This window comes from Meles meles, chromosome 11 (assembly GCF_922984935.1).
Source record: "Meles meles chromosome 11, mMelMel3.1 paternal haplotype, whole genome shotgun sequence".
Classification (NCBI taxonomy): domain Eukaryota; kingdom Metazoa; phylum Chordata; class Mammalia; order Carnivora; family Mustelidae; genus Meles; species Meles meles.
Genome location: NC_060076.1, coordinates 43,610,965 through 43,855,316, shown reverse-complemented (window position 1 = coordinate 43,855,316; position 244,352 = coordinate 43,610,965). Strand labels below are relative to the sequence as shown.

General features: G+C 43.4%; 3 protein-coding genes across 4 annotated transcripts; 1 reads left to right on the top strand and 2 right to left on the bottom strand.

Moving 5' to 3' along the window:
• Positions 1–13,708: 13,708 nt before the first annotated feature.
• On the bottom strand, positions 13,709–40,092 carry EQTN (equatorin). Of its 2 annotated transcripts, XM_046022891.1 has the most exons (8): positions 39,868–40,092; positions 27,097–27,207; positions 23,634–23,720; positions 21,058–21,147; positions 19,283–19,333; positions 17,967–18,032; positions 15,041–15,194; positions 13,709–14,577 (listed from the first exon to the last, which is right to left on the bottom strand). In XM_046022891.1, the coding sequence occupies exons 2-8, from the start codon at positions 27,200–27,202 to the stop codon at positions 14,295–14,297; spliced, it is 837 nt and encodes a 278-aa protein (XP_045878847.1). In that variant the 5' UTR covers positions 27,203–27,207; positions 39,868–40,092; the 3' UTR covers positions 13,709–14,294. The 2 variants fall into 2 exon arrangements, with proteins under 2 accessions (XP_045878847.1, XP_045878846.1); XM_046022890.1 differs by lacking the exon at positions 39,868–40,092 and having other exon boundaries at positions 27,097–27,338.
• A 116-nt stretch (positions 40,093–40,208) lies between these two features.
• Positions 40,209–240,376, bottom strand: MOB3B (MOB kinase activator 3B). Its single transcript, XM_046022892.1, has 4 exons — positions 240,067–240,376; positions 166,344–166,966; positions 74,921–75,123; positions 40,209–45,367 (listed from the first exon to the last, which is right to left on the bottom strand). Exons 2-4 carry the CDS (start codon positions 166,759–166,761, stop codon positions 45,338–45,340), a joined length of 651 nt encoding a protein of 216 aa, XP_045878848.1. The 5' UTR covers positions 166,762–166,966; positions 240,067–240,376; the 3' UTR covers positions 40,209–45,337.
• IFNK (interferon kappa) lies at positions 234,443–235,069 on the top strand. Its single transcript, XM_046022893.1, has one exon. It carries the CDS (start codon positions 234,443–234,445, stop codon positions 235,067–235,069), a length of 627 nt encoding a protein of 208 aa, XP_045878849.1.
• Positions 240,377–244,352: the final 3,976 nt, after the last annotated feature.

Below are 244,352 nucleotides of genomic sequence, written 5' to 3'. Positions count from 1 at the left end.
CCTTCGTGAACTCCTTGTCCCACGAAAATAATAAAAATATTGGCAAAACAACCAAAAGTAACCATTTCACAACTCTGAAAATTAACCAAAGCTACAGAACAAACTGAACATTATAAAAGAGAACTACTGAACCTCGGTAAGACAGTGGGGTCTGTGCCATTTTAGTTTAACTTTTCCCACCCTCCACTTCCTACCTCCCAGCTTAGTGGCATAGCAGTAAAAAGCTGGCAGCCTGGTTAGAAGCCAACAGAGGGGACAGACTTCTCTTATAGGTACACAATAAGCATCATCCCCAGAGCACAGTCAATGTTTTGTCTGAACAAGCAGTTCCCAGGAAAGTCTCTATTCCCAAGCTCTTGTGGGTATTTGATTTGAACTCAGCTCATGGGGGGAAAAAACCCTATTCCCAGGGTGCTAATAAAAAAGTAGCAACTGGGTGGCAATATGGCAGCTACCTAATGTTATGATTTCCCATTGGATAACAGGAACCTGTCAGGAATTTTTTTTAAAATCTTGGTGGCCTAGATGACCATAAGGAACTTTGAAGCTCTGACACATTCCTGGGGCTTAAGAGGTGGCTCAAGAAAGACCTGAGAAAAGAGAAGTCTTTACAAGGCTCTTCTCTGAGGACCAGACCCAAGCAGGAAGTAAAAGCTAAAGCTATCTACAAACTTTTCTAAGTTGTAGGGCATGTCTTCTCACATAGGGCCCCTTGGCAAAGGGAGGAAGACATAGAGACAGGCACTGAAGAAAATTTTCTAACCAGTCACTGATTGACCTAAGTTACGCTGGCAGAGGGTGACCCCACTGAAGCCAGCCTTAAAATAAAAAATAAAAGAACTTAAAAAACAATGCTACTAGAGAATTTAGTGGCCATATACGGAAAGTAATACAAAATCTACAGAATTAGTCCAGTAAAGTCTCTAAGTAAGTAGGTAGCAACAAGCAAAACAACAAAAACCTAGCAACAACAAAAAAAGGTATCTGACACCAGACTTATCGCAATCTACTGTGTAACCATACAGTTTTCAACAAAACAGTTGAGTCACGTAAAGAAAGAAAAAAGCATACCCCAAACAGGAAAACAAACAAACATACAAACAAAACACGGGAGAAAACGTCACTGAGGAAGCCCAGATTTTGGACTTAGTAGGTCATAGGCAGACTTTGTAAAGATGTTTAAAAAATTAAGGAAACCACATTTAAAGAATGCAAGAAAATGATACATGGAGAACATGAATAAAGAGAAATTTTTAAAATAAAAAAATTTCTCTTTATTCTAGGGCTAAAAAGTATAAAAACTGATATCAACAATTCACTGTCCGGACTTAACAACAGGTACCCGAGATGGTTATTTGAATCCACATGAGAAGTAAAGAATATTGGCAAATATAACTTCATAGGAAAATATAAAAGAGAATAAATGTCGTTTGTAATCCTTTTTTACTTTAACAACAGCATAGAGCAATAATCATAAAACTGTTGATAGCCTTGTAATATCACTGTCGTAAACTGCATGGTAATAATGGTATAAAGGAGGGGGTAGGAAACACTGGGAATTTCTGTGTATTATTGAAATGAAGGTAGTTTTAATATGAAGTAGATTATTATAAATTAAGATGGTAACTATAATCCTCAGGGCAAAAACTAAAACTATAACTTAAAAAACTAGCCCAAGAAATGACATGGACATTTGTTTTTTCATTTATTTATTTATTTATTTATTTATTTATTTATTTATTTGACAGAGAGAGACACAGTGAGAAAGGAGATACAAGCAGGGGGAGTGGGAGAGGGAGAAGTAGGCTTCCCTTGAAGCAAGGAGCCTAGTGCGGGGCTTGATCCCAGGACCCTGGGATCCTGAGCTGAAGCCAGATACTTAATGACTGAGCCACCCAGGTCCCCCTGGCATGGACATTTAAATGGTACATTAGAAAATATCTACTTAACACAGAAGAGGTGATAAAAATCCTCTTGCTGATCACTAGCTATTAAATATAAATTGGTTAAATAATCAAAAGGGAGAGATTGGAAAAACTGGGGGAAATGTCCTTAACTGAATGCTGTCTATAAGATAGACACTCTAGTTTGTTTTTTTTTATTTTTTTATTTATTTTTCCATTTTATTTATTTTTTCAGCGTAACAGTATTCATTCTTTTTGCACAACACCCAGTGCTCCATGCAAGTTTTTTTTTTTTTTAAAGTACTCTCTACACCCAACATGAGGCTTGAACTCATGACCTGAGATCAAGTGTTGTATGCTTTACCAACTGAGCCATCCAGGCACCCCAAGATAGTTTCTTTAGATTCATAGAACTGGTTGAAAATAAAAGAAAAAATAAGTACATTGGAAATAGTAAAAGATATTGGATGGCTATATTAATGCCAAAGTAGATTAAATATTTTTTATTTTAAATTTTCGTTAGTGAACATACAGTGCAATATTGGTTTCTGTAGAATTCAGTGATTCATCATCTACATACAACACCCAGTGCTCATCACTAGAAGTGCCCTCTTTAATACCCATCTAGCCCATCCCCCACCTACCACCCTCCATCAACCCTCAGTTTGTTCTCCACCATTAAGACTCTTTTATGGTTTGCTTCCCTCTCTCCTTTTGTTCTTCTCCCCCTTCCCATGCGTTCATTCTGCTTTCGTTCTTAAATTCCACATGAGTGAGAGCATATGGTGTTTGTCTTTCTCTGACGGACTTATTTCACTCAGCATAATACACTCTAGCTCTACCCGCATCAGGCCTAACACAAGATCTGGTCCTACAACCTGCTTTCGAAAAAGAAGTGAAGAGAAAATTAAGTTGTTTGCTGATTGTGCCCCATGAGTTTCTTACCCAATGTAGTCGTCGCAAAGTACGTGTGTATCTTCAGATAGACTTTATTATTCAGTACTGACCTTGTTCAGAGCCTCATCCTCTGTTTTATAAACCCGCAAGTTCTTCTCAACAAAGAGGCTGACAGTGTTGTCTCCCTTCCTCAGGGACTTTGGAAGACGACGCTGGCGTGACCAAAGCCCACCTCGCCTGGGCCACCTTGCATGTCAGCATCTTGTTCGATACAGAATTGCTGATTACAGAAAAGAAGAACATGCGTTTCTGTTCGACATTCCTACTATGTGTACGAAAGAAGTAAAACTCTCAGGTAACTTCTATAGCCATTAAATTCAAAAATAACTTCAAGTTTTAAATTCACTAAAAAATAGAATGATCGGGAGGCCTGCATGGCTCAGTCGGGATGCCTAAGCGGCTGCCTTCAGCTCAGGTCAGATCCCAGGGGTTCTGGGATCAAGTCCCACATTGGGCTGCTTGCTCAGCAGGGAGCCTGCTTCTCCCTCTGCCTCTGCCTGCCTCTCTGCCTGCTCGTGTTTGCGCTCCCTCTGGCAAACACATAAATAAAATCCTTTTAAAAAAATATGATACAAGGCCTAAAATGGCCTGCACTCATCAAAGTTTGCCATCAGACTGTGGAGTCAGGGCTGTGCCCCGTGTGTGCCCCACTGTAGCTGACCTGGGCACCCAACTCCCCCTTTCCACACCTAGAATCTTCAAGCTGCAATGTGGTCTCCGCTCAGCAAATAGGAAAGTTTGTCACTTACCCATTCTTAAATATATGTCCCAAATGTCTGTTACCATGTCACAAAGAAAAATGCTCAGACTTAAATAAGATTTATGAAGGATTTGTGCCTACTCAGTATTAAAATGATCCCAGCTATAAACAATTTTAGCATGGCTTTTTGAAGAGCTTATAAAGACAATGAGAACTCTAAAATCAGGTAATCTACTTCACTTTGCGGGGGAGGAGAGCCAAAGTTACACTTCTCTGTAGTTGTTCCCATACGGCACACAGATGTTTTAGGGAGGGAGGAAGCCTCAAAATTGATGGGTAGTTTTCTGCTGAAGAATATTTAGTATACAGAAAAAAAAAAAAAAGCCACTGCCACAAATAGGAGAAAAATAACGAAAGAAGGAAGGTTATGCCACCATATCATTGATAGCATTATTTCCTGAAGGTCTGCCTCCTGCCCCTTCCCTCACACACATACACATGGACACCCTGCACTGGATGGTTCTTGAAAGGTATATTCCAGTGTGAAACTTTCCTCTGAAAAAAATTTAGGAGTCTTAAATGAATCATAGCCACAGAGGTTTTTGGTCTAAAAATATGCCGAATATTTCCAAGAACAGGATAAACAAAATAACTGAATGTGACATGCAGACACGAATCCCATCATAAAATGAAAATAGCTACATTAAATAGTAACCAGGAAAAACTGAAACTTCTCTCTGGGGTCTGGCATTTCTCTGAAGGAGGGATCTCCAGGAAAAAAAAAAATAATAGAAGCACTCTCCTAGGGGCTCTATATGTGGACAGGAAAGCTGGTTGTTGGAAATAAACTTCTGGTCTTCAGACTTAGTTTATAATACCTTTCTGGGAAAAGAAGCAAGACTTTTCATAGGAATGTGTGATCTGCTTGGCTTTGCAGTTGGCTTTTCACTTGACAGAACCACATCCAGATGGAGGCTGTTTGACGTAAGCAAATTTTCTAAGAAGTTTTAACGAACAAGAAAAAAAAAAAAGGTAAGTTTTAATCACCTTAGCCTCAGATGATTAGAGTTTATTTTAATGATCAATTCAAGGTTTCATAATACTTCCTTTACAGACTCTATTCTTTTCTTGAAACAAAATGTAAACACAAAAAATCCCAATAGCTAATCCCAACATAAGCTATAAGAACAAATTTAGACAATTGGTAAAGCTATTCACTCCACGTAGATGTGCTTGCAAAATATTACCTCTATGGCTTAGAATTTAGGGATAAACAGCGTAAATGATTTAAGTATCATGCCAATCATTTAATCTCACATAAAGCTTCATGTCAGCCACTCAGCTATAATTGGTAATATGTGGATTTCACAGGAAATGTTTTCTAAAATAAGGTAAAATTCCAAAACAAAAACGGAAAAAAAATAAGGTAAAATTCCATTTCTTTTTTTTTAAAGATTTTTATTTATTTATTTGACAGAGAGAGAGATCACAAGTAGGCAGAGAGGAAGGCAGAGAGAGAGAGAGGAGGAAGCAGGCTCCCTGCGGAGCAGAGAGCCCAATGCGGGGCTCGATCCCAGGACCCTGAGATCATGACCTGAGCCGAAGGCAGCGGCTTAATCCACTGAGCCACCCAGGCGCCCCAGGCAAAATTCCATTTCTTAACTGATTTTCTCATAACCTTCTGAGGCTTTCCTTCGGGTCTGAGGGATGGGACAGGCAAATACCATTTTTCTTTGACCAGAAGGGGCAGTGAGAAAAGCCTGCCCACTCCTTAGGTCAGGCATGATCTGCACCACCTGTTGCAGGGCCCGAAGGATTCCAGGGTGACTAATTACTGGGGCAACAGTCTCCCTCAATGGGCTAAGGAGCTCTTTACTGGTTGGAACCTAGAGAGCACGAAAATGATTTTAAAATTTGAGAAGACTGAGCATTTCACTTTCCCTTTCTCCACAAAAGCGTTTGGAAGGGACTACATTTATAATACCCCATGTAATACAATATGCATAAATGAGGGGTATTCCCAGAAATAAGCCAAGAAGAAAATAGAACCTTTAAAGCATAAAATACAAGAGAATTTTCTTGAAATAAGAGAACACATCAATTCTCCCATGAAAATGACACTTAACTTTGTATGCAGTAAAAATGTGAATAAAAAAAATAACAGAAAAGCTTTTAAAAATAAAAGCTAACAGGAAGACCTTATCCTACTACCAAAGTCACTGAAATTTAAGGAAGAACTTCCTTAGGTCACCACGCACAAGTATCAGGTGATGCATGAAGGTAGAAACAGCAGGCTAACCTCAGACTTCGCTACAGCATCATTCAGTACAAGAGAATGCAACACCAGAAAAGATGTTCAGCTTGATCAGTAACAAAAGAAATGTCATACAAAACAAGGAAATAAAATTTCACCCAGACGGACAGGTTTTTTTAAAAAGAATTTAATACTCATGTTTGATGAAGGCTTGTGAGAAAAAAACCTTAACATACCTGTAGGGCAATATGCTGTTACAACCCTTCTGGAAGGCAATATAGCAACATACTTTAAAAATGTTAAAACTCTATCTTCCTTTGACTTGTTATTTCCATTTCTGAGAATTTTAAGTGGAGGAAAAAAATTTTAAGGGGGAAAAGTGAAAGGGAAATAATGTTAGCTTCCAAAAATTTTTTCCTAAGAGAAGGGGAAAAAACTACTTAAGTAGGTAGCTATATATCTGACCCTTGGAGAGAGATACTCCATATCTCCATTTCACAGATAAAGAAAATGAAGCTCAGAGATATTAAATAACTTGCCCGGGGACATCTAACTATTCTGCGAAGAACCAGAATCCAGGTTCTCATTTGGGACTTGGAAGCATAAACTCTGTTTACGTCGTGCATAACATTCTGCCGTCAACGTGTCCCAAGCACAGGCAACACAGCGAACAGAGCGGAGAGATGGAGTTTGTTAAATGTCACTTTTTAACCCCAAAGCGGTAAAGAAATACTACTCACAGCAGTGCCTCCTTAACTTCTGAAAATGCCATCAAAGGACTTCAGCACATACAGTATTAGAAGAGGTTTAAAGGACTTTGGAAATCTACAATCCATGCCCCTTATTCACAGCACTCACGGTCCTATCGCGTCCCACAAACAGCTAGCCAGTGAATCCTGAACCAGGGCTCCTAGGGAAAACAGAGTTGCGTTCAGGAGCATCTCCGGTCACATTTCTGTCACCCAGTCAATAACCTCACCTTGTTTGATGTGTTTCTGTTTAGAGATTCTTTACTTAGCATATATTGCTGATTCAGGAATCTTGAACTTGTGGTCCACAGCCCTGTAACTCACGCCTATGCAGAGCTCAGCTAACACACTGCCTTTGTGAGGCACATCACAGGCTTCTTGATCTCAGCAACACCAGACAACCCTATACTTGGGGGACATTTTAATCAGCAAAATCACCAAAAAACACCACAAAAATGCAAAGAACGTGGCACTAAATGGATTGAGAAAAGGACATAAGCTAACGGTAGGAGACCTGAAACAAGAAGGCAATACTGCCTTGTTCATTCTTAACTGGGAGTGTGCATGTGAGGCAGTTTTTGGTTTGGGTTTTTTTTTTGTTTGTTTCTTTGGTTGGTTTTTGTTTGTTTTTGTTATTTGCCATTATGAAGGCTGACAAAGGACCACATAAACACAAGTCTTGATTTTAAGTTTACAAATTAACTTCAATGAGTAGGGAATTCACAAATCCAGAATCTAGAAATAATGAGGATTGATCATGGCAATTTATAGTTCAAAAGCTATGCATTAACAACCTACCTGCTTTTAATGAAAATGTTAGATAATGGGAAGAAAATGAAGGATGGAGACAATGCTTACATGTAGGAATCAACTTACTGAGTGCCTACTTGTGCCCCCAGGTGGATAACAGGACAGTAGTAATGGAACATGCTTAAAGCTCAAAATGACAAGACATGCACTTTGCATGTGTCCCACAAGAGAGGAACTAAATAACTCACATCAAACTTGGCAATGTGCACAATTTTTTTTTTTTGTCCAGAAATGTTTTGGTAATATAACATCTCTAATTCCATTTGCTTTCCTGAAGCCTAGTGGGAAAAAGATATGAATTATCCAATTTCAGCAGAGTAAAAGCAAATCTAGCATTTTTTTCCTGAAGAGCCACAGGAATCTAAGCTACAAAATATGGGGCAATTTATTAAGAAATAATTCACAAAAAAATTATCTGAATCATTTGATATGCATAGAGTACTACAGAATATTTCTCTAAGTTGGGAAAGCAACTATAAGTTGCTGTATGTACTGCGATGACCTCTGGAATCTGTCATGTCTGCAAGACACTATATCCGGCTAATTATCAAGGTTTTTGCCTTGCCATTCCCATGTATTACTCATCACAAGCATTAGAATATGTATTATATGCACATTATATAATGCATATTTCTACAGAGTTCAGCAGAGAGTATGTATTTAAGGGAAACCCTTTAAAATTTAGGAAAAGGATTAAAAAAAAAACTGACTGACATGTTTAATAATCTCTCTACAAGCATCACTTCCCATGACCTCAGTGAAAATTCGAAGACATTCCTTCATAGTGTCATCCAAATCAGAGGGAATGTCCTCTCAAGCTTGCTCCTTATCAAATACCAAATTCAACTAATTTGCTGTCTTCAAAAGTAGTGCAGTCTGGACTGCAGTCTTGTCTTCTCAGCCCTTCGTCTTTGGCATGCTCACCTGAGGAAGAGATTGGGGGCTGGCTTGAATACTGACATTGACTTCCCTCATTTTGAGTATCATAAATTGTTTTCATGTATTTTTTGCTCTGTGGATAACTCTCATTACAAATTCCACTCTGTAGTTCTTTGTCACTGAGAGGTGCACAATGTATGCTTTCTTCTGAAACACAGACATAGTTTTTCTCACCACCAAAGCTTCCCATCTTAGAAATGGGGTTTTAAACACCATACAAGTTACTTCTAACATCTAGTGAGCCTTGGATGAGCCGTTTTGGTGGTTCTAAATCGTTACAGTCATCTCTTTGTGTGGTTAGTTGGGTTTTCTCTAGTTTTACCACTTCTTTGTCACTAATTTGGTGATTTCTCTCCTCTGAGGACATTATAGGTAACCTTTCATCCATATTCGGATACTTGAAGCCACTCCAAGGTTTAGCCTTTTTAGAAATAGGCATGACTGGAGGTACATCCATTACAAGGTCGTCTTCATCAGATTCTTGAAGATTTATTGTAATTCTTATTGGTGGAACATAAGGTCTTTGGCTTTCCTGGGACTTGTGGCCATTTTCCCCCGCATATTTTTTTAAGTGGCAGAGGTGGTGTAGCAGTCCCGTCCTGCCTTGCTTTGGACGTGCCAAGCAGCCCTGCAGAATAATTGAGCAAGGGATCATATTCAAGATCTGTTGCTGTACATTTGTGGTCCGGCACATGCTTTCTAGGCTGACTCTCTCTGTTCTTTGATAGTTCATCCCCCTTTTCCTTTGGAAGTAGGCTATGATATTCAAGGATATGATATTCAAGAATATCATATATTCTCATATATTTGAGGCAAGAAAATCTTGCCTCAAATTTGTGTCACTCAAGAAGGCAATGTGGCTTCGCATTAGTTCAAGTGTTAAACTTGGAGAGCCTCTTCTGCTTTTCTTTAACCTCAGTCTTGACAGATTCGAGTTCTTTGTTGAGCCTTTCCAGTTCTTCCATACTTGTGCCTAGTTTTGTCAATGGAAGAGGAGTTTTATCTTTAAAAATCACCTCAGAAGAAATGCAGACTCCAGAATATCCTGGACAAGTAGTTTACTATCAGAAGGACATTAATTCCTCCAAACCCAGCCATTAACACAGGGGGTTGTTTACTAACTGATGGGTTCTTAGAAGCAGAATGAGAAGTCAAGGACTAGTCCTCTAAGTCTTTCAAACATCAAGCCCCTCTCCATGACTGATTAAATAACATTCATGCCTCATTGCTAGAGTGACTATAGATCAGTGGGTCAGGCCAGGTTTACACATAATCATTAAACTGTGTCAAATGTGATACAGTTTGGATATACCCCATTCACCTCATTAGTTACCAACCAGTGACAATTTGAAAAGAGTTCCAATAGCTGAATGTGACATACTCAGAATCGCACATAGTTTCATACACCAAATACATCTTGGTTATAAGTTATTTAATGAACCAGCCTTTCCGGGGTGCCTGGGTGGCTCAGTGGGTTAAAGCACCAGTCTTCCCTAAATTCAGTGGGCCTCAAAATTCTCATTGAGCTCCTTGGCAATCTGCTGGTTGCCTCAAACATAAAATACACCCCCCCCCAGCATATATCATTAAAAAAAAACACCACAACTTTATTTATTTATTTATCAGAGAGACAGAGAGAGAGAGAGAGAACACAAACAAGCAGAGTGGCAGGTAGAGGCAGAGAGAAGTAGGCTCCCCGCCGAGCAAGGAGCCTGATGCCGGACTCGATCCCAGAACCCCAGGATCATGACCTGAGCTGAAGGCAGTGGCCCAACAGACTGAGCCACCCAGGCATCCCTAAATAACAACAACAACTTAAAAAAATTCTTTAAAAAAAAAATCAGTCAATACAACAAACCTCCAGTGCAGTTTTAGAGTCACACTCCTGAGGGAAAACCAGGACAGTTACAAGAGATAAGGCTTGCAGTAACAGCTGTTCACAACCCCCGGCAGCGCCTTCCTGACTTTTAACTAAGGAAATCACAAGTTTCTTTCCTCTTCCCAAGATACATTTTCCTGTATCATTTATGAGGTAATTCACACACCTCTCTCTTCTCTCAAACAAGAGATTTCAGATTTAACATGTGATCCCAATTTTCGAAACCCTGCATTTATTGTAGATAACCCCATGCTTTGGTAACACACGCATGCTTCTTCTTGACACAATGAGCACTCTCTTGGCTCAGTAAACTTTGGCTTCCTATTAAGAAATTAACTCTGTTGAAATCTAAAACAATGTGTTAAAGAAGTATGTGGCATTTGAGTGGAGGAGGGGAAAAAAGCGAGCGCAAGAATGAAAATTATCCCAGGATCCAAACATATGCCTGGATCGAATTTCCCTTTAAATAAACTTGGACAGGGGACTAAACTTCGGAGAGCCAGCCAGAACTGCATTTTAGCTTAAGCTGGGTTTTATTTATTTATTCCTTGATTCTGGAAAGGGTCTTCGGCACTGCTTTGGGGGCTCTACTGGATAAAAAAGAGAGAGAGAGAGATTATACTTTCCGTTCATGTCACCAGTTTAAATTTTTTTTTTTTTTTTTTCTCATCAGAAGCTACACTTAGGGGGCTAATTTTGAAGTTTGAAGGCAGGCGTCACAATCTTCGCTCAAGCTAGAAGTGACTGAGGAGTTCCTCTGGACCATAAATACTTTTTGCTCCAACCAGGGTCCTATCCCACCTTCTTTCACCAGAGCAGAGCAAACCCCCTATAATAACTCCACACTAGGGATGGTGTCAAGGAGGGAGGATCGGACCGCACAAGTCCACACACATCCATCAAAGCCAGCAAACCTGGGCTCGCCTTTCTAGGATCCCACGCTCAGGGATTTGTGGGTCCACAGCAGAGAGACCGCAGGCTCGGCCCTCACAGCTCCCCCCTCCCCTGGACCACGTGAATTTGGCCCCGCCCAGTACCCCCTGAGGGCGGAGCTTCTAACGTGGAGTGGGGTGGGAACGCACAGCTCTGTTACTCAGGTGGAGGTGCTCTCTTCTCCCAACCCGGGGTAAAGAGGTTCTTAAGGGAGCCAGCCCACTCTATCGTCCCCAACATAACTGCCCCACCTCCTCCAGGTTTCGGGAATCTTGTGACCACTGGAAAGGCCTGAGAAAAACGCTCCTAGTTAGGACCCCCAGAGCACCCTTAGTGTGCTCAGATCTCAGGACATACTTTCCAGGGAGGGATGAAGAAAGAGGGAATAAAGGTTGGCACTGAAGGCTCCTGATCCTGGGTGTGTGATGCTGGGGAGATCGACTCTTGAGGACTCTGGGTCAACTTGGTTCCTCTTCCTAACACAAGCACTTGTTTTTTCTCTGTAAGAGCCACTCTGTAGGAACTGCCCCTAAATAGCAACGGTGGAGGAAAATAGATTAAAGCCCCTCTTTGAGGGCTGAGGAACAGGCGGAGTATGGGTACTGGAGAAAGGAAGAGGGTGTTTCAGAATGCCAGGGAGACAGGTTAGTTAAAAATCAGTTTTTTGTTTTGTTTTAATGCCCTTTCAGGGAGAAACATCCAGAGAATCTGCTCAGGAAAATGCAGGTTTGGTCAGTTAAGGGACAAATCAGAAGCATCCCCCCCCCCCCGCCCCCGCCCCCCCTGCCTGGGCTGTGTGACCCTCTTCTCGCTTCTAGACCAGGAAGTGGGGAGAAGGAGGTGTACACCAGTAGGAACTACCAGGTTTTTTTCATGCCCGCCCCCCCACCCCCATAACTTGACTGCATGTTACATGGTATCTGCAAGCTAACCCCAGTGATGAGAAGTCAATTTCTAAAAAATATGTTAACATCTCTTTGGGCCATTGTAGCCATAGTAATGCTATAGTGATTAACTTTCTCACTCTCTAATACTTGTTAAGTACTGGAGAGAAGTTGGGTCATTGAATCCTGATTTACACTTACTTCTGACCAAGGAAATTCTCGGCCCCTCTCAAGGGTGGGTGGAGAAAACAGGTGGGAATGGTTGACAGTCAAGCCCTCCTCAAGCTCACCTGATGTTCTCTCCACGCGCTCTTTCACACCCGTGGATTCAACGTGGCTCCTCCGCACCTGCTTCCAAGCAGCGGCAACCCTCTGCCTCACTCAGTTCCCGCCGCATGTCTCCGCGCCGAACTGGCAATACAAACGCCGGCCCAGACCCACAGCGCCGTCAAGAGGACATGGAAAATGGCAAAAGTAACCTGGTGAGGGTAGCTTGGGCCAGTGCCCAAGGTCACCCCCACTGGCTCAGGAGCTCGGCCCACCATGAGCAAGGGCTGGGGAGAGCCGCCAGGCCACTTCTTCCCCCTCGAGCATCAGTCAATCTGATATAGACCGTAGTGACTCAAGGGCAGAGCTTCGGGGCTTTCCCAATCAATGGTGAGAGGGGGCTGGATTCAGGGTGGAAATGACTGAGAATGGTTAGAAGGGGGCCTGGCAGGTGAGTATGAGCAGTCTGTCTTTCCTCCTCCGCAGGGAAGGTTTATAGGGACCTACGCCAGAGGTAGGGAAAACAATTTCCCAAGAGCTAAAAGGACCCCTAAGGAACCTCCTGCCCTAAGTATGTGGAGACTATCTTGCTCCTAACAACTTCCTTTGACTTCTGTTATATTTGATTAGTAACCTTCATGGATCACAGAGACACCTTGCTTTGGAAGCACATCTTAGCTTCTCCAGCAGGTGATCTTAGGCAGGGTATCTGATTTACCTGAGTTTTCATTTCTTGATCTGTGAAATAAGTGTGCTTTTAGTGTGATGTAATGTACCAAAGCGCCTAGCAAAAAGTAGGTGAGAATTCAGGAAGAGGATAAAACCTAAATTCGCACCCTCCCCCCAGCTCCACACATACCCACAAAAGATCTGTCACATGTTCCCCAAATCCTTCCAGTTGAAACTAATACCTCAAGGGGAAACGATATCCATATTCCATTGGTCTTCTTTGAAACTGAAACACTCCTGGGATGGATGGCCTCATAAGTGACTGATAACTCGATGACTTTTAAACAAGAATGCTAGGAGGCTTGTAGTGATCCGAAGGGGAACGGCACCCCAGTGTTTGTAGCAGTGATGTCCACAGTAGCTAACTGATGGAAAGAGCCCAGATGTCCATCGACAGATGAATGAGTAAAGAAGACGTATGTATACAATGGAATATTACTCAGCCATCAAAAAAATCTTCCCACTTACAAAGACATGGATGGAGCTAGAGGGCATTATGCTAAGCGAGATACATCAGAGAAAGACAATTATATAATTTCATTCATATGTGGAATTTAAAAAACAAAACACCGGATCACGGGGAAGGGAGAGAAAAATAAAGTAAGATGAAATCAGAGAGGGAGAAAACCATAAGGGACTCTTAACTATAGGAAACAAACTGAGGGTTGCTGAAGAGACGGTGGGTGGGAGGATGGGGAAGTGGCTGATGGGCACTAAGGAGGGTACGTGATGTAATGTGTCCCGGGTATCATGGGCGACTGATGAATCACTGAACTCTACCTCTGAAACTAATGATACACTATATTAATAGAATTTAAATAAAAATTTTAAAGTGGTAAAAATTAAAAAGAATGCTAGGAGTCTCTAGTACTAATTTAGCTTCATTTCTTCATAGGGCACAACTGTTTCAGCAGTAAAACACAAACAAGTGTGTTCTTTTTGCTTTGGTGAGGGGGAGGGATGTAGGTAGTGGTGATTATCATGGAAGTTCCCCAAATGCCCTCAGATTAGATAGATATCTAAATGTCTTCATTTTAAAGCTAACCAGCCTAGAGTGAATAAATTTCATAAGTCACTGTCCAGGATTATTTTTACTGAATGAGTTTTCCACACCTTAAATTATTTTCTTGTATTTTTTCCACTGTATAATTTTTATGACTGAGATAATTTTATTGACTATGTCCTCCTTTTCAGACACCAGAAAATTTAAGTTTCTCAGCAGAGTTTCCAAATCATGACGTTAGTGAAGTCACAAAGAAACTTCTTTTCTGACAAAAACTTAAAGTCGTCTATTCATCGGTGGGGGTTTCTTCACTTGGCTCCTCACTCTGAATTAAATCTGACTCCTCATTCCCGCCTGTATCATCTGAGGCTGTGGAAACAATGTCCATTGTTCTAGATTTTGCCACTGTGTCTGGTTTTTTCAGCTCTGAAGGAGTGGTGCTCCAAAACGTGCTGCTCTCAGCACTCTTAGAGAAAGATGTGTCTGATATGCCTTCTGATGGATGAAAATAAGACAGAGTTGCCAGCTCTGGGTTGACAGTGTATTCAGTCTGATATCTACTTTTATAACTGAAAAAGAAAACATGTATCAAGAATTGTTTTTCATTACATACATTTGCAGCCCAACTCAATTAAGAAGCATCACAAAAATTGAAATAACACATTAATTCTGTCCAATTACTTCGTATAACACCATACAAATAAATGAAAAATGTTAGACCTTAAGCAGATGTGCTGTTTAGAACACAGTTCATAGCCCTTTTGATCCAAGGCTAGCAAAAAAGAATGCATATCTAGATTCTCTATAGTCTTTCCAATTGACTAATATTACTTTTATCTCTAGATGACTAATACACTGGGGGAAAATTCTCCAGACAGCCCCATGCTCCTTTCTGAATAGGGGAACTGGAGCTTAACTTGAGATCTTATAGATACATTTGGGAGCCACATTTCCTAAACAATTTGCTAAAGAGAGAGGGTGACAGCTTCACACCACGCTCGTTCTAAAGACTCCAGAGGTCTGCGGACTTACTTAATTGTCTTCACTTTGTACAGCATGGCACTACACACTGCCAAGAGGATAACAAAAAGGAAGAGGGTCATCAACGAGATGCCCAGCATTAATTTTAACTTGATTTCCTGTAGCTTGGTCAGGGCGTCTTCACTTGTGGCATTCAAATCAGAGTCTGAGAGGAAAGAAAGAAAATGCAATGGAAAAGAGTGACTGTTTCCAGCATGTCTTCCTGGACCAGTAAAGAGAGCAAAGCAACTGAAGAGAAGCCTTCACCATCCAGGGTATCACTGCGTACCCTCACTTGTCTTGTGCAATGCAAAGACTGTGGGCTACTCCCTAGGGCGAAGTACTCTTCGCTTGTTTTGTTGAACCACCACAGCAGTCCTGGGGGAGCTGTTCTTAGCTCCATTTCACAGGATCAGAGAAGTTTATGAATTCGCCCATCTCACATAACAAATGAAGGGCAAAATCTGGTTTGAAACCCAGGTTACCAGATGCTCAAATATTTCTATAGCAATCTTCCTCCCTGACTGATAAAGACCGTTTCAAGACACAAGAGATGACTATTAAAAAATGTGATGAACTTACACACCAGGGCCTTGTCCTTCAGAAGAGAAAGATACCCTTTTACCGTTGGGACCCGCATTGACTTTGATGCTAAAATGATGGTGTGCCGGATGCTTTCTCCATGAAATTTAAGAACTGCATTTGTCATTCTGTTACTGAGACCACACCTAGTGTATTTGATGTTTAAAAAGTTAGATAATAAAACTAAAACTTAAATAAATAAAACAAAGCTAAAAATTTTTTTAAAAAACTTCTAAAATAAGTTAGATAATAAAAAATCATGTCCAGATCCAGAGATGTCGAAGGTCTTTTTACTAAATCTATTAATGAAAATACATCTTTACTGCCACACTTTGCATTTTCCTGAATTTATGTCTGACTTAATAGACATTTATTTAATGGTGACTTGAAATAACTGTTGATTTTTCTCTCTTGCCCCAACTTTCTCGCATCCAAAAGTTCCAAAGTTTTCATTATTTTCTAGGTTCTGGTGTTTTGGTGATAAGCAGTGGCGAGCTTGCATGTGTGTAATCCCTGATTCCATAATTGTCACAGCGCGATCTTAGACCATGAAGAGTGAAATGGATACAGCTATCAGTGATTGTTGACTTTGAGGCAGATTCTTTGGGGAATAATCGCATTATGTTAAGAGGGGCTGTGCTCTTGAATTGCTCTGCTACTCCTTCAAAGACTTTTTGTAAAGAGGTGAGCTTGTAGTACATTTTGTTTTTCAAGATGATGGTCAAAACTAGAGGAGGTTTGGAATTCCCCACCACTGGAGTTCCCCACCACTGGAATGATGAGAAAGCTAACCTTGGGCAGTTTCTCTAAACCTCAGTTCCTTCATCTGTAAATTGGGGATAATCCCAACTTCATGGAGGACTGACATAATAATGTATATAAAGCACCTGGCAAGTGTAATATGTGCTCCATATGTGATAAAAAAATTAATCATGTTCAATTACTTGGAAAGACAAAATATTTCTAAAGTAACACAGCATTAGTCATTCCTATATGTAACTTTTCTAAACAAAGCCTCACATGATATTCTTAAAACCCTGCAAGGCAAATGGTTGTATTTGTCAAATAATCCAATACAGAATAGAGATGTCAGGCCTTAGATGCATCACCAGATGCTGTTTTTTTTTCCCAGTAGTTTATTTGTAGGACAGAGATTTGGGGGAAATTAATATATTATTATCTTTTCATGAAATTTTATATTGAAATCAATTCTTTTACTCACATAAATATAACTAATGCATGCATGAAAATTACAAAAACAAAACAAAACACTGCATTCAGCAGCAGGAATTCTCTCATTCGTTGCTGGTGGAAATACAAAATGGTACCGCCACTTTAGAAGTCAGTTTGGTAATTTCTTACAAAGCTAAACATAGTTTTACTACTCAATCCATCTATCACAATTCTTGGTATTTACCCAGAAGAGTTGAAAACTTAGATCCACACAAAGACCTACCCATGAATGTTTATAGCAGCTTTATTTGTTACTACCAAAAATTGGAAGTAATCAAGAAGTCCTTCAGTAGGCGAATGGATACATTGGTATATCCACACAAGGAAATGTTATTCAGTGATAAAAAGAAATGAGCCATCATGTCATAAAAATACATAGAGGACTCTTAAATGCATATTACTGAGCAAAAGAAGGCAGGCTGAGTCTATGTACTTTGTTTCCAACTATATAACATTCTAGAAAAGGCGAAACTATGGTGGTGGTGGAAGGATCAGTGGCTGCCATGGATTTAAGGACAAAGGGGCAGATGGTGGAGCAGAAGAGATTTTTAGGGCAGTGAAATGATTCTATGATCGTGATGGTGGACACATAAGATTATGCAGTTGTTAAAATGTACGGACCTGTGCAACACAAGGCGTGGACTCTAATGTAAACTACGGACTTTAATTAATACTAACATTGTTAGCTCATCCATCCTAAAACCTGTACCAAACTAAATGCAAGCTGAGAATGATAGGAGAAGCCGAGTTGGGGGAATGCAGGAGAACTCTGTACTTTCTGCTCATTTTATTCTGTAATCCTAAAACTGCTCAGAAAACAGAGTCTATCAATTAAAAACACTGTGTTCTAGATATGATTCACTTGCCTACTCCTCTGTTTCAGGAATAGAAGTCACAAAACCGGAAAATGAAAACATCCCTCTGCATTTGTGGCGACTGGAGAATAATGCTTAGGGACCTCTTTAAAACAGCACATGTCCACACTGAGATAACGTCAGCTACCACGCTACCCTTTTACATACATTCCATGTTACTCGGGCAAACAGAATCTGCAAGCAGTTAAGTCACACACTGAAACGTGTGCTGGCACTTATGCCATTTAACTGAAGTATTTTGTTCTTACTTGGAATTGGGCGAAATAATTCATCTCTTTCTTCAATCTCCTCAGCTGTTGGTGTTGCATTTAAAGCTGTTAAGACAATAAAGTGGTGTTATGGTAAACAAAATTCACTTATGAAAATTACTCTGTGTGTGTGTGTGTTTAATATAGAGAGTGTATTCTCATTATTTATGACAGTTATGCTCCATAAAGTCATGGGAACACTGACCTGGTGAAGACTGAATTGTTGGTCCTGGGGGAAATGCAAGCTTAGGTCCCTGAGAACCTCTGGCCACAACGTCTTCATCAACCAATCAATACATAACTTTTTAATGTGTGTTTCTGTTTAAAGATACTTTATTTAATATATATTGCTGATTCATTAACACTGAATTCATGATTAACTGCATGATCACTCAAGCCTAAACAAAGTTTTCTGACACATATTTTCTCCATAAGTTATATCACCGCCTTCTTGTGCTCAGGAACACTGCCCAGCATCTTAATACTACACTCCAGGGCCACGTTCATTAGCAAAATCACCGATCAAAAGCATACAAATGCAAAACACGTAGCACTAAATAGACAACAAAAAGGACACTTAATTACAGTGTAAGAGCTGCAAAAGGAAGACAGGGTGTTCCTTGTTCTGCCTCCAGTTGGGCACATGAGGGTCAGGCAATTAAAATTATTTGCTGCTCTGTGCATGTCTGAAAATGACCATGAAAGTGATTTGGGGGGTTACACATATATTTTAGACGTAGGCAAATTCACAAACACAAAATCTGCAAATAAGGAGACTCAACTGAATTTGGTATATATTTCGTGTTTACAGTGTGTGCATCTATGTGTGTGTGCTACATGAATTACATTATACATGTGTGCATCTACATAAACGTGCATTTGTAAGGCATGCACATTACATTTACACACATATGCTTATATGTTTATGATACATGCATGACTTTCTACATGCATATGTTTAACTATATACTTTGCATTTATTCACAGATCTCCATGTGCTTACATGCGTACTGCTCCGAACACAAAGATGGACTACATTGAGGGAGAGCCTTATTTAAAATATTTAATCATAATAAACTGAATGACAAAATTGCAACATTTATAGGAGAGTAAGCTTTGGGGAGAGAATCAGAAAGTGTGCGACACAATCAATTTTGTGGGTTTATTTTGCATTTGTTATTACACGTGATAATGGCAGCAAAGTGTTGACTTATTAATTCTTAATATTAAAACTATTTACACTGACCTCGGCTTTCTTATGTAAGACTTTAGAAAACCAAAACATTTCCCCAGCTACCTAACCACTATGAGTTTACCTTTAGCTAACATTGTCCAAAATGCAGGTTCATTTGGACCCTTGGTTAGTCCTGTTTAAAAAACAAAATAGAACAAGATAACTAAGTAAGGTAATTTCAGTTTAGTAAATTTGTGATAGAGCATTTATTCACTTGTTAGTTTAGTCATGTAACAGTTATACCTTGAGCTCCTACCGTGTGCCAGATGCTGTGGTTGGCATTAAAGTTCAGAAATGAAGACGACACAAGGTTTATGCTGACAGAACACACTCTTAGTTTGGGAGGCAGACAAGAATCACTGTTAATTAGGATGCAGGATAATGGGGGTTCGATAGAAACGCACAAGTGGGATGCACAGAGAGCCTTAACTCCAGTTGCAAAGGCCAGAAGCCCTTCGAAATGGAGATGCTGCTCAGTATAGGCTTAGAGGACTAGAAATTTTTGCCAGGCAAACAAGGCAAGAGTGAGATCATTCCACTGAGTCATGAGCAGATTTGGTGAGTTGTGAGAGCCTCAGGTAGACTGGAGTGAAGAATATGGATGGGGAATGTGACTGGAAATGAAACCTGAACATTTCTCAATAGTCAGATTATTTTCAGATTTAAATGCCTCGTTAAGAAATTAGAACATAGGGCGCCTGGGTGGCTCAGTGGTTTAAGCCGCTGCCTTCGGCTCAGGTCATGATCTCAGGGTCCTGGGATCGAGTCCCACATCGGGCTCTCTGCTCGGCAGGGAGCCTGCTTCCCTCTCACTCTCTCTGCCTGCCTCTCTGCCTACTTGTGATCTCTCTCTGTCAAATAAATAAATAAAAATCTTAAAAAAAAAAAGAAATTAGAACATAAAAATAATAATAATAAAAAAAGAAATTAGAACATGACCCAAGCTTAGTAGTAAATGACTAGAGATATTTTAGAAAGGAACACCACTAGGATGATAAGATTTCTATTTTTATATATATCAAAAAAAAGCGACTACGATTTTTATTTGTTTTAGAAGCGTTAAAGATGCAAACTAATTCACAGTAACCATATGAGAAACATACTTGGATGCTTCATGTAATGGCAGGTCCATTATCTTCAATTAGACCACTCATTCAAGACCTTAGAGGAGAGCCATCCTGGGTTGACATGGTTATACAATTATTTTATAAGGAACAATATTCTTGGAATGAAAGTAAAATAATGATTTTGATTTTGAAGCTTGTCATTACCAACCCCTCCCCCAAAATTTCAGGAAATACTAACAATTGATCCTAATTAGAGATAAATTCATTCCTCAAGCAGATAGAAATTTTACATCATTAAAATGTATTAAAAATATGCTTATATATCTAATATAAATATAAATAGAATACATTTTATTAAAATAAATTTCATTTTAAAAAGGGCTCACATCCTATTCCTTGACAGACAAATCTAAAAATTGACTCAGATTTTCGCTGTTTAAAAGATTTTAGAGTCACTTTAAATTGTAGCTGTAAAAATTCTTTAAGCAGGGGTGCCTGGGTGGCTCAGTGGGTTAAAGCCTCTGCCTTCAGCTCAGGTCATGATCCCAGGGTCCTGGGATCAAGCCCCGCATCGGGCTCTCTGCTTAGCGGGGAGCCTACTTCCTCCTCTCTCTCTCTCTGCCTGCCTCTCTGCCTACTTGTAATCTCTATCTGTCAAATAAATAAATCTTAAAAAAAAAAAATTCTTTAAGTATGCCATTACTATATGAAGTACCCAGAGTAGTGAAACATCAATTAGATCATAAAATGATATGCTCCAAGTATGGCTACAGTTTTGAAACTTTAATACTTTGATTGTTTTTTCCAGAGGGTTCTGCCAGAAATTGTTCACTGGTGCCTTTTCTAATAGGTGACACAGTTGTTTCGTTGACGAGTTTATCTGCGAAAAGGGATAACAGATTATCAGCATATACAAATATTGACAGCATCTGTGATTAGGCATTTTTTTAAGCTAAAAAATGGAACAAAGAAAAGGAAATAAAAAGGGAAAGATGTTGACATTTCCCTGAGATATCATAAAGAAGGGGAAAGAAGAAGGCATTGAAGAACAAAGTTTTGGGATAATGGGTTGCCTGAGAGGGGATTAATACACTTATAGTTTGTAAGAGTAAGGAAAAACAAGGGTGGGGGATAGTTGTGGTGGTGGCTATAAGCTTCCTTTAGAGGTAAAAAAGATGTATTGGATGAGAACATTGGGTTCAGATATTTCCCTTAACAAGACTTGAAGTGATCCTAGCAGCCCTGGAGAGCTTGGTGGCCAGTCCGTGTTAGGACACAGAAGAGGAAGGCGTATCAGTATCCTTGGAAATCAGAAATACCTGCGTGTGAACTGCTCAAAACAGAGTCTTGGGTACAACCATTTGGGCTACAAATCAAGGGTTTTCAGGCCTATTTTAGTATATATCTCAGTCTATAATGTGTCCATCTTCTGGAGGAATGTTAGTAAGAGTGTATTTGGGAACAATCGTGACTGGGGTACATTTTCCACACACATCCCCATGGTGGCCATTTCATTTAATTTTGTTTAATAGGGGAGTCAGTTAATTTCCACATGAAGTACAGGCAATCTCACTATAAAAGAAGCTCTATGGAGAGGCAGAATGAATTGAGACTGAGCCTACCAACAGCACCATGACAGGAGAATTGTTGGCAAGAAAGTTATGAAAAAGAGTCTCTTACCAGAGTTGACATAATTCAGGCAGGACTCTAACAAAATTCGTAAGTAATCCTTCAACTATGCCATGCATCCCTTATACTTAGAGAAAAGTGTGTGAATTTTCCCCTTGCCCTCACAGTTATACAGTTTTCTGGGCACTAAAAGAATTGTTAATCAAAATTATTCTGGAGAATTCCATCTCTTTGAGGGGCTTGCTCCTCTAGAATGTCCCTACCATGTTAATATTATTTCTTTCTGTCAGAGCTCCCATTTAAAATGGCAGCAATTCATGCTTAGTGAAATAAGTCAATCGGAGAAAGACAACTATCATATGATCTCCCTGATATGAGGACATGGAGAAGCAACATGGGGGGGTAGGAGATAGGAGAAGAATCAATGAAACAAGATGGGATTGGGAGGGAGACAAACCATAAATGACTCTTAATCTCACAAAACAAACTGGGGGTTGCTGCGGGGAGGTGGGATTGGGGGAGGGGGAGCGGGCTATGGACATTGGGGAGGGGAAGCGAACCATAAGAGACTATGGACTCTGAAAAACAACCTGAGGGTTTTGAAGGGTCAGGGGTGGGAGGTTGGGGCAACCTGAGGGTTTTGAAGGGTCAGGGGTGGGAGGTTGGGGGAACAGGTGGTGGGTAATGGGGAGGGCACGTTTTGCATGGAGCACTGGGTGTTGTGCAAAAAGAATGAATACTGTTACGCTGAAAAAATAAATAAAATGAGAAAAAAAATAAATAAATAAAAAAAAAATAAAAAAAAAAAAAAATAAAATGGCAGCAATTTCTTATTCCAATCCAACTTTCTTTGACAATACTTTGAGGACCTGAATTGTGGGAATAGAAATTAGGGTTTTAGAATTTCTTCCATGGGTCCTATGGTCTTCAATAATCCATCTCCTAAGGGAATTTGAGCTACCCGGTCTGTTGAAGACCTGGCTCTCTGTTTCTTGTCCCAAACAACTCAAAATGATGTTTGCTGTGTACAAGCAAAATTCCTATGAGTGATTTGCTTAATTAACGTATGCCCTTGAAATGTCCCTCTCATTTATGTCCCAAGGTTTAGAATTACTCAAAGTATTCCATTATTGTCAAATAACTTTATTAATAATTAGGTATTACGGAGTCTGGCTTTTCTCAATATTGAAGCTGCTAGAGCCAGAAACATTCTCTCTTCCCTATTTAATTTTATCCTCTTTTCCTTGTCTTCTGTTTTATGCTAATGTGTTTTGTAGATACGAGCTGTTGATACTTCATGGTGTAAGATATGGATATGTCCTTAGAAGACTTTTAGTGGCCTGAAGTCACATGCTGGCAACAGTTTTATCTAGCAAATTAATTACACTTGATGGAAAGATGCAAAAAGGAAATAAGAACATTTGACGTTGAAGGTGTAAGCAGAAAGGAATAAAAATGTGGGTTTAAGAAAACATACAATTTTCTAGAGCCCTAAATCTAGTCCTTATTTTTCTTTTCAAACCAAAAATATGAGGCTAAGGTATGTAAGAACCTCCTTGACTTCTGACTTCATTACTGCAAGGGACATGGAGTCTCCTTTTTTAGGAACTAAGATTCCCTGACACTAGATCATCTAAGACCTTTTTCTTACTTGATACACTCTAGCGCTGTTTGGAAATCTTGCTTTAAGGACTTTTCATATTTGTAACAGTAACTTTGAGTACTCTCAGTACTTACAGTTTCTAAGAGCAAATTGCAAATCAGTTGTTGCTCTCACAGATATTTCAGACTGGCTGCCATTTGGATTTTGCGTTGTGAACACGTCTGAAAATACAAGATCAAATGTTTTCAGCAACTAACTCAGTTGCTTCTTGTTTCTTCACATTTTTCCTCATCTGATTTTTTTTCCCTTAAAACATAGGCCCTGACTAATTCTGAGAAAAGAATAATAAAGTATTTGAGACATTCTTCAGCTACAAATTAAGGAAATGGGGCAGGGTTTAAAAATAAAATTCATGGGGTGCCTGGGTGGCTCAGTCAGTTAAGCGTCTGAGCCTTCGGCTCAGGTCCTGGGATGAAGCCCTATGTTGGGCTCCTTGTTCCGTGGGGAGCCTGCTTCTCCCTCTACCTCTGCTGCTCCCACTACTTTCACTTTCTCTGTGTCAAATGAATAAATAAAATGAATATGAATAAATAAAATGGATAAATAAAATCTTAAAAAATAATAAATAAATAAAATCTAAAAAGATAATAAATAAAATAAAATAAAATAAAATAAACATAAAATTCATGGAGAAAAAGCCAAATTTACCCTTGTGCTGAATAACATTCTGAGAAGAAATTACTGAGGGTTGGTTATAATTCAAAACTAATGGATATATCCACTCAACCAGAGTCAAAGTAAATTGGATCGAGATGGCAGTCTGACACATTGACATATACATGTCTCATTTTTCTTAAAATCTCATGAAATGACAAAATTTTATACATACATGAATGTACATGTGTGTTTAGCACATACATATATATTCGACCATCCCACCATGCAGGCATGTGCATGCACCAACAAACAGTGTCATTAATGTATTTTGATTTTTGTGGAATTTCTGAGCCAGATTTATGGGGAAATAAAACAAAATGAAACCAAAGCCCAACATGCATGTTATGAGTCATGAAACTATAAAAATTAAAACATTTTGGTATTTTTACAGGGAAAAACAGATCGAAGAAACAATAAAATGGTAACAACTAATCCAATTTCAAGTGAGAGTTTAGATTGTATTAAATGTGTTTCACATGAGTAGGGAATTGGTGTTAGACATTTGGCGAACCTCCTTGAAAAATATAAAGTTTTGTGCCTCTATTTATGCCATATACAAAGATAACGATTTAAGACCTAAGATTTAAAACAAAATGAGATTATTTGAAAAAATAGGAAAATAATTTCAATTGAATAAGCCGTATCTAACTGAAATATAAAATGCAGAAATTATTAAAAAATTAAGCAACAACTGATTTTAGAAAATTATAATTTTTCTCTGTGATTAGGGTACCTCGACAGGTTTAAAAATAAGCAACAGCCTGGTGGGGAAATACTTGTTAACTTTTACTATAGGAAAAGGATTAATATACTGAACATAAAAAGATCTGCTGCAAATAAATGAAAATACCGCCTGATAAAAAAATGGGCCATGGATATGAATCGGCAAATCACAGAAGTAGAAATAAAAATACCCATAAATAGAGCGGAAAATACCCAACTTCATAAGTAATCAGAATGCAAATGAAAACAGTAATGGAAATTTCTCACTTACAGTCACAAAATATGATTAACAATATTCATTGTGGGTGAGCTTGTGGGGCATTCTCGGAGGACGTAAATTAGTAGATGCTTTTTGGAGGGCAATTTGCTGGTACCAATATTTTTAAAGATTTACTCTTTATTCAGCAGTGCCCAGTACTTGATATCTATCCAAAGAGAGATACACCCAACTGTACATGAGAAGAATGTAAAAGGAAAAAGCTGCACATAATCCAATTCTTTAAATGCTCGTGGATAAATTATGGGACATCATTTTATGGAATACTAGGCATCCACTAAAAATAATGAGGCAGATGTGAAAAGAGCTCCAGAGTTGTTAAATTAGAAAAGTAAGTCATAACACAATTTCTTAGGGAGATTTCATTGATGTTATGTATATATTGTGTGTGTAAAAAAGACTTTTTTCTCTAATTGAAGTAGTCATCACGCTCTTGGTTTATTTACCCTCTGGATATTTTAAAGCAGAGGTACCTGCTTTAAAAGGAAATGACTGAAACGGAAATGATTGCACCATTTGTACACCCTAGGCAGAAGCCCTGTGATAGATACATTAGATAACGTTCCTGACTCTGGCTTTGGTAGTGTAAATCTGGCAATTGACCTCTCTGAGAATCGGGTTTGTTTTTTTTTTTTTTTTTACCTACAAAGGAAGGACATAGATTCACCAAAGAGAAAATAGAAATACAACTTATATGTTATTATTATCAAAGTGCTTGAGTGAATATATGTATGTACATGAATATAAATGTAAATATCTTGATTGTATTCCTATTTTTCCTTTGAGTAATGTTAATAAGGATCCCAAGACAACTAGATTTAATCTTAATTTTTTTTTTCACAAGAGTTTCTTTAAAGAAAGCCCATATGAGTAATGATGAATAAACTGAAGTTGGATGGAACTTTCAGACATCTTAAAGTCATCTTGTTATGGGTTGAATTATGTGTCCCTCCCCCAAAAAAGCCATGCTGAAGTCCTAACCCCAGGATCTCAGAATGCAACCTAATTTTGAAATAGGGTCATTGAAGATGTAATTAGTCAAGATGGAATCACAGGGGTGAATGGTGGGCTCCTAATCTGATATGAATGCTGTCCTTATAAGAAGAGGGAAACGGACACAGAGGCACAGCAAGAATGCCATGTGAAGATGGAAATAGAGACTAGAATTGTGCTACAAGCCAAGGAAGGCCTGGGGCCACCAGAAGCTGGAGGAAGCAAGGACTGACTCTCCTCTAGAAGCTTTGTAGAGAGCATGGCATGATCAAAACTTTGATTTTGGATTTCTGATTTCCAGAACTGTGAGAGAATAAATTTCTGTTGCTTTGAGCCACCAAGTTTATGGTAATTTGTTTCAGCAGCCTTGGGAAAATGATACCCACCTCCAAATAAATTTTGGTTAACTCACCACAGAATTAGATCAATTTCAAATCACCACAATGCCACCATGAACTATGTTATTTACGGGAAATTATCAAAAGAACCTTGTTAAACTTCATAACATCTTATGAAAAAAAAGCTGTAGAGGGGTGTCTGGGTGGCTCAGTGGGTTAAAGCCTCTGCCTTCGGCTTGGGTCATGATGTCAGGGATCATGGGATTGAGCCCCACGTCTGGCTCTCTGCTCAGTGGGGAGCCTGCTTCCCTTCATCTGTCTCTGCTTGCCTCTCTGCCTACTTGTGATCTCTGTCTGTCAAATGAATAAATAAAATCTTAAAAAAAAATAGCTGTAGAAAATAAGAATTTCATTTAACGCACTGAAACATTTATGCAATAAATAAGAATTTAGCCAAGTAGGAAATAAAATTAGAGTTTTTTAAAACGTTAAATCAAACCAGTATAACCAGCTTTTGTATATGTGTTGCTATTAACTTTAAAGACTTACATTGTTTTATATCTTTATAATAATTGCCATTTTTCTCATTAGCAGGAGTATTCTCCTTAATTTCCGGTTCTGGTTTGTATTCTTTTATAGCGTTAGGTGCCCACATCTCACCTGCAAAATTCATAAGAAGTAAGTTCAGTTCTTTTACTATTTTCTTTTCTTTCAACTGCATTTTTCTACAAAGGATTTGAGGCAGAGATTTAAAATGTAAATTATGCCGTATTTCCCATAATAAACTTTGTACCGTCCTATAGAAAACTGTCAGGTACCAGTTGGGTCCTCTTTCTCATCTGCTCTTTCTGTAAAACCTTTAAATGCTTACTCACCAGCACCACCATGGTAAGTTGTATTGGGGTCCTGTAAGGAAAAAACCCCAGATACAATAATAAACAATATAAAATTCATAGGGAAAATGATTGATTTATCCAGTAATCTCCTGCTTCTCCTCAAGAGTTTCTTTCTGTTGCCCAGCAGATCCTGTAACTAGCTAAGACATTATGATGTCACTGCCAAATGCAGGTGAGAATGCTGGGCATGGATTTCCAAAAGGTTTGTGACTCAATCTGACGTTGATTTTATCTTTGATATTATGAGGGTTTCTAGTTCTTAAAAATTAACGATTATAAGATTTTCTTTGAAAATTAGGAAATACATTTGCATGAAATAATGTGAATTATTAGTCACTGGGTTTTAAAGAACCACTAATATTGTTGATAGCAAAGTGAGAACAGAAGTTTGGTTTTCAAAGCATTACACTATTATATATTCTTTTGAAAAACTGCAAGAAAGCATCTGTTAAAAAGTAATCAGAGATCCCTAGATTCAATCCAAGTACCCTGCAAGTTCTGGTTCATGGGCTACCTTAATGATATAATTCCTCGATAAAGGTGTTGTGAAACTCATCTTTTCCCCATTGATGAATGATGTTGGGCATCTTGTGTCTGTTCGCTATTTCTATGTCTTCTTGGAAAAAATGTCTATTCATGTGTCCTGTCCATTTCTTAACTGAATTATTTGGTTTTGGGGTGCTGAGTTTGAAAAGTTCTTTATAGATTTCAGATACTAACCCCTTATCAGATATGTCATTTGCAAATATCTTTTTCTATTTCATAGGTTGCCTTTTAGTTTCATTGATTGTTTCCTTTGCTGTGTTGAAGCTTTTTATTTTGATGAACTCCCAATAGTTAATTTTTGCTTTCGTTTTCCTTGCCTCAGGAGACATATCCAGTAAAATGTTGCTATGGCCAAGGTCAAAGAGGTTACTGCCTGTGTTCTCCTCTAGGATTTTGATGGTTTCCTGTCTTACATTCAGGTCTTTAATACATTTTGAATCTAATTTTGTGTATGGGATAAGACAGTGGTCCAGTTTTACTCTTTTGCTGTCCACTTTTCCCAACACTGCTTGTTGAAGAGACTATCTTTTTTTCCATTAGATAGCCTTTCCTGCTTGAAGATTAATTGACTATATAGTTATGGGCTCATTTCTGTGTTTCCTATTCTGTTTCCTTGATTTTTGTGCCAGTACCATACTGTCTTGATCACTATAGCTTTGAAATACAGCTTGAAGTCCAAAATTGGGATGCCTCCAGCTTTGGTTTTCTCTTTCAACATTACTTTGGCTTTTCCAGGTCCCTTGTGATTCCATCCAAATTTTAGAATTGTTTCTTCTAGCTCTGTGAAAAATGCTATTGGTATTTTGTAGGGACTGCCCTGAATGTGTAGATTTCTCTGGGTAGTCTGGATATTCTAACAATATTTATTCTTCTAATCCATGAGCATGGAATGTTTTTTCCATTTCTTTATGTTGTCTTCAATTTCTTTCATCAGTGTTTATTAGCTTTCAGAGTACAGATCTTTTATCTCTTTGGTTAGGTTTATTTCTAAGTATATTATCATTTTTGGTGTAGTCGTAAATGAGATTAAGATTAAGGTTCATTAAAATACTCAAGTATCTTAATGAATGGCTTCAGATAACCAAACCATGAATACAGGGGATGACCCCACAGCATCCGCCTTGCAGTGGAAAAGGCCAGGTTCATGGAGATTACTCTTTGGTAGTGGTCTTCCCCCCGTACTTCTTTATCTGTTTGCAGTTTTATACTTATGTCCCAAGATGCTTATTACCAATGCAACCATTAAATAACTATATCAAAAGTTATATTATCTGGGAACATATTAGGAAAAAATATTTAATTTTCACAGAAATTTCAAAGGAAATGGGCTAACAAAATGTTGTTTTGCTATGCTTTTCACTATATACAACAAATGTAAATTTTGTACAATAAATATTTCCTGGGGTAAAAAAAAAGAGTCCCTTTAATATTTCTTGCAGGGTTGGTTTGGTGAACTCTTTTAGTTTTTGTTTGTCTGGAAAACCATCTCTCCTTCCATTTTGAATAACAACCTTGCTGGATAGAGTATTCTTGGCTACAGATTTTTGCTATTCAGCGTGTTGAATGTATCATGCCATTCTCTTCTGGCTTGCAGAGTTTCTGTTGATGATCTATAACCAGCCTATGGGCTTTCCCTTATAAGTTAGGGACTTCTTTGTCTTGCTGTTTTTAGGATTTTTTTTTCTTTATCACTATATTTTGCAAATTTAATTACAATATGTCTTGATATTGGCCTACTTTTGTTGATTTTGATGGGGGTTCTCTGTGACTCCTGGATCTGGATGTCTGTTTCCTTCCCCAGATTTGGGAAAATTTTAGTTATTATTTCCTCAAATAAATTTTATGCCCCCTCCTTCTTCTTCTGAGACTCCCATGATACAAATATTATTACCTCTGATGGAGTCATGGAGTTCCCTAAGTCTATTCTTGTATCGTATAACTCTTCTTTCTTTTGTTCAGCTTCATTATTTTCTACTGTTTGTCTTCTAGGTCACTAATTTGTTCACCCGCTCCTTCCATCCTTGTTTTCATTGCATCAAGTCTGTTTCAAATCTTTGTTATTGCATTTTTCATTCCTGACTGATTGTTTCTTAACTCTTTTATCTCTGTGATAAGGGCCTCCCTGAATTCTTCCATTCTTTTCCTAAGCCCAGAGAGTATCCTTATAATTGTTGCTCTAAATTCTCCATCAGTCATATTACTTACATTGGTTTTGATTAGATCTCTGGCCATGACCTTATCTTGTTCTTCCATTTGGGATAAATTCCTCCATCTTGGCATTTTTTCCTAAGTCTCTGACTTTTATATGCTAGAAAAGCCTGCTATGTTTTCTGCTCCTGATAGTAATGGCTTTCTGAAGAAAAGGTCATATAGTGTCCAAGGCCTGGCACTTCTCAGGTGTGCGCTGTGTGCACTCTGCTGCTGTGTTTTCGCTGCCCTATCCTTCAGGCCAGGTGTCTGGAGAGGGTTCCCTTGCCAGCTATGGGCAGTGTTTGGACCTTGGTCAGAGTGTGGGGAGTTCTAACTAGGAGTGCTGCAGTCTGCTTGTTAAATGAGACCTGATGTTACTTTCACTAGAACTGAAGCCTTGCAGAACTCTGATCAGTAAATGAGGTGTACAGGGCTTTCTGCTGGTCCTCTGGGGAAGGAACCTGTTACACTGGGACTGAGATACACTTGCCCCAGAAAAGTAGTCCCAGAAGAACACGGGGTGGGGGTGTGGGACTAGGTGTAAGGTGCTTAGGCAGCCAGTGTGAGTGCTGTGTTATTTACCTCAGGGGGCTCTGCACCTATGTTGAGGGGTGGCAGAGGGAAATGGTGACCATTGGCTTTTTTGTCCTAGGAGACGTGACTCTGTCCATGCCACGTCTTGCAGATGTGCTCCAACAAGATCAAACAGTCTCCCCCATGCACCTTAGGTGATCCCCAGATCATTCCATCTGCCCCAGGGGTGCTTGGCTACCTTCACTCCAGGATGGGCAGCAGCCTCAGGGCTCTATCCCAGCCAAGCCCACTGACCTTTCTAACCCATCTTCAAGCCCTGCTGATTGCAAAAACTCAGGAAAATCAGTCCCTCTTATTTTCCCAGCCACTGGCCTCAGGGAAGTATTTTCTTCGTGTGATCCCCTGTGTGTTCCACTCTCTCTCACCTTTCTCTGTGACAAGGGCTTCCTTCCCTCCACGGCACCCACCACTCTGTTTTCCCCCCAAACCACAGCTCTGCACCTCCTGCTTTCTGTGATATGACCTCTTCTCTCCCTCAAGCTGTGGAGTTTGTTCTGTCAGTCTTCAGGTCGATTTCTTGGGTGTTTGAAATGATTTGATTGTTATCTAACTGTGTTCTAGGGACAAGACGAGTCTAGGGGTCTCCTTCTATGCCAATGACTAAGCTCCCCTCCTCTAAGTTGCTGTTTTAAAACTTCCACTTAACCTAAGTCATAAGGAGGTTGCTAATTAATGGCAGTCCAATCATCTGGGAAAACAGATTGGATGCATTAGAATAGAACCACCAGAACGTTGAATGTTGAGGTTGCTAAGAAAAAAGTGGAAGAATAGATTTACAGTGGGGTCTGGGAGTTAAACTTTTTTTTGAGAGAGACAGCGAGCGAGAGAGAGAGCGATCAGGGCTGGTGGGGAGATGAAGAGAGGCTCCATGTTCAGCACAGAGCCCAACTCGGGGCTCAATCTCAACACCCTGTGATCATGACCTGAGCTGAAATCAAGAGTCAAACGCTTAATTGACTAGCCACCAGGCTACCCCGTGTTTAACATTTCAAAGCTGGAACAGGGCAGTATGGTAATGAGGTCCAAGGACATGGTTTCAGATTGTTAAATTAGATTAGAGGGGAAGAGCATTGGCATTGGGACATCAAGTAAACCGAGCAATGGATGCATTATCCGCGTGGCCAAGGAAGATCTGTATGAGAGGACCTGGAGGACCAGGGGCAAGGGGTGCCAAAGTCTTCAGTGAATTAGGGCAGGTGTGGAGGATGACTAAAGATGATGATGTGGGGGTGGTAAATGTAGGGCTAAATGGTGTAAACCTTGAAGGACAGATGGTATTCAAGAGCAGGAGTCAAGACCTTGAGGAAGCAAGAATGCCAGCTCCACCTGAAGGCACTGATAGATGCTGGGACACATGAGCTAGATCCGAAGGGCTTCTCTTCTAGAAGGCTGCAGTGAAGATCCAGACAGCAGTTAGGACTTGTACTCTTACTGGATCTAGATGTTGCATTTGTAACTGAACATTATAACCTAAGCATCCTCATGAACTTACCATCCCTAGGACATGCAGTTTAGTGAATATTCATAACTGGTTTTGGTCATTTGCCTTACTGTGTGTTATTTGGGTTACTTCCAATTTTCCTTATTGTAAACCATGAAGTAATGAGCATATTTATGACTCATTTTTTCCCCACATTTATGAATATTTCATTTAGATAATTTCCTAAAAGGGGACTTTCTACCTTAAAGCCTATGAACATTTTCCCAGCTCATGATGCTCATGGTTCCAAACTCATCTTGGATTTTCTCTGCTCCCGCCCTGAAACCAACCATTTCTCCAAGAACTCCTGGTTCCTTTAAGTAGAGACTAGTATTCACATGTCACGATCTGGGCACTCGATGTGTTCATTGATCCGGCATGTCACCGTCCTCAGGCCGTCTCCGTGCACAAACACAGAGACTCTATCGAGTGCCCGAGTGTCTGTGCCTGCAGTATGCGGACACGTATGCACACACACCTAGATGCTAGCTCTCATCTGCAGGGGTGGTCACAGGCGTTCTGTCTTCAAGTCACAGCAGAGTCCTGGAGAGTCTGCCTGCCCTCCAGGGGACGTCCTTTTCCAGGTGCAAGCCAGAGCACGTGGTATGGAAGGGCTGGGCATCAGGTGCCTCTAGGTCTTCAGGACCCCACAGGGAAAACCATCAGCACCGCCACCAAATGAACAAAACACAGAGCTATTTCCAACAGCTATTTCCAACATCTGAAGGCCAACTTGAGATGCTTTAGGGAAACGTAGCAGCCTGGTGTTTATTCTTAGATCTATTTTCTCTATTCTTTCTGTGTTGAAATGTCCTTTCTTCTATGAAATAGGGTCATGATATATGGTAGCATTGCTAAATCACCCTCTATTTTTTCTTTAAAGATTTTTTTTATTTATTTGACAGAGAGAGAGAGAGAGAGAGGATGCACAAGCAGGGGGAGTGGCAGGCAGAGGGAGAGGGAGAAGCGGGCTCCCTGTAGAGCAGGGCAAGTCTGATATGGGACTTGATCCCAGGACTCCAGAATCAAGACCTGAGTGGAAGGCAGTGGCTTAACCAACTGAGCCACCCAGGCGGCACAATCACCCCCTATTTTTTATTTTAAACCTCCTAGCTCATGAAATAAAAAAAAGAAATCTAAGGTGTGAGAGGATTGTTGGCCATCTTTCTAACCTGTGAGAAGCCTGCCCTGGGCTTTGCCAAAGACAGAAGTCTGCTCTGGTGGGAGTGGACTGCCTCTGAAGGATTCTTAGGGGGGAGCCAAGGAAGGGGGCATGATCGGGTCTGGGTTTAGAACAGGCATTCGGCTCCAGCTTGTGAAAAGTGAATGGTGAGAGAAGATCCTAGACACAGGGAAAGGCCTCCCCTCACTTCTGTAGAGTGATGGGCACGAGCAAGAGGAGCCTGAAGAAATTGCAAAGGTCAAAGAGGACGGACATGGAGGAAGAGGGACCTCTTGAGCTTTGAGGCTCGCCTTCTAAGAAGAGTTTGAGCACAGCTTTCCTCTAAACTGCTGGAGTTTATTTGCTATTTTGTTTTTCTCCATAATTTCATTAAAATAAAGAGTCTTCCCTTCAGGACAATCTTTCTAAGAATGGTAGAAAAAGGGTCTAGTTTTTTTTTCTGAAAAACTTTTCTAATGCTAGCCAGACTATTTTGGCAGGACTTCCATTGGTAATCACTGCTTTCTCTGTCCTGTATTCACGTGTCAATTGCATCTGAACTCTAATAATTATTGGTGTCTTCTCTGAACCCTCAGAGTCTCCCATCCAGCCCTAATGCAAACACATCTTAGGAGCTACCTGACATGACGGGTGTAAGAATGAATGGTGACGACTCGTACAGAAGGGGGAAAATTATACTTCTTGAAGGGCTTCTAAACCAAGAGTTGAGGAAAAACAGATAGATGCACGTAGCCAAAGCAAGGGAGCTGAGGCTTTCGCACTCCTGCTCCTGTGACATCCACCTGACGGCAGCATCTGTGAGTAGGCTGCAACGCCGGGTGAGGACCTACTAAGAGCACTCAGCCATAGTAGGGATGCAAATGTCTACTGAGTCAGATGGAACTCACCCCCCACCATGTTTTCTAATGTATTCCTATTGCTAAATTTGAGGAGACAATCTTTACTTCCCTCTCCTTAGTATATACTGAGTCTTCCCTGGGAGATGAAGTCTGTTCAAAAACAAAACTGTCTTGTGGGACAAATGGCAGGTGTGAACTCTGCATCGAAGAGGCTAGAGCTCTCTCCTGTACCCTAGACTGGTCTTGTCCAGCTGGAGGAGACTGAGCTCCCCCAGTTAGCCCTTCTTCCCCAGATGGATGTTGGGCTCAGTTCTGGAACCTGGGAATCATGACCTGAGCCAAAGGCAGACGTTTCAACGACTACGCCACCCAGGCGCCCCCAGACTCACACTTTCTACACTGTGAAACAAACATTCGTCTCACCTGGTGTCACTTCCTGATCACAGTTTCCCAAGGGTCCTCTGGGCTTTTCAAAGTCTGCTTATTGTGTGATCCTTGAGGTGAAAGCAGCTTTGTCACGAGGATAGCAAGTGAGCCATCTAAAAGGAGGACTAGAGGGGCCTACAACATAGAGATGAACAGCAGGGGCTCTGGAGACCAACTGCCTGGGTTCAAATCCCAGCTCCACCACTAGCCAACTGCATGACCTTGAATAAGAGGCTTACTCTTCAACCTCAGTTTCCTCATCTGTAAAATGAGAATAACAATGATGGTATCTATTTCACAGTGAGTATTAATTCAGATATTCCAACTCAAACGGTTGGCACGATGCCTCGCACTGAGTGAGAGTGAGGACTGTCCCTGTGTGAGCTCATCCTGCTGCCCTGCACACAGCCGTCCTCTGTCTCACATCTGGAACAGTTGTCACCAATGGTTCCCTCGAGGAACGGTTGTGAGAATGGGTTGGAGGCTGTACATCAAGTCCAAGAACTGTGCGTGGCACAAAGTAGATTAAATCCCAGTCCTTCTCCCCGCAAAATGCCTTCCTAATTCCCCTGAAAGCTCTCAGCACACCCATCTCCTCTGCTCCCAGTTCTTTCCAAACACAGCACCTTGGGGATCTATGAGGACCAGATGAGGTTCACGTAAAAACCATCACATTTCTTTCCCTTTCTTCTTGGCAATGGGGGAGGGGCTTTAGAATTTTCCTCTCACATTTCTCTATCCAAGTAGCAGAGTCTCTTTGAAGTCACTTAGGAGGGATAATGCAAATTCCAATTAAATCTCATGAGCCCAGGGCAGCACAATCTTTATTCTGAAAGCAAAGAGACCACACGGCAATAACTGGTTTATGACTCTGAGGGACTTTGTGGACTTGCCAATTTGTATTTATTTCAAACCCATACACTCACAGGGTTGTGGCAAATTCACAGTCCAGAGAATGCCCTGCCAATTGGTAAAAACAAAACTATACCTTAGGTTATCTGCACAACCTCAGGTATCTCGTGCCAAGGTCAGAAGTGTGAAACGGGGCTCACCTTTTGGATTACTTTTCTTTAACTTCCATGGTTCAATAGTTGGTGAATCTAATGATTTACCACTTAAAAACAAAAACCAAACCAAACCAAACCAGACACCTGCCCCTCTCTTGACATGCTGCCTTCTTGTATATTTTGTAGTTGAATCATTGTGTGGACAATGTCCATGAAGTCCTAGGAGTGGGAAGGTACAAGTCATTCATTTCCTCACAGCATATTTATTTCATTCAGCCTTAAAACATAGGATGGAACTAGGTCCTGACGTATTAAAGATCTCCCAGTGGAACCAGGAACTAGAGAACCTTTATGGTCTGTGTAATTCCTGGTGACCTCAAAGGAGTCAGATGGAATGGAGTGGATGCTGCTTTTCAAATGTAATGTGATTCCTATTCATTCCTAAATTAGTCCATGGAATATATGCATTCAGAGATCTCACAGCCACATAGTGCTCTTGACCCTCTTAGTTACATACTTCTAATTATTCACATAAACATATATTTTACATTAGAGCTGAAGAATCAATGCCAGTTAATTTCTTTAGTAGAGAAAGAAAATCAGCAAAAATTAACTGTGATAGTTCTGCAAATGTTTTATATTTTTTTAGTTTTTTAAATTTCATTTTAAGAATATTTAATTAAATTATTTTTTTCAGATCTGCAACTTCTTATGGTCAAAGCTATGTTTTGGGTGCTCATTAATTCTTAAAAGTCTGCTTGTTTTCCCCTAAGGATGAATGAAATCATGCTTTTTCCCCCCCACTTGGGAGCAGGGAGCCAGACCTAGCAATTTCTTAGGTACTGTTTTGATTGATCATAGAACACCTTGCTCCCACTGTAAGTGATTCCTCCTGGACTCATAGATGGTCTTCCTGTCTCCTGCCCACTCACAGACCCCATTCTGGCCTCTGGTCTTAGCCTCACCCCACTCAACATTTTGTGGACTAGCCTTTCTGACCTTCTAGGTGTCCTCCTGTTAGATCTGTTGTCCTGGCTCACATCAGACTCAGGGTCTACTCTGTATTTGTGAATGCTGCACATCTTGTGAATAGAAATACTTTACGATCTTCAGTGGGACTGGTCATAGAAGCACTAATGCAATCCCACTGACAAACGACCAAAAAGAGACTGAAAGCTGAATTGCTCTACCACACAGAGCCTGTGTCCATAGAGAAGGAGATAATCTGAAGAAGAGCTCAATGCTTAGAAGGTGCAGGTGTCTCCTGTGGCTGAGGGCCCTGAAGCACACCTGAGAGGCATTAATTCCTAGCTCCATCACCTTGCTTGTAACTTTGGGCAAATTACTTGGATACCCTTGGCTGTAGGGATAAACATGGAAAGCCAACCTCAGAGGGTTGTCATGGGCATTAAATGAGATTATCCATATAAAATGCTTAGAGTATATGTAATCTAAAGTATACAGTTAATAAATGTACACTTCCCGGTGTATCATCAAATTAATATTATTACATAATGCTTTTTATTTCTCTTTGATAGCAGAACTTATATGCCATGTACATCTATTCATTCATTCATCAAAGGTTTATTAAGCAACTACTGTGTGCTAGACACTCTCTTCTAGGTGACAGGGATAGAGATCCCTGATATGAAATTTATATTCTAGTGGGTTTGGGGGATGGACAGGAAACAATAAAAAACCTAATAAATAAATATAATATAAATTATATAATGTATATATATTTATAAATTGTGTATGTATAATGTATATAAATGCTATAGGAGAAGGAAATTTGAGAGAGAAAGGGAGCTCATGAGTCCTGGGGAGCCTGAGAGGCAGGTGCGATCAGCAGGGGCCTGAGTGAGAAGGTGATGGTCCAGCTAGAACTTGAAGGGGAGAAGGAAGTGGCCATGAGCCTATATGGGGGAAGAGCATTCAGGCAGGGGAACACCCAGGACAGAGGCCATGAGAATGAGTGTGCCCAGGGGCTCCTGGGTGGCTCAGTGGGTTAAGCCTCTGCCTTTCGCTCAGGTCATGATCCCAGCGTCCTGGGATCGAGCCCCGCATCAGGCTCTCTGCTTGGTGGGGAGCCTGCTTCCTCCTCTCTCTCTCTCTCTCTCTCTATGCCTGCCTCTCTCCCTACTTGTGATCTCTGTCAAATAAATAAATAAAATCTTTAAAAAAAAAAAATGACTGTGCCCAGCATGTGCAAGTCCAGCAGTGAGGCCTGGGGTGCAGGAGTGGAAGGAGAAACGGGGAGCTGAAGCTTTTAAGCGCAGTGCAAAGGGGAGTATTGTAGGGTTTTCTGCAGAGATGGGGCTAGGTTCTCATAAACAGACCGGACAGGGTAGGGAGCCCTGTTCCTCACTTCCAGCCAGTGGGAACTTCTCCTACTAGACTTGATCCTTTTTAGAGGCCTCCACGACTTTACCAAGACTTTGTCGTAACCACAGACTCCTATGGGCCAAGCATCTCTGTTGTACTTCACAGGATTATACTTTTGATAAGACAAACCCTAAGAAAAATAATTAACCTTTAGGTAAGTACATATAAGTCACAGTTCATGGATTTTCTAAATGCTGCTGGCTCTTGTGGTTATCAGTCCTCCTGCAGTTTTTAGCAATATCAAGATGTATACATCATTGTAGAGATCTATATACATACAATCAGAGCACAGTTATTTGTAACATTGTTTTGGAGTTAATAAACATACTATTCTGTTGATACCTTTCCCCAGCTGTGTTCTACATAGTTCTTGAAAATGCCTAGACTCTTATTCTTTGCTGATCTGATACTATGTGAGGTCATGTCTCAACTGTACGATATGATTTCCTTTGGAGCAGATATTCAACTTAATCTAGTGGGTAGTATTATAATTATAAACTCAAAGTTTATTTAGATTGAACCATATTTCCTCATTTAATTTTTGATCTATTAAGTACTGGTAATTTGTGCTTGGTTTTTGTGTTCATGAAAACTCAGATGAGGAATGCTGCATGAAAACAATGAGAAGTTTCCATTAACACACTGTGTTCTGCTGAAATCTACGTCACAATGAAAAAATAGAAAAATTGGATAAAAGATATGATTGTTATAAATGACACTACCACTGCTTTTCAGTGATATTTTTATAATTCTGGTCATTGTAGCAATGAAACTTGCCTGGAAGCAGAGTTGAAGTTAAAGAATTTAAAATAATTGAAAGATTGGATAGATGTAATGATCTGCTTATTGTCCATAGGAATATCATTTTTTGCTGTTACTGGGTGGAGGGACTGACGGCATCTGCTCTGAATTTATTACCCTCTAAAACAGTTGACTATTTATTATCAGGAATACAATGTAGGTTACTAGAAAGAACACGGTAATATAGCAGGTAGTCAGTATGTGTAAGGATTAACCGGAACGGGAGCTCAGGAAACGTACCCGCCTGAGAGGACAATGGTAACTGACAGTCACGGGTCTGGGACACCGCAGGGAGTGGGGAAGACATCGGTAAATTGGAGAGACCATGCCCCATCTACACGGGTCAGCCACTTCTAGCTAATTCCTGCCCCACAAAAACAAAGCCTGGTGTTGCCAGATCTTCTGATTTGTTAAGAGGAGCCAGAGATTCTGACTTCTGGCATCAAATTTCTCAATTTTTAAAATGTTGGCAGCTAATTAAAAAAAGAAAAACAAGCTGTGTTAGTCTAACCAAACATGCCTGCAGGCCACATTCCGTACGTAGCCTGCCTCTGTCACATATTCGTGTACATTTCAGACAGTGGAACCAAGAAGGAGAAGAACACTTCATATTTGTGCTGGGGTTCCAAAAGCCTCATTCCTCACCCTCTGTCTAGAAATCACCTCATCACAAATAGTTTTTGTCAGATAGAGTATTTGATTGTTGCTATTAGCAACAGTGGCTATTACTGGAATCACAATTACTCTAAAGTGGCTATAAATGTACTAATAACATATAAATAGAATATATATTTGTCTTCCAGATATATTAATATTTTTACCATGTTTTGCAAAAATAATTATAAGCCATACAGGAACAAATCTAGAAGCAGTTGCAGTTCGGAAATCCTAGGCACAGAACAATTAAATAGAATACTCAGGGTCTCGCAAGGAAGGCAGCGCAAACCTGAGGTTAACACTCAGGTTCGTTTACCTGACTGATGAACGATTTCTCTAGTCACGATGTATTGTATTTACATGTGAGGTTGTCATCAGATTTAATACTGAATCCTACTGCAAGAAAAAAGAGGCACAACAGTTCTCTGTGGACAGTTAAACTGTATGTAAAACGTTTCCTCCTGGGAAAATCTGAAAAGTATAAAGGAACTTCTGTTAGACTACAACTATGCGCATGCGTGTTCTCAAACACATTTTGAATTACTTTTTGTAGAAGTAACCATTTTCTTTTCATTTACTTGTTCCAAGACCACTGCAAGAGGAAAACGTACCTGTGAAAGAAATTAACTGAGCAACACACAAGAAAGACAGAACAGGTGACGGATATGTGTCTTTTATTTGTGACATGGGGATTCCCAAGCTCACATGAATCAATTTCATAAATATCCTTTCATTTCCTCTTGCTTTTCTAATTGATGTAATTGTGTTAGTTTGTTCTTAGAGTGAAACCCTTAATTTAATCACAAATGGAACTAAAATATACTAAACTTTCTTTTTTCTGATGCAGTTAGAAAAGACAGGAAAACCTTGAAAGTAGAACACTTAACAGCTAGTAACACAGCTTAAATGTCAGATTAGAAATGGACTCTCCCCTCTAAAAGTTACAAAAATCCTTATTTATTCATCAAAAATTTCCTACCCAGAATTAATAACCACCCAGAGGGAAACAACCTGTTCTATGTTTTTGGTTGTTGACATACTTTTTAAAGCAGGAAAGAAACTGTCTATTTCCAAAACACTTTGTTTGGCTAATTCTAGGAGATAATCACCTATTTTTTTCAAGGACCAAAATGATCCCAACACAAATGATGACAGTATTACCCAAGTAACACATCTGAGCCCTTGTGATTTTGCCTTTGTACACATTTCTTGAAGACATGGCTCCACTTGTCCCATGGTATTTCTTAGAGATTTTCACACGGGGTGTGGAAGCGATGGAAGGTCAGTGGCCACAGGGAGTGATGTGCTTCCATTAAGGACCTGATAACGACTCGGCCTACATCACCCCAAAAAGATGAGAGGCACTCTCCATCCAAGTCTCTTAACGCTTTGCCAAGTAAAGAAGGGATTAAAACAAAATAGTGCGATCTGATGAGGCCTGTTAAAGGTAGATACGAAGGCAACTCTGGAAGATAAACCAAAATGGTTGAATATAATATAGACATAGATTTAGTGTGCACCAATAGAAAAGAAAATTTCTAACAGTCTAACCATCAAGTTAGGACTTAGCAAAGACATGACAGGTTGGAGAAAGCATGTGGTACAGCCACTGTTGGTTGTATCCATAATCCATGGGGACACGGAAAGTCTGGTTCGAATGGAGGTGCAGAGATGTTAGCCGCTGGGCAACAAGGCTTCCAAATTCTGTCCTTGGAGAGCAGAAGGGTAAGGAGGCTGAAGGCCATTTGCTAACAGTCTTCAAATACTTAATGGATATGCAAGTAAGGCTCTCGTTTATGATGCTTCATATCCTAGATAATCCTTGGATCTTTCTTAATGTGAGACCCTAGGAAAGGTGTGCTGAAACCCAAAGATCTGGCTCAGGTTAAATGGAAGGATTACAGATGTTGTGTTCTGTGGGATACACCAAAGGATGTTGTGGAATGTCTATGCCTGAGGCCGTGGAGAGGAGAAGGAGGTTTTCATCGTGAATGTTACTGATACAGTTTGGGAGGGTAGAAGGAATGGATTAAGAAATCTCCTGAAGTTGCCTCCACTCATCCTAGACATCAGAAATGAAGAAACACCCCAGGAAGAGAGAATTAACACCGAAGCAGCAGAATCTGACTCTAGATGAGTATTTCTCAAACATATTTGGTTTTGTTTTTCATTATCATCCTCCTAAGGAACATTTTAGGAAATTTTATTCTTAATCATCCTCATGAAATTTTAATACCACATAGACACTTTATACCTACTATGGCCCTTTGAAGGGCCACACCCCCCGTTATATCTAAGATGCCTCCCCACATCAAAAAAAAAAAAACCCAAAACAAAAAACAATTTTTGTACCCTTGAGCAATCACCTTCAATGAGAATACACACTCTCTAAGATAAACCATGGGTCTGAACTGGAAATCATTGAGAACGGGAGAAAAAAAAAAAAAATTCAACTCTGGCTACAGGGACCATACAAATTCTCATTAGCCAGTACTTCTTCCTTTCCCTTCTAATGTAGTGCCCTTCTTCCTTCCCCTTTCCTCTGTTAAGTGGGAAGTTATGAATCCTCTATCACTGCTGTATCATTTAACTGCAATGGTTATAATCTTTTGGAGAACCTGGACCTCTTTGAGAATATTAAGAAAAGAATACACATTTGCATATCCTCAATCTCTATAAAATGTGTGCATGCCGAATTTAAGAGCTTCCTAATGAATTTTGTACCTTTATGATGAATGAATCAGGTCGACAACACCTGAACTCAGTGGCCAAGCTTCGTATCATGAAAAGAGATAACTAGACATTATATACTTCCCGACGAATGCAACAGGAAGGACACATCACTGATGGAGTATTTTTCCTTAAAAAAATATGTTTAACTGAGTCTAATAAAGAGGAAACAACCAGGAAAAAAAAAATCCAGATCATGGAACATTCTACAGAAAACCAGCCTGAAATCCTTAATAATGCCAGTGTCGTCACACACACACACACACACACACACACACACACACACACACAGCATCACCACCCACCACCACCACACCACACACATACCTAACAGGAGAACTCTAACCCATTAACTATAAAGAATGACAACAAATGCCACGTGTGATTCCTAACTGATCCTGGATTAACAACAACAACAAAAAACTATAAACATTTCGGGAGCAAATGACCAAGTATTTTAAAGTTTTATGATGTCTGCAACATCCTTTGAAATGGTTCGGCAATAAGAATGTATAGTTACAGAGAAAGAGAAAATATATGGGAAAAGTCAAGAATTTTAAAAATGTTAACAATTGATGCATGGAAGTGAAGGGGACATGGATGTTCCTTGTAATCTTTTCGAAATTTCAACTTTGAAATGTCTTAAAATAAAAAAGATAGTGGATACATGTGTTACCCAGCTAAAAAAAAGTAGTGGGAAATGAGGGAGAGCCCATCAGGTGAACAGGAGGAAGCAGGAGGTCAGGCTCAGACCCAGAAAGCTGGAGGGGCCCGGGCCACTGCCAGGGGCTCAGCTCCCCACTTTGTAATGAGATATACTTAGGATGTCATCAGTCAAAGAGATTAAAATTACCTGTAATGATTCTCTTTAGAATTTGCCAAAGTTCTGCAGGACTAGGAACACTCTAATTAAAAAATAAGAGTGGTTTGCCAGAACTTATCCTAGAAGAGCTGATGAATGCAATTAGAAATATAACCAGGAGGAAATTGTGCCAAGAAGCTTAAAAATATTTGGTCTTTTAAACTGAATGGCAATTTCATATGCACAAACAGTCAATAGAAAGAACCTTAAAAAGAATTAATAACAAATGTCTTCAGAGTCCAGCAACCTGCTTATCAGGCATCCCTGAAACGCAGGAACATGGTCAACTTTTTAATGCAAAAATCCTGTGGTTTTCCATGGTGGCAGAACTTCGGATTTCCTCCTAGGGCATGGGCTCCACACTGTCATCTCTCTGTCCCTCTGTTCGACATCCCCACACAGTACTGACTGCGTGTTGCATAGGCTGGGAAGAAGGGGTCTTGTTTCTTTGTTCTCTGGATCCTTAGGACGGTCAGGCATTTTTTCAGCCAAAACTGAGGCTGAGAAGAATCTTAGTTTATCTTATTCTCTCGGAGTTACTTAGGAAGCCAAAAAAGGGGAGAGGGTATGTTGGTTGTTGACCAGAGCACAAGAAGATGGAAAGAGGTAGCAGCACTTGGATTCCGTGAGACGACCTGGACAAGACGGGAAGCGAAGTTCGCTTTGCTGCGTCAGGGCAGGGTGCCACGGTGCCCCGACAGTCAGCCCTTTCTTTGGACAAGGAAAGATTTCACACTTTCTAGGCTCCTGTGGCGGCCACGAACGGCCTTAACGCCTGACATATAACGAAACGAAATCGGGCGTTGCTTAGGGACGCTTTAATCGGTGTTACATTAAAATACAGAATACATTCTTATCTACTTCCCTCCACCAGCTGCTGTTTTGTCAAATTCAAAGGATCCCTGGGAGTATCATTATCCCCCAGTGACAGGCTCTCAGGACCCCCCACCAGGTTTGCGAATGAAGCAGAGAAGGCAACGTTTCCTCAGCGAAGACTCACTTGGGTTGCAAAAGGCAGGACGTGGCACAGACTGCGCTCTTCCGTGGACTGGATGGGACAACTGGGAAGGAATGGCAGCAGGAAGTTAGCTCCAGGGCCACTGTTCCCTTGGCAACGGTGGCACAATTCTAGGGGCAGAAATTAATTTTGTGACCCAACACAATCCAGCCGAGGGAGGATGGGGGACGTGTAGAGGAAGAGAAAGAAAACACAGGCTGGACCTGGATGCAGGCGCTCGGAGGGCCAGCTGGGGAGGCTACGAGCCAACGAACCAGCTGTCTGAGTTAAGCGCACCAAATAAGCAATTGCACTTCTGTTTTTTTTCACTGAAATTTTCATATTCTGTGGAGACAGCCACAGCTCCCTCCCCTTTGGTCAAGAACAAACGTTGCACGAATCTGTCTGGCTCAGGGCTTCTGCGGATCATTCCTGGTCATTTACAACTTCCTTTTCTTCCTCTCTTCTGGGAAACAGGAAGGAAATACCTTGACTAGAAAAGACAAGGAATGGTGTGGTTGTAAAAAGCACATTCTGTTCAGAGTTAACTGGGAACATGTCAGCTTTCTGCCAGCGACCAGTCTCCCCACTGTCATTAAGGTTTGATTGGGGTCATGGAGTGGGAAACCATGTTGAGGCTGTGGGGTGGGTCTCAGATCTCTCCCAGCTCCAGGCCCTGCGCAAAGTTAAACCACTGAATCAGATCAGGGCAGGAGCTTTGAAAGGAAGGTTTGTTATAGAAAAACTCGCTGCTCATCCAGAGTTCCAAAATTCCCCCAGTACTTAGAAACCACATTACAGAAAAGTCGGCCAGCTGACAAGACAGAGTGGGAAAGCACAAGTAAGTGTCTCAGTCTCAAAACCTGAATTCCAGTAAAGCTTAGGCGGCAGGTCCCAGCAGAGCTGCGACGTGCCTGTTAAGTGCAGAGGCTTTCTGGGGGCAACTCAGAGCCAGAAGAGGCAAGGGGCAATCCTTCTTGCACGCTGTGGTCGGACAGGTCCACCGGTTGTGGCTAGCAGCACTCAGAGGGTTAAGAGCACACGGGGTGAGTGGGGAACATCTCTCAGGAATCATGGCTCCTCTTCACCTCTCCTGCTCCTGAAAGTAGGCATGCCATTTCAGCCAGGGACGGCTCCCTGCTCGGGACTCCCGGAGGAAAGAGCTTTCCTCTGTCTTCCGAAGGCAAGGCAGGGGCGTTAATGACACATTCTGCTCGTCATCTCTTTCTGGAAAGCAGGGAGAAAGGGATGGTTAGGAGTAACAATAAGCAGGGCCTTGCTGAAGGATTCTAAAAATACCCTCACAACCTCAGGAGCCTTCGAACAATGACTTGCAAGCACAGCCCATGGAGAAGGCTCAGCATGCACATGAGTTCCATTTGATCTGCAAGTTTGGGTTTGGGGTTTTTGTTCTGATCAAGCAATATTAAAAATAACAACAAACCAAAACACTTGGCTAACTTGCTGAAACTCCAGGTTATTCACTCCCTCACCCCCCAAAATCCCAAGATTTGGAGCCACTGGATAGCTGGCGTTGAAGAACGGCTGTCCTCTTCAGACGGAGATGTACTCTCCAGTTGGTCCCAGTCCCCACTACTCCCAACTGTCTCCCCAACAGGAGCCAAGTATCACTTACTGATTGATGCGATCACTGGATTTAGACTGCTGTTTTTCTCACAGAAGAGAATAGTTTCTCTTTATCTACATTTCAAACAACGATGAAAAAATGAAGGATAGAGGGGCACCTGGGTGGCTCAGTGGGTTAAAGCCTCTGCCTTTGGCTCAGGTCATGATCTCAGGGTCCTGGGATCGAGCCCCGCATCGGGCTCTCTGCTCAGCGGAGAGCCTGCTTCCTCCTCTCTCTCCGCCTGCCTCTCTGCCTACTTGTGATCTCTGTCTGTCAAATACGTAAATAAAATCTTTAAAAAAAAAATGAAGGATAGCATAAGTGGGTATAAGACAAGGGAAATGGGAGGGAGGACTTTTCTGAATAGGCATGAATACACCAACGCATCTGACCTGCTCCCACCTGGTCTTTCCCTCATCTCCATCACCTGCTTGGTTCCTGTGAGGATTTGCAGACCCCAAATGTGCCATCTTTTCTCTTTCTCTGGACCTCTGCAGAGGTGAGACTCTTGCCTGTGGCATGCTCCTCCCCTCTCTGACCTCCTGAACTTAGCTAATTGCCATTCATTTCCCCAGTTCAGGCAAGAGAACTTTCAGGATGCCTGGGAGGCCCTCCGCTATTCCTACCCGCCCCCCCCCCCCCCCCCCCCCCCCCCGTGGATTCACCGCTTCTTCCACCGGGGCCAGCCTGGAGTCTTGTTTATAGTGAACTGGTTTATACGTGTGTGTGTGTGTGTGTGTGTGTGTCCATGGACCGTGGGCATGTCTGTGGGCCCTACTAGACAGTGAGTTACTGTGTGTCAAGAAAAGGAACCCTCATGGGCTCACCACAAGTGCACTCGTCTAGTCTCCCCTACCCCAAAACAGTGCCCGGCACAGGACGGCCACTCTGCTTTCAGCTCCAAGAATGGCCTGGAGGGCAGGCTGGGAAGGAGCCCTGTGTCAGGCAGCGTCTGGGGGGACATGCTTAACATAATTTTATGTAGATGAATGAGCTGCTTGCAAGTCCCACCTCCCGCACAGCTGATGGGAGCTGCTCCCTCTTGCATGCTCACCCCGGATCACCCCAGCCCATTGAAGAGAAAACATCGGAGCACAAGGAGTTGGAGAACAGGAGTACCCAGGTGCTTAGAGACTCTATCAGAAAACCATACCAATGTGTGGGTTAAAGGAATGACAGAATGTACATGGCATATTCTAGGCATTTTTGCATCCTTGTAATATTATTAAACACAGGCAATCACATACAAATACATATACTGAAACATGAAATGACCATTTTCTTCTCATGTCTCATACTACGTGCCAGGTGCCTGGGAGATGAGGTTGCTGTCTGCAAGGAGCTACAGTCTGTCAGAGAGAAAGAAACGTGGATCACGAGAAGGCACACTAAAAGACAAGACACAAATGCAAATATCTGGAGGAAGGGAGACCACAAGGCATGGTGCCTCCAAGTTCCAGCCACCGTTAGAACCCACTTCTGCCCTCTTTACCTACCCATATGACCACCCTGAGACTTCGGGTCTTAGCAGACTTGCCTTTTCTTTAGGGATCCCCTCCCTAGGCTCTGAGAGAGGGCATATCCCTCTTTCCTGCCTTTCACAGCACCCTTCTGCACACCTGGAATAGCCCATTATTTCTTTCATTCCTGCTTCCCGGCCATCCCATTTCAGATCCTATATGACCCACAAAGGAAGGGGCTGTCTGCTCTATTCCCAGTATTTGGCAACTGATATTCAATAGATGTTTGTTTAATGAAGCAATGAATGGGCCCTCAGTGTCCTCATCTGTAAAATGGAACGGTGAGACCACCCGAGAAGGTGACCGGGAAGGTTAAAAGTATTAAGATATGTCCAGACTTGATGCACATTAATTCCTTCCCCTCAGAAACACATACATGGCAACAATCACTTCATGCCACGGCAAAAAGGGGCTTCAGAAGACCTCCCTGATAATATATCCATTTAGATGGACCCCAAAATTTAAAGGAGTCAGATGCTGTGAGGTGGGGATAATAGGACTAGATAGCCGGCGGGGGGAAGAGCGGCCGAGGCGGAGCACTCCGTCGTCTGGTGTTGCTGTGGCTGGAGCAGAGGAGCCAGGCCAGGAGCAAGGCGTGGGTTGGAGACACAGGTAAACACATGCCCAAACACAGACCCATGCTCCTGGTGTGAGGACTGGAAAGGAATGACGACAATCCTAAAATGAATTTGCTGTCCCTTTGATAAGCTTCCAAAAGTCCTCCTGCTTTTGGTTAAGCTTTGATGACAAAGATGGGGAAAATAAGGTGGGAACGCAAATGAGCACATGTGCGTTGAGTATTCGAGACAGCACGAGAGACCAGGGGCGGGGGACAGATCACGGCCTGAACACGATTTGGCCTCATAACTAATTCTGTCCTTATTTGCAATGGGTTACTATTCTGGGAAAGAAAGGAACTAGCACCTGTGAAGCACCTCTGAGGTGCCAGGCGCTTGGTGGGGGCAAGGGGAGGTGTTACGTCATCACATCTGTAAAACTCTAAGAGAAGGAACTATGACCCCACTGGACAGCAGAGGGATCCAGGCTTCAGAGCAGAAGGGACCTGCTCGAGTAAAACAGGGAAGCTGCAGAGCCTGACCAGTAACAGTCACTTCCATCCAACAAAGCGCAGCTCTCCCTTGGTCCCCGTGTCCCTCAGAGCTCTGCAGAGATCCCATCCCGTAACTCTTACACTAACACTGTGAAATGAGACTGGTTGTGCTCACTGAAACAGGCTCAGAGACGAGAGTATCTTCTCAAAGTCACACAGAGAGGGGAGGGACTTAAACTCAGGTCTAACTAAAGGCAAAGGCCAGTTCTTTCCACTTACACCAAGTGATCTGTGGTTGAAAGCCTCTGAGATATTCTTATGAAGATACACTCAGATGGTATGACATACATTAATTGACATATATTCATTATAAATGGTTGCAGTTAATTCCGGGTTTTCAAAATGATGAAGATATGTTTTCATTATCCAGATGAATGCCACTTGGAATTACAGGTGCATTGAGCAAATACTGAAACAGTTATGCCACTAGAAATATGGGAGAGTTAAGCACACACAGACACACAGACACACACACGGACACACGGACACAAGGGAGCACTTTGATAGAGGACATGAGACTTAGCGAAAGCCACTGACTTGGTCTGTGAGAAGCCAGGATTGGTGCTTTCCTCACTGCAAATGCTTTCTTGCCCCCAAATGAAGGAGAAAAAACTGTCTACTGGGATGTCTCCTAACATTCTTACAGAGAAATAATGGCTGAAATAGCAGACCAGGAATTCCAGATCCTTCCGTGTGAGGACAGCTAGACCCACTCTTCAAAGTTGTATTCTAGCACTTTCCCATGGGGTGGTGCAAATGAGCTGGGTGAGAAATAACTGGTGCTTGTGGGAAAAACTCCCAAACCAAAAAGCTGGCCAATATTGTCTTCCAAAGCTTTCGTCATCATCAAAGCCCTCCGGAAGGCACCTAGCAGAACCAAACACATTCCTTCTTACCCCGGAGAGTGGCCTAAACAACATCTACCCAGGCTGTTCTTAAAGAATGAATTTGCCGTTGTTGGAGTGATCGAAGTGTAACGTGTATTTTTTTTTTTTTTTTAAGATTTTATTTATTTATTTGACAGGCAGAGATCACAGGTAGGCAGAGAGAGAGGGGAAGGGAAGCAGGCTCCCTGCTGAGCAGAGAGCCCTATGCGGGGCTCGATCCCAGCACCTGAGGATCACGACCTGAGCCGAAGGCAGAGGCTTTAACCCACTGAGCCACCCAGGCACCCCGAAGTGTAACGTGTATTAAGGCAGACCACTGAAGAATGCCAAAAGTGCTCAAAAAGCTTCTCCAGAGATGATGAGAATTTTCTGAGACAGGTTCATAGGGACTGTATTTAGCTTGTCTAGGAAGATGTTTTTAAGCACCTGCATTAGAAAAAAAAAAAAAATCCATTCCTAATAAGGAAAAGAGTAATAAGGAAAAGCTGGGTTTTGTTTGGCTCACCCAGTATTATTTGCTTTAAAGTAAGGAAGTAATTGATTTTGTAAAGTCCCTGGTTCCCCACTGTCAACAGAACAAATTCCTTACTCCAGGGCCTGGCAAACAAAGTTGTTCACAACAGAGACTGATACCCTCTGCTCACCTCCTGTTGAACCCTCACCCACTCGCACACCACTCCCCCCCCCCCCCCCCCCCCCCCCCCCCGCCCCAGGCAAACTGGACTCCTCCCCTGTTTTCCACAGGTTACGGTCCCTTAAGGTTTCTAATAGTTTTTCTAGCTGTTCCTTCTATCTGGGAAATGCTTTCTGCTCTTCTGTGCCTGGCAAAACTGACATCCTTCAAGATCCAACTGTCAGCTCCCAGAAAGGATTCATTAGCAAGCTGCTCAGTTTTTCCCATTGCGCACACACACCATATCACTTTCTACCAACACTGGAATTTATCATTAAGTTTTTGCCTGAATCTGAGAAGACCCTTACAACTTTGTTGTGTATTAGTATGTGATGGAAATATTTTGGTCAAGTCATTGAACAGTATATATAGTTTGATATAATTATTTTGGGAAAAAATAAAAACAAAATATGAGTCCACTGTGATGAGTTTATCTCTGGGTGAATGAAATGATCTATGTGTTCTCTTCCTGACATAGCATATCCTCTTGGATTTTGAGATATTTTTAATACACATGTAATTTTTTTTTCTAAGAAAATAAGCTCCAGTAATTTAAAAAACAACAACAACAACAACAACAACAACAACAAAAATAGAAGTAGACCAAACTTCCAAACTGAAATCTTATTTGGTTTTAAAAATAAAGTTAAAATGACTTTTGGCTACTTTTGTGTGGAATGGGGGTGGTGGATGAAATCAGCATTCTACATAAGATATTCAAGCTCTTCTGCTCTAAACACTTGGAAACTGAAATAGAGATATTTCTTAGCCATTGCAATAAGTGTCTGATATCTGAAGGACAAACCTGAATGTACTCTGAAAGTCTAAACTTGGTCTTATCTGTCAGTTAACCACTGTTAGAACCGGTAGTGGAGGGCAGGGAGTAGATGGTCACAAAGAGAAGTAAAATGACTTACTTTAGGTCCCACAAGTAATTTCTAACCCAGCCATGGCTACCGGAGTCCAACTGACTCTTAGCTTACTGCACAACCCATCATACATTTTAGTGATCTACTTTTCACAAAAAATAAAGGGAAAACATTGACAAATACTAGGTGTCAGTCATCATGCTGGCACAGCAATTTTACTAACTTAACATCAGAAACCAGAAAACAAGCTCCAAAAAACATGGTGGCATGATCACAGAATCCCTGACCACTGCTGCCGCTGGGAGGACACTTGGGTATTGTCTAGTCTAAGACCTTCACTTCAGAGACTTAAAACCCAGATCACAAGAGCAGTGCCTAGCCACCTGAGGGGGTAAAATAATTAGCAACAGAGCTCGCACCCCTGGCCTATGGGCTCTGGACACTTGACGTTGATCTGAGAGAGGCATTTGTGTAAGCAAAGATGTCTCAGAGTTGGCTCAGTGTGATTCACACTGGATAAAACCCATCCTGCGTTACTGGCTTTCGCTCACCGATACTCCTTCAACAGCTCTGCAGAGTTCTCAAACTAAGTCCCAATTCTAGCGATCAATGCTCATCTTGACCTGGACCCCCCAATCTCTTTGCTGCCTTGTCACTCCCCAGCTCTCGTTCTCGCCTGTTGAATCCATGACATCCAGGAATCTCTCCTGTATATGCTTTCATTCGTTCCTCTTTCCCCAGAACACCTCCCTCCCAACTCCAACATCCTTCAAAGTTCTTGGGCAGTGTGGTCCTCTTGAGGGACACCTTCTCCTACCTCCCTCCTCACCCTGACCCCAAAGAGGTCTTTGGTGTTGTACTTCTAGTTTCCCATCATGCCCGTCATACCCTTCACCATTGTTCTCTGACGGTTAATTCCTTCCCAGGCTCCAGCACAGGGCTGCCACTGAAGAGATGATCCCCATCTAGGGTCTGTTTGGACCCTGGTGCACTAGCTCAGACACATACCAGGTGCTGGAAAAATATTTAATTAAACTAAAATCAATTAAGAGAAAACAATGATTAGGTCTGCAGACCCAATAAAATGAACGGTGGAGTTAAAAATGCCTTGAATACTTCCTATGGTAGAGCCACTTACGTTTAGTTTGTGGACTTCTTTTCAAAACTCTGTGAAGTAGGCACTGCTTTTCTATTACATGGATGAGGAAAAGAGGAACTGACATAACTTGCCCATGTTCACAAGTGGGAGAATCGGGATTTGCACCCGGGTGGACTCAAGAACAAAAATAAGCCAACAAACTAAAAACATACTGTTCCCATCACTCCACTGGGGTGAGAAAGAAAAGCAGTGAGGCCTTTTGTTTTTCTAGCTTCTTAACATGTATTAGGGGCAGAGGTGTATAACCACAGCCTCCCGAGGCCTATTGTTTTAAATTCCCCAACTCTGCTAATTCTGAGAAACAAGGAGGAGGAGGAGGAAGAGATATTGGAAACAAAACTGAGGAAGGGGAGCACTGCGAGATGAAAGGAAGGTGGGTGTGGAAGCTCCGGAGTGTGTAAGGAGAGAACACTGGGCTAAAAACTTTCTAGAGGGGCGCCTGGGTGGCTCAGTGGGTTAAAGCCTCTGCCTTTGGCTCAGGTCATGATCCCAGGGTTCTAGGATCGAGCCCTCCATCGGGCTCTCTGCTCAGCGGGGAGCCTGCTTCCCCTTCTCTCTGTCTGCCTCTCTGCCTACTTCTGATTTCTCTCTCTGTGTCAAATAAAGAAATAAAATCTTGAAAAATAAAAAAAATAAAAACTTTCTGGAAGCGATCTTTATGGAAACAGCGCCCCCGCACACGCCACCATTAAAAACCCAATGGCTTCAAACCGGGTAGTTGAAATATACGACTTAGTGTTAGAGTTGGACCTAAGACAGCAGTAAATTGCTTCCCAGCTAAGATCGCTGGACCGCGTGTGCGCACACACCACACACACACACACACGCACACTTGTGCACATATGCGCACGCACAAGGGGACACTTGCCTTTTCCAGTAACGGAGCTTCATCCACGCCTTTAAAAGGCAGTATGGTAAGGTGTGGGTTGCTGAAAGAACACCAAGGAACGGTGAGCCCACCGGGGTGACACCGGGCAGGTGTGGTGCTCCCTGCCCACCCAGCAGGGAGCCCCCACTTCCCACCCAGTAACACGCCCTGGATTGGAGCATGGACACTCCAGGCCTCTCATCAGCCCCCATCTCCTCCAAGAGAGACTTGGGAACCTGGGGTTAGAGCAGCATGAAGTACAGGGACAGCATCTCTGGCTGGGCTGGAGGGTGAGGGTATGGGGAACAGATCGGGGAGAATTTCCTTCCTAACAGGGAGCCTGGGCCTTCTGCGGGTGCAGGCCAGGTCAGAAAGCAAGCTTTCTGCGGTGGCTTTCATCCTGCAAATACCATTTTTTTTAGAGACTTGAAAACCTCCAAGTTGCATCCATATTATCCATTTGTTTCTTTTGTTATTGGCTATTTTTTCTTTCCCTAAAAAGTGGGTGGTTTGAAAATGTTAACCGTCTTGAACATTCTATTTCTCTGAGAGTCTTGCCCCTTTCCCTCCTCCGTTCCAAACAACTGTGTTGGTGGTGTCTGCGCCAAGATTTCACCAGAACCATCGTAATTCCCCTGCCCCTCCAGGGTCCCCAACTCCTGCCAATGACCATTTCCCTCAGGTCATGCATCTACACTGTAGGTCAAGCAGATAATTTGTTAATTCCTTATCTCCAGCTCTAACCCACTGGTAGCAAAGGCAAGTCCCTTTGGGACTTATTCCTGGAGGAACAGGGAGAGTAAGTCCCAAAACCCTGAAGCCCTGAGGAAGAATTCCAGGAATGGGCAGGTGTGGCCCTGAGGGATGCAGATTCAGAAGAGGAAGTGGTATTGTGCTAAGGTGTCAGATTTTAAGCATCAACCTCTGCTGCTGTCCCGGAACCATCCAGTTTGCAGGGCTCAGAATTCCTGCGATATCACCAGGACCCTGTCTGTGATTCCAGTGTGTAGCACACACTACTCCCTGCTGGTATCATCAACCGTGATGGCTGGAAAGGTGCTGTGGAAAATACACAGGGGCATAAAACGTGCGTCCACTCCTCTCCATCAACCACCCCATAAAGTCCCAGCAAGTTAAAGAGACTGCATATATCTCAGATCTACCTCCTCCTTCTCTCTTGCCCTGCACACACCTTGCTTCTGGCTGTTTCTGTATCTTTGCACACTTATTTCTTCTGCGTGGAAAGCTCCATGACCTTCTCCTGCCCAGAACACTCGCGTTGAGTTTTTCGTGCTCTGCTCACAGGTCTGTGGGGGTTACACACTGCCTCAGTGGGAGACAGAGTGATTCAGAGAAAGGGACCAGGGCGAAGAGAAGGGAAAGAGAGAAAGGATCACAGTGGCTCTAAAGCTGGTTGCTTAGAGTGTGGTCTGGCAGCTGGCTCTCCCTCAGACAGGGGTGCAGAGTTCTGCTCTGAAGGGCAGTGTCAAGGGGGAGCCCAGGAAAAACAGCAGGCTGCTTGCTGACGGGAAATCCCCAGACCAACAGAGAAGAAAAACAAACAAGAAAATGCAAAATACCCCAGCTACTCTGCTGCTCATTCGCCATAGGAAAGCTGGACTGTTGACAGTGGAAACCACATGGGGGGGAGGGGCGCAGCTCCTGCCTGCCCTCTGGGCACAGGGAGGCTGCCCTGTCTCAGGACCACAGTCCTTGAGCCCACCTTGGAGAATCTCTGTGGCAGCCTCTCCCTGACCAGGATTTCCTACTCCAAGCACTTGTTTCACCCTCAAGGCTTTGCAGCAGGAGGATGCAGCGTCTCTCCAGCGTCCTGCAGGAGGGAGCTTGTGCTCAGAAGGGCAGCTTATGACCAGGGAATCAAGAGCAGGTGTGTTGCGCAAACATCAAGTACTGGGCCTAAACATTTTCTTAAAACTATTTTTTTTAAAGATTTTATTTATTTGACACAGATCACAAGCAGGCAGAGAGACAGAGGGGGGTGGGAAGTAGGCTCCCCGCTGAGCAGAGAGCCCGATGGGGGGGGGCCTCCATCCCAGGACCCTGAGATCATGACCTGAACCAAAGGCAGAGGCTTAACCCACTGAGCCACCCAGGCGCCCCAAAACTATTTTTCTTAACATAGTTATGTCTCTTAAATGGGAACTGGGAGAAAGAATTCCAGTGGGAGACTGACACCAGACACCTTAAATTCTTTTTGGAACAAGGCTTCATACGTAATAACTAACTTGAATGAATGAATGAATGAATGAGTGTCAGGTCACAAAAGATGGAGCGAACAAGATAGGGCAATGGTGTTAAAAGCCTCAGTGGGTCAAATATATTGTGTTCCTAACAGTAGTATCTATCATGTCCTGTGCCTTTTCTAGGCCAGATATTTCATTCAGTCCTTATAGCAGTCTTGGTGGTATTATCCTCATTTTTAGATGAGGGAACTGAGATTAAGTATCCTGGTCAAAGTCACATCGCTAGTAATGAGGATAGCCAAGGTGGAAACTTGAAAACCCGTCTTCCTAACCAGTTACACTGTATTGCAAGGCCTTGGCTGAACAGATCTCCCTTAATGCCTGTAAGTACTTTGAGCTGAGTCTGCTTGAGTCAGGGGGCGTACAGAGCCGGCGCTGACCACGGAACGGGGACGTGGCCGGCGGAACCACTCACGGGAGGCCCACAGTCAGGGCCCTGCTAGCATCCCAAAGTCTGAATTCTTGTAAGGCAGGCGAGGCAGCCAGACTACAGAATTTTAAAAAGAATTCTCCCAGTTTAAAGTATACATGGGCTCCAACCAGCACACAGGAATTAAAAATGTTCTTTCTGCTTTCTTTCAGGAATGTGGGTGGTAAATAAGCCAAAAGAAATAAAAATAGAAACATGGCAGGCCAAACCTCCCTAAACAGGAAAGAACAATATTTATTTGATTAATTCTGTTCCTAAAGAGCAGCCCACATTACCGATACAGAGGGTGTTTCCCAACGGAGGGGTGTGTGTGTGTGTGTGTGTGTGTAAAAGTGTGCACATGCCTCCAAGTACATGTATACATACGTATGGATAGATAAACACACAGACCTGCCACCCACAGAGAATATTTATTCATATGATACAAGAATCAAACTGCTCTTCTTTTCCCAAATCCTGCAAGCATTAAAAATAAGTCACTTTATGTAAACATACTCAGTCTCTTGATTTATACTGATTCTCATAAAGGCAGAGCTGCACATTTTTGAAACGCTCCCATTTAACCACAGGAGATGGGTTATGGACACACTCCATATGCAGAGACAGGCTGCCTTAGCGTGGAGACAGGCTGCCTTCGCAGGCATCAGGAAAGCAAGCGCATGAATCAAAATGCTTCATCGTCACTGCCTTTCTCCCGATCTCTTCGCCAAAGCCCTGCAGGGCCCCTTCTGCCACATTCTGCATTTGGACATCCTGACTTATTCTGGGAACGGAGCTACCACGTTCCCTATGCCGTCCTTCTTGCTGGCACACTATTAGCTCCTGACCCTGACAGCGCGTGCGTCCAACCTGTTTCCTGGTCAAACGATGCTCCCTGTAACCCAATGAGGCCCAGTGCTGGCCTCTCAGGCTAGCAGCTGCCCTGCCCTCCTCCTTCCCATCTCTGCCAGCCCACGTCCCCCACAGCCTGGCTTGAGGTCCACACGGCCGTAACGGGGCTGACTCCCTCCTTCCCTCCCACACCCTGCATGTGCCAGCACAGCTGGACTGATTTCTGGCAGATGCTCCTCGTGCCCCTGGTTTTGGGATGAGTAAAGGGAGGCTGAATGCACCCACTCCCTCAGAGGGTTGTGACAGATTTCAACATGGCCCAGTGGCCAGCCAGGAGGTTGCCGCTCTTTGAAGACTGCATGTGGGCGGAGGACAGGGTAAGCAATTCTCCTGTTTGCTTCTCCACTTGTCCTTTTCAGGGTGTGGGGCGGGGGAGGGGGGTGCACTGGCTGGTGAGGCCCTTCTAGTCTAGATTAGGCTGCTACAGGCATAGACTCACTTGTTCTGAGAGAAGTTTGAAGGGCCCAGCTCTTAATGGCATTCAAGAAACCCTGAAGGAACACGATTTGTCATTTTGGGTGTGCCCTGAACTTTCAGGGCACGGGGCCCTGGAGGAAGAATTTACCTCCCCCAGGAAAACAAAGAATTCATAGAAGTCATTCAGCTGAGCTGACTTCACCACAGGACAGAGCTTGCCATCACTTAATAAGACCTCTATTGTGGGTCTGATGAAAACACAGGGAGATTTTCTTCCTCAGAGAGCCTGTAATTTAGGAAGTGTGGAGCTTCTTTGCAGTCCCATTCCTTTGGAAGGAACAAAATATTAGGTCAGTGAAAAAAATGGACATGGAACAAACTGAATCTTCATTTTAGCAAAATAAGATTGCTTGCTAGGAGTGAGACTCCTGCTAGTTGAGACACACGCTCAAGCTCCTGAGAGCTTTAAGGGCTGACCGTGGCGTCCGCAGCGCTGTCCCACTTGGTCACTGACACTCATCTCTATTGGGTGGCCACTATGCTTCCCCCACAGAGAAACTGCAGCTTGCAGAGGCTGGTGGCCTGCCCATGGTTAACACCCAGTAGAGGGAGCATCTGCCCTGAGATCTGCCATTTGGATCTCATCAGTGGGCCTCAGAATCCCATTTTTCCTTTACATCAGGGAACGGGAAACCACAGGGCACAGGCCAGATCCAGTCCACACCTGTTTTGTATGGCCCATAAACTAAGGATAGTTTTTACATTTTTAAATAGTTGGGGGAAAAAAAACAAAAGAAGAAGAACATTCCATGACACAGGAACATGCTAGGAAGCTCGAATTTCAATGTCCATCCATAAAGTTGTACGGGGACACAGTCACGCCTATTCATGTCTGCATTGTCTCTGGCTGCTTTTCTGCTTCAAAGGCAGAGGCGAGCAGTAGTAAGAGAGACCATTTAAGGCCCATGAGCTAAAATGTCTGGCATCTGGACCTTTTCAGAAACAGTTTGCTGCGCCCTGACCTGCACCCCGAGGACACCCCAGCCAGTGTGACTCCATAGCATTAAGGCCCATGGGATTATAAATGGATCCCCAAGCTACCAAGGTTGTAAAGTTGACCTGGCCATAAACAGTCCATGTTTCTCCTGTTGTGGGCGAGCAGTGATGCTACACCGGGAAGGAAACACACGTCGTAAACCAGGAACGAACTTTGCACATGTCTACAGCCTCTGTGATCCGAACCAGCATGGGTTTCAGAGTAGGGGAGGAGACAACCCCTTTCTTTCTGTAGTCTCTGACTCCCAGTTAACGAGCCATGAAAACAACACGGATTTTACATAAAGGGAATGTGCTTCAGAGAGCTAAGGGGATGGTTACGGGTGAGGGCTCCTTCCTCCCTTGCTCTGCTGATACTTCAGTACGAAGCTGCAATTTTAGACTTTTTAGCTAGAGAGGTGATTATGTGCTACTGTCGGCAACCTGGGTTTCGCTCTCAAGAGAAGAGGGAAACTGTCTAACGATTGAAGGTGGGAAGCAGTTCTGCCTCAGTTAAAGAGAAATAAGAGCAGATACCCTTTTTCTTGGCATACTTTTTGTTCCCTTTCCTGGCCTCAGCTGCACACCCTAAAGGCTGGCTCACATGTGAAAAGAAAAGAAAAGAAAAGAAAGGAGAGGAGAGGAGAGGAAAAGGAAAAGGAAAGGGAAAAGAAAAAGAAAAAGAAAAAGAAAAGAGAAGAGAAGGGAAGGGAAGGGAAGGGAAGGGAAGGGGAGGGAAGAAAAAACCATGTCTGCCAAAATGAAAACAGTTCTGGAAATGGATGGTGGTGTGGGTTGCACAATAACATGAGTATACTCCGTGCCACTAAACTGGACACTTAAAATAGTTAAGATGGCAAATTTGATGTTATGGGTATTGTACCACAATTTAAAATGAAACAAACCCAAACAACAAAAATCCCATAGCTATCAATTTTGGAAAAAAGCATTTCAAAAGCTTCAAGGAAGATGTTTATATATAATTCCATTAGCAAAATGGAAAAAAAAATCCACAGAGAAGGGGTTTTGAAAGATTTTAAGTTTTATCGGAAAAAAAAAGACGATCAGTGTGTAGTTTGTGTGTGTGTGTACTTGTGCACAAGTGTGTACACTTAGGCATGTGTGTGTGCTTTTAAGAACATACTCCTGTCCAACTCATTAAATCCCCTCTGTTGTTGCTGTCAATATTGGAAACAAAAAATGTTCAGAAGAATTCTTCCATCTTGAATAATCTATTCACACAAAATGCCAAGCAGCCTTGAACCAGCAACAGAAACTAAAAGAGTTAAGTGTCTGAGACCCTTTTACGACTCTAACATCTTATAGCAGTGACACCAGAGGAGAAAACTACCCCCGTGAGTACCTATTAAGATTCCTCGGTAGTATACGCACAAAGGCTGCTGTCACCGTCAAAGAAAGGCTGAGTTCCAAATAAAGCGAAAACCACATCAGAAACCTTATATTAAAAATTGAATTTAGGTAGGCATGGGAGTGCCAACTTTCACGGAAAGTCTGCCTCTTCAATCCTGAGGCCATAAAACTAAAACCAACCTATGTGGGATGTGGTCAAATACCCATTAACTCCTGTCCATTTGCCAGTGTTTTTCAAAGATTAGTAAGATAAAATCCCTTGACTGTGCGCTGTGAGCGCTCGGTACCTTCTGCCAGGTCCCCAGACCAGGGCTGGTGTGCAGCGGGCTTTCTGAAGGCTCCACTGTTTAGAGAGAACGTTTATAACAACAGCTGCTTTCCGGCCCGGGCCTGGCAGTGCCGGGGTCCATAATCCGACTGGCAACGACATTGGCTGTGTTGGGTGGAGCCAGCGACAAAGGAACAGATGCACTCTGTGTCCCTTGGTTCCCGGAGCACTACAGTCGCTGCAGACCAGCCATGGCGAGGGGGCACGGGGCAGCCTTGATTTGAAGCCGATGCCAACTCAACCCAATGACCACTGTCTCATCTGCTTTATCTGAACTGGATATACCCCCCAACACACGCACGCACGCACGCATGCACGCACACACACGCACAAAACACACCCCAACGCTTCATTTCATAGGCTTAGAAGTTCTGGGCTTTCGAGATCAGGGAGAACTCTAAAAATAACACCTAAGGTGCAGGCACTGTGAAGTACTGCCAGACTGTAATGGGCCAGACCCTGTCCTGCCTACCATGGGCTCGACACGAGGCAGGAGTGCAAAAGGATGGCTCTTAGGCAAACTGCACTCTTAGGAGGAACGGCTGGGGCCTGAAGGTTTAAAAAAATGAAATAAAGTGCAAGAACTACTCTCATCAGTTGCCACCATTTAAAATTCTGAAGCTTTCACCTAAAATGATGCAGTGCCAATTTCTTTTGATTTGGAGACTCTGGGTCCCAGCTCCCCCAGTGAAACCACGAGCTGGAGTCTCACGGAGGCGGCTCCCAGAGCTCCTATTTTTTATTACCTGCTTGCTAATTCACACCTGCCACCTGCCTGGCCTCTGCAGACTCTGTGTTTGGGTCATCTATGTACAGACGTGACATTTCTTGAGGCAGGCGTCATGCCGTTTTAGTCGTCCTAGCACTTAGCACCAGCTCCTCACACACGAGCTCCTTACACACTACCGTGCTGTTTGAGTCACTGAACACAGTGTGCCACATGTGCTCAGAGAACGGACGTGACTTGACTGTGGCCTCGCAGTCAGATGCTGTTCTACCAAAGGGACAGAACTTCAGGAAATTTCAACTGCTACCGATCATCAGAAATCATTTGAATTAGTGTGAGCCTGAGCAAGAATCTGCCTTAGCAAAGGCCAGGTTTGGGTTTTGGGGTCAAACTTCCTGTGTTCGAATCCTGATTCCACAGGGCTGTGTGATATTGGACAAATTACTTCACCGCCTTGTCTGATTTTCCTCTTCTCTAAATTGGGGATAAGAACAGTATTTATCTCATAGAACTGTGTGCAGAGTAAATGACGTAATACATAAACCCATTTCCCACAGCACCTGGTCCGCAGCTTTATTAAAAAAATTTCCCTCTCAAAAAAAAAAAAAAAAATTCCCCTCTTCTCAGATTACTATATTCTCAGAAGCTCAACATATCAAATTTTAAAAGTGTATAGTTATTACAGGCCATTTAAAGTTCTTCCGAGGCTGAAATACTTTAATAAGACACAGACATAAATCTCTACTATAAATCTTTTCCAAAATAATTTACTATTATAAATAAATGAAGTTAAAAAAAAAAAAAGCAGAGGACAATCGATGTCATTCTGGATCTACAATGTGCCAGAACTGGAAGGAAATCAAAACTTTCCTTAATCCAGTGGATTTACAACTTATTTTAGTAGCAGAAACTATATCTTCTAATGTAATCTGATACAAAGGCCACTAATGAAAAACTACACAGATCTGGTTGAAGAGGAGGTGAGGGCCCAGCTGCCGGCCCCGGCTTCACCCTGCATGCTCACAGGACCCTGATTTGGGCTATGCTCCCTCATTCTACCAGTGGGAAAACAAAGACTTGGCATCCCCACACGGAGAGAAGGGCTCACGCTAAGACCAAGACGGACTAGTCGCAGTATCCCCAGAGCCTAGCCATGTGCCTGGAATGCAGGGTCCTGGCAGCACTGAGGTTTGTGTGAAGGGGGCTCTGATACACGTGAAGGGCCGTGCTGAAGTGGTGAGGTCTGGAGGGGTTGGGCCTCTAGGGTGTGGTGGTGACTACTGCCAGCAAAGAAACACCATTATGGTTTAGAAAGGGAATGCGATGTAGGACTGACCCTGGGAGAAGGCGTGGGGTGGAGGGAGCTGAGCTCGACCTTAAGCAAACCAAAGTAGGGGGGCTAGATTCCATCTACAAGATCAAGATGAGAGTGGCCACTCTTCAGTCTAGGCATCCTGCTGGACTCCAATTCTGCCCAGAAATCGGGGAAGAGATGGTATTAGTTCCAAAAGTGTGATGCCTGGACCACTTCTATCAACGTTACCTGGGAGCTTATTAAAAATGCAGATTCACAAGTCCCATCCCAGAACTACTGAACCAAACATTCCAGTGGTAGAACCCATGCATTCACCCTCCCTAAGCTCCCCAGATGTTCTTGTATGGGAAGAGTCAGGAAGCACTGTACTCAACCTCACTGGGGCTCACCAATGGTTGTCTCATAAGAGCTGCCTAGAGAGCTCGACTCTGCATGGGCCCTACCCTTGGAGATCCTGATTTAATAGGCCTGGGATGGGGGACTGAGAGCTGAGATGCTTTCTGAAGTCTCCCCAGGTGATATGCGGCAGAATGGTTTACAACCATTCATAACTGATTGCCAGAGGGAAGGGAGAGCTACCCGTCTCTGTGACATGAATTATTCCTGTTATTATAACCAATGAAAATGTAGATATTCTAATTGGCCCTCAGGGATAAGTCCCTACTTTCCCTTTCAGTTTGTCTTGTTAACCACCCAGGCAGCTGGGAGACAAGTTTTCAGCAAAGACCTATATCACTACCAAATCACTGGTCTCATGCATACTATACTGAATCCTTTACCAAGCATCCTTTAAAAATAAAGTTTACTGAGGTATATTTGGTCCTATAAAATGTTTCTAATTAAATGTAGAATTCGATGAACTTCAACAGGGACACGCTCCCAGGTAACCACCACGTTAAGATATGGATCGTTTCCACTGCCTTGGAGATTCCCTCCTGACCCTCAATCAATCAATCAACCACCCCCCCACCCCACCCCAGCAACCACCCCATCTGCTTTCTGACACTGTCGATTAGTTTAGACTGCTCTAGAATTTGATATAAATGGGATCAAACAGTATGTACTTTTATGTCTGGTTTCTTTTGCTGAGCACAATGTTTTTAAGGTTTCTCACCACCGTGAACTATATCATGCGTTATTTCTTCTGTTTCAAAGGTAAGCACACAGGGCTGCGGGGCACTACTGCAGGAGAAAGGGCCAGTTTCCGGAGTGACAGAGGGCAGATGGCAGAGACAACGGGCTTGGCCGTCTTCCTGTCTTCCTTGAGGAGCCTGGCTAGGAAAGGGAGGTGGGGCCTACCACTCTGAGGGTGGTAACAGGAGTTTTCACCCAGGCAGGTGATTTCTGGAGGAGCGCTCCAGGGGAGGCAGCAGACCTGAGCTGCAGATTGTGGGAAGTGAAAGAAGAAAGGGAAATGGACAGGCCAAAGGAAAACATCATCCATTAAAAAATTTGGTCTCTGTAGTGATTTAAAAATATACTAGGAAAGTCTTTGGTATTTCTCTCTTTGGGAAATAGAGATTAACTCCCTCTCCTAAGTATGGGCTGGATTCAGTGACTCAATTCTAAGGAACAGAAAATGGTGAAAGGGGTGGCTTATCGCTTCTGATACTGGACCTTGACAATATGGGGGCTTCCATCTTGGTTGCTCTCTTTAGGGAGCAGTTAGCAGGGACCCAATGTGGTGATGAGGGAGGGAGGTCTCTGTGAGGAAGGGACAATGAAGCCGTCCACTTGTAGGCTGAGCAGGACTTAGGAGGACATGGAGGCCGAGGGCTCACAGGGATCTCCGGCCTGGCCTAAGAGGACATGACCCATTCAAGGAACTCTAGGAAGTTCTCTTTGGAGTAGTCTGCATTTCTCTTTCTCCATCCAGACCTACCTGTATGCCTTTGATTTCTTGGTCCAGGCACACTCAGATTCACAATGTAATAGGAATCTATTAGCACTAACAGTGTGCGACTAATACTGATTCATACGATGTTCTACTACTACACTACAGCCTAAATGGCTTTGCTGGTAGCCGATATCTCAGAACTTTATGCATAAAATTACTTCACAGGAAGAGCTCTTCCTAAGACCACCCAAGTCCCTAGAATAGGGACAGCCCATGCTTTTATGTGGTGGAACAGGTGGACGGCGAGAGAAGATATACTGTTAGATTTCAATTAATAAAGCCTTCCTGCATCCAAATCCCAATACTCATTTGCTGCCTTTTGGAGCCAAGAATCTAGTCTTGGGGCACCTGGGTGGCTCAGTGCATTAAGCCTCTGCCTTTGGCTCAGGTCATGATCCCAGGGTCCTGGGATTGAGCCCCGAGTTGGGCTCCCTGCTCAGCGGGGAGCCTGCTTCCCTGTCTCTCTGCCTACTTGTGCTCTCTTTCTGTCAAATAAATAAATAAAATCTTAAACAAAAAAAAAAGAAGAAGAATCTAGTCTTACCTGGCCGGGAAATTTGAACGAGTATAGACCACACATAGCACCCAAATTTGGCAGTCTTATCTATGGGCATCAAGCCATACTGATTATTTCCATTTTCCGTTAAATGCTCACAGAGATGAATGGAATCCTACTGTGACTAACATTCTGCAGCAGTTTCCAGTTCAGCAGACACAGTAGAGTGTAATTATGACTTGGTGCCCCAGAGACCCACAGCACTCCTGAGGTACTGAGCTACTCTGTAACGTGGAGATTCTGACATTGGACCTAGGGAGAAACAGTGAACGTATATTTTGAGTCTTATCTATTTTTCATCTGTAAACCAGAAGAGGAGCGGCCTAGCCAGTAGACCCATGTGGCTTTTGAGAACTTCAACTATGGCTAGGAAGATTAAGAGACCAGTTTTTCTTTTAATTTTTAATTAGTCTAACTTGAAGCAACCACAACAAGTAGTTAGTGGCTACTATACTGGGTGTCGCAGCTCTAAGTAATGGATCGAAGAGTATGATTCCTGAAAATCATGACTTTCCTGAAGGATGGAAGTGTATCTTAGGTGACCGTCACTCCAGTTCTCAGCGCAGAGTCTGTGATACAGGTTTTTAAAAAAATGTTTATTGACAGATGCGAGGCAGCCAGAAGAGAACTGAGCTCATAAGAGAGATGGCAGATTATACAAGACTGCATAGTTTGTATTTCCCAAAGGTATTTCAAAGCTTTAGATACACAAAATGCTCTGCAGAGAAAGGATTCCCCGATCAAATAAATCTGCACATTGCATGAATTCCTTGGAGGTTAGGATGCACGTTAGGGTATTAAAGACATCAGAATAGCTTTTTGACTCACTATTTCCCCTAATTATTTGAGCACATAACTCCCCTTTCACGTAACACCCTCTAACATCCCCTAGAACTAGCAGATTCTGAGGAAAAGCCTTTAGGAGATGTTGCAGTAATGACGGGGTAGGAGGGAAACTTCCAATGAATTCCTTGAAAGCAGGGACCCTGATTTTCAGCACATGTTTAGCATGTAATAAATGTATACTGAATGGTCTAGAAATGACTCTCTTCTGCTAAAAATCAGAGGCAGTCGGAAACCACTCCCACTCAGCCTAGGTGAAGAGAGAAAGCAGAGTGTGACTTGTAAGCCCAGGCAGGCATTCTTGGGCTGCTATGCAGGGCACATCTGCAGAAGTGACAATCATCTGGCATGTAAGCATTACCCAGAAGTATGTAATGGCAAACTGGAACAGAAACCATGAGTTATGAAATATACACAAATATACATATATGTGTATTTTGTAATCTCTACGTAGAACATGGGGCTTAAGATCCCCAAGATCAAGAGTCACATGCTCTACTGAGCCCGCCAGGAGCCCCTGGAAATATACTAACAGTGTTTGAAGACTGTGCACTTTAAAAGTTAAACCACAAAAGGGAGTCCATTGCGATTAGAATATCAACCTTCACAGAAAGGAGTCAATTACCAATCATACAAAAGAGATAATAGGGTGCTATAAAACAGAGCGGGGCATGGGTTCCTGGAGAAAGAAGAGAGAATGGTCCTGAGGGGAAAAAAAAGAAAAAAAAAAGATAATACCAGAATCTGACTGAGATCAGGACTGTGTTCTTAGTTACTCTGGTTTGGGGCTTTGTCAATACTTTAGCAAGAAGGGATTGGAACTAACTCTAGATCCCCAGGATAATTTCAGCTGAAAATGATTTGTAGTGCTTTAGTTTAATGAAGTGTGTATACACCATTCCATGGTCAAGAATAATCCCTTTTCAGGGAATCCCTTTGGTTCTCTTTTAAAACTTGGAAGTTAAAACACAAAAATCTTTTCAGATCAGTAGAGGAATCCAGTCAGGAAAAAACTCCAACCAAAACCTTTCATCAAGGTCATGGAACCCTTTGCAGTGAGGTGCCTGTCCCCACAGGGCTAGATATGTTACATGGACAGAATCCACGGACTTTGTCACGTGCTTTGGAATCTCTGAGATCTGCCCCCTTTGAACAGAACCTTCAAAATAAAAAATGCATATATATTGTAAAGATAACATCATGTCAATGTCTACAAAGGTGCTTAACTCCTTACTTCAGGAGGGACCACTCCATATCCAAGGACAGCCTAATCGTTTAGTCCACGTTAATGTGCTCCACGTTCAACTACAGCCACAGAGCGATCCACACTACCACAGGCTGCACCACCAGCTTGCTCCTTCGAGCATTTCTGTCACAGCTGCTCCGAGAAGAGGGGAGCACAGGGCACAGCCAGAGAGAGCAGATGCCACGCTCAGAGTCATTGGTCCTGGGCACACAGGCCACTGGGAGCAGCTTTGGCCTTTGTTAGTAAGGTCTTTGAAAATGTAAGATTTGATTTTCCTGATTATTATAAAAGTGACACATGTTTGTGACAGAAAAGCTGAAAAACCCAAGTAAGTACATATATGCAAAAAAAAGAAGCATTATCCATAATTCCACCAAGAGAGAACGGCTCTTGACACTTTCTGCCATACTTCCTTTCTCAAGGACATACTAATAGATAGACATATGGGTAGAGTGATTTTCCAATACATTTCTGAATCTTGTTTTTATTACTCAATATTATGTGCTGACAATTTTCACACGCGCATCATCTCCTACATTTTAGGCTCTGAAATAAACCAGACCACATCTGATCCCGGACCCAACCAAAACCAAAACCCAAAACGAAAACAAAAGAAAACCAGTCCTCATCCCACAAACCGGAAGCAAAAGCTCTCTGGACATCGGGTAAGGATGAAAAACAGAGCTGACAAAGACATGTGGCTGATGTTGCCGCATTCCCAGTAACTCAGCACAAGGCAGTTCATTGAAAATAACCCCACATTTCTTTGCTAGTTTTCAAATGGACATTGTAGAGCATGTCTGCCAAGGTTCTTAAAATGGCCTCTGGCCGGTATTCCCACTCAGCTGTGGGCATCTGGGTTGCCCCAAACAACCAGTCCTAGCTGACACCACACTGGACACACACACACAACCCATGTCGTCTAAACTGACAAAGTCCCAGGAAAGCAAACACCAGCTACGGTCTTGCTGGTTATACCCCATTTGCTGGCATGGTGGGCTTTCACTCATGGAGGCCTCACTAAGCAAGAAGATTCCACCTTGGGCCAAAGGTGACAAGGCTGGGGACATCCCACATCAGAAATCATAATCTCAGCACTCAAGCTGGGGGTACTGCTGATATGGGCTCTTTGACATATGGGAAAACTGAGGCCCACAGACATTATATGCCTTGCCCAGGGCTGGCCGACCACTGCGGTGACATAACAGTGGGAGCATCCCTGCAGCAAAGGCCGAACTGCCAGACGCATAGGCTGAAGCCCTTCCCTTCTTCAATGCCTGTGCTCATGTCCAAGCCACTGGGCTGCAAGTCAAGGATACTGCCTGAGGAGAGCCATCCCAGAAGACTTTGCACAGATGATATTTACAAGAAAAAGGCCTTTCAAAAGCCCCCAGTGGCTCTTTTGGGGAGTGGCTCTGACTCCTGGGAGAGGCTCTGCTTCTTTTCACAGCCCTGACTGATCTGATATTGCCTTTACAGGCCAACCTTGGCTACTGCACTCACCCAAGCCACTCTAAGGGGAGTGTAGGCCTGACCCAACAACCTCTTAGGGGAATAGAAGGTCAGCATATGCTTGGGCCCAGACAGGTTGTGCTAAGAACTTTATGGAACAAGGCTTTCCGTGCTCGCTTCGGCAGCACATATACTAAAATTGGAACAAGGCTTTCCAACTCTTTGGTCTCCAAAGTATCCTGGTCCTAAGGCATCCACTGTTAGAGGGGTGGTTTTGGAGCTAAAGCCTAAAATCATTAGGTGCATGAACCTGAATCATTAGCCAAGGAGGAGTAGGAGCTCTGGTGTGACAGAATGGTAGTAATGGCAGAGAGCGAAGGAGAGGAATGTGGTTTAGATACAGAGGAACTCCCAACCACACTTACCTGAAGTCAAGGTAAAGGTAGTATGCTTAAACATGCTAAGAACTCAGTGCTGGGTGTCAGACAATGATGGAGAAGGACCGAGGAGTGAGAACCAACAGGGTTTCTTTTCTTTCCATGAAGCTCTCCCCTATGAGGAGTTTCATCTCCTCATCTCCCTCTTTCCATCTTCTCTCTTCTGCCCCCCAATCAGCCATTGTGTGTGTGTCGGGGGCCGAGCTGGAGACAGGAAGGGGAAACTCAAATTCTAGAGACATATCACAAGGATGGAGTGTCGCCCAAAGTTTGCTCCATGGATCATGATCTTGACAAGATGGTCAATGAGTGACAACCAAAGAAAAAAGATTTCAGGGGACCAAACATGGTTAAACTGGGTGGGCGCCACAAAAATGAACCAGTTTCTTCATTTCATTGACTTCTCAGAGCCTTTAATCTGCAATTACACCCTGTGGGTCTTCAGGGATGGAGATGATATAGCATTTTGTAACTTAGTTGACTAAGGGAAAGAAGTCTGTTTTCACCGAGCATTACTCAGGACAAACTTTTTTTTTTTTTTTTAAGTATAGTTGACCCACAATCTCCCATTAGTCTCAGGTGTACAACATAGTGATTGTCAAGTGTATATGTTATGCTATGCTCACTGGCCATCTACGCCATACAGCGCTATTATAAAATCACTGACTATATTCCCTATGCTGTGCCTTTTATACCCAGGACTTAATCATTCCAGGACTGACATTTGGAGAAATACTCTTCACCACTACCGATCCTCAAGATTTTTCTTCTTTGCTTTATGTTCCCACCTCACTGAGCCAGCCTCCAATCCTAGACGAGAAGAGATGAAGTGCTAAAAATAGTAATTCTCACATCTGAGAGTCATCATCATGTAGCATCTTGCCCCTCGGAGTGTGGTCTGGGAACCAGCGGCACTGACATCACCTGGGAGCAAACCTGCACGTGCAATCCCATTCCAGGTGTACTGAATTGGAACCTACAGTTTGGCAACGTGCCCGGGTGACTCATAGGCACGTTAAATTCTGGATGAAGATGGAGGGCACTTGGTAGTAGGCAGTAACCGCAGTAATTCTGATTTGGCCTATCTGTGATGAGGCTCAGGGATGCACTTTTTAAAATATCACCTCCAGAAGATTCTGATGCAGCTAGTGGGCGGACCCCTCTTAAGAAACGTTTATTTGATCAAAGAGCTTCTACAGCCCAAGTGACCTGCTTATAAGGTAAAAGGGCAGCACTGTGATAACATTTGGTTTCCCAGAGGCACTTCTGCAAGTCAGGTCCTTAACAATCACCTTCATCATTAGAAATAAGGAAATGATGTCCTGGAGACAGAAGGAGAAAGCCCTGGACCAAGGTCACCCAGGGGTCAGCAGGTGCATGAGGGTGAGCAAGCTCCCTCCTGCCATTCCTCCCCACCTCCCCAGCCTCTCTCCTCCTCCCTCATCAGCTCTTTATTCACCAGCAACTGCACTGCCAACAGCCCCCTCTGAGTCTGCTTTTGTGCTTAGTGAAAGGCCAACAAAACACTGCTGGTTATTTGTGCTTGCTCATGATAATTCTGATTAGCTCAATTCTGTCAGCTGACTCCCAGGCTGCCAGGGGCCCACAGCAGCCTGCTTATTCAATCAGGGCCTGGCCCATTTTCTAATTACTAGCATCATTTGGGCTCCTTTCCCCCAACTGTGAATTTGCTTGAGTTCAACTCATCTTCAGCTGTTGCATTTACATGAGAAATGGCTCATCTGCCGCGTCTGTGTCTGTGGGCCAGTCTCCCGGCCCTGCTGGAGACCAGATGAAATGGGTTCCCAGGCTGCTGCTGACCAGCAGGTCCCAGTGGGAGCCATGAGGCGAGCCCTTTGTGGGGACAGATTCACTGGCCTTCCTCACGGGGTTGGCCAGAGTGACCTCTTCCCAGCTTCTGAATTCCAAATTGTATTCCCACTCTGAGGCCTGAGAGGGTGACCAACTGTCCCAGTTTGCCAGGGACTGAGAATTTTCCCAGGACATGAGACTTTCAGCGCCAAATCGGGCAGGGTTAGTCACCTGGACACAGCAGTACGAGAGCATTCAACACCCCCCAGGTGATCCAGTTGGAATCTAAAACAGAGAACTGTCTGGAAGCTGGGGTCCCATTTTTCTCTGTCAGGCCTAAGACGGATGACGCATCCCTTCGCTGCTCTGTGCCTAATTTTGCATTTTAATCTCTACTGCTAATCCAACAGGATGAAGTTTTATTTCCAACAGTGAATAAGTGGAAGTCTGCTGGCATGGTCTGAGATGAAGGTGGCTCCAAGGGAGGAATGACCGGTATGTAATCACTCCAAATGGAGGTACATCCTCCCCCAAAGTACTCTTCCTAATTCAAAACACGTTAAGCATTTAGCAGGTACTTGGCAACATGGGCATGTGGACCTATAGCCTATAAACTCCCGGCCCTCTGAGAGCTGACCATCCCATGAGAGACACCAATACAAATACAATCAGCTATACCTGTTTTCAAGGCTACCTAAGATGGCAAAAGGCCACGGGAGTTGGGAAGGGAGAACTGGGGTACCCCTGCTTACTATATGCCAGCTACTTAATATTCATTATCTCATTTAATAGCCAACATTTCTTAAGCACTCACCATGTGACAGATCCATTTAATTTTTATAACAATTCAAGTATTATACCTATTCTATGAATGAGGAAAATGAGGCTTTGCAAAACCAACTACCTTGCTCAAGATGGCAAGTTAGTAATCGAAGAGTTTGAACCCAGAGAGTCTGGGTCTTATTTTTAAGCACCGAGCCTGGATCTCCTACCCTGTTGGTGTGCTGGGGTCTTCACACAACCAGGGTGCTGGACACTCAGTCAACAGCAGACACAGCTACGGGCAAGGTGCTGGGAAACGAGGAGGGTGGCCGTGCGTGGCGGGAGCCTGGCAGAGAGAAGCAGGAGGTGGCGTCTGAGTCCCACATTGTGCGGTCCCAAGGCATGCAGTCAGGAATGTCCCACTGGAGGTGTGGGACTCTGGGAATGCTGACGTTCCAAAGGAAACTGGCTGCACAGATGCCGCCCTTCTGGCCCCTTGCTGCATTCGCTTCTAAAGAATGTATGGGAGAATGTGAAGCCCAATGCCTGACCTCTTCATCAGCCTTCCAGAGCAGAAGATGAGTGTGTCATTATTGTACATTTTTTAGACTGCATGTAAATTCCTTTTTAAAAAAATTTTTTTGTTTGAGACAGAGATAGCGACAGAGATAGCAAGAGAGGGGAGGAGAAGGAGAAGCAGGCTCCCGGCTGAGCAGGGGGCCTGACACAGGGCTCGTTCCCAGGACCCTGGGATCATGACCTGAGCCAAAGGCACACGCTTACCCGACTGAGCCACCCAGGCACCCTGCATCTGTAAATTCTTGAAAGCATCTTTCTTATGCCTTGAAACATCTGAACAACTTGTGTTGAATACATAGGGTACTTGATATATGCATATCAAATAAAAATATGTTGATTTGACATACAAGGGCTGACTTTAATATGTTCATTGCTACAGTCCACTTAGAAGTTAGGTATCCTGGGGGCCTGGGTGGTTCAGTCAGTTAAGTCCTGACACTTGGTTTCAGCTCAGGTCATGATCTCAGGGTCGCGGCATGGAGCCCCATGTTGGGCTCTGTGCTCAGCGTGGAGTCTGCCTGAGTTTCTTTCTCCCTCTCCCTCTGCTCCTCCCCCCTACATTTGTGCTCTAGTTCTCTAAAATAAATTAATTTTTTTTAAAAAGTTAGGTATTCTAGCATTATCAACGACTGAAAGTGTTCTTTTCAGTAAGAACAATCCACAAATCCAGTATTCTTAGTGGACATTGGACTATGCTACGTATCCAGAGCCTGACATTATATAATTATTGTCCTCAGAAACATCTTCAATCTCTTCTTGTTACTTCATAGTTTGTGTAAAATGAACACAGAATTTCAGGCAATTCAGCATGGAAAACACTAGTTAATATGTAAAAACATTAAAATTAATCACCCTGCAATTACAATTAGGAAAACAGAAAGGCAGGAAGGATACTGTTTCAAGCCAGACTGAAAGAAATAAAAGGTGTTAGCTACCGATACCCTTTCTGCTCACTTTCACGGTTAATAATTCTTGGTTAATCCAGTCAGTTTTACCCCATGCCCCCAAAGAGGCTTTCATCTGGAACAGCGGGCTGTTCGGGACCTTTCTGGGACTCTAGACTTCCAGCCAGCTCCTGGCACTGCCAGTTATAGAAGATAACTGAGAGTTTTTTGATGGCAAAGAAAGGCCTTCTCTACTGGCTCGTGCTCAGCTTTGTCTTACAATAGCCTTTATGATTCTGGATGTAGAGAAGAAATTGACTTTTGGTTCTATCCATCTGATGTTTCTGCTCCTTTCGCTCTGTGAAACCGAAAGGGAGAGCCTCCTTCCCGTGGACCGTAATTCCCTTGTGGTTTCTCCACCCTCTTCATTTCCATGGCCCCTAGTCACTCTTTCCTTTGTCCTTGACATTTTCTAAAATTAGCTTTATCAACTCTTTCCAGTATTTTAACTCCCTTGAGTTGTTTGCACAACCTTTTCGCCTTGTAGTGACTGTTTACCCAGGCCCAGCCTTTAAACAGGACAAAGTAGCAGAATTCAACCCGGAAGCATTTCAGCTTCTATCCACACTGTTTGTCCTACTAAATTCAGAGACAACCTGGCTCCTGCCCCCAGTAACTTTCTAGAATAGCTGTTGTGAAAGAAAATGGAGAAAATGAGCTCTTCCTTCACCAGTGATATATCTTATTTGGGCCCAGAAAGTCTTGCTCTGTTCTGGAACTCCTAATGATGCAAACAAAAATATTTTTTGCCATGTACTTTCACAGCACAATAATAGATTTCAAGTTGAGAAACTCTAAAGGTGATATATAAATTTCTTTGCCAGATATAGGTACTGTATCATAATAAACATGTCTTTTTCCTTGTCTGTAATTTTTTTAAGCATCTGGAGTCAAGCACTTAGATCTTTTAACAGAATTTCCATCTTTTTTTTTAAAAAAAGATTTTATTTATTTATCTGTCAGAGAGACAGAGAGAAAGAGAGAGACAGAGAGAGAGAGCACAAGCAGGGAAAGCAACAGGCAGAGAGAGCAGGGTCTCTACTGAGCAGGAGCCCAATGTGGGGCTCTATTGGGATCATGAACTGAGCTAGAGGCGGAGCCACCCAGGTGTCCCTCTATTTTGATTCTTTAACATCAACATTGTGACTTTGCCCCGGAGGGACTGCCCCTCCCAGGGCTCGCCAATTCCTACCTACAGTAAACAACTCACCCTCCAGCTATTTACTCTCCAGTCAATACAAACTAATCAATCTGGGACCCACAGCCCCAACCACCTCCTTTAGGCATCTCACCCTTAGGGCTGCTGCTGCCCTCCCCTAATCACCCTAGGTCCAGGTACCACACATTAAGACAGCCCCGATTCCCCAGCGCCTCCTGAAATGATTCAAATCAGTCAATTCAATTCCAATCCCGCTTAGTTTGACTCACCTGTTCCTTCCCAGAGAAACCACAATAAAGGCTTTTGCCCACATGTTCTGTGCTCCCTCTGCCTCTGACCCAGCCCTGGTGGCTCCCCGCATGCCCCATGCCACGCTCCCCATGACATGTCGTGCCCCCTTCTCTTCAGATCTATGAGTGTAATAATCTATCTTTTCAATGGCAATTGTTTCCCTGATCTGTGGTCCTCACCATACAATAAATAACAATAAAACCTAGATTTAATAAACACGTACAGAGAGAGAAAAGGCAGACAGACTAGCGAAAAGTCCAGAGCCTGGCCTCTGCTTTGCTCATTATTCAAATGGACTTGCATGAAAGTTAGTTGCCCTGTCAGTTCCATTTAGCAAAACTGTCACTTTTAATGTTCCCAGGAAAAAGCATGATTTTAGTATAAAGCCCTGTATTGTACTGGCTAAGAAAGTTTCAGTAGAGCCGGGGAGAAACAGCTGTGATGATGGCATCCACATTAAGTGTTAAAAGGTGCTGGGATTTTTAAGGTTTCTGGGCTTCTAGAGCACAGACTGGGTCCAACTGTAAACATATCTTATGAAGCAAATACAAGGAACCCCATTCACCTAAACAATCATGGTAAAGTTTTCTTAAATGTTCTGGATTTTAATATATACCATGAAAACTGCATCTGGAGAGATTCAGTATGAAAAGCAAAATCCTGAGGCACTGTGCTCTTATCTGGGGCTTCCTTCTGTCTCCACCTCTGGAGTCAAAGCTACAGTTCGTCTGGATTTGGCATGCCTAGCAGGGGACACACAACAGGTGCTAAACATACATTTACTGATCCAAAGAATGTTTCTCATTATCTTTATCTTTTTTTTTTTTTTTTTAAGATTTCATTTATTTGACACGGAGAGACACAGTGAGAAAGGGAACACAAAGCAGGGGGAGTGGGAGAGAGAGGGAAGCAGGCCTCCCGGTGAGCAGGCAGCCTGATGCTGATCCTAGGATTCTGGGATCAGGACCTGAGCAGAAGGCAGCTGCTTAAAGACTGAGACGCCAGGTGCCCCCTCATTATCTTTAAACAGTTGAGGTAAGACATCAAAGATGCTCACTTAAGGGATTATGTAAATCAGTGGCTGGTTTTGAGAATTAAAGCCACTCCCTCTGGCCCAAACCTTCAGGATCCACTACCTTCTGGCCCCACTCAGAGAGAAACGTAAGACCCTTACGTGGTGAGGGCAGGGGACATCCTGGCATCTTCTGACCCTTACACGGAACTCCACCTGCTGGCTAATGGCCCAGCCCTTCGCGTGGCCGTGGCAGTGCGCTGTGACCCACGGCTCAGCCCTGCACGGGGACACTCACCAAAGGCTCCAGCTCCTTGCGGTCGATGAGGTTCATCTCCGTGACAAAGTAGTAGAAGTGTTTGTAGCAGGTGTTGACGTGGGCCTCTGCACCCATCACAATGACACGGTCAAAGTGGTGGATGTAGACATGGACGAAGACACGGAAAAGGCGGCACAGGATCTTCTTGCAGATCTGAAGGAAGTTCTTGGGGAAGGGAACACCTAAAGAAGTAAAAAGAGAGAGAACAAAGCCGTGACGGGAAAGCTCCGGAAGCCCCAGAGCGCAGGCAGGAGGCTGAAGAACCGTCCTGCATGGGAGCCTCCCGGCCAGCTCACAGATGCTGGGCTCCACGTGGGCAGCGGCAACCAACGCTGCCTAAGCAGTGGCTAATGACCCCGTTACTTTAAATACCAGCAGTGACCCGGAAGAGACCAAATCAATGAAGGAAGAGGGCCTGGTTTGTTTCTTTGGGATAATCCATATCTATATCTATGCTTTTATTTACATATGAATATTGGCTTTTATTTATATGTAAATATTAAATATTTATTTTTACATAGAAATGTATATTCTCCCTGATTGCCCCCCCTAACTTTATAGAGCACAAGAAGTTTCATTTTCCTCTTACATCTAATATAAGAGAACAGGTAGGAGGGGAGCAATGCTAGAGGGAGGGGGGTGCTCTCTGACACAGAGTAATAGGGGGCCACGGGGACTACAGTAAATTGGGAATCACCTTCCTCTCAAAGGGAGCAGCTGTGGCAAAACCAGCCAAGGGTGGCCTAACCGGGACAGAGGCCCAGGGCTCTTAGAACTTCTGATTTTCCAAGATAATTCAGGAATTTGGAGCTCTATGTGAACTTGCTACATTTTAAAAAACGTGAACAATACATCTAAACTTTTTTAAAAAATACCAGTGGTCAAAACAAGACATCTTTCTGGCTTAATGTGGCCTCCGGGCTACCCACGTGCAAATTCTGATCCAAATTTTTCCTGAGATGCACTGTTTCTGAGGTGGGCAAATGCAACAACCTCCCTAGATAGCGGACACTGCACTTGTCACCATTTCATCTCCTTGAGGAAGGTCAGAGTGGGTTATGGGGCAGGAGGAGGCACTCTGGTGACCACCACTGCGGGCTGGTCAGAGCGACACAGCAGAATGCACAAGCCCACTTCCTTTCTCCCTCTCAAACACTGTTGAAGCTCTTGTTATTTACACTGTCCTTAAGTGGTGACATGTTCTAAGTTAAACAGACTTTGAATTCCTGCTCTGCAATTTTTCCAGCTGTATGACCACGGGCCAGAGAGTCAACCTCTCGGAGCTTCAGTTCTTCCACATGTAAATAGAAATTCCAACAGTTGTGAGGATTAGATACAGTGGTTGTGAGGATTAGACGTGGTGCCCGTGCAGTTCTGGTTTCTCATCCATAAAAGAAGGGTCATAATAAGGCCTTCTTTGCATGAGTGTTCACGTGAGTAAAATCCCTCGACGGTGCCTGGAGAGGAGGAAGAACTCACTAAATGGAAAGGACGCCCCTTCTCTCCCCACCGTAAGGTCTGGAGCATTCAGCTGTTGTTATAAGGAATATATCACCGTTACCAAGAAAAGGTAGACATGGCGACCAGCCTTTCAACAGAACTGCAGAGTGTGCTCAGGGTAGGCTCCTGGTCACTGTCCATCCCTCCACAGGGTCCCAGTGGCAGCTGTCTGGTGAGATACTCTGTAATGGGATCACCTGGGACCCCAGGGCACGATGAGAGAGACAGGACATGACTGGCAGCTGGCAGAGGCAAGGTCTGCCTCCCTGGGGCTCGGCACCAATACCCGCTTTTCTTCAAATACAAAGTGGGACCTATCAAATGAAACCCAGGGAGAGCCTTGGGCACAGCTTGGCAGCTGTCTGAGCAACAGATGCTGCGACTTAGGGATGGAGGTGAGGTAAAGTGGGGAGTGGGCGGGCAGCCCCTCACAGAGATTATGGGTGGTTTTCTATGCTGAGGAGGAGCCAGCAAAAAGCTGCCAGGCTGGGGAAGGGTCTGGAGTCTTCAGAGCAGCTCAAGTCCCAGAGGTGAAGGAGTCTCCCACGTGTTCCCACCAGAAGGGAAGCCCCGTAACCCACACAGTGACAACACCAAGGGTTGACATTTCATTCCTTTACAACCTATCTGCAAAGGAGGCTTTACTACTCCTATGTCACAGGTGACTAACACTGAAACTCTAAAGCACAGATTAACTTGCCTCAGGCTATTTAGCTAAAAAGTGGCAGGGCTGGGAATTGGACCAAGTCAGCCTGGTTCTAAACACCATAAGATCTGGTTATGTTTGGAGTATGTCACTCTTTCTCTGCCAAGGACAGAGGCATAGCTCGATGGCTAAGTGTAATGAGGCATCCAAAAGTTACTCTTGGTGGTACAGAAATATGATTTAAAACACAAGAAGTGGTGGGAAGTGAGCGAAGTTTGAAAAAGCCTATATCTGCAACAGTCACAGATTCAAGGTAATACGAGATCAGCTAATACACTCTGCTGCCTTCAAGGAGAAATATGTTTCCTCTGTCATGCCTTAGGAGCTGGGACTAATAGAAAAAGCCAACATTTACTGAGCACTTACTGTGTGAGCCAAAAGCTTTATGTGGATTAGCTGACTGAACTGAGAACAAGGCTTGAAGACAGGTACTATGATTGTTTCCATCTCAAAGACAGGAAAACAGACTTGGGAAAATTAAGTAGCTGCCCAAGGTCACCCAGCTGGCAAGTAGTAGAGGAGGGGTCTGGAGTGAGGTCTGTCCAACTCCAAAGCCCAGAACCACCTTGAAAACCTGAGATGTTGCCCTGGGGCTTGGCACACACCTCCAGCTCTGTGGCCCTTCCTCTCTGGATGGCCTGAACCCCCTGTGGCAGGTTTACCTTTCACTCCCCCTGCCACAGTCCAGCAGAGGCTCACCAGCTGCCAGGGAACAAGGGGAGTCTCAGCTGTGCCACTTCACCTGCTCGATTAGCCCCATACCCACACACTGACCGCAGGTAAGGCGGTCTCGGGTACACTGAGCATGTTCATGACAACTGCTAGGTCCCTCTAGATGGTCCCCAGTTTGCATCTTTCCCCCATCCCTGTTCTGCTCAGCTCTGAACTCTTGGCTCTGCCTTCCATCCCATACCTAGTCTCTGGCTGTGCCTTTGTCCTCCAACTTGGTTTGCCTCTTGGGTCTCCCTTTTGGGCTATGGCTAGAAATGGCCATTAGAGTAGCAGAGAGGAGTTGCTTTGAGATTCTGGAAGATTAAAGTCCTAGTCCTACAATTTACCTGCCACACAGGGAGGTTACCTCATCACTCTTCTGCATTGTAAAATAGAGAAAAACATTTGTGTTGTAGTGTCCTTAAACTAGTATCTTACTTTAACAGGTACTTAGTGGGAACTGTCAGACTGAATTGTACTTTTGCCATTTCTCCCCTGAACTCCCCTGGTTGGTAAAACCCCAGGCGTAGCATCTCTTGACTGACTCTAGCTACAAGGTTGGGTCAGACTCTTCCACCATTCCCTTTCATGTAATTCATTCTTCAAAAGTGAACATCGCAAACAGTTCAAGACAGGATGTACTCAGCGTGCACCAGTCACCTCAGGCCAACTCTGGAAGCTGAGAAGTCCTGGGCTGGGAGCTCTAGGGAGCCCAGGAACCCCAGGGCTCTCTGCTGAACCAGAGAGAAAATCCCAGTTCGCAGAGAATGGGGTGAAGAAGAAGAATGCTTGGTGCACCTGGGCGGCTCAGTCGGTTGAGTGTCTGCCTTGGGCTCAGGTCATGATCTCAGGTCCTGGGATGGGGCCCTATGTCCAGCTTCCTGCTCAGTGGGGAGGCTGCTTCTCCCCCCCCCCCACCTGCCTGCAGCTCCCCCTGCTTGTGCTCTTTCTCTCTCTCAAATAAATAAATAAATAAAATCTTTAAAAAAAAATAAGAAGAAAGCTATATGGCAGTTGGGAAATTTTTTCCAATTATTATCTATGGTTCAGGGGCCATTTCTATAGTTGGTAGAGTATTTTAGTTCTTTTCTCCCCTTCTCTCCTGCCTTCCAGGTGTTCAGATTTGTGTGTGTGTCCATATGTATGTATGTGTATACAAGTGTGCATGTGTGTTTGTACGTATGTATGTATATGTGTGTGCATATATATATGTATGCATGTGTGTACGTGTGTGTGTGAATGTGTTTATGTGTGTGTACAGACATGTATGCCTAGTCTGTGTGGCATGCATGTCTGTGTGTGTTTTAAATAAACCTTCAGAAGGTGAGGAAGACATCACTCCTTTGGAGGACTCTGGAACTCTCACCCTGCATAACACGCTCCATGGCAGCAAGATAAGGCAAGACTTGATCCTGCTGATCCACTCCCTTCCTTGACAGGCCGCAGAGGGACCAGCTCAGGAAATGAGATCAGTCTGAGGGTTTTTGTCTCCGTTATGCTGCTAAGAAATATCCAATCTTCATTAAATAGCCAAAGGAAGGGAGCCCTGGGTGATGCCTGATTTGCAGTGTGTCCCAACAACACTCTGAGCAGTGGTATTATTGGCACAGTTTTATTTTTTTGTTTTAAGATTTATTTATTTAGAGAGAGATTGTGGGGGAGGGGCAGAGAGAGAGAGAAACCCTCCAGCAGACTCCCCGCTGGGGAGTGGAGCCTGACAAGGGGCTCCATTCTAGGACCCTGAGATCCTTACCTGAGCTGAACTCAAGAGTCAGACACTAGTAAACTAAGCCACCCAGGTGCCCGGCAGGTTTTGTTTGTTTGTTTGTTTGTTTTAAAGTACCCGAGGCTTAGCTCAAAGTATTTGCTCCCGGCCCCACAGCTAAAGGGTGGTAATGGTTTAGCTCTAAAACTCAGGTTTTTCTCTTCTGCATCCTGTCACTATGGGCTCCATGAGGGTAGGGAACAGAGCAGCATTTCATGACCTGCACTTAGCCCAGGAGCTGGCTTATAGAAGGAGCTTGAAAAATGTGTGTTCACTTGCTTTAAATGGCTACAGTCCAGCAGCGGGAAGAATGACAGGCTAATGAATCATCACAAATGGATGCTGGGCTTGTTACAATGATGGCCTGCACTTGAGGGAGCCGTACTCTGGTCAGGTCTGGGCAGAGGGCAGTCTACATGGACACATGGCCCCACTGAACCAGCTCAGGACCACATCCAACCTCCTGTCGCTCAGCTTCTCTTGTGTGTGGGAGATATTATGGATCCTCCACTTTAGTATTTCCCAAGGCATGTTTTAAAACTAATATGGGAGAGTCTTGGCTAAAAAAAGAGAAGGACATGAGATCAAATGTATTTGCAAAAATGCTGCTTTCATAGAGGTTTACAGTGTATCTCTGCATAGGAAAGGACCTGAGAACTCCTGCAGCAAAAAGTCCTTTTTTACTCTGAACCCTTCTTTTCCCTCATAATATCTATTGGTTTAAAACACAGAGCCGGGGCGCCTGGGTGGCTCAGTGGGTTGGGCCGCTGCCTTCGGCTCGGGTCATGATCTCAGGGTCCTGGGATCGAGCCCCGCATCAGGCTCTCTGCTCGGAGGCGAGCCTGCTTCCCTCTCTCTCTCTCTGCCTGCCTCTCTGTCTACTTGTGATCTCTCTCTGTCAAATAAATAAATTAAAAAAAAAAAATTTAAAACACAGAGCCTATAACAAAAGCCTGGAATTTGTTTCCCTCTCATTCTATGTCTTCTACTCACAATGCAGTCATATGCAAATGACTGGTCCCTCTAAGCCTCAGTTTCTCCATGTAGAAAGGAGGTTAATGTCATCTGTAGTGCATGAGGTGATTATGAGGATTAAATACACATATAAAAGGCTTTGCCTAATGCCTTGCAGACAGAAATGCCTTGCGGACTCTCTTAGGAACCGTTACTTTTCGTATCCCATAGAGCCAGTGTTCTTCGGAAAATACTTTGGGATTAAATTCCTCCTGCATATTTACTTCTCAGGAAGGCCCTTTGGGGATTAACACATCAATTCTGAACTTACAAAGAACTCAGAGGGGCTATGTTCTGCCTACATTATTTTCTACAAGTTTCTCATACGTACGTCTTGTGTAATTGTTAAGTTCCCTGAACAAAGGACTGTTTTTTATTTTGAGTCTGCCTTTAAAAGTACCTGGCACAGGGCTAGATGGGGAATAGTCATCCATCAAAATTGAATCCTGAAAGAGCAGTGATCTTATTTAGTCAAGATGGGAGTCTATCATCTCCTCTTTGGGGGAGGGAAAAAGCCTACAGCAGAAATGATAGCCTTTTGCCAGGATCTTGATACGTTCCTGGCAAGGGAGGCTCCACACTGCTTTTGGTGAAAAGGAAGGAGAGCTCTGTGATAAGAACATTTTGATCTTACGTAGGGGGTGGGAAGAAAAAAAACAAACCTGAAACTCCTCTCTTCTTATCATTAAAACCTCCTTTCCTTGCCTTTCAATGTATTTTTTCAGGTGGTGATCATTAATTTTCAGTTACTTTACTCAATTAGAAAGTTAATGGCAGACAATATTAACCAGTATTCCTAACTGAAGTAGGGTGCACTTCTGAAGTGTTTGCAGTTAAACTTTGACTAGTCTTACTACGATGGAGACTTTCCATGTGACTATAATCCCAGACCCAGATAGGTCCTGATTGATATAGAAAACAACCTTTGATCAGAGAGTCTTAAAGTGATTTGTGATTTGCAGTCACCGACCCAGTCTCTTGGGTTATCCCCCCCCCCCGCCCCCCCCCCCCCAGCCCCATTCCAGGACTCTCAGATTCAAGCTGGAAAATTTTAGACTTTAAGAAGTTGTTTCAAAAGGAGATGTGTTCAGAAGAGTGTTCTCCAAAGAGGTGACAGGCAGACACATGCATGCACACGCACACACACGCACGCACACACAAATGTACACATACCCCTCCCTGGATCTGGATGGTCTCAGATCATGTGATGGAGCTTGGTCTCTGCAAATGGCTCAGTAATGAAATGACGTTGGTGAACCCCAAACAGGGCCAGGCTGAGCTCAGATGCCAGAGTGAGTTGAGGCAAAATGCCTGGGCAGAGGTCAGAATCCCAAACCCATCACTCATGTGCTGTTGGGGCAGGAATTAGACTTAAAGCAAGGCTGCAGTTTGCAGAACGATCAGGCCAAGGAGGAGGCTGAGCCCGAGAGCGGGGATGAAAGCAGAGGGTGAGATGAGCCTGCCCGGCCTGGACTCTCCTGAAGGCTGCCAGGCAGTCCCCAGCTTTGCCTCCACTGTTCAGGAAGACAGGGTGCTCAGCAGGGACCCAGTATCTGACAGAGCCCTGCAGAGTTTATGCATGTGCCTCACCACAACTTTCTGATCTCCAAGCCACATTAAGTACCAGAGCTAAATCTAGCATGGAATATAATAATTTCTCTGGGGCCCTATGTGGATTTGCCTTTTATCTCTGACTTAGTAAATCTCCTTTCTCCAAAACGAAACTGAATAAAAAATTCCAGTGATTTCTGAGCTTCAATCCGTTTTCTTTCTTCCTCCTTCCTCCTCTTCCCTCCCTTGCACTAAGCAGATGCCCCATTCAGTCCTTCCTCTGCAGACATACCTGAAAGAAAGTAAGCTGTCTAAATAGCTTACATTTCATTTTTTATCCTATCACAGATGCTGCAAAGGGAAAGAGTCCCTCAGAGAATGCAGAAATGACTGGGAGGATGGGGCCACAGGCTGGAGACAAAGGTCCCAAACTCAAATAAGAGCTGGGGGTAGTTTCTGTGTTTGCTAAAGTACATTTGTGTTCTCATCATCTTCTCTCTTTTCTTTGGAAGAGAACTCCCAATGCTTGGGGATGAGACCTGGTTCATGATCACACCGGGTTGGACCTGCACCACGGAGGTGTAGAGAGGAAGGGCTAAGAGATGGTCTCCAGTGACTCCGACAACTGTCCTCAAACATCCCAGGTCCCACAAATAGTTGGCAGATGTTCCAGCCTGTCATTGACCTAGTTAATGCCTCTACTTTCTTAGGAGCTCAGCCCAAAAGGCTGCCCTCATTTCTAGCCTCAGGTTATCTGACATCTGCTATTTGCTCCTGAAACTTCCTGAGCACAGATCCCAGAGAGTAATTCCACACTATTTGGTGGGAATCCCTGACTGAAGGCCAGCCCCTCTCCTAGACTGTACCCTCCCTGAGGGTCCTCCTGGCTGATCCTTAGTGCCCAGCGTGGAGCCTTGAGCAGGCTGGGCATGTAACCAATGCTTGCCATGTGCTGGATGGAGGCCCGACCTCTCAGGCCACATGCTGACCCTGAAATCAAAGCTCAGAAAGGTAAAATCTTAAAAAAAAATTAAAAAAAAAAAAGGCGGGGGAGGGGGCGCCAGGGTGGTTCAGTGGGTTGGGTCTCTGCCTTCGGCTCAAGTCATGGTCTCAGGGTCCTGGGATTGAGTCCCGCATCAGGCTCTCTGCTGAACAGGGAGCTGCTTCCTCCTCTCTGTCTGCCTCTCTGCCTACTTGTTATCTCTGTCAAATAAATAAATAAAATCTTAAAAAAAAAAAAGCTCAGAAAGGCAAGGGGAGGGTGCCTAGGTGGCTCAGTGGGTTAAAGCCTCTGCCTTCACTCAGGTCATGATCCCAGGGTCCTGGGATCAAGCCCCACATCCAGCGCTCTGCTCAGCAGGGAGCCTACTTCCTCCTTTCTCTCTCTCTCTCTGCCTACTTGTGATCTCTGTCAAATAAAATCTTTAAAAAAGAAAGAAAGAAAGAAAGAAAGAAAGGCAAGGGGACTGACTGGCTTGGGATTTACAGTAAGTTTATGATGAAAAGGGACCTGCATTCCAGTCTCTGATTCCAGAGCCTGTGCTCTTTCCACTCTTGCTAGATTACTCACGGGCTGTTCTCATGGCTCCTTCCATCTATCTTCAATCCAACTAGCAGAATTGCGGAAGCAAAACTTGTTAAAAGACAAAGGTGGAAAAGGGAGGTTTGGCTCTCACTTCCCCCAAACACGTGTCATCGGGGTAAAGGACAGCAGCTAGGCGTCTGGCCCTGGTGTCCTCCTACGCGGATTCACCCTCTAGCCGTGGAACGTCCATGCTGCTTGTTCTTGAGGAAGTTTGCTAACTTCTAAGAGGCTTGTTTCTTGATCCCAGAAACGGGGATAATGATACCAGGGCCTCTGTGAGATGGTGACTTTGATCAACACAAGCACAGAGCCCAGGCACCTGAGAGGCACTCGGTAAGGAACAGCCGATGTTACTGTGGTTAGGAAGTTCGGGCTCTTTCTGGTCAAAGCCAAGGGTGCGGGGAAGGACAAAGGAAACAGGAAAGAGGAAGTGACCTTTTCTTCAAAAGGGCAGACTCTCCTGAAAAGTGGATGTGGGGAACATCTGAGAGTTGTCCGAAAAGCTTCCACATGACAAGATGAAAACTCATGGTGTGCCCAGTCCTTTTGGGGACCGCCTGACGGCACATGGGTAACAACCAGAAATGCCCACATTTCTCCTTAAAACAGTCGCTCCTGTCTGGAGGCGTCTGTGCTGTCCTTTATGTCTTTGGAGGCCAGTAACTGAGGAGAGCACGTATGAAACTCGCCGTACAAGTCCTCAAATTCACTCATTCTCAATAGTTCATGAATAAAAACAACATCCCACACACGTGGGGAAAGAAAACAGACCTCCTCTGGCAGCATGGCTGAGAACATACCATTTCCAAAACACTTGCAAAACAAAATGCAGTTGGATCAGGAGGAAAACAAACAGTGAAAAAAAAACGAGTAACACAGCTCTGTTTCTCAAAAAATACGCATCCTCCTCCTCTTCGCTTCCTCGGCTGCCCATCCCAGCCACATTCTCCCGCCCCGAGAAATGCAGAGATATATACATTTATCTAAAGAAGCCTCATGCTTTCGCTGCTGAAAAGTCCTCTGCGGAGGACTGACGGCTCTAAGCAGATGTTTTGTGTTATCTGAGTGTTCCTCAAGAAAGTGTCTGTTCCTCATGCCAAGGAAAACAATCTCCTGTAGCAAGACTTTGTTCCTCTGCCTAAAAAAAAAATAAAAAGTCCCCAAACAAGCTGACAGCTGCAAATGGTTAGAAATAAACTGGCTACTACTCTGTTCTCCCCCTCCCTCTGCCCGTCGCCAGCGCCCCCCGTGTTGCCCTCTGACCTACAATCACAGTGGTGGGACTGAAGGAAGATGGACGAGGGTGTGATTATCCGTTCTAAACAGATTGTTATTTCTTTCAGACATGCCATTTGCTGGGCAGAGGAAGTGCTGTTTCAGCCACCCAGAGGAGCGGCTGTAGATACAACGTGCCTGCCTGTCCCACTTCCCTCTCTCCCAGTGTCGCCTCCCTGCTGTGGAGACCGTTCCTCATCTGCCCCTCAGTCCGCCCTTCCGCTGGCAGGCTGTCTGCCCCCACCCTCTTTAGGCAAGGCACGGAGAAGGGAGGAGACTGACAAAGACCCAGCAAAACCCCAGAAAGATACTCATTCACTCTGGATTGGCAATAAGAACGGTAAAAAAAACAAACTGTAGCTAGTTCGGATGTGCTGAGTTTAATGAAAAGCACACGGGCCAAATGAGATGGGAGTGAGCTGGGCACACGATGTTAATTAATGAACTTCATTAGCACTGGAGACTTAGACAGAGGTACCTGCCCTTGGACCAGAGCCCCAGTCAGAGTCTGCAACTGACTCAGCCTCCTTGTCGTGGATGGTTATGTTGTGAGTGACTCCACAAGTAAAACTTTTCGCTAGTCACCGGCAGAAACTTTCTCCCACTATGGGAAGGACAATTAATACCAAATCTTGTCTGAATAGTTTCTAGCCTGTAATTTTCTCTCCATCCCCACGGCTACTTCCTAGCCCAGGCCACCATCACCTCCTGCCTGGTGTCGGAGCTTCCCCTGCTCCACTCTTGGATTTTCCCAGTCTCTCCCGGACAGGCAGGTGATCTTCCTAATATGCCAATGACCTTCCTAACATGGAAATCTAACCAGCACATCCATCGTTCTGCATTAAACTCTAAAGCAGCTTCCCACCGCTTGAAGGTAAAAATCAGAACTATTTAACACAGCAGGCAAGACTCACTGTGGTTTCAACCCTGTGTATCTCTCCATCATCACCTCTGGAGCCCCCTAATTTACATAGAATACTCCAGCCCTCTTGGGCTCGCTTCTGGGAGAAGCCACATACTAAGTGTTGGCAGCTGGAAACCCTCTTCCTCAGCTTCCCTTTTTAGTCTAGCTTCCATTTGTTATTCAAGGCTCAACTATGTTACCACTTCTTCTAGGATATCCTCCTCATCCACCTCACCCTGGTCAGGTCAGGCACATCAAGATACCCTATACCTGTCCCATGAGAATACTTATTACACTGTATTGTAACTGTCCATTTTTTGGTCTCCCACTAGAATGAATATTTTGTAGTATCAGGCAATGTCCTTTTACCTTTCTTGTTCACAGTCATCCCTGCCATCAAATGCATACCAGAACATGGTCTCAGTGAGTCTCTGTAAAGTGAAAACATGAACACATGACCATATAAAGTGGGGGTGGTGAAGACTTTGCCTGCTCGGGCTGCCTTTGCTTCCCATCTCCAAGCAGTGGCCAAGTCACAGCCTGAGAACTCTTGCTCTGTGGAAAGTTTCCCCAGGGAATTGCTACAGGCAATAATAATATAAACTGAATAATTTAACCTTGTCTTGTCCAAAGCTATAAGGCTGTGGGGAAAGTTGATACTTCAGGGCACCTGTGTGGCTCAGTCAGCTAAGCCTCTGCCTTTGACTCTGGTCATGATTCCAAGGTCCTGGGATGGAGCCATGCCTTAGGCTCCCTGCTCAGTGGGGAGTCTGTTTCTCCCTTTCCTCTGTCTCTTCCCTGGCTAGTCCGCTCTCTCTCACTCTCTCTCTCAAATAAATAAATAATATCTTAAAAAAAAAAGTTGATACTTTTATCTCTTCTTACCTGGCAGATTGCACAGAGAAATTAATTTCCTTATCAGGTTTTCACTCACAGTGAGAAAGAAGCACCTCCTCAAATTTACTGTATATTTGTACCGAACTGTCAACTTTCATCTAAATAGTAAGGTGTCAGATAGTTAGTTTTCCAATCTTAGCAAAGATGGAAATAAGTTAGGGTTGGTTCACAGATACTCCTGAGATACATGATGGGGGCAGGCAGGAGGGAGGGAGACGACAGCAAAGTAATGGATCCTTTTAGGAAAGGCTGGCAGATCCAGATAGAAGGATGAATGGGATCCAGTTTGAGGGGTGCTTTGCAGAGCCAAAAGGGAACAGTGGTCAGGAGGAAATTAATCTGAGGCAGGGCTGTAACTGTTGGGTGAACTTCCTTCTGACAGAAAGAGTGTAAGAAAAGGCAACTTGACAAAGAAGTTCAGAAGGACCCTGCATGCAAAGACCTATAGAGCCTGGAGCTGAGAGGAAAATGGCAGGTGAATGTAGATGACTCTTTACCCCTGAGCTGAAGGGGTTGAGGCAGGGACTGAGCAGTAAGTGGTGAGTCGATGTATCTGCATGTAAGACCCAATGGGGGCAGAGGTGCCTGGGTGGCTCAGTGGGTTAAGTGTCTGACTTCAGCTCAGGTCATGATCTTGGAGTCTCCCACTGGGCTCCGCACTCAGCAGGAACTCTGCTTGTCCATTTCCCTCTCCCCCAGCTAGTGCTTTCCCTCTCTTCTCTCAGATAAACAAACAAACAAATAAATGAATAAATAAAATCTTTTAAAAAAAGATCCAATGAGGGTAAACTAGTGAGATGGGGATGAAACCAGAAACATAGCTCTAATATTTGATCTCTGGGATCAGACTTCAACTAAATTCAAAGACTAAGCTGTTAATCTATAAATCACCTACTTGAATACAGTCTGAACCAGGAACCACAAAATCAAATGCCTTCAAGGTTCAGAAAGAAATAAAAGAGTAACGTGGGCTTGGTGTTATATAGTAGGGAGCGGTGTGTATAGCGACACCCCAACACCTGGAGAGTGCTTTCTTCAGGGAAGGGTAAGAGCCCCTCTGCCTGGCTGATTGCTGTTGAGCAGGGCTATGGGCCCAGGACTGCCAGACCTTCTAGCAGTCTAGAAGATTCCAACTTGAAATCCATTCATAGTTAAATGTTAACGGTGAATTAAAAAACATTAAAAATGTTCACCATTTTATTTATTTTTAAAGATTTTATTTATTTATTTGACAGATAGAGATCACAAGTAGGCAGAGAGGCAGGCAGAGAGGGGGGTGGGAAGCAGACTCTCCACTGAGCAGAGAGCCTGATGTGGGGCTCGATCCCAGGACTCTGGGATCATGACTTGAGCTGAAGACAGAGGCTTTAACCCACTGAGCCACCCAGGCACCCCCAACATTTTATTTATTAGTGTAATTTATCTTCACATAGTTATCTCAGCTTGGAAAAGTTGACTTTCTATAAGATGACAGCTTAATTTTTAAAAGTTTACAGTAAAAAATTTAAAGGGCTCTGGTAACCAGTCAGTACACACAACACCAGACCCCAGTTTCTAACACCATTCTGTAGTAAAAGGAATCGGGGCTCCTGGGAAAAATGGCTGATCCTAGAGGTGGGACAGGTCTATAAAAGATGGCCTGGCATTCCTGGTAGTGCCAGAAAGAAAGGATGTCTTCAATAAAATCACAGCCTTGGAGGGGTGTCCATGGGACACCGGAGGCAACCTTAAAGAGCTCCTGAACCACCAAAGCTGGAATAGGAGCAACGAAATAAATGGAAGACTACTGGATTATAACCCAAAGTATAAAATAAATATTCATAAGTTCAAACTGATATAAATAAATGATTGAATAAATAAATGGAAAATAGACAAATGTCTCATGCAGTGGAACTCCAAATAATTTATGTAGATACCTCCCCTAGCAGGAGGTAGAACCCCCTTTCCCACTGTTCACTGCAGGGTATGCTAGGTAACATTCTTCCGAAGAGTGAGTACAGAATGAAAAGGGAGGTAGAGAGAACAACTTCATGGAGATAACTGGCAAGCGCTACACTGGCTAGGTGATCAAGGTTAACATCAGCAGTGATAAGTCATTGGCATGGTGTATATTTTTGATATGTGATGAAAATGTCACTTGGCCTCTGCAGTCTTCCTCTCAAGAATACAGAACCCTTGCCTAATCATGAGAAAAACACCAGGCAAACCCAAACTGAAAGATAGTCTACAAAATACTGGACAAATACTGCTCAAAACTGTCAAAGTCATCAAAAACAAGAACAGTTTGAAAAAGCATCATAGCCCAGAGAAGCATAAGAGATATGATGGTTAAACGTTATGTGGTGTCCTGAATGGAATCCAGGAACAAAAAAAGGCCATCAGGGTAAGGCTCAAGACATCTGAACACTGTGTGAAGTTTAGGGGATGGTTGGTACTGATGTTACTTCCTTAGTTGTGACCCATATATTATAGATATAAATATAAAAGTAATGTAAGATGTTATTAACATGAGAAACTGTGTGAGGCATTTATGGGTACTCTCTGTACTATCTTTGCAACTTACTTAAAACTAAGTAAAAATTTTATTTATATAAAAAATACCACTTTGTGGGCCAAAATATTTGATTGGGCCCAGGAACCATGAGTTTTTACCCTTTGGTTCATGTACTGACATTTCTATATTTACTGATGAAACTCTGATCAAAACTGGCTACATAATCTGCAGAGCCCCTTGTTCAAAAATTATTAAGAATTTCAAGAAGGTGGGGCGCCTGGGTGGCTCAGTGGGTTAAAGCCTCTGTCTTCAGCCTCAGGTCGTGATCCCAGGGTCCTGGGATTGAGCCCTGCATCGGGCTCTCTGCTTGGCCGGGGGCCTGCTTCCTCCTCTCTCTCTCTCTGCCTGCCTCTCTGCCTACCTGTGATCTCTGTCTGTCAAATGAATAAATAAAATCTTAAAAAAAAAAAAAAAAAGAATTTCAAGAAGGTGATGGCAGAGAGTTAAACCAAGTACAGGCTCTCCTGAGGGCAGGTTCCATGTGACTGTACGTGACCCATGCCTGGGAAGTAGGCATCTCTGATACACAGCATTGTCTCAACAGAGTCGTCCAGTTAGTAGTTCTCCTTGCCAGATAAAACTCCCACATACACTCTTTATTTGTTCACTAACCAATTTACATAACTAACAAACATTTATTTGTTTGGGGATGTGCAAAATACTGGAGATTCAGCAATGAGCAAGAGTGAAATTGGATTGATAAATCTTAAGGTCACCTTATAGCTAAGTGCATTTGGGAACTGACACTAGAAGCTCCCCCAGGAGACACCCCTGAGGTCCATCCCCTCATCTTGTCGATTTTCTCCTTTTCTCCCATGTCAACTGCAATTCTATTGACTACAATGGAACTTCTGAAGGAAGTGGATTTTCAAAATTCCAATACTAAAAATGTAAAGGCATTATGAGACTATTTTATAATATTTGCAATGAAGTTTCCATGACTTTGGCTCCTAAGAGAAATTTACATCCCCTGAGCACCTAATGGCATCATGTATTAACACGTCAATATCACTGATGACTCAAAACAAACTGACAAACCCATGAGTTGTTTGCCCCACTTTGCAGATAAGAAAATGGGAAGCTAAGAGAGGTTGAGTCACTTGCGCAAGAGATGTAAATGATAGGTAGTAGAACTGAAATTTCCACCCAGATCCATCCCACTCCAAAGCACACAAGTTTCTCAAATAAAACACTCTCTACCCGTCGAAAACCAAGGCAGTTCCCTTAAAATTATTTTTTAAATTAACTTCATCTTCCAGAAAATGCCTCCTAATAGTTTTTAAAATCCTCAATTGAAATAAATGGCTGTGAGGCCATTAGCCAGCTTTAAGGTCCTTAATAAAACACAACTTTGAGGAGAAGAGTCTGAGAGTTCGGGAAATTTATCTTTTGGAATTTGGTGGGGGCAGGTGGGAAGAGCAGTAAGAAGACAAAGGGACTCAAGCAATTGCCTCTTCAGGAGTTGAGAGTCTATAGCAGAGGTAAGACACGGGTGCTGCAGGCCAACACCAGCCAGCAGGCCTGTTTTCTTTGGACTACACAGTATTTCTGAAATGCTGCCAACATTTAGAAATTGGGACCTATAATACAAAGATCAAGAATTCTGGTTTCTCTTGGAAAAACTCAGAAGACCTGGCACAACTGAACTGAAATTCCCTCATGGCAAAGCTAAGAGCTGTCTGTGTCCTGTAACTAGGAGATGCTGTATTCACCTGGGCATTCCCATTCATTTCATTTATTTATTGTCCCAGTCTGGACTCTTTAAAGAAAACATTGCATGTGGTTGCAAATTTGGCTGCAGTAAATGGCAGGCACTTGTGGCTGTGTGCCTTTCCTTGGGATAGGCCTCCTGCCCTGCGGGAGAAGGGGTTCTTTCCACCAAGGGGCCACTCCAGAATGTTGCCCACTGGCCTACCACCTGCTCCTCTAACCTGGGCCACCAGTCCCAGCTGCCATGGAAGCAGGTGGTTTTGTTTTGCATGGCCAGGGGAGGCCTGGTTTCATAGAAAACATCTACTGGCTATACTGGAAATCATTATCCTAGTGGTACTGTCCCTGAGTATGTAGTATTTTCAGATTCCTTCTTGCCGAGCCTCTCTGTAGTGAACTGTCCTCTTTCTAGCACTCCGTTTGACACATATGTGCAGAGGGCACCATGTGCTCGTTTTCTGAAGGCAACTCCAGCAAGAGCATCAAAAGAGAGACTCCTGGGTTAATGAAGGCAATGGGCTTGGTGTTTTACAACACAGGAGTTTCCTCCCTGTCTTTTCTTTGTTAACATTAATCGATCGATGGTCCTCAAATTACACAGACTTGATTTTCCCACTGCCTGCATATTTGCATGGTATACATAGACATTGCTAAACCCCCTTCTTGGCACATTTGGTCTATTCTATATTGTAACCACGGTGATGCTTTTGGCAATGTCACTGCCAGCCAGCCTACTCACTGGAGAGGACCAAAGTCCTACCCCCATACTGCCCCTATGCACCTTGAGGGGATCCTAGGAGTCCCAGCTGGGCCACCTTGCAGGGCACATGTCCCCTTGCCCAGGACGACCTCTCCTAAGTTCTGATGAAGTTCTCACTCTTGTGGGCTGAAACATTAGTACCCTTTGAATGGTAATTAGCAATTTTAAATGATTTCTAGTTTTGCAAAAAAAACTTTTGACTTATAAACCTATGTTTAATTTATCAGACAGGTATTTGGGAATGTATATTTATAAAAGCAGACTGCTGCCTAAATTCTTTTGGTCTAATCATAAAAGTAGTAATGTTTAAAAATTAGAAAATGCTGTCAAGTATAAATATCATTATCACCCATAATCCCACCAAAGAATAACCACTGATAATATTTTGGCGTGTTACCTTCAGGCCTTTTTTCTTTGCATATGTATATGTACATTTATGTGTATGTGTGTAAGCATGTATGTATGCATATGGTATACTGTTTTTTATATATGTGCTGCTGAAGCGAGCACAGTATATTGTTTTTTAAAATCACATAATACGTTGTATCCTTTTTATACTTAACATTATCATGAGTACATATCATTATATCATGAATACATATTAAACATTCTTTGAGCAATGAATTACCACAGATTCAACAATTATGAGGACAAAATAATGTCTGGGTAACGTGCTTTGAGTGTATCTTCAGCAATTAGTCTCTGACAATTTTCCCTGGTTAGATTCTTAGGAATGGGTTGAATCCCACAGTTCATATATATATTTAGTTTACATATATATATTTTAAAGATTTTATTCATTTATTTGAGAGAGACAGAGTGAGAAAGAGGACAAGCAGGGGGAGCGGCAGAGGGAGAGGGAGAAGCGGGGCTCCATCCCAGGACCCCAGGACCAAAACCTGAGCTGAAGGCAGACACTTAACCAACTGAGCCACTCAGATGCCCCTCCCATAATTTATATGAATAGTTCACACACATTTTGCACTTTACTCTGGAGCAGATCCACTTGTTTTATAAAGAATATTAGCTTTTCCGTAAATCTTGAAATAAAATAAATGGGCTCTATTTATCTGCAATATTGGTATTCCCTGGCATACCAGTGAATTCCTCCACAGTGTGAACACCTCAGCTGGAGAAACCCTGATGTAGGACTGAAGAACTCAAGCCGAAGACTGTAATTAATAGTCTTCCTTTGAGTATAGCCATAGCTCTCAACCCTGGCTACACATTAGAATTACCTGGGAGCATGTTACTACAAAACAAAAACAAACCAAAACAAAACAAAAAACAAACCCCAACAAACAAAAAATCTTATTAGAAATGCAAATTCCTAGACCCTAACCCACAGGCACCGTATCTGACTCCTGGGGACTAGGGCCCAGCAATCAGTGCATTTTAAGATGCGGTCCAGATAATCATGACCCATGTTGAAGTTTTAAGACCACTAGCCTAGAGTATTCTTTGTACATATTCCTGGCCCAGGGATACAGCCTGCTTACCCCCAGCAGGAAACCTTACTAAAGAGTCACGGTATCTGGTGTCAGATAGATTTGAGTTCAAGTTTCTTATCTGCCACTGACTTGCCACATGATCTTGGGCAAGTAAGTGAATTAGCCCCTCGAAGGCTCAGTTTCACCATGCAGGACAAGGGGATAATATTAACCATACACCTACCTCATTGGGTTATTATGAGAATTAAATGGAAAAAAATAATGAAAGGTATTTTGCAAAATGGGTAGAGATTGATAAATACTTGCTGGTACCATTACCCATCAGAGATACCATAACTAGTGGTCAGGAGGTCAGGAAGGAAGCTTCGGAGGTGGAGGAAGCCAAGGGATTTGGTGGTTGGAACATCCAAAGCAGATGTTTGTTCCCTGACTATTCTCTAGTACAGGCTTGGACTTAGATTACACCTGCCGCTGGCATGAACAGATGAGTCTCCCAGGATGAGACAATAAATCATTCTCCCAGGAGCTGTCTTCAAACTGCAGAAGTACTGAAAATATATGGCTAGAGATACAGGCCTGGTCATCTGGATGTGAGAACTGCGAGGGGTGGGAGGAGGGGGAGAAGGAGCCGGATGCCACTATTACCTAGACCAGTGTTTGTAAACGGGGGCCATAAGAAGCATGTGGAGGGCTCATTAAAACACAGATTGCTGGGGGGTGCTTGGGTGACTCAGTTGATTAAGCATCTGCCTTTGGCTCAGATCATGATCTCGGGATCCTAGGATCGAGCCCTGTGTTGAACTCCCTGCTCAGTGGGGAGTCTGCTTCTCTCTCTCCCTCCGCCCACCCCCGCTCCCACTTCTGCAGGCTCTCTCACTCTCTCGCAAATAAATAAAATCTTTTAAAAGATAAATAAACCAAAAATAAATAAACAAACGATGGTTGGGCTGCACCCTGGTTTCTGCGTGTTTGGGGTGGGGTACGGGTTTTGCACTTCTATCAGATTCCCAGATGATGTTCACACAGCTGGTCAGACCACACTTCCCGTACTAAATTGAAACTTCACGAAACTGAAAGGCAACACTGAACTGTGATCTATAAAAGCTTAAGAAAGGAAAAAATATTCTCCAAGACATTTGCATTTCCTCTGTAAAATTCAAATGCCTTCTGAGGTGCTATGCAGATTTGCCTCAGGACAGGACTGGCCAACTTGACAGACAGGCTGATGGTCACAATTTCATTTGAACCCCAGGTCTGGTGCAGGGTATTGGTGAGGTGGAGTGATGGGTGCAGTGGCGGGGTGGGATTCCAATCCTTCCCAGTTGTATCTCCTCCTCCCACCAAGCCAAGCCATACTCATCACTTAGTAAGGACTAAGTGTTTGTATACATAATGTCATCAATCCCTCCCCCCCATCCTATGACGTAGGTATTACTTGTATCCCAATTTAGAGATGAAGGAGGTAAGCTCAAGGGGGTTAAATCAGTGTTCTGAAGACACATGGCTAGTAATAAGGATCTTCAGAAATCAGACTTCAAAACCTTTGTTTTTCTTTTTCTGACCCACACAGTGGGTGGAGGAGTCCCAGCTTGTAGACTGAAAGACGTGCATGGCTGAGAACAAAGAAGGCATTGTTGGCATATGTCACCCTGTGTCTGAGCCAGGTTGGGCGGGGAGAGTGGGAGGGACTCTGCATCTGGGGGTAGGTAAAAGAGGCATGGGCCATATTCCTCCTCGCCTGCCCTCTAGCAAGCTCTGATCCCACCATCTGGACCAACTGTACAGGAGGGAGTGCTGGCCTCACCCCATCCAGTTCCTTGATAACCACCCTCAAGGATATGGCCAGGATGATGACAACCATCTCCAGTCCCAGCTGCAGCCCCAGCCCCAAAGGGACACAGTCAGGGTTTAGACCCAGAAGCATTAGAACTGGAGGTCAGCCCAGCTGAATGACTATGGGGATGAGGGCTGGGGATTTCTGTGGCTGGCTGTTCATGCCTCTGGCTCACTCTCTGGCTTTCTGGTCGACCACTCATCCCTTGCCAGCTCTGCTTTGTTCCCTGACCCCACACCTGGGGGACTATAGCATCTCTGAGTATAACAGGTGAGTGAGGCAATAAGAGAACTGGAGGTCTTATCACACAGGACTGCCAAGAGAAGACAGGACAGATCTGTTAAAACACTGAAAAGCTGTCATTTGGAAGACAGAAAGGGAAAAGAAAACAGCAAGTCATTTGCCCAGGGCCATAAAGCGGACAAGCACTGGAGTGGAGTTCAAGCCCATTTCTTTCGAACTTCCAAGTCTGTTCTCTTTCCACTACTCTCTTCCACCTTCTTAAGGCCAGAGGTAGTCCCTTCCTTCTTTAGGTCAATGCAAAGACAAACATGTGTTTTATCCAAAGTGTCTGAAAGTGGGATGCACTGCTTCAGGTGATGGGGAGCTTTCCCTGCAGGAGATGTTCAAATGAAGGGTTACTGCTAGTGTTACTGGCGAGGGAATCCAGGCAAGAGAAGGTTGTTCCCAGCACTGGTTCCGCGTGACAGTCACCTACATTTGTTAACAGGCCAGATTCCTAGCCCCGCTTCTAATCTGCCCTGAGAACAGATAATTTTTCAAAGCGCCTTCAGGGATTCCACGGCAGCCTTTGGGAACTGTTTGGGTCTCCTTCACTTCTGAGATCCTACAAGTCTACGAGGCCAGCTGGTGTTGATGTTAACCGCAGCAACAAAACTAGTTAACTGCTGAGTGTTACTCAGGCCAGGACCGGTGCCTGACATCACGCAGTCTCACCACCATCCCACTGGGCAGACACCATCGTCATCCCTATTTCACAGATGAGGAACTGGGCAGAGAGGGATTAATTTCCCTGTCCAAAGTCACAGCACAAGGAGCTGGAGGAGCCAGGCTATGAGTCCAGCAGGTCTGGCTCTAGATCTTTCCTCCTAACGGTATGAGAAAGCACCAAATGTGACCCTCTCCAAAGCCATTCAGCCCAGGGTGGGTTCTGAATGAAACCTACCAGCAGTTAATTACCCAAATATCAAACACTGCCCAGTACAGGAAACATCAGGAGTGAAACAGACACAGACCTTGAAATGACCATAAGAATTAAGTTGCAAAGCTCTCTATATATTTCTTTAGTTTAAATATACTTTTTTGGGTTTTTAAAATTTAAACTTTTCAACACAGTGCAAAGGGTACCCAAGTCATTTCCTACAGCCAGTTCTTCACTTCAAAACAAAACCTGCTCCTTAAAAATGGTTTTATTCTGTCATGGAATGTTCAAACACGAGGGCATAAATATATTGACACAATGGTTAAAACATTAACCCCAGGGAAACTCCTGGTGTGTTAATTCAACAGAACCTGCCCCCTGCCTTTCTGGGAAGAGCTGGATCACTCCCTGCTTGCAGGATGTGTTCAAATCCTTGGGCCGCCCCTCCCACCCCCCACGCCGATCTAGGGGCCACCATCAGCACTGAACCTTTAGTGCAGAGCCTTTCTTAACCAAATCGTGTGCTTCTTTCCTCTTTTGGGCCAATCTCAGGGCTCAGGAGAGCAGAATGCCGAAAGAGCTCAGTGCTGAACTCACCAGGGACTTTCCAGGCAAAAGGCCATTAAGCTAATCCTCTCATTAAAGTTGATTCTGGTGTAGATGGCAAGATAGGCGCTGGTTCCTCTTCTGACTGCCACTCCCTCTTCCCCCTGGCATTGTCAATCACCCTTTTTCTTGCTTCCAACCCAGGGCTCTTAAACTATTCTTGCTATAAACTATTCTTGCTATTTAATAATCCTCTTTCTCTCGAAGTTGCTAACCCCTTGTGAGATTGGTTGAAACTCACAAGAGAGAGTTAGAACAGCCTGAACGGGATCAAGCAATCAGAGATGTCTAGGCTTTTTCCTGCCCCTGGCAGTTCAATTGAGGCTGTAGGGTGAGGAGAGGTATAGCCAATGTCACCCCCAAATTATCCGGGGTATACCAATTCACACCGCCTCTCACCAGACTAAGATCCAGGTGACCTTTGGAGGAACTTGATCAAGCTCTGTAGGGTTTCAGGCTCCTTGGCAAAAAGGAGGTGTGTGCCTATCTGGAACTCTTCACCACTGACACTGAGGGGTTTCCAAGCTTGTGGGAGGAACAAGGGATCTCTTCTTCTGCCTCCTTATCCCTTTTGACATTCACGTTCTGTGCAGAGTTTCACCTGACAAAATTAAAGTTTTGAAAATTCCTGGCCTAGGTGATTTCTAAGTTTTCTTCCAGACCTAACAGTCTATGGTTCTGTGAGGCAATCGTCCACAGAAACAGACAGCTGTCTCCCTCCGGGTATTGCCCCCTCAACCATGCCAATCCGGAAATTGCTGGAGGGTTCACACCTCTTCCTTTGAGTCAGGACTACAAATCTGTCTCTGCCAAATGACTGAGAAGCTGCCTCCATCTTCTGCACATCCTCAGATCAGATGGGACCCTTGGTGTCCCTGGAATTCTGCCAAAGGCTTATGCAAACCAAGCCAGCTGCAGACGGCAGGGGTCTGGGAGGAAAGGCCACCTCGGGCATCACACCCAGGCTGGGCCCCTCATGGCACTGCCTGGTTTGTGACGGAATTAAAGACCATTTCCTTTCATGTGTTGCTCTGGGATTTCCAAGTGCATAAGAAGGTAACATTAAATTGGCAAGGGGTAGGCATGACCGATGGGAGTGGGTGTTCTCCATTTGGAGCCTTGGTGTCCAAAAGCACTGGATTCATAATTCTGATTTCCCTTCATTCTAGCTTATTCCACGTTTCTGGGCCTCAGCCCCTTCACAGGTCGAACAGGTGATGAAGTGACATCGTGTGTGTTGCTCGCGCAGCACAGGGCCTGACACTGCAAAGGTAATTATCTTTTCTTGCAGCCACTTTGCACTAAGTGAACACCTGGATTGCCTTAAAATGTGATGAGTCATAAAGGGGCCAAAAAAGTGAAGGGGCTCAAAGTTACCCAGCTGTGTGGATACCCACTGCTTTAGATATGAAATCCATTTTCCTCTACAAGGGCTTCTCTGCTTGAATTCCCAGGCTCCCCGTAACACAGCAAGCAGATTCAAGTGTTCCTAGTTATTCTCATGCTCTGACTCATTCTTTACACCCAGAAGCTGAAAAGTATGCGCACTGTTCAGAAGATCAAGGCCAACCGCCCCCCAACTCCTCCACCCCCCCCAACTCCTCCACCCCCACTCTCATGGCTAAGGGCAGAGAAAGCCACCTAATAAATCATGCCGATTCACACAAATAGCTCCTTAGCGCCTCCCTGGGCTGAGAACAGACAAGACCAAGAATTGTATGGACCTTGCCTTCCCAGGACATAATAAAAACCTGGTAACTGTGAACAGTAGTGACGCGTGCTTCTCCTGTGTACCATGAGAGATGAAGGATACTCAGGCGCCACTCAGAATGTTACTCCCTACAGAGCAGAACTGGCCGAAACAGGGGGCTTACTGCACTTCTCCCGGGAAATGAAATTAGCTGTTTCCCTCCCCCATCCTGTTGAAAGCCCCACAGCAATGTCATGAACTCCACGACTTACAAGACCCTTATGCATAAAACCTATACACCATTCAATAAGGAAAACCACATTAAGCAAGAAGGTGCTTGGGGAGGGGAGAACAAACTGATTCGGAAGAGGACAGACGCGGAGGGAGGAGGTGTTCATCAATATATTCCTACTGCAGGCCAGGCACTACTCAGGCTCTTCCTAAGAAAGGTGGGAAAGTGAAGCAGCGAGAGCATGGGTGTGGGGCCCAGCCTGCCCCCATTCACATGGCGGCACAGTCGCTGGGACAAATTATTTAGTGTGTCTGCGTCTTGAAGGTAATCACAAAGCCGCATTCACAGCACTCCTTAAGGATGACACAAATCCCTATGGGTTGGTGCCCTCACAACACAGGCTGGGGCAGAGGAAATGCTACAGAAGCTGCCGTTATCTGTAAGGTTCCTCATTTAATCTCTCCAAGTCATTCTGATCTTTGTGAGGCAGGCGGGGTCCAAGTTTTATGGCTGAAGAAACCTAGACACAGTTTATCCTGGGTCTCACCGGCTGTAAGTGGAAGTCTGGGAATTCAGACTCCGCCTCAAATGATCCCAAGTCAATTATGTAAGTAAACACTGATTCATGAAGGTGCCATGAGAGGGGACCAGATAACCTGTCAAAGGAGCTGACAGGCTAGGCTGTGGGGTGGCTCCTGAGGCAAGTCCGGAGGGGCCGGCAGGCTGTTTACGTGTGGACGTGTGTGTAGGAGGGCACCTATCTATGGAAACATATTCTTTTCCTTTTAAATCAGGACAGAGCAACTCTGTGAACCCAGCGAGCCCATCGAAGCCTTTAAAGAGTGTCTGGGAGATATGTACATACACACATTTCCTGCTAAAGTGCTAGCAGACTATATTCTTAATTTGTTATTTATACTGCACTCTACCCAAAACCTAGCGGGTCTCTAATAAATGGCTGCGATCACCCTTAACAGCTATTCTGTGTTAGCATGAGGCTAAATTGCATTATCTAGCATTCCTCAGAGTTTTCTCTCCTATGGCTGGATGTTCCTTAAAAAAAAAAATGAAAAGATATCAGACTTAAATAAAACTCTGTTTACTGTGGCTCTTTCCAGGAAATTTCCTGGTATATATAAGCATCATAAAGGTTCTGAGAAAATTCTACAGTAAAGAAACCCGCTTCCCTTTAATGCAGTATTTCCTAAGCCTACTTGGCCACAGAACAGTTTTCTACATAACAGAAACTTTAGGGAATGCTGAAATGACCTGATTAAATTTTGACTTTCCCTCTTCAGGGTCTCTGCTCAGCGGGGAGCCTGCTTCCCTCTCTTTCTCTCTCTCTCTCTCTCTGCCTGCCTCTCTGCCTACTTGTGATCTCTCTCTGTCAAATAAATAAATAAAATCTTAAAAAAAAAAAATCTGAGTGGGGCACCTGGGTGGCTTACTGGGTTAAGCCTCTGCCTTCCGCTCAGGTCATGATATCAGGGTCCTCGACTCTCTGCTTAGCAGGAAGCCTGCTTCCCCACCCTCCTCTCTCTGTCTGCCTCTCTGACTACTTGTGATCTCTGTCAAATAAATAAATAAAATCTTAAAAAAAAAAAAATCTCTGAGTGGAGAAACAAGCTGCCACGTTGTCATGACTAGTCTGAGTGCGCACCTGCCTGAGCTAGGAGCGGGCCCCACAGCCAACCTCTACTGGCATTTAGGGTGAGCTGCAGGCATGCAGCTGAGGAGATGCTGTTACTGCAGAGCTCAAAAGCTCAAACAATCTCAGCCCATTCACCCTGTCAAGGAGCTGGCACACCCCTCCCTGAACTGATGAAAACAAAAGACCTAGCCACTTGGTGATTATAATCTCTCTCATTAAATCGACTGTTCGGCAGCAACTCCTATTCTTCCAGAGGAAACAATAGTGGGGGCGGACCTGATGCAGGATCTGGACTCGGGTGCTCTCTCCACCAGCACCCCCTTGAACAGTTCTCTGGTATATCTGAGTGTCTTATCTTTGAGTGAGTGTCATATCTTAAGCATCTGCCTTCTGCATATCCCCCCCCCCTCCTCCAGGCTTCCAAGTGCCTCCCGGGGCAGCCCACCCACTGTTTTGCTGTAAGTAGCAGCATCTGATACAGAGGGGAGTCATCCTGGCCACAGGGCACCAGCCTGGACCTGGGAAGGTGAGCCTGGTTCTCAGCCAGCACCCCCACCCACCGCCCACCCATCTGCCAGGAACCCAGATCATGTCTCACCAATTACAAAGGTTGCTCAGGGAGTCCCCGTCCAGGGGAATTGAGATGAGCATCTGGAGACCATTAAATAAAGCCTGAAGATAGGCATCTTGCCTGAGAAATCAGCATCGAGCCCAAACTGCGTAATTCCCGCGGCAGAGCCCACCACAGGGCAGGAAGCAGGACTACCCGAGGAGGAGAAGGGAGAAAAAGGAGAGTTTATAGGGTATGTTTCCCTGAAGGCGTTTTTTTAGCCTCTGTTTCCTCCATGGGGTTTAACATATGGCCCTGAATGGTGACATTCACAGGACATTTTTTAAAGCAAAGCAGGACATACAGAAGAATGGCAACTGGATCTTCCAATTCATATCAACTCAGTAAGAAATGGATTCAGCCCTCCCAGAGCATCAGACCCTGTGCGAGGCACTGTGAGGCCGTCACAACAGAGTGCCGAGAAGATAAAGAAGGAAAAACAGGACCAACCAGTGGTTTAGGACTGTACTGAGCAGCTGTTACAGTGGTGCCTAAGGGGCTGCAGAAGGCTGTGGGGGTGGTGACAAGCTGAGAGCATGGGGCCCTCTCCTGCCACTGCCCTCTTTCCCATCCACTCTCCCCACAAACTTCCCCATGACCTGCTCTCTAGGTCTCTTTGCAGGAAGAGCTGCTGGGACACTTAATGTCTGGATATCTGAAAATTCCTCAGGAAGGTTTCTGTAGGACTGGTCCGGGAGCAGAACTCTTACTGAGCATGCCAAGACAGAGGCCAGTATCAATTGCCCTAATGCAGTCTGGCAGAGGAAACACACACTCAAAGCAGATCATTTGCCAAGAGCTTTAGAGCATGCCCCAGCGCTGGCCAGGCCTGGCATGGCCTCAAGCACTGACTTGCTCCCTTTGACAGTTGGCGGTGGCAGCTGCTGAGATAAGCCCCTGAGCACCCTGAGGTTTGGATTCTTCTGGTGCCAACCATGATGGTGAAGGGTGCCTCTGGGCCTTACGCACAGGAAGGAAGAAGGTTCTCAAACACTTTCCCCATGGACATGTTCGGGGAAGCTTTCAACCTCATAAGCTCTGGACACCTAGATTGCTGCACAGAGATGTGCAAGAAGCCAGGGGTAGTACATTCTGCAACTGTGTCTCCTTAGGCATATGCTGTCCACAGGCAGAAGGCAGCCTGCAAAAGACAGTGAGTACCCTGGACTGCGTGCAAAGTTCAAGTCCCAGTCCCCAACAGCCTTACTTGTCACCAGGCACAGGCAAGGGACTCCTCTCTTTATATTTTCTTATCCGTGAATCCGGGGTCAGTACGATTCCTTTCTCATAGGCTGGAGGAGTTAAATTAGCTACCTGAAGTGGTGAGCGTATTAGGTAGGTACCCTATATATCTCAGTCATTTTTAGTATTTTAACATTATTGACACATGTGAAAGGAACAACTCCATAAAGCCCAAGGAAATGTCCTGTTACAGCAATAACTCACTTGACGGTCTGGATCTGGATGGAAGGCTAGTCAAAAACAAAAAACAGGGGCGCCTGGGTGGCTCAGTCGTTAAGCATCTACCTTCGGCTCATGTCATGATCCCAGGGTCCTGGGATCAAGCCCCGCATCGGGCTCCCTGCTTGGCAGAAAGCCTGCTTCTCCCTCTCCCACTCCCCCTGCTTGTGTTCCCTCTCTTGCTGTGTCTCTCTGTCAAATAAGTAAATAAAATCTTTAAAAAAAACAAATGAATAACAACAAAGAAACACATAACAAACAACAAAACAACAAAAACCCACAACAACAAAACAAAACCAAAAAAACCTAAAGCAGATTGAAGGAACTTCTACGTTGATGGCAATATCCTATCTTTTCAAGAATAGCACATAGAAATTTTTTTTTTTCAGATGCAAAACGGGTAAGTGCAAGAAACTTCTCTCCTTGGGGAAATTCACCAGATGGAAGCTCTTTTCGAAGGAATTTCAAAATTTATAAATGTAGCACAAACAGGGTCAGGTGTAATCCTGTATCGGTTGTCATCACATTTTTGATGGCCCTTAAGGCCCAGTCAGCCTGAGTTCCAGCGGTATTTATTTTATTAGCTACAGGAATTGCATTTCAGAACATGTTTTGAAGGAAAATGTCATGAGCTTATCTTTCCAGGGGCCAAGGCAGCAATCAAAGAATCAGCTCATGACTCATGTCATATCCCTCATCCAAGCACATTTCCCACTGCAATCTCTGGCTCCTGGGGGGTTTGGGGGAAAGGTGTGAGCGTTCATCCCTCCTAAATCACCTGAATTCAGCACACCTCTAATTTCACAGCTGCTTGCCCTCGCCACAGTAATGGAAATTTTGTTTGTACTGGCTTTTCCACGCAATCTAGAAATAGCAAAATGTGGCAGAAGTAGCAAATTTGGGATACCAAAAATAACGTTGCAAATGCATGAAAATGAATACCTATGACTTAATGAAATCTGTGGCCTTAATGTGTGTTTGCTAAGAAAATGAAACTTAGGTGCCTCCTTTAAGCAGAATGAAAGGGGGGGAAATGCATGAATAAATAAATGTTTACGGAAAATATGTCATCAATGCAAATCACAATTTCTAAGATACTTTCAATCATCAGAATTTACTACTGAAGAGACTTGGTAAAGTTAGAAAGATGGTTGAGGATTAAAGGTGATACATTTTAGCAGGCGGATCATTTTACCCTCCTTTGAAAACAGGAGGATGGAAGTGGGGGGAGGGGCATACTGCCTGGTTCCAAATGCAGCTGTTACTTAACTGCGTGACCTTGCCTAAGTCTCTACAGCTCCATTTCCTCATCCATAAAATGGGGATAATAAAACTACCAAAGTCATGGTGTTGCTATAAGGATTGAGTGAGTTAGTATTTTTTTAATATTTAAATCTGTGCTATGGCACATTTCTATATAAATATTAGCAGCTGCTATTATTATTGCTATTATTACTGTTATCATTATCAGGCTTATCATCAGATTCTCCCATTCTTCTTCCTACAGGCTGCCCTAAAGTTCCTTCCATCAGCAACATTAATAGGAACATTTTAAGGCCAGAGATGTCTTCTTCAGAAAATCATTATAGCATTTCCTTAACCACTGGCCTGTATTAACATTTAAGACTGATTTAAAAGTCCCCTAGAAAAGGAGTTCTGAGGGGCACCTGGGTGGCTCAGTGGGTTAAGCCTCTGCCTTCGGCTCAGGTCCAGATCTCAGGGTCCTGGGATTGAGTCCTGCATCGGGCTCTCTGCTTAGCAGGGAGCCTGCTTCCTCCTCTCTCTCTCTGCCTTCCTCTCTGCCTACTTGTGATCTCTCTGTCAAATAAGTAAATAAAATCTTTAAAAAAAGAAAGAAAGGGAGTTCTGAGAAGCTGGGATAGAAAGCAGGAATATTAAATGAGGAGTAGTTTGTCTCGTGGCAAGGGGTACTGTGCAGGGTTAACATGCTGGGCTATTTTGCTCCCTGGGGGGGGACATTGGCAATGGCTGCAGGAATTCTGGGTTGTTACAAATCAGGAGGAGGAGGGGCTACCAGCATCTGGTATGTAAGATGCTGCTAAATATTTCAGAAGGCTCAGGACAGTGGCCCCTGCCCGCCCCAAGCAAAGACTCATCCAACCAAATGTCAGCAGTGTCAAAGGTGAGAAACCCCATGTTACGGCAGACCCTGGAAAGAAAAGCAGTCTGGCTCCACAGGAGTCTTCACTTTAAGACGGACATAGTGTTAACCACCAACTACCCAAGAGCAAAGGTGCCTGGCCTACTTGAAATCGACTTTTGGGGACACCTGGGTGGCTCAGTCAATTAAGCATCTGCCTTCGGCTCAGCTCATGATTGTAGGGTCCTGGGATCGAGTCCCACATCAGGATCCCTGCTCAGTGGAGAGCCTGCTTCTCCTTCTGCCTGCTGCTTCCCCTGTTTGTGCTCTCTCTCTCTCTCTCTCTCTGACAAATAAAATAAATAAAATCTTAAAAAGAAAGAAAGAAAATGACTTTTGGGGATGTTACTCCCAGAGAAGGAGTAGTGATTTATTACCGAGCATGCCCAGTTCCCAGAGAGCGAAGACTAATGAGCCAGTCCCCAAGCACCCAGAGAGTTTTCATTTTAGCGCTGAGGAGTTACTGCCTTCAGTATTTTCAGTTCATACTAGTGTTGACCCTGGAGATGGTTCTTCCAACATAACATGTCTAAAACATGCCAACAAATTCCTTTCCTCTTCTTCCCGAACATGCCTATCTCCCTTACCTCAGTAAATGCCCCACCATCTTCCCCAAACCCAGGCAATAGCCTCCTTCTCTTCCCCTCACACTCACAGTCAATCCTCAGGCAGATCCTATTGCTGCCACTTCCTAAGCACACCCTGAACGCTTCCTCTCTTCTCCCCTGCCACTGCCTTGGCCGGACTACCATCCATAACTTCCTAAATGATGTCCCCATTGTTAATCTTGAAAATCTCCAATGAATTATCCACACAATACTCTAAGTCATCGTTTAAAAAAATAATAATTACAGGCTACAGCTCTTGACATCCCTTGTTGGCTTCTAACTAAGGCTTCAAATCAAATTCAAACCCTTTACTGTGTCCTGAAGAAGTCTTCTATCAGGGGTCTCCAGGGTGGCCCCAGACCCACAGCATCTGAGTACTCGAATTCCCGGACCCCACCCCAGACCTACTGGATCTCCAGGTTGAGGCCCAGCAGGTCCGCTGTGACCAAGCCCCTGGGTGATGGTGATGCACGCCTGTTGGAGAACCAGTGCTTTGTCTGATCTGGCTCTCCTCTTCACCGATTCCACTCCAGGCAAACGGGCCTCTTTGCAATTTCTTGATCATGCCAAGGTCTCTTCTATTTCAGGTCCTACACAGTCTGCTCCTGCAGCCTGGAATTTCCCACCTCTCGTCTCATCCTCCGTCTCAGATGCTTGCTCTGACCACTCTCACATAGATTTCTGCCTCTACCTTAAGTTCTCTGATCGTTTTCTTCATAGTGCTCCCTATCACTGGCTGTTTCCTCTCTTTTTGTTCTGGCTTACTTATTCTTCTCTGGCCCTTCCACTAGTCTGTAACCTCCACGAGGCCAGGGCCATGCCTTTGTTACTATATGTGCAATGAATACTACAGTGCCTGGGACATAGCAGATGATCACTCCGAGGGCTCAAATGCATTATTACCCCGTGGTAGAGCACAGGGAGACCCAATCTGTGGCATCTGCCCCCAGCCCACCATTTGTATGCAGTCCACCATTGCCATTTGACCTCTACAGTCCTTCCCCCTTACACCTGGCTATGGCTTCAGAATCTGTCATGACACTTCACTCCAAGCATCCACCAAAAACAAACAAACAAACAACAAAGTTATTACTTGCAGTGGATGTGGAACAAAGATGTTCATCGATTTTCTAAATATCATTTCCATAATTTAATTGCTAATATTATTTATGTGACTGACATTGTGCTAATATTTCGTAAGTGTTATCTTATGTATAAACCCTACGTAGAATATCCAATAATGATGCCCACTGACAGCTGAAAAACCGAGTTGCAACATAATGCCACCTGCCCAAGTTCCCACAGTGAGTGGCCAAGAGGGGACCTAAACCCAGGAGGGCCTAGCTGTGGGCCTGAGCTCACGGAGAAACCCTTTCACTACAGTGAGCATAGCAGGTGGTACGAAGTCATCAGTGAGAAGCAGGAGCAGAGCACCTTGCCCAGGCAGAGATGCCAGAGGGAACCCTGGAGGAGTTCTGAGGCGTAAGTGAGTCAAGCACAAAAAAGTAAAGAAGCAGGGAAGCAGAGGCATGATCCCTTTACTCAACCTGCTTCTTTTTTTAAAAAAAATTTATTATTATTATTTTTTAGAGATGGAGAAAGAGGAGGGCAGTGGGACAGAGAGAGAGAATCTTATGCAGGCTCCACGGCCAGCACAGGGCCCCACTCAGGGCTCCATGTCATGACTCTGAGATTATGACCTGAGCTGAAATCAAGATTGGATGCTTAACCGACAGCCACCCAGGCAGCCCCACACCTACTCCTTTCTTTCTTTTTCTTTTTAATTTAAAGATTTTATTTATTTGACAGAGAGAGAGGGAGATCACAAGTATGCAGAGAGGTAGGCAGAGGCGGGAAGGAAGCAGGCTCCCTGATGAGCAGAGCCTGATGTGGCTTAATCCCAGGATCCTGACACCATGACCCGAGCCCAAGGCAGAGGCTTAACCCACTGAGCCACGCAGGCGCTCCATCACTGACTCCTTTCTTTTCTTTTCTTTTTTTTTTTTTTCAAAGACTTCATCCATCCATTTGACAGAGAGATCACAAGTAGGCAGAGCAGTGGGCAGAGAGAGAGGGGAAAGCAGGCTCCCTGCTGAGCAGGGAGCCGGATATGGGGCTCGATCCCAGGACCCCGAGATCACGACCTGAGCCAAAGGCAGAGGCCTTACCCACTGAGCCATCCAGGTGCCCCCACTGACTCCTTTCTTAAGAGAGGTCTTATTTGGGAAGAGGGGAGCTTTGGTAAAATGACGTCTGGCTGAGCGGTGTTGTATTCAGGAACTGTACTGCTGGCTGCCCTCACCTCCCGCACGTCTTCAATGATGATCTTCTTTTTGGATACGGGCAGCATAGCTGATCTCTGTGAAGTTTACTGGTATAAATGAGGGCTAGAGTGTAGCGGCAGCGCGGAAAGATCTCCAGAAGAAGGCCTTTCAAGTTTTACTTAGGCCCCCGCTGATCTGATCAGCGTCTCCTGGGCCAGGAATCCTCGTAGGCGATGAGGTAGGTTATTGTTGGAAGTGCACTGTTCGTGTGAAAAATGTGATGGCAGAAAATATTTGGAAACCATAAATTATTAAAGTATTTTAATAAAAGTAAGTGTTTATACTAAATATCCTCTCTGAGTGTGATCCAAAAGGAAAAAAAAAAGCGTTTCTCAGTTGATGTACACTAAAGGGAACTCTGCATGGAGGTGGGAATTACAGCACAGCCTTCACTTCCCTGGCAACCGACTGATGTCACACACAGGATGGAGACCGTCCCGATGGGGCCAGGATTCGGCTGGGAGGTACTGGGTCTTGAATCAAGTGTAAAACTGACTTGATACTCAGGAAATACTTTTTAAGACTAATTTTACTTAAATTGATTTTCGAAGGAAGTGCTTAAAGCAAATCAGAAGGTTGTTTTCTAATATTTTAGCCAGAAATGGATGCAGAAATCTCATATAATTCACAAAATGGGCTTGACATGATGCCATGCCTCCATGGAAAGAACAAAGAATTCTCAATGTGGAGAAGAAATCATCTCATGTGAGATCCAGGGCCTTTATATGAGAGTTTCTGGAAGTATCATTCCCAGATGAGCAGCATCAGCGTCCCCTCAAAGGGATCCTAAAAAACCAGATTTGGGGTCCTGCCCAGAACTACTGAATCAGTCTCTGAGGGCAGGGCTCTGGAATCTGAAGTTTCAGTGTTTCCCAGAGAATTTTTAATTAAAACCATTTTTGGGTAGAATTTGCATAAAGCAACAAGGAAATGTGCCTTGACTGTCTAGGAGCAGGTAATTCTTGAGCATCATTATGGCTTAGTGAATAATTTAGACCATAATTACATACTAGGCCCATAGGTTACAAGGAGTATCAATGCAAGCAGGGGCATTTAAGACATTTGCATGTGCTCTGAGGGAAGCAAAACAGTGTCATATACTAATACTAGACTTCTGGTTTTCAGAATTCAGCACAATTTTTAAAACTGGGCAACAGGTCAACACAAGTTGTCTCCTTTACTTTGCCAACAAGGGCAAATAAAAATGCCTCTCTGGTTCCATCATTTTGTAAAAGAAATGGTGTTTCTTCTTTAAGAAATGACATTTTTAACCCCAAAAAAGAAATAAAGAAAAAAGAATCTCAAAATAAAAAACAATCCTTTACAGGGGTGCCTGGGTGGCTCAGTTGGTTGAGTGTCTGCCTTGGGCTCAGGTCATGGCTCCAGGGTCCTGGGATAGAAGGCCCGCATCGGGCTCCCTGGTCAGTGGGGAGCCTGCTTTTTCCTCTCCACGCCACTCATGCTCTCTCTCGCTATTTCTGTCTCTCAAATAAATCAATAAAATCTTAAACAAAACAAAACAAAACAAAACAGTCCTTTACACAAAATACACTGGAAAACAAGTATGAATCATTTCATCTGGTGTCTGTATTTTCCTCTTTCTCATTTTGTCACAGGGTGCACTAAGTCTACCACTGATGTCTGAGAACCTTTCACACAGCACAGAGACCAAAGTCAAAAGTCAGTTCCACGCTTTGCCCCTTGCTAGCAGTAAGCTTTCCCTATCACTTGCACAACTGAGTGATCTTGGCTTCCTCATCTATAAAATAAATGTAATCGTCATGGTAACCACTGATGGCCTAACATGGATTGATCAACTGTCGCACAGAATGGGATGGAAAGATGTCCTTCCTCCCTGGTTTTCCCTCCTTAGGCTTCCCAATCTACTAATCTCCTATGAATCTTGTTGGATGTCAGCTAAAGACTTGCTTCCAACAAAAAGGAGAAAAAGGGGCTGCTTAACTAATGGTCCCCAGCTTTTTTATTTTTTAAACTTCTTTGTTCTTTCTCTAGATTCTGATGGGGTTTCACGTGAAGCAGATCCTTGGTTATCTGGCTGTTACCAACTCTCTGGAATAGCAGCAGTTCCCTGCCTAGTTTCTTACAAAACAAGGACTACAAGTAAATTCTTGCCATGTGTGTTTAAATTGTTGTCTAGGTCCTTTTTTGCTTTTTTCTTTTATACCTATTTATGAGTAACTTGTTTCCCGAAAGAAAGAGTAGGCCAGGTGATTCTTTGTAAAGGGTGAAGAGGCTTGGGGTGGGGGGGAGAACTGGAAGGTAGGGGGGCTGCTGTGTTGCAATGTTCCAGAATTACATGCACATGGCAGTCTATGTGAATGGAGTCCTGTTGCTAACTGTGGCCCACAAAGTCATACAAAGTGATGGACCTGGGTGGAGGGGGGCACACAGATAAACTGTTCCACAAACAGAGCTTAGGCGTGGGCTTCCAAAGAACTTAATAAGAATGTCATAGCTAAGTATCCAAAATCTATAAAGAAGTTATCAAACTCAACACCCAAAGAACAAATAATCCAATCAAGAAATGGGCAGGGGACATGAACAGACATTTCTGCAAGGAAGACATCCAGATGACCAACTGACACATGAAAAAATGCTCTACATCACTCAGCATCAGGGAAACACAAATTAAAACCACAATGGGATACCACCTCACACCAGTCAGAATGGCTAAAATTAACAGGTCAGGAAATGACAGGTGTTGGCGAGGATGCAGAAAAAGGGGAACCCTCCTCACTGTTGGTGGGAATGCAAGCTGGTGCAGCCACTCTGGAAAACAACATGGAGGTTCCTCAAAAAGTTGAAAATAGAGCTACCCTATGACCCAGCAATCGCACTACTGGGTATTTACCCTAAAGATACAAATGTGGGGGCGCCTGGGTGGCTCAGTGGGTTAAGCCGCTGCCTTCGGCTCAGGTCATGATCTCAGGGTCCTGGGATCGAGTCTCGCATCAGGCTCTCTGCTCAGCAGGGAGCCTGCTTCCCTCTCTCTCTCTCTGCCTGCCTCTCTGTCTACTTGTGATCTCTCTCTCTGTCAAATATACAAATAAAAAAAAAATTAAAAAAAAAAAAGATACAAATGTAGTGATCTGAATGGGCAAGGGCACCCAAATGTTTATAGCAGTAATGTCCACAATAGCCAAACTATGGAAAGAACTTAGATGTCCATCAACAGATGAATGGATAAAGAAGATGTGGTATATATATACAATGGAATACTATGCAGCCATCAAAAGAAACAAAATCTTGCCTTTTGCAACGACGTGGATAGAACTAGAGGGTATTATGCTGAGTGAAATAAGTCAATCAGAGAAAGACAATTATCATATGATCTCCCTGATATGAAGAATTTGAGAGGCAACATGAGGGGTTTGTGGGGTAGGGAAGGAAAAAATGAAACAAGATGGATTCGGGAAGGAGACAAACCATAAGAGACTCTTAATCTCACAAAACAAACTGAGGGTTGCTGGGGGGAGCGGCTCAGGGAGAGGGTGGTTGGGTTATGGACATTGGGGAAGGTATGTGCTATGGTGAGTGCTATGAAGTGTGTGAATCTGGCGATTCACAGACCTGTACCCCTGCGGCTAATAATACATTATATCTTAATTTTAAAAAAATGTCATAGCTAATACCTTTTGAGTCTTAGGTCAAGCACTGTGCTAAGCCCCTTATATGCATCATCATATTTTCTCCCCCACAATAACCCTACAATGATCATCCCTACTTCCTATACAAGGAAACCAAGAATTAAGTGGTCACTGACTCAAGATCACCCAGCCGGTCAGTGGCCGCAGCAGCACTTGAATCTAGATCTGTGGTAAGCTACAGCTTAAACTCAAAACCTGTTGGCTAAAGCAGAAGAAAGTGGAGAACAGAGATCTTGTTTAACACATAAACTTTAAAGGAGGGTTGGTGTCTCGTCTTTCAGTGCTCTTAAAAAGACAGGTGACCAGCTCTGGCTTATGTTTTACTTCTGTGAAGGCAGAAAACAAAAGCACTTCGGAATAACTCGTTCCTCCATTCCCAGAGCGATATTTCTGTTTTCCCCGGGGGTAGGAGGCTCTCATATTCGAGGCTCTCACAGAATAAGCTCCTGTTGTATTTCCTAAAGGGATGACCTCCCTTTCTTCAAGCCGTAATCCCTCATGCCCTGCTGAACTGGACGGAAAGCGGTAGCCAAATATCCTGTCGTCAAGCCTCCTCCAAGGGTGGCTCTGCTGAGTGGTTATTTTGGAAGAGGCTCTAATCAGTCACGTTATGCGGCTTTGCTAAGACTCACTTTATTAGCTACCATCAAGAGCTAATAAAACATGTCAGGAAGTCTCTGTAAGCTGTAAAAACATTTCCAAAGGTCACGGCCGACACTCCGGACTTCAATGACTTTTTAAAGGAAAAGAAAACAGAGGCAGAGGCCCAACTTTTCAAAAGACAGAACTACCAAAAGCAGTGGCCTCACATGGGCGGTGAAGGGAGGCATCTCTGTATTTCACCCGCCATTCAATCAACCCGGTCCAGAGGACGTCTTGAAGAAAGGTCCAAAAGCCACAGAAGGGCAGTGGCGATGGTGGCGAGGAAGGAAAGCAGGACCTACCATATGCTCGTGTGAGGATACTGCATTTCTCTTGGTGATTTCAGTTTGGTGTGGGGGGTGTCTAACAGTCACACTTACCTATGAACAATGGTGTAGGTGACAGAGAAGGGATTGATTTTTGATTACCTATAACACAGGAGGCATTTTCCCTTAACATATGACTTTTTTCCCATTATAAAAGTAAGCCCGATTTTTAATAAATAGTAGCAAAACATAAAAAAGGAGAAGTAATCCTGTCACCTTTAAAGCAGGGAACAGGGGCGCCTTGGGTGGCTCAGTTGGCTAAGGGACTGCCTTCAGCTCAGATCATGATCCTGGAGTCCCAAGATCGAGTCCCACATCGGGCTCCCTGTCGGTGGGGAGTCTGCTTCTCCTGCTGACCTCTCTTCTCTCATGCTCTCTCTCAAATAAATAGATAAAATCTTAAAAAAAAAAAAAAGAAGCAGGGAACAGAGTTTCAGGTTTTATGTTTCAGGAGTCATACTTTATCATGTGGGATGTCTCATGACAAAATGGCTAGAGCCAGTGGTCCTACTGGCTTGAAAATATTCATAATTAATGAGAGTCCCATTCACCACTGATCGACAGGCCCAGGTCCAGAAGACACAGTAACATTTTTATCCTGGTTTAGGATACAGATTTTAGACTTGAAATCTGAACTTGGGAGGAGAGCGGGGAAGGTGGTCCACAGAGTAAGTCAGGATGGCATCTTGTAGAAGCTCAGCAGGAAAAGATAGTTGATATACTGGTATGTTCTAGACCAAGAGAGGCAAGTTCTGTCCTACTTTGGAGCAGTTGCCAACTGGCTCTAATGCAAACTTCACTTGGCTGTCCTTAAAATTTGCAGCAGGCTGTGGCAGGGGGTGAAGGGGGTTCCACCACTACCTGGAGATACTGTATGGTTGAGCTGAGTCAAATAAATTCCTTTTGCTTTTTTGTTTTCTTTTTCCTCTTCTATTTGCTAAGATGGGCAACACAGAGCCGCAACGAGAGCCCTAGACTTTGGAGCTGATGGAGCAGGGCTGAGCCCCCGCTCTGTCCTGCTGGCTTCCTAACCCCAAGCTAGTTCTCTTCCTCCCTTCTGCAGCATTGCACCAATGGAGATAATAGGACTAGCCCCAGGAACACCTGAAGGATTAAATGACCTTGTAGAGTTCTCGGCAAAAAACTTGGCACCTGGCAAGCATTCAGTAAGTGAGGAATTCACAACACCGCGTCGCTGGACTGGGAGCTCTTTGAGGACGTAGGTCCTGTCTCCTCCTTCAGATCCCCAGTGAGAGGTGCCTGGGTACCCCCCAAGGGGGCGGGGGTAGGGGTCTCTACGTATGTTCAAGAATGAATGAATTTGGTTTGATTTATTTCACTTTCCTTTCCTGGTACATTCTCCCTATGTTTTTTTTCCTTCTCCAAAACATTAAGCCACACTTTTCCTTGCTTCCGACAAATGCTATCACTGAGAGAGGGTTAAGGCCATCTGATTCTCTTCTCACTTGTTTAGGAATATTTATCTTTCTTGTATTATTCTTGATAGTCAGCTTTTCTTTCCCCTTCCTCTTTCATCGCTTTCCTCCCTCGGAGAACTGCTCTCCCTTCAGTTACTGGGGTTCTGCTGAGTCTGCCAGTCTGTTATCCTCCCTACCCAAACCTACCCATCCCAGTGCCCCAATTCACATAAACTCAGAATCCTCACTTGACTTTGAGATGACTTACTCTATAATAAAGCCCTTTTCCAACAGGTTAGTAAGAGTGAATTTCTGTTGCTTACAACCAAAAGGCCCTAACTGATCCCTACCTACTTTTTTCTTTTCTTCCTTTCTAGTCATGTTTCCTTCCTACTGCATCGATGGTTTCCCATATGTCTCCTTGAACAATTATCACCAGTCTCCTTCCTCACTGAACATGGCAGAATTTACTCCCTTCTGTGAATAAAAATGAGCCACCCCTCTATTCACAGGTCAGCCTTCCTCTTAACTAGCATAGTGGCTTCCATGAAATTCAGTTACCTTCAAGGCAACCTGATATTTTGCTGAACAAAATGTTAATGTCAGCATCCTAAGTGCCCTAAGACCTGGCTATCACAGGCTTAAAATGATAATGCATGAGGAGAAGTAGCTACCATCTGTTTTAACTCAATTCATGTGACTATGCGGACAAAGGAAGAGACGTTTAAAACTGACTTGTGCGGGGCCAAACAGCCAAACAGAGGTAAGATTGGAATGCAGTCTTCGGATACTTGGGTAAGGTGTTTTCACCATCCCACTGGGCAACTTGAAAGGAAATACTATTTTGGATCCAATCCAAGCAATTTACTTTGTGAAGTAGAAAAGCCTCTGTCGTAAGATGGCCACATCTACAAGACAGTCTCATAATAAGGAGATGTAAGTACTGTTCAAAGTAAAAAGAGGTCAGGGAAGAAAGAAATACATGAAGAAGGGAGAGGGGTGTTAAGGAAAAATGCCTGATATCACTTCTTCTAGAGGGAGGTGCAGGGATCCTCCAAAACGAAATCATTCCAAGGCCATTGCCAGCCAACACATAGGGAATGTAACACATACTGAACACAACACATATTGCACATAAGATGTGCAGTGAACTGGTTTAAATTTGAAGGTTCCCCCCACACAAAAAATAAGCACTGAATAACTGACCCAAAGCAATGAACCCACAAAAGAGTTCTTTATTTTAAATTCATATAAAAATATTTAATTTTCTTTTATCCCCAAGGAACAAAAAATCATAGTCTCTTAAAATCCCCTGAGTGATTGAGTGAAGGCAACAGGAAAGGAGATATACAGACTTTGGGAATGCATTGCGTAATACATGTAGAGTTCTCCAAAATTTTTTGTTAGATAACACTGTATAAATATCAGATCCCCAAGTATGAACACCAAATGCATATGGCAATGATATGTATCTTTAAATTTCTCTGATCTAAAAATCTGCTTTATAGCAGATATTTTCTAGACAGAGGTGTTGGTTGTCATAGCATCTGGCATATTACTTTAGCTTTAAAAAAATGAATGAAATTAGATCAGCACACTTGACTTTAACCACATAATTAAATGTCTTTGTAAGGCAGTTGCAATTGACAAAACATGGGCAGATACAGCTTTCTCAATTTTTTTTTTTTTAAAGATTCTCTAACTCAGAGAACTTTTAAACTGAGGGTGTTGAGAGACAATACTTAACTGTTAAACATGTAGAGCAGGGTGGTCAAATAAACGGTTTCCACGTCATCATGTTCCCCACCACGTTTCCAAAGCTGACATGGTTGATTCCCTACAGTGCTCTTCTCAACTTAGGCCAGTTTCAGGATCTTCTCAACTCAATACAACAAACAGCCACAACCAACAGATAAACACAAAGAAACCCAGTTACCATTTCTGTATTGAATGATCCTGGTACTCATGCTCTTATCCAATTACAAGAATTTCTATGGTTCTACTAGTTAGCAAATTCATTAATTATGTGGCTCTCCATGATGAAGAACAGCTATTGGTTACAAGTAGGTCTAAAAATGTGCAAAATGCATGGGTCACTCAATTTCCCTGGCTCTCAAGAATACGTAGATGGGTGCTCAGGGTCCCCGCACACTTCAACAATCCACTCTAGCACGTTCCTTAACATCTCACTCAACTCTGCCTCTGTAACTGAAGTAAAAATACCATCAAGCAAGAGACAGTAGTATTTTTTTTCACATCTTCCAGTTTGAAAAAATGGATTCCTTTTCCTCCATTGAAGACATAGGCCCTGACTTCTTCAATTTCCTATCCTCCCCTAAACTAAAAATAAAACCCATAGGCAGGCCTAGGATGAGACCTATGACTATGAGTCTTAGAGAAGTGCCCCCCAATACCATCATTGCAAAAAGGGTCAAGACTGATAATGTAGTTGATCCTTGAAACAAAAGTTTGAACTACACGGGTCCACTAACATGTGGATTATTTTAGATAAAGACAGTATAGTACTGTAAATGTATTTTTTCTTATGCTTATTTTATTATAAGAATACAGTATATAATACACATAAAATATGTGTTAATTGGCTGTTTATGTTATTAGTAAGGCTTCTGGTCAATAGTAGATCATTAGTAGTTAAGTTTTGAGGGAGTCAGTGGTACATGAGGATTTTCTACTGTGTGTGGTGGGGAGGGGTAAGGACAGCACCCCTAACCCCCACATTGTTCAAGGGTCAACTGTCTTAACAATCTCATTTAATTCAAGGCTTTTCTTCCATTGAACCATAGCCCCCCCCTTTTTTTTTAAAGATTTTATTTATTTATTTGACAGACAGAGAACACAAGCAGGCAGAGAGGCAGACAGAGAAGGAGGAGGAAGCAGGCTCCCTGCCAAGCAGAGAGCCCAATGTGGGGCTCCATCCCAGGATCTTGGGATCATGACCTGAGCTGAAGGCAGAGGCTTTAACCCACTGAGCCACCAGGTGCCCCGAACCATAGCCTTTTTATAGCTAATGCTTACATTAGAAAGAATAACAAAATAAATGCAGGTCATTAGGGTCTCCACTGATTATTATGTAAATCAATACATTAAAGGGAATACACCCATAATGCCTCAGTATTTTGAAGTCATCACTAACTCTGATTACTTCCTCATCTGGCTCTGAAGAGTGTAAGTCTATGAAATTTGACTGTATCTCTTTCCTTATTACAATATTCTTTTTTAAAAGTTTATAGAACATTCAGGAAATAATAAAAATAATAATAATAATAATAATAATAATAACAACAACAACTACTGAATTCCTTCCTGAGAAGTGCTTTTATGATTAGATATTTTGTAATTTATAATTACAGTAATTTTTCATGTACAAATAAGTGCTTCAAAAGTACTTGGCAGTTCATGAAATTAACTGGCTCTTTTAGAGCAGGTGAACTATCTTCCCACCAAGTGCTCATTAGACCAGAGTTTCTCTACCTCAACTCCATTCACATTTGGGCTGGTTACTTGTAGTGAGAGGCTGTCTTGTGTGGTGTAGGGTGTTTAGTTAGTATCCACCTGATAGATGCCAAAAGCACCCTCCCACATGTGACAGCTAAAAAATGTAGACATTGCCAAATGTCTGGAATCCCTGGGGTACAGAATCACTTCCCAGTTGAAATCTCCTACTTCAGGTCACTCATTCAGTGCTTACTCACCTCTTCTCTCTTCTTCTTCTTTTTTTTTTTTTTAAAGATTTTATTTTCTTTTATTTGACAGAGAGAGATCACAAGTAGGCAGAGAGGCAGTCAGGGGGGGGGTGGGAAGCAGGCTCCCTGCTGAACAGAGAGCCCGATGCGGGGTTCAATCCCAGGACCCTGAGATCATGACCTGAGCCGAAGGCAGAGGTTTAACCCACTGAGCCACCCAGGTGCCCCCTCTTCTCTCTTCTGATAAATGATGCAAAGTTAAATTTTATGGCATACCTCCTCTCTATTCAAAAGGTCACCGTTCCAGAGCACCTGGGGAGGCTCAGTGGGTTAAGCCTCTGCCTTCAGCTCAGGCCATAATCTCAGGGTCCTGGGATCCAGCCCCGCATGGGGCTCTCTGCTCAGCGGGGAGCCTGCTTCTCCCTCTCTCTCTGCCTGCCTCTCTGCCTACTTATGATCACTCTCTCTCTGTCAAATAAATAAATAAAATCTTAAAAAAAAAAAAGGTCACCGTTCCAAGTTATCTGAGTAGAAATTAAAGCAATTTTGCTTTAACCACATAGCTTCCCTGGGAGGAGCTCATGTATTATCTTCAATCCACTGGGGGAAACAGAATCCAATGCCACAGAGTACAAGAGGGATACAGTGTGTCTCTTGAAACGTATCTCCTTCTCATCCCTCCCCCCAACCTGGGCGGAGAGATCATCAACTCCCTTCTTGTCTTCTTCCCTTGGGGAGATCGACTTGGCCCTGGAGGGTTTCAGAGCTCAGAGCCAAGAACTAACCAACAGCAAACATCTCCTGGGTAATTCTGGGCAAGTTATGGCATCTCTTAGAGCCTCAGTTTTCCTACTCATGAAAACCAAGATAATTCCCACTTCTTCAAGTTATTATCTGGAACTGAAGAAAATAGTATACACATAAAGTGTTTAGCACAGAATCTAGAATACAGACAATGTGCACAATAAGCATTATGGCTGTTTTAGTCCCTCTACACGGGAATCTCAAACCAGGGTAACTGCACAGTGAATTTGGAAGTCATGGATGGGAGACCAGAAGAGCCATATGGAAAAAGCAAGCACAGGTACCCCCACCATGATTTGGATGGAGGGGTAAGCTCAACGTGTCAGAGAGGCAGAATATGTCTTTGAAGCAGAAATATACACTGTGTAATACTGCCAAATCTTTCTATAACTACATAGTTACATATAATTAAATACCCTGATCCCTTTTTAAAGTTGTCTATGATCTGAATCGCCAGAAAGAGACACCTGTGACTGGTGTGACAAACTGTGTACACAGTACATAAAATTTCTCTTGCTTCCGCCCCACCATCCACATGCTCTGCTGCTAGTAGGCTGAAACACGTAGAACTGCTGATATTCAACTATTTTTCACCTGCAAAATGGCAATTTCTTGGGGGTCGATCTATCTTTTGGGGGAAAGCAGACTCTTTCAAATATCTGAAAGTTTCTCAAGTAGAGGTCAAATATTCTTAGTTATAGGTGGAAAATTCTGAGGAAGCCAAGCCCACGTGTGATGTGCTCTCATTATGTGTGAAAATTCTATTCTTTCCCATCTTTTTTTCATAGACTCAAGATGCAAATTTACAGTGCTCCCAAAAGACTCTAGCTAAAGAGGCAGGCAGGTGTTTGATCCTAAATCCCAGCAGAGGTCTGAATTAATAATCACAAGGAGAAGGAATAAGTTATCTGGAACTGCTAACAGGCTATTATTAACTAAAAGAGGGGCATATGTATGCCACATGGGGACAGGGCAAGGACAAGGACCATGCAGCACAAAATGGCAGATGGAAATGCAGTTGAGCCTATTATATTATAGAGTTGGGCATTTCCTCCCCCCCACCCACTCCAGCTCACGCCTACTATTGCCCTCCTAGGGAGCAGAGAGCACTAGGTAGTGGGAGGTGAAGCTCCAGGGACTTGGCTGAGACAGACAAGCCACTGGATGGTTTTTACTTTTTTTAAATTTTTAAAAATTTGTTTTAGTTATTCATTTGAGAGAGAGAGAGAGCGAGCGAGCGCACAAGCAGTGGGGAAAGGCAGAGAAGAGGGCTCCTCACTGAGCCGGGAGCCCAATGTGGGGCTGGATCCCAGGGCCCTGAGTTCATGACCTGAGTGTAGGCAGATGCTCAACCATCTGAACCACCCAGGCGCCCTTGGATGGCTGTTTTGGAGAATATTATACACCAACTGTACCGACTGCTGTGGCCTGGCCACCCTCCCGTTAATGCAAATCTTGGAAATGGTCTTGCACACCTCTCTGAACCCTTCCACTGGTCTCAAGAATGGAGTGATCAAAACTCCCCGATCTGTCTATTCATCCTAATTCCTTTCCCAAGATTCAGCTTCCCCTCTGACTGCCAGCAGACCTCCACCTTGATCTCTTTTTAGATCTGACACAGAATATGCTCCCTAAATGAAATCACATCCTCCCGCCTCTTCCTATTCATGAATCGTCTCTCAGGGCTGTCACTATTCTCTCCACCTCTAAAAAGGAAACCCTTCAAATCAGGCTCATGGCTTTCATTCTCCTTCCACATTACTTAAATAATTTTGCTTCAGAAGTGTGTCTCAACCTAGCTTCTCCTACAGGGCCTGCAGCCAGGGCCCTAGATCAGGTACTTGCTTCTGTGGACTTACAGCTGCCCACTGTCGGCCTTCCTTACTCCTCTTTCCTCACACCTGTCTCTCCTCCAAACTGCCTACACAGTCCTCATCCTGAAAAACTAGCTTGAAACCTTTCCATTGGTTGGACATTGCCCACAATGCATTTCCTTCGCATTTAACTAAATGAGAACAAGATGTATAAATGGATTACTTTGGCCCTGGTAGAGAATAACGAATAATACTTACTGTAATTATTAATTGCATTGTTAATTATATATTCAGCACTTCAAAATCTGGCCCCAATGTAACCTTATTCCTGCCACTCACCCAAAACACCCACTTTTTCAACTGCACTGACTTTCTCCTGGTGAACTCCACAGGCCATTTTAACTCCCTGCCTTTGCACATTCTGTTCCCTTTGCCTGGACTACCGGGCTCCCTCCTTCGCTCCCCAGTGGCCAGGCAAACAGTTATTCACCCTTCAAGTCTCTGCTCAAAAATCCCTGGGTGAAGTCTTCTCCAATATACTCAGGGGGAAATAGTCATTCCCTTCCTAGGGACCATTTACATATTTCTGCTATTGCAGCTCCCATATTTTATGGCAGTTTACTTGTTTGCTGTTCTCTTCATGTTATACCGGGAACACCCCAGAACAGGTACTGTGTCACTCACTCTCATCTACTCAGTATCTAGCACAGAGCCTGAGCTAGCGAAGTACCAGGGAACGGTGGGTGAGAGGGACGGCCAGAGGCCCGAGCAGAACGATGGTTCTAGTGTTACATTAAATGTACAAAGAATTACTTACATTGGGCAGTTTTTCTTCTATGATTTCTTTTCTTTCTTTTAGCCTTTCTTTAAGGAGACAATAAAATATCTAGCTTAGCCTTCAGTGGAGAGGGCAGAAGTCCCTGAGACACAGAAGCAGGACGTCAAGGGGTTCCTCTGTTCCCCTTAGTTGTGCACAACTGCTTCACCTGCTTTGAGAAGTTGTGTTTTGATCCACCCACTGCAAAAAACAGAAGGCTAAGGAAGCAGTTTGAGCGAGGGATCTGCTGTGTTAAAACATGGCCCCAAGAGCAGGCAATGAAGCATAGCAATAGAGCTGGGTGAGGGAGCCCAGGGGTGGAGACTGGTGCTCATCTTCTCTCACCAGCCACGAGGTCTCACCGGGAGCCTCCTGGGAGTCTTAACTCTCTCTTCATTCGACAATGCATGTGAGCCCCAAATGGCAGCCTCCGCCTGGCCCCCGTGACTTTTCAACTCGAGGGCTCTCACTAACAATTTCCCTCTGAGCCTCAGGACTGTTCAATCAGTTCAACAAGGAGGCCATTAGGCTGAGGTGGCTCTAATCCCTTTGAAGCCTGTGCAGGCAGACAAAATCCTAAGCCTGAAATGCCGCAAGGTTAAGAAATCAAAACCTAAGGACAACCAACGGCTCATAGCCAACTAAGCTTCCCCAAATATGCCAAATGCTTTAGCTAGAACCAATCAAATAATGCCCTTGCTCTGCTTCCACCTTTTCTCTGCTAAAATCTTTCCCCTAGCTCCTGCCGGTGGAGAGCTTCTAACCACTTCAGTCTGGCGCGGCCTAATCCAAATGGTGTTTTACTCAAATAAATTCCTAAAAATCTTACTATGCCTCAGTTTTTGTCTAACAGTAAAAAGATCATAAGAGGGAAGCTCTAGTTAGTCCAGCTCCCCTTTTAGGTGGCACACAAGTCACATGGCATGGGCCAACTTACTGGTTGGCCTGGCTCAGTTAAGGTGTCCTCCCTGGTTCGGTCAAGGAGGGGCATGATCACGTGAACAGATGCCTTCTCACCTCTACGGTCACCCCAAAGGTATACTTCCCCTTCTAATCCCCCCTTCCCCCCAACACCTGCCAAGAAACTTGCCCTACCCTTTTCTGCCTCACCCTTCGTTCCTAGCAAATTTGCTGGGCTGCCAACATCAATACCGTTGGACAGGGCACATCTAGATGCCAAAAGTTAAATCCTCTTAATATAGTAATGAGGAGTTAAAACCATTAAAGGAACATCAAAGCAAGGAAAGCAAAAGAAAAACACACAGGTAAGCCAAAAGCTAGAAATATACGGTAGTTTCACAATCTATCTCCTATCTGATGAGAGATTTTGGAAACTCGCCAACTTCAGAGGCTCAACGTCATTCCGTCCATTATTCCACATTAACAGGTGAGCCCTCCACTCTACCAGCTTGCCCTGCTCCAGCGGCCTGGCCCACAATGTGAAGATGTTTCTGGACCATAGAGAATAGCGCACAGAAGCGGGAGTCAGACAGACTTCTGCCACTTAGTATCTGTGACCAAGGAATTTCATGCAACCTCTCTTCATGTCATTTCCCATCTATAAGATGGAAATAATAAAAGCTACTTTGCAGGGTTCTTGTGTATGTTAATCGTTAATACTTAAAAAGCACATGGTCCCACACTTGCCACATAGGGAGCGATCGATAAACAGCATTAGGTTGTATTATACGAAGTTGACCTTTTGGTAGGTCAACTAATACTATATTACCCCCTTGTCAGAGAAATTATCACTTCTTGTGATTATCTTGTATTTATATGTTCCCACCATTAAACTCTGAGCTCCATGAAACTATGCACTCTGTTCATCCTGTTTCCCACACAAGGCCTGGACCAGCACTTGGCAGAGAGTAGGTGTTTCATCTGTATTTTTTGAGTGAATGAATGTTGACAATGATGGTCATGGTGGTGATGATGAAGCTACCTCTTCTGGACGGCCTACTGGTACAATACAGTCCTTGATTCCACTGCCTGGCACACAGCAGGGACACCGTGATGTCTACTGAAGGAAGGAATGAGTGAACAAGTAAATGCATTTCAGGCATATACATACAAATTCCAAAGAGACTATCAAGTCAATAAAAACTGCTATGCGTGGGGCGCCTTGGTGGCTCAGTGGGTTAAAGCCTCTGCCTTCGGCTCAGGTCATGATCCCAGGGTCCTGGGATCGAGCCCCACATCGGGCTCTCTGCTCTGCAGGGAGCCTGCTTCCTCCTCTCTCTCTGCCTGCCTCTCTGCCTAGTTGTGATTTCTCTCTGTCAAATAAATAAAATATAAAACAAAACAAAACAAAACAAAAAACTGCTATGCGGCTGGGCATTGGTCAGTGCCATCACAAAACATCCAGGGGCTTGCTTTCATTTTCACATTTCCAGCAGGCTCTCTGGTATTATGTGGACACTATCAGCATTCACGTGGCTGCCTGGGCCTCCCAGGAAAATGAGAAAGGCAAAGTGTTGAACTGCAGTGACAAGCCAGGAAAGGTTCGGATTATTGGGTGCAGCTTCCAGAAGCCTGCCTGCTTTAGGCTGCCCAGAAACAGCCGGCAGCTTGCAACTGTACCAGTAAGCCTCTGGATGCAAGAAGACCTCCCCAAGGCATCTGTGTGGCTCATGCTACTTAATGTAGCTTTTGTCCAAAGGCCCTACTTAATTGATTCACTCCACTTCTGATCAAATGTTTAATCTTCCCTAAAGAAAACAGGTTGGGGGGGTGCCTGGGTGACTCAATGGGTTAAAGCCTCTGCCTTTGACTCAGGTCATGATCTCAGGATCCTGGGATTGAGCCCCACATTGGGCTTTCTGCTCAGCGGGGAGCCTGCCTCCCCCTCTCTCTCTACCTGCCTCTCTGCCTACTTGTGATCTCTGTCTAATAAAAAAAAAAATTTAAAAACATAAATAATTTTTTTAAAAAAGAAAGAAAACAGGTTAGGAGGGAGAATGGTCTGGGGCAGGTGGGGGTCGGTGGAGAAGAAGAACTGGTATCTGGCTCTGATATCTGGTGACCACCAGAGTAGGAGAAGGGCTGGAATGATCAAGAAGACAGAAAGAAAAAGCTTCACCAAAAGGGGAAGACTTGGGGCACCTGGATGGTACAACAGGCTAAGCCTCCAACTCTCGGTTTCAGCTCAGGTTGTGATATCAGGGTCCTGAGATCAATCCCCACATCAGGCTCTGCGCTCAGTGTGGATATTGCTTGAGATTCCCTAGGCCCCTCCCACTCTTGCACGTTTTCACTCATTCTCTCTCTCTCCAAGATAAATCTTAAAAAGAAAAAGGAAGACTTCACTCAGCCACATATTTATCTTTAAAACCTCTAATAATAGCCAGTTTATGTCTCTGGATTTTAAAGTGAAGTCACTTTTAGAAAAGAGGAATGTTCTTTCTGCTTTTGACAACAAATAAAGGAGAAACAAAATATAAAAGGTAGAATGTAAATTACATTTAAAAGAAAATCAGTCATTTTCAATTATTTAACCTTCAGGAAACCACAAATATGCAAGCATGGAGAAAGAGGAGAAGAAGAAAAGAATGGCTGAGGTTCACAGAGACAAACACACTGATGTTATCCCCAAAGATCTCCCACACTGCTTATTCTCTGGCCCCCTCTTTGTGTGATCTGCCAGGTCTGGGAAAGGCGGAAGTACCTTGCATTTCACCATGTGAATTTAGAAAAAGTACTTAGAGCAGAACATCAGGGAACCATTCACAGACAAGGCTGAGGATTGCTGCCATTTCTCAGGACGATTTGGGAGCTGGTCTTTTCAACTCAAGCTACTGTTTACAGAAGCGTTACCACAGGATTATAATTATAGGTTTTGTTTAGCTATAAAGAGGGTCTGAATCCTCCATCAAAGGAAGAGGAAACAACTCACTCAGAGGTGTGGAGTGAATCTTTCACATTCACTGTTGGATGGAATTCCAGTGGTCTGCATGGATTCAGGCCAAAGCATGAGCCCTTGAGGTATGGGGAGCTCTGAGCTCATGGTGGGAAGGAAAGCCTGAGCTCTACCCTGCTTTTCCCTGTTCTTGGAGATGTGCTGGAGATGGGGAGGCAAGAAAGTTCTATGCTCCCATCAGGCCAGCTCCCACCCAGGTGGACTTCCTTCTGCTCCAAAAACTGGCATTCTCTTTTCTCCTGCAGAACATGAAACCAGAAGTGCCCAGATGCATGGAGGGTGCCACCCTGGCAATGGGAATGTGGGACAAGGTTCCAGGGGCTATCTTTGACAAGACAGTGGGATCCTTGGAATGACCAAGAATTGACAGCCAACTGGCTCTCAAGACCTAAGCTCTGGCCCTACCTACCTCAGGTGGTACCTTCATAAGGTCCTCCCAAGCCTCTCCATTTCTAGAGGCTCTTTCTGTACACTGAGCCTCGTATCTGGAACACCTACAGCTCCCCTGTACCTCAGGGTATCTTGCTGATCTCTGGCCAGGACTTACACAGCACAATGGAGTCTGATCTTCTGAAAGAACGCGGTATGCAGAGAGAGGACCTGCTGACCTTTTACCCCACGAAAGCTGTATAGATTAATATACTGCTGACTTAGCCACTGGAATAATGCATGTACTACTTCTGAAACGTCCCTGCAGGCTCTGTTGAGTTGATAAAACAGGCAAACCACGCTATGGGTAAAAGTAAAAATTACCCTCCTCCTAAGAGAAATCTGCTTGACACAAGCCAGCCTCCATTCACTGGACACATAACAGACCCAACTGGGACTTAGTGTTCAGGCTGCTTGAATTCCCAAGAACCTTCATTTCTGCACCCAGATGCATTTTCTATCAATACCTGAGCAAGGGAGGAAACACCCAGCTGTCCCCTCCTTTAGTCTACTTTCTCCTGGACCCTGGGCATTAGCATTTCCTTAACATCTGGTTACCCAGAGCTTCCTTTTCCCAGCGCATTGTTACATATCTTGAAGAACTGTGGTAGATGTAGCTGCAAAATCCACCATCAATCACTGATCATTCATCTCCACTGACTGTTCCTCCTGCTGGGATCTCTCCGTGCCCCTTCTAGTTTAAGTTCCTGACGGCTGGGCCCGTTGAGAGCATGCCTCCTGGTTCTCCTGCTTCTGCCTCGGGTCCCTCAGTATCCTTGCCAGGGAGTGCATTTGCTCTGGGGAGCTCTGAGCTTTATGGATTTTGCAGCACTTCCCCTTTCTTCCTGTTACAAAGCTCTGGCTTAGCATGAAAGTCACCTGGCAGAGGACACTATCTTTTTTCCTACATTAGGAAAAGGAGACACATCCAGGAAATGGAGACAAGTTATCAACTTAAGCCAGGCCACATAGCTAGTAAGAGCTGGAGCTAGAATTTCTCCATTCAACAGAGAGTATTAGGTTCTTATTATGGGCCAGTCACTGTCTTAAGGACTGGGGATTCCATGCTGGTAAACAAAACAGCCTACAATTCCTTCCCTCATGGAGCTGATTTCCTTTTGGGGTTTAAACTCAAAGCTGTTTGACCTCAGAGGTGGAGTCCAGCAACAGCTAAACTATATGACACAGTGCCGAGGGAGTCACAACCTCCGGGAAAGACTTGCTTTCAAATGTTGGATAGTAACCACAATGAGCTACCACTTCACACTCATTAGGATGGCTTGCATCAGAGAACAGAAAATAACTAGTGTTGGCAAGGTTGTGAAGAAATCAGAAACTAGTGTTGGCAAGGTGGTGATGGTGGGAGTGTAAAATGAGGCCAATATGGTGTGGACAGGAGTTCGGAAGTTCCTTAACAAGTTAAACACGGAATTCTCATATGACCCGGCAATTCCATTTCTAGGTATCCACCCAAAGGAACTGAAAATATCTATTCACAAATAGATACTTGTATACGAGTGTTCATGGCGGTGTTATTCACAGTAGCCAAAAGGTGGAAATAACCCAAATGCCCATCTGCAGATGAACGGATAAACAAAATATGGTCTATATGCACAAGGAAATATTATTCAGCTCTAAACATGATTTAGAATGAGATTCTGAGGGGCACCTGGGTGGCTCAGTGGGTTAAAGCCTCTGCCTTCAGTTCAGGTCGTGGTCCCAGAGTCCTGGGATCGAGCCCTGCACCAGGCTCTCTGCTCAGCGGGAAGCCTGATACCCTCTCTCTCTCCGCCTGCCTCTCTGCCTACTTGTGATCTCTGTCTGTTAAATAAAATAAATAAAATCTTTTAAAAAAATCATATATATATATAAAAAAAGAATGAGATTCTGATACTGGCTATAACATAGATAAAACTTGAAAACATTATGCCAGTGAAATTATTCAATGGAAACTGTGTAATTTTATTTATATGTGGTACCTAAGATAGGCAAATTCACTGAGGCACAAATTGAAGTTAACAGGGGTGGGGGAAAGGAAGGATGCGCAGTTTACGGGTGTAGTAAAGTTTGGGGTGACTGAAGTTCTGGAGATGGATGGTGGTGATGGTTGAACAATACTGTGAAAGCACAACACAGTGAATTCACTGAATTTAACACTTAAAAATAGTGAAAATGGTAGATTTTATGTTGTGTCTTTTACCATAATACAAGAAATAGTTTGATTTTTTTTTTTTTTTTTAAAGTCTGATCATAAAGGAAATCAACCCAAGGGCAAGAAGCCGGCAGATAATTACTGAGGGCTCTCCGGGTCTGGAGTACATGCCTAATCATTCTGTCATGTGATTTCAAACTGAACAAACATTCTTGCCCTGAGACACTTTGGGTAGAAAAGATGTCAACTTTTCACAAGGCCTCTCCCCGTTCATCCTTTATCTGATGGCCTCATTCATCCCTAAACGGACAATCAGTAGGGTACAAATGTACTGTCTATAGTTTGATGAATATGATGGCAAGAGGATACTGGAAACCGGCAAATTTCAGTCACCAAATACAAGAGCTTTTAGATGCACCTGAGTAGGAAATTGCTTACAAAAGAGAATTTTTTTTTTTTTTGGCCTTAAATTTCTGGAAATTCTTTTAAGAGCACAACACAATTGCTCTTGGGATAAATATATATTTTGTATCTTTCTGGAATTAAGCATAGGCAAAATTAACACAGGGCCTTGAATCTAGCAAGTGGGGTCTTCCCTAACTAGTAGTGCCTTCTTTCCTGGGAGGTATTTGTCTTCTGGGGAAAAGACACATTGCTCTCTCAGTATGAAATCTGTGCCTGGGAAAGAAAGTTCTAGGGTTGGAAGGAAGGAAACCATTGCAGTGGAGGAATCCAGCTCTCTCATGGCCCAAAAGAAGGTTCAAAATTTCTAGGAAGGAGCATCTAGATGGTAAATCACCGCCCTCCAATTTTCCATCAAAGGGCTTGCAGATTTGTACCAACCTTTTGGGATTATAGTGTGGGGATCAGAAGCCAGTGGGAGGCCTCGAACGGGCAAGGCGACAGGGGAATAGACACTCAGCCTTCTTTCAGACTTTTAAATTGTCTGTGTGTATTTCCTTGTTGATCTTTCTCAGGATTTGGCAGAGCTTGAAAATCTGAAGCAGGCCAATTCTACTGAATGAACCAACAAAAGGGGTTTTGATTCACACACGAGGCATGACAAATGTAAGTAAGTGAGTAAGTAAATCAAGAAATACCAGGGAGTGATGAAATGGCAAAGTGCAGGCAAGGCTTTAGGGCAGTGAAACCATTCTGTATGCTATGGTGGGTTCATGATATTGTGCATTTGTCAAAACCCACAGTACCTTAACACAATGTGACCCCCTACCGTGAACTATAGACTTCAGTTAATAATAATGTATCATTTTGGTCCATCAACTGTAACAAGTACACCCAGGAGAAACTATGAGGGGAAAAGGGACATAGGAGAAGTCTGCATTATCTGTTTAATTTCCTGTAAGCTTAAAACTGCTCTAAAAAAATAAAGTCAATTAATTTGGGGGAAAAGGGGGTTGCTTATTGACCCTAAATCATTTATTACTGGTGCTGTTTTTATGTAGTCTAACAAGGTAAAATGAAACAATTCAGGTAGTGTGTGACAGAACAGTATGGAGCAAAGGTTATAAAAAAACAAAGTCAGCTTAGTCTTGACATCTGCCCTTATGATTAAAAAAATTAAAAATAGGCGCCTAGGTGGCTCAGTGGGTTAAAGCCTCTGCCTTCGGCTTAGGTCATGTCCCAGGGTCCTGGGATCGAGCCCCACATCGGGCTCTCTGCTCCGCAGGGAGCCTGCTTCCTCCTCTCTCTCTGCCTGCCTCTCTGCCTAGTTGTGATTTCTGTCAAATAAATAAAATATTTAAAAAAATTAAAAATAAAATAAAAACAAAGAATAGCAGCATACCTATCCATGTCCAATGCAGTGGCTGTAGAGGTAACTCAAAATTCCAGGGGGCATAGGGGTGCTTGGGTGGTGCAGTGGGTTAAGTGTCCGACTCTTGGTTTCAGTTCAGATCGTGATCTCAGGGTCATGAGATCAAGACCCGTACTGGGCTCCAAGCTCCAGAGTCTCTTTCTCCCTCTGCTCTTTCTCTGTCTCTTTGTCTCTCTCTCCCCCTCTCTCTCTAATAAATAAATAAATCTTTTAAAAAAATTCCAGGGGCACCTGGGTGGCTCAGTCAGTTAAGTGTCTGCTTTTGGCTCAGGTCATGATCCCACGGTCCTGGGATGGAGCCCTTCATCGGGCTCCCTACTCTGCAGGGAAGCTGCTTCTCCCTCTCCTCCCAGATTGTGCTCTCTCTTGCTGTCTCTGTTTCTCTAAATTAAATACATAAAATCTTTAAAAAAAAAATTTTTTTTTTTTTAAATAAATTCCAGGGGTGGAGACAGGCTGCTTAGCCATTCCTTTCCTCACCTGGAGATTCTTTTCCAGAGCAATATCTGAAAAACTCCAAGATGACTTCTAATAAGGGAAGTGGTAAGGTTTCATGATGAAGCCCTCATCCTTTCGAATGCAAAAGGTTGCAATGCAGGCACCTGGCTGGCTCAGTCCTTAACTGTCTGCCTTAAGCTGAGTCATGATCCCAGGGTTCTGCTCAGCGGGAAGCCTGCTTCTTCCTCTCCCACTCCCCTTGCTTGTGTTCCCTCTCTTGCTGTCTCTCTCTGTTAAATAAATAAATAAAATCTTTTTAAAGGGAGGGGGGTTAAAATCCTACAACAACCCACTCTTAACATGTATTTCTTTTCTATACTTCAGCGCCATGAGAAAACATTCAGCACTAAACACCAGGAGGCTGTTTCCTTTTTGTTTCTGTAGTTGTTAGGGTGTTTTTTCTTTTCCTTCCCTTCCCTCTCTTGCCTTCTTTTCTTCAAAATGAAAGTACCGAGTTTAACCTTCCCAACCAAAGCAAGTCTTCTAGATTTACAGCTGTAAACCAGAAAGAAGCCAACATTCTTATTTCTATCATAGGAGGAGGAGGATGACAATCAGTGCTGAGGGCTTATGCAGCATGGTCTCAGGAAAGGACCCAAGTGAGGCTTACAGCTTAAGACCAGTTAGCTTAGCTTATTATAGCCAATCCCTAAGTCATCAGCTTATACCTCTCTATGTCTCCATTTAATTCTGATGACTCATGCACATCCCACTGTCTTATACATCCCACCGCAGTCCTACTGAGATAGGCTACAGCTGATGAGACGATGAGCAGATGAAGCTGGACCATCCACTCAGATGGGTTCTCCTTTGAAAGGCTTCCTTTAAAGAGTTAGCTTCAGCCATGTGTAGGGCAGGAGAGCACAGAGCCATCCAACCAAGTAGGAAGAGCAGAAGACCACCCAACCTTGGTAGAGCCTACAACAGCAGTCCACAGTGGGATAAGAAGGAAGTCATGGGACACGAGTAGAATCCTGCCATATTTCCCTTGCTCCATTCCCCTGAGGCAAACTGTCCAATGATAACTCTTAGCACCACAAGGAAGCGGGGGGCAGAGGTAGGAGAAAGAGTCTTCCTTTTGGAACCTTAGTATTACTTGGATGGGATTTATACTCATTACTGAATTGGGGCTTTTATGTGACTTCAAGTGAGGTAGAATTGTTACTCCTTGAGAGTGACTAGAACGACCTGAAAGAATTTTGTCTAGGAACAAAGGGAGGACCACCACACTGGAGACATTTTTTAAAGGGGCAGTAGGAGGCAAAGCATGAAGTCACATTCTGGTTGCAACAGCAGATAGACACACTAATGGACCAGTTACATACATGGCCGGGTTTGTTTTAAAAGCTTTCTCTTGGCTATTTTGAAACGAATAGATGGGCGAAGGGGCAAGAATAAAGTGGGGAGCCTTAAATTGGGGGTGCTGTTTTATTCTGAGAGATGATGACAGACATGACAAAGAAATGGAGAAGTCTGGCATACATTAGAGTGTACAAGCAATAGTATTAAAGGCTAGACAGAAAATGCAGGTAAGGAAGAAAGAAGCAAGGATTTTTCTAGGTTTCTGGCTTGAGCAACTGAGTAGGAGATCATGGCCGAATTATGAGCTGGAGAGCCCTGCGGGAGAAGCAGGTTTGGCGCACAGAGGGGCCTGGGGTGGAGGGGAGAGTAATAAATCCAAGCCTTAGCAAGTTCCTGAGGCTATTTTAAAACAGTCTTCCAAAAGGCTCTGGTTTCTTTGAGGTATCTCAATGAACAGAAGGCAAATGCTGGAATCTGAGATGTATTTTGAAAACTGACATATGCCTTGGCTGGAGTCAAGCTTTCATTTAGCTTGGGAGCAACAAAGTATCCCGTGACATCTCCACGCTATGCCTAGCCCTATAAATCTGGAGTGGGTTCTGATGGAGAAACACATACGATCTCTCTCGCTGCTGCTTCCCCAGGGAAGATCTTGCTTTTCAAAGTCCCACGTTTGCCTACTCTTGTCAACAGATGCCAACTTCTACAGGTACCGTTACATGGCTTCAGAAGACCTTGGAGCATGATGTGAATAACCACCATCCCTGGCAAGAGGCAACAAAACTGCACATTCATTTCCCAGTGTTCAGAGCAGAAACATCTGTCCAAAGCCACAAAGCCTCAGTGGACACAAGCAGCTGCAGACCCTTGGGGCTCATTCATCTTAACACCAGATTATTACAGATGTTTGCAGCTGCTGAGAGCCTGTTCCGAAACTCAGGGCCTCCAATCCACAAGGGCTGGGCAGCGGGATGACCCTGAGCATTCCCCACATAAGGCAAGACCCACCTCCTGCCTCACCAAAGCTAATATGGGGATTAGGTTTAAAATGTCAGAGTCTTGAACGAAAGGCCGTTTTTCTTGGCTCCTGGTACTGAGGTTGTACTCCCAATAGCCCTGCATTTGGTGATAAAGAACCAGTTACACATGGTGTAATTTTCAAAGTGCTGCCTCACTACTGAAATCAGCAACGTAAACACGAAATGACTCGGTCACAAGTTCTTTCCCCCCAATAAGTCAAACGTATGTAGGCCTTCCAAGCCGCTGTTTGTAAGAATTGCTGTTCAGATCTTCAAAAATTTTAACCAAAGTGAGGAAGAAATCCTTCAAGAGAGCTTAGCCAAACTGTAGAGTTTTAGAGTCCGTTGGAATGAAGGAATTTTTATAAGATGGCTTTATGTGTGTGCACAATGAATAAAGACAAAATACTATTTTTTTCTTAAATATAAGCTAAAAGCAAAATTTTACTATCTGTGTTCAGAAAAGTTATTAAAAATTATGACTCATTGTCAATTTTGTAGGTTTAAAAATCGCCCTCAGGTTACATTAACATTAGGAGAAGTGAGGTGAATGGTATAGGGAAACTCCATGTACTATTTCTGCATTTTATCTCTAAGTCTAAAATTATTTCAAATTACAAAATAAAAATTAAAAAAAAAAGGGAGCCTGGGTGGCTCAGTGGGTTAAGCCGCTGCCTTCAGCTCAGGTCATGATCTCAGGGTCCTGGGATCGAGTCCCGCATCGGGCTCTCTGCTCAGCAGGGAACCTGCTTCCTCCTCTCTCCCTCTCTCTGCCTGCCTCTTTATCTACTTGTGATCTCTCTGTGTCAAATAAATAAATAAAAATCTTAAAAAAAAAAAAAAATAGGACACGGTTCTATGGTCTCTGGGTTTTCCCATCCATGACTTCTCTCCCCCAAAGCACTAGCTCCCACTGATGAAAGAACTTAGCTGATCAGTTTTGGATGGGGCCATGAAACGATCCATGAGGTGGGCACTGACCTCCTGTATCAGTCTAAGTTTTGCAGTAATTGAGCCAAGAGTCTAGGGAAGCACCAGCAGCTAGTAGTGTGAGAAAGATCCTCATTCTTCGCTTTCAAATGGAAAAGGTCCTGGCTGATTCAACTGCATCTGGCTCTAGATCTGAAAACCACCGTGTCATCCAGGGACAACCAAACAGATGTCTATCTACTTTCTCCAAGTGCTGCCTTGCTGAAGAAAACACAATTTCACCCCATCTGGTTCTAAACTGCAGCATGCGTGGATTCTACGGCTCATATAGATTCTAATGGGGGGTTTCATGCACTTCTCTAGCGAACTCACGCAGACAATCGGATTAGATGTGCTTGTCACATGCTGTCACCTCTGAGTCATCTATACTCAAACTCTGATGATATCTGGACTTGCAAATACGGGTCTATCCTCTTACTTTATGACAAAAAGGTATTTTGGTTAATACAGTATTCTGACTGGTACAACTACTACATAGCATATATTAGTGTTATTGAATTCTGAATAATTAGAACTTAATCAACTATACTTGTGGGAGAAAAGGCATTAAGTGCTCCCTTCATGATCTTGAAGGATGAGATTTTATTAAAGGTATGGTTAAACATCAGCTGGAAAGAGCAATCCAGTAAGTAGCATATAAAAAAATTATTCTTGAATTTGAACATGAGCAAATTCGGTGAAATGGCAATAGTAGGAGGACCTCAGAGAACATCTGGTCTAGTTATGTTTTGGGGTTTTAGGAAGTCTAAAATGACTGGTGCTTACTCTGGGGTTGGGGTGGGGTACTAGCCTACTTTGGCAATCTGATAACGCTATAGAAATCCTACTTAGAGAATGCATTATTAAATACTTCAGATACAATTTGAAAGGTATGATGGAACCTCTGGAGGTTTCTTTTCTTTATTTTTATAAAACAAAACAGAAGAGAGGCACCACCATAGATCTGTAAATGTGTTTACGGTTGTTTGAATAGACAAGAAAAAAACTAAAGAAAGACACACACTAAACTATTATCTTTAGTTTCATCTGGAGTTTGGAATTGTGGTAGGTTAGAGGGTGAAAGACTCTTGATTTTACTGAGACTTGAGACATTCAGTATTGCTTAAATTATAGTGCCAGGATTAAGACAAAAGCCTGAAATACATGAGAAAGGAAGAGAGGGAGGGCGGGTGAAGGAGAGAGAGACAGAGACGCCTCCTTTAACTGAAATGATTAAGTTAGGCTTGGGCACCGTGACTGCAGCTCCTCTGCTCTTAGCCCCTGTCTCTGGCTCCAGGACTCAACAGTTGTCTTTTCTGGGATTTTTAGGAACACCCTCTGAGCCTCTGAACTCCTGCTCAGCGTCCCCAGGGGAGAAGAAAGAAGCCAGGACTTTGGACTATAATGGTAAGGGAAGGCGAAGGGAGTCAATGTTTACTGAGCTCTTGCCTAGCACTTCAAATATAGGATCTCTTATGATCCTTGTACACAACCCCCTCCGGTGAGAAAATAGGAAGGGCAGCAGTATACCTCAGTGACCCAGAGCTTGACAACAATAATAATTTTATCTAGCCCTGCCCCCAACTCTTTGTCACCGGGAAGAGAGGTACTTTCACCCCCATTTCACAGATGAGGGGTGGAGGCGTGAAGTCAAAGAGCTACCCGAGAGTAGCAGAAGTCAACCCCAATCTTTTTATTTTTTTAACTCAAAACCTTTTGCTCACACAAAGTACTCCTCTCAAACCAGTTCTTGAGCACAGCAACTAGAATGGTTTTCTTTTTTTTTTTTTTTTTTTTTTTTTTTAGAATGGTTTTCTTAGAAACCGAGGTAGATGACCTCATGTCTCTGCTCAAAACCCTTCCCTGGCTCCTCATCTCCCTCAGAATAAAATCCAAAAACCTGACTGGCCTTACAGAATGTGACTTCCTACAATGGTCCCTATTTTCCCACAGTCACCACACCGGCCTCCTTGCTGTTCCTTGAACATTCTAAACATGGCACCTCCTCAGGGCCTTGGTATTCGCTCTTTTCCCTGTCCGAAGCGTGCTTTCCCCCAGATGTCCAGGGGCTTCACCCCTCACGTCATTCAGTTGTTGCTCCAGTATCACTTTCCCCGAGGGGCTTTTCTGTGCTGTGGTATGAACAGCACTTCGTCACCCGTCACCCTCCCGTTACTGTTCTTCATGTATCAGCCCCTGACATCTCATACCTGTGATTAGAGTCGGCCTCCCTCTCCCACTCAAATGGAAGCTCAATGAGACCCAGGACGGAGTCTTCATTATCTTCTGCTGTGTACCCCGTGAAAGTCAAAATAGTGCCTGGGCTCAACCCCTATTTGCTGAGCGAGTGAACAAGTAAATGCAGGAATAAGTGAAGGAATGTTGCCTCCCCTCAGGGCATTAAGTTCCAAAAGGAAAATAATGAGGACTAAATATTCAGTTCAACTTACAAACCTAGGGCTGGGGCGCCTGGGGGGGCTCAGTGGGTTAAGCGTCCAGCTCCTGATTTCGGCTCAGGTCATGATCTCCGGGTGCTGGGACAGAGCTCCCTGTCAGTTCTGTGCTCAGCGGAGACTTCTCATGAGAGTCTCTCTCTCCCCTTCTCCCTCTGCCCCTCCCCATTTCTCTCTCTCTGTTTCTCTCTAAAATAAATAAATCTTTAAAAGAAAAACAAAAAAGAAATCTAGGGCTCATTCTGCTTTCCAAAGAGATGGCTGGCTGAGCAAATTGCACTTGAGTTTTCACTTCCCAGCATTTCCTGAGTTCATTCATTTAAGCTTCCATGCATTAAAATAAATCAAGCACCGGCCATTCACGCATAAATTAAATTGAGCCCGACTTTATTACCTACTTTCAGAGGAGCCTTTCACAAAGGAGGCATTTGGTGAATGTGAACTATGCTAACACCTATCTTGGTGTCATTTCCTTAATTCTGCTGATGTAGTCTGACCTAGGTTAATAATCAGGCCTCCTGAAGAAATGAAAGCTATTAGTGGAATGTAACCAAGCGGTCATATTTAATAAAGACAACTGAAGACAGATTTTATCGTTCAGTTTTCACGCCTTTGCAATATGTAGTTTTATGCCTTGCCAAAAATTTCAGGGGAGTGATGTACTGCATAAGCTTTTTGTATGACGATCCTTGTGAGATCAGCCTCTAATGAATATTAATGGCTTTGAGAAGATCGGATCTGGACGAGATAATTCAAGCACTGGTTGAAGCATGTATACCACTAATTCTGCTTTGCCTGTAAATTGCAGTTACAGAAACAATTTGTCAGGAAACATTGTACTGTGATTTTAAAAAAGTATTAAATGTACTTGTAAAATGTTGGAAGATATGCCTTGAAAATCAGTTGTCTATGTCTTGAGTTTGTAGACAGAAAAAAAAATGGAGACGTATAGACGTCAGGTCTGTAAGTGGTGTCAACTGTCACCTGCAGAGAAGTAGTATAAATCATCCTACCAACACTAAATCAGCATGAAATCTACAAATACTGGAGTTGCGGTTCTCCTCGTGTTCTGCATAGAGAACCAGAAAGAGCATGACCTGTGGAGTTAGGCTCCCTGCCTGCCATCCAAGGAACATCACTGGGGCTGATGATGTTTCAGGCACTCACCATGCCTGGGACTCAGGGTCATTTTACTATGCTGGGCTTCAGTTTTCCTATCTGTAAATCAGGCATAAATCCTTCCCTGCTGACTTACATCACAGTTGTGAAAATCAAGGATGAAGAACTAATGACTAAGCATTACAACTCTTCTGGCTATTATTATTATTCCAAATAAATGCAAAAATTTCATCTGTTCTGTAGACATTCTTGGCCCCACACATAAGATAGTAAATGTAATAACTGTTTAAAAAATTCATCCATGATTTTAATCATTTCTTGTCCCAACCAAGCAACTATGGCTAACTGCTGTTCTAAGACATCCTCACCTCTCCTTAGACCCTGATCATTGCACAAAGTATGAAATATTTAGTAGGAATTTTTAAAGGGAAAACACAACAAAGTTGGACTATCTCGTTTCTGTTCTTCTCTTTAGAAAGCATAATGCTTGCACATCACATGTGTAATAACTTGTTTAGTATCTGTCTTTACCACAAGACTAGAAGATACATGAATCATTTGTCTGCTTGAACACAGTGCCTTCACATGGTAGACACAAAATACCCCCCAAGTAAGTATTTGTTTAATGAACAGGAGTCTAACTCAGCCTTGATGCTTGTAACAGGAAAGTATCAAATATTTATCCAGAACTTATTACATGCCAGGTACTTTCTAAGTGATTTTGCATATATTAACTCATTCAATCCTCAAACCACAGGAGTAAGTAGGTGCCAGTATGCTCACATGACACATGAAAACACAAGGACCAAGAGAGGTTGAGCAACTTTCTGAAGGTTAAGGCAGCTAGTAAGTGGTAGAACTAGGACATGAATCTGGAAGGCTGGCTCCAGAGCCCGTACCCTTTATTTATTTATTTAGAAAAAGATTTTATTTATTTATTTATTTGACAGACAGAAATCACAAGTAGGCAGAGAGGCAGGCAGAGAGAGAGGAAGGGAAGCAGGCTCCCGCCAAGCAGCGAGCCCGATGTGGGGCTCAATCCCAGGACCCTGGGATCATGACCTGAGCTGAAGGCAGAGGCTTTAACCCACTGAGTCACCCAGGCGCCCTGAGCCTGTACCCTTTAATCACTGCACTAATGCAGGGTGGATGTCTGTGTACTGTGGTATGTCCAATGCCCCAGCTTCCTGACAGATGATCATCACCTAAACTGACTTAGCCTCTTGACATCCCCTGTGCTCGTGTAAGATGCTATTGGGTCACATAAGGAAAATGGAAAAGGACATTTGCAGGAATTTCTATGGCTTCAGAGACTAAAGATAATGCACTTAGAAGAAAAACAATTTGGCTGCTTTAGAGGCTCATCCCCAACGGTCATGACCAAGTGAAGCCAGGTCCAATGCCTACTGGCCTGGGAAAGAGACCAAATATGGCTGGAGCTCAAACTAAAAGTCCAAAGAAATACTGACGGACAGGGTAGTTTGCCTCATTTCAAACAGGATGGCTTTTTGTTATCCTTCTCCCATTTTGCTTCATGTCTCATATATTCTTATATAAACCAAACCCCACAACTGTGGGTAAGATCAACTCTGAACAATTCCTGTCACCGTCAAACCCAGTGAAGGAACCCGGAGGATGGTCACAAACTCTCCAGGGACTGCTGGCTTCTCAGTTAACAGGCCTGCTGCTCAGAAGCCTGGGAGCTCAGCAGAGCCTGACAGTGCAGATCACTGTAAAGAGACTCTACAAAAGGAAATTCTGGTGACGTGCTAGAAGAAAAGAGCGATGCGTGTTGGTCATCAAGCAAGTAATATAGCAGATTGGAAAGCCAACCTGTGAACTGACACAAACATATTAGGTTCCTAAGACCTGCCACAGATCGGGGCCCTAGGGTTATAACTGGTCCATCAATGGCAGCCATCCTCGTGCCCCTAAGAACCAGAGTTCTAGACCTTCCCAGACCTTCCTAGACCTCCCAAGCCCGCTCCTACCCCCTTCTTAAGGCAGCGGCACTTAACCCCGGGCTTCTGTAGGATATGCCTATAACCCTTGAAACCTTTGCCCACCACTCCCAATTCATTGTTTGTTCACTTAAACAACTTTTATAGTTAGCTTTTGTCAAAGAAAAAACCTATTCAAATTCATTGGAGACAGATTTAGTACAAGAATTTATGATTTTTCAGAATTTAGAATAGCATCATACTGGTATAGATAACTACTTATTACATAACACCCCCAGCAGGGCCAAGGGAATACCCTGGAATTAAACACATTAGTATCTTTGTGGCAAAATGTAAGAATGCTCATATTAAGTTAAATAAAAAATGTAAGTAGTCTCATGCTGGAGGAAAACACTCGCAGCTTTTAGACTTTTTCTGGACTCTGGGATGGGTAATAATAGATTACAGACCCATATTTATAACCCGAAGTCCAATACAGTGGGCCTTACAGAGCTGGATGTGCTCAGGACAGGATGGAAGACAGAGTTCAGGGGACTCAACAGGAAGCCTGAGGGCCCTTCCATCATTCCTCTCCTCATTTCATTCCTCTTTTTCCTAGCACCCCCCCACCTCACCACCACAAGGTGTTTCCAAACTCAATGTATTTCCATGAATTCACCAATCAAATCACAGACCATTCGAAATGTTGGGCTAGAAAAGGCACAGAATCAATGAAGGAAGACCGACTTGTAACTGGTTTGTCCATTAAGAAGAAGGGCAATCTGCTCTCCGTGGGGGTGTTAAAAAAAAAGGGGGGGTACCTGGGAGGCTCTATCAGTTAAGCATCTGCCTTAGGCTAAGGTCATGATCTCAGGGTCCTGGGATCAGCACAGTATCAAGCTCCCTGCTTGGTGGGGAGCCTGCATCTCCCTCTACCCCTCTCTATCCCCCCAGCTCGTGTTTTTTCTCTCTCTTTCTCTCACACAAAAATAAATAAAATCTTTAAAAAACAAAAAAGAGGGGGTGGGGAGAGGTTGATTAGGTTATGGACATTGGGGAGGGTATGGGCTATGGTGAGTGCTGTGAAGTGTGTAAGCATGACGATTCACAGACCTGTACCTCTGGGGTAAATAGTACATTATAGTTAATAAAAATAATTAATAAAAAAGTAAAAACAAACAAACAAACAAAAAAAGTCCGATATTTACTCAATGTTTCCCAGAGCAAAGGATGGTGCCAGGCCTTCAAATATCAGGTCTCACTCCAGCCTCTCAGTAAATTTTAGGAGGTAGGTACTATTATTAACCCCATCTTATCTATGAGGACATAGAGACTTAGTAAGGTTCAGTAACTTGTCTGTAAGTAGCAACAGTGGGATTCCAAACTCTAACGTGTTGATACCAAAGCACATGCTCTCGATCTGTTTAAGTTGGTATAAATAAAGTCATCCACACTGAGTGGTACTCAAACCCAATTTTCTCAGTTATAAGCATCACTTAGGAAGGAAAGAAGGGAGATAGGTTTTGTGGGTCTTGTTTGTTTTTCCATTCTTGCTAGGCATGGACAGGACAGGAAGGAGCTCGTATTAAGAGGTGGGGAGCAATCTTGGAGAGCACAGCTTTTAAGCCCTTACCAGTTGAGATACCACACCTATTGGCCGAGCTCATGCACACAGAGGTCCAGGCAGGTGCCCAGGTGGCTGTAAAGCAAAATCTCCCATTTGGGCACGAATTCCACTCCTGTGGGGATTTGTGAGGCTGACTTGAGTATGTCAATGCCATTGCCTTCACGGAGCTCTAGTTCATGTCCCAGGCAGCGGCAGCTGCTTCTTCAAAAGAAGTCCAGGCTCAGCTGAGTTCTAATCTCAGAGTATACATGACACGCTCACCCTCTACCACCTCAGAATTCAAGGGGAAAATGAGCTGCTCCAGGTTCCCCAGGACTCTTTTCCCAGCCTGCATGATTTCCTTTTCTGCAGCCTCCTCCTGCCCAGACAGGCAGGCCTGGCTTCAATCAGAATTGTCTCCCCTCCCCCATGAGTGCTTTGAAAGCAAGCTCTCAGGGTTCATTATAAGCACAGAGGTGGAAGAAAATAGAATGGGCAAGGACACTTCATTTTCCTTGCAGAACCCCATGCCTGTGTAGGCAGGATGGAATTTGCAAGCACACACTGGATTATCCCAGGTGCCAAATTCGGCAGAGGGCATCCAAGTTTGCCAAAAGCAAAGGCAGAGTGAGTGCCACATGCCCCCCCTAAAAGCAGATGCAGACATTCCAGGGCAAGGAGTGCAGAAAGCCTCCAAGGCTTGACTGACTTCTTACCCATCTGCAGCAGAGTTTGGGACCTGCTGCAGCCCTAAGACACGGATGCTTCCATTTCTTCCCCCACCCCAAATCCAGTGCGAAGCCTCCTTGCTATAATCTGCATAGATTATGTTCTACAAAAGGAGAAACTTCAGTAACTGATATGGCACCAGTGGGCAAGCATCCCAAAACAGTATCTGGTTATCTCCTAGGGAAAAGGAAATGCCAGTGAGAATGAACCACTTCATCTGCCAAACCATACCCATGTGGCCAACATCAAACATTCCTTTGGAGTGACCAGTCTGAAGAGAAATGTCTGCATAGACAAGCAACACCTTTCCATAGCTAGCCGCCTCTATGACCCAATTACTCTAATGGTGACTTAATGTCAATCCAGATGGTAATGCCTTTACAGTAACTAGGTGTGTAAAAGCTGCCACCAAAATCTCAGATTCCTAACCTAACTTGTTGACTCTTCTTCCCCCACCCTCAAGTTCAAATGCATAAAAGGAATGAACAGAAGAGTAAAGACTCTGTTCATATTTTTTGCCTCGTCTTTGATCTAACTGGGATCTGTGTTTCAGTATGAGGTGGCAAACGAATGCCACTGGTTTAGTCTACCTGCCCAAACTTATTTCCCACTGCATCCTTCAGGAACACTTACGAGGTTGCCCTATCCACTCCTCTGCTTCTTTGTGCCTCTCCCTCCTGGGTAGGCTCCCCTACGGGCTCTTCAATCCATCCCACTGGGCCCCACTTGGCCTATTAGTTGGTTATCACACCTGTGGGCCTGGCTACCTAATCTGAGCTGAGTCCACCATTTCTGGCTCCACTGAGTGGGGTCCCAACCTACCCCCTCCATTTCCAGCTTGGTCCGGTATAGTAGCTCCCAGGGCACAATCCCTCTTCTAATAGCAGCCCCTGCAAGCTGAATGTTTGGTCTATATCGTTACTACGGACTCTTCATACATTCACTAACTATTTATTGAGGGGCTGGCATGGAGTAGGCAATATGAAAGGGAATATGATGGTGAAAACAATAATGTCTTTGTGATCAAGAAGCTCACCATCTCGTAAGTCTGTGTTTCTTGCACTTTGATGTGCCTATGGGCTACCTGGGGATGTTGTTAAATAAAGATTCTATTCCAGCAGTCCGATCCTTGGTTGGGTCTGAGATTCTGCATTTTCATAATTTCCCGTGCAATCCCACTGTAAATCATACTTGGAGTACAAAGTAGTAAGAAAGTGGATGGGCAGGTCAAGGGGATGCTCACGTGAGCACCTGTGAGTTGGCCAGCAATATTGAGGATGAGTAAGAGTTGGCCAGAAAAAGATGGGTTTGGTCTGTGTGGAAGAATGAGTGGTGGCAGAGGCAAAAGGTAAAAAATAAAGTAAATATGTTGAATTTCTATCGCTGAAGTCCCAAAGCCTGAACACAAGGAAGTGTTTCAAGATCATGTACTGATGACGCATTGGTGGGAGAGATGGCAATCCACTCAAGGTGATAGCCGTACGGTGTATCTAAAATGTCTAGATGGCAGGTGCCAGGGCTCCCAACTCTGCTGAAGATTCCCATGCTCCAAGACCAGCACAAATGCAGCAACTCGAGTGGACCACGTGGGCTGGAACAAGGGCATCTCAGTGATAACCAGCGTAGATAAAGGACTGGCTAAGCTGCCTTCCACATGAGGTCAAGTCCTAGAAGCTTTGCCAAACTCTAAGGAGGGAGGGAAAGCCTCAGCAATGTCTGGGGCAGAGTTCACCACCACCTGTAGAAAAAAGACTACTCAGAAGTTAAATTAAGGAAAATAAACATGACATTCCATTCACACTCAGCCTTGTATTCTTAAGTTATACATACTACAGAAGTTTAGAGAATTCAAAATGGGTTAGTCTGGTGGTGATACCCAAAAGGAGACACTCTGGCTTTAGAGCCACACTGTGGATGCCAGAGTACCAAGGGAAAGAACCAGAGTAACACTCTGAGTGCTTCTTACCCACTCTGGGAACACCGTTGTTATACTCACTTCAAAGAACAGGTCTTAGTTGAATTTAGGAGTTCAGAATAGTGTTGTAAGATGAACCACTTGGAAAGCCCGATTTGACACAGTGGTCAACACACCAATGAGCTGCACAGTCCCACAAATCCAACGTGTGTGATCTTTAGAAATACCCCCTTGGAAGGAGATGGTATATGCAGAGCGAGTAATCGTGTCTCACAGCAGACATCAGCTGAGACTTGATCTCTGGAGTCACAGGAAAGGAGAATGGGGTTGGGGGGAATCTCACCTAAAAATATTCTAATCCCATTCAGAGCAATTTCTCAGAGACCAGGAAACGGTTAAGAGAAAAACAGATCTTAAAACCATCAAAATCAGCAAAGGAAATACTCTTGGGAGCTAGAACGTGGTTCTTTTCTCCATTTGCTGTAGCAGTTTGTTAACAGCAAAAAGAAGAGGCTGGACCAGGCACCATGAGTTCAGAAACCCAAGTAGAAGAGTATGCAGATGGATGCTGTGGCTGATGAGAGGATGGGAAGCTTGAGCCAGCTTACCAGTGGTGGAAGGGTACCCAGTTTTGAGGTGAGGCTCAAGGTCATGAGTCTGAAGTTTCATAACCATGAGTTTCAAGGTTACCATTCAAGGAATAAGCACAATCACCAGGTAAAGGCACATACGACATCTCTAATGGTTACTGTGAAAACAGGTTTCAGGGAGGAGTAAGAATGTGTTAAAGCCTGGGGTGCCTACGTGGCTCAGTCAGTTAAGTGTCTGACCCTTGATCCCAGCTCAGGTCTTGATCTCAGGGTTGTGAGTTCAAGCTCCACATGGCACCACGATGGGCTTAGAGCCTATTTAAAAAACAAACATACAAAAAAGAATGTGTTAAGGCTTAATGGTCTAAGATAATGGCTGAGACAGAAAGATCAGTATTTTCAGCCCAGAAGTGAATGCAACAGAGTTCCTCATGGGCCCCACAGATGGCTTCTGCTTTGCAGAAGCTTCCCAGGGTACTTCCTTAAACTAAGCTGCCTGATCAGTGGTTCTGAATATAAGGATACACTATTACTCCCTGACCAGGTATTTCCACCATCCACCTCTTAGGTCAGGCCCACCTTCTCATGGTAAATGGGGATGGTTGGAGAAGTTGCTGAGACCGTGAGGGGCTGGCACCTGAGCCTCCAAACTCTTCCTTCCTTCTGAAGCAGGCAGGCTCTCTAGGTTTGTGACTCCTTTCTGACTTCCAACAAGAAGAAAGGCAGACCCTCAGGGAAAACAGTGACAAATGCTTATGAAGCAATGGTTTGCAAACTGTGTTCCTTGAAGCTTTAGGGTTCCATTTCATGAGCATGGTGGGTACTTCCCCTTAAGTGGGGGGGGGGAGGACTCTCAGCCTTTCATCTACCACCATAGCCAATGCAGATCCAATTTTACTCATCTTGTTGGCGGTTCTATAACTTTGTTTGAAAAATATAAAGAAAGGTTTAAAACCAGGAAAATGGTGTGTCTGTACCAAAAACATCATACCATATTTTTTATAGTTAAAACAACTGGAGAGTTGAAGCCAAGATAAAAGCAGAGTGTGGCCAGGTGGGATTCAAAGGAGACAGGAAATTCCTGAAATAGGTCAACATAAAACACAAAAGCTCGTTGGGCCAATTATTCAGTGAGGGTTTCTGGGGTAGTTGTTTTTAAGTATTTTCTGTGAAAGTAGGCACAACAATGCCTGCTTCTTACCACCGTGTTAGCCTTCTGAACCCTCCCTTCCAGAGTATTAACCACATGGATTCTGCTCTACATTTTGTGAAGCTGCCATTCGCCTGACAGAAAAAAATTTCCCAGTCAAGGATCAGATTTCACCTGAGACTCTTAAGCCCCAAGAATTTGGCCACTGCTAATTTACCCATTCCTTAAACAGGTTCCTTCACTTGTAAATCACTGGGATTTTGTGCACAGCTAGAAAAACTGACTTCTGCAATTGGGGGAAAGTTCAACTTTTTCTTTCTTTCTTTTTTTTAAGAGAGAAAGTTCCATTTTTAAAGATGGTTTTCCACTCCTGAGAGGACATTCTCTGTATTCCCAAAGGAGGAGATGCTAGATGGCCCTACAATTAAAAAATAAACAAACAAATCCTATGAATCACAACCAAAGAATCAAAAGTTAAACAAACAACAGTCTTTTCTTCACTTCACTAGAGATGTGTGGTTTTATTTTAGTTGTTAAATCTAATTCCTGATCTGCTTTCCAACAGGCCCACGGACTCAATAACCACCTCTGAAAGGAGATCCAAGAAAGAGAATGGCGACAGGGAATCTTCTTGGCTGTTCCTTCCCCAATCTTCACAGAATTCAGAGGGCACCAAACCGCATCAAGATGAAAGCCTCAAGCACTTTCTCGAAAGACAAGACCTCCCTTGGGAAGGAGAGCTTGACCTCGAGTGGCAGCAGGAGCTAACTACTATGGAGAGAACATGAGAACTTGGATGTAAATCTTCCCTGCAAAGAGTACAGCACAGTTGACTGACGCACGACTCCTGCGTCTCCACTCCCCTCACCTTCTTTGGCTTCCCTTTCTCATCTGCCTTTAAAACGTGGGGTCGGGGTCATGGGGGGAGGTGTAGAGCTGGGAATCTGGTTATTCTCAAATGTAAAAACTCCGGAGGCAGCCCCAAGGGAAGAAGAAAAAGAACTTTTTTTTCCCCCCAAATGACACCAAGCAGCCTTAAGTAAATTTACTTGTTCAGAAAAGGTCGGTAAAGTCGTGCTTTTCCCATTAAAAACTGTACACAACCCATCAACACGAGGCATAAACACAGCTCCATGTACCAGGAGATAAATAAATACTCTAAAAATTCCCCCAAACTCTCTAGCGTACCAGGCTGATGTATCACACACAGAGGAGACGAGCTGAGTTTTTGGACATCACGGTGTAGGGGCAGTTTAGGGCAGAGCTAAATAAACTTTTTAGGGCTGGAATGAACTGAACACCAGCCTGGAAAAAAAAGGTAACATTAGAAACAGGCCAACATCCATTAGGTAACAGACTTCACAAAAGCAAAAGACATCAGACAAGCAGCTACCATTTTCAGAAAAAGAACACAGCAAATTGTGATGCCAAGAGAGAAACTAATTACAAAGAGGAAGGTAGCCTATTATTAAAACGGTCAGGCATTTCGAGAAAACTTATTTTGATCACCCAGCCAGACAGGAGCTCTCCTTTTGCTCTGCTGTCAGATTTCTTTCTTTCTTTCTGTAAACTGAGTTTCTTTCCCTGGGTAGTGGGGACAGTAATAACTCCACAACCGAATGATTGCCATGTGAGGTGTCAGAACAACCAGCCCACTGAAAAGTTCTATTTTGTGTTGTCATACGAACGTTTATGTTTTAGTCTTTCTTCCCTTTGAGATAGTAAGCTCAAGGACAGGGAGCACGTTTTGCTCTTCTTTCTGGGCCTTGCAATGCCTTACCCCTTGGCCGGTACATGGTGGATATTCATTCACTAAGTCTCTTTTGATCTGAACTGAATCCCAGCCGGGGAGTGCTTACTCCTGACCCTTGTCACGCCCTGCCCCGTACAGTGACAATCCCTTCCCATAACAGAATGTTAGCGATGGAGAGGACCCTGGAAGTCTTCTCGTTTGATCCCCTCCCAGCCAGAAACAGTGTTGGGAAAAATGCACAGTTTCCAGCTTGTAAATTAGGGTGGGTTCAACTGTAAGCTATGCATTCACTAGTTAGTGTCTTCTAGAGGGTTTTCTTTCTCTGTCCTCTTGATTCTACGCCTTCTTGTGCAGGGAAAGGGAGTATAAAAGGCGTCAGGGTAAGGTGAAGTAGGAAGGAGAAAAAAAGCTGTTTTCCAACCTTTGCTAAAAACACAAAAATACTTCCAAATTATACTGACTACTTGACTCGTCCGGGAACAAGGGAATGATGTGGAAACAATCGGTCCTGGGATATCCTCTTCCCTTCTTTGAGAATATTCTCTTTCCTTTAAGAAAAATCAACATTTTCCTCTGAGGAAATTCTTTTTTTCTAAGTCAGATTTGCTGATTTTCAACTAGGCACCCTCCCCCCAATTTAAAATCAGTCCCTAGCTCCCTTCTATTTTAGCCCCCCTTCCTAGTTCCCCTTTTTTAGTTCCAAATACATTTTCACCCACGTCTGTCCCATGCCATGGCTCTTACCTTCGCCCACCTTGAGCAGGAAGATGATTTTAAACTAAGAGGCTCCTGTGAATTAAGCCACGTGGAGGTGAAATCGCTATCTGATGTTCAGTGGAAATGGGGGTACAAACCTCACTTACTGTCACAGAAATCAGAGATGCAAAAAGTCTATGAGATAAGCTAATCTCATGTCTTCTGCCTTAAAAAGAGAGGTGTTTCTCTCACTTTTTCATACAGCCAAGGATACCAAAAAACGAGTCTGCAAAGCCCCATCTCCGCCCTTCCAGCTATCAAGTCTGAAAAAGTTCCTGGAAGCAAAACAACGGAGGGAGGTTGTGCTGTGAATCGTCAAGGTCTTTGGGATCTCTGTGATTTATAGATGAGAAGGAAGCCTTTCCGTGCATGTGGAAGGTGCATGGGATTCGTAATTTACAGTGTAGGAACTGCAGGCTACGGCAGTAATCCTGCTAAGCTACCGTCACTGCCAAGGGTGACCTCTAACGGAGCGTGCGGTGGGGGGGGCGGGGGGGCAAGCAGCTTTTTCTCTGCGGTCAGAGCTCTTGGCTTATCCCAGGGCCTTTGGGTTGAACAAAAGGGAAAACCACTTGAGTGAGCACAGCGAATGCGGGCAGTTTGGTGGAAGGCAACCAGGACAGAAGGAGCAGCGCAGTATTGCAAGGGAGAGGGGAGAAATGGAACTGAGAAGTCAAGATCCACAGTGTTCATTTACCCCCTTTTGGAGATGCGGCTTTCTGTCCCTCACTCCTCCCTCTGCAGGCAGACGTTCTCTGTTTTGAAACCAGGAAACGGAACTGGCTAGGCTCTGTTTGGCACTGATGTCGATCAGAATCTCTTCAGGAGAACAGGGTTGCCTTAGAAATGTGCTTGCCTCTCCTGGACGGCTGTCTGCCCCTCTCCCGCTATGGATCTGCGATGCACCGGTCTTTTCTGTGCTCATCTTAACCTCTCGACATGCTACTCTTTGCAGCCCTCCTTCCCTCTGCTCTGGTGACACACTCCTGATTTTCTTACTCTGACTTCTCTGACGCCTTTTCCCTGACTCCGTGCCACCTAACTACGGGGTCCCTCAGGGCTCTATCCTAGGCCCTTTCTCTTTATACTTTAAACTCCCTCCTTAGGTGAAGCCACACCTATGACTTCAACGCCATCTGCATGGCCCACCTGGTTTCCGAGTCCCAGACCTGGATATCCACTAGACCGGTTCATAGTCTCAGAGGCACCTCAAAATCAACTCACCCAAACTTCCAGCACCCCCCGCTCTCAAATCCCCTAAAATTCTCAGTCTCACTAAGGGGTTCTTCTCAGAGGGAGTAGCTAAGGGCCAGCTTATGAAGGATGCAGCAGACCAAGGGAAGGAGTTAGAACTTTTTTCTGGTTGTAGTGGGAAGATACTGGAACTTTTTTTTTTAATGAACATATTATTTGTAAAAATGTATTGCTTGTTTCGGTGGTACTGTCAGTGATTCATCAGTCTTACACAATTTACAGCGATCACATTAGCATATACCCTCCTCACCAGTGTCCATCACCCAGCCACCCATCCCTTCCATTCCCTTCCACTCCAGCAGCCCTCAGTTTGTTTCCTGAGATTAAGAGCTCTTATGTTTTGTCTCCATCTCTAGTTTTGTACCATTTCATTTCTTCCTCTCTTCCCCTATGATCCTCTGCCTTGTTTCTCAAATTCAACATATCAGTGAGAGCATATGATAATTATCTTTCTCTGACTGATTTATTTCACTTAGCATAATACCCTCTAATTCCATCCACATTATTGCAAATGGCGAGGTTTCATTTTTGATGGCTGCATAGTATTCCCGTGTGTGTGTGTGTGTGTGTGTGTGTGTGTGTGTGTGTATAAAAAAACACCTTCTTTATCCATTCATCTGTTGATGGACATATAGGTTCTTTCTACAGTTTGGCTATTGTGGACATTGTTGCTATAAACATTTGGGTGCACATGGCCCTTCGGATCACATTTTTATCTTTAGGGTAAATACCCAGTAGTGCAATTGCTGGGTTGTAGGGCAGCTCTATTTTCAACTTTTTGAGGAACCTCCATGCTGTTTTCCAGAGTGGCTGAGCCAGCCTGCATTCCCACCAACAGTGTAGGAGGGTTTCCCTTTGATACTACAGCTTCTTAAGCACAGAATGAACATGAACTGATGTGATTTTTAATAAAACAACTATCTGCTATGTGATGAATGAGCTAAAGAGTTGTGCCCCCCCCCCTTGGTAGTAATATCGCCTAGAATACCAAAGACTACTATAGGAAAAAATATAGGAAGTTATTCGTAACTTTACTCCTTTTTGATGAGTTTCAAGCCCTTGCTGATGGCCATGGGAAAACTGTCTTATTTTATGGGACACGAAGGCACCTGGGTGGCTCAGCGGATTGAGCCTCTGCCTTTGGCTCAGGTCATGATCTCAGCGTCCTGGGATCGAGTCGCACATCAGGCTCTCTGCTCAGCGGAGAGCCTGCTTCCCCCTCTCTCTCTGCCTGCTTCTCTGCCTACTTGTGATTTCTCTCCCTGTGTCAAATAAATAAATAAAATTAAAAATAATAATAATTTTATTGGACATGAGTCAGTTAGGGGGCCGTGGCTCTCTTACCAAATTCGTTTACTTATTTATAGGAGATCTATTTATCTATTAATCATTGATGACTATGATCCATTTGATGGGGGAAAAATAGAGTCATTTCTGATTAAAAAAAAAAGTCTCCCTTCCCTTCAGCTACTACAATCTGCATCACACTGTCACCAGAGCCCTTCCTTCTGAAATTCACTGATGCATCCCACATTTGTCAGACTCATTATTTATGAGCAGTGAGCTATGCGATAGAGTGAGAATCATCCTTAGGGAAACATCAGCCTTAGATCTGAAACACTTATTCTCCAAGGAAAAAAGACTTCAGTTTGTTTTTTTTTTTTTCCTGATGTCACTTAAAACAATGTACTGAAGTATTTTTAGACTAAAGCCTTCTTCGTAAAGCATGGGATAATGACTTTGCTAAATCCTATTGAAAACAAGAACATCTAGACACTATGGGAGAACAAAAATCATGTTGCTATTTCTTAAATTACGGAGATGGATGGCTGGACCAATGCATGGAGCAGCTTGATAAGGCCCTCCCATGCAAAATGTCAGATGCATTTTTTCTTTTCTTATTTCACTGCGATACCATTAAGACACTGTGATGCAAGCCGCTTTGCCTGCTGGAAGCACAGACAGCAGTAGCAGTAACTACATGATAGTTGAGGGCACTGAGAATTCTTGTGAGGAAGGGGCTGTACCATGTATTAGTCCCTCCGCTTTTGACCACACTTCAGTCTGGCCAGAGATGCAGAGCATTAACCTTAGAAAAAGCCTGAGCAGTCAAGTCAGGGCACTATCAGCTATAGGGGACCTTGATTCAGAGCCCCATTCCTGCCCAGCCTGGGAGCCCTCACTTGCTCCCTGATCAAAGCACGGTGACCAGCCTGAGGTTGTGAATGGCTCCTGAGCTTCTACTAAGTTGGTGGTAGGAGGCCCTCATCAGTGGCAGAAGGTTTGGGACCCCTGACAAACCCATGAGGATGAGGCAGATGCTTGGGGCAAACTCAAGAGGACAGGGGGCTGGCAGAGGAACTGAGCTGGCCAGTGGTCAGCATGGAAGGGGCTGGCATCCAGGAGTGTGGACCCTGTTATCAGTCTGGATACCGTAAGTGACTCCAATATGGGCACCACTGGGCAGACAAGGTGGGATGCCAGTCCTAAGTGACTAGGGTACTAGGCAGAGCTCCAAGCAAAAATTCGCTTCCTGGTCTTGGAATGTGGGACAAGGAGATGGCCTAATCAATGAGGTTAGGAGAGACCAGCCTGCCACTCAAACCTGGGAAGAAAGTCAGAGTCTCTGTTGGGTTAAATGCTCCAATGATAGGAACAGAGGCTTTCAGGGGTGTGGAGGAGCCCCTGAGAGGCAGCCACAAGGACCAGGTAGACCAGCCTTTGTATTCATCCCAAGGATGAATGCAGTACTTGGAATGTGGAGGGCTTAATAAGTAGCTGCTGAATTAAGAGCTCTGAACTGGGCGCCTGGGTGGCTTAGTGGTTTAAGCCGCTGCCTTCGGCTCAGGTCATGATCTCAGGGTCCTGGGATCGAGTCCCGCATCGGGCTCTCTGCTCCACAGGGAGCCTGCTTCCCTCTCATTCTCTCTCTGCCTGCCTCTCTGCCTACTTGTGATCTCTCTCTGTCAAATAAATAAATAAAATCTTAAAAAAAAAAAAAAAAGCTCTGAACCTAGTTCTGAAACCCAGCTTTTCCCAGAAACTTATCCTTATAGATTTATTAGATGTTTTAAAAGGTTCACTTTGACAGCATCCCCTTTCAAACTGTCTTGGAAAAGGCTACACTACTCTATCTGAAACACGTGAGTCCTGCTTTTGGTTGTCTTTCTCCGGAGCTGACAGAGTGCCTCCATGGACCTCACTTTGTCAGAGGGGAGGCCGGGGAGCTGGAGCGGGGGTGGAGGAAGGTGAACAACACACCTGGGCCACCTGGAAGAACAGCACAGCCAGTCAGCACCATGAATCATCACAGACTGATAAAGGCAGCCAGATTCCAGGGCTGTCCTAACAGTCAACATGTTTTCAGGCTAAAAAATTTCAGGGCCCCGAGGGGTCCACTGTCTAAGGGGTGACTGAGAAACCACGGCTGAACAGTCCACCTCTGCGGGAAGTCCAGCAACCTGCCTCTGACCCTGGCTATTGGGGGGCTTGCGGCCTCTAGGGTTTTTATTTCTGGGAGCCTCTACCATGAATTGGGATGTGCAGCTTCTCCTATGGGAGAGAGACCCAGCAATGACTTTGCAGAGATGCAGTATCTGCAATATTATTGGGAACCACAGTAGTTGATATTTATTACCCATTTTCTACACGCCAAACCTGTGTGTTATCCTAAGACCGCATAGCAACCTCATGACCTAGGTCTTCTAGCATTACAGCAGAGGAAACAGGGTTAACCAACACGGTTAACGGAGCAAAAAAGGGGAGGCAGAGGGAGGCACGGGGGTTGTACACATGATCCTGAAAATTGAAGACTGTACTCTGTTGGTCTGCTCAGTGATTTGGCATGAAACCACAGGGCACTGAATGTAGCAAGCTGGTATACCTTTATATTCTTTTATTTCCCCCCCCGCCGCCTAACCAGTGAGACTTTTAGTCATTACAGACACACACACAATCAACCCTCACCATACAATGAAAACCCCTGAACCACCTTATTAATTAATGGATGCTCTGTCCCACCAACATCAATGTCCCAAGTTGCACATGACCCTGTGTCAAAATCCCAGCATTCAAGGCCATGGCTTGAAATACCTTATTTCATCCAGGCAGGATTTCTTCTGCAAGGGCCTCACGCATCGGTGTCACAGAGAAATCGAACGTTTTGCATCTTCGAATTGTCCTTTCATTGTTTTCCTCTCCCACTCAGTCTTTGAATATCTTTATGTCTGTGAGTTTATGTGAAAGCATGCAAGCACATGTCCAGAATGTGCATATCACCGTGAAAAAACACCACGGACTCAAAAAGAACTGCTGCAAGCCTTAACAGGCTGTGTGGCCACGTGCCTCCCTGAGATGCTTATTTGGAAAATAAGCAAAAAATACCCCTCTAAAAAGGTTATTCAAAGCAAGTGAACTTTGTAAAGCACCTAACCTATTATAGCTGCTCAGTAAATGGTACACATATTATTAGAGCCACAGCATGAAACCAAAGCTAGATAATGATACAATCCTCTCAGAAAGCCAGATGTGAACTGTGCCTCTGACAAAGCAATAAAATACATTTCATTTGGCATAAGATACTTTTCTGAAGATTTATGTATTTATATTAGAGAGCGAGAGAGCGCGTGCACATGAGAGCAGCAGGAGGGGCAGAGCGAGAGGGAGACGAGAATCTCAAGCAGACTCTGCCCTGAGCATGGAGCCCCATGTGGGACTCAATCTCATGACCCTGAGATCACGACCTGAGCTGAAACCAAGAGTCAGATGCTTAACCAACTATACCGCCCATGTACCCCTGGCATAAGATATTTTAAAAACCCCACTTAAAAACTATTCTACCCACAAAATCTTCTCCTATCTGTCCACTTGCAGGTTGGAAGCTGTATGGTCTTGTCCACCTAAGGCTGACTAACGGTTGTCTCCAGCACAGTATCATTTGTCATGGGGCTCAGTTAATGCCGAATTTAATTATCTGTGCTGATGGAGACAGCAGGTAACAGATAATCCAAAAGAGCAAATACTTCCTAGATCATTCATCCAATTTCTTTCCCATAACAACTTACAAGTATTACTTAGGTCCTGGCTAATGCTGCCATTCTGTAAGACTATGTACCAGTAGATGGTGAGAAAAAAATTCATGACCTCTCTGATTCAGATAGAACACCGCCCTGAACTTGAATATCTGCTGCATAGCATTTGCAAGGAGTGTAACTGGTGGTGGCCTACCACTCTTTATTGTACAGCACAATAATTATTTCATAGCAATTTCATTCCAATGTTAAAATGCTGCCTAGATGCACATCAAGAACCACCAATTAAGTGTCTAGTTTGAAGCAGCTCTTTAGGTTGGTGTGAACACAGTGCTAAAGAAATCAGAGGGTTCTTTTTTCAAGAGAGTAATTAGCATCTTTCTTTTGGTGGTCCTACAAAAATCTGTGAGGAGAGCCGACGTTAACTATGAACACAGAAGGAGAACTATGAACACAGAGGCCATCAGCACTGCTGGATAAATATCACAGAGTTTATGTCCTGCTGATCAATGGGGCCCTAACAGTGTTGCCTGACTGGTTAATACGATCATGATGTCCCCAATGTCACCACTGTCCAAAGGGACAGCAAACCCTCAGTGCAATGTTAATTTGTGTTCATTCAACCCAAATGTCAAATACCTAGTAGGTGCAAAGGACTGGGCTCCTCATCGCTTTATCTGTATCAGTGGTTTTCAAAGCATTGTATGGAACCCTGGAGGTTCTTTCATGGGGATCCTGTCAGGGTTACACAAAGTCATTACATTTCAACTATTTATCGTGACCCTAAACTTGACCCTAGACCCTAGACTTGAACGAAACAACATATCGCAATACCTCAAAATGTGGAAGCAGATAGGTGAGTCCAACTGTCTTCTAAAGAGACATTAAAGAGATTTAAAAAAATAACACAATGCCACTCTTCTTACTCTATTTTTTTGTTTTGGGAAACCATTACTTCTCATGAAAAATGTTATATATGTTAATATGTGATAAATTTATTGTTTTTTCAATGAATAAATACTTGTAAACTTTCCCACTTGTAATATCTAATATGGTAATTATTAATAAATATAATCCATGTAAACAAAAGGGGCTTTTGGAATCTTTGAAAATTTTTAAAAGTATGAAAGTGTTCTGAGACCAAAAAAAAAAAAAAAGCAAAAATTGAGAACCACTATTCTACATCTATCTCAAATCTTACGGCATCCCAAAACCTTGTTCCAACTTTAGTGGTCTTCCCAGAACTTATGACTGCCTAAAATTATATCATACATTTATTTTTTATTTATCTGTTTTCTCCATAAGCCAATCACTTGCTGAACTATTTGTTCTCAGATCCATTCCTCACCCTTTCCGACACAGAGCCCCCAGGCTTCTATGCCAAAGACCAGGGGGAGCACTGGCAGGAGAGAAGAGGAGGGTAACAGACACCCAGGCACTTTTCCTCACCCTCTCTCCTCTGGACTCATGTTCTTGGCTCTAGGGCCTGTGAACCAGGTCTTTGCTCTGTGCACTCAACTCCTGCTGAGTACCCTGGCTCCCAGGCACCCAAAATCCTTTCCCCTCCTTTTGTCCAACCCTAGGGTCAGAGTGGCTCACGCCTTTTGTTATTACCTGCTCTCTATACCATCCCAGTTTGACTTTCCAGCTCTGCCCATACTCTGGGAAGAGAAAGTCATCTCAGGTTCCTCATTTAAAATAGGGATAATAACAATGGTTAACCAGAACTTCTGTGAGGATTAGAAAAAAATATCCAGAAAGAACGAAGCATGGTGTTTGGCCCAGAATAGGTCATACATGTTCATTAACATGACTACTACTGTTTTTTATTTTATTTTAATTTTTTAAAAAGATTTTATTTTTTATTTGACAGAGAGGTGGAGAGAAAGCACAAGCAGACAGAGCAGCAGGCAGAGGGAGAGGGAGAAGCAGGCTCCGTGCTGAGCAGGGAGTCTGATGCGGGGCTGGATCCCAAGACGCTGGGATCATGACCCTAGCCGAAGGCAGACACTTAACTGATGGAGCCACCCAGGTGCCCTGACATTAGAATTTGACTACCCTGCTGAAAAAATGGAATCTATTGCTTTCAGCTGGTGTTCAAGTTTTGATTCTTAATCAGGACTCTAATGGATATGGAAATTATTTTTTTTTCCAAGATCACTACAATTATGATAGGGTCAACAACTTTTCTCAATTTTTAACTTCAGTTGGAAAAGTGTGCAGAGAATGCTGTAAGAGACATTCTCCTCTGTAATCAGGCATTAGAGCTGCAATAAATCACAAGTCTCCCCTTTTTATATCACTGCAAGAAGGAAATAAAGCTCAAATTCATTCAGCACTTAACTCTCTGCTGGGAACTCACGAAGAGCTTCAAGCACACTGTGACACTTAATTCATAACCTTATAGTAGTTCATAACCTTACGAAGCGGGTATCATCATTACTACCCCCCATTTTCCAGACGAGGAAACAGGCTCAGAGAAGTTCAGGGCTTGCCAAGTCACAGAGCCTGTAAAGTGAGGAATGGATTTGAACCTGGACTGATGTGATGATGGGCCACTCGTTCTATGGCCCTTTCGGAAAACAGAAATAAAGCCATCAAAACACACAGTTCCTGCCCACAGATAGTTTCCTAGGGATCTTGGTATATGTCAATAACATATATCTGCTCACATTTCTCTTCAGAGTCATGGGAAGACAGATGTCCTCAGCTATAGGCTTTTTCTTCCCTACTCTGGGATGGCAAAATATGGATGGTTTATATTTGATGAGGGGCCACAGCAAGTAAATTCCCAGCATTTGACAACTTCTTTCCCTCTGCTCCTTATGGGGTGCATGGTAGGACTCCCTGACTGGGCCCAGCAACCAAGGTGATGTTGAAGGAAGTCACTACAAGGAACGTTCGGTCATCCCAGGATGCTGAGGCTCCACTGTGTCATGCCCAGCATCAGGGCTCCCTCACTTCAGCCTGTCACTGCTGGCAGTTTCCCGTATGAGAGGACTCAGCGGGTAAGCAACAAAACAAACACTCCTGTGGCTGGAGCTCCTCCCTTAAACCATCCTCGTTCTCCACTCTTGGGATCCTGGGCTGAGAAACACCAAAAACCTATTGCTGCTTTTGGAAGAACGGGTTCTCCTTTCCCTATGAGAACACTAACAGTTCATTTCATCTCTCCATGAAGACAAACACTTTCCCTTCCAGAGGCATGCCCTGAGAGTCAATGAGACACACCACTAAAGAGGTATTCCCTTCACAACAGGATTCTTTGACAAGCTTCCTTTAAATATTCAACTTTGTCCAAGAAATGAAAATGTGAGCCAACTGACCAAAAATTCCACTCCTTCCTATTTTTTTAGGAAGACGTCTATTCACCAATAGGAACTACATGGCATCGGTCAGTCAGTCTCCACTTGCCCCACGGTAGTTAGCTCTGCAAGTGTCCACTCAGTGCAAGAGTGTTCTGCCAAGCGCTGTACCCTGGGTCAGAAACAAGAAGGTGGAATGGGCTTGGTACAGGCCATGCAGGCTGTGCCTGTGAAGCATCTTCTGTAGTCCTACTGTGGACCTGGTCCTGCTCCTGGCAGCCAAGGTCAAACAAGGTTAATCTCATCCCACGCAAGTTTACCTTTTCTTCCACTGGTTCCACGAGATGTAGCAAAAGAGGAAGGGAACCTGAATGATCAACTCCAATGTCAAATGTTTGGTATATTAGTGGATTTTTATCCGCGGTTCTTCCCTTTTTCACCTCAATTCACCTGGCGCGTCTATTTCACCATGATACTGTGTGATGCTGAGGGAAGGAACATGTACAGCTTATTCAGCACTGAGCTGAGGGGTTGAAACGTAGCATTTATTGAATACCTTCAACAATCCCGTGATGTAGCTACTGTTACACACATTTTACAGATGGAGAAACAAGCTTAGAGAGACTGAAAATTTGCCAGTAAAAGTTGATTACTGGGATTCAAAGTCACATCTGACAGACACTAATGCTTTGGTTCCTTTTTAACGCTGTCCCCCAACCTCCCGCTCCAGACTGGCTTTTTCCCAGAGCATCCATTTTACTAGAAGAAGACTTCATGGAAAAGCAGATTATGTGAAGGAAAATGGATAGAATTATCACTCAGACGACGCATTTAGCATGAGTTACTAAAGCTAAAATGACAGAAAGGTCCCGTCTGCAGAGGCCTACGGACAATACATGTCCCTAGACCTACAAGATATTTTAAAGGAAATGAATCACTCTCTACACATGGAGCTCTAGGGCAGGCCCATAATTGGATCTCCCTTCAAAATGACATTATTTAAGTAGGTATACCCTATCTACAGGGAGGCATAGCACTGACCCGTAGAACAGAGAGGGAAGGCTGTGGAATCAGGGCTCTGCTGACGAGCCCTGCTCAGATAAAGAAACCTGTGCTCTCTGTAGGTCAGTTGGGAATTCTAGTACAAGTTTATGGGTCTCACTACCCCTCCAAGTGGCTTGTACCACTGCTCCTTCCAACTCCATACTCTATTCCGGGCAAGAGTTCTGGTTAAGTCACTTTTGTCCATCCCACTGTACTTGCCAATGTACATCCACATCCCTACAGCATGGCTCTGAGCTGGCCCCCTTCTCCGTGCAGCAGTGACCGCCACAGCGCAGGCTTCGCTGGCTCAGGAAGGACGCCACACTCACTACCCAAGTTAAAGCAGCAGGCTCCCCACCCCCACCGCGTCCCAGCTTTTGTTTTTCATCTCTGTTTTCCACTGAATATTACATATCCCTTTTGCCTTCCCAACTGATGCTGAGATGTCACAACTTGTCACCTGAGATCTGGCCCATTAAAATTACATAGCACAGGTAATGAAGAACTCAGTGCAAGTTGGGACAGCAGATAATTAGCCTTCCCTTGCAGGGCAGTCTCTAGGTCTTCGGAGCTCCCTGTATCTACTTCCCTTCTTCTCTGCTTCTTATCACAGGGAGGCACTCACCATTTTTCAGAGGCATCTCTTGGGATCTGCTGAGTGGGGGTGGTTATTCAACACTGTCCTCATTAACAGAGGCACCAAGTCACTGCAGTACTGGGTGAACAAGGCAGGGAATTGTGACCAGCCACAATAGACCGTCAATTCTCCAGTAGCCAGTGGGGGTGTGGAGGAGTGGATTCAGCTGTATCTGCGTGTTTTCTATGAATTTACAACTGAACAAACTTGAGCCCCAGGCACCCCAGAGGAGGCAAGTTCTTAAAAAGAGCAGGACCAAGGCCACTTGGGTGGCCCAGTTGGTTAAGCGTCCAACTCTTGATTTCAGCTCAGGTCATGATCTCAGGGTCCTAGGAACAAGCCCAACCTCAGGCTTCATGCTCAGTGCAGAGTCTGCTTGTTCTTCTCCCTCTGATCTTCCTCCTGCTCATTCTCTCTCTCTCAAATAAATAAATAAAATCTTTAAAAAAACATAAAAAGCAGAACCTTGGAGTTCCCATCATAAGGACGCAGTATAATTTCTTTTTTTTCCCCCCCTTTTTTATATTTATTCATTTGACAGACAGAGATCACAAGTAGGCGGAGAGGCAGGCAGAGAGAGAAGAAGGGAAGCAGGCTCCCCACTGAGCAGAGACCTCCCCCCCCATGCGGGGCTCAATCCCAGGACCCTGAGATCATGACCCGAGCCGAAGGCAGAGGCTTTAACCCACTGAGCCACCCAGGTGCCCCAGGACCCAGTATAATTTCTTTCAGATGCAGGACCCTGTCTATTTTCATCCCCCTCACTGTGACTCTTGGGTTTGTCTTAGGACTCTTCCCAGAAAGGGTTTAACATCTGATGAAACAGGCAGAGGTAAATCGAGGATGGTGTTCATTCTGGGGTAAGACTATCACAGACGCGGGTTGTCCGTTGAGACCATGGCTGTGGAGTTGGGCCACCTTGGTTCTGAATCCCAGCCCTGACTGTGTGAAACTGGCCAAGTTCCTTAATCTTTTTCATCTGTGAAACTGAAATCATACTATGTGCCTTAGAGGGACCGTTTTACATTTTAAATGACCTAATATAGGTAAATTATTTAGGGCAGTTTTATTTTTATTTATTTATTTATTTATTTATTTTTAAGATTTTATTTATTTATTTGACAGAGAGGGAAATCAAAAGTAGGCAGAGGTGGGCAGAGAGAGGGGGAAGCAGGCTCCTAAGCAGAGAGCCCAATACGGGGCTCCATCCCAGGACCTGGAGATCATGACCTGAGCCGAAGGCAGAGGCTTTAAGCCACAGAGCCACCCAGGCGCCCCAAAGACGGCAGCTTTGTTATTAGGCCCTCCCAACCAGTAAATTCTTAGAAAGACTAACAGTCTCTTAGATCCCAAAGGCAAATTGTGTTTTCAAAAGCCCTGGGAAAACTTGCTAGCTCACAAGGCTATCTTGGGAGCTCCATTCCTGGCCCTAAGCTGTCTAAGAATACTTTCCCCATCCTCGTGAGAGATCAAATCTAGGTAACCTTGCCCAACACTGATTTCACTGAGTAGTTTGTCCCAGATGTGACTGGTAGGCTATCTCCCCTCTTCTCCACCAATCTGTACCCACCCTCTACTGAGGCTGGCTGCTTTAACACTGGACATTGGCAGGTTCAGGACTCAATATTCCAAAAACCAAATGGCTTTCTCCCTATATAGTTAAGTGTTCATCCCCCAAACCAGGATTTGCTCTAGCTCCTTAAAAAACACTGAAATTTTCCGAAGTCTTTGAGAGATGACAACCTATGGAGAGATACAACCCCAAAACAGAGCAATTCAGCAATGAAGACTGCTAACTTTTAAAAATCTTATTGAGTCTTTTACAATGCATTTTATTGTTTTAGGGATACTGTTCAGAAACTGCCAGTGGTCACCATGAGTTTGTGTTGATAGTTATGCAGAAGAGTATGCAGAGAGAGAAAAGCAATAAGCTCATTTGTTTCTCAGCACCACTTAGAGGGGATCAGGGCTCAGGGCTGGGTGTTTCTACTCTCAGGGCCTCCTTACAACAGTCCTTACAACAGTCCTGTGAGATAGAATTACAGTTCTCAGTTATGCTTTTACCAACATCACAGAAGACCCTGCGAGGGCAGAGCTCCTTGAATCAATTCAGGTCTCCGTCTGCAAAGCCAATGTTAGCCTGACCACAGGTAAATACATTTTGCTGATGTACATGCTGTCTTACCAGTGTTACACAGATTTATATCAAAACCAAAAAATGAGGAAGACCTACAATAAAAAAAAAAAAAGTTTAAATTTAAAGGCTAAAACTGTGGAAGAGCCAAGAGCCCCTTCAACAGATGAATGGCTAAAAAAGATGTGGTTCATATATATAAAGAATATTACTCAACCATCACTAAGAATGAATATTTCCCATTTGCAGCAACATGGATGGAACCGGAGGGGATTGTGCGAAGTCAAATAAGTCAAGCAGAGAACCACCATTATCCTATGGTTTCACTCATATGTGGAACAGAAGTCATAGCACAGAGAACCATAGGGGAAGGGAGGGAAAACCGAAGGGGGAAAAATTGGAGAGGGAGACGAACCATGATAGACAATGGACTCCCAGAAACAAACAGAAGGTTTTAGAGGGGAGAGGGGTGGGGGAGGGGGTCGCCAGGTGATGGGCATTAAGGAGGGCACGTGATGTGATAAGTACTGGGTGTTATATGCAACGAACGAATCACTGAACACTACATCAAAAACTAATGATGTGGGGCGCCTGGGTGGCTCAGTGGGTTAAGCCGCTGCCTTCGGCTCAGGTCATGATCTCAGGGTCCTGGGATCGAGCCCCGCATCGGGCTCTCTGCTCGGCAGGGAGCCTGCTTCCCTCTCTCTCTCTCTCTCTCTCTCTCTGCCTGCCTCTCTGCCTACTTGTGATCTCTGTCAAATAAATAAATAAAATATTAAAACAAACAAACAAACAAACAAACAAAAAAAACTAATGATGTGGGGTGCCTGGGTGGGTCAGTGGGTTAAGCCTCTGCCTTCCGCTCAGGTGATGATCTCAGGGTCCTGGGATTGAGCCCCATATGGGGCTCTCTGCTCAGCAGGGAGCCTGCTTCCCACTCCCCACCCCCGCCTCTCTGCCTACTTGTGATCTCTCCCTCTGTCAAATAAACAAAATCTTAAAAAAAAAACAACAACAAAAACTAATGATGTACTATACAGTGGCTAACTGAACATAATAAAAAAAAAAAGTGAAAAACAAATAAAATTTAAAGACTAATTATAAACCCAGTTCCCTGACACCTCATGTCTGAAGAGCTCTCCCCACAGACAGTTTTATAGTCTCATGTTTCTTGCCACAATATTTTGAGAGAGGATGAAACTCAGCTGTAGCCTCATGAGAAAGGTAGCCAAAGGGATGCAACTATTTCCACAACGCACTTGATCACTGAACAAACTACCCATTTTGGAAAAACCTACAGAGCAACTTGACATTCTGGACATTATGGAAGGTGCTCAAGGACATGAATTCTGCTTTGTTCTCTCAGTGCCTAAAACAGGGCCTGCTTCAGAGCAGAAGCTTTTCAAGCATTTATTAAATGAAAGAATCAATGAACCGTAGTAATAGGTCATTATGGGCTCACGAAGTGTTTTCATGAAGCTAAGTCATCCCTTACCCGATCTCGGAATGGAACATGGAAACACTTCCAGTGCCTGGACATACACTTCAGGCATTTTGTAGGTGATTTTTTTAAACAGGAGCAAACAAAAACAAAATAAAACAAAAACCGAAAAAGAATCACTTCCTTAAAAGTTATAACAATGTCAGGTTTTGTAACATTTTCTCCATCCTAGACAACCTCCTGGAACCACTGATTGAGAAATCTTTAGCTATGTGAAGGAAAATTTGCAAATAATGATTCATGCTATGAATGGTAATGGGAGGTAAGGGCATGGATTTTTTGCTACTCTTGAACCCAAACTCTGACTTCTAAATGACTTACTAGCTGTACAACCTTGGGAAAGCCCCTTAGCTTGTTTAAATATCAGCATCCTCACTGGTAAAATGGAATTTTAATTAACTGAGTTGTTGCAAGAATTAAGAAAGATTAACAGTGGCACTTAGCAAGCCCAAAAGACATGAGTCCCCACCCCCACCGCCTTCCTTGCTTTCCTTCCCTGCTCTCTCCTTGCATGACACCCAACTATTCTAAAACCATAAAGGTAGGTGAGATCATGTAATTAATTTTTAAATGTTCTTATTCCTCCTGTTCAGAGACTTTTTAAAAACATGAGTTGGAGGAGCTCTAAGTTTTCCACTCATTTTTTTCTTAGTGTTAGAACTCAGATATGACGTCCTATTATATAACAGAAAACCAGAGAAGCTGAGGGCTAGAACATAAAAATTATTGTTAACTAGACAGGCCATAGAATAAAGAATGATGTAGCTATTTTCCTGCTGTTATCTCTAAAAGTGGTTGAGGAGATACAATGAAGAGGAGGTGGCCTCTGCTTCTGAACTGAAGGGGGTTTTAGAGCTTTCACAGGGACATCTGTTGACTTTCTCACAAAGGAAGCTGAAGGGGATCAAGGGGGAGTGGAGGACTGTGGTTCACAAGGGAGACACATCTGTTTGGTATGCTCCCAACTGAGAACGCTGGACTTCAAAATAGTACGGGCATCCTAGTTAAACTAGGATCCAGGAACAGATGAAAGCTTTTCTTTCCCCCTGTGTTTCAACGGCAGAGATCAACAGCTGTTTATATGCTTTCATACCTAACTGAGGGTGAAACCTTCACATCTGTCAGTATTTTCCGGTCCCATTTCCTTGGATCACAGTGGGGAGGAGGTGAATTCTGAACTCCTCTCAATGCCCAGGCAAGAACACAGAAATATGCCTGGGATTCAAAGCCCTAATGCTAAGCAGAACTCCCTATTTCTCATCCACCCGGGGTCTGCTGTTTGCAGAGAATTCTTCTTTTACTTTATCCTGACAGACATCTTGATCATTTCCATGATAATGACTCACGGCAGAACAAAGATCAAAAAAAAAAAAAAAAAAGTAGGCTGGAATCAGGGGGAGGAAGAAGAAGAGGAAATGAATTCTAACAGAGAAAGTGGCTCCTAAAGATAAGTTTTTTCAGAAGATGGCAACAATATAATCCAAAGGCAAATGACAGAGGTGAGCAGGATGCGGATGAAGACCTTTAGGACAATGGTGGAGGGAGGTGGTTTTCACTGACCCCTAACATTTCACACTGGAAAATTAAACAGAGAAAATTAAACTCTATGAAGGTGCAGAACAGACTGAGGATGGTGATGAAGGGAGTCAGAGGTTCTGTTTAACTTTCGATCATCAGCACTACAGATACGGTGGGACTTTATAAAGATGATTTTTTCCTCCATCCTTCCATCCATCGATCTGTCTATTCATCCATTTAATAACTTATAAGGCAGCGAGACTGGACTTAGGACTGGAATATTCAAATGAATAAAACACATTCCATCCCCGTAAGAGGCTTTATATTCTCATGGGTGAAAGCCTTCACAGAGGACATGGTATAAAGGATGCAGGAAAATTCACTAGAGAATACAGGGGATTCCAGAAGGAGAAAACAAAATGGATAAAACCAGAGAGGTAAGAAACAGACTGTTTCTGGGAGAATGAAAAGCATTCTGGAAAGTTAAAATAAACAAAAGAGTGGCAGGTGCTTATTACAAGTACAGATTCTTAGGTCTCATCTAAGAGATTCTGATTTGGTTGTTAAACGGGAGGGACAGAGAATTTGCATTTTGAACAGAAGGCCCATGCAATTCTGATACAAATAAATGTTTGACAACTCTAACTTACATAGATTAACACTTCCCCAAAGATGCTAATGGTGCTTCATTTAAAAAAAAAAAAAAAATGCAGTACTGGTTCAAATTAGGAAATACTACATACTAAACAAACTATTCCTTTCTTGGAGATTTATAACGTACATTAGCACATTAAAAGTCCTGCAGTAAAGAAACTGTTTTCACGCAGCACTTTCCAACTTATTTCCCATGCACGAAAAAAACCAAAAAAAAAAAACCAAAACAAAAACCAGTGCCGCTATTAAGATCTCTTAGTACTACGTACTATGGAGCAAAGGTTGGGCAGAGCTGAAACAGAAGATTCTGACCAGGTGAGTAGGTTCTGCAAGCCCTCTGAATGGCTAAGGAAATGTCTGGAAAAAGACAGCAACGTCAATGACTTGGGGGGATACGGCGGCATCTGCTGATTTCCTCCTAGTAAAGTCTAAAGCCATCTATGATGTCCTACTTTCCAAGCAGACTGCCAGAAGCTTCCTTACTCTCAAGTAACACACCATGGCTCTGCGATGTTATTTCTGGTCACCAACTCTATGTGGTAACCACAGCTGCCAGAGACAGTAGAAGTGCCCAGAGTTCAAAGCATCAAGGAGCAGAAACAGAAGGGGAAAGACAAAGAGGATGTATCCTTGCCCGCATTTATTTATCTTTATTGCTATCACATGTTCAGCACAGAGCATTGGCAGTTGGGGAAATTCCTCCTAGCAACAAAAGAAGCCTCAGACAGTCAATGAGGCTTAGGTTCCTAAGGAACCTAAGAGCTTCCCATCCCCCTGAGGTGCCTATTATATGGTTGGGGAGTTCTGGAACCTTGCCTTCTTCCTTCTGTGCTGGTGAGCCAAGGGAGTTTGCACAACTCCACACACTACCTCCTTCCTTAGCAAGGAACGGCACAGAGCAGGAACATGAGGGAGCCGGACAAGTCAAGGCAGCATAGTGATTCTGAGCAAATCGGTTTGTGTGCTGAATATTTCAAGATGTCCATACTGCCCTAATCAATGCATATGCTTCTCTCCCCTTGGTATTAGCTTAATTACTTCCATACCCCCCACCTCAACTTCCCATATGCCACATGGGGACACATATATCCCATCTAGAGGGGATTTCAGCAATGTGTTCCAAATGCCTCTTTTATATCCCAAACCATCTCAGAACTTTTTAATACTACTGTCCAACAGCACAAGTATTTTCTCAGTCATTCCACAAATATTTCCTGATTGCCTACAAAGGTTCCAGGGTACCGTGTTAGACCCTGGAAACACAAGAGTAGAAGTAGGAGATTGCTCATTCCTACTAAACCTTGGGCCTAAAAAACAAAAACAAAAACAAACCTGAATTTTAAATTTAGCCTGTCAGTGCATAGACAATTCCAATTATCAGCAGCATAAAGAAATATAAAAGGGGGGGGCACCTGGGTGGCTCAGTGGGTTAAAGCCTCTGCCTTCGGCTCAGGTCATGATCTCAGGGTCCTGGGATCGAGCCCCACATCGGGCTTTCTGCTCAGCAGGAAGCCTGCTTCCTCCTCTCTCTCTGCCTGCCTCTCTGCCTACTTGTGATCTCTGTCAAATAAATAAATAAAAATCTTAAAAAAAAAAAAAAAGAAATATAAAAGGGAAAGAAGGTTTGGTCCTCCTCCTTGAAGAGTTTTATGGTTCAGAGCACCAAGCAAATGAAAGCATTTGCATCTCAAGTGTCCTAATGTGGGTCCAGCAGCTTACACGAGTGTCTACAGTTAACAGTACGGCCTGGAATTAATAACAAATGATCAAGAGTGGGCAGAACAGAATGCCGGGACCTCTATTTCCCTGGAAGGCCAACCCCTGTTTGCCTGATCCCCAAACAAGCCCGCAGATTCTCACACTGGGATTCTCCCACCTGAGAGATGAATACCAATAAATGCACCAGAGTTAATGTAACTTTAACTAGTTAGTGAGCCAAAATATAAAAATTCTATGAGGATAACTAGGTGGGTTTAGAGTCTAGTCCTAAGAAAACCAGCAAGATCAAATCTAACATTTCACCAAGACAATGTTCCCTAGCATGTGGTATGTGTACCACTGAGGTCCACAAAATAAATATAAGGAGTCCACTAATATTTTTTTTTAATTTCAAGGAGGTTCTTGGATATGGAAAAAGAAACTGCAGGTATGGTAGAATTTAAGGAAATATCGACATGGTGTTACCCAGCATTCAAAGACAGTCCTAGACGAAGCCTCTGCAAACTTTCTGAGCTTGGGTGGGATGCACCAAAATACGCAAGAAGCTGATCACAGACTTACCCACACAGGTTGGAAATATGTCCTCATTGTTGATCTGGACCTCAATCCAATCCATAAGAAGGTTCATGTACTGAGGAGCTGGGAGGGCAGTTGGCTTCTTGTACTTGAGGTCATCCTGCCATCGATACTCATATTTGGGGCCCCCTGACATCACAGGGCAGGTCTGCTCAGTGCAAAACTCGCAGATGGTGCCATAGATGAGGTTGATCCGATTGAAGAAGTCCACCACGTGCACCGCCACCCAGTCGTTCTGGTCCTCCCCACTGGGCAGCTGCACAGCTGCCTTCAGATCCACGCCGGAGTTGAGGGACGCCTGAGCCCGTTTGTGGAGCTCAAATCTCTGTGTGCCAGGTTCAAATTTCCTCTTGGGCCGGAAGGTCTTGTCCTTGTTGAACACCTGCTTCAAGGCTATGGACATGGTCTTCTCCTTCTCTTCCTTTTTTTTGCAGGAAGCAAAAAGGCACCTAGAATTTTTCAGGGAGAGGTCACAACCCAGCAGGGTTTTCCACTGCCAGCCCTCTGGCCCCAGGCTTGCGGTCTGCAGCTTTTAATCTCTTTTAGGCGGCCCCCTCCATCTTCCTCTTGAATAGTCTCCAAGAGAACCTCATGTTTCTTCCTAAAGGCTGTAGAGAAAAGGGTCTTATTAGCATCCAATCTGCATGTAAGAAATGACAAATGCTGAGATCTGATTTCCACCTTGCTTCTGCCAGTACCTTCTTCCACCCAGATATAAAGATACTGAGGACATGCCAGACCCCCTAACGTGTAATAGTGATTCGAACCACACAAATAACTCTTTTTCTTTATGGCCTTGATCAAATCTCTCGCCCTCTGTGGTCAAAAGCTAATGGATTCTCCAAGATATTAACATGAACACGTTAGTCAAGGCCCCAGCCCCATCTCATATATGCACCTTTTTAGAGCATCTGCCCAACTCCCCACTATGCCTTTATTGAGTAAGCACAGGATCACCATCCCATGCTCTTAAACATAACTGAATGGAGCAGGGGTGGCTATCACACCAAGCTAGCTAATAAGAATATTTCTCCTGGGAAAGCGAAATCCTCCTATACTGTTGGTGGGAATGCAAGCTGGCTTAGCCACTCTGGAAAACAGTATGGAGGTTCCTCAAAAAGTTGAAAACAGAGCTGCACTACAACCTAGCAATCACACTACTGGATATTTACCCTAAAGATACAAATGTAGTGATCTGAAGGGCCACGTGCACCTGAATGTTTATAGCAGCAATGACCACAATAGCCAAACCAATGAAAGAACCTAGATGTCCGTCAACAGATGAATGGATAAAGAAGATGTGATATATGTGTCACACAATGGGATACTATGCAGCCATCAAAACCCCCCAAATCTTGCCATTTGCAATGATGTGGATGGAACTAGAGGGTATTATGCTAAGAGAAATAAGTCAATCAGAGAAAGACAATTATATGATTTCACTGTTATAAGGAATTTGAGAAACAAGACAGAGGATCATAGGGAAGTGAGGGAAAAATGAAACAAGATGAAACCAGAGAGGGAGACAAACTATAAGAGACTCTTAATCTCGGGAAACAAACTGAGGGTTCTGGAGGGGAGAAGAGTGGGAGGGATGGAGGGGCTGGGTGATGGACATTGGGGAGGGTATGTGCTGTGGTGAGTGCTGGTAACTGTGTAAGACTGATGAATCACAGATCTGTACCCTTGAAACAAATAATACACTATATGTTAATTTTAAAAAAAAAAAAGAGTATCTATCTCTGGAATTTGGGATCAGGGCCCAGACTTTTTCAGGCATTTTCCCTGAGAAACAATGAAAACTGGGCCTGGCTGAACCCTATCTGGACCACATGCAGTGCAGTTAAGAAAGTTGCTCTGCAGACAGAGGAAGAAGGAGAGAAGAACCAGGAAGGAAGGAGAATAAGGGTGCGGGGAGAGAAGGAAGGGGAGAGAGGAGAAGGAAAATGTCACTGACATACAGAAGAACAGATACAAGAGCACAAGTGGCTATAGGGAGAAAAAGATAAGAGACAAAGAGAAACAGTGAGGAGAGTGGCTTTGTGAGTTCCTCATAATCTTCTAGGAATTAGTTCCAGTTACTTTTGAAGTCTAGCTGTGATTCCAGCCCTTGAGATCCATAGGTTTTCCCTGAATTAGTCAGACAAATTCTTGGGTGGCTCAGTCACCTGGGTGGTTCAGTTGGTTAAGCCATCTGCCCTTGGCTGAGGTCACGATCCCAGGGTCCTGGGCTTGGGCCCCACATCGGGCTCCCTGCTCAGCGAGGAGCCTCCTTCTTCCCCTCCTTCTGCCCCAAACCATGGAATTCTTGTGCATGCTCACTCTCTCTAGTGCTCTCTCTAGTCCTCTCTCTCAAATAAAATCTTAAAAAAAGTTAATCTCTTGTTTTACTTCAGCTGACTTCAGAGGGTTTTTCTTTCTTTCTAAGAATCCTTAACTCTGACAGCATTTATTACCCCTATAATATTTCATCCTTTTCATCTTTGCTGTCATAACCTAGAGTTCTGAGGCATGGGTGTACAACAAAACTTTCTGTGATAATACAAATGTTCTATATCTTTGCGGTCCAATATGGTACCCACCAGCCATATGTGGCTAGTGAGCACATGAAATGTGGCTAGTGTGGCTGAGGAAATGAATTTCTCATGTTATTGAACCTGAATGAATTGAAATTCAAATAGCCACATGCAGCTAATGGCCACCATTTTGGAAAGTGTAGCTTTGGTCTTCTGTGTTCTCTTTATTACCTCATTTGACCCTTACAAAATCCTAATGTGGTTTATAGTAGATTTGTAGTAGTTATCACTATCCCTGGATCTCTAAGAGATAAAGTTATTTGCCTAACAATGTTCCATAGCTATCATGGGCATAGTAAGGATCAAAATTAAGTTTCTTTACTCCTAGTAAACATTCTTTGCACATAGCCTTATATTCTAAAAAGTGATGTCCTTCAACCTTTCCTTCTTGCTGGTTCCTGAAGCCCTTTTACCCAGACCTTCCATCCACAAATTCCCTAAAGACCACAAGTATTGACTGGATGGATGTAAAGATGGTGTCCTGTGGCTTGGAAACAGAGAACAGATAACTGAACCACCCATCGAGCAAGTCCTAGCAAAATGGACCGCCAGCTGTGGCCAGATTCAGAAGAACCCATGACGGAATCTGCTCCAACGAACTTGGAGCATGGATCCCACTGTGGTGCATTTGCCCCTACTCGGATGGGGTTCTGCTATTCCACACTCAAACATGGCTTGGTGATGCATTCAACCTTACGTTATTCAGGTAAAAGCATAAAATCAAAAACACCTGAGACATGTGTACTCCCTCTCACAGGCTGCTCTGTGCTCAGAACCGCTGATCATTCAGGTGCCTGCCTCCTCGGGCCACCCTCTGCAGTCCCTGTCTGCTCACTGCCTCCCTCTTATCTCTCTCTCTTCCTATTAGCTTTCTTACCACTGAAATGCCACAGTGACCAGGTGGGGTTTTCCTCCTCCTCCTCCTATGGCATTGAGCACAAAACCCCCCACAAAGAGATCACGTGGAAAAGCAGGTTCTGTGGCACTCTCTGCCTGAGATCGTCTGTGAAATCACATCGCTGGGGTGCTTCAAACTACTTTCCCTGAAAGAAATACCTTCCCAAAGGCTTCGTCGGCCTGGAAAGATGTTTGAGAAAACTGAGGGCCCTAAAAGTGCTTTTCCAACAAATATGAGCTACAGGTTGGGAAGATAGAGAAGGGATGGTGAGGGTTTTTTTTTTTTTTTTCTTTTAAAATACCCAACAGTTGGGTGCCTGGGTAGCCCAGTCAGTGAAGCCTCAGGTCATGGAGTCAGGGGTCACGAGATGGAGCCTGACTTGGCGCTATGCTCAGCACAGAGGCTGCTCAGGATTCAGTCTCTCCCTCCTCCTCTGTTCCTCCCCCTGCACGTGCACGCGGGCATACACACACACACACACACACACACACACACACACACACACACTCTTTCTCTCTCATGCTCTCAAATAAATTAATTAAATCTTTTTTAAAAACCCAACTTTAGGACGCCTGGGTGGCTCAGTCTGTTAAGCATCTGCCTTCGGCTTAGGTTGTGATCTCAGGGGTCCTGGGATCAAATTCCACTCTGGGCTCCTTGCTCAGCAGGGAGCCTACTTCTCCCTCTGCTGCAGCTCCCCCGCCCTCTCTCTCTCTCAAATAAATAAATAAAATCTATTAAAAAAAAAACACCAAAAAAACAATACTCCCTCTGTGTCACAAAGGCTTAACTGCTGACAGAAAAGCAGCAACCACCCACCAGCCGCCCCTTCTCATCTCCAGCAAGTTAAGACTTACTGTTCTGTTACTCTGACAATGAGGGGGCCATCAGTTACCATGGTCCTCAGAACAATCTTCTTTCATTGCCTTACATGACCCTGCTATCACTTGCTGGGCTGTTTCCCTGGTGCCTGGAGGATCTGCATGCATGGACACCAAGCTGAAACCTTCCTCCATACACCGGCAGGCTCCTATGCACACCCCAGAAAGACCCGCTAGAACCTCTGAGGACAGGGCATAAATGACACAGAATAATCACAGCAACTCCACTCCTTGTCACAGAGCCCGGCAGTGGCTGGTACTCACAAACACTTCAGTAAATAGTAAAACCGCATATGAAGTTAGAAATTTTTCTTCCAGAGACACTTAGATAATCAACTTGAAGCTATCAGTCTTTTGAACTGGCTGGGCATTTATTCAAGACTTTAACCAGCTTGAAAGTCACACCTCTTTTTTGCCTCAATGTAAAAGGCTTTACTGGAGGGGGAAAAATCATCTTTGCAGGTTTTATTTCTCAATCATGTCCCTTAATGTGCCACTACTGTGTACCATTTATTAAACTCTACTATGCACCAGATCGTTTACATATATTATTACCATTTTAATCCCCACTGCAGTCTTGTATGGTGGATGTTTCTTTCTTTTAAAGATTTTATTTATTTATTTGACAGGCAGAGATCACAAGTAGGCAGAGAGGCAGAGAGAGAGGAAGGGAAGCAGGCTCCCTGCCAAGCAGACAGAGAGCCTGATTTGGGGCTCGATCCCAGGACCCTGGGATCATGACCTGAGCTGAAGGTAGAGGGTCTAACCCACTGAGCCACCCAGGCACCCCTATGGTGGATGTTTCTATGACCACTTAGCATAGAAAGAAACTGAGGCTGAAATTATTTAATTTGGCAGAAATCACAAAACTGGTAGATGGTAAAGCTAAATTTTGAACCCAGAACTCTTTGGCACTGAAATAAATGTGATTTTTTTTTCTTACTAACACTACTTTAAAATCTCATGAACATTTTTGTTTTCAAAGCTCCTCACAACAAGACTAGAAAGGAAGCTAGAACAGGTGGTATTTTTTTATCTCTATTTTACAGATAAGGAAACAAACTCTGGGTCTCCTCTAGTGCTCGTATTAACCATTCTGACATGCTCAAACACAAGGATGTGTCTTCTGCTCAAACCTTTTCACCTAGAATAAAGTTCTCTGGAGACGGAATAGATTGGTGGTTGGGCTCCCATGTTTAGAGACATCGGCAATCCAGAACGGATGATAACAATTTCATCACATCCCTGAATAGCTGAACCAAAAGGCACCTATGTCATTATTTGACTGTCAAATGCTGTATTAGGGCAGATACCCAGAGGAGTTCTGAAATGAACAAGGGAACAGGAAACCCACCTGGCCTTACTGACCAACTCAGAGCCCCATCAGGACCCCTGCCCGTAATTTATACAGTGGGCTTATTAAAGGGTTAGATCAGTGCTTCTCCAATGTGAAGCTGGGATCTTGTTAAAATGCAGGTTCAGATCCAGTAGGTCTGGGGTGAGGTCTAAGCATCTGCATTTCTAAAAAGCTCCCAGGTGATGTCAAATCTACTGTCCTTGGAGGACACTTTAGGTCACTAAGAGAGCTTGTTAGAAATGCATGCACTCAGGCCTCACCCCAGACCTAGCAGATCTAAGTCTGCACTTTTAACAAAATCGCAGAAGTATACACTTTGAGGAACACAGAGTTGGAGGGCTGCCTGACTGGCTGGGCAAAGGGATGACAACATAAATTTCCATTTGTTGTTTTGTCAACGGCTTGCTTCATAAACATCGTCTTCAGTTGTGTGTGTTTAAGAAGAATGAGGGGGAACTCACTGTTTTGAATACAAATGCCTTGACAGATGGTGCGCATGACCAGGTCTATTGAACTGGACTGATCTGGAGAGCACCGTGCCCAGAACCCTGGAGGCAGCCAGTGAATAGCTCTCCATAAACGCCAGACAGAACGTGGATGCTGCTAATAGTGCCACAGCCTCGTGCAGAAAAGCTTCTTTGGCTGATGTTAATATAACGTTAGCAACAACATAGTTGTTATTCTCTGTCCTTGTCCAGTCTCCGAAATGAAGAAACAAGTCATAAGTTTTGTTTTTATGTTACGAATAGCATCCAGTATGATGCTGGTTCTCAATAAAATTCTGAAGCCAACTGCTCATTCAATCAATGGATACCTACTAAAGACCTTTGATGTGCCAGACTCAAGGCTAGGCACCACAGACACAGAGCTAATGAAAACTTGGTGTCTGCCTTTGAAAAGTCCACAACCTGCTGTCTGGTTTGAGGTTGGTGTACTGACTTTTGCTTTATAAGCTACAAAGTTAAATGCACCAACATGATGTGATTTCTTCACAGGATTACTCCCGTTGGGAATGAAAAGGACAATGAAGAGTGAAGTCTTGTGGAAAGAGAAAAATGGAAACCCAAATAAACAGCATAAAATTGACAGGATCTCCATGTGTTCTCCATATTTTCTGCTTAATAGATCAATTATAGCAATAAAACATGTGCGTTATAAAAATATGCAGAGAGAATTTGGCTGGGCTGTAAGGGAATGTTGACAAGGTAACTAGGCAACCCTGGCAGGGAAAGTTCTTATTTTTCTTTTCCTATTGATGTCTTCTGCCTTATTAGTTGAAAATTCAAATTCAAATTCAAATTGCCAGGATGAGGAAGAAATGAAGCAATTTTCCCATTCACCCTTGAGAGATCCATCTTCTCTAGCTGTGACCACCTCTAAAGAGATGTTGGTAGTGGGCAGGACAGAAGGAGAAAAACCAAAGCTAATACAAGTTGGGGGAAAGAAGTTCAATATCTCATCTGTGGGATGGAGAACTCCTTCTGGCAGGATCAACCAACAGCACAATTCACCCCAGGAAGCTAAGGGAAATGCCCCAGAAGTGCCCCACATGTGGGGTGTTCCATGTCATTTTCAGTGCTGGGGTCCCAGGAGCTAGGATGGTGCCTGGCACAGAGCCAACGTCACTGAATGTTTGCTGATGAACAGAGGACAGTAAATGAAGGATCCTTTGCACCCAAGTGAACCCAAAAAGTGAAAACAAACTGAGCCTCCTATACTTCAGTTATCCGGGGACGCCCACCTGCATCTGCAAACTCACTGCCAACTCACTGAGGTCCAGTCCTACCAGCTGCTGTGCCGCTCTGAAGGCTCCCGTCTTCAAAGACGAAGGTATCTGTCCCACTTCTTTCTCAAATGGGCTGCTCCTTTCCCATGTGTTACCTAAAATTCCAGCTCTTCAGAACTGAAGAATGACTAGTCTCATATCTCCTCTTCCCACCATTTTTCTCTTTATGGCTAGAATAGTATATGGAACTCTTCACTGATACCCCAGAAGCCAAATAAAAGCAGACTAGGTTTTTATCTTAGAGGACTCTGTGTGTGTGTGTGCACGCGTGCGTGAGTGCGCACACGCATAAGATAAATATCATGTGACCTTTCCAGGCTCCACTAAAGGACATGCCTAAAAATGTGATTTCATCAACCTTTTTGTACTGTTTTACTCCTGCCAACTCACTAAATGCTATCTTTGCTCACAAAACAACCCCAACTTAGAGAGATTTCTGTCTGAGAGGCAGCTTTTTTACCCCCCAACTAATCTACCTCCCCAACTTTGGGCTGCCATATCACTGCATTTTAGGTTAGCTGGGAGAAACATGGCTGCCTCAATTTAATCTTCAAAGTCATGCACGATTTCTAAGCTTCCGAATGCCCGTGTTATTTCCGAACCAGGTGAAGTCAGTCACCATAAGCAGGTGAAACCCTACAGAGGCCTCTCTCTCTCTCTCACGCCCCATCATTTTCTGGCTCTTCAATATCCATACACGTTAACACTCTCACTCGTTCCCTCACTCATTTATTCAGTCACCAGTGCAGACATGCTAGCATTGAAAATGGGAGTAAACATTCCAAAGATGGAAACATCACGTCACCTTGTTATACTGAAGAGACAGCAACAGCAGTGATGGATCGAGGCACATGTGCTCACAGCAGGCACCTGTACTGAGCCACCATTTCACAGACGCAGGATCCTCACCATTCAGAAGAGGATGCGTGATGGTGAGAACCAGCGAGAAGAGCAGGATAGGAGAAGGTGCGATTTATTTGGTGTGGCTTAATTCACCACATACTCACATTCTGCTGAAGAAAAGGCAGCCTTTAAAAAAAAAAATGTTTTCTTAAAGAGAATAATATTCTCTGAGATATAGGCTTTCTGGAGGCCGGTAGAGATTCTTTAGAGATGGGCTTGGATTCTCTGTAATAAGGAAGATGGCAAATCTTTGATCCAAACTTGGGCAGGGTGGATCCCATCTTGCCACCATTAATTTTTTAAAGGGGAAAATGAACTTCTTCAAGTCAGTAACCACTTGCTCTATTATTTCCAAATCTTTGGACTAGCTAGAAAATATTTTTATGGTTAAAAAAATAGACATAGGATTTGAGAACCCAATATGTAAGGCATGTACAAACAAGGGCATGGAGGATAAGAAGGGAATGACAAAGCTAACAGAATAGTTGAAATTTAAAAACTGAGGTAGATTTTTTTTAATTTTTAAAAATTAACAATTTAATTTTTAACATTAGTATAATACTAACCTAGATTTTCAGATTTTTACTCAGATTTTTTTATTCATTTCGTGTCAGTTTCAGAAAGTTAGGCCTTTTAAGTAAGTTTTCCATTTCATCTGTTTGGTGAATTTATTGATATGAAGTTTCATAATATTCCCTTATGATTCTTTTAATGGCTAAGATTTCCAATAACAACCCTATGTTGATTTAAATATTGCTAATTTGTATTATGCTTCTGCTGTGGAACAAATGTGTGCCCCAAAAATTCATATGCAAAGCTCTAACCCCCAGTGATGGTATTAAGAGGTGGAACCTTTGGGAGGTAATTGGGTTCAGATGAGATCATGGGAGTGGGGCCCGATCTTGGAATCAGCACCTTTATATGAAGAGGAAGAAACATCAGAGCTTATTCCTCTGCTACCTGAGGACAAGGGAAAAGGCAGCCTTCTTCTACAAGCCAAGAAGAGGGCTCTTACCAGAACCTAACCATGCTGGTTTTTCCAGCCTCCAGAGCTATGAAAAGTAAATTTCTGTTGTTTAACCCCAAGAAAGAAAAAAAATTAAGGCAAGTTAAAAAATGTATTTTTACTTTTTAAAGTACAGGTGTACACCAGTTGGTGTGATATCACTCAGAACCTCTATCGGATATGGGGATAAAGGTCATTGTGAATTACCATTTCCTTCTTTCTCTCTGAGACAGAGTATGACAATTCTTTCTTGGTAAAGTCCTGCTTTAAAGGAAAAATGTTCACATTCAAGGAAGTCAGTTCCTGTAACTGTCAACAGACTTATTTACTCTTAGCCATTCTAAGTGAATCTGAGTCTCAGGATCTGGAAAATTTTTATCCCTGGCACTATGGGAACTTGTGTGTGACATCTGGAACCACTGCAAGAGATCTGTGAAGGGGGGTAGAGAGAACAAAATGGGCTAGAAGACTGGAAATTGGAAAATAAGTTCTAATTTTCAAAAGAATACTATTTTAAGCTTGAAGAGATGGGTAAAATTGACACCAATCACAGGCAAGATTTAGAACAATATAACCCAGGAGCTCAGAGCACAGCATCTAGAGAGGGTTGCTGTGATATTTCAAGAGGGTATATGTGAAATGTTTGGAACATAATAGGCACTGAGTAATCTGGTTTGCTATCATCATTATCACTCTTTGAGTCATATTATGATGCAAGTTTTTTAACAGAGTCAGATTCTTGAGAGGCCAAACAGACACTGAAATCTAAGAATGCTTAAAATTCTATTCAACCTGGGGCACCTGGGTGGCTCAGTGGTTTAAGCCTCTGCCTTCGGCTCGGGTCATGATCTCAGGGTCCTGGGATCAAGCCCCGCATCGGGCTCTCTGCTCAGTGGGGAGTCTGTTTCTCCCTCTCTCTCTGCCTGCCTCTCTGCCTACTTGTGACTTCTCTCTCTGTCAAATTAAAAAAAAAAAAAAATTCTATTCAACCTGATTATGTAACAGTAGCAATAATAAACATTTACTTACTTTGCATCTATTTTAATTTTTATAACAACCCCATGGGTTAGGCATTATTATTCTCCCCCACATTTTGCACTTACAGAAACTTGAGACATAGCAAGATTAAAACTTTGTCCCAGGTTGTAGAACTGGTTAAGTAGCCAAGCTGACTCCAAAACTCCGACCTTAATTAAGACTCCCTCTTTAGATCGTTGGGTAGTTCACAATAAAAAACAAAGAAACAAAACAAAAACAGAGGAACTTCTAAGGCCTATCTAAGGAGGTTGGGGGAAGGGATGGGAGAAAACAAAGACTTAGCCCTACTGTGCCTGGTCATGGACCACTCCCAAAGACATGTATTTCTTGAACTTTTGTGGTTTAAGAGAAGGTCTGGATCCAGCAGCTGGAAATGGTTCTAACTGGTTTTGTCTTTGCACAAGACACCCTTGACGAGCCTCAGTTTTGTCTTTAAAGATAATGGTGCTTCTCTCTCAAGATTACTGCGAACACTGAAGAGATAATGCCTACGAAAGCACTCCACCCATGGAAAACCATTATGCAGTGATTGACACCGGGACTGGTGACAAAGGAAACTGTAACTTTGGACAGAACATGAAGAAATTACATGAGTAACAGAAAATGACTCCATTCAATGCAAGTATGTATTTAGGAGTAAGAAATAGGGAGGGGGGACAATGGGAACCCTGCATAAGAGGAAACAAAGAAATCAAATGCTTCCTTCCTGCTTAATTTGGAGTCCTAATTAGAAGTCTTTCTAATTCTCAGGCAAAAAGAAACAGTAATCTAAGTGATCTGATCATGGGTCAACATTCCCAAACATTTATAATGCACTTAGCTTAATACTGTAAGAGAGTTCCAGTATTTTCGCATATAATAAAATCTAGTGCAATATTACTTCATGAACGTGAATATATCAGGGCAAATTGTATGGCCCATGCCCTCCCACTAATCTCTCAAACACTTTTTAGAATGGACTAAAGAAGTTTCTCACTTAAAACTTCAGAACGCTTTACATTGAATATATAACACACTAGGTTATAACTCAGCTGTGACCTCTGCTAGAGTGATCCTGCTGGGAGATTCAAACTGCACCCCCAGGAACTCTCAAGAGAGAAAAGACAACCATCTACCTGGGAGCTTTTCAGTCTGCCTAGGTGAAAACAGATGGATGAACAGGATAAGACAGAGATAAAACCGATGCAAATAATTAATGATGCCATCCTCTACACTTCTGAACAGTCCACAGCAACTGAAAAAGAGGTTTGAAATAAAATGGAATCAAACAAGTAACTGTGAAGGTTATGGCCACCTGGAGGACTGTGCCAGACCCTACCTCTAGAGTCAGAAAGAGGGTCCTGAATCCAAACTCTGCTTCTTAACTAGTTATCCTTCTCAGTTAAACACTCCTTTGTGCTTTAATTTCTTCTTTGGATAATTGAGAGCACTAATACCAATATCATAGTGTGTTTGGGGTTAAGTGAGATAATGTAGTAAAAGCTGGGCAAATGTAAGTATTATACTTATGAATCCAGATTTCTCATATTATTAGGTTTCAGGTGGCTTTATGAGCAATAGAACTCCAACCATAACCTGGTCTCTTCTTTAACTTCTTGTAAGACCTGAGTACCTAACCCTGAAATGTATAAAATCTTGGAACGTTTTGGAGGAGAGTTCTGTTTCCCCACTTCGGGTTTTTTTTTTGTTTCTTTTTTTTGTTTTTTTAAGATTTATTTATTTGAGAGAGAAAGAGAGAGATGGGGGGAGAGGCAGAGGTATAGAGAGTCTTAAGCAAACTCCACACTGAGCTTGGAACCTGAGGCAGGGCTTGATCTCATGACCCTATGGTCACCACCTGAGTCGAAAACGCTTAACTAACTGCACCACCCAGGTGCTCCCCACCACCCCCCATTTCTGGATTCTATGAGAAAGAATTTTTTCTAAGTATACAACTGGGCTCTCTCTTTTTAGTAAGGGGTGCCTAGGGGAAGTGAAGGGAGTAATTAGCTTAACTGGTAAATTTGAGAAAATTCAATGGGGTGTGCTCAGCTGGCTCAGCCTTACCTCTTGGGAACTGCCTGGCTTCAAGGAGTGTGCTATGTGCTGCTTCCCCACTTTTCTGAATGGAGGAAGCCTGCTCTCTCTAGCACAACATGGGAAAAAGTGGGTGGGTCGGGGGGTTAGAGTTAGCAGCATCGTTTGGTTAATAGACCTAGAGCTTCGTCTTCCAGAGCTGGCTTCCAAAAGCAATAAAGCTGATGACTGTTTTTGTTGTTGTTTCAATCAAATTCTTCCACCACCATGTAGGGAAGAGTGGTATTATCTGTTCATTGGAGGCCCTTGTGGAGACCCCAACATTACACTGTGCAGCCTGGTTTGCAAAGGTAGCTGTTTTTCAGTAGAGACTCACTGTTACATCAATTCAAGAGTGCTCCACATAGGACATCACTTAAAATTTATCTGCAGAAAGTCTGTGCCTGCATATTAAGGCATGCATAGTTTTCTCGAGAGTTTTCTCAGACAAGAGAGGACCCCGTCACAGGGAGCATCTGTCCCAGTGACTGCCCTGCTATAGGCATGGAGAGTGAGAAGGTTCAGAACAGAGTCACAGACTTCCCCTCACCCCACCTGTGAAGTGTTTCCGAACCTTCCCCAACAGTCAGTGAGCATGGGCTTCACAGTCCCGTGCCGTTATGTGGCTACTGTTCAGGAACAGATCACCAGTGTTCTCCATAGGGAATGTACAAACTTCTACCCAGATAAAGCCTCTTTTTTGCCAAATACATTTTCTCAGGCTTCTCTCTGGGCTAACTTTAACCTCTGGTATAAATTAAGGGGAAAGAGGCAGAGAAAGAAGGAAGGGAGGCCAGTCATCCATGTGTTAAGACATCTGTATCTTGTGCATATTACACACACACACACACACACACACACACACACACACACACACACACACACTCTCTGACCTCAATATGCTATATTTCTGAGCTCATGTGTGTGGCCCCTCTGTCAGGTTGTGAGGGCCGAATCAAGCCCTAGACTTGACTGCAGTGCTAGTCCGTAAGGCAGGATCCAGCACAAACAGCAAGTCATTAGTTTTCAGGTTAAACTATGTATCTAAATTATTGCTAATCAAATACTAAATCAAATAGTAGAACAGTTCCTTCTCTAGCTGAGGGCCATTCTCCTGGAATCATGATGAGACATGATCAACAAAAGAGACCTTTTCAGAAAACAGAGATAAACTTCATACAAAGGTCAACAGCAGCCACTGGACATGGGGCTCCCCAGGCCAACTGAATCACTCATGCGTTTTCATTTTCCAGCATTCATTAAAACACAAGCTCCTTGGGAAGTACGTCTAGCCTTAAGAGAATGTTAATAAAACTCACAGATCTTTGTAAAGATCTTTGCATGGTGCTACAAAAGTCTCCACCTATGTGCTTTTTAAACTTATTTAAAAAATAAGTTTAGGGGCACCTGGGTGGCTCAGTGGGTTAAGACTCTGCCTTCAGCTCAGGTCATGATGTCAGGGTCCTGGGATCGAGCCCCGCATCGGGCTCTCTGCTCATCAGGGAACCTGCTTCTGCCCCCTCTCTCTGCCTACTTGTGATCTCTCTCTGTGTCAAATAAATAAATAAAATCTTTTAAAAAAATTTAAAAAAATACATTTAAAATATATACCTCAAAGGGAAAATAATGCAGAAAAGGTCAATATCAGCTTGGGGAATTTTTTTTCTAATATAAGAAGAAATGTATCCTATCACCTTCTTAAGTACAAATTCTGCTCTGTGTGTGACTTTGGTGCCCTACCCAAGCTTCTGCTTCTGCTGCATCCATCCTGTACTCCTCGTATCCCTTCACACTGGGACGTGGCCACAGGCATCGTGGCCCGGGCCCTGTGTCCCTGAATCATCCTGCGCAGTACCAAGAAATTCTTGTTCCTCAAGCATGATCCCGCTGCCCACCCTGTGTGTGTGTTGGGAGGCCTGTGAGCAAGATCGTTCCTCATAGGATTTTACAGCAGGAAGAACCCTCGAAAATCACTTAATTCAATTCAACCTCTTAATGTATTAAATACAAAACCGGAAAAAGACATGCCTAACGCCCAGGAAAATGAGGGGAGCCCACAGTCAGGAGAGGCTGAAGCTGAAAGCAAAGTCTCAATCCAGTGCCAATGTTCTTTGCACAAAGCCGTGAGTCTTTTCAATGGATAAGCAAACCTGATACCTAAGTGCCCTTCAAAGGGCCCCCAACTTAAGTATCTCTTCTGATACTTCAACACAAAGCATATATATGCATATATATTAATATATAAAATTATTATTTTTTAATCCCCTGGTTGTTTTTAAGGCTTTTGTTTTAAGCAATCCAGTCCATTTCTCCCAAAGAAAGCCTTACACGGCACCTAATTATAGAAAAATAGGTAAAAATTCTCTCTTCTGTGGTTAAAACAGGGGCAAGGACCCTCACTCTTAGTCTACCCTCTCCCAATAGCCACAGACACCTCTCTGAGGACCTTGAGGCTTGGCTCTATCAATTAGACAACACACCAGACCCCTAATGCCCACTGCACTGTCAGTGACTAACTCTGCCCTGGTCTTCCCTTGGCTGGCCCATGTGCCATCCTCCTCCAGCCTTCAAGGCCTGGCCACTGGTCACCACCTCTAGGCAGCCCCTCCTGACCATACTATTACAAAGTGACCCCATCTCCCCCTTGCTACAACGTTCTGAATTTTTAAACTCTTCTTTTGTACCAAAAGAGTCTGAATCATTCATTAGTCTCATGCTCCCCGCTCCGTCTGACTCCCCTTTATTCAGGACCCACCCTCCCATCTGGCAGTCCCTGTGCTTCCATCAAACCAGACATCAAACCAGAAGGTTCAACCTACCTCCTCACCTTCCCTCCTGACCCTTCCCCAATCTGGCTTGGTTTCTACTCATTCTCACGAAGTTCACTGGAATCCTTGCTTCTCAACAAATATTTATGTGTTTCACTTACTCCGCTTGAGCTCGACACTCTCCCCCCAGAACTGCTTGCCATTTGTTCTTTTTCTCTTTCATCCCCCCCTCCCCGCCACCCTGCCCCCCTTGAGCTCTGGGAATTCTGGGAGAAGTTGAGTAGCTGCTGAAGAAAAAAATTCAACACCTACTCATCCAGCACCATCTGTCCACTGACTATCAAGTTCCCCCAGGACCTCCTAGGGACCCTAAGAAACCATAGAGGACCAAAATCACCTGGGTGTTTACTTAAAATGCAAATCCCCTGGGGTGCCTGCATGGCTCAATGGGTTAAGCCTCTGCCTTCAGCTCAGGTCATGATCTCAGGGTCCTAGGATTGAGCTCCCACAAAGGGCTCTCTGCTCACTGGGGAGCTTGCTTCACCGCCTCTCTCTGTCTGCCTCTCTACCTACTTGTGATCTCTGTCTGTCAAATAAATAAATAAAGTCTTTAAAATGCAGACCCCAAGGTCCCACCATCACCTTCAGATGTACTGACTCTGATGCAAGCCAACATTTAAGAACCCCGAAGGCAGGGGGTAACACACCAAGCCAAGCCTATCCAGGAGTCCCTGGGCCAATACTCATTTACCGAGGAGAATGGGCAGTACAAAAATGTAAACACTGAATGCCCAGCAGTAAGGATGACAAACAAAAAGTCCTTACGAAGAAGGAGGGCTGACCTGAATCACACTGGGGATCGAGAGTGTGGCCCTTCCCCTGACTGGCCCACCAGCTACACCAGTGATGGAATACCTGGTTTGGCTAACCAGCCCCTGCCTCCCATCTCTGCTGGCTCCTGTCTTATACAGGCTGGAGGTTAAGTAAATGCATCTGGGTTTGACTCCCACACCTATCATTTCCAGAGCTGTGGACTCCTGAGCTTATGCAATCTCACTGAACTTCATCATCCTCTTCCACAAAAGGGAGATAAAATGATCTATCACATAGTCTTCCTAAGAGAGTTAAATGACATTATCCAAATACAGCATCTGAGAGAGCACCAGGCACAAGGTAAGTCTGTAATAAGCTCTGGCTTTTAATTCCTATCATTAACAATGCTTTCTTGAACGCGCTCACTGATGTGTGTCCCGTCCCTCCTGGACAGGGAACTCTGTGAGCTTTCTGCTTCTCCTTTCTCAGAAAAACACTCCTCATAGATGACACCCGGCAGGACTGTGAAAGTGATGGAGTAAGACAGTGGGTGAAAAGAAGTCTGGCATCCTGGAGGTACTCAGTAATCATCCAGGATTACTGAAAAAGGCTGACCCACCTTGGCCTTGCCCGGATAGATAGAATAGCAGGAACTTTCCCTCATCAGACCAGGCACCAGGCGGAGGAGACTTGCAAGAGGACAGAAGCTGCCAGAAAACTTGTGTTGATTAGACATTTATGCCTCTTATTTTATGATGGGAATCTGAACTCTCTCACAGCAGTACCAGAAAAACTCATCCTGAGTCAATTGGTGCTTTTTAAATATCAAATATCTTAATTCTGGTTTTCTTATGTAACCACAGTGTGCAGACGTGCCAAAAACGTTAAAAATAGAAGACAACCAAAAATCAAAAAGAAAAATTTTCTCCTAGCTTTTAAATCAACCTTGCATGGAAACAGTTACCGCACAAAAGTGGGATGGGGGTCATTTTTTTTCTTTCATTTAGGGGAGTGGCTTTTGTTTTTCCTGTTTTATTCTTTGAGTAGTTTTATTTATTTTCCCCACGGTATTCTTTAATGACAAGTGAGGGTGACCCACTCTTCTTAAAAACAATAAAAGCTACTGGGAGGTTGGGGGGCCGGGGCGGGGGAGAGCCTATAAAGCTTCCAAAGGCGTGGAGGACTTTTGCCTGGAGACGTGTACTCTCGAGTCCAACAGTGGAAAACAACCACAGCCACAGGCACTGGGCTAAGCCAAACCCCTGCGGTGAGGACTCTCTTTATTTCTGGTCCAAGCACAGAGTCCAGGAAGCCACATCCCCTGACTTCTTTTTCATTTAAGACTCCGCATTCATCAATACATCTTGTTGAGAAAGGCTCCATTAGCGATTTCCTCTTTGCTCTAAGAAAGAGGACGGAAAAACAGAAACACAGTGACCATTCGTAGGAACAGCACTCGCCCAGCAAGAAATCAAAACAGGTGCTTGACACTATCTCCTATTCTATTTCCCGTACACTACATTTTATTCTTTAAAAGAAAAGGCAGCTCCCTGTGTTTAGATAGGGTTTGATTTTATCTAAGTGCCAGATGACTCAAATTCCTTTTGGAAGAAGGTGGTGTAAGAATCTATAAAAACTCTAATAAGCATAACCACAAACATTTCTTCCACCAACTTTGGTCAATTAAGAAAAAATTCAAAGGCTTAATATAGTTGAAGACTGAAAAATAACAGAGTTCCACAAAGACAAGGCTGTCATATTAAAAAAAGATGAAAAAAATCTAACAGTCACTTTAGCACATCTCAAACACAGATCTTTATATAACTCATCAAGATACAACCATTTGCAAATATTTATATTTCAAATCACAAGATGGTTGCTCCCCCGCTCCAGAGATTGTGAGTGATTGTAGAGGGAGCTGATCCTCCTTTGGTCTCCCCTAATTTGCTCTAACCCAGCATGGCTTCTAGAAAAAGACAAAACCCAACAGACCAAGCCAGTGGCGCCAAGGAGCCCTGATTTATTTCAGCTTCAAAAGGCCACTGCACTTGGATTCTCTTTTCTGCAGGGAATGCAGTCCACACCGCTGGGCTTGCTGTCCTGCATAAAATACACGTTTTTCTCTAGTGGAGTAATCTTGTGAAATGTGAGCATAACCTGCACAGGCATCAGGGGGAGGGCAGAAAGGGAAGGCGGGGTCATACTGGGACGCAGAGTCACTCCACCTTCAGTAAGCCTCACTTGCTTGCTCACTTGGTCAGCACTAGGCTCACAGCAGGGCCCAGACAGGAAGGAGGCAGGGCTTTGACCTTCAGGATTTCCAGTAAGCAGAGCTTTCCACGCTGGCATCACAAACGGAGGTGGAGTTGCTGCCCTGAGAGCGAGGTCGCTAAACTGATCCACACCAGAGGGAACCCCATGAGTTCTGGGATCGACAGGGGGCCCAGAAGTGGAAAGTGGGGGCAGAGTGCAGGGGGATTCCAGACCCTTCTCCACCTAAGGGGCTAGCCACAAAATGGGAAAGCAGATGATGGACCCCCACCAAGATGATCCCTCAACATCATGAGAGTTCCTACCCTTTCTCTAGTTCTGCCCCTAACTCCATGTTGTTCACAAGAGGAAGGTATCTTGGCATTCATTTGGGAAGATGCCAACATAGCCTGAGCTTCCAACTGGGCACCTGACCTGACTGCAGCCACAGACACCTGGAATAGCAATCATTTCATTTTTATCATAGTCTGGCTTTAGGTTGTGTTTCGTTTTTTGTTTTTTTTTAAATTTTCTTTATTTATTTGTCAGAGAGAGAGAGACAGAGAGAGAAAGATCACAAGTAGGCAGAGAGGTAGGCAGAGGCAGAGGGAGAAGCAGGCTCCCTGCCGAGCAAGGAGCCCGATATAGGACTCGATCCCGGGATGCTAGGATCATGACCTGAGCCAAAGGCAGCCGCTTAACCAACTGAGCCACCCAGGCGTCCCTGTGTTTCATTTTATAAAGCCACATCAGATTGCATGGGAGGGAGACAAAGTAATTCTGATGATGATCTGCATTTCCTCTGACCATATCCTAATATACGTAAAAGGGTCCCGGTAAGTAAAGGTGCTTTCTGACTAATAAAGAAACAAATGTACACCTCATTACTCCATGGCCTACCAGAAACTTCTGAAGATTGAGGATTTAGAAGAAATGATTCAAGCGGAGTTTCCCTAGACCTCATCAGCCCAACCTACCTCTCTCTGCTTTTAGTTTTTTATCCCTCTCACCAAGCTGGCTGAAAAAAACCTCACCCTAGCCAGGAAACAAGTGAAGGCAATGACATTTTTTTTTTTTTTTTAATGGCACAACTCAGGTCAGCATACCCTAGACTAGTTGCCATTATGACAGGGATGGCATGTGGTTGCTGGTTAGAACCCTCCTATCCTTTCGGTTACAAGACACACAGTTATTTCCTGTTCTGGGAAATTTTGGAGGGGCAAGAAAAGGAAGACAGGAAGGGAAGTGATGCTAATGAAAAACCTGGCAAAGACTCTTTGAGGATCTACAATCTCTCTTTTATAGGCAATAGCAAATAGTCCTATCAAAATGAACCTTGAAATCCGGAGTGAAGCTTTGAAAACAGATCTCATGTTCTACTTGAATTTTCTAAATATGCATAATGTTTCCCTCAGAAAATCACCATAACAATCTATCAAAAGACAAACATAGTGGACTATTATAACAAGCAGATTTTTAAAAAAGATTTTATCTATTTCAGACAGAGGAAAAAGGAGAGAGCATGAGTGTTTGGAGGGGTAGGGGCAGAGGGAGAAGCAAACTCCCCGCTGAGCAGGGAGCCTGACTTGGGGCTCAGTCCCAGGACCCTGGGATCATGACCTGAGCTGAAGGCAGATGCTTAACTGACTGAGCCACCCAGGCGCCCCTGGCAAGATTTTTTTTTAATTTTATTTATTTATTTGACAGACAGAGATCACAAGTAGGCAGAGAGGCAGGCAGAGAGAGAGAAGGGGAAGCAGGCTCCCCAATGAGCAGAGAGTCCGATGCGGGGCTCGATCCCAGGACCCTGGGATCATGACCTGAGCCGAAGGCAGAGGTTTTAACACACTGCGCCACCCAGATACCCCCGCCCCCCCAGCAAGATTTTTTAAGAGGGCCCCTAGTGATCTCTGCCTCCTGGTATCTATGTCCTTTGAATAATCCTTCCATCTGAGTGAAGGCTGGACCCAATAGTGACTTACTTAGAGAAGATCTAGCAAGAGAGAGGGGGAGCACTTCTGAGTTTAGGGTATAAAAGACTGACTCTATCTTGCTTGCGTATTCTTTCACTCTCTCTTGCTTGCTCACTTTGATGAAGCCATGTTGTGAGCTCTTCTTTGGGGAAGTCCACATGGCAATGAACTGAAGGTGTCTTCCAGTCAACAGTCAGGAAGAAGGAAGGCCCTCAGGCCCACAGCCCGCCAGGAACTGAATTCTGCCAACAACCACTGAGTAAGCTCGGAAGGAGATCCTTCCACATTCCACCCTTCAGATGACCACAGCTCCAGAATGCGCCTTGGTTACAACCTTGTGAGAGATCCTGAACTAGAGAACCTATCTAAGCTGACCCAGAGAAACTGTGAGATAATACATGTTGTTCTTCAGTCACCAAGCTTTACGGTATTTTGATGTGCAGCAAGAGTAAATTAATGTGGCTTTTAAGCAACAGTATATGTAATTGTACTCAGAAGGGGAAAACAATCTAAAAGTCATTCAGAGGGAGCTAGTTCAATCAAGAGTGTCATATACATTCAAGAAACACTAGGCAGCCCTCAAAATAAAATGAGGTCAAAATTTCTACATTGGAATGGATGTGGATGAGTCCACAAAAGTTAAAAAGCAAGTTGCAAAACAATGTGAGACTTCTAAAACATGTCAGATATCCAAATTTTCACTCCTGTGAACTCTAGGCAAGCTCCTTACCCACTATTCCCATCTCAGAAAATAGCAACTGCAGTTATCTAATTGCTGTAGGCAAACAAACAAAAGCAAAAGACAAAATATACACAAAGAGTGAGGAAAAGAAGAGAGACTGTTCTGACTCTCCTCGCTCCCCCTAACTGTTCATCCAATCCATGAGTAAATTACAGAGTTTGCCTTCAAATCTCCACCACACCCCACAGTTCTCACCAACCCCCCCAAGTTACTCCTCCCATCCATGCCACCATCCTCTCTTTCTTGGACAGAAGCACCAGATCTGATTCAGTGCCCTGCCTCCACTTCAGATCCTCCTCAGTCAGTTTCCAGACAACAGCCAGAATAGCAGTTACCAAATGAGCATGGTATCAGGCCACTCCCCTCTCTAAATTCTGTAGTCTTCCCATTAGAGTTGGAATAAAACTAAGTTTGGTGGTTCACAAAGACACAATCTACAGATATGATCTCTGGATACTTCTCCTTCCTCGACAATTCTCTCATTTACCTGCTCTAGCCACATTGGCCTCCTTGATGTTCCTATAATACACCCAGTTCACTCTCATTTCAGGCCTGTATTAGCTTAGTAGGGCTACCAGAACAAAGTACCAAAGAATGTACTGTCTCCTGGTTTTGGAGGCTAGAAGTATAAAAGCAAGGTGTTAGCAGGGGTGTCTCTGACTTTATCTTCACATAGTGTTCTTGTTGTGCACGTGTGTGTGTGTGTGCGTGTCTCTAAATTTCCCCCTTCTTAAGAGGACACCACTCTTGGTAGAGTAGGGGTCCATCCTATTCCAATAGGACTTCATCTTAAGTGATTATAACTGAAATGACCCTATTTCCAAATTATGTGACGTCCTGAGATAGTAGTACTTAGGACTTCTATAGATGAATTTGGAAGACATGACTGAAAACAAGACCCTTTGCAATCAATCTCTGTTCCCTCTTTCTGGAAAGCTCTCTAGCAGTGTGGTTGCCATAAGGATGTGCCTCGCGTAAGCAGCATGACTGGCCAGGAGTCATAGCTGCTGTGCTCTGAAACCTACCTGCACATTTGTGCCAAAGTCATGCTTCCCACAAGCAACTCTGAGTCAGTGACTGAGCATGGCAAGGATACCAAGGCAAGCCTGTTTCTAGAAGACGAAAAATTCACCTGATGGGTATCTTTGGCTCAAGAACTCTCCAACGGCCTTACCAAACACTCTGGAGTGCCTCCACTCAACCTTCCTTCCTCCCCTCTCTTCTGTACCTGGGATCAGACTTGTATCACAACCTGAGGGCTCTCCCAGGCTTCCACAAGCTCCCTCCCCATTTTCTCTTGCAGCTGGGACAGAGTACTCAAAAGGGCCCTGAACTTTGTTGAAGGCTCTGTTGTAGCTAACTTGAAATTCTTAATATATTATTTATGAAGAAGGGGATGCATATTTCATTTTGTATTGAACACTGGTGCACAGGGGTTCCCTTAATAAATCTCTTGCACAGCTAACCCATGACTTGGTTCTGCTTCCTGGAGGACCCAGGCTGATACCCCAGGTATCAGCATGACCCTTCACCACCTCATGTAAGCCTCTGGTCAGATGTCATCTCCTCAAAGAGGCTTCCTTTGCCATCCCCAGTCTCTCTCTCCCATTATCCTGCTTTAGTTTTCTTCAGAGCTCCGTCTCATTTTATTGACCTTTTTATTTATTGTTTGTTTTGTCTTTCCCTTGAGAAGATAAACTGTAAAGGGACAAAGACTTTTATTATTGTGCCCCAGTACCTATAACAAAGCCAGGTACAGGATAGGTAGTCAATAATTACTTTGTGAATAAATTAATTTATATAAAAAAAAGTCATATTGAACTCACCCAGCTCCTCCTTCCGTTCTAAACATATAGAAAAAATAACCTAGTGTGAACCTCTTGAGAATGTACTTCACAGATCTAGACAATAAAACTGTTTTTGTTTTTGTTTAAAAGACAGGCCAGAAGTGAGGGCAGAATCAAAAGCCAAAGCAGTAAGCATGATAGCAAATGCTGCAACCACCCAGAGGTGAGTTGAATCTGGATACAGCTGCTTAGGGCTCTAAAGCTGGGATTTTAATGCTCAAGTAAGGACAGATGATGTGGCCCTGGGCCTATGCAAGTAGGAGGAAATACCTGAAAATAGGGCTAGAAAAAATGTCCACTGCGCCCCAGTAGCTCGGGGAAGAGGCAAGTAAGTCTGTATTCTGTCCCAGTCTCCTGGTTTAAAAAAAAAAAAATGTATCTAATAAAAAAACAAGACACCAAGTCTGTGACATTCACGAGTGTGTGACCCAAATTTACACTGTTTATATTGTGCAAGAATCCAGAGCTACTAAATCACCATAAAAATGTTACTAGAATCAGAGAAATCTTTGTAGAAGTAAACTCAAATTGCTCTGTAGAAATATTTTCATAACTCAGGACTCATAGGACTCCCTCAGATTAAACAATTCCTGTGGAACAAATGAAACAAAGAAATAAACCAGTCAGAGGGAGAGGCCACAGGCATAGTAAACAGAAGAATTAGCACTCTAAGAGTTGATGGTAACAGAAAAATCTGATGTTTAAAGTATTTTTTAAATAAAAGAAGGAACAAAAACTGTCAGAAAAAAACCTCTAAAAAAAAAGGCCATATTTTGAAAAAAAAAATGAACAGAATCCTAAATATTAAAAATGCAACATTAAGTTGCATATTAGAAAAAGCTGAAAAGAGAATTAGTATCATGGAAGATGGGTCTAAAGAAATTAATCATAAAGTAGCAGATAGAAAAATATGAAAAAGAGGTTGTAAGACATAGAAAGTAGGTTAAAGTAAGAAAAAGATAGGTTACCAACCTAATAATGGCAATCAGATCAGCAGCAGACTTTTAATCAGTGGCAGAAGTGCCAGAAGATAATACATTCAAAATGGTAAGAGAATATAACTAAAACTAATACTCTATCCCTAACTCAATTACTGCTCAAATATGGGGCTGAAATAAAGACATATTTATACAAAAAAGTAAGAGAATATCCAATTCACAGATGCTCCCTAAAAAGATTTAAACAATAACAATATATTTCAATATGAAGTAAAATAAACTGAGAAAAGATAAATAATGATGAGAAAAGAAGCTAATAAACATGGTAGTAAATTTTAAAACACCCCTACTGTTTAATTTTTTTTTCTTTTTGTAGATTAAGGAGTAGAGGAGTTATAAACAACTTGGATCTAAAATATTAGGTACAATAATACAAAAGAACAATTACAATAAAGTATTCTAAAGTCCTTGTGTTGTTTGATATGAGGATAGTGATTCTGAATAATTTTTTAAAAATTTAAAGCTAAGTGTGCATATTATAATTTTAGGGGAAATGAGGATAGGGATGAGGGGAAATAAAAAGGAATGTATAACTTTCAAAGCAGTAAAGGAGAGAGACAAAGAGAAAAAAGAACACCCAAAGGAGACCTCTACATACAAATAAAACCAGAAAGAATGTGCCATTAGCTGATCCTCATTAAAGGAAACTGAAAGAATGTAGTCCAGGCAAAAGACAATTGATCACAGATGTAATACACATAAATGGAGACAGAAGCAGAAATTGGGAAGATATAAGATGATGTAAGATAGAAGATCCCATGATATAAGAATTAAAAGGAAAGAAAATGGTAAATATAGAGGCAAATCAATACACTGACTCTATTTAAAAAAAAAAAGGAATAATGCCTTGTGGGCTTAACAAATACACAGACTTTTTTTTTTTTTTTTTACCATAGGAGTTGGTGGGTCATACATGGTAAGGGTTTTGTTCAGAGGAAAATAAAGATATTGAGCATTTTAGAATTTGGCAAGGTAAAGATACATGCTAGTTTAAAGACTAAAAGAGTAAAAAAACAATATATCTTTCAGAATGGTACAGGAAAAAAGTTGAGTGAGACAACAAACGTAATAAACCCAAAAGAAGACAAGAAAGGTGAGAAGAAACATAGAAACTGTGGGACTAATAAAAAACACAAAAGACTAGCAGACATGAATTAAAATATATCAGTAATGGGGGCACCTGGGTGGCTCAGTGGGTTAAAGCCTCTGCCTTCGGCTCAGGTCATGATCCCAGGGTCCTGGGATCGAGCCCCGCATCGGGCTCCCTGTTCAGCCTGCTTCCCTCTCTCTCTGCCTGCCTCTCTGACTACTTGTGATCTCTGTCTGTCAAATAAATAAATAAAATCTTTAAAAATAAAATAAATACATCAGTAATGGTAACAAATGTAAATCCTTCAAATGCTCCAGCTAAAAGATGGTAATTAGAGTTCAAATGCCTCCTGGGGCAGGTTAGATGACATAAATGAGCAAACAGCAGGCACAGGAAAGCAAAGCTCAAATGAAATTCTAACTGATGACTTCTCAGGGTCAGGGAGACAATAGGGTGTAGTGGGGTCTGGGGTAAATTGGTGAGTGTATCTGTCTAAAGAAGGCAGTTCTCACAGATTGTTGCCATGTGTAATATAAATCCAGTGGTCATGTAGGTCAACAAAGCTGGAAATTCGGTTTTGTGGCAAATCTGATTTTTAAACATAGGCTACTATCTTTTAAAAGCAAACTGAAAAGCAAAAGGAGAAGAAAATGCTATCCATCCACTAGATGAAAGGACAAAAGAAAAAATAAAACAGACAAAAAGCATGGTGAATAAAATGCAAAAAAAAACAGAAAACAAAAGAAAAAAAGAACAATCCTTGCAAACCCCTGAACACGAATGGAAGTAATGGCTTATACTCAAACACCACTGTGATCCACACCCTGTAATTTCCACCCTGTTCAACCTTATCATTTGGCTGAAGAGACGTAACATTACAGGATGGGAAAAACACTGAATAATCCAAACATAAAGTATGTGGAGCCCAGCGGTCACTCAAAACTCAAAATAATGTCTGGATGCTTGTTCCATCGGTTCTGCTTACACCAAGTCTCCTTTGGGATTTCCTGGATACCTGGGCTTCTCTAGCTGTTAATAAAAACAGTGATGTTGGGGCCCCTGGGTGGCTCAGCAGGTTAAGCCTCTGCCTTCAGCCCAGGTCATGATCTCAGGGTCCTGGGATCGAGCCTCACATCAGGCTCTCTGCTCAGCAGGGAGCCTGCTTCCCCCTCTCTCTCTCCCTGCCTGCCTCTCTGCCTGCTTGTGATCTCTGTCAAATTAATTAAAACAAACAAACAAACAAACAAACAAAAAAAAACAGTGATGTTAAAAAATGCCTGAAAGGAGGGAGCAGAGGATGCCAAGAAAAGTAAAGAAGAACCAGAAATATTCACTTTCTGTTACTCTGAGTCTGTTACTTGAGCTGGCTCCTGGATGCCAGTCTTTATCACCAACTATGAGGTGAGGTCCCGTGTGTCCAGCATGGCTTCCAGGCTTTTCAGACCAGGCTGGTCTGAGCCCCTGCCTTCACACCTTTACCCAGGCCGGCACCCCTACCAGGATGCCTCTGCCTCCCCCTCCACACTTCACACCAAATCCACTCCCAAGGGAAGCATTCTCTGAAGGCTGCTTGAGGTTCCAGACACAATCCCTATATGAGGAATGCAGCACATGGCTATTTTTAAACTTAGTTGGGCTCTGCAAAAATACGTATAATGAGACAAAGGAAACTGGGTTCATGATAATTCCAGAAGGCACAAAGGGTAAGTGGGTTGGCCTGATGGGGCTATGGCAGGCCAAGGATGCAGCCATGATGGAATCTGGACTCTTTTCTTTTTTCTTAGATGCTCTTGCCTTGTGAACAGGCCTTCTGCAAAAGCTGTCTTATCCACTACAAAGCAGAATTCCAGTGCCCATGGTCTAATCTTCTTATGGGGTGTACATAATGATCTGAAGGCTTAAAAGAGATTACTGTCTCCGATATACAAAGATAAAAACACAAAATTAACATATATACAAAATGCTTGTATCTTTCATATTAAATCTAGTATTCAAAGATATTTTATTCTATGTGAAAACAAACGGTAGGTTAAATTTTCTCCCTTTTTAAGAACACCATGCCATGTGTTTTTACATAGAACTTCTTCTCAGAATGACACCTGAGAAGTTGGAGCCAATCAAAATTGAATGAGTAACTTAGGTCAATTTCAAAAGTAACTTATAAAAATACTTTTCATTTCTTGCACCAAAAGTTACATTTAATGTGGGGCGTGGGTGCATGTGGGTATGTTCGGAATGCGTGTGGGCAGAAGAAAGTCATCAAGACGGGCACCTGTGTTCAGCTGGGTGGACCTGACGTAGAGCAGGAGGACAGGGCAGAGGGCTGGTCATGGCTGAGGTGGCCCCTCCTTTGCTCCCCACCTCTGAAGAAATCATTCGTATTAACAACAGACCCAGAAAAATGTTGATTTCAACTGGATTTCTTGTAGATAGGGCAAGAGGATAAAACTTAGAGTCCAGGTTGGATTCTGAGTGGAAACGAGGAGACTGCACAATTCAGGAGCAGGGGCAGAGAAACAAAAGATGGACCAGAGCAAGAATGAGGGGAGTAGAGAAGCAAAAGAGTGACCAGAGCAGGCGAGAGGAGCCATGTTGAACTTGCAGTGCCAGGATCTGGGGTTTGGACTAAGTTCTACCTAAGTCTTCGAGGGGCAGGGATGCCCCAAGTGAGAGATGTTACCTGCGTTTCATAACATAAGCTTTTCTAAAAATGCACAACCTTGTTATGGTTGTCCAGGGCTAAGGACGGGTGAAAATAGAAGTGATCAGAGTCCTCTATAAAGGACTTCCTTCAGAGATAAACATTCATTAGGAGACCAGGGGGAAGGATCAGTCAAGCACTGCTCAGAAGACCTTGATCCTCCCAGGTTTTCCTTGAAAGTCTGCTGCCCCAGGTTGGGGTGAGTAGGTAGTCTCTGTGCTTCTCGTTATAATACACCAATATTAAAACAAAAGAAACAAAACAGAAACCCGGGTGGAACAGGAAACCATAGGAAGTGCACATTTCTCCCTGCACAAAGCTGATGGGGGGAAGACATAAGCAAAGAGCAGACAAAAGTTCGTTAATTCTGTGCTTATTTCTACCTTATTTATTTTTTTAAAAGATTTTATTTCTTTTTTTGACAGAGAGAGACAGCAGAGAGGGAACACAAGCAGGGGGAGTGGGAGAGGGAGAATAGGCTTTCCGTGGAGCAGGGAGCCCGATGTGGGGCTTGATCCCAGGACCCTGGGATCATGACCTGGGGGGAAGACAGACCTTAGCTTAATGACTGAGCCACCCAAGCACCCCATGTATTTCTACTTTAAATAAAAAAGTACTTAACCTATTTTAGCTTACTTTTTTATTACAAAATTAGCCTCCAATTTGGAAGTCACTCCAACCCGTCCATATCAAAGGGTCACCATGAAGTCTCTAAGGGCAGTGGTCCCAGAATGGTTCCCTTCTATTTGCTCCAGATGTTATTCCTGTTACACCGCAGATGTGCCCACCTCCAAGCCCTGCACCTGCCCCATGGACTCAAAGGTTGCACATATTAACTCCTCTGACTCTACCTGCCCATCTCTCATCTCTCTCTCTTACACACACACACACACACACACTCACACACACACCCCTCTCAGGATTCCACATGTTCCTCAACTTTTTCATAGGGGCTCACATCCAGGCATCGGGCTCACATCCAGGCATCAGGCTCAGCAGGGTACGAGCCAGTAAATACATCCACACGGCCAGGTCCAGGTCCCCACCTTGGGCAGACTAGCCTTGGACTCTGACACATTCAGTGACAGTGACCATTACACCTCAGTTAATGGAAACTCTGACAACACATCAACTACCAGAAAATGGGCTTTGCCATTCTTTTTTAAACAGACCGCTCATCTGAGGTCTAAGCCAGCGCTTCCCATTGCCAGGTGGACAGTTTCAACAGGATGTCTCACTGGCATCCAAGCTAAATACTGATAAAATATTAATAACAATTAGGGTCACAGCAAATACTCCTATATATCACTTACTCTATACTATTAACTATTGCTAACCATATAAGTACAAACTTGCTGAGCTGATAATCAAGCCTCTTTACAATAAGACGGTAAAAAAAAAAACCACATTTAATTTATCCAATCAATATTTTTTGAGTGCCTGCTGTGTCAGGCTGGGTTTGGTCTAGTGAACGAAACAGACATGGTTCTTGCCTTAATGGAGCTTAGAGTCTGGTGAGGGAGAAGACATTAAACATACACGCAGCACAGAGTCACAAAGGGTCTGCGTGCTAAGAATAATAAGAGCAAGTGTTGAAAGCGTAGACAACGGGCAAGGGCTAGTTTGGATGGTGGTCCTGGGGCTCTGGTTCAGATTCAGAGCCCCATTAACCATCATGGAGGCGATGAATAGAAATAATTTCTGGTATCTTGGGAAGTCATGTCCCAAATGAACAGAAGCACGACTAGATCAAGTAAAATGGATGCTGGTCTCATAGCATCTCTTATTTGATTATAACTTTTGCCCGGCATTCAAGGCCCCACATTCTGACTCGAACCTAACTTTCCAGTTTTACGTTAGTCTTGCTCTTCTAGAGGTTGGAGCAGAAAGCCATCCAGGCTAGTGCAGGGGGAGGAGTGGTGCTTTTAAGAACTGAAGGCAGGGGCACCTGGGTGGCTCAGTGGGTCAAAACCTCTGCCTTCGGCTTGGGTCATGATCTCAGGGTCCTGGGATCGAGCCCCGCATCGGGCTCTCTGCTCAGCGGAGAGCCTGCTTCCTCCTCTCTCTCTGCCTGCTTCTCTGCCTACTTGTGATCTCTGTCTGTCAAATAAAAAAATAAAATCTTAAAAAAAAAAAAAACAAAAAAAAACAATGTGAAGGCAGTGGGGGATCCTGGGTGGCTCTGTCTCTATACTCTCTCTCTCTACACTCTCAACACAACACAGACATATCTCTAAGACAGTCACATAGGTTTTAAAAAGACCTAAAAATCTGCTTTATGTTGCTTATGGATTCAGTCATATATATAGTAAAAATGAAAAAATTTGCAAGGGATCAATGCTTACCAACTGGAAGATAGTTGTCACCCCTGGAGATGAAAGGAGTAGGAAAGAATGGATGTATAGCTCTAGCTGTTGAGCGTCCAACTCTTGATTTCGGTTCAGGTCATGGTCTCAGGATCCTGAGTTGAGCCCTGCCTCAGGTTCAACGCTCAGTGTGGAATTTGCTTGAGATTCCCTTTCTCCCTTTGTCCCTCCCCCCACCAGAGCTCTTTCTCTAAAATAAATAAAATCTTAAAAAAAAAAAAAAGGAATGTAAAGACAATAAGGAAAACATGAGTTTCGTGTGGCTCTAAACAGGAGATAAAGTAGGATTTGGCCTTGTGCAAACTGGACTGAGAGCCAAGGTAGCCAAGAGTCCTTAGTGTTGTGAGATAATTCTCCATGGTATTTCTCTAAGTCTTATACCAGACTATCTTTTCTGGGACCTTTGCCTTAGCAAATAGCCTAGGAAACCAGAAATAGTATCCCTCTCCAGATCACAGGGCACATTTGTTTCCTGATTAGCATAGTAAAGGCAGGGAAATCTCCAACCCAAAGATCTGTTTGCATTCTAGGGTAATATATAGAATGGCACTCTTTCTGGAAAGGAGGATGGGCAGAACCCCCTACAAAACTGGGGGTTTCCTAAGCTCCATGTTGCTCACCTGTGAAACAGAACCCCGAGTGCACGGTACCCTCCTGGGCCCACGTCCACAACTACCCGTGGGACACGGAGGGGAGGGGGGAACTAATGTGAACATAAAGCTCATACTGCTTATAGTACCATGAATAATAAACTATCTAGATGTGTTTGGGCTCACTGGCCTGGTCCATCAATCAATTACCTTCCCACTCTACGCTGCGACTTAGGGACTGCATGATCATGTGACCTGTGAGAGGAGGGGCTTGGGGATCCTCACTCCTGTGCCTGCTGTTAAAATGACTCAACTATTTCCACAGGTTCTCCATGTGTGTCCTTCTCACTCTGATGGAATGTCTCTTTTTCTCTGGTAATCTGCCTTCTATCGTGGTTTCTGCCTTCTCTTAAGTTGGTTTGCTCATGGCCTCTTCGATGCAGGCTCTAGCTGCTACTGCTCTCTACTGATCTCTGCTTCTAAATGAGAGAAATGACTTGCTGAGCCTACCTGTCTCTGATTGGACAGAGATTTCCAAACCAAGTCAGTCCCTAGGCCTGTCAATGTGCACAGTGGCTTCCTCTGAAGCTGGTGCAGATGATCTACCTGCTGTCTCCCAGCCTCAGCGCGGCCCTCCCCTACTTTGCTCTGTATTGCCCCTGGGGCTGGAAGTCTGGCTCTTACCAGTTGGTTTCCTAGCCTACTGTGGGATGGGAGGCAAAGAGGGAGAGAACTGGATGGAATAAAGACAAAATCTTCCTGCATTTCGCTCTACAGTGCGGCAGCTGCTAGAGCAGCAGCAAGAGTCGGGTGATTTAGAAATCTAACCTCAGCAGATAGCAGGGTGCGCTACAGATGTAATTTCCTACACAAAGATTCAAGACTGGCGTCACATCCTTTGAGAGTTCACAATGCACCCACTGAGTAACCCTGACCTAAACACAGGGGACACCCCTTTGCATAGCCAGCAGAACACCATGGCGTCACGGTTGACTCGCAGGGGGAAGTGCGGCTTACGGGACACACATTTCAAGGCTGCTGCTGTCAGCTTATCTCATGCAGGGCTGAGAGTTCGACTGGAGGGTCCACCATCCCATGGCAGCAGCTCAAAACTGTTCCTACTTATTCTGGAAGGATGGGTAGCTTGTACAGACTACAAGGGTGAGACATGATGTTTCAAATGATCATGTCTGGTAGGAATTTTAGGTAACTTCGGTTCCCATCATCATTATGGGAAATTTGGATGTTGCCATTGGGTTTTCTTTCCAGCCATTTTGGGTTCGTTTTTCAGTTTTTCTCTGCTGTTTCATACTCACTATTTTTTTTGCCTTAGCACAGTCTTTTGTCAATAGCATTCCCTCTTACTTCTTGTGGGCCATCCTTCTCTTTCACTTGTGGTTTTCTCCCCTTGTCATTTAAGCTTTCTCAGCTATGCACAGAAATCCAACAGAAGCCTTTTGTGTGGGGATTCTCTCACTCCCAGGCAGTCCTGAAAGCAGCAGGTGGCTCTGCAAAGGCTTCTGTCAGACCTTAGACCTATACCCAGCAGCTGTTAACCCTGGGTTCTCACTGTTAAAGGCAGTAAAATGGACTTAAGTCAAAAACAACTGTGATGGGGTTAACGTACCTTGAATTCAAGCCACTTTTGCTTTGAAGCTTTCCTCAAAACACTAAGCTCGTTTCTCTTACCATGGGAAGAGAAGACGACTATGTTGGGATATAGAATCCTGTTTACACTGGAGATGGTGAGGCACAGATTTCCTTAATCAGTGGATAAATGCAAACTCTGTCTATATGGGTGGGGTAGGGGTTGGAAGGTGGTGTGCGGGGTACCAGAGCTGCAAGTGAACACACAAATTCCAGTAGCTGGGAATAGGTTCCTGGAAAGGGAACTGCCACGCCTGATTTAAAAAAAAGAATCTATTTCCTTTTTGTCTAGGAAGGCATTAAGGCTGTTAGCCTACAATGAGTAATGTCCACCTATCAAAGAATACACAGACTAGATTCTCTACACTCTCAACACAACACAGACATAACTCTAAAACAGTCACATAAGTTTTAAAAAGACCTAAAAATCTGCTTTATGTTGCTTATGGATTCAGTCATATACATAGTAAAAATGAAAAAATTTGCAAGGGATCAATGCTTACCAACTGGAAGATAGTTGTCACCCCTGGAGATGAAAGGAGTAGGAAAGAATGGATGTATAGCTCTAGCTGTATCTGTAATGTTTTATTTCTTTAATTAAGAAGAGATCTAAAGCTTGTGCCACAAACTATTTACCTCTGCAAGATCTAGGTATATACATATTATTTTCTGTGTATTTCTGTCTGTGGTATAAATAATCAAAACATGAGACATGGGGACTAAACAGTGGGATTCCCCAAGTTATGCTACCCCCTTTAAGTCTTGGAAGGTGAGGTCAGTGGAGAAATGTATTAGCGAACAAAATCAAAAATAGACACACAACTGTTTCAAAAATTATTTAGGAGTGATATCACCCATCCTCCATACAGAGTTCCCACAGTGATCTTTCTCTGATCAAGGTCCATGCTTGGAGTCCCCAAGGGGATCTCCACTGCCTTCGTTACATACTGGAAGTGCTCTACCACAGCCTAGCAGACCCACCCTGGTCTGGACTCGGTGCCACCACACTCATTCCTTGGAACTCAACACCCAACTCAAAATATACCTGTTAGGTGCTCCAGGAGCAGCATCCTCTGCCTGCTAGGCCTTTAAGCATGTTGCACCCTGTCTGCCTTGAGCTCTGTCCTCCTTTGGCCCTCTTTGACCCCTACCCTTGGCTCCCTTCTACTCATCTTTCAGATCCAACATTAGACCCCTTTCCAGGGGAGCATCCCTGTCCCCGAGTTAGGGATCCTCTTTCTGTACCCCACCCCCATACCATAACTCTTATCACAATGGATAAGCTAAACATTTGCCAACCTCCTGGTTGTTTCTTTCACCACTAGAGAGGAAGGTCCCTGTCAACAGGACTGTATTTTGCTGTCCTCTGTATGACTAGCACATGGTGACTTGCCTGGCACCCAGAACCTTCAGTAAATGTTTGTCCATGAGTGGGAGAGTAGACAGTCAGTAGGTAAATGAATGGATCTAGAAATGGGACTAATAAACTCTCCTAGTCACTTCTAGTCCAATGTCAAGGGGCCCCAAAATCAGTTTATTTTCTGACAAACATAAAAACATAGTGAAAATTTTCAAACAGTTTTTGATTTAATATCATCACTTTTTACTTAATTATCTAATCTAGCAGACCAGATTAAAAACCATCATGGGACTATTCAAAGCAAGGATTATTCAAACCTGGTAAAGATTCAGACAGAGAATACAGTAACATTTTATGGATTTATTATAACAATCAGCTCCCAGTGATTACTGATTCTTTTAAGTATAATAAGACAGGACTGATAGCATAGTGAGAAAGCTCAAAAGGTAATTTGGCTCTTTGCCCACCATTGTGAAATGGCAATATGGCCAAACATCTCACTCCACCAACATACTTCCCTTTGCACTGTACATACAAAGTATCACCTAGCTGAGCGTCTGCAGACCTGGTAAGGTCTTTTTCTAAACACTGAATCCTATGGTGTTGCTTTAAATACCAAATGGTCCAACCCTCTTACTGCAGATGAGGAAACTGAGGCCCATGCCTTCAGTGAACAAGCAGGTAAAGAAGACCTACTCTCCATCAGTAGGTCCTGGGGAGACAAAGATGAATGAGAGATAGTCCCTGCCCTGAAGGTGCTCATGGTTTAGCAAGGGAGGTTCAGCCCTACACACACACACACACACACATACATACACACAATCACAATGACAGATTGGAAGTATTATCTTGAGTGTTTGTACAATTATGAGTTTGCTCATAATGGAAAAAGACACTAACAGTATTTAAGAGAGGGAGTCAAGAAAAGCTTCTCATAGGAGATGAGATGTGAACTTGGTCTTTGAATAGGAGTAGTGGTTTGCCTTGTAGGAGACAAGAAAGGTTATTCAGGGTAGTACGAACAGAGTATGCAAAGGCATATAGTGGGAAAGTGCTTGATCAAGCTAGTATAACTTGGGGGATGGCAGTAAGGAGTGGGACAGAAAGTCTAAAGAGATTACATGATTTTCCCAAAGGTTCCACAGCGCAATAGCTCTAGGGCCCACCTAACCAGTTTTTTTTTTTTTTTTTTTTTTTTTACTCTCCTTCCAGTACTCTTCACAAGCACTTGATGCCTTTATTTCCAATGAAATCTAAGTATGTGAAAGTAGAATCATTTTTTATAAATGCCATCAGATGTTGGGGGCACAATGGGAACCTCAAGGAGAGGTTACTTGGAAGCAAAGAAAAGCAAATTAGTAGGTGGATTGACAGGTATGTACTTATTGCTATTTTGTTCATTGTTTTCTGGCTGTTTTATAGTTTTTCTCTGTTCCTTTCTTTCTTCTCTTGCTGTCTTTCCTTGTGGTCCTATGAGTTTCTTTAATGTTATATTTAGTTAGATTCTCTTCCTACTACCTATATTTACTATAGGATTTTGCTTTATGGTTACCATGAGGCTTACAAATAACTGCCTATATAGATATATATGTATGTGTGTGTATATATATATATTCACATATATATTCTATTCACAGTCTTTTTAAAGTTGATAGCAATTTAAATTTGAATACATTCTAAAACTCTCTATTTTTTACTCCCCATATGATGCTTTTGATGCTTTTCAATTCGGAGGGATAACCTTGCTGGGTAGAGTATTCTTGATGGGAAATTTTTTCCTTTCAGAACTTTGAATATGTCATGCTACTCCCTTATGGCCTGCAAAGTTTCTGCTAAGAAGTCAGCAGATAATCTTACGGGGTTTCCCCTGTACATAACAAGTTGTTTTTCTCTTGCTGCTTTTAAGATTCTCTCTTTAACTCTTTACCTTTTAATTATAGTGTATCTTGGTGTGGATCTTTTTGAGTTTATCTTATTTGGAACTCTCTGTGCTTCCTGAACCTGGATGTATGTTTCCTGCCTCAGGTTGAGAAGTTTTTCAAATAAGTTTTCTGCCCTTTTCTTTCTCTTCTCCTCTGGGATCCCTATAATGTGAATATTATTATCCTGGATGGTGTCCCATGGGTGCCTTAAGCTATCTTCACTTTTTAAAATTTCTTTTTTCTTTTGTGGGCTCTGTCTAGGTAAGTTCTATTGCCCTGTCTTCTGGATCACTAATATGGAAGGTGGATTATAATAACTATAACAAAGACAATCAGAACCAAAATATTATTTATCAAAGCCCCAAACAGCACATCATATAGCTATTTTTTAATTTAGAAAATCAAGTATACCAGGGCAAAGGAAAATAAAAATAAAAGTAATAATAATTGCAAAAAGTGTTCCTTGTACACTTCTAAAATCTTTTATTTCGTCACAAGAATAAGATACATAGAAAGAAAAAATATGTAGTCCTGACTAAAAAGAACAAAACACATTATTTTTTAAAAGATTTATTTATTTACTTTTTTTAGGGAGCAAGAGAGAACACAAGTAGAAGGAGTGGAGAGAGAGAGAATCTCAAGCAGACTCCACACTGAGCATGGAGCCCAACACAGGTCTCAATCTCATGACCCTGAGATCATGACCTGAGCTAAAACCCAGAGTCAGATGCTTAACTGACTGCCACCCAGGCACCCCAAGGTATATTATTTGTAACTATTCATTTGAGGTTATCACTGAGTCAAAATACAAAACAGATGCCTTCATACACAGGGATTTGGCACCAATTTCACATTAACCAGAAGGTTAGAAAAACAAAAAACAGAAGTATACTTATGCTTTTATTAAGGTAGGTAATCTTTTCCTTTCAAGTGGTAGGGGCTTTGAAGATTTGCAAGAGAGCACAGGAATAGGCATGGAGAAAGGAGTGCAGCATACTTTCATTTTTTTAGTTTTTATAAGTGGTCATCAACTTAATATAGACTGCTATGTGCAGAAGATGTCACATACAAACCTAATGGTAACCAAAAATCAAAAACCAGTAATAGATATGCAAAGAATAAAGAGAAAGGTATATCAGTAAGAAAAGCCAACAAACCATGAAAGAGAGCAAGAAAATAAAGGATCAGAGAAAATCTACAGAAACAACTACAAAACAAGTATCAAAATGACAATAAATACATATCTGTAGATAATTACTTTTAATGTAAATGGACTAAATACTCCAATCAAAAGACATAAGGTGATAGAGTGGGTAAAATAAAAAACAAAAACAAAACAAAAAAAACAAGATCTATCTATATGCTGCCTACAAAAGACTCATTTCAGACCTAAAGTCACCGCAGATTGAAAGTGAGGGGACAGAGAAACATTTATCATGCAAATGGATGCCAAAAGAAAGCCAGGGTAGCAATACTTATATGGGACAAAACAGACTCTATTTTCTTTTTATTCAAAATAGACTTAAAAACAAAGACTGTAACAAGAAACAAAGAAAGGCACTCTATCTTAATAAAGGGGACAATCCATAAATATTTATGTACCCAATATGGGAACACCCAAATACATAAAATAATAACAAACATAAAGGGAAATAATTGATAGTAATATAGTAATAGTAAGGAGCTTTAACACCCCCTTACATTGATGGACAGATCATCCAAACAGAAAATCATCCAGGAAACAGTGGCTTTGAATGACACACTGAATCAGATGGATTTAACAGACATATATATTCAGAACACAGAAAACACATTCTTTTCAAGTACATATAAAGCGTTCACCAAAAAAAAAAAAAATATCAGGCCACAAAACAAGTCTCAACAAATACAAAAAATCAGTCATACCATGTATCTTTTCTGACCACAATGCTATGAACTAGAAGTCGATCACAAGAGAAAAATCTGAAAAGACCACAAATACATGGAGGTTAAATAACACATTACTAAACAATGAATGGATCAACCAAGATATCAAGGAAGAAATCAAAAATTACATGGAAGCCAATGAAAACAAAAACACAATGATCCAAAACCTCTGGGATGTAGCAAAAGTGACCTAAGGGGGAAGTTTATAACAATACAGGCCTACCTCAAAAAGCAAGAAAAATATCAAATAAACAACATAACATTACACCTAAAAGAACTAGAAAAAGAACAACAAACAAAAGCTAAAACCAGCAAAAGGAAGGAAATAATAAAAGATTAGAGCAGAAGTAAGTGATATAGAAACTGAAGGGGGAAAAAACAGAATACATCAATGAAACCAGGAGCTGGTTCTTTGTAAAGATCAGCAAAATTGATAAACCTCTAGCCAGACTCATAAAAAAAAAATAAGAGAGAGGGGGGAAAAGAGAGAGAGAGAGAGGAGCCAAAGAAATAAAATCACTAAGAAAGAGAGGAAATAACAACCAACAACACAGAAATACAAACAATTACAGCAAATTATTATGAAAACCTATATGCCAACAATTTGGACAACTTAGAAGCAATGGAAAAATTTCTAGAAACACATAATTTACTAAAATTAAAGCAGGAAGAAATAAAAAAATTTGAATAGATCAATTACTAGCAATGAAATTGATTCAGTAATCAAAAAAACCCCCAACAAACAAAAGTCTAGGACCAGATGGCTTCACAGATGAATTCTACCAAACATTTAAAAAAGAATTAATACCTACTCTTCTCAAACAATTAAAAAAAAATAGGAAGAGCAAGGAAAATGTCCAAATTCATTCTATGAAGCCAGTAGCACTATGACACCAAAATCAGATACACCACAAAAAAGAACTACAGGCCAATATTTCTCATGAATACAGATGCAAAAATCCTCAACATCAATCAGCACACAAAATCCAACAATACATTTAAAAAACCATATGCTGGGGCGCCTGGGTGGCTCAGTGGGTTAAAGCCTCTGCCTTCCACTCAGATCATGATCCCAGGGTTCTGGGATCGAGCCCCGCATCAGGCTCTCTGCTCTGCGGACAGCCTGCTTCCTCCTCTCTCTCTCTCTGCCTGCCTCTCTGCCTACTTGTGATCTCTGTCTGTCAAATAAATAAATAAAATCTTTTAAAAAATAATTAAAAATAAAATAAATAAAATAAAAAACCATATATTGCGATCAAGTGGAATTTATTCCCAGGATGCAAGTGTTGTTCAATATTCACAAAACAATCAACATGAAACATCACATCAAAAAAAAAGGATAAAAACCATATGATCATTTCAACAGATGCAGAAAAAGCATTTGACAAAGTTCAACTACATTCATGATAAAAAACCCTCTGCAAAGTAGGTCTAGAGGGAACATACCTCCACATAATAAAGGCTGTGTATGAAAAACTCACAGCCAACATTATGCTTAATGTAAAAAACTGAGAGCTTTTCCTTTAGGGTCAGGAACAAGACAAGGATGTCCACTCTTATCACTTTTATTCAACGCGGTACTGAAAGTCCCAGCCACAGCAATTACACAACATAAAGAATAAAAGGCATTCAAACTGGTGAGGAAGAAGTAAAACTCTCACTATTTGCAGACAACATGATACTATATATAGAAAACCCTAAAGATTTCCCCCTAAAACTGCTAGAACTGGTAAATGAATTCAGTGAAGCTGAAGGATACAAAACCAATGTACAGAAGTGTTGCATTCCTACACAGTAATAATGAAGCTGAAGAAAGTGAAGTTAAGAAAACAGTCCCATTTACAGTTGCACCAAAAACAATAAAATATCTAGAAACTTTTCCAAAGAGTGAAAGACATGTACTCTGAAAACTATAAAACACTGTTAAAGAAATTCAAGATGATTCAAAGAAATAGACATTCCATGCTCATGGATTGGGAGGACAAATATTGTTAAAATGCCTATACTAACCAAAGAAATCTTCAGATTTCGAGCAATTCCTATCAAAATAACCAAGAGCATTTTTCACAGAAGTAGAACAAAGAATCCTAAAATTTGTATGGAACCATAAAAGACCTCGAATAGATTGCCAAAGCAATCTTGAAAAAGAAGGACAAAACTGAGGGTGCCTGGGTGGCTCGGTTGGTTAAGAGTCTGCCTTATGCTCAGGTCATGATCTCAGGGTCCTGGGCTCGAGTCCTACATCAGTCTCTGCTCAGCAGAATCTGCTTTCCCTCTCTCCTTGACCCTCTTCCCTACTTAGGTTCTCTTTCTATCTCTCAAATAAATAAATATATAAAATCTTAAAAAAAAAAAAAACAAGAATAAAACTAAAGGTATCACAATTCCAGATTTCAAATTATATTACAAAGCAGTAGCAATTAAAACAGTATGGTACTGGCATAAATTAAAAATAGAGACAAAGATAGAATAGAATAGAAAACCAGAAATAAGCCCACAAGTATATGGCATATAGACATTTCTCCAAAACAAACATAAATGGCCACAAACACATGAAAAGATGCTCAACATCATTCATCATCAGGGAAATGCAAATCAAAACTACAGTAAAATATCACTTCACACCTGTCAGAATAGCCAAAATCAACAACACAAGAAACAAGTGCTGGTGAGGATGTGAGAGAAAAAAGAACCCTCTTGCACTGTTGGTGGGAATGCAAACTGGTACAGTCACTGTGGAAAACAGTATGGAGGTTCCTCAGAATATTAAAAGTAGAAGTACCCCATGATCCAGTAATAGCACTACTGGGTATTTACCCAAAAAACACAAAAACACTAATTCAAAGGGATACTAGCACACCTATTTTACTGTAGCATTATTTATAATAGCCAAACTATGAAAGCAGCCCACATGTCCATCAATAGATGAATGGATTAAGAAGATGTGATATATATATCTCATGTGATATATATCTTTATCCATTTATCTATCTATCTATCTCTCTCTATATATCCATTTATATATATATTTATCTATTTACTGGAATATTATTCAGCCATAAAAAAGAATGAAATCCTGCCATTTGCAACAACATGGATAGAGCTAGAGAGTATGATGCTAAATGAAATAAGTCAATGGGAGAAAGCAAATACCATATGATGATCTCACTCACACATGGAATTTAAGAAATAAAACTAATGAACTCAGAAAAAAAAAAAAAGACACAGACATCAAGAAACAGACTCTTAACTATAGAGAACAAACTGTTACCAGAGAGGAGGTGGGTGGAGGGATGGACGAAGTAGGTGATAGGGATTAAGGAGTACATGTATCATGATGAAAAATAATAATAATGATAGAAATGAGTACAGTATACTTTTAGAACATTTCAGATGCTGCAATAATTTTGCCAGAATAAGGCACATTTTCTTTCCAGAAAGAGTCACTATCACTCAAACTGCTTAGTTTTGGAGAATAGAGAAAAAGATGTATATCAGGATAAAGCACTCTTTTTCAATAATCTAGATTAGAAAGATAATTTCTTAGAGATCAGTATAGGCCTTTTCACATTAAAAAGCACCTTTTATTTTACATCACTACCTTTACAGGCATAGCTCCTAAAACTCCGGTGGGGGATAGCCAGACTGAAACCATCTCATTTTCCCCTGCTCAAACGGAGAATCCTTGTAGTGCAGAAAAATGAATTTTGCAAGTGAGATTTGACAGCACAGAGAGGGGATGTCCATGACATATTAAAATCCAATAGCAGAGTATTTTCTGTAAAACTGAAAACCCTTCATATGCCCATATCTGCATACATGAGTGTGAGGAAAGAGAAAGTTATGGAATAATACAAGCCAATCTGTGAAGGAAGCAGGAGGAAGGAAGTGGGAAGGAAAATTAGAAAAGAGATTATTAACTTGTCTTCATATATCCTCATAATGTTCACACTTACTACAATGATTGTAAAATGTTATACTTTTCCTTTCATTGAATAGAAAAAAACTTGAAAAGAAGATCTCATGAATTTGAGATCTTGAAAAACGGATCTCATGAATTTAAAAAACAAAAATCTTTTAAAAGCTGATTCAAAAAGTATTCCCTGAGTAATACATCCCATAGCAAAGAAATAGTCTCTTTAAGGCCCAGATTTCAGACAGGTCATCTACCAGCCAATTGGTCCCCAAATGATCCCCAAGGTGGGGTCTACCTGAAGATTTTCAGAGAAGTGATTCATCTAATATCGAAAATTGTAAGTAAGCAGACCGATGGAATTCAACCACTGACCAAAACTGCCTTTGGGAACTGGCAGCTGCCCAGGGCTTCAGGCTAGCAAGTTTAGAGCAATTATTAGTTGTATTTGGAACAGAAAATAATTAACTGCAGTTTTAGGGCTGTTTGGGCTTGGTGGACTAAATTTCCATCGTGAGACTGACAGACAAAAGGAAGCAGCGTAAGGCCAGTGTTCAGGGATAGGTCCCAGCACTGGGGAGTCCCTGCGGGTACTGCAGGCATGGGAGCAGGCTCTGGAAGCAAGTGGTCCTGGGTTTATACTCTGGTTCAGCTATACACTTGCCGCGTGGCCTTGGACACGTCCCTTCAAGTCTGTGAGCTTCTGTTTTCCAATGTATGAAATGGGCATAAGTAAATGAGTTACACAGAGAATGAGTAAGATCATACACCGGAGTCACTGAGTAGCCACTCTGCCAAACAACAGACGCATCAAACAGAGGCTGTTATTACTCAGTTATCCCAATGCTCGTTGATTAAGAGGCCGCTCTCTCTGCTCACACTTTTAAGAGCCTACATTGGTAATGGTACTACTCTGATTCACACAGGAGGAGTTCTAACTATGTCACAAAATCTGGATCTTGTTAAAATGCAAATCAGGATTCAACAGTTCTGCGTGGGGTCTGAGATGCTGTATTTCGAACAAACTGCCCGTGAGATAGAAGCTGCCTGGTAAGCGTGCCATCATTACAGTAGACAGGCTCCAGAAAAAAAACTGAAATCAAATAAAATGAATGAAGCTGAGGGAGACAGAGCTGGCTCTGTGGCAGGGTGCCACTCCCTCCCTGTGCCGGCACAAATCGGTGTGCTTTGCTGGTAGCACTCACCACACTGTTACAATTCTCTGTGCCACAGGGCTGTGAACTCCTTCACCGCAAGTCCAACCAGCCCAACCTTACAGCTCAGGTGTCTGCCGCACTCAATTTAGACACTCAATTCAGGTATGAGTTAATACGTGGAGGAAGGAATGGATGGATACATGAATGTCGTGAACGAATAAAATTCAGGGGAATTGCTATTGGTTGATCTATTAAAAATCTAAGTGGGTTTCAACTTCATTTTTCTTAATTACTGGACCAGTTTCATATACTATTAATGTTGGTGGTGTTAAGTACTTTATTGGGCTTGACATTCAAGCAAAGGAACCATCAGGAAAGATTAATCTTGGACAATCACTTGGACAATATAAAATTTGAGAGTTCCCTTCACTGTAACACAAAAACAAAGATCCAGAACTCCTTTCTTCTCTCACAGGAGGTCTCCTGTCCTTAGGAGACCAGTAGCTACAGTTCCCAGGACCTCAATAGGACATGTCTTACAAAACAATCATGCTGGCAACATTTTATAATAATGAATATAGATTCTCTTCTAAGGCATGTAACAGCTTTATCCCTCTATATTACTCCAATTTATAGATTTTCTAGGTGATTAGGAATCACTAAAAACGAACAAAAAACTTCATTGCTTTTATGACAAAATATAGTTGAGTTTTCCAACTGGAATTTCACACTGGCATCAGGTTGCATGATCAAGTCATATAATCTTTGCATGGTTAGTCTTACTGCATGGTTACATTTGCTAAACTGACTACGATAACCCCTTTTACTGCTAGGAGTTACAGACCCTGTTAAATTCAGAGGGACCACTGAAAATTTAAGTTTCATTAGACAACACCAGGAAGCACCTGTTTATACCTGATCTACTTATGCAATGTGATTCTTTTGACCAGAGCCTTAAGTTCTAATTCAGTTAGTCAGGTCAAGGTTTGTGTTCCTATGGCTCAGTGCATATAAACAGTATAGTATCTACTTCTGAAACTCCAGAGATGTCTAAAATTTTAGCTCTGTAGCCTAAATATTTAAAAATATGGGTGTGGTTATCTGTGCTTTATCTTCTCAAGAGAATAACAGGGTTCCAGGGGCACCTGGGTGGCTCAGTTTGTTAAAGCCTCTGCCTTCAGCTCAGGTCATGATCTCAGGGTCCTGGGATTGAGCCCCGAGCACCCTGGTTGGGTTCTCTGCTCGGCAGAGAGCCTGCTTCCCTTTCTGCCTGCCTCTCTGCCTGCTTGTGATCTGTCAAATAAATAAATAAAATCTATAAAAAAATATTTTAAAAAAGAGAATAACAAGGTTCCAATAAATATGGTGCATTACACTTAGGAGAGGAGGGACTGTAATTAGACTCGCTTTAAAATTTACTTCTCTCTCAGATGTTCAATTAAAAAAAAATTTACTTCTCACTTAAGTCACCCCAGGTAGTCACAACATACTAGTGTTTGTCAGTAAAGGAATTTACCTGCTCTGAATTGCATCTTTCTCAACACAGTGGCCTACAAAACACACTCTCCCTGGGCTTCTGGAGAACTTTAAAATCATTCTTTAATTAACATTTTCAACACCCCATGGCCTCATTATGCTGTCATTATTAAGTATTTTATTTTCTTGGTCCCAAGAGCTCCCAAAGCAAATACATGTTCCCCAGCTGACTTTTATGTTTTCTTACAGAAGAGTTGGTCTTCTAATAACGATATAAAACAAATGCTAATTAGGATAATGGTTGAGATGGCCTAGGCTTTTTCCAAATATTTTCCTATAAACCAAGAAAATTAAATGGTTAGCCTTTTTCACAGAGTAAAAATATCTGGGTTAAAAAAAAAAAAAAAAGAAATCTAGCTAAAAGCAGCCAAAGAATATTGAGAGCAGCTTCCCAAAAAGACATCCTCAGAAAAGTTCCCTATTTAGGCTCTCATAAAATGCCATTGGGAGGTTTATTCAGTTCCTTCAACCTTCCTAGGGGTCACCATAAAACCCAACTGAACCTTTTGACCCACAAATTACTTCTGGGAATTTTTCCCAAGGAAAAATCATAGATGTGCACAAAGGTTGGCTATGAAAAACCTATCTTAATAAAAATAGATCAATCATGGAGTACCCATAAATGTAATTCTATAGAGATTCTTTAAAGCTTTAATACAATATCTAAAGATATGGAAATATAATGACTTAGTATTACACATAAACATGTAGATGATAAAAGAGCATGTCTAAAATTATCTCAATTTCCTAAAAAATATACATACATGTTTGCCTGAAAAGAAATAAACTCGAAAGTTAACAATAATTATATGGTAGGATAGGGTAATTTAAAATTTCTTCTTTGTATTCTTCTGCATTTTTGTAGTTTTATTTTCTATACTAAACATGTATTCCTTGGGTAATTAGAATATAAAATGTTTTCTTCATTTTTGTCTCTTATGACATGAATTCATACATGTGGAACTAAATAATCACCAGAATTGTAGGAAATAAATGAAAATAAAGACCAGTGAACATAACCTTAACTCACTATATGGATTTGGCATTAACTTGTTATATTTAAATAAATTCCTCCCAGGAGATTCTCCACCAACCATCTCCAGTTTCTACTGGCTGATCCTTTTTCTGAAACAGTTCAATGATTCTTAGAAATCCAAATGAAAATCCCAGACAGACAAGGAAATAAAATGTGCAAAGGAAGTTAGCCTCGGCCGTGTGCAGAGAGGTGGAAACCATGAATATGAATGGCTGGAGGTTTAGGACAGGGGGATAATGAAGGAGGGAAATACTATTCAGATGACAGCTGCCAGCTCCCTCCCCCAACTGTCACTCCCCTGCTGCCTGCCCCTTACTCCCCTCCCCCACCTTTATTCCCAGCCCCTGAGGAACATTGTGGAGCTTGTAGCCTTCATGGTGTTCTCACACTCCAAAAGCACAGAGGATAAAAGGCCACTGTGTTGAAAGCTTGTGCCTCATAGAGTAACAACCATGCTAAAAGTGCTTAAGAATACATTGTTACTTTTCATATCAATCACAGTGCTTGCCAAGCTACTTCTCCAATCTACTGGGAGGTACAGGGTGAGCACTGTTTAATTGGCTTTGGGAATCTTATGAGCTGTGCGAGACCATTAATTAGAGGAGTTGCTAGAGTAAGCATGTGACATGTCTGTACTGGGAGGGGAGGGCTGGTTATGCCACAATCTTGGTAAACCATTTACAAACACATCTTTGGACAAACAAGTAGAAAAAAGTTAGAACTCCCTTCTTAGGAAATAACAGTTCAAGCCAGCAGTGACCTAAATCTTCCTACAGGTATCTAATCTCTTTGAATATGAATACCACTTAATCATGCCTAAATTATTTATTCTCAATGCCAGAATTTTCCTATCTAGGCCAAGGGAGAAAACTGTGATTTGTAGAATCAGGGTCTCATACTCAATAATGTGCTGAGCTGTCAGGCAAAGGAAGAGACAAATAGTGTTGGGGCACACGTACCATTTAAGGGGGGCAGTTACTTAGTGCTAGCAGATGTTGCTTATGTGGAGATAAAGCCTAGTATTGCTGGATTTACTGATTTTTCTTCTTTCTCTCTCTCTCTCTCTTTGTTTTTAAAGATTTATTTATGTATCTTAGAGAGCATGCAGGAACAGGAGGGGCAGAGGAAGGAGAGAGAAAATTCAAGTAGACTTGCCCTGAGCACAGAGCCCCTCAGGGTGCATGTCCAGGGGCTTGATCTCAAGACTCTGAGATCAGGACCTGAGCAGAAACCAAGAATCAACCGCTTAACCAACTGTACCACCCGGGCGCCCCTGATTTTTCAAGAGTAACTGGCAATCCTAATTTTTATGTGAAGTCTCTGTGTTTCTACAGGTTGACAACTAAAAAGAAAAATTGGTGCTTTCTATGAACAAATTAAAACACCTCTGAGAACAAAAATAGACTGCCAGGATATAAACCTCTGATTCAAAGGGTAAGATCTTAAATAGGATTTTTAAAGTACATGTTACTAAGTTTATCTGTATATGCATCAATTACCTAATCCAGAAAATGGACGAGGAAAGAATCACAAATTTAAGTTCTAAACTGTCTGACCAATTTACCCTAATCAAGTTCCTAAATTCATCTGGGGTATGTTTTCCTCCTTTTATTAAAATATGAGTAATGTACTAGAGTTTTACAATTTAAAGATTTTACGCAAAAAAAAAAGATTTTACTTAAAGATTTTAATAGGCAAATGCATTCATTTTTATAACTCAGAGCTACTGCTAATAATTTATTTCTTTTATGTATGAAAAGACTAAGGAAAAAAGCAAAATCATCTAAGCCAGAGGATGAGGCTGGAGCCCAAGAACTCTGTCTTCTTATGATTCAACAATCAACCTAAGAACCTCCTCTAAAGGATGACTAAGAAAGCAAGCCTATTAATACATTAGGCTTATGAAACAAGTAGTCATGTAAACGAATCACTATTCTAATAGTTCCAGCAAGATGAACTCAGGATCCTCATTTAAAGCGCATGGAAAGGAAATGTGTCAGGTTAAGACATCTTTATCTAATAACTGGAATATTAATCACATTTAATCCAATGTACATATTTAGATGAATAACTCCACCACATTCACTGTCCAACTTAATAAACAGTTTCCTAGGACAGACACTTTAATATTTACTAATTTGCTTTCCACCCATGCCATTTCTCATTAGAATGGCAACATCTGGTTTTCGGGGGAAATGAGTCATATTATGCCACTATCCTACCTTCCAAGGGACAAGTTAAAGCAGGAAATGAATGGTTTTTTGTATGTGTGTGTTTGTCAGTACAGGAAAATGGTACATTCTTTTTTTTTTTTTAATAAGATTTTATTATTTATTTGACAGAGAGAGACACAGCAAGAGAGGGAACACAAGCAGGGGGCGTGGGAGAGGGAGAAGCAGGCTTCCCACTAAGCAGGGAGCCCAATGTAGGGCTCGATCCCAGGACCCTGGCATCATGATGTGAGCTGAAGGCAGACACTTAATGACTGAGCCACCCAAGCACCCCAACAGTGTATTCTAACACTGAAGGATTTCAACTTGGGGACATATTTTCTTTTCTTTTCTTTTTTAGATATTGTTTACAACTTTTAGATGTGTCTTACATTAGATAGAATTGTAACTTTACCATTCAGTTTCATTTTGAACTGACTCATAATATATAGATCTCTAAATGTTTGTGAATTTTGCACCTAAAAAATCAACCTTTATTAGTCTTATGCAGACAGTCTCTACTTAGATTTCTGTCTTTTATACCTAACAACTGCATCTTGTTCTTCAATGCTGTGGCATTCCTGACTAGACCTCAGAACTACTGAAGACTTCCAAATAATGATTTAAAAAATCACCACTAAAGTGAGAATACCACACACCAGAAATCCAGAACTGTGGTGCCAAAGTCACTTGAGCTCTCTCCTTTAGTTTCGTTCTGTCTCAAGTTCCCTGTATTGGGAAAACTATGACTTTCTACCTATAAGGTATCTTGTGAGAAACAAAAAGTTTCTTTGCAAAGCTGCCTTATTACGCAACTTAAATCACAGAAAGCACAAACAGGTGTCCTTTCTGAACAGATTTAAAATTTCCTCATTTAAAACTCCAATTACAGCAATATGATCTTAAAAAAAAAAAACTTTTTTAATGCTATTTATGAGATGAGGACTCCATGTTAACCAAAGTAATATCCATCCAGCAAGGGAAAGTGTCAGAGAGTTGGTATTTTGGGGCAGCCTTGTTTTTTGCTTAACAAAAACACATTGCTGGGCAAAAGGAAATTTTAAAATTATAGTTCACATTTTACCTCTAGACAGTCCCTGATGCTCTTTCAGGGAAAGCACACCCTCAACATAAAGAACAAGGACCCTAACCCTGTTTGTCCTTCACTCTACTGCCACCAGTTCAGCTCCCTTATTTTTTCCAAACACGTGCCATCCCTCTCCCTACCCATTAGGTAGAGCTTCAGTCTCTAGGCATCATTAGCTAAGCAGAGTGCTCTAAGCTCTATTGTCTTACTTCACTGCCTGCTATTACATCAAATGAGGTAAGATTCTCCATTTGAAACCAAAACAACCTTTCTATCAATGGTCCAGACACACAGGACCCAGAACTAAACTGACAGAATCACCGATCTGTGTCTCCTACACCATATAACACCAGAAAATATTTACACATTCTAATTCCTCTAAATTCTAAACACATTCTACACATTCTAAACCCTCATTTGGGGGTTTAGTTATTCTTCACTTTCCCCTACAGTCTAGAGACTAGAAGGGCGCCTGGGTGGTTCAGTCAGTTAAGTGTCTGCCTTCTGCTCAAGTCATGATCCCAGGGTCCTGAGATGAAGCCCTAGCCCTCCTTGCATCAGGCTCTGTACTCAGCGGGGAATCTGCTTCTCCACCCCCACCCCCCACCCTGCCACTCAGCCCAACCCGAGTATGTGCTTGCACATGCGCACTCTCTCTTCTCTTTCCCAAATAAATAAATAGAGTATCTTAAAAAAAAAAAAAAAAGTCTAGCGACTGGACAATCAGCTCTTTAACTTACCATCTTACATTCAACATGTTACCTCTGAATGACTCAAAAACTGTAACATATCCCACCCTGGGTTAAAGGTAAGCATTATTATGTATCATTTAAAAACAAACACAAATATCCTTCAGCCAACTGAGGACTGTTGCTGGAAACTTTAGTTCCCAGATGGCCAAATACACAGCAGGTTCCCTTCCCCTCCCCTCCTGACTTTGCACAGGTGCAAAGCCAGGCAGCCACCAGCCAATCAGCCGGGGCTCTTCCTGCCCTCAGCATTTTTCCTAACTCGGCGTCTCCAGGCAGCTACTCCCAACATGGCAGACTTGGTTCTCCAAATGCAGAGCCTGCGTCAGGTAGCCTCCCAACACTCAGTCCCCAGGATGTCAAAACTAAATTCTTCCAGGCAGGGGCATCTTCAGTCTCTCTGATGAGAATATCACATGAAGTGTGCACTAACCTTTTTTTTTAATCTGGCACTCAGCCTAAGCATTGAGATCAGCAATTCTAAAATATGTTGTCAGCCCTTTGTGCCAAAGTCCTCTATTATTACCCTGATCATCTTTCTACTGACTTCAGGGATCTGCCAACCCCTCTTTGTGGGGGAGGGGGGGTTGTCCTCAAAACCTTAAGTGTGCGTTAATCAGTCACTTCAGCGAATGAGAGGTACTGACCCCTCTGCTTCCCAGTTCAGGGAGGTGGGAGCCAGACTCCAGACATCCCGTTCTTTACGACTGAGGAGCCTGGTAACCACACTGCAGAGGAACTGATATATGTGTGTGGTCTAAGAACCAAAAGAAAAAAGGAGGATGGGGCAGGAGGGGCAGGGAGAAAACAAAAAACAAAAACAAACAAACAAAAACTCCATCTCTTTGTTATAAGATATCTATATTTTACTAGAGGTAAAACTGACTATAAAATGTCAAACCTAGCAACTTTCTATTTCAAATTTTTGTTATTTCCTCTTCTGTTCCAATTCAAAGTCCAAGTGCCCTACAAGGCCAAAATCAGACCAAGGCACAAGACCTTCACGTCTCTCAAATTAACAAGCTGTCAGAAGTAAAAATGCAAGTGGAAGCCAATCCAGGCCCAGGAGGCCTGGAAGGGGGAAGTTCTGGCCTCGAAGGTGGTGGCCCTGCCTTCCTCCTCCTGCAGTCTGGCAGCTCTCCTCTGCATGTCTCTTCTGCTTACTTTGCCCCAGATTGTGTCTTGACGCTTGCTAGAAACAGTGTTCAGGCCCCTCTAAAGTTTGGCGGTCTGATGGCACCAGAATCATAGAATTATCGGTGTAGTGGACCCTGTAATGTACTGCCCACATCCCTTTAGGATGGAGCATCTGTGACCAGGAGTACTGGAGCCTGCCAGCTCTCCGCTGAGAGCCTCTTTGGGAATTAGATGCAAAGAGAGCCCCCTCTCTGGAGGGACTTTATCTACTGTGGTTTGGGCAGCCCACATCCAAATACTGGCTGATGGACACAAAGACCCAGCCTCCTTGCATTAGTGCCATCCCAGTTCCAGAGTCCCCCACCATCACCCGTCCTGCATCACAGTCAGCCTCTCCCTCTACCCAGCTCTGCTGCCCTCATTTCGCCGCCAGGCTTTGTTCCATAAGGAGTCCCCCATACACATCCATCTCAGCATCTCCCATTCTGTTTCCTAGAGAACTGAGCTGTGATCATCAGAAACAGGGCACAGAGAGTGCTACACTAAACTTTGCTCAATTTCTTTTCTTTCCTTTTCTTTCTTTCTTTTGAGAGAGGGGTGGGGGGAGGGGATGGAGAGGGAGAGAGAGAGAGAATCCCAAGCATGTTCCGTGCCCAGTGCAGAGCCCCACACAGGGCTTGATCTCACGACCCTAAGATCATGACCTGAGCCGAAATCAAGAGTCAGATGCTTAACCAACTGAGCCACCCAGGAGCCCCCTCCTTTGCTCAACTTCAAATTCATAGTTTACTCACATCCCTAACCCTTGCACCAGCCACAGTTCAGACTTTGGTATCCAGTGGATTCATGAGGGCATGGCTGCCCACCAGTCCAGTTATAACAATTACACTACAGGATTTATGGCATAATCTAAACATATGCAGTCCTCATTTTTGTATGGTTCTAAGAGGCATGCATTTCAGTGACCACGGTTTGGTTAAGAAACAGCAGCCCAACAACAACCATGTTCAGATTCCAGTTATCACACGGTATTATATTAGTAAGTACCCAAAGCGCAAACTGGGCAGGTAGCTCTTCAGTCCATGAGTGACAGGTACACATCACAGGCCAAGGACCAGTCGCAGCACTTTTTTCAGAGCTTGTCTGTGACTGGTCACCACATATCTAAGCAGGGCAGCAAGAGGGGGAGTGAGGTTTGGCCCCTGGGGAGTAGGGAGCAGGAGGAAGGTCAGCCAGAAAGCAGGTTCCCCTTGCCCAGATAGTGGCAGATGGCTGGCCTCCCCCTCAAGTGTCAGCATCTTAAAATAATACTGGCATATGTTATCCATGCACCTTTAAGCACAGGAAAGATGAGACCGATATCCATGCAGTGGTTTCCAGTGGCTGTTGTAATAAATTACCTAAGCACAAACCCAGCAGTTTAAAACAACAAAAATGTATTAACTGACAGTTTGCAGGTCAGAAGTCTAAAATGGGGGCACCTGGGTGGCTCAGTCAGTTAAGGCTTTGCCTTGGGCTCAGGTCATGATCTCAGGATCCTGGGATCCACCCCTGCTTTGGGCTCCCTGCTCAGTGGGGAGTCTGCTTCTCCCTGTCCCTCTGCTGCTCCCTCTGCTTGTGCTCTCTCTCTCCTGTGTGCTCTCTCATAAATAAAAATCTTAAAAAAAAAAAATCTAAAATGGGTGGCAGGGCTGTGTTCCTCCAGGAGGGTCTAGGGGAGAATCTATTTCTTTGTTTTTTTCCAGTTTCTAGAAGCTGCCTACATTCCCTGACTTACGGCCCCACATTCCTCCGACCTCTGCTTCTGTCCTTACATCTCCTCACACCCTCACTCACTTGCCTTCCTCTGATTAAAATGGGCCCACCCAGGGGCGCCTGGGTGGCTCAGTGGGTTAAAGCCTCTGCCTTCAGCTCAGGTGATGATCCCAGAGTGCTGGGATCGAGCCCCGTATTCAGCTCGCTGCTCAGTGGAGAGCCTGCTTCCCCCTCTCTCTGTCTGTGCCTGCCTCTTTGCCTACTTGTGATCTCTGTCAAATAAATAAATAAAATCCAATAAATAAATAATAAAATGGGCCCACCCTGATACTCTAGGATGATGGCCTATCTCCGTACCTTTAAGCTAACCACGTGTGCAAAGTCCCTTTTGACATGTAAGGTAACATATTCACAGGCTTTAGGGATTTGAATGTGGACATCTTTGAAGGATCATTATTTTCCAAGAACCCATCAGGTTCTTCCAAATGACTGTGTTCTCCTGGACAGTGACCCCTCCCCCATTTGGCTGCTGGAAAGGCAAAGCTGTCTGCAAACATTTGTGTTTCTATCTGGATCCCTGGGAAGGGCAGGAACTAAGAAATGATTTAGGCCGGTGTTTCTGATTCTGAATCAGATGTACATTCTACCTCAAAAATTATCACTTTCTAGTAAGTTTGTGGAATACAGAATTCATATTTTCCCTCCTTGGACACTCACAATCCATACTGGCATTTGAAAGGTCTGGAGGAGTCCTCCAGAAAAGAAACTGACTTCTCACGTAACATTTCGTGGAACACTTCGGGAACGATGCACTAGATTGTCCTCCAACTCTGGTCAACGCCATGGAAATAGCTCTGCATGGTGTCTGCACACCTCTCCAGGTCCTCTTACAAGCCCAACGCTTGAAGCCATGCTTCCTGCCATGAGGGAGTAGTCCTTCTCTTGCACCGGCCATCAGGTGCACTTTGGCAAACCCAGAGCCTGCTTAGTGACTCACATATACACACAAAGTATGTGAAGTGACATACTGTTTAGGTGCCTCGGTTCCCCCAGGAAACTCATTTCCTGGACAGCTAGGTGGGTCCCCCCACCCCAATTCTTCTCTTTTCCCTCTCCTTGACTCCAGCTCTCAAAACTCAAGGGGAAAAAAATGAGCAGGAAATGGTGTGTCACCAAATAATTTATGGGTTTTGCTTCCCTCCCTTACTTGTCAGATTAAACACTTAGGCAGATTGCCACAGGAAAACTGAAACAGTTTCTTCTTTCAGCAAATGGTTGCTATTGTCAAAACAGAGAAGAGTGTGTTCACTGCCTTATTGCTGGTGTATTCTAAGCTGTGACCTGGCACTCTGCTGCATGCATGTTTGATTCACTGTAGCCTTTCTCAGAAATTGCTGGAAGCTTGGGAGACAGCACAGAATCTCAGAAGAACACTTAGGGATCACTCACTGGGTTTTCTTTTGGAATCCTGGACTCTTCCTTCAGTATCCCTAATTAAGAGGCTCTTCATTTGTGTTTCATACATTTTACAACCACCAACTACCTACTCACCTGAACAAATCTTTTGTACTAGCGTCCTGGCAGACCAGGCAATGGGCCTCCTCTACACGTCTGAGATGCCTTCTCTCATCTACTACATCTTCCATAATAGTAAATATTATAATAGTAGATATTTATAGAATGTATGCCACACGGTAGGCACTATGCCAGTCCTTTTAGTTATGTCATCTTATTTCATCTTGACCATAGTCCTATGAGGTAATATCATTACTTTATAGACAAACAAAACACAAAACTATCTACAGAGTCTTTTTTTACTGCATTTACTGATTTTACTGAGTGTTTTCCATTTTTCACACACACTGAAGTGCTAAGCATTTTCCATTTTTATCATCAGGTCTATGAGGAGGTGTTAAGGTTCTTCTTTTGCAGATAAAGAAACTGAGGCTTCCATGAGATGACATCCCACCACGGTCACAGAGCTAGTAAGAGGAAGAACTAGGATCCAAACCTACAAGTATCTTCTATTTACCCTTCATTGCCTCCTTTTCCCTGCTGTCTTTCCAGCCAAAGGGGTCCTCTGTATATCTGTGAATTCACAGAGCATTTATTCATCATCCCAGTCTTGGTACTTGTCATTTTCTGCACAGAGCTTCATTTCTCCTCACTAGGCATCTCTTAATCTATTTTGCCTTCCTTATTAGCATGCCACTCATAACACAGGCTCCATAAATATAAGCTGGTTTAGAGTAAGTCAGCTTACAGCCACCAGGACCGGCAAAACAAATGAACAAAACAAACAAACAAACAGTTTTTTGATGAAGAGTTTCCAGGTCTCCGTTGATTTCGTCATTGTTTCAGGAAGCAGCTACACAATGGTATTCAGTGCAGGGGATGACACTGAATGGTTTATCCCCACTGCTTATTTTAGCAGCTACCACGGCTGTTTGGCCAAGTCCCCTTGGATCTATTGGGGAGGCCAAGGCTGAAAGGATCTGTAAGTCAGAGTAAGCTACAGTTTCTGGAAAGTGTCTGACATACAGTAGGCACTCAACAAATATCTTTTGAATAACGACCAGGTCCGAAGTCACGTGGTACAGATTCTGCATTTAGAGATGATCACCTCTTTTCATCCCTGAAGTGATTCTTATAAATCATTTATCTAGAAGATAACGTACTCAAAACATTTATTTTCACCTAAATAATAGCTTACCCATCTTCAGTAGTAAAAATAATGTAAAATGAAATCCTGCAGATTCTTTTGGCAATAAAGGGGAACACTGTATGAAAACTTAGTAGCACTCTGCTGGATACATGGCTGATGCCCAGGGGTGATCCTGAAGGACCGTCTTCTCCATGCTGGTCCCCATGGGGAAATAAGTGCTCTGGGCTCTGTTTTCTCAAGAAAGTTAATGACAGTACCTTTCTACCGAAAGATATTTCTTGTAAGGAAAACATGCTTTTGAAAAAGCCACCCAATTAGTATCTTCTCTTATTTGTATAATTTTGAAAAAAAAAAAAAAAAAAAAAAAAAAACAACCCAAATCTTTTATTTCAACAGTACTTCTGCCGCTGCTTTTCAGTAAAAAATAATGCCATTAGAAAGCTGCTTACAGATTCTAGAAGATCTTTATTGAGTGTCTACAAAGTGTTCCATTGTGCTAGCCCAACCCCTAAGCCAACTTATACCAGTGCCAACACACTTCGATTGCTAGACTCTTTCTCCTACTAGATCAAAAGCATGGCAGAGATGGACTAACTGTTTATCACACTGTTCTCTCTTCGTCCCGGGGACACAGCTGGACTATATTTCCTGGGAACCCTTGCACTTAGCTGTAACTATGACTATATAACTAAGTTCCCACCGATGGGATATGGCTGGAGAGGATGAGTACCTCTCCAAGCCTGGCCCATGTAATATCCCATGCACACTCCTCCAGCTCTTGCCATTCTGCCCAAGCTTGACAAAGATCAGCCCTGAAACCTTGAAAGCCACAGGGAAGATGGCAGAGCCTCAAGATAGAAGGTTTCTGTGTCCCTGACCACTGCTTGGAAAAAAGTCAACCACAGCCCAAGTACCTCTGCTCTGAACTTTACACAAGTAAGAAATGCTTCTATCATGGTTGATCCATTCTACCGTCTTGGATGTGTTTGTTAAAGTAGCTAGCATCAGGATGTCCTGAGATTTTTACAAAATTATGAAATACTGACAGATTATTTATAAAATAGTGACTCTAATCATTATACGCCAGATCAGACACTAGCTTATAAAAGAACCAAATAATCTAGAACTAAGATATCACTGTAGACTAGGTTCTACTCTAGATAAACCATCGAAGGGGCCAAAAGTTTAAATGTTATTGAACACCTTGAAATATAGAATATTCTTTTAATTGGTTTAATTTTTCTATGACACAAGAAGTGTCTGCTATTGCTTGATTTCAGGGGTAAGTGTATCTTGATCCAGTCTATTAAGCACCAGTGTTTAAAAGGAGAATGGGGCGCCTGGATGGCTCAGTGGGTTAAAGCCTCTGCCTTCGGCTTGGGTCATGGTCCCAGGGTCCTGGGATCGAGCCCGGCATTGGGCTCTCTGCTCAGCAGGGGGCCTGCTTCCCTTCCTCTCTCTCTGCCTGCCTCTCTGCCTACTTGTATGATCTCTGTCAAATAAATAAATAAAATCTTAAAAAAAAAAATAGGAAGAGGATAGTTTGTCCCAGAGCATTCATGCAAGTAGACATTTCTGAGGCTTTTTAAAAAAACCTAACTGGTGAGAATTGGAGTTGTGAGCTATAGGCTCTTATCTATATGTAGTAACTGACAGGTTAGGGTCACTCTCTTACCTTCAGAATTGTATGATTGTATTTGACCACTGATAGTATTCCATAGTTGAAACTGATCATAAAACCACATTATTTTAATGTTAAAATGTAAGGAATGTGTATTTGTCCTGTGTAGATGTAGGAAATATATCAGGAGACACTCTCAGACATTTAAGTCTCAAGAGAAACCTGAGAAATTTTTTTTTTTTAAAGATTTTATTTATTTGAGAGAGAGACAATGAGAGAGAGCATGAGAGGGGAGAAAGTCAGAGGGAGAAGCAGACTCCCCAAGGAGCAGGGAGCCCCATGCGGGACCCGATCCCAGGACTCTGGGATCATGACCTGAGCCAAAGGCAGTCGCTCAACCAACTGAGCCACCCAGGCGCCCGAAACCTGAGAAATTTAAGCCTCAACCGCAACCAAAGTCCAATTAAGTAAATTATTTATTTTGTTGTCCAAAGTATAAGGGACCTAACCTAGTTTAAAGCCATCAAGTTAAAGGTATAATGCCAAATAAGATTACCCACTAGTTCTCAAAAACTGTCCTGTTATTTGAGAGGCCGGGTGGGGATTGTGGGGGGTGGGGAGGGAAAAAATGAAACAAGATGGGACCAGGGAGGGAAGACAAACCATAAGAGACTCTTAATCTCAGGAACCAAACTGAGGGTTGCTCAGGGGGTGGGGATATGGTGGCTGGGTTATGGACATTGGGGAGAGTATGTGCTACGGTGAGTGTTATGAAATGTGTAAGCCTGATGATTCACAGACCTGTACCCCTGGGCAAATAATACATGTTAATATAAAAAAATAAATAAAAGATACAAAAACAAAAAACAAAACAAAAAAACCCTGTCCTGTTAATGCAGTAAAGACTTTATAAGTAGATGGATAATCAATGGCACTTCCGGAAAACTGCCTTTAGTGATCACAGCTATTCACCCTGGCCCAAACGCATCCCAAATAACTTACAGAAAACACCTCTCCAATCAGTCTTCTTTCCATCTCCACTGCTTCTACTTTTATCTAGGCCCCCACAGCTCTTACCTGGTGTAACAAAGTATCTACTCTCAACCTGGGTTCCTTACTTCCACTCATGCGCCTTCTCCAGATGGTTCGTTCCTCCAAGGGGTGCCCAAAGCATCTCTCTAAAGCACAGGTCCTATCACACCACTTTCTGGCTTTAAATTCTTTCATGTGTCTTCACTGGGCTTAGGATAGAACTGGAACTCTCGCTTGGCCTGCCAGGCCCCACCCCATTCCAGCCTATCCTGATATCAATCTCCCCACTCCCTTCTCTCCAAACCAACTAACCTCCTTTGTCTTCCTTGAATATGCTCAGTTCTTTTCCATCAAGTTTTCTCTGCCTGAAAGGCTCTCCCTCCAGCTCTTTACATGGCTGACTTTTCTTCACCCGTCAAGTCGCAGCTTAGCTATCACCTCCCCCAATTCCCTTCTTGCCCTCTTTATTTCCTTCATAGCGCTTGTAACACCCTGTCATTTTATTCTCCAGTGTCTGGAAACCTAGACACCTTATGAGGACATGAACTTTTCTTTCTTTTTTTCTTTTTTATTACCTTTTGTAATGTTTCAGGCATCTTATCCTCAGAGATGGGTGGATGAATGGACGGACAATATAGGCAATAGATAATTTCGGCATTCTTTGTCCAATGGACCATCCATGAGAAACTGTATTATCACATTTGTCAGTAAGTGTTACTGTCCTGTCGTGGCAGGCATCGTTATAAAGCCCAATTTCTGCTCTCTCTCTCTCTCTTTTTTTTTTTTAAGATTTTATTTATTTATTTGACAGAGAGCGATCACAAGTAGGCGGAGAGGCAGGCAGAGAGAGGAGGAAGCAGGCTCCCTGCTAAGCAGAGAGCCCGATGCGGGGCTGATCCCAGGACTCGGATCATGACCTGAGCCTAAGGCAGAGGCTTTAACCCACTGAGCCACCCAGGTGCCCCCAATTTCTGCTCTCTGAACTGCGTCTCTCCTGGGAACATAAAGAAGTTTTAGTTCTGGGGCCATTCATTCGGCCCTTTCCATACAGTGAATCTTACTGTTAAGTGAAAAATACCCAAGTTGGCAAAACTGATCATTCTAAAAGGATATGTCCTAATATTTCATTATCCATCACACAAGGCTATCCTGGCTTTGAATTTTAAGCTATCCAACTTCTAAAGAAGCTCTTTCAGGAGAAATAAAAGTCACCTCAATGCAGAGTAAAACTACAAGTCACCTCCTGGTTTCCTGTATCTTGGACTTCCACCCTTAAAGGAGCAGAGCAGTCAAACTGACAACTATATGGAAATCCAGCGCACACTTCACTTTGCTTTATGGCACTGGGTCGATCTGACAGAATAGCTTGTTTTCCCAGTTCTGATGAACTGAGGGAGCGTTGTGCCTACAAATAGGTTTCCCAGACGTTCCTCTGTACATATAATAGGAAATGCAGAATTGGATCTGGGCATGGGCTCTGGAAATGTCAGGGCAGTCTCTCCACACTGAATGGCCCTGAGAAAGCCAACATTCTCAAGTGACCACACTTTTCCCCACTTCAAGCCACAGTGAAGACATGCTATCCCAACCCAGCTGAACTAAAGAACTCCACTCTGTAACTCGACATGAGAAAAGTCAGTAAGCCCCCCAAGAACGCCTGCCAAGAAACTGCCCATGAGCAATGTGACATCTGCCCACAGAGGGAGGTTACACGAATCGCCCTTGCAGTGCATGTGGTGGTAGTCAGTCCTATAAGATGACTGCTGGCGTCTTTACCCAGGACATTCCATTGTGCTCGCTTCTTGAATGCCCATAGAAGAAATGCCTCCCAGGACTCAGTACCAAGAAAAGCTTTGTTTCTCCTAAGGATTTAGCTTTGCTGATGGTTTGTTTTATCTTTTGGACACTGTGATTACTTTAACAGCCTGCATTTCCTCTTTGCTTCTAGAAAGCCCAGGGACAGATCTGCAACCCTCTTCAATAATGACACTGGACATTATGACATGCATTTTTACGTTTCAACTGTACCACTGACTTCATCTTGTTTTCTTACATGTTTTTCCTCAACTCTGGTTTCTTTAAGTACTTTGTATTCTCTTGTATTGTATATATTTTATAAGCTGCTTCAAATCCTTTGGGGAATGAAATAGGCTATTAATGCATAGATACACACAGTGGATTTTATGTCAAACCTGTTACAACCCTAGATCCTACAAAAACACAAGATGGCCTCAGACAGACCTGGGCTTGAATCCTGATTTTGTTTTTTTAAGATTTTATTGATTTATTTGAGAGAGAGAGAGAGAGAACATGAGAGGGGAGAAGGTCAGAGGGAGAAGCAGACTCCCCGTGGAACTGGGAGCCCCAGGCAGGACTCGATCCTGGGACTCCAGGATCATGACATGAGCCAAAGGCAGTGGCTTAACCAACTGAGCCACACAGGTGCCCTTTGAATCCTGATTCTGCAGGTTTCTACTATGTTATCTCAGGCAGGTCCCTTAATATTTCCAAGCTTCCATTTCCTCTGCTTTAAATTAAGGGTAATAACATTTGCATTGTACTGTGGGTATGAGAAATAATGACAATTTATATGAACAGTTGATACTTAGTAACCGCAAAACAAATAGTGTCTTCTATTGTTAATAATAACTATGCAGACTGCTACCAAAAAATACCTAAAGGCGATGTCTGGAAGACACAGAGACACAGGCACATGGAGGATATCACATGACTATGCAGGCAGAGCCTGGAGGGATGCACCTAACAAGCCAAGGAACATCAAGAGCTACCAGCAACCACTAGAAGCTAGAAGAGGCTAAAGGAGATGCTTCCCTAGAAGGTTTGGAGGGAAAATGGCCATGACAACACTTTGATTTTGGACTTCTAGACTCCAGAACTGTGAGAATAAATTACTTATTTTAAGCCATGTTGTCCATGGAAATTTGTTATGTAAGTCACAGGAAACCAATGCAGCCCCCAACTCCTATAGCCCCAAATGGCAGAAGTGAAATAACCAAATCATGTTTCAATCCAGCTGACATCCGCCAAGGTCTCACAGACACATACCTGGCAACAAGATGCATTTCATGGAAGGCATATGCTAGAAGAGCACGAGGACCTTGACCTTAGGCTTAAATGAATTAATTCCCCTCTCTGACCTTCAAATAGCTCATCTGTAACAAGGGATTAGGTCTAAATCAATGATAGCAAATGTAATTTAAATGGGAATGGCTGCCTGAGATGCTGTGTTGAGGATTATGAGTCGTCATCTGGACTAAGAGGCACAGACAGATAGAGTCAAAATATTCCATCTTCATTCTCCTCATGCCTCTGTGACCATCCTTGTCAGTTTCCTCTTCCAATTTCTTTTAAAGATTTTATTTATTCATTTGACACAGCGAGAGAGAGCACAAGAAGGGAGAGTGGGAGAGGGGGAAGCAGGCTCCCTGCTGAGCGGAGAGCCAGATGCAGGGCTCGATCCCAGGACCCTGAGATCACAATCTGAGCTGGAGGCAGATGCTTAACTGACTGAGCCACCCAGGCATCCTGACTACCTACTCTTTAAACACAGGCGATGCTTATGAAGTGTGAGCTTCTGATACTCATTCACACTTCTCTTCCTTCCTTAGTCGTTCTCCTTAGACAAACCAACTGATTCTTGTGGTCTTAAATTATCACCTATAGTTTCTGGTAATAAGTCCCACACATCTAACTGCTAGATGAACGTCTCCATTTGGCCATCCCACAGACAACTCTAAGCAACTGAACTATAACAAAACTCACCAGTTGCTCCCCTAAGCCTGCTCTTCCTCTCATATGCTACGTCGTAGTTGGTGACACAACAATATAACTAGTTGGAAAACTGGGCTTCTTCCTGGTCTAGTTCCACTTCCTCACCCTCCCATTCCAAATCAATTATTAAGACCCATCAGTCTTTCCTCCTGGGTAATTCCCTTCCATACCTACTATCACTGTCCTAATTCAAACTTCCATCAGTTCTTGCCTTTCAAGATTCAGCTCTGGTATCACTGCCTCCAGGACCCTCTGCAAGGACAGGGACGACTCTGGCTTTTCTGCCTCTGTATTCTTGGAATTTGTCATTGTGTCTGCCACTGCAGGCAACAGATGATGATGATGATGATGATGATGATGATGATGATGACGACAATGATGATGGTGCGTATCATTTAATGACCACTTACTATGTACCAGGCACCATTCTCAGCAATTTATATCTCCACAACCACCCTCTAGGGTAGGTTCTCATTATCCCTATTTACAGACAAAGTACAGGAAGTTTAAGTGACTTGCTCAAAGCTATACAGTTGTATGAAGAGGCTGCTGAACAGACTGAAATTCAATTTAAATTAAAATAAAGTCATAAGGTAAAATAGTGGAACAGATACCTATTTGTTCAATACATATTTACTGACCATATATTATGTGTTAAGCCGCGGAGACACAAATACATGAATACATGAACACATTAATTTCAGACGTGGGGGGCATCTCTCAGAAAACTCAGTCTAACCCACTTCTCTAGGCCTGAACTGACCCGGGAATCTGGGAAACCAGTCATTATCTACAGAATTCTAAATAACTGTGAGAAACAGTAGGGGTAGCAGACTTAACTCAGGGTTTCCTCCTTTGCTATCCCCTTCCCCACAAAGCTGAGAAGCCACTGTGAAGTACCAGAAAGAGCTTTAGTTCTTCCCTTCCTGGCCTCAAAACAGTGACAGCCCCTGGCCTCCAAGATCCCCTCTCTTTTGACTGCAGGTGGGCTGCTCCTCTCAGCGGAGGCAGGGAGAACAGAGTTCATTGCATGCTGTTGAAAGGCTTACACTGAGGTCAGAAGACCTATATGTCAGCCTGATTTTGTCCCCAAGTAGCACTATCGCCTTGGGCAAGTCAATTCACCCCTCTGGCCCCAATAGTCTATCTCTCTTAAGTGTCCTTCCAACCCTACATTCTATGATTTAGATTCTGTACTTCACAGGCTACCAAGAGGCAGGGGTCTTGGCAAGAAGACACCCTTCCCCCACTCCCCCTGACTCCAGTAGATTATTCCTGGACACTACACCCAAACCCAAGCACCGCTCAGATCCTAAAGAAATTCTAAAAATTGGGGCATGTGAGTCTTCTGTCAGTCTAAGAAAAGTCCACTTAAATTTTCCCATAATAATGCCTTTCTTTGTTATTCATAAATGTCAGGAAACCTATGACTGCATGCAAGCTGACAGTAATTAAAAGAAGACCCTGTCTTCATCTCTGCAATGGCAGCTACCTTTTAAACATTTATCCAAGATAGGAGTGCCTGGGTGGCTCAGTCAGTTAACCACCTGATTGGATTTCGGCTCAGGTCATGATCTCAAGGTCCTGGGGTTAAGCCCCATGTTGAGCCCCTCTCAGGCTCCATGCTCAGGAGGAATTTTGCTTGAGTAGTCTCTCCCCCACCCTCTGCTCACTCTCTCTCTCTCTAACAAATAAACAGATCATATAAGTAAATATAAATATATATACACACATACACACACATATATGTGTATATATATGTATATCTCCAAGGCAAGAGGACATGTCTGTCCATCACTCACTCCACTCTTGCTGTTTCTTCCCAGACTGTGGGCACTCTTGGATGTGTTCTGGGAAGAAGTCCACGTTTACTTAGTGAGTCCAGTGAAAGCCCCATTAGGGTTCGAACGGACCAAGAGAAAAAAAGGATACAGGGGGAAGCTGTTCTGGTAATCCCAAAACTGAGGGTAGGTTTTACTGATGTTGGATATTTATTTACTTAAATATTCACACACGGTAAATGTCTTTTTGCCAGGGATCACTTTCAAAAAGCTAAAATTATTTCCGCACACAGGTTACTACGTGCATCATCTGAAGCTGGGCTATGAACTAGAACTCAGGGTAAGTCTGTCCAAAGACCTCCTTAAGGGTGACATGATGAGAAACAAAACAAAACCCAGAGAACCAAACAAAGCTACTGGGAGCATCTACTATAACAGGGAATTGGCAATACTGGGGGAGGGAGGGGAAGGAATGCTCTCAGAACCTCGTTTTGCTTGCATAGCAACCTTGACGATCCTAAGAAATCACATGGCAGTTTTTTATTCAACAAATTTAGTGTGTTGATGTAAGAGATGCCATGGATACAAAATTCAATAACTGTCTGGACAGTTAGGCATGTGAGTCAACCAAACAACACAGAACTATGTGATACCCCTACTGTACAGGTATGGCTGTGCTCATGACCTCAGCAGCCACGGGGAGAAAGCAGTGGAGGTTGGAGCTCCTACCCACCCTTCTGTGAACTTGTAAGTTTCCCCAATGCTGAACTTTGTCCTCCCCAGATCCCTACACTCAAAGAACCAAACCACCAAATAATTTCCCTGTCACTGAGACACAGTTTCATTCTTTCAGTCATCCAGCAAATAATTACTGAGCACCTACCTTGTGCCAGGGGCTGTGAAAGACACCTGGATTCGTCTGATCTGGGTCTAGCAAGCCATTTATCTCCGGCCTCATACTCATGAAAGGTTCATAATGTAGATTGTTTAGATTATATGCAAATGATATCATATATACAGTCAGAGTTACACTTACAGGATTAAACTTTAAAGCACATCAGAACTTTTATAATGTTGGTTTAGCAATTGTCAAAAATAATACAAATCTCCCCCACTACTGGGCCACTTATCATCCAAGGAAGTGATCTGGGTCCCTCCCCATCACTGCAGATCTTGCGGTACGGTCAAGAGAGGACAGCAAGCAAGTCAGTTGTACTGTGCTCACAGAACTTTGTGTTTAGTGGGGAGACAGGTATGGAATAAGGACATGTATCAGACTAATAACCAGTTCTCTCAGGGAGGAGAGCAGCATGGTGTGAGGCTGAGTGGGCAAGCAGAGCTTTCCCTTTATCTAAAGTGTTCAAATTTTTACTATAAAGACATTTCCATGTACTACTTGTGTAGTCATTACAAATTTCTATATCAGATACATCATTAAAAGCCCAGCCAAGAAGAGGACTAGAAGAGCATGAGAGAGGCTGACCCCAATGTGAGAGGCAGGGAGAATGAGCCAAACACCAAGATCGAGCTTCAAGGTTGGTATGGAGCTAGAGGGCAGCACACACCTTTGTGGTGACCATTATCTGCAGGCCTAGGGAGGGCACTGCCAGGGAGGGATGCATGGCTCCCCATCTCAGAGCTCTCTACTGGGCTCAATCGCTTTCTGACCCCACAAACGGAACCACCTACTTTCAGGTACTGAGTAACACAGATGATCAACATGTTACACTCACGTTAATATGAAACTTGCCTTTTCATGGACAGCAATAAATCCTACCAGAGAGTAATATTAAATGCTCCCGGGCTGAATCACAGTGATCCTGTCTAGACTGAAATGTCTCATCTCCATTTTGTCAAACAAATTGTGCCTTGCCCATTGCTGTTCACCTTGTAACCCATATGGGCTTTACATGGTTCCATCAACAACAGGGCAGCCCTGACCACATATATATGATCTCAAGACATGCTAGAGAAATAAGAGCAGATATCATGGAAATACCATTAGCTATGGCAACACACAGATTACTAATGACAGATGGAGCAGTTGTTAACACACAAATTTGCAGATAAAAACATTGCCTTGCACTGTCATTCTTTTCCATTTCCCTGAAATTCTGAGATATACTCACATGGCATGGCTTTTGCAGAACAGAGACAAGACCAATGACTGATCATCCAATAATACTTCTGATCAGAGCAATTTGTGTGAACACATGTGCATGCACATGTAATATTTTCAGTATGACAGGTGCCCCTTGGGAGTGTGCTGTGCACAGTTTTTAGGGAAATATATACAAGTAAAGTCAGCATGGATTATACAACTGAATGCAACTCTCCGTGAGGTGAACAGCCAGTGGAGAAAAAGTTTCCCGTAAAGGGTTTCATGTCTGAGTTCTACTCTAAAAGCTCAATGGGAATTTGTACAGTGGACAGGGTTACCAGGTAAAATAATGGGACACCCAGTTAAATTGGAATGTGGTGTAAATGCCAAATGATTTTTTTTTTTTTTTTTTGCATAGGTAATTCCCAAATACTGCATGGGTGCTCTGTATTTTTATTTGCAAAATCAGGCATAGATAAGAACTTTTTAAAAGCTAACAGTGGAAGAGGGGAAGATATCCATGTCAATCATCTTTCCTTTTTTGTCATGAATCTTGTCACCATCAGCATCAATTAACATTTACAGCACCTGGGGATGAGGCCAATGCTATAGGGAAGACCTATGAATACACCAGCTAAAATGCTCAGAATGTGCCTGCATCTTCACTCATGGACTCCTCGTGATCATGCACTCTACCTTATTCCTTCATCCTCAAGACCCACCCAGTGACTGGCATGTGGTACTAGCTAAAAATACAGTTTTGAATAAATAAGGATGAGATATGGAATGACTATAAAGGGAGGAAATTTGGGGTGAGCAGGATAAAATGACAAAACTATACATGGCAGAAAACAGAGGAGCCTTCAAGATGGTTGACAACACCTAAATCTGTAGCCGCCTCCATTGACTGTGAGCAGAACCTTGGAGCATAGTAATTCAACTGAACAAACTCTGAGTTTGATTTAGTAAGACAGAACCGTCCCAAGTGCAAGGAAGTCTAAGCATTCTAAGTGGGCAGGACAGGGAGAAGTACACAAAGTTGGGAAATCCACAATTATGCCCTTAAAAAAGCCGTAACAGAGGCAGACAACACATTTAAAAGCCCCAAAGAAGGACAAGAAGTTCCTTCTAGGACAAGGTAACAAATTTTGGACGTAAGAAGTTGTATGAACTATATAAGAAGGTATGGCCTACAGAGATGCTTTGCACTTTACAGACTGTGTGTATGTTTCATCATAAATATATATAAACATACATATTTTTTTTAAAGATTGTATTTATTTATTTGACAGACAGAGATTACAAGTAGGCAGAGAGGCAAGCAGAGAGAGAGGAAGGGAAGCAGGCTCCCCACGGAGCAGAGAGCCCGACGTGGGACTTGATCCCAGAACCTTGAGATCATGACCTGAGCCGAAGGCAGAGGCTTCAACCCACTGAGCCACCCAGGCACCCCAAACATACATATTTTTATTAAAAGGTTGCAAACATGGTACACTGAACTCCCACATATTCTGTGCTAGTCTATGGAATGAGAACTGAGTCTTGGGGTAAATTCACAAGTCCTTTGGAAGTGTCCTAGAGCTGCACTTGGGTGGCTCAGTGGGTTGGGCCTCTTCGGCTCAGGTCATGATCTCGGGGTCCTGGGATGGAGTCCCATATTGGGCTCTCTGCTCAGCAGAGAGCCTGCTTCCCCTCTCTCTCTGCCTACTTGTGATCTCTCTCTCTCTCTGTCAAATAAATAAATAAAAATCTTTTAAAAATTTTAAAAAAAGGAAAAGATTTTTTCTGCATATATATGCACATGTAGGTATTTCACAAACATACTGTCAGCCTCTATATACTGCCCATGTAAGCTTGGTTCCAAACTACAAAGTGAATTTACCCAAGTGACCAAATATACTTAACCACCTACCTACTACTAAACATTTAAATTGTTTTCCCTTTTTTTTCTTTTTGTATGATAAACTTCCTGACAGCGAAGTCTTTAAAGATGTCCATCATTATTTCTTGGGGATAAATTCCTAGAGGGAGAACTGCTGAGTCAAAGACCATGTGCGTTTTTAAGTCTTTTGATACATATCATCATTTTGCTCTCTAGGAAGGTTTGTGTCAATGTATAATGTTATAATTATAAAATATTAAAGGGCCCGTTTTCCAAATTTTTTCCAGGTTAGTCACCTCATAAAATCTGCGAAATCGTTATTTAGGGAGTGCAGACATAAGAGTAATATATGTAGCAAGTACTTCTATGATGGGTATCAGAGGCGTGTGAAACATTAGGCAGCCGTGGGAGGTGCTAATTTGGGTTTAACTAAAGGAAAGCCTCGTTGGAGAGTAACAACATTTTCTAATGACAACAGAAAACCAAGCCAGCTTACAGTAAGTGCCATGTTCAACTGACCAACTCTGTTTTTCATCTTCTTTGAGACCCAGGAAAATAAAAAAAGAGAAAATATCCAAATAGAGAAGCTTAATTTAACAAGATGAGAGAAACCTAGGCTATGTTATATTCTGGTGGCCTTGCAATCAAATAATTAAAATCATTTGGCCAACGTCTATGATTAACTCAATGAGAGAAGCCATTTGGCTACATGGCCAGATCCAAAAAAATAAATACATAAATTTCTTTAACGGATCGCTCGCTCTCTTATGTAACAGTGTTGGATGGATGAGAAAGAACTTTCAGTTCTTTCTGAAACAGTCTGCATCAATCTTGTTAGGACAATTCTGTAGTACTGGGATGGGTCATCCAGACTACTAAGGTAATGCAGTGGTAATGCTTTGCTCACTTTAAAGAAAAAGATTAGCATTTCCAAAGTCAGAGTCACCCAAAGTCAAAACAAACCTCAGAGGCAAAGGAAAGGGGCTGAAACCCTGAGAAACATAAAATGAGGAATGAGAAAACTCCTCCCCACCAAAGATTATTCAGGTGTATAAAAGGCACACGTTGGGATACTTAAGACCTAAAACATCACTGTCAACCTTGAGTCTGGTGGATTTTTTAGCTTGGGGGGTAAAAATGAGCACTAAGCCTGATGTGATGAGGCAGTGTTTGTGGCCTGCATGCCTTGTGGGTTTGCTCATCACTGGCATCCTCTCTCTGGACTGTAACTTGCTGCATTTCCACCTGAGGAAAGTCACCTGGCAAAACCTGAGACTTCTGAGCAGTATGAGCAGCTCCTTTCCTGCAGAGTGCCTAAGCGAAACCAAAGCGTTTGAGCTGCCCCAAGAGATCCTGTCACACCCCCAGCCTGTGAAAAGGTACATCAAGGAGGCCTTCTATGAAATGTCTACACAGGCCTTCAATATCTTCACTCAGTACACCCTCAAATCCACTTGGGAAAGCGACTATCTGAAACAAATCCAAATCGGACTCGATCAACAGCTGCAGTACTTGGAACAATGCCTGGAGGAAGAGGAGAAGGAAAACGAAGACTCGAAAGGGATGACAGACGATAGGATGAACTGGTCAGGAGCTCTGGTCCCCCAGCTGAGCAGCCTAGAACTGAGGAGATATTTCAATAGGATAGACAACTTCTTGAAAGAAAAGAGATACAGTCACTGTGCCTGGGAAATCATCCGAGCGGAAATCAGAAGATGTTTCTACTACTTTCAGAAATTTGCAGCCCTACTCAGGAAGAAATAAGGTATATTTTTTAGAATTAAAGTTCCCTTTCTCTCCAACATCTCCCTCTCCTTTATCTTCTTTTTAAGAATTTTTGGGCTGAGGCGCCTGGGTGGCTCAGTGGGTTAAAGCCTCTGCCTTGTGCTCAGGTCATGATCCCAGGGTCCTGGGATAGAGCCCTGCAGCGGGCTCTCTGCTCAGCAGGGAGCCTGCTTCCCTTCCTCTCTCTCTGCCTGCCTCTCTGCCTAGTGTGATTTCTGTCTGTCAAATAAATAAATAAAATCTTTAAAAAAAAAAAAAGAATTTTTGGGCTATCCTATAAGCCTGCCCACCATTGGACTGACAGCGATTTAGGTCATGTTTGCTGTCTCTAAAATTGGCTCTGAGACATCAGCTACATTCACCTTCCTAAGACGTGAAGACAACCACCTCTGGGTACCAAGAGTCTTCTTAGAAAGTTCTGAAGGTAGTTTTATTTTTTTTTAAAGATTTTATTTATGTATTTGACAGACAGAGATTACAAGTAGGCAGAGAGGCAGGCAGAGAGAGAGGAGGAAGCAGGCCACCCGCTGAGCAGAGCCTGATGTGGGGCTCAGGACTCTGGGATCATGACCTGAGACGAAGGCAGAGGCTTTAACCCACTGAGCCATCCAGCCGCCCTCTGAAGATAATTTTAAATAAAGGAATAAGATCCTCTCCATGTTCTACTCTTTTCTTTCTCTTTCTTTTGCTATTTTTTACTTGTTTTGCTCTATGGCCTTTGAACTTCACCATGCCGATGGTAGAAGATATGAATGAGAGAATGTAGCAAAATGTAACACCTCAGTGATTTAACTGTCATGCTGCCAAGGCTGTGTATTCTGTGATAGTTGAGCATGTTAAAGGAGCTTATACAAGTTTTCATAGAGTTAAAACCCTTCTTTTCTCCCCCTGCCCTCAAAAAAAAAAAAAAAAAAAAGTGAAATTTCAGTCCTATTTGCTTCTCAGTTTGGTTTGAAATGATATAGTTTGTAGGATGGCATTTTATTTTATTTTTTAAGAGAATGAAGATCCTCAGTGGTATCAGATAATTGAATTAGATGGCCATTAAGTTCTCACTCATCCTTTGAGAGCCAATGATTGTAATGTAGAAGACACAGCTCATTCCTACTGCATACTTTTTGATTTCTACATCCAAAGGCATGGAAAATGCTGCAAAAATATATATATATTATCTGTGTTTCTGTGTTTTTTTTAAATGCCTGAGATGAAGTACCTGCATATTTCACACTGGTTTGCACACTGGATTTTCCTAATAGGAAGACTACTTTCTGTCTGTTAAGTAGACTAGCTATAATAATACGTGACACTTTAATCTCATTTATCTTTTTAGAAATTATTTTGTATCCAGGTTACCTAGATTAGTTACTTAAATTTTCTTGTGTTATCCTTCATCTGTGTTAATCCATCATCCAGCTGAAATTAATTTTTTTTCTTCCTCTCTCTCCTCCCCATTTCAGAATCCTGTACACCTTCAAGCAAGAATTAACATAAAGACTTGTGGCTACACAAATGGCAAAAGCACAAATGTACCTGGTTCCACCCTTGGGAAACCTCCCCTGCTACACTGTTTCAAAAGCAAGCTCCCGACCTATTTAGATTCAAAGTCCATTCAAGTACAGGGCTCAAATGGTAAAGCCAAACAGAGAATCTTATAAAACAGAGGCAAATTTCAGGCAAAAATGAAAAATTGTGGATTATGGTATCCTGGCTTTCAGTGGAAGGAATGTAAATAAGATGAGTTAGTTAAATCCATTAGTAAAAACAACTCATCAAGAGTTGTTCTAAATGAAGAAAAAAAAAGTCATCATAAACTGTAAAGATGTTGGGGCTTGCAAGCTACCAAGCAGAAAGTATACATCTGGTATTTTCCAAGAATTTCTCTACTAATGCTTTTGCAGTCTTCCTAATAACTCTACCAGAGATCATGTCAGTCATTTCAGTAATTTATGGTTGCAGTCTTGCCAAATGTTTGCTATGCTAGAGGGAAGAGAATTGGCACTTCAAGTCAATAAAGATTGTCCGATTACAAGGGCAGGGTCAGAAGTCAGAACACTATGCTTTCACTAAGATCACCTCTAGTCAGAAAAGGGAGAACATCCCCACTGAAAAAAAATTGGTTAAGGACATAAACTGGCATCATCATAAAGGAAGAAATACTAATAGACAACAGGAAAAATGTTTAATCTCATTTGTGGTTAAAGAAATACAAAAGAAGACAAGAGGATACCTCCCATCCATCTGGCAGAAATGAAAAAGAAAGATTATAATATAAAGAATGAGTGGGGTGTGGGATACAGGAAAAAAAAAATCCTCTTGTATATTGTTAGACAGCAGGTAAAGTGGCACAACTTTCCTACAGGACAATACGGCAATCTCAAATATCCTAAAAAGTGCACTAACTCTTTCAACCTAGCTATACTATGCTCCAGAAATTAATCCAAGGAAATGATTGGGTAAGACTGTTTACTGGAGCCTTATTTATAATATCCCTTTTCCTTTTGTCTTCATTTTTACCTCTCAGTATTGTCTATGTTTTCTACAACGTTTTGGGGAAGAGGAGGCTAATTCTAAAGTTAAAGAAACTGTACAAGCTCATCTTTCACTGCAATTACCCTGTTTTCCTTACTGGCGTAGACTGGGACAAACACTGCCCTTTCACGTGATTAATGATGCCTTTGGGCGCTTCTTAAGCAACCCAGATCTGCCTTGTTCTCTCCTGCTGCTACTAAGTTAACTGATAAATTTCAAAGGAATCCTTCCTTGGGCATCATTTTCATAGACCTTTGTAAAGTGCCTTCCATTGCTTCAAAAATTTCGCTTTTTTTCTTTTGTTGGTGCCACTGGTAATATCCAGAAATCACAAGAGAAAGTGCTTCCTGACTTGGCAGTCTCCTTTGTTTTTCTGTTTATTGAATGAAAGTCAAATTTCTGGTAAGTCAGATAAAGGGAAAACTCCTAGAACTGTGCAGAGGTCCCACATAAAACGCTTGGGGGGGGACCTAGGTCACAGGTGTTCTGATTGCTTCCTCCCTCCCCATGCTCTGGGAAGGGATCAAAAGGTAGAGTAGAAAGAGTGTAACTGAGCTTCCCTGGAATAGGGACGACTGGGCCTCCATGAGAAAATGTTGGCAACACCACTACAGTAAAGCTGGCAACACCACTACAGTAAAGTTAGAAGCATAGCTTCTAACAGGTGCACAGGCTTGGCCTCCCGTCACAGGCAAAAACGACTGTCTGGGCACCGTAAGGGAACTCTGCCTTCTCAGAGTGCCTACTTTGCTGTTGTCCTGCTTCTTTAATAATCCACACTAAGAAGAGGCACGATGTGTAAGCATCTAACTTGCGAGGGAAGGCAAAGAAACAGGGCCACCTATAACCTCACAGGCGCACCCCCTGGGAAACTCGGAGGCAGTTCTAAGCCACTGGTTCGCAAGGACTTGCTGGCGTGAACACTGACTGCCCTGGCGGCGTCTGCGCGGTATCCTCCGGATTTGCTTTTTTCCAAATGCTGACAGGGGACCTGAGATTTAAACTTGGAGCCCTACCCCTAAGTCAAAATTCCACGTTTAGTCTGGAGGGAGCCACCTAACCACTGTTTCTAGGCAAAGTCTTAAGGCTTCTTGGGTTACTTCCTTCTCCATTCTCGCCTGTTCTCCAGTCCTTGAAAACTCGCAGACCCCAGGACCTCGGCTTTCCGCCTACCCAAAGTGCCCTGATTCCGTCCCGCTGCCCTGGAAGTGGCGCAGCCACAGGCCTTCGGGCGGAGATTTAAAACCATGGAACCACCCAAGGACACCCTGACGGAGGGCGGAAGATCTCTCCCGCTCTCGGGAAAGCGGCAACCCTCTCCGGCTGCGCCCTTGGCGGCGCTTCTGGGATCAGATATGAGAAACGCGCCCCGGGCCACAGGCAGCCGAGGAGGCGGGGAAGCAGCAACTTTCCCTCCGCCCTCTAACCGCAGGGCCTTGGTGCGGCGGCCTCGCGGGGGCCGGGCTCCTCGCCTTTCCCCGTCGGGATGCCGGGCGGGAGCCGGCCATGTGGCTGGCGGGCGGTAGGGGAGTGCGGGGAAGACCTGGGGGGGGGGGGGGCGTCCTGCTCTCCGCGAGCCCCGCCAGATGTTGCAAAGGCAAACAATAGGGGAGAAGCGGAGAAACAAAAGGCCATTCGTCACGATCTCCACGGGCGCTGTGGCGCGGTCCCTGCGTGGAGGACATTTGGGAGGCGGTCAGGAAGGTGGGTGAAGGGGGGAGCCTGAGGGGCCTGGAGGGCTCCGGTACTCACTTGCCTGGCACCGGAGGGCGGCCCTTTTCCATTCCGAGAGGGGTCCCAAGGCAGGGAGGACAATCAAAGGAAAGTTAAGGGGTTTTCACCTTCATCGGTGTAAGGAAAGGGAGGGGCTGGATTCCAGATGTTTGACAGTTGTTGGCCCAAGGGGGCAGCAGAGTTTCCCCGTCCTTCCCCCTCGCGCTCCCTCCCCGAAGCTCCGACAGTGCCCGGGGCGAGCGGGCCGGCGGAGCGGGCTTCCCCGGCGCAGCCCGCGCCCAGCCTCCGCACACGCCCTGAGCGCCGTGCTCCCGCCCGGGCGCACTTTCGCAAAAGTTTGTCTTCCCGCCGCCCGCCCGCAGCCCGCCACGCACGCGGCAGTCTCCCGCGATTCCGGACGGCCCCGGGACGCACTTGTGCCCCGCGGGACATGCATTTTACTGCTAGAGCTTTCACAGTCAAGGCCCGGGAGCCCGGGCTGGGGACTGGACTCTCGTTCCCGCCCGAGAAGGGCGCGCGAGGAGCCGGCCTGAGCCGAGGCGCGGGCAGGGGTCTGACGCGGATCCCAGACCCAGAGCCGCCGCTCGCCCCCGCCCCCAACCCCCGACGCGTCCTGCCCCAGGGGCGCCCCACACCGTGGCCCGCCCCGGCGTCCCCGGAGGGCCAGCAGCTGCCGGGCGGCGTCGCCTCGCCGCGCGCGGGCTCTCACTCACCGTGGGCTTTTACCTTCAGCCCGCGGCCCTGTTGGCTCCTGCGCCGGGTCAGCCGCAGCCGGCGCCGGAGGAGGAGGGCGAGCCGGGGGCCGGACGAGCGACGCTTGCGGATCCACGCGGCGAGCGCGGAGCGAGAGGCGAGGGGCCAGCGCGCGCGGTCTCCAGGAGCGCGCGGGCGAGCGAGCGCGGGGCTGGAGCTCCAGCCGCCGCCGTTCCGAAGTAGCCCCCACAGGCGCCCAGCGCGCGGCTCTCGCGCGGGGGCGCCGACCGGGGACCCCTGGCGGCCGCCCGCGGAATGGCAGCTCCGTGAAGTCAGGTCGCCTGGAGGCTCATCTTGCCTCCTGCGGAGGTGAGGAAGGGCGGTCTATGAGGGCTCCAGGGCTTGCCAAAAAGACCCGGACCCTCTCACGAGGGCAGAGAACGAGAAGGCATCAGAAAGTTCGCATTCTGGGTCCAACACAGCCAGGACACCTAGAAAGGGGCAAATCACCTTCTCCAAGATTTTCTCACTTGTTGAAAAAGACTGTTGGAAAATACTGACGGGGGGGGGGGGCTTTAATCATTGGGAAATACTGAGATTCTGGCGGCTTTACTAGAACAACCTGGGAGTAGTGGAATGAGAATAGCTTTGGAAGCCGGGCACACCCTGCGACTTTCTACTGTGTGATTTTTGGTCTGTGACTTCCAAACCAGTATTTTCCTCTGTAAATTGGAAGAGCAGTATGTACCTTGCTGGGTGGTTTTAAGGGTAAACTAAACATAGAAAACATTCTTTTTTTTTTTTTAAACATAGAAAGCATTCTTAATAGTAGGAATCACTAGATAAAAGCTTCCTAAGGAAAATAATGCCTTCCACATTTTTTTATTTCCCTATAGCTCCTCAGTACATACCGATTGGGGAGTACCAAATGACTAGGTACTGGATTTTACAATTCTGACTAAACACTTTAAAGAGGTATGGAAATATACATATATAATACATGTTATACATGTTATATATTATTTATTTATTTATTTGAATGTGCACGTGCACAAGCAAGGGCAGAGGTGAAGGGCAGAGGGAGAGGGAGAAGCTGACTCCCCACTGAGCAGGGAGCCCAATCAGGGCTTGATCTGGAGGCTCAACCGACTGAGCCACCCAAATATCGGGAAGTATGGAAAAATATTAAGTAGAAATGAGGATGCATGAGAAGTCAACATCATCCCCTCAAAAGTGGTTTCCACCACTACTAAATGAGAACCTCTAAAACCACACATTTTCTGCAATATTAAGTCACTTCTGATATTGTAAGAAATATTGGATAGTCAAATAGTTATGGTCTAATGATGTTAACACTGGATTAAATGTTCCACTTAATTCTTGGGCAGTGCAAAGATATTGGAGATTGTGAATAAGAAACTCAAACATGAGGGGTGCCTGGGTGGCTCAGTGGATTGGGCCGCTGCCTTAGGCTCAGGTCATGGTCTCAGGGTCCTGGGATCGAGCCCCGCATCGGGCTCTCTGCTCCGCAGGGAGCCTGCTTCCTCCTCTCTCTCTGCCTGCCTCTCTGCCTACTTGTGACCTCTCTCTCTGTCAAATAAATAAAATCTTTAAAAAAAAAAAAAAGAAAGAAACTCAAACATGAGGGTGAAAAATAGATGCAAATATACAGCCATTAATTAGGCAATGATTCTTATTGAGTAATGCAGTTTCATTTCCAAACTGCCTCAAACCCTAGTCACTGCTTTTAAGCTTTTGTCCTTTTGGCCTCATGGCAATCAGAACACTCTCCCTGGTGCAGAACAATCAGGATGGAAGTATCTCCTAATTATCCCAGTTTACCTTTAATGGTCCTTCCCTTTCACTCACTAGTCCCTAATGGGGAAGTCTCTTGCCTGCCTTGCAATACCCTTGGCATGATCTTTTCTGTACATTCAAAAAGGAAAAATAAGGGGTTTTTGCCTCAGAAACTAAAGCCAAACACTGAGATTCAACTTCTGCCATTGGAGATCTGACTCACGCTCCAGAGTACGGATGAGCAAGACATGCACGCGGTGAAGAGGGCATTCAGTTCTAATCAATAAATATTAATGGAACCATCTCTGCCTCTCTCTTTGCATTTCAGCTTTGCCTGTGGGAGGAGAGAATTTTCATCCCACTTCCATCCCCTTAGTGGCGATCTCCCCAGGAGGGAATGGTAAATCTTGTGACTGGGAGGGAGCCACCAATATTTCCTGGATAATTTTCATGAGTGAGAGGGGTCATTGTAGTGAATAATACCTCCGTTCTTGCCCACTCTCTCCCAGCTTCTCTGCCTGTGACCTGGTGTGCTGGAGAAGGATGGGTGCACCTTCACAGTGTGCTCTGAAGGGCCAGCATTTAGATTTAAGCCCTCCTTGGTCCTCCTACATCTTTATCTGGTCAGGCTACTACAACAAAGCCAGGGGCTTCCCAACACCAGAAAGGGATTTCTCGCAGTTCTGGAGGCTGAGAAGTCCAAGATAAGTTGCCAGCAGATTCAGTGTTTGGTGAGGGCTTACTTTCTCTTAGACAATTTTTCACTGTGTCCTCACAACGCAAATGGGGGCAGGGAGCTTTCTCAGGCCTCTTTTATAAAGACATTAATCCCATTCATAAGGCATCCTCCCTCATGACTGATCACCTCGCAGAAGCTCCATCTCCCAGTACCATCACACTGGGCCATAGGATTCAACAGATGAATTTGGGGAGGGCACACACATTCCATCTGTAGCGTCCCGGTCTACACCTCCTTCTCCAGTCAGGCTTTTATCATAACTCTGCAGAGGTGTTACATAACAAACTGGCTCCGTCACAAATTGAACAAGGTGCTGTTTCCCACTGCTATTATTCCTTATGTCTATGGTTCTCTGCTTGTAGGGAAAAGCAATCTGAAGGGAAAGACTAGGGGAAGGAAAGGATTCAGGTACCAGGAGTCCACCCAACCTACACCATCCTCTCCCTCAAACGTGTTCCCCTGCTGTCTTCCCCATCTCAGTGAATGGCTTCTCCAACCTTTCATTGGCTTAAAGACCCAAATCACAGATCATCTTTGACTTTTCTCCTTTTCTGTTCCACTCCTAATCTACCAACACATCTCATTGGCTTTATTGACAGACCTCTTTCCACCACCTCAGACCATGCCACAAATACCTGTAGCTAGTATTACTACAAGAACCTTCTGTTCCCCTTTCCCCCTTGTCCCCCCATATGTGCTATTCTCAATAAAGCAGCCAATGTGATTCCAGTAAAAGTGTGTCCTATTTTGTCAACTTGCTACTCCAAATCCTCCTTGGGCTCCTCTTCCAAATCTACTTAAAATTATTATCACCTTCCCCTTCTAACACTCCCTTATCCATATTCCCTGCTCCAATTTCTCAGAATTTATTGCCATCTGACTATATATATATATATATATAAAATCTCCTGTATTCATTTTCTGTCTGTGTTAGTTTTCTATGGCTGCTATAACGAAGAACCACAAACTTAACAACATACAACGATACAAATTTATTATATTCTGTAGGTTAGACTTTCAGCCCGGGTCTCATTGGTATCAGCAGGGCTGCATTCCTCTTTGAAGTCTCTGGAGGAAAGAGTCAAGTTTCCCTGTTTTTACTGGTTTCTAGGGGCTGCTGACATACCTCAGCCAGGGTTTCCTTTCTCCATTTCCAAAACCAGCCACAGCAGTCAAGATTTCATTTTCTTCACCCTGACCTTTCTGCTTCCCTCTTCCACTTATAAAAGTTCTTTGGGGCGGGGGGGGGGGGGGCGCCTGGGTGGCTCAGTGGGTTAAGCCTCTGCCTTCGGCTCCGGTCATGGTCTCAGGGTCCTGGGATTAAGCCCCATGTCGGGCTCTCTGCTCAGCAAGGAGTCTGCTTCCCCGTCTCTCTCTGCCTGCCTCTCTGCCTGCTTGTGATCTCTCTCTCTGTTAAATAAATCTTAAAAAAAAAAAAAGCCCTTTGGGTTACACTGAGTCCATCCAAATAATCCAGTGTTATCTCCCTATGTCAGAGTCAGCTGATTAGTGACCTTAATTCTGTCTGAAACCGCAGTGCCTCCTTGCCATGTAATGTAACACGATCCTGTTATGGAGATAAAGATGTGGACATTTGGGGGCCCATTATTCTGTCTACCACATGGCCTTACTCTCTACTAGAATGTAGATTCCACATGACATGGATTTTTATCTATTTTGTTTATTACTCAATCCTTGGACTAGCTCAATAAATGTATAGATGCTTGCTAAGGACTGAATTATATCCCACCTCCCTCTGCCCCCAAATCC

Bases quoted from the DNA above. Each gene is read 5' to 3' on its own strand.
- EQTN (XM_046022890.1), bottom strand. From the start codon at position 27,268: ATGCAGTTGAAAGAAAAGAAAATAGTAAAAGAACTGAACTTACTTCTT. The intron at 23,721-27,096 runs GTAAGTCTTTAA...TTGTATTTTCAG, and splicing joins TTATAAAGATATAAAACAAT to ACGTGTTCACAACGCAAAAT. The intron at 18,033-19,282 runs GTAAACTCATAG...TTGTCTTAACAG, and splicing joins TTGGACAATGTTAGCTAAAG to CTTTAAATGCAACACCAACA.
- MOB3B (XM_046022892.1), bottom strand. From the start codon at position 166,761: ATGTCCATAGCCTTGAAGCAGGTGTTCAACAAGGACAAGACCTTCCGG. The intron at 75,124-166,343 runs GTAAGTCTGTGA...TTACTTCTTTAG, and splicing joins CATATTTCCAACCTGTGTGG to GTGTTCCCTTCCCCAAGAAC. The intron at 45,368-74,920 runs GTGAGTGTCCCC...CCTGCTTTCCAG, and splicing joins GCAAGGAGCTGGAGCCTTTG to AAAGAGATGACGAGCAGAAT.
- IFNK (XM_046022893.1), top strand. From the start codon at position 234,443: ATGAGCACTAAGCCTGATGTGATGAGGCAGTGTTTGTGGCCTGCATGC.